Source organism: Lontra canadensis, unplaced genomic scaffold (assembly GCF_010015895.1).
Source record: "Lontra canadensis isolate GAN:19392208 unplaced genomic scaffold, GSC_riverotter_1.0 scaffold161, whole genome shotgun sequence".
NCBI lineage: Eukaryota > Metazoa > Chordata > Mammalia > Carnivora > Mustelidae > Lontra > Lontra canadensis.
The window spans coordinates 1754399-2042756 of NW_022631155.1; the positions used below are offsets into that span (position 1 = coordinate 1754399).

General features: G+C 48.5%; 3 protein-coding genes across 14 annotated transcripts in view; all 3 read right to left on the minus strand.

Moving 5' to 3' along the window:
• Positions 1 to 3844: 3844 nt before the first annotated feature.
• Positions 3845 to 58621, minus strand: MTMR1 (myotubularin related protein 1). 5 transcript variants are annotated; one of them, XM_032845283.1, is made up of 17 exons: positions 58357 to 58621; positions 52709 to 52814; positions 43504 to 43527; positions 42886 to 42912; positions 37545 to 37620; positions 35130 to 35224; positions 34639 to 34746; positions 32124 to 32225; positions 31733 to 31816; positions 30549 to 30698; positions 29488 to 29676; positions 22012 to 22197; positions 21415 to 21621; positions 17138 to 17230; positions 12254 to 12367; positions 8334 to 8510; positions 3845 to 4355 (listed from the first exon to the last, which is right to left on the minus strand). In XM_032845283.1, the coding sequence occupies exons 1-17, from the start codon at positions 58515 to 58517 to the stop codon at positions 4194 to 4196; spliced, it is 2061 nt and encodes a 686-aa protein (XP_032701174.1). In that variant the 5' UTR covers positions 58518 to 58621; the 3' UTR covers positions 3845 to 4193. The 5 variants fall into 5 exon arrangements, with proteins under 5 accessions (XP_032701174.1, XP_032701179.1, XP_032701175.1 ...); XM_032845288.1 differs by lacking the exons at positions 42886 to 42912; positions 43504 to 43527 and adding an exon at positions 41324 to 41374; XM_032845284.1 differs by lacking the exon at positions 42886 to 42912 and having other exon boundaries at positions 58357 to 58620.
• A 14551-nt stretch (positions 58622 to 73172) lies between these two features.
• Positions 73173 to 163355, minus strand: MTM1 (myotubularin 1). Of its 5 annotated transcripts, XM_032845289.1 has the most exons (15): positions 163280 to 163349; positions 140439 to 140511; positions 138110 to 138182; positions 136295 to 136389; positions 124574 to 124684; positions 120601 to 120702; positions 101017 to 101100; positions 98714 to 98863; positions 94776 to 94964; positions 91542 to 91727; positions 86600 to 86806; positions 85415 to 85507; positions 84787 to 84900; positions 80956 to 81132; positions 73173 to 74910 (listed from the first exon to the last, which is right to left on the minus strand). In XM_032845289.1, the coding sequence occupies exons 2-15, from the start codon at positions 140499 to 140501 to the stop codon at positions 74743 to 74745; spliced, it is 1812 nt and encodes a 603-aa protein (XP_032701180.1). In that variant the 5' UTR covers positions 140502 to 140511; positions 163280 to 163349; the 3' UTR covers positions 73173 to 74742. The 5 variants fall into 5 exon arrangements, with proteins under 5 accessions (XP_032701180.1, XP_032701182.1, XP_032701181.1 ...); XM_032845291.1 differs by lacking the exon at positions 136295 to 136389 and having other exon boundaries at positions 163280 to 163355; XM_032845290.1 differs by lacking the exon at positions 124574 to 124684.
• A 48237-nt stretch (positions 163356 to 211592) lies between these two features.
• Positions 211593 to 288358, minus strand: part of MAMLD1 (mastermind like domain containing 1) — a 108977-nt gene continuing 32211 nt past the window's right edge. For 2 of the 4 annotated variants that reach the window (XM_032845249.1, XM_032845248.1), the window contains exons 2-5: positions 264070 to 264228; positions 245830 to 247530; positions 214175 to 214259; positions 211593 to 212941 (exon numbers count right to left, since the gene is read on the minus strand). In XM_032845249.1, coding sequence (XP_032701140.1) covers positions 211881 to 212941; positions 214175 to 214259; positions 245830 to 247530; positions 264070 to 264165 — 2943 coding nt within the window. In that variant the 5' untranslated portion in view covers positions 264166 to 264228 and the 3' untranslated portion in view covers positions 211593 to 211880. Of the gene's footprint in view, positions 212942 to 214174; positions 214260 to 220212; positions 220457 to 245829; positions 247531 to 264069; positions 264229 to 288358 lie in introns of all 4 variants that reach the window. The other 2 variants (XM_032845250.1, XM_032845251.1) reach the window with 2 other exon arrangements.

The window sequence follows — 288358 nt, forward strand, 5'->3', positions numbered from 1 at the left end:
CTGCCATGATTAGCTTTTAGGAATGTGCGTCCCCCTTCCACCCTGTACATGTGCCTCTTTTGGTAGCAGAAGCTACAGACGTGAAGAACAAGTGGCAGAGCCAGAAGCACGCATGTGTTTTGCTTAAACCTGTATTGGAGGTGGGACGGGGGATGGGGAAGGGGACGTTTGCTGGGTTTGTGAAACACGCCTGGCTCCGTGTGTCTGGAAGGCTGACTCTGCCTGTCGTGTTCAGATACAAAGCCCTCGGGCTGCCACGGTCCCTGTGGTAAACACCAGAACCCAGCGACTGGCCCCTCACCTGGCCCGGAGCTGTCTGGTTTGGGCTAGCCTCCTGGAACGTTCTGTCTGGCCCATGTGTGGTCCTGTCCCTGGGCGCTCTGCCGTCTGAGACTGAGCCAAAGTCTAGAGCCACTGTCTACCGATGACCAGTTTGCGGGGCCCAGAAGCACTTCCGGAAGCAGAAGTCAGCAGGAAGACAGGGTCCCACTGACTCGACCCCACGGCCCCTCTGCGTGGCACCCGGGCTGGGCGTCTGCTAAGCTGGGACGAGGCAAGTCAGGCTTCCGAAAGGAACGGTTGGAACTGGAGCAGAGCCCGCAGGCCGGAAACTCGTGTTCGCGGCGCTTTGAGGAACCTCGTCGTGCGGTGGGGGGATGGGGGCGTCCCCGGCTGCCCTTGAGCTCCTTCCCGCTGCCGCCGCCTGGATGGGTCCCTTCCCCGGCGGGGGGCTTGGCCCACGCAGGCCAGGATCATGTGTCCACCGGGCAGGTGTGGGGCACTGACGAGAGCCCTCTGCGAGTTGCCAGCTTGGCCAGGCTGGTCCCTGTCACCAAGGACGGCGAGGACTGATGGCCCCAGCCCTGGCTGGGGCCGGCCGCGCTGGAGGGTGGTTGTAGCCATGGACCGTTGCCACCCAGTGTCCTTGGTAACAGGAGCTGGGGGAGGGTCAGGGCAGCCTCGGCAGCTCCTGGGGTGCAGTTGGCTGCCCCCCAAGGTCCCCGGGGCATCTCAAAGGAGGAAAAACGAGGCCACACTCGTGGGTGGCGAATGACTTCTCCCTGCCACGGGCAGGTTAGAGGAGGCCGTCACGGTGGCAGCCAGGCTGAGGAGTGACGTGGCCCGTGCGGCGCTCGGCATGGCCGGGCGCGGCACGGCGGTGGCTGGAACTATGGAGCTAGGAGCCCTGAGGTGGGGCGTGCCGCCCGCCCCCCAGCTGTCCCCTCGAGCTTGACAGGGAGGCTCCCGTGGTGGGGGGACCCAGAGCTCCTGCAGCTCTGATGTACATTTTCTCAGTGGTGGGGATCTAAGAGAACCCTCGGCTCTGGAGACCGCAGCCCAGCAGCCGGACCTCCTAGTGATGGGACAGGCCAGGGAGGTCCCTCCGCCACCTGTTCGCAGAGTGCTGGTCCCGGGGCTGGCGGGCAGGGACGCCTGCAGAAGCCTAGGCTCTTGTACCTGCGTCTGTCTGGCTACCGGGCCTATCCGGGACGATAGGGAAGGTAGAGCGAACCAGAAGGGCCAGTTGAGAATCTCTGGTCTACAGCCACTCCCCTGGGGGGCCGAGCCAGTGCAGGTAACTCCGCACAGGAGGGGGGGAGCATGGCAGCAGGGGTTGGGGGCACCCTCCTGGAGTGGGACCCAGAGAACAGTGCCAGGCCCGCCCATTGGGCGCCTGACTGGGGAGTGCTCTGCCCCTTGTCTGAGGAAGAAGTGTTGACTGATCTCAGCCCTGTACTTTTTCTGTGCTTGTGTTTAAATGTGAGTTGTGAACGGTCTCGTGTTTGCATTAAAGGAAATGGAACCTAACAGATCATTGTATTCTGATGGCGTGAAGGGACTTCCTTTGTCAAGTGACGGCTGGTTTTTTTCCTTAAGGTACTTGTGGTCCACCTTCCTCCCCACTCCCCCCACCTCCCACCCCCGCCCGAGGTGTTTCTCCAGAAGGTTAGAGTTCCTGAAGGTTAGAGTTCCTGCGTTTCTTCTGTTGATGAAGGCTGGGCTCGGTGCCAGGGCCCCTCCCCGGAGCTGCAGGGGGATGAGCAGAGGTCTGGGGGTCACCTGAGAGGGCAGAGGCAGGCCTTACACTCCTGATTCCACAGCCCGGTGCTCCTTCATCAAAGAAGTCCAGTATTTAGGGCGGATTCGGGCTGTGTGCAGTCTTTTGGGTCGAGCACGCCATCGGTCGTGCAGCTGCGCAGAGTGGCCCGTCTGGGGACAAGCGCGCCCTTGTCATCCCCTCACCGCTTGGCTTGCAAACCGAGAGCACCTCCAGACCGCTGGGGGTGAGCAGGATGCAGTGGGCGTGGGGTTTTCCCCATTGAGGTAAGTGGCCCAGACCCAGTAAAGAAGTTCTTCGTGGCTAGCCAGGGGCTACGCGGTGGCCCTCCCGGCCTTGCCACTTGGGTGTCGCTGCTGGGGCCCACAGCTGCAGTGACCTTTGCGTGGAGGGGGACAGGGACCCAAGGCCAGCATTTCTTCTGTAGACTTGGGGTGGGGACTCCAGGGCTTCTCTAAAGTCTGTCCCCTTCCAGCTCTAGGACTCAAGGTCTGGACAGAGCCCCGCGCCTCTGTGGAGCTGCTGCTGACTCCAGTGGCTCCGGCCCTCCCCCCATCAGCATTTTCTGGAGCTTAAGACTGAGGGGCATTTTGGATTTTAAAATCCGAGTACTTACCCCCATCATTTTGGTCAAGACACTGAAGACCTGGTTTCTGGCGTTCAGGATTTAGTAAATGAGTTAAATCTTGTAAAGGCACTTTATGTGTATTAACTATGCTTGGCACATAAAATAACAGGTATGGAGGGTTTAGTCATTTTCCCCAAGGGAAAAATTAGAAAAACTTAAGACCACGGAGCAAACATATTATTTTAATTACAGATCGAAATACAGTGTATCAGATGGGGCAAATACAATACTGTACCAGTTTTTAAAAATCGGAGCCATGAATGTTTTACATTCTAGTACACTTAAATAAAAGACCTGCTTAGGTAACAACGGTACACTTCAAGTTGTGTTAGAAACGGTTGTGTGCTAGGTACACACAGAGGAAAGGGGGCTGTTGTGCTGCTTGTCGATGGGGCAGGCACGGCTGGGGCTGGCTGGGGTGGGGGGCCCCCCGTGGGCAGAGTGGGTGGTAGCACAGGCCCCTGTGGCCCTGCCACCCCCTCCCCACCCCCGCCACGCCGGCCCGGTGCGGGGGAGCAAGCCAGGGAGCACGGTGGTGTGTTGCGGAGCAGCAGGGGAGCGGGGCTGGACAGGGGTCTCCGGGACAGGAGAAGCCTTGCCGCTGGGCGGCTAAGAGGGGAGGGCGGGCTCGCTCAGGTGTGAACAGCAGCAGTGAGGGTCGGCAGGGGTGAGGCGCAGCAGCCAGGGAGCAGCAGACAGACGGCCCTGGGAGGGCCCCCGAAGAGGCCCAGTGCGGGGTCCCGCCATCCCCCGGCGGGGGTGGGAACCGCTGCTGCTGTCGCCACCGGCCTGGAGCAGCCTCGGGAGGCAAGCACCTGTGTCGGGGGGGGGGGACGGCGGGACCCCACTGGTCCAGCGACCCTATTCCAACCCCGCTGCAGGTGTACCGCAGGAAGTTGGCTCGAGCCTTGTTTGACAAGGTCTCACCCAGTCCAGTTAAGCAGAAGCCGCCTCAGGTGACTAGTCTAAACATAAAAAAGGACATAGGAAAATAAAGGCATGTTTCTCTTTTTAAAAATACCTTCTATGTACACAACAGTAACGGGTGCAGAAGGCCCTGGGCACGACGAGGGCCGGAGGCCTGGCAACAGCGCTGCACCCGACGCCACAGGTCCAAACGCTCGTGGAGCAAAGGGCTGAAAGCAGCCCCGTGGCCAGCGCGTTCTGTAAGGGACTGGGGGTCTGGAAATGAAGGGCTTACCTCGGAAAGAAACGGGGGACCCCTTACCCCTACACCTCGCGCCCACCCCCGGGGCCGCGGCGAGTTGGCCGTCGCAGCAGAGCATGGACCGGAGGGAAATGGTTCACGAAACAAAGCACTTGATGACAGTGGGAGTGGTCACCTAGCCACACAAACGGTCGCCGGTGGGAAGTGCCATCCAGACTAGGAGGACATCGGGCCTAATCCTAAAAGACAAGATCACGAGCTACCATCCCGTGCCTGAGTCGCTGAGCGGGAGGTCCTGGCCGGCCGGAGTCACCACGAATGCTGGCCTTGGGCGCCCCTCAGACGGAGGTGTGGACGGGGGTGACCGAGTGGGACGGCGAGGAGCCCCGCTCGGATGAGGACGAGGCGCGCGTGGCCAACTCCCGCTGCAGGTCCTCCACGCGCTTCTGCAGCTCCGCCTTGATGGCCAGCAGCTCCTTGAGATTCTGGTGGACGGGCATCTGGGGACAGAGAGACGGCGGCGGTCAGGGGCCCTTCTCGGCCCCTACTCGGCACCTGCTCTCCCTCAGCTAGCAAGCCCAGAAATCCAAGGCCCCGCTTCTCCCTCATGAGGCTCCTGGGCTGGCGTGAGGCACACCAGGGAGGAATGTCACCATGTCGGGGACTCTCCTTGCCTTGCCCTCTTGCCTCCCCTTGTCCCCAAGCCAGTCTGCACAAAGCAGCTACAGGCCTGGGTTCTGAGCCTCAGCCAGGCTATGTGATGCCCACCCAGCAGCCTCCAGTGGCTTCTTTCTGCTGCCCTGACCTTGGCCTCAAAACCCTGCGGTCTGACCCCAGCCAGCCTCTACTCCCTTCTCCCCAGGTCCTGCCTCTTTGCCACTCCTGCATTCTAGAATCTTCTAGGATTTGATAGATGCCAGGCCTGCGCTGTCCCTTCGGGCTGCAGCACTTTCCCCCCAAGCCTTTGCTTCCTCCCTCAAAACTCTGAGCTCCTGCATCAGGGCTGCCAATGGTGATCAGCCCTACTAGAGGGAGGGAGAGAGGGAGGGCAGGAGAGAGACAGACCGGACACGCCGACAGGGGGGAGTGAAAAGAGGCAGATGAAAGAACGGGGGGTTTGGTAACCAGCAAAGAACAAGCTCCTGACTTCGTCAAGCCACAGGAAAAAGGGGAGGGACAACGATGTGAGTCTGATGCCAGCGGCGCCCCCAAACAAGGGAAACTTACCTTATTTGCTACTAATCCCAGAGGCCACCATTAGGTAAGGTCTTGGGGACTATCTGTATTATTTTCCTGTTCGCAGGATCACTTTATTCCAAGTGAATCAGACGAGGGAACCTTCTGCAGCAGCGGCCCTGGAGAGGGGCAGCCCATGTAGGGGAGTGCCCGGGGCCTGAGATGCTCATCGGACATCTCCGGGCAGCCTTTCCTCCGAGGCCACTGATATAAATCCAAGGCCTGCTTGTTTGAGGAAATGCCCCTGGCTAGCTAGCTAGGTGCCTCGGCCAGTGGGTCCCGTGTCCGCCACAAGACAAAAGGGCCCCAAAGGAAACAAGAATGCTGCTCGGCCCTCCTTCCACCCGGCAGACAGTCTAGCCCCCTCCTCCTCAGACCAAAGGGGCCCAATGGGCTAGTCCTCTGCCTTTCCTCCCCCCGAGTCCTGCGCAACTAGCGCTGCTGGAGGGAGCCGCCCTACACACCATGCGGCAGCCCAGCCTACCCACCTTTCTGGCCTCCAGTGCCCCCAAGGTCCAGCCTGCTCCCCCGTGGGTCCCGGTGCTGGCCACACTCGGGACAAGACATGGGTAGCCCACAGCCCACCTTCCAGTTCTCCCTTCTGTAGAGCACGGCGCAGGAAGAGCTCCTGTGCCACAAGGTCTCAGCATGGAGCCACTGCCAGAGAGGGGACGTGACCCCAACCCTTCCATGAGTGCAGGCCAGGCAGTGAGAACGGGCCAAGCCACGGCTCCCGTGTCCTACAGAGGTCCGTGTGGACAGCACCCAGAGGCCTGCCAGAGATCTCGACTTAGAGCAGCGAGGTCCGCGGCTCCTGCTCCTGTCAAGGTCATTGCAGCAGGCGAGAGGACGGGCTGGCTGGCCTTCAGGGGCCCGCGCAGTCCGTGAGCGCGGGGAGCTCGCGCTGCAGGAGGAAGAGCTCGGGCCTGGGGGACGCCCTTGGCTTCCCTGCTAAAGTTTCAGAAATCCCACCTGCCATCTGTCCTCTGTGTCACCCAGAATACTATTTGCTAACTCTGATTTAAATAAAGTGACTTTCGTACACTCTACCCCAGAGCCCGTCTTCCTCGTTGCTATGACACACGAAACCGAACCGCCCGGGGAGAAAAAGCGAGGAGGTGCTGGCAAGCAGATGCTGGCTTGCATTCCTGAGTCAAAGGGACTCCAGTGACGAGAAAGAAGGGCTTAAGGGTCCCCTGGGGCTGGCATTCTGTAGCAACTGAGGTCAGGAAGGAGTGTGTTCTGGAGGTGGCCCGGAAAAGGGCAGTCTAGGCCTGTTCTCGCACTTCTGTGGCGGTGAGTCACTGCAGAAGCTGCTGACGGGACTGGTGACACCCGACGCCCTGAGGTTCCCGGGCCCCGAAGTTGTCTCTCGCATGTGGTTCTCGTTTGGGGGATGAGCCCATCTAATGTAACAAGTAGTTGTTAGTCCAGGGGAAAACCCCTAGCACGGTACAGAGTGTGAGAGAGAAGGAGAAATCAGCTGTCGCCGCAGCCTGATGAAGGTAAACCGGAGCTTGGATGAGGGGACAGTGGGGACAGACAGCTGGAGCCATCGGGCGGCCCTGGGAGGCCAGCCGTGGGCACCGTGGGCTGTTGTACGAGCAACTTCAGCCGCGTGACCAGGGAATGGGGAGTCGCGGGGGGATGGGTCACTCGGAGGAGGGAAGGGGACAGGATGTGGGGACCATGCTTGTGAGTCGCGGTCCCCGCGGCGCTAACAGGATGGACGCCCATCAGCGGAGAAAACATGTTCCAACTCTTAGAAGTTGGCACTAAACCGAGAATCCATTTGGAGGCTAGAATGTGCTCTGGCCCCGTTGGCCATGAGGCCCCCTGCGCGCTGCCCGGTGCTGTCACCGCCTCGGCAGCAGCCAACGGCCCGTCCGCCGTGAGGAGTCGGCCTGGTGCACGCGGACAGGGCGGGCCTCGCCACGGCGCGGGGAGGCCAGTTTCGGGCCGGGGAGGGCTGCCCAGAGGCGGCTCTCAGAAGCGGAGGCAGCGGAAGCGTTTCCAGAGTCGGGGCTGGCGGCCCCGTGTGGGGACGTGGGGCAGCCGGCGGCTCGCTCGGCCGAACCGGGGCTGAGCCGACAGTGACGGAGGCGCCCGTCAGGGAGGGAAGGTGACTGACGAGACGGTCCCTCCAAAGTTCAAGGACCAGGAACCGCAACGTGAAATGAGCTGCTGGGTCTCCTGCGTGCCGAGTGGGGCCCGGGACTTGCCGCGGGTTCACCGGCCGCCCGGACCCGTGCGCCGAAGCGCCGAGCCCCGCGGGCACAGGGCGCGGCAGTGCTCGCAGGTGACCACGTCGGCGCGCGCCCTCGTCCTCGGAAGCGGGGAGCCGGGACGCGGCCACGCACGTGCAAGGGAGACAACAGGAAGACGGGGGGTGGGGGACCTCCACAAGCCCGGAGGGAAGCCCGGAACGCACTCCTCCGCGGCGGCTCTCACGAGGAACCTGCCCGTCAGCACCTCGGTCTCGAGGCTTCTCATCTCAGGACCCTGAGCCCGTGCTCCCCGAGACGGCGGCCCTAGCGCCCCGGGACCCGGCCGTGCGCGGGGACGTTGGGGACGCGGAGTGCGGCCAGGGGCCGAGGAGGACGGTGAGCGGAAAGGCGCGCGCACCTGTGCCCGAGAGCAGCGACGACAGCGGACAAGGCCCCGGAAGCCGCCGCCGGCAGACGGCCGCGAGACCCGACAGACGTTAGACTTAAAAAGAACCTCGGCAGAGGGTCCTGGCCACGGAGGGGGGCCGCCTCCATCGGCAGCCCCGGGAGCGCCCAGGCTCGGGGAGGCGCCCGGGGAGCCGGAGCCGGCGGCGCCCGCGCACCACGGCCAAGCGCGGCCGGGTCGCCGGGTCCTGCCGGCCGCTGTTCGGAGATCTTCGGTCTCGGAAGGATGGGGCGGCGGGTGAGCGTGCTGGGGACGGGGACGCTCTACCCCTTCAGCACGTGCCCTCTTCCTACCGGAGTCTGCAAATGAACCGAGTCCCTGGAAAGCCCGAGGGCGAAACGCAGTAGCCGCTGCCGCTGCCTTTAGCAGAAGACAGAAGCGCCAAGATTTTTAATCTAGCGAACAGCTTCTGGGTTGGTGTGTGAAAAGAAGGTGCTAGAACATGAACGCACAGGATTAAAACCTGAGAGGGGAGGGCAGAAGGAGCGTACGCTAATACCCAGCATGCATGCATTTCTACACCGGTATCTCTGCTTAGAAAGATGCTTTTGCAAAGAACAAAAAGCTACCTGAGGCCGCATTCGTGGGTTCCAGCGCACATAGTAGTTTACCCATAGTTCCAAGTGACTCAGACTAGCAACAGGATACAAGACGTGGTTTTCATAATTCACAAAGAAAGGATTAGAAAATTCTTCAAGCTGGCTATTGACATAGGACCATAAAGATATAGTCTTCGTATATACATCCTGAAAAACAAAAAAAGGAATACATTGAAATAAATTCAACTTTTTTTCAGATCCTTGAGAATTTGCATTATAAAGAGAAAAGGCCTTGGATAAAAGGAGTTCAAAGGCTGAAAAGTTACAGAACATTTGCTAAGCCCCAACCCCATCCCTTACGCTCCGCCATCGCCTCATGCCAGGGACAGCAGGGAAACATACACTGGTTCCTGTCCTGGCAAAATGCATTGCTGAGTTAGGTGACATCTGGCGACCATGTCAGTGTGAAGGCAAGATGAGAACTTCCTAATAAGCACGGGATGATGGGGCCCATCCATAACAAACACAGTCTTTATTTCCAGTTTGCAGTTTTGCTTTTGTGACTGGGGTAGAATTCACAGATAAGATTGCTTTCCCTGCAAAATCATGGCTATCTGGGGGGGGAAACACTCCAGGGTGGCAGGCGGGTGAAGCCTCCCACCGAGAAGCACGTGCCCGCTTGAGAAATGTGGGACTACCTGCACCGCTCCCGAGTGGGATGCCGGAACCCACAGGCTGGGCAGGACGGGTCGGTGTTAGACACGGACCAAGCACAGTGACAAAGTCAAAATTAGAAAACTGTAAAGCCGGCTGACTCCCACAAGCTAGACACAGAGAATTCCATCAGGACCTTTTCCTATTTATATACTCTATGTGTTTCTAAGAGAAACACCAGCGAGAATTCAAGGGGCTCTGAAAAGCCACAGTCATCAACACAGGCGGTGCCAGCCCGGGAGGGACAGACATGCGCATCAACAGCGGGAAGACGACACAGCAACGAGCCCTCACCTAGGCAGTCCCCGATTTCCAAGCTGGGCACCGAGAGCCTTCGGTTTGGGGGAGAGAGTCTTCTCAACAAACGGCTGGGATGACGGGTTAGCCACAGGCAAAAGAATAAATTTGGACCCGTACCATACAGTGCACGCAAAAAGAACTGAAACGCGGGTCACAGGCCTCAATGGAAGGGCTGAAAGTATAAAACCCAGAAGAAAACACGGGCTCAACTCTTCACGACCTCAGGCTGGGTAACGGCTTCCTGCATAGGACCCCAGAAGCACAGGCAGTGAAAGGAAACAGACAAATTGGGCTTCAGGAAAATTAGACTTGTGTGTTTTAAGTGAGACCATCAAAAAGTGAAGAGACAATGCACAGAGTGGGTGACAGTTTTTGAAAATCATATATCTGATAAGGGACTCGCATGTATCCCGAGTTCTAAGGAAGTCTTACGACTCAGTGATGAAGGCAGCCCAACTGCAAACGGGCGAGGGTCTGAACCAACAGTTGTCCACAGGAGCTATGCGGAAGGCCAAGATGCACGCAGAAACGTGCTCGCACTGCCATCACTTGCCAGGGAATGTACCCCAGAACCCACAGTGAGATACCACGGGGATGGCTAGAATAAAAAAATACACAAGTGTCTGCGAAGAAGTGCGGAAAGAGGCCCCTTCGACCTTGCTGGTAAGATACTGACTCTGGAAGAACAGTCTGCGGTTCTTCAAAAGGTTAAACACGCAGTTCCCATGTGACTCGGCAACTGCACTTCCGGTTCCGACGGGGCGGGGGGGGGCGGCGCGTGTCCACACGAACTCCGCACGTTCGAATGTCCGCGGCGCAGCCGCACGCTCGTCAGAGCCCAGAGCAGCAACGGCAGGAAGTCCGCTGGCGGCCGACCGCAGCCGCAGCTCGTGGCCTCTCCCTAGCGTGGAATGTCACTCGGCCAGAAGAAAGGCACAGCGTTCGGACACCTGCAGAAGCACGGGCCTGGACGACATGACGCCACTCACGGAGGACAAATGTTCGCTTCCACTCACGCGGGGTGTCCGTAACTGGTGAATCCGCACGGACCGCAGGCAGATCGCAGCTGCCCGGGACGGGGAATGAGGAACCGGGAGAGGCCGCTCACGGGGCCCGGCTCTCTCTCTGGGGCGATGAAAAGTCTAAGGGGTTTGTGACCTGAGGTGGCGGTGGCTGCACGCTCTGAGTACACCGAAAACCGCTCTAAAAGGGTGAGTTGTACATAAGTCATAGGTGGAGAGAGCTGATTTTTTAAAATATACTTTGTCAAAAAAAAAAAGACCATCGGGGTTTAAATTCTACACGTGAACTTCATTCTGTTGATTTTCAAAAAAAGCTTTATTGAGATATGAGTCACATACCGTAAGATTCACTCTAAAACTTTTAACTTTTTTTCAAGAGGTTAACAGGACCCTATCACCTGGGCCGGTAGGAATGCGGACCTTATCCTGCCCACAGTGGAAGCCACGGGTTGCTGGAGGTCAGAAATGAGGGGAGCAAAGTGCATTTCCAGACAGTGGCCTTAGTCCACCATGAACTAGGCTGTGGAGCAGTGACAAGTGGCCAGATTAAGAAAGAATCTCTTCAGGGAGCCTGGGTGGCTCAGTCGGTTGAAAGTCGGACCCTTGATTTCAGCTGAGGTCATGATTTTGGGGTTACGGGATCGAGCCCCACATCAGGCTCAACCCTTAAGGCAGAGTCTGCCTGTCCCTCTCCTGCTCTCTCCTTCTTCTCTCTCTCTCATAAGTAAATAGTCTTTTTTTTTTGAAGAATCTCTTGTGGGGAGCAGCTGTGGCAACTGGGGAGGGAGGAGGCAAATGCTAAGGCATCTTGAGGGGCAAAGCTGCCCTCTAGGGAGATGCAGGGGAGCAGGGGAGCAGCAGCACGATGGTAATTAGACTCCAAGATGGGACAGACAGTGACCGAGAGAGAACAGAGTTTGGGGCAGGACGAAGACCGAACTGGGTCCAGGCAGGCTCCCGGGTGACAGAAGAGTCAAAGGGAGGAGGCTGAGTGGGGTGTGGACATGGAACGAGGGGGCGACAGCTGTGGGGAGGGTGTAGAGGGAGGTGGGTGCTGGCGACCGCCTATTTTCTCCAAAATTCAATAATGTTCTGATGTGCTTATTAGTCTACAGGTGGTGGCCCTTTTCTGTTAACCAGAAGATACTCTAAGCTGCCTTTTCCCAATGCTTCCTCGTGATCATTTCTTTCATTTATCTCAAAATGAGGAGGAAAGGGGCACCTGGGTGACACAGTCAGCTGAGCACCAATAACTGGTTTCGGGCCAGGTCGTGGGATCAAGCCTGCCTTCAGGCTCTGCTCTCAGTGCAGAATCTGCTTGGGGTTCTCTCTCCCTCTCCCACTGCCCCTCAAGCTCATGCTCTCACGCTCGCTTGCTCTCAAATAAATAAATCTTTAAATTTAAAGAAAAACCTCTTAGGAGGAAAGAGGGGAAACAGAACTCCGAGAAGAGGGGAAATAGAACTCGGCCGGATGGAAAAGGAAGTCTGGCTCGCTACCTAGCAGGAGGTTCCGGGGTCACCTACAGACTTCAACCCTCCTAGGTCTCTGCGTACCTGTCACCCCAATGGAACAGTGAAGAGCAGAATCACAGCATTTTGGAGTCAGTGTGGTAGAAAGTACACGAACTTGGGGTTTAGGGGTCCGAGGTCTAGAACTGACCGTACAAAACCTTAGAGTCCTCAGACAGCTGTGGGCTTGCTTCCCTGCCCCCATAAAGGAAGGGGCCTGCGTCCGACCACATGGAAGATCAGACACACGTGCTGGGGCATCTCATGCGACCCCCCATTTACAAACAGCAGCAGGGCCAGACCCAGGTCTCCTCTCCATCCAGTACCCCCCCTTCCACAGTGGCACTTAATGGGAAAGGCCCCTGAGCCGTGGGCAGTAACAGACAGGATGGCGTGCACTTACCTCTTTGAACCGTTGCTGTTCACAGTTGCACAAAAAAGTCCCGAAGAGACAGCTATATAGATGGTCCAAAATGGTGATCAAGAACAGCTCGTTAAACTCGAATGCCGACGGAAACTTAAATGGAAAGAGAGGTAAGGTTTAAAGTTCAATTTCTACAACTCAGTGGTAGGAATTTTCGGTGAAAGCTAAAGTACAATTTGGAATACAGCTGAAGGCTGAAAGGAAGACTGAGCCATGCTGGATTTCACTTCCTACGGCTTCCGGTCCAGGCCCGCGGAGCCCGCGCTAGGACACCTGCAGCTGGAAGAGCCCGCAGCCGCCCTTCTGCCAGAAGCGAGGAGAGAGCGGGACGGAGCGCGTGGAGCCGCTATTCGCACACACCGGCAACAAGCGGCCGGGACTGTGCCGGCCGCCCAGAAGGGAAACAGACAAAGCCAGTTCGACTACGGTCCCAGCTTTCTGCCTGGGGCTACGTTTGGAGTCCAAGAAGGGAGAGGGGTTCCCAGGCAGAGCAGGTACCAAAAGAGATTCAAGAAAGAACGGAAAGGCTATTATCTAGTAAAGAAATAACTTGTGATTAAAAACCTTCCCACAGAGACAACTCCACGAACATACACCCCCAAATCCTTACCAACATCTGAACAAATTGACACTGGCAATATATACAAAAGGTAACACAACATGATCCGGTGGGGTTTAGCAGGAATGCAAGGCTGGCTTAACATTTGAAGATCAACGTTAAAAAATAGTAATTACTGTAATTCACCACATTAACAGCATAAGAAAATCACATAATCATCTCAATTATTGGTTTAGGTCATTCTCAATGGGTTTTTTGCAGAATTTCAACAAGGACTTTACCATTGCCGGGAGGTTCTAGCCAGTACCTGGCATTTAGTAGCCGTAAGGAGATGGTCTGGAAACGACAATAATGATTAATGATGGCAACGAAGCTCCTGGGCAGGCGACAGTGGGGCGCCTCCCACGTGCCAGTGCCCCAGCAAAGTACCCAAGGCGGCAAAGGCCGCTGGAACCACCCAGCAGAGCTTTAAGTACATTTTCTTTAAAGTATGAAACTGGTCCCCATAGTGCGATTTGCACACTCTCATGACTCATCCTGTCATCTCTAGAGAGACAACCACGGTCACCGATGGCCATATTACTTTCCCAGGCTAGGGACAAGCTTCCTAAAGAGAAAACATCGGTCCATCCAGGACCGTCCAAACTCCCCCTGCAATTGCTCTCTTCCTCCCCGGCCACTCATCACATCAGCCGCCATGCGGACTTCTGCTCGGCCGCCCTGGATGCAGGTGGGCCTCTCTCTCCGTCTTACGGACTGTTCCCGCAGAAACACAACTCTCTTCTGTGGAGCCCCCTCAGAATGCCACTTCTTCAGAAACCTCTGGAAACTGGCCGTGGTGGTGGCTCTTAGATGAACTACATCAACTAAATCTGGCTGAAATGCTGATGATAGCTACTGATGAATCCTCTCTCAGGGGCTTGAACTTGCAAATCCACCAGTGGCCTCACATTCCAAATGGCTATCCTTTAAACGGCCTAGCACATCATGTCTACTTTTCCCAGCATTTTTCTATGCAGTTTAGTTATACTCTAGTTAAGAAATTATTGGCACCACAAAATTTATGAATGTTAAGCAAATATATAACATTTATGTACACTGAAGCTTTATCAAATCAAGGATAGAAATGGAAGACCTAGGTTTTATTTTCATTTAAATTACACATTTACTAACAGGACAGCGAAGCTTCTATGGACACATTTCCGAAATCAAATGAGTCTTTACTGCTAACTCTGAGCCTGCCTGCTCCTGGGAGCTTGGCTGGGCATGTTCTAGCAGCCCTGACTCTAAGCCTTATTCTGGCCAAGTGGATCCCAGGGCCGGTAGGTCTAGGTCAGGCGGGGCTCGGCCTCTGCCTGTCAGCACCCCTGGAACCAGGACACAAGAGCTGCACCTTCGGATGCTCGCCGGGACTGCTGGTCCCGTTCAAATGGCGTTGCGGCCTCACGCTCAGTCCAGGAAATGCTTCATTAGAGGAAGCAGCAACAGCTAGAGTAATACGAATAGAAGATTAAGTCTTGTGATTCGCAATTTCTTTTGGCCTCTTCTCCTGGAAACTATACCATCTGCCTAAAAAGTATGCGCTCAAAAACTCTAGAAATCCACAATGAAATTCTGCATGTCTTGAGGAACAAAAATATGAAAAACTATTAAACCTACTCAAAAGGGCAGAGTCTATTAAACTACAGTTATTGTAGAATGTTTGAGACTCTTTTCTGAAGAGCCGCTCAATTCCTTTCCCTTAGATCCTTGTCTATCAATTTGTGCTCACAGCCTAGTTCACGTTATCCTGAGATTTCGAACGATTTAATGTGGATTTAGCTTACTTGATTTAGCAGTAGGCAACCTCCAAATAAATTAATCTCATTACATTAATGCATCTTTCCTAACAAGCCACATGTCGCATCCACTTGTAACTTAACTGATAGACTGAGCGGTGCTCTTTCTGCCTCTATTGCATTAACCATGTTGTTTTAAGAGACGTTAATTATACACGTTTCATGGACAGGAGCTGAGAGGCATCTGAAATCTAATCTAAACCCCTTGTCTTTTTTTCCCCTTAAAATCCAATAACCAGCACAAAAATGATCTAGATTAAACATGAAAATAGGGACAAAACAGTATGAGGAATGGAAGGCAGTTTGCGGATACTACACGTGCGCACGCATGCACTTGGCATTTGTGAGGAAGGAGATACTTCACATCAACAAAAGTAGTGCTTATCCCCTCAGAAGCATCATTTTTTGTGTGTGTTCAACCTTGTTACATAATTTTTCTTAAATGCATTTTATACTTTTTTGTTTTAACCTGAATGTAACCATCATTTAATTTTGTTGTTGGCTCAGTTAATACAAACAGCAAGAAGTTCACAGTGCTACATAACAGTATGACCCCTGGCCAGCCTCCGTGCTTTCTGAGTGTGTGTTCACTACCAACCGTCACTCATCCCACCGGTGCCCACCTCTGAAATGCCCCTCCACCCCCACCAGCCCTCCAACTGGCTGCTCTGAATCACGTGTGACCTGGTGCCTGGAAAACATGAGAGCCCCACCAGTCTGGGGAAGCTGGGCCTAAAAGTAAGAGGAAGGTCTAAGTGCCAAGGACTCTGGGAGGTCTCCGCTAGCTGATCAGAACTCAACCCCCCCCCTTTTTTTTCTTATTTCTGAAAGCATGCCTGTTCTCTCTAGATGCTTGGTACTGAGATCCATGAGGCATGCAGACTCACAAATCAGACTGCGTTTTAGTAATACCCCCACACCCAGTGCCACCCTCCCTCCAGTGTCAGCAGCTCTGGGCAGGCCTGAGAATTTTCATCTCTACGTGCCCAGGGGAAACTGAGGCTACCGGCCCCGGGACTGCGGCTGGATGGAGCCTGTCGTCTGAAGGCTGGTCTTCTGCCTCACTGGCACCTCAGAACGCACATGGGGAATGTTCCAGAATGACATACATCCGGACTTCTCCCTCAGCCCACAGGAGGAAGGGTGTGCAAGGAAGGGGGCCCAAGCATGTGCACCTTTAAAAGTTTCCAGGCGCTGACAGTGTGTCCACAGGTACACAGTGAGGCGGGGGTCCCTCAGATGGCTCCTGAGCAGTTGCTGCTGGAAGGGGTCTGGGCCGAGAGGCAGTGGAGCAGCAGTGCACCGTAAGTGGGCTCAGCCTCTCTCCTGCCCACTACCAGCCCCCCACCACTAAGGGTGGTGCACGGTGAGGGATTTCACAGATAGTCGTACCTCCGACTTCCTGGGCTTAGAAAGCAGAGATCCTTTGAAAAGATCCTGGGGTGATGGTAATAATGTGGTCAGGAGGCTGTCGTGAGTACCATGGCTGCTGATGGAGTCACTAGAGGTGGCCAGCAGTCTTTCCAGCTGGACCTCTTCCCGTGACTAAGGCAGCCACGGCCAGACCTCCAGGCCAGTAGGAAGGAGAGCACCCAGGCCATGGCTCTCCACCCTCTGACTCTCTCCCTGTGCAGGCTCTGGGGAGACTACCTGTTTTCTATTCTCTCCGTCTAGGTCTCCATGTGTCTGTCTCTCTCTGTGTCTGTGTGTGTGTCTCTGTGTGTCTCTCTGTCTCATTCTCTCCATCCTACCTCTCCGTATGCCAATCTGTCCCTGCCGCTCTGTCTGGCACTCTGGCTTGATCTCCTATCCTGAGGATAAGACCCCAAACTTGGGCTCAGGTGTTAGAGACCGGGGAATAAACAGCATAGGCCTCAGGGCCTGCTTTAAACTGAAGCCGTGGGGGCCCAATACACTTAGGGAAGGGGGATCCCTGTGTGGCCCCCTTGCATACTGGGGCCCTGTGCACTGGGGTTGGAAACTAAGCGCCAGTAACTTCCTACCTACCTCTGCTTCCCGGACATTCCCTGCCCTCGGCGGCACTGCCACGGGGCCATGGGGGCCCAGGCCAGGCATGCAGACTCCTGGGTTCCCAGGGCCGCATCCCCTCCCCTGCTGTCAGTCCTGTCACATCCCTGTTTCACACACTTGGCCTGCTCAGCAGGGGACCGTGCCTCTTCACCCAGACAGAAAGGGACACGAGCGACAGAACGGCAGAAGCAAGGCCTTGGTCGGCAGAGCTGGTGGACAGAAGACTGATAAAAGCATTTGCACGAGAACAGGAACTTTTGGTGAGAAATGATAGTCTCTAATTTTCTGCTTATACTTCTAAGTGAATTAGAATCAAACCGAGTTAAATAACAGAAGGGTCCCCTTTTGACACACATACACGTGTTCACTTTGAATGAACATGAATATTTATCTAATCTTCAATTTTAAGTCAGAAATATACTTGAAATTTCTTACCTGTCTTGTCATTTGCCAAACACAATCAATGAACTGAAGAAATATAGGGGATCGGTCAGCATCTGCATGGTTGTCGTTGCCGTGGCCCACTCTCTGAGAACAAACGAGAGGTTAAACATGTGAACGCATGCCACAGTTCTCTCAAAAGTCACTTAAAATCACCTAGTGGCAAGCATTAGGTGTTATCTGTATGTCCCAAGACTTAACAGGAAACACAACTTCAGTGTACTGTACTGTTATGGGTTGACTTTTATAATTTCACTTTAAAATAGTGGAGATCAAGAAGTTATAAGCAAGTGGCCAGTAAATGTTTCAGTCCCAATGCTAGGGTCAGGCCGGGCCACAGTGCCAAGTGCACAGTGTCAATGTGGGACTACCGACTAGCGGCTCAGGAAGCACATTACGATGGCCATTTCCTCCACAGGTGGAAAAATAGGTCTTCCCACTTTTCCGAAATGTCAGGAAGTCTGAGAATCAAATAATAATCTATACATTTTAACCAATTCTACAGGACTCAGAGAGCCCCACAAATCCCACACTTGAAATGGTAAGGGGGAGTCCTTGCTCAAGGCAGCCCAGGTCTGAGACATACTTGATAACCAACAGTGCATTTCACACGTTTCAGTGTTGTAGAGCTACTTATGGATTCCTGATAAAAGAACTTCAAAAACAAACACGACAAAACATTGGAAATGTCAAGTTAAAAGACAGTTCGAGAGTAAACATTCGAAGAGAAGGCTCAAATACTCTGGTGACGAAGCAAAAGGACGAGAAGGAAACATTCCAAAGATATAATGCAACTACTACATAGAAAGCACGAGAAGTACTGGGTCTAGGAAACTGCCAGCGGGAGAGACATAGAAAGGAGGAAATCCAGGCCTCACAGTTACAGTAGTTGGGTCTTACTGGTTTTCAATTGTGGTGAAACATACAGAACGTCAAATGGGCCACCTTAACCAGTTTGTGCACACAGCTCAGTGGGATCAAGTACGCTCAGTGCTGGGAGCCAACCCCACCGTCCATCTTTCCAATCTGAAACTCTTCCCCGCTAACTCCATGTCTCCCCACCCTGCCGCCACCAGTGTACTTTCTGTCCCTGTGCATGTGACTGCTCTTGGTCCCTCTTATAAGTGGACTCCTACAGTATCTGTCTTCTTGTGACTGGCTTCTTTCACTCAGCAGAAGGTCCTCAAGGTTCATCTGTATTGTAGAATGTGTCAGAAATTCCTTCCTTCTTTGAGCTGAGTGACATGTCCATTGTATGGACAGACCACATTCTGTGTACGCGTTCATCTGTCGATGGACACCGGGGCTGCTCCTACCTCTGGGCTCCTGTGAACCACACTGCTTGTACGCGTGGGTGTGCAAGTATCTGAGTCTGTTTTCGCTTCTTTTGGGTGCATCCCCAGAAGCAGAATCCCCGGGTCACAGGGCGGCTCTATTTTTAATGGTTTGAGGAACTGCCCTACTGTTTTCTACAGCAGCTGCAGAAGTGGCCTTATCTCTGCACTTCCCCTTTACAAGATAATCTGTAGAACCTGCTCTTCAGTGTTTAAGGCACCTTGGGAATGGTTTTGCACGGCCGCTAGCAATTTAAGATTCATTCTTTTAACAGCCGCTCACTGAATTCCTCTGGTGTATGCAAGGCATCTTGCCTGGCCCTTGGGAGTTTGGGGACATGTGGTGCTGTCCCACAGAGGCCATACTCTTGGCTACACACCTGAGGCACCAAGACAAACGAGACACAGTACCTATGCTGAATAAATAATTCACTTGCAGTGTGGTCGTGGGAGAAAGACCTGTAAACAACAACGGCACTGAAACGTGCCCAGGGCTTCCAAGTCTGGAATGGGTATGGCGGGGCCGCAAACGAACAAGAGCCAACCATGGATGGGGCAGAGGGAGCAGGGAAGGCAAACCCCGCGGGCCACAGTCATGGAGGAGGTCTCATTTCAGATAAACCTTCACCGACAGAGGGAGATACCTGCTTCCTGGCTGGCCAGGGGTGCACTGTAGTAGAAGAAGAGGGAACATGGTAGGGGTACCAACAGCACCAGAGGCAGCTGGGCATGAGGCAAGGGGAGGGAGGCGAGACAAGGCTGAAAAGGTGGACGAGTCCAGATGACCGAGGGCTTCAAATGTTGAGCTGAGGAGTTTGCCCACAACCGCATGGGCCACAGGAAAGCTCGGAGAGTTCTGCGCAGCATGAGATCTGCTTCTTGGAACGCCCCGTGTGGCTGCAGTGAGGACAATGGATTGGAAGGGGACAGGTGACAAAGAAACTAGTTAGGAGGCTGCCATCACAGCCCCAAGGGAGATGGGCAGGCCGGAATGAAGGGGCATCAGTGGCACCGAGACGGATTTGAACGCGTTTAAAGACATGGGACCAGTCGAGATCACTACGGTGTTACGCACAGAGAAGAGGAGCGATCTGCCGACTGAGCCCTGGAGCACCCCAACACGAAGAGGTCGGGGAGAGAGGGAGGACTAGAAGATAGGAGGAAATTCAAAAGGCTGTGCAGACCTAGAAGCCAAGGGAAGAAAGTTTCCAGAAATAGGGAAGAAGCAACAGCATTAAGTGCTCAGGCCCCCCTCCTCACTGAGCCTAGCCTTTCCTCAGGGTCCAGGCGCAAGCGCCTGACATGGACAGACTCCCCTCCGCCGCACAACGCTCCACCTCCGGGAAGGACATCGAGGTGCAGGGGTGGCTCGGACAACGGCCCCTGAAGGGCAAGTGGCTCACAGGCTCTCCTCACGGCCGATGTACTCGGGACCCCCATGGCGGGAGCCACGGAAGCACCCCCACAGCCACGGCCCATCCTCCTGCTCTGAGCAGGTCTGAATGAGGCTTCAGGCATATTCCGGTGCCGCGCACGGTTAAGACGAAGCCCCAGTGGCTCAATGACTGGGGAAGAGCCGGAACGAACAGTCACTCAGTGGTGACCCAGTGACCCCACTGCTACGGGTGTCCCCAGTGGGACAGCGGCCGTCACAGTCTGAACTGCCCCAATCCCTACGCTGGAGCCCTGACCCCCAGGGCCTCGGAATGGGACTACATTCGGAGATGGGGTCTATGAGAGGTGATCAGAAGGAAGATGGGAGGCTGGGCCCTGCGCCAGCCTGACCGGTATCCTCTCAAGGAGAAGAAATTCGAACGCGAGAGGCACCAACGAGGTGCACCCAGAGGAAAGACCATATGAGCACAGGGGAGAGGGCGGCCATGCACGAGCCAAGAAGACACGATTCAGGACAGACCAACCCTGCCAGCACGTGGATCTTGGACATCCAGGCTCCAGAACTGGGAGACTATATATTGTTACTGGCTAGGCTCCTCGGTTTGCGGTAGTCCGCGTGGCAAAAACTGGTATGCCAACGTTTGCAGCAGCGTTAGTCACAAGAGCCAACTGGTGGGAATCATCCAAGTGTCCACCAACAGGAATGGATAAGCAAAGGGAATACGGGTCAGGTATGAAAAGGAACTAAGTTTTTATATACGCTATGTAATGGATAAACCTTAAAAACTGTGTTTAGAGAAATAAGCCAGTCACAGAAAGACGAATGCTATGATTCCATTTACAGGAGGCACCTAGAACAGGCAACTTGCGAAAGACAGAAAGCAGGTTAGTGACTGTCAGGGGCTGGAGGAGGGGGAGATGAGGAAGGACTACTTAATGGATACAGGGTTTCCTTTTGGGGGGCAGAGAAATGTTCTGGAACTAGACAGAACTGGTGCCAGTACAACACTGTGAATGCACTAAATGTCACCGAACTATATGCCTTAAGATGGTTAATTCTGGAGATGCCTGGGTGGCTCAGTTGGTTAAGCAGCTGCCTTTGGCTCAGGTCATGATCCCAGCGTCCTGGTATCGAGTCCCACATCGGGCTCCTTGCTTGGCAGGGAGCCTGCTTCTCCCTCTGCCTCTGCCTGCCACTCTGTCTGCCTGTGCTCGCTCTCGCTTCTCTCTCTATGGCAAATAAATAAATAAAAATCTTTAAGAAAAAAGATGGTTAATTCTGTTATATGAATTTTACCTTATTTATTTAAAAAAGAAAGATACATACACTAAAAAAAAATTAAAAAAAAAAAATGAAGAGTGCCCTACCAAAAACATACCATGCTGAGGTCCACGGAATTCTATTATGGTGATTCAGGTCTGACACAGAGCAGAAAGCGCGTGCGCACGCGCGCGCGCGCGTGTGTGTGTGCTGTATGTGACACACACAGGCATAGGCTAGAACAAAACAAGTCAGGAATTCACCTCACGGTCTCAGCTTACCAGCGCAAACCTATGTCCGAAGCTTATCCACTCCTTTTCTATGAGCGCCTCGAAGCCTTTAATGGTGCGGTAGTAACTGTCCAACATCAGCATCGCCAGAGACGTCAGCTGGGCGGTCCGGTCCCAGCCATCGCTGCAGTGCACCACCACCGACGTTTTCCCAGACTCTATCTTATCGGCGATCCTTACTGCCCCAGCAAGAAGCATCTTCGGGAAAGAAGGCATGTTAGAGCAGGCAACGTTTAATTTCTAGGACAGCAAAAACAGTTCTGCGGAGAATGTTAGAAGTTCAGGTCAATAAACCAAACAATGCAATCCAGTGAGGCGACTCGGAGACATCAGCGCTGGGGGCGGGGACACCTTACACCAAGGAAAATGACGGCGCCAAGTGCACTCGCTTACTACAGGGCCACAAAGTACGTTCCAAACCGGACTGAGGCAAGCAGTATCCCTCGACAGAGACCACAGTCTGAATGCTGCCTACAATGCAAAGATGCACTTCTGCACAGTGTTGGGAAACCGCACGGATGCACAGATCTACGGCAGGTGCGTGGGATATCTGCACCAGGAAGCATGCCGAGGACCAGCCCTCCTCACCCTTATATACTCCAGCCAGTGCGTCCCGTCCACGCTGGAGAGCCACCGTGCCTCATCAATGGAAGGGTACACGACCTCCTTCAGTTTGCGCAGGGACTCTCTCATCACGTGGATGTTGTGGATCTCCAAGAACACGAGCTCTGCGTTGGGGTAAGCGCTTTCACTTTCGTACCCTCCACCCTTGGCCTGTGAGAAACAAAACACATAAAGCTCTGTGTCTGAGTTCACACTTCCACTGTTTCTGGTGTTATCAGAAGGAGACTGTTAAGGACGCAACAGGCCCTTCCGTGTAAAATAACCCTCCTAACCCTTGGAGGACTCGCCCCCAGCTCCTGCCACAAAGCACCACACAGTAAGCAGCTTAAAACAACAGAAATGTCCCCTCAGAGTTCTGCAGCCAAAATCAGGGTACTGGCAGGGCCGTGCTCCCTCAGAAGTCTCTTGGGGAGGACTCGTCTTTGCTTCTTCAAGCTTCTGGTAGCCCCCAAGTGGTCCTGGTTTACAGACACATCACTCAGATCTCTGCCTCATCATCCCATGGCCTTCACCTCATGTCTGCCTCTTCTCTCCTTCTAAGGACCTGAGTCAGACTAGATGACAGCCCATCCTAATTCAATAGGACCTCATTGTAACTGGATTACATCTATAAAGACCTCATTTCAAAATGAGGCCACAGTTCACTCACCTACCAGGAGTTAGGTCTTCAGCATAGTTATTTATGGAGACACAATTCAACCCCTAACAATTCTCCAGCACTCATCATCAGGTTTTGAACCTTTAACAACTGGACCTTACTCAAGGCAAGTTAGATTTTTAAAGGTTCTGCTAGTGCCATCTGTCTGAACAGAAACAGTTGTACTGCCACAAAAATTTCTGTATAATAAACTATCTGTAAATCCCAAACAAGGAGGTTTAAGCAATTTCAGTAAAATAAAATGCAAATGAAAAGACCACAGCAGCATGATTTGCCATAGCCAGAAAGTGGAAGGAACCCACTTGCCCAGCAGTGGACGAGTGGACAAACAAAACGTGCTCTCTCCACACAGTGGAACATTCTGCAAAGGAAGTGACTGCTGGGACGCGCTGCCATAGGAGTGAATCTCAGACACATCACACTGAGGGAGAGAATCCAGGCCCCAGAGACTATGTTGTATGATTCCATTGCATGAAAGGCCAGAACCAGGAAATTACAGACAGAAAGTAAATTAGTGGTTGGTGGGAGCTAGAGGGGGAGGGGCGAGAACGGGCAGCAGCTGCCAGTGGGCATAGGGTTTCTATTTGGGGCCATGAAAGCATTCTGGAGTTAGAGGGGGTTGCTGCACAACATTGTGAATATACCAGAAGTCACCCACTCGTAAACTTTGGGACAGATAACATAGACAGATTAATGTCATATGAATTTTATCTCCAAAAACATAATAAATGTATCTGTGAACCCAAAGACCACATCCTTCATTCTGTCTCCAACCGCTTAGCACGTGGATATTAATGCTCAGCCCTGAGCTAAATACTGGGGTGACAAGTGGAGACCCTGGTCCTCAAGGCACTCCCAGTCTGGTGGGGTAGACGGGTAAGGAGAGGGACATGTGCAGCGCGGGGTGAGGGAGGCAAGTCCTCTGCTGGAGAGCACAGGGTACACTGGGGGCACATGGCCAGGCCTGGGAGGCTGCCAGAGGGACAGAACAGACGTCCGCGTGAGAAGAGAACGCCCGTCAGGAAAGCTCTGCCGTGGGGAGGAAGGTCAAGAACACAGGGCAGAGGGGCCATGGTGTGTAGCTTCCCAGACACGGGCAAGGACGCGGCTCGATGAGAGGCAGGCGAGCAGCTGAGCCGAGGAGAGGCGGCCAGATGGTGGCCCAGGGCTGGATGTGCAGGTGCAGGGAGGGGTCAGAGCACAGACGAGTGTGGCGACGGCGCCATCGGACTTGCGCTGCGGCATCACCACGGCTGTGCTGGGCGGAAGGGCCTGGAGGAGGGTGCAACCTCCCGCAGGGAGACCAGCTCAGAGACGGGCACTCATCTGGCTGAGAGAATCGTGGTAGAGGCAGCAGGACAGACAGACAGACTGGAGCTATTTAAGGGGCAACACTCGGTGGCTGAGTGTGGCAACGGAAGTAGGTAGCACAGTGACACCCAGGATTCCAGGCCAGGCCAGGCACCCCAAGAGGCAGCGGTATCCTTTGCTGAGATACAGATGCTCGCAGAGGGAACAGAGGACTCCGCTTTCGCCATAGTGAGCGCAAGGTGCCTGGGAGGAATGTAAGCGCGGAGGTCTGCCCGCAGCGGGTCAGGAGCTCAGAGCCAGGTCTGGGCCGTGGCTACCAAGACAAAGTCACTGGCCTCTGGAGGAAATCGGACCACAGAGGTCGGGCATATCATGCTCAAGGTCGGCAGGCGAGCCAGGAGAGAAGCGGAGGCCGGAAGCCTGGAAAAGGCCAACATGTAAGACACAGAAAGCAAAGGAGACTGAGAAGAGCCGCCAGAGAAGAGAGGAAAAAGAAAAAAAGGAAAAGGCTTTTTGAAAAGGAAAGAGTACCGAACTACCTGAAGCTTGGGAAGTCAAAGAAAAGAACTGAAGAACACAGCTGTACTCCGGGCCAGCAAGCACGGGGCAGCCGCGTGGGCCAGGCGGGCCTTGCAGGCGCGCAGACCCAGTGAGTGGGGGGGCGCTCCCAGAGGCCCATCGGGAAGGGGCAGGACAACGACGGGGCCAGCTGGACAGGAGCGGTGACCATGGCTGGAGGGGGCGCTTGCTTATGGCCGGACAGGAGGGTTACAGACAGCGGCACGAGGTGGCTTCCAGGTCTGGCGGCCGAGGGTTGCTCTGTCCTCTGCGCAGACAGGCAAGGTCAGGGCCCACGATGGAGGGGTTGGGGCAGGCTCGCACATTAGAAAAAAGTCATAAAGGGGCCCGAGTGGCCTCTGGGAGCCTGGGGCTGGGGAGGAGGGACTTGCAAGCACCGCTGAGGGCCCAGCTGAGGCTGGAGAATTCCAGCACGAGTCCGGAGTGGCTCCAGCCCACGTGCTGCGAGCCCTCCATCCTCCGGAAACGTTCAGCAGCTCGGGGCGCTGAGGAGGCAGGAGAACGGAACTGAGCCGCGCTGTCGGCTGGGGGGCATCAGGCAGGACGGTGGCAGGAGGCTAGGACCGGCAGGAGCACAGGGAGCCGTGGGTGGGGGTGCCTGGGGCCCGGGCCCCCGAGCACAGAGGACAGGCCATGGGCCGAGAACCCAGGCTACATCTAGAACTCAGCCGGGAAGTAGTTCTGGGGAGGAGTGGGCTGCGTGCGGCTGAGAGCCCCGTCACCTGCACCCAGCGGCGGGGGCGACGCAGGAGGGAACGTCCGCAAGTGGCCAGTGTGACCGGCAGGCGAACGGGCAGTGGGTGTACTTGAACTCCGGCTTTACTTCGGGTCGCCCCATGGAATTCTAGGACACGCTTCCACGTCAGTGAAACTGCAACACGCAGTTTTCCGCTCTCTCACCTGGGAACTCCCAAGGGCCAGAGGTACCAAGGGGCAGGACAGGATCTCCACGCTCTCCGAATCCAAAGTGCACACACCTCTCCTGTAGGGACTGCACATTTTCGTCCCCACAAAATTCACGTGTCAAAGACCTAATCCTCAAAAAGATGATGTCAGAAGCTGCGGCCTTTCGGCAGGGAGGTCAGGAGGGTGGAGCCCTCGTGATGGCATCAGCACCCTTCTAAGAAGAGAGAGAAGACAGCGGCCTCCTGCTCTCGGCAGTGTGAAGACACAGTAAGAAGATGGCTAGCCACAAGCCAGACACAGGATCTGCTGTGACCCTGACCTTGGGCTTCCCATCATCCAGAGCTGTGAGAAATAAAAGTCTGTTGTTCACAGGCCACTCTGATACTGATACTGATTCTTTGTTGGAGCAGCTCGACTAAGACACCTCTCCCACCCAGTTCTCCCGTGAGACACTCCTCCTCGCCTGGCATCAAGGACCCCTCCCCCTCTTCGGGATCTACTGCCACCACGCACCCCTTCCTTCAGTGGGTTCCTTTCCTGCCTTCCACAGATGGCTTACACGACTTGGACTCCTTTGGAGGCCTTGCCCCTGCCCGTCCCCGACCTGCAACCACCACCCAGCATGCCACTGGGCTCCATCTCAGCCAACAACCCGAACTTTCTCTGAGCTCCAGAGCCTTAGCTCCCCAACTCAGGCCACCTTCCCTCGGTCTGCATCTCTCCATGGCCTTCTTCTGAGGACCCCAGTCATGGGACTGAGGGCCCACCCTACTCCAGGATGACCGCCTCTTCACTGATTACATCTGCAAAGGCCCTATTCCCGAACAAGGTCATCTTCTGAGGTTCCAGATGGACATGAATTTCTGGGAAACACTATGCAACCCACTACAATGGCCAATATACAAAAATCAGTCAGTGAAATGCACCACATTAGCGGAATGAAGGAAAAAAGAAACACATGAACATCTCAACTGATACAGAAAAGGCCTTCAAAAATCTAATGCCCTTCCATGATAAAACCACTCAAAAAACCAACAACAGAAAGGAATTTCCTTAGCCTGACAAGGGCATGTATGAAGAGCCCACAGCTAATACACCCAGTGATGAAGAACTACAAGCTTCCCCTCAAACTGGGAACAGGACAAGGATGACTGCTTCCCCTGCTTCTGTTCAACATGGTACTAGAGGTTTCTGACAGGAAATTAGCCAAGGGGAAGAAGTAAAAGGCATCCAGATTGGAAAGGAAGAAGTAAAGGGTCTCCAGTTGCAGACGAGGTGTCACATATAGACCTAACAGGGAAAAACACCCCTGCCTGGCTCCTAGACACGACAGCACGACGGACGTGCAGTTCGGTGTCCTGCTTCTGCCTCCTTCACATGCGAGCACGCGCAGAGCCGCCCCTGCGGTGGGATGTCCGGCTGCGGCTCTTCTCACGCATCTTCCTTCTCTGGGACAGTGCCGTGGTGGTGACAGGAAGTACGCAGAGAAGCAGAAGGACTCCCGGGGTTAAGGACCCACCAGCTGGGAGCATGGGGAGCTAAGTGAGAGGGATGCCCCGTGGCAGGCTGAAAAACAGCGCCCCATCCCAAGAGACCTACAGCAGATCTTGGTGACTGTGAATGTGACCTTTTTAGGAAAAAGGGTCTTTGCAGAGGTCATCAAGTCAAGGATCTTGAGATGAACAGACCAACCTGCATTACGTCGGGCAAGCCCCGAATGCCGTCACGGGCATCCTTAGAAGAGAGGAGGGAAGACACCCATGCGTAGAGGAGAAGGCCACGGGAAGGCAGAGGGGGAGACCCGCACGCGCGGCTCTGCACACACAGCGGCCAGCAGGAGCTAGGAGGGGCGAGGAACAGAGTCTCCCCTGAAGCCTGTGGAGGGAGCACAACCCGGGCCGAGTTCAGACTTCTGGCCTCCTGAACTGTGAGACAATAAATACGTGTTGTTTTAAGCCACCTAGTTTGTGGGAATTTATACAGGGCCTCAGGAAACTCCTATCCTGCCCATGTCCTCCCCGTCTCTGTAACTGGCACCACCAGTCACTGCCCCGGCCAGACCACCTGGGTGGTGAGCTTACGAGCATCATGTGCCGTGGCCATGACACCCACTCTTCTCAGGTGTCACCTCTCTACGCCGCACGCTGCTACCACCCATCTTACAGAAGAGGCACCTGAGGCTCACGGAGAGGTCAGTAACCTGCTCAGGTGCGGCAGAGCAGCAAGGACAGAGCCTGGAGGAAAACCCAAGCGAGACTTGTTATGAAGCCTACGGTTCTCGATGCCCTGCCTTGCGGGCCAGATTGGATACATGGAGGTCACTACGTGGGAGAGAGCTGAACAGAGATGTCAACCTGAGCACAGGATGGAAACTTGGCCTCGACTTCCAGAGGGATCAGGGTGAAATGGAAACTCGGGTATCAGACTCACAAGGCAGACAGTGTCTGGAGTCATGGCATCGGGGGAGATGGCCAGGGAGGTGACACAAATTACAAAAGAAGCGCCCAGATGGAGTTCAGGGAGCACCACCATTTGGAGGTTGGGGTGGGGGTAGGAACTAGTGAAGGAGGCAGAGCTGGCCAGGTCAGAGAGAGGGACCCAGGCAGTGAGATGTCATGATGGTCACATGGACAGAGCCATTCATTCTGGGCTCAGGAGCGAGGACATGGACTGTGAACCAAATGCTTTCTCTGGGACAGTATGACCTTCACACCTGCTCTGGGAAGCAGATGTGCTGTCATGGCAATTGTGGTCTAGAGAGATGGAGCCACTGCCCAGGGTCACGGAGCAAGTAAGCGGGCCCCTTCTACTCTCAGAGCACGCGCTGTGTTCCCCCATGCCACATTGGGTGGCCACGTGGCAGATTGCGTGACTGCTGCTTCGTGTGTCCCTCCCCAGAGACATGACACACAGCAAGTACCCAGGGAGCGAGGGGAAATGGCGTGGCTGGTGGCTTGTGCACTCTCTGGAATGGAAGGTGACGGCGTCTCTCAGGAGGGAGACGGGGGCAGCAGGAGGCCGGCTTTACCGGACACTGCACTCAGCGACGGGCTAGTCAGCACGGAAGGGAGAGGCACAAGCTGCCGAGAGCCACAGACGGCGACCGCAGCCCTGAGAGTCTTACCATTCTGGCCCACTGTTGGACGCCCAGGCTCATCCCCTCCTGCTCCGCATCCACGGCCAGCTCTAATGCCACCTCCTCCATGAGGCCTTGCCAGCGCCAGGCCCTCTCCTGGCTCCCCCTGCATGCTGAGCCCACACGTCCCGCAGGAGCGCACCTCACCGTATCTGTCTTGGTATGTCTCCTGGCACCTGCCCCCAGTAGGCGCGCATTACCTGTTTGTGACCCAAGTGTCATTTTACCAGTAAGCATGAGGTGGGAAGGGCTGCCACCACCTTCCTGATCTGTGAATGACTCACAGAGAGGGCCAGGTCCTCCGACTGCCAGATGCACGCCTGCAGGAACGCACTGTTGGAAAGGATTTTCCGACGTGGAGAGTGGGTGCTGGAGGCATGGCCTCTTCGCCGGGGCCCCGTGTGAAGGGCCCCGTCCCCCTCGGCAGGCGGGGCTCGAATGGGAGGTGTCCGCAGAGGACACTCCTGCAAGCGATGCAGGGCAACTCTGCACGCGAGCCCGCTTTTGCACAGAGCTTCAGACCGGACAGGAATTCATCAAGGAATCACCCCAGGTCTCAAGTTAAAGGGACTTCCAAGGGCCTCACGATCATTTCAGTAAAAGTCTTACTCGATTCTTTAGGGGCTAATTCTCTCTGGGTCTTTGCTGAATCAATTCGGCAAACAGGATGGCGCAGAAGCAATAAGAGAGACGCCGCGCACGGCCGCACGGGCCATGGGCCGGCGAGGCACCGCCGGAGGCTGCTCAGAGACACCCCCTTCCGGAGGGAGCAATCCCCGGTCTGCGTGACAACTCACGGCCAGCGCGTGACAGGAGAGCCGCCGCTTCCGTAGCGTTACTGAGAACGTACCTTGTTCGTGTCGGCGACGCTGTTCTGCCGGGCATCGAAGATGATAAGCTTGTGGGACTGCGCGTTGGCGTCCATGATCGTTTGCAAGTATTTTTCGTCTTCTTTGCAGCGTCTGTCGTTGGGACCCACCAGTGGCTGGCTGCAACGGGTAATCGTTGCCTGACTTTCTGGATGGATCCACGACAAAACCTAGCGTTTGTAAGCAACAAACATTAGTACGGCTCCTAAAATGCCGTGCCCTGATTCCAGGCAGTAAAAATAAGCTGTCTTTCCAAGCACGGCTTCATCTGCACTCGCTCCTCCAAGGCGACGGCTGAGACCAATCGCCGCACGACGGAGGCTCTGGAACACTGTGCGGCGTCAGGCGGGAAGAATTCTGACTAGGTCAGCTCCAAGAATCCCCTCCCACCTCTCAAATTCTATGACTCAAAGGAAAACAGAAACTAAGTCAAAGTCGACTAATGTCTAGCCCCGCTTCTATTTGAATGACTCGTTCTGTCTCCTCATTTAAAAGCATCGTGCATCTCCCCGCTCACATGCGGGGCAGGATGAGGGCAAAGCGAGGACAGGCTCTTATGAGACCGCAAGCCGGGCTCCCAAACCTCCCGGGGTCCTCAGGCAGCTGCAAGACGGGGGGTCCTGCCGGAGCATCCTCTGGGCTCTCCGACGCCCACGGCCCCTGCGCACAGTGGGTGCCACGGGGGGGATGCGCTCGTTCACAGTCCTCAGAGCACGCGTGTGCGGCTGTCCCTCAAGAGAAACACTTGTGCCCCTGCCGGCCGCTACTTGGCTCCGGGTGGTGGCGCCACGTCCCGCTCGGCGTCTGAGCGAGTATCTTGGCTCTAAGACGCCCTGACGAGACCAGCGAAGGGCACCATGAATGCGGCAGCCGCGCGCCCTCTCTTGCTGCTCCCTGGTGGTCCCCGTTGCCTGTGGAGGGTTTTAGGCCTATTTTTCTACTTTCTGTTTTGTTCGCTAGAGTTTTTTCTGTCTTGCTCCTTTCCACATTAGATCTAGTTACAGTCTGGGTTTCTGCCTAAGGGATGATGTTTATCACTTACCGGGACTCTGCCTTTTGCTCGGAAGGCTGCCACTTTTGAAAGGTCATCATCTTTCACACTAGTTGGCACAACAATGACAGCTGGGTAGGTGTCACAGAGCTCATAGTTACTGTTCACTTTCGATATTTTCCAGCTCTCGTTTGGCAAGCCCTGCAGGGTGTTAGAGAAGGGCAGGGGAGCAAACTTTCGCATTTTCAGAAAGTACTAACTGGGAACCACATCCATTTTTTATTTTCTCCTAAAATCCATTCATAATTCGTCATTCACTGCTACTCAAAAGTTTAAATATATGTTTAACAAAACCTATTTCTTACCCATTTTAAAAAATTTAATAGAGCAGAAGACTTTTCAAACGTATTTTAAAATGGTAAATATCACACACTAGAATCCCAATCCTGTACATTTCTTGCTGTGTTTTCTATAAAGAATGAGCACAGTATTGCAATGAGCGTTATTTTTAAAAATTTTTTGTCTTTATTCAAAAGGTAGAAGTAGGATATCTAGAACTTCTTTATTGTATGCTTTTCTTCCACTAGAATTTATAATTTTATTCATAGATTCTTTATTGCTCATTTAATCACCTGTCTTTCTGTTTGTTTGCTTGTTGGTGGGCAGCGAAGCAAGGCTGACTGAGCGATAGCAGAGTGATAGTCCAAAGCTCCCGAGGATGGAGCTTTTGGAGACACAGAAACTTTCTGCAAACATTTACAGAAAGCAATATCAACTGAACATACAGTGGAGACAAAGATCAAATGTCATGAAAACAGTATCTTATTGGAATGTCTTGAACCTGACAATGCACTGAAGACTTTCTAGGCACAGGAACACCACACCAGGCTGATGTAGTCTTCCCATACACTTAATCTAATTCAGGCCATTGCTTTTGATCCTTACTCATCAACTCATCACCAGAATATCTAATAAAAACCATCTGGTTGATTTGCTTTTTAAACCCTTGTGCTCATACTCCACTTGCCCTCTGGAAAAAGGCTGAGCAGCAACAGCATCAAAGGGCTGGCCTTGGGACAATGGGGCATCGCAGGGTGAAGAACGTACAAGCTACGTAAGTCATGCCTACACACAACTGGTTTCAAACGGTTTCTTCTCTACTATATTTCTATCCTGTCAGAAAAGAGAAAGATGCTCAACCTACTATTTTCGGTTTGATCAGGACCTTACTTTACCTGTCTCTTGTATTCAGATACAGGATCATAAACTTTCCACCCATTCATGGGAAATTTTTCTTTGTAGCTGAATGCAAAGAGTGTCTGGATACAAAACCACAAAATACACATGTTAGTGTTCCTTTGCTACATCATATGCCCAATATTAAAGCTTTTCATTCAGCCATGAGCTAAATATAGTAAGACTTCTATTTAACCTGTATATTTTGAAGCAACAAACTGGCACTTTCCTTAATCATTACAAAGAATGGACAAATTTTAAACATCTTAATACTAGTCACAAAGAGAGAGGAAAGAGATAAAGGAAACCTCTGGAAAAAAGGAATAAACATGACTTTTGCCCCTCCCCCCCACAAAGGCATACAGAAAATGTTTATTTTGGTGTACTTGCCTGCCCATTGGAAAGAGGAAATGCAAGTTTGTTGAGGTTTTCAAATATCCCAAGTTTACTCTGTTCTTCCTGCTTATAAGCAAGTCGCAAGTTCCTCATATCCTATTGAAGAATTAGCAAAACTCATTTATTGAACATTTACTGAGTATCTGTGAGGCAGACATGTTATAAAGAGATAAATGAAATATCTGTATTCATTTCTCATGCTATAGATTGCTTCTACTAACAAAAGACAATTACCAAAAGTACCTCCAACAAGGAAACAGCCATTGAGGAACCTGGAACGAAGGGGACGCGCTAGGGAAGGAACTCGTCAGGTGGAAGCCAGAAGGTTAGTACCGAGAAGATGCGCACTGACTGCTAGCAGTGCGCACAGAAGCAGCTGCGAGCTTTAAGCTGCCCGAAGAGTGGACTGCAGAATGGAACTGCGGCAGAGCTTCTGCTCTGGGCTCACAGCAAGGACTCTGTGTCACGCAGACTGCGTCCCTCAGTACACTCCTTACAGAAATTCAGTGCTGTTTCCCAAAACCAGTTTCTTTTCTTTTCTTTTTTTTTTAAGATTTTATTTATTTGACAGAAGGGGAGACAGCGAAAGAGGGACCACAAGCAGGGGGAGTGGGAGAGGGAGAGGAAGGTTCCCCGCTCCTGCTATCTGACCTTTTTAAACCTGCGCCGCTAGTTAAACACAAAAGTCTCATGCTTCTTTAACGTGACACGAAATTTGAAGATAAAAATGACCACAAACAGATTAAAGCAAGAGCAATTCAGGCAGCGGCAAAGTTACTGTTGCAATATTATTTATCACAGAGAAGAATGGAAATGACTGAAGCGGCCATCACCGGAGGCACTGATACCAAGGACTTCCGAGACAGAGGTTTGGGGCGGGGTGGGGGGTGGCTAGGCAATACACTACCACCTGTGTTTGCGAAGACCACACAGACACGCTTGCGCGCCCAGCGTGTGCACGGCAATCAGCAAGAGCGGGCACCTGCCTGGAAAAGAACGAGGTAGCCGGGGGCTGGGCAGACACAGACTTACTCTGCTCTACACACCCCTTTTGTACCTTCTTGGTACCTTGTGTACCACCTGTTAAAAGAAACCAAACCTTACCCCTTGCAAGGTTCTCAGGCATGACCTGAGAGGGCTAGAAGTGTGGCCCTAGCATGCTTGGCTGGAAAACATTTAAAAACCACTATCAGCAAATGCTCACCGGGGCTATAAAACATCTACGCACGGCAGCCCCAGGACAACTGCCTAGGCAGTGTCACTTTCCCATGTGCCCTCCCTCCAAGCGACTCTGTACACGCATACACACACACATGCACGCACACCTTGGTAGCTGATTGAGCTCACTTGCTATTTAGGATTGTGGAGAATGAAATCATTCTAAGCAAAGGAGAGAGCAGGTGAAAAGACCCCGTAGCAGGAGTGGGTGGCATGAGGTGAGTCAGCGCAGCCGAAGGAACCAGACTAGCAAGAACGTGGGGAAGGTGGCCTGAGGCGAAGCCACACGGGGCTGTCGACTGGCTCAGACACACGGGCATTTGGTGAGTCTTTCCCTCTAGCCTAAGGATGATGGGACGTTACCAGTGAGTTCTAAGAATGTAAAGGTCAAGTTCCCAAACTGCAGGACTTGTCAAATCACCCCTCTGCTTTAAACCCCAAGACTGCTTCACACAGCTCGCCATGGGGATCCCTGGCCCGAGGAGGATGGACACAGTTTGTGGCAGGACAGCACTGCCTTGAAGCACCCACAGGGACTCTAGGATGCCAGCAAATTCACGATCTGCAAGCATATTCTTTGAAAAAAAGTGGGTTCAACTACAGTCTGGGGTCAACCAGAGGGACCTGACTCGAGAGGTGTGATCAAAGCATAAAGACCGGCAGGAATCCAAACCCTGACCGTGGAAGGGACCCTAGCAATTCTGCATGGACTCTCCTTCCCGGGACTTGAGGGTCATGAGTAAAGTGTACCCCATGACGTAAGGTCTCTGGGAATAAGACACACTGGATAAAGTGTTTCTTAAATGACTAGTCAGCATTAAAAGCATCACACACACACATTTCTACTCCCCACTGGAGGAAGCAGAGGAAACCAAACATAAAATCCTGACATTGAGTTTTTAATCACAGAATTTGTAGACTATTGCTTTCTCTTCAGAAAGTCTCTGACCATCCACTATTCTGAAGGGTCGTGTTAAAACAACAAACTGGAAAAAAAAAAAACTGATCTCTGCTTTTCACTTGGTTTCTCTGAAATATAACAAATAACATGAACACCGAGGTTCTAGGTCCATGTTTATTAGAATACTTTGATAGAGGACAAGAGGTTTACCTCAACAGCTTCCAGAGTGGTATGAATTAGCTGATTCAAGATTTGAAGCGGCCTCTGTCCTGAAACCATGTGACTTACTGACACCCCAGGTGATTCTCGCTGCCCCAAGACCGTGGTGGGCACGTCACTGAAAACCCCGCGCCGACCACCCCGGCAGTCCCACCTGGCTTCATACCATACCTTGCACACGATCTCTATCCCGTAGGAATTGTCCCCGTGGCTCTGCGCGCCAATCTTCTCAACTCTGCTGATCACGCCAAGGGGAACATCGAGGACAAAATTCGGGTCCTGGGTTTACAAATTAACGAAGGCCTATCAGTGTCAGTCAGCAGAGCTTTCATATCTTTCATATTTGAAGTCTTCTCTGGGTGAAAACACACATTTATTTCACATTTCCCCTTTGTCCCAACTACAGAACCGAAGTCTGATTTATAACATGCTTTATGAAGCTGATGTCAAGACTACAATTAAACTCCTCCCACCTGATTTAAGTGCAACTTTAATAGCACTTTTTTCTAGATGCAAAATCTATTTCCAAATATGTACATCTTAAAACTCACCCCATGGTTGTCTCAGAGTGATGGGATTTGAGGGTTCTTTCTGCTTTCTTCTTTATCATTGACTGTGTTCTAAAGTGATTTTAAAAATAAAATACCCCTCTAAAAACTTACCCTCTCTACATTCTTGAAGTACATCTTGAAGTCCGTCACAGTCAGGGTTCCACTTACTGCGCCCATAAATGGGCAGATATACATGACGTCTTTCACTGAAAGAAAAAAAAAAATCCAAGTAGCAACTTCTGCCAGACTTGTGTGTCAATGAATCTTGAGTTTCCAAATATAGACACTTGTGATTCCAGTTTTCTAGGAGTTTTACATTTTTTAATCACATTAAATAAAGACACAGGTAGTCTTCTAAGAAAACTGGGTTTTGTAAAACAATTCTGATTTGCTACTTAGTGGGGTCTTAAGTAAAGGGCTTCATAATAACTTACATTTTGTCATTGTTTTCCAGGTAGTTAACATTTTCCCTGTGCAATAAATTCATCATGTTCAAAAACACAGTAATCAAACTCTGAAGACCCTCGGCTGCCCCTAATGAAAGCGAACGCACCTCCAAAGGAAACTGCAGAACCACCTCGGGGGCATGGAAAACTTCCAACTCCTTATCAGCCTCCATGTCAATTTTCTTATTGTTAATATCAACATATTTAGTATCACTATCAACCATATACGAGCGTCCAGTGCGAGTTAAGAAGCTCCCCCCATCACAAAGATGCTACAGCTCCGCCATCTTCTTTAAGTGCCTCCACACCGTAATAGCGGGAGTGCGTACAGCTATCGGGGATTCCGAGGGGGACGATTAAAGGCCCTACAGTTGTCATCTAGCCAAGTTCTCAAAACACTTCCATTAAACTTTTCTATAGCTCAGTATGTACCAAGCAGCTTCTATTGCTGGGGTTCTAGGGAGAACCAGGCACAGTTCCTGCTCATAAGAAGCCAAGCCCTATGAGAGGCACCACACAGAAAATCACCATTGTAGGCTAGCCTCACAAATGCTAACGTAACCCTGTGGGCACAGTAAGAGCTCAGAAAAGGACCCACTTAGCTCAGCAGGGAAGCAGAGGGGTGAGGCAGGATGGGGAGGAAGAAGGTGGGGGGAGAGAGCGCAGAGTTGTGGGAGATTAGTATGGATGGGTCAAAGGGTGCAGCAAGGATGACAGGACCCGAGACCAGGGAAGACTGATTCGTGAAGGTTCACAGCAGCTTTGTTTGCAATAGCCAACAAGTAGAAGCGGCCCAAATATCTACCAATAGATGAATGCGTAAGCAAACTGTAGTGTAGCCACACTACAGGACACTGTTCAGCAGGAAAAAGGAATGACTGTTGACCCATTTCACAACATGGATATCAAAATAATCATGCGGAGTGGAAGGACCTAGACAAAAGAAGAAAACACTCAATGATTACACTTCTATAACACTGCAGAAAATATAAATTAGTTAGAAAAGAAAGAAAGGAAAGAGGAAGGTAAGAAAGAAAGAAAGAAAGTTTCAAGACCACCGGTGGGATAAGCAGAGTCCAGAGCCACAGACCAGGATACTCAGTAGCAGTATCGTTTGGAGGCCCTGGGAGAGCCCAGCTACTCAAACATTCTTTTTTCTTTAAAGATTTATTTATTTATTTCAGAGAGTGAGAGAGCAAGGTTGGGGGAGAGGGACAAGCAGACTCCGCTCTGAGCCTGACATGGGGCTCAATCTCATGACCCTAAAATCACAACCCTGAGATCACAACCCAAGCCGAAACCAACAGTCAGATGTTTAACCGACTTTGCCACCCAGGTGCCCCTCAAACATTCCCAACACGAGATGATTATACTGAGACAAAGCACACATCTTTGGGAGGGAGCCATGAGGGTAGAAGGCAACACTCTGTCTAGTGAACCAGACTGGCCAGCCCAAGCCCCGCAGTGGTGAGATGAAAAGGTCATACCTAGCTGCCCTCCCGTCTGCTCACAGTGTGGTAGACTACCTGGGAAATGCCTGGCGGTCCAGAGGGGATGGGGGTACTCTACTCGTGCCACTGCCCTTACAGCGCAGAGTAGGAACACATGCTCTTTCTCTTGTGCTCCCACTGTATTTCTAGAATCTCATAAGCCACCGAAATTTTTTTGCCAAGTTCTCCAAACTGTTATTAAGATGTGACATGGATCTTCTGTCAATATATTCTTATAGCGAAGGATTCCAACGAAGCATTACATTCCAACGAAGTTGTGCATTACAATGAAGTTGCAACGAAGCATTACGTTACTGTGAGTCTAACCAGCCTTCAGTTCCTCAGGAAAAGTCGGGCCCCTCTTCTGTTGGTGATGCCACCAAACACTCCACTGGAACTTAGAGTGGCTCTATGTAGTCTCTACCTCTTAAGGTCATGATGACATTAAGAAGAATGAACAGACCTAGTCCACTTGTCCCCTCATTAAATTGGTTGGGCTGATCTCCAGCACATACTTCACCCATGCTCGCAAGTAAAATGCCATTTCATTTTATGGCTCTCAATAAGCACAGTGTACTCATTAAACTTACCAGTGGCCTTGATGGATTCTCCTGGAAAAAGTGGCGTTTCTTCCATCTGTGCCAGCTTATTTCCATCTCTTAGGGCCTGGCAAAAAACCAAACAGGAGTAAATCTCACTTTCCTACTGCATACCTGGGAAGAACTGTGGTGTTCTGTGCTTTTGCTACATGGCTACAGAAGCGTGCAAACTCGATGCCCCTCCCCCTACAAGACAATCTCAAAGCTCAGCATCACAGGACACCATGCTGCATTTTCTAGCAAATTGTTACACATATTTAAATCCACAGTTAGAAAGCATTAATACAGAAATGGCTTGACATGACAGATAGATACTGTAATCACCATACAGACAGCTATTACAAGTTGCCTACAGAATTTGGAAGGTCAGAAAAAGGTTACCTTCTGAGCATGAAACGAACACAGGTGAAATCAACATTAGATGGAGGTGCTTAGCTGGCTGTAAGCACTGTCTAGTGTGGGAAACCCCAAATTCTAATGGAAGTAACCAGAGAGGAGTCTCAACGGCAGTGACGTTCTAAGGAAAGCCCTAGGCTTCTGTACTGCAGCCCAGCTACCTGCGTGTGTGCACAAAGCGTCAGGGTGGAGGGAGCAGGGAGGGGGCTTGTCAGTGGGCATCCCCTCCAGGCCACGAGAGAGGGTGCTCTGGTCTGGCAGACAGGAGTGCGCCCATCACTACTGTGGCGCAGGGTGTGTTCCTTGGGCTTCCCCCAGACCAATTCGCTCTGCGCTGAGTCCACGCTCACCAAGCAAATCGCTGATGACTTCTCAGGTTTCCTGGCTACGAAGATACCAGGAAAACGACGTCTTGGGTGGCTGCAGAGACACACGCCCACACTTGCAAGTGTCCAGACTGGCCCTGCTGCCCAGTAGCCAGCTTCCTGTGAGTTCCGTTGGATATAGTGCCGGATAGCTCAGGTGAGCTGAGAAAATGGCGTGTGAACCACAAAGTTACGGAGCCTGAACTTGGGGCCTATTCCAAGTTACTGCCACCCTGTGACATGCTGCCAAGGAAACTGGTCACTTTCTCCTCGGCATCTTTGACATCATGTGTCACGAATAAGAATAAGGTGTTCAAAACCCCAGCAATTCCCAAGCTGTTTCATAGAGCATTAGATTCCCAATGATGTGAATAGGTCTTTTTTTGGGGGTCAAATTTGGACAATGCTGGGTGAAAAAAAAGCTAAACTGTGTTTTTTTTTTCTCATTATAGTGAGAAAAAGTCTGTAGCATATTCACGGACACCAAATCAGCAAGAGGGCGCTAGAGTACGCCACATTTCCCATACCGATTTGATCAGGCCTGCTTTCTCCAGAAAATAATTAACATCGAGAGGCCACTAGTGTTTGGCAGAAAACAGGTCAGACAATACTATGTTTTCATAATATTTTATGAAGCAAAATATTTAAAACAGATTAGAACTTATAATTCTAAATTACTGAACATGGTAACTCTAGATTATTGAAAATTCAAAACTAATTTTTTGCATAGTTACAAGAAGAATACTCCAATATGTTTTGTTAATGGGACTTAGAGGTCAATTTAAAAACCCTATATATCATAGTTTTATCATTGTTATAAAACAAAGAAAGGAAAAAGGTCAAAATACGAAAGGCAAATTCCATGCTAAATGTTGGTTGGGGTATGTCTGTTCTACAGGGAGGGTACAAAATGATGTGGTCCATCCTCCTTATCAAGATACGTGATTAAATAATGCAGATTAAGGGTTCAATGTTACCTCTGAACAATTTTATTCAGTTTGATGTTTTGGTCCAGATTGGTTTTTAAAACACTTCAGCCAAAAATTTTAGGGACATAGAGAACCGTTAAGGGTCAATGGAGAATTGTTAATGGATTCATTTTTATACTCATATCTGATTTGGAAACATCTTTTATCAATAAAGCATAAGCCAATATTTATACTTCTAAATGTCCAGTTTTAGATATACTAACAACATCACCAACCTCAGAAGCTATGAAATTCTGCTTTCTTTTGCCTGAACCAGTGAATAATTTTATAATATAGTTACAAAGTGAGAAAGCTAGTTCAATCAATATCTCAGCTTATAGTTACTTCAAATATTGTATCATTAAAGCTTATTTTAGTGGTTAAATATTATCATATAGACCTAAATTCCTTAACTTATATTTAAAAATAAATGGGGATAGGTTATTTCAAGATATATGCATTAAAGCAAGCTGTTCTAATCAACTGAGCCTGAAGGGGAGCAGGGAGAGAAGAGGGGGGTAGAATGCGAGTCCCTTTAAGCTTTACAGTGAGCCACATCAAACACTCTCAAGTCCTCAACACAGGACGGGAAACACCAGTGACTGGGACCATTCTGAGAATGTACAGGGATCTCAAGACTGAAGCTGAAGATCAAACATGTCTCTTCTTTTCTGATAGTCATGTTAAATTTGGCTTGAAATATCTATGCATTTATATGAGCCATGAATGTGCTGGTGAGACATAGTGAGACAAACCTTTCACTAATCATAATTTAATCTGGGACATGTTTTAGAAGTGATGGAAAAGCAACTATCAGAACAAAACAAATGATCCCACTGCTTCTGATTTTGGCAGAAAACTTTGATTTTGTACAGGAAACACATTTAGCATAGGAATTCAAGAGAATGGTTTCTAAAGGTTTGTTATTTTGTAAGTACAGTAGATTCCCTTAATAAAGCTGGTTGTTAGGAAATGGGACTCACACTTGTGCTACATTAAACTTTGACTGCAACTACCAAGTTGCAGAAGACATGATTTGACCCTTGATTTATCCAACCCATGTACAGTATAATCAAAGGATGGAATATTCTTGTGGACAAAATTTGATCTCATGAACACACCCATTCCTCTTGGTGTCTCTGCTCCACATGTTGCCCAGTTGAGGAATTCCCTGTGGAGATCTCATCCAAACCCTGTTCCAGTGACCCTGAAAGCCCAATGGAAGGCCCAGCAGCTCCGTGAATCTGTCCCCGAGGACTCCAGCCCACCAGATGGCCCTGGCCTCTCTGCTACTTTCCTCATCATGAATCAAAGCTGCTGGGTGGACACTTTCTGTAATGGCGGCATGCCAAAAACAGTGGTTTTCAAACTAGGCTCTCCAAGGTGCTTCCAGGGTCACCAAAGGAGGGTGGGCTGGGCAAAGGCACAGCTGAGCACGGGGGTCGCTGGCCACGCTTCCCTGGAGCTGCTCTTCTAAGTGCTTTCAAATATGGAGATTCTAAGTAAGCTTCGAAGAAAGTTCTGCTGCTTTGAAAGACTACAGAGGGTCTTGAGGAACTGAGCAAAGAGTAAGCACTCAAGAATCTTGATGCATGGTTTTTTTTCTTCTGATTAGTAAATATAAACCATACGGACTCATTCTGCAAATACCTACAAGGTACCAGGTACTACATTGGGCATCGACCATGCAAATTTGAATAAAGCTAAGTCTGCACCCTCAAGGAGCACCCTTAGCAGATGCATCTGTCCCCTCTCGATCTCTACAAAGGCATTTCAGAGTCCTAGTGTGACCAAGACTCCGTCCCTCACAGCTGACCGTATCTGGGAAGACTGAGAAGCACAGATGAACACATTTCTGGTTGACAAAATGTTGGATAAACCAATTTTTGCAAATAATGTCATAATGGAATCTACCAAACTTGGACAGGAGAGCACTACTGTAGTGGAAAAGCATTTGCTTATCATCTAGAAATCTAGTATGAAATGGCTTCTAAATGCACGATCTGTAGCTACAAACAGATGAACACGTAGAACTTGCCACCTGATCAGCTTCGGCTTCGGAAGGGTAGCCATTGTGCTCTTCCCGAATCTCCTGCACAGCACCAGGTGCACGGACAAGAAAAGGCAAAGAGGAGAAAGAGAAACACGTGCAAACAGACAGGTGAAAGGACAGAAGTTCTTTTTTAAAGAGACACTAAGCATGTAAAAGTTGGCACACGTTTCACGGCTTTGCAAATCACAACATTTTCCCCCTTGGAGTTAAGGAAATAACGTGTTGGCCATCTATAGCATCCTCGGCCTAAAATGGAGTATCTAGTCTGTGTTTGTGTTGGGGCAGAAAAATGAAAAGCAAACAAACATCACGGATTTCAAAGAATGTATGGTCTTTTCTAAATCAAGCAGTACTATAGCATATGGCAAAGAAACAAAATAACAGACACATAATACGCTCATAGAACATAAAGCACCCCATGGTAACTAAGTAAAGGGCAAAACCAAGCCAAAATACAAAGGCAGTCCATTGACATGGATTTTAAACGCAGTAAGTACTCTCATACTCTACAGAACTATTGTTCAGGGCTCAAGTCCACTAGTATTAACAAGCTTTCCACGCACATGCGCATGCACACATCACATGCTGGAGACATACATATACATACAGTCTGTAAATTAGTGCTAAACAAATGTGCTTTATGAATCAAGACTGTAGTAAAGGTTTCTAATTACAGTATCAATGTGCTTCAAAGAAACAGCTAAAAGGTCACATATCTTTAAGTGTTCCCAATCTCTTTAAAGGTATCCTGTGCTTAATTTAACCTCTTCAGAGAATCAATTCATTTCCGAAACTTTAAAAATTGGACTTTCGGTTCAGCAGGTGGTACAAAGAACATAAATGCTGAAGACAACAAGATGATAACCCCTTTTAAAAGTTCTATCAGCTCTCTGGGGCTGCAAATATTAAAATCTGGCATAGATACATTTTTTCTTCATGAAACTTTGGTTCCCACGACTAAATTTCTTGAAAAGGCAATCAGTGAAGAAGTAGCAAAGCTTTAAAAGAACTTACTATTTCTCACCTTTCATTTTTACCAATATGGTGAGATACATTGTCATGATTTATCATCAGATTGGCCAACTACAAAGTTGGTACTGCTACCCTTCAAAGGAGGGTAATTTTTAAAATGCAACGGTTTTTGAAATTTTCATTTTCTTAAATACAAAGAAAATGGAATCATTCTTTGATAAAAATTTTGAAGAACAGAAAAATGAATGACTAAAACGACAAAAAGCCACACAGTAGTTTGAAGTCCATGCAAATGGGAAGTCAAACACTGATATTTAACAATGTGAATCAGTGAAAGAAAATGATTCTCACGAGCAAAAGGAAACATGGTGAAAACAAAGATTAAACAGAGATAAACCAACTGGGATAACAAGAATTTGATTTAACCTGCTTATTTTTGTACTACTTCACTGGCTTCAGTATGATTAACCATTTTAAACTCAAGTCATTATTCTGTTAAAAGCCACATTATTTTCATTGAATGGATATAGGTTAATTCTCAAACATCTGACACTCAGATTCAAATGCATGCACATTACCAATCTTTGTCTCGCTTTATGCATATTCTGAAATAAAGGGAAGGAAAGTCATGAGGAAAAAGCAAGTGACAATCCACTTCTCGTAAAAGCTACATCTGTATTTTAAGAAATACTAATTGGGACTGATTCTGCTAAATTTATCCTCAAGACTAGCACTTCTGCCCTTCAGATTCAGCATGCAGACAGAAAGGTGACTTGGACTGTGAATTAGAAAGGACGGACAGCAAATCACCACTTTGCTGCTGCTGTTAAATTCTTTAGCATGAGTTACATAGTAAGCAAGGTGAAAAGAGGACTCTGCGGGCCTGGCCATAAGAGCCCCTGCCGGGAATCTCCACTGGGTTAGAATTCGTGCAACCCAACAAAAGTCAGAACTGCACGCTGGCAACAACGTTAGCATCCTGCCCTCACACACACCGGCTTTCACGGCACATAAAAACACCGGAACAAACAAAGCGTTTCTAGTGAACACTTAAAGCTATGACACAGCAGGCCAAGTTGATCCGAGTGACTCATAAACCCAGTGAGAAGGTAAAGAACACTAAGTGGACCAAGTGTTCATCAAGCACAGAGACACACAAGTAGGAGGTCCATGTGCGGAAAGCCACATATCCTTACCCTTATATCAGGCCTCCTGAAAACCTGTTAGTTAAAACACAGAACATCATCATCATGGACACATCACTATTGACCCGTGAAAGATGCTGTTAAGCTCACCAGCCCATCCCGATGGAACAGACTAATCCTCTCACTAAACCAACCTGATCAATCCTAACACATTTGCCCTCTAAGTTTTGTTCGCTATTGAATCAATCTTAACACATTTGTCCTGTAATTCTCAGGCAAGTCTCTGATGTGGAGAAACTTATTGCCCTTAGGCTAAGACAAACTACATTATTTTAAACACAAACCCCTTCTGTCAAGTACCATTCTAAGCCATTGTGAGCAGACTGTGTTTGAGAAGTTCAGTTGTGTGTCTGTTTGGAATACTGAATGCATTTTCCCCATAGAAACAATGACACAAAACGGCGGTTCTGCTCCCAAACCAGCCCACAGAGACAAAACAAAAACGGAACCCAAAAACCACAAAAGCCCCCACACTTGACCCAGAGCACAGCTCAGCTGTTGGTGCTAATGGTATCATAAACCCCAGTTAACCATAAATCTTAAGCTGGTTTCTGTAGAAATTATATTTCCAACTCACGCTCAGGACACCAAAATGAAACTCTGTGCTGTGGCCATCAGGCCCCGGAGAGAAGGGTGCCTGCCCCTCACCCTACAAACAGGGAAGAGGCAGCTGCAGGTGGGAAGAGGTAGCTGACTCTGCTGGGAGGGGAGGGGAAGAGGGGGGAAGCCAAGCTTTATTAACCCTTAATTAAGCCTGTGACTTCTACTCGAACACACAGTGTATGCACTGGTGAAGCTCTGGTGGGAGAAAACAGAGAATGGATGGAAAGCAAGGAAGATGTGAACATCTGTTCCCCGGTCCCCAAGTGGAAATCCTACCACCTAACCACTATAGGTTCTATGGGAAACAGATCATTAAAAAAAAAAAAAATCAGCAGAGGTTCCAATTATTAGCTTTATAGTTTTACTCAAGATAGATAAGATCATATGACTACAAGGCTATTGACTTCAAAGAACATTATTGTATCATCATTAAAATACCCACTGACGTAATGGGGCGCTTGGGTGGCTCAGTGGGTTAAAATATCCACTGACTTAAAAAAGGTTCTGAAATAAGTGATGATACTATAGCTCAGACACCTAAAGCCCATAAATTCCTAAACATAAACTAAACTAAAAAACCTAAACCTGCCTTTTTTTTTTTTTGCAGGAGGGGGCAATGGATATGTTTATCCTCTTGATCGTGGCGATTAAGAGGTGAATACCTATCACAATGAATTAAACTGTATACTTTAAATATGTGAATTACACCTTGGGAAAGTTGTACAAAATCAAGAAAATACATGCCTATGTGAGTAAACAGTGCAAAATGGGGCAGAGATGGCAATGCAGACTCCAGAGAGAAGGTCTCCCGCTCCAAGCACGTTCCCTCCCTAGTGAATGGTTCCATGTGTACAGTGCGAGTAGCACAGAGGAAAACAGTGAATTTTTTCCCAGACAAGCACCAAGATCTAAATTTGTATACAAGTTCGCACTGGGGTTAAAACTCCCTTCCTCTGCTCTCAGGCCCCTCTCAAAATGTCCCTTGGGGCCCCCCGCACCAGAGAGGCGAGGGCTCCCACCGACCACTCTCTCTCGGTGAGGGGGTCGCTGCGCTCTTCCTTGCCTCTCTGGGCTCTCCGGGCCCCGCATGAGCACACCAGGACAGTACGGCCTGGTCTCCGGGGCCGGTGGCGGGTCGGCCTATGAGCCCTGCCCTGAGGAAGAGGCCGCGGGTGTCCACAGCTGCCTCTGGGAAAGTGTGTTTAACTCGGGGCCCACTGTGGCCTTACACCTAGGCCAGGCCCTCCAAGCCAGCTTTGACCAGTAACTGCGGTCTAACTCCGTTTGGCTCCTATCTTAATTCTTAATAAGGTAATAGGTGACACCACAGAACCTCCAACGGCCTGGAAGGATTTCGGAAGCTTTCAACGCAGCCAGTGCCTGTGGGACAAAGACCAGCAAGCAGTTGTGTTGAAGGTGTCGTGCTAGGTGCGTCACACGCGTCATCTCAATGCTCGGACCCTCGCAGCCACCGGAAGGAGATACTATTATGCCCCTGTGACAGAGGGTTGCGCTGGCGCACAGAGCCCAGAGAGACTAAGGCAAATAAGTATCAGTCTTTTATAAGTGACCTGTTTAGAGCTTATGCGTCTAAGAGGCTTTTTTTTTTTTTCTTATTTAAGAAAAGACTGCGATAGTGAAGTAAGAACACCACTGTTTTCTATTTCAGGGGTGAGGCCTACAAAGAATTTTGCTGTAGCTATCGGACCGTGACAAAACGAGTTAAAAAGAAGGGGTACGTACCCTGCTCTGAAGAGAGAACTGTTGGCTCAAATCATTCCTCTTGCTGTTGGTGTCTTAATAACCAGAATTCTACCTAATGTGGTGGTCACTGGTTGGCTAAAGTCACAGGCCCCAGGCAGGTGAAGACAAATCTTAACTAGTCCTCAAAATATAACCCCGGTCTTCGGGACTGGTCACACCTGAATCTTGCCCGACCCCCTTTGTCAAACTCTTGCCTACAACAGTCACTTTCCACTCTCTGAAGCCCTCCGGGAAAGGTAATGAAGCTGTTCGTGTTTAATTCCATCCTCAATGAAACATGTTGGCCCCAACTCCCACTCAGGAAAGAGACGAGGATATTTGTAATGGAACTAGTAAACTGAGATCTGATAACTGTTGATATCCTTTCTCTAACAAAATTCTACCATCTTTACTGGCATAACTTTGTTTCGTTTAAATAATACTTCTGATGTATCATGAGTTTTAGATGTATTCATCAAGATTTATTTTACATGCAATATAGAATCATTCAGCAGTCTAAAAAAACCTTGACTTTTTTAAAAACTAAATTTTAATTTTGAGATAATTGTAGATTCACAGGCAATTGTAAGAAATAACAGAGATTCCACGTACCATGTCATTCAGCTTCCCTAATGGCAGCATATTACAGAACAATGCCAGCACCAGGAAACTGACACTGATACAATCAAGATGCAGAACAATGTCATCACCAGGAGGACCCCACTGTCACCCTTCTATAGCCGCATCCTCTTCCCTCACTGCCCCTCCCCTTCTTAGCCCCTGGCAACCAGTAATCTGTTCATGACTATGATTTTATCATTTGAAGACTGTTACATAAATGGAGTCATATAGTACATGACCTTTGCTGAGTGGCGTTTTTGGCTCAGTGTTAATTCCCTTAAGACCCACCCAATTCTTTTCTCTGTCCTCTCTATTCTGCTATTGAACCCACTCACTGAGGTTCTTTTTTTTTTTTAATCCCAGTTACTATATTTCTCAGTTTTAAAGTTTCCATTTGGTTCTTCTATCTCCTATCTCTTTGCTGAAACTTTCCTATTTCTTTTCTCTCGCTTCCTCTGTCTTCATTGGTTCGAGCATATTTTTAATTTTTTGAAGCAATTTTCTGATGGCTTCTTTAAAATCATTTTCGCAGAACTCTCACATCTGTCATCTCAGTTCTGTCACCTACTGATTCTCTTTTCATACAGTTTGAGATCTTTCTGGTTCGTGGTGTAACGAGTGGCTTTCAATGGCAATCTGAACATCATGAGTAATAGTCACGAGAGCAGGGATCTTACTGAGACCTTCCATTTCAGCCGCCTCGCTCAGACACTGCTGCAGCGGGAGCAGGGTACCCCCATGCTACAGCCTATTGGGGTACAAGTCCAGATTCCCCACTCGGTCTCATGGACACCATAGGATGGGGGATTCCTGGTTACTGCTGGGTAGGGGCAAGAGTTCCGGCTCCCCCTGGGCTGCTCCGGACATCTCCCTGGCTGGCAGTGGCACGGGTACCTTGTTACTGCCCCCGACATGGCCTCCACTGACGCCATAGCAGAGGCACAGCCTCCTTACTGATGGGCGGATGGGAAAGTCTGAGTCTCCACTAGGCTTCCCCCAACACCACCACTGCTCGGGTTTGGTGTGTCCCATTGCAGCCTGGCAAGGTGGGGGACATCTAGGCTCCCAACTTGGCCTTGCTGGCAGGGTGGGTGTGGGGCCACAGCTTTTTCCGTGGTGTTTGGCTGGAGTGCAGTGGAGAGTGCCTATAAGTTTTCTTTTTGTTAGGCTGTCCCTTTCCTGGTCCTTTAGCTTGAGAGAGTAGGCTTGTGTTGTCCATGCCCATTGGCATTTCTGGGTTGCTGGCTTTTTCAGCAACAAGTCTGGGACAGACGCGGCAGAAACAAAGCCCAGGGACTCACCACCATGTCATTCCTTGGGTCCTGAGATCCCTGATTAGTACGCCTTCTTCTATTTTTTTTTTTTGGGGGGGGGACTCTTATGTTTCTTTTATAGCTGATGGCCAGGGTTCTGGGTTGTACTTAGCATGAAGAATGGGAAAACATACCTGACTCCATCTTTCCAGAAGCAGAAGCCAAAATCTTGACAAAATTTTTGAGTTTTCAATCCCAGTTAGTTAACAAACAGTGTAATATTGGTTTCAGGGGTGGAAGTGAGTGATTCATCACTTACATACCACAGCCAGCGCTCTCCACAAGTGCTCTCCTTCATCCCTATCACCCATTTCACTCACCCGTCCGCCTACCTCCCTCAGCCACCCTCAGCATGTTCTCTAGAGCGAAGAGTCTGTTTCACGTTTGCCTCTCTCTTTTTCCCCCCATGTTCATCTGTTTTGTTTCTTAAACTCAGCATATGAGTGAAATCATATGGTATTTTTCATTGACTTACGAAATCTTGATATTTTTAAGAAATAATTTTTCCCCACAAGTAACCTTGGGAGATAGGACAGCACTTTTCTACTGCAGTGGTTACAAACTGATGGCCTATTGCTCAAACAGGCAGTAGGAGGGTGTTTTTTAAATTGTTTTTAAGGGGACATGCTGTTCTCTATTGCCCCCTCCCATGTGTGCCTAGCTTGCAGTCACTTGCATTTGCAAACTCTGATTTAATAAATAGATCATGAGGCCAAGCTATAAACAATGGATTACGGCCATGGATTGAAAAATCATGTTTGAGCTTCCTTTTTCATAGACTAGCACTCGATTTAAGAAATACTAACTAAAACCTAGCTCAAGCATGATGAAGCCTTTCCTATACCCTGCATCTTACTTCCCACCAAAGCCCTTCTGTAAATTTTTGCTTAGGATCCAGAATTTACTCACCATACTAACTTGCTAATTGATTACACTTAGTACAGGACCATTTTCTCTTTTTTCTTTCGAATGTTTGTTCATGGACAAGGGGAAGAGAAACAAGAGGAGACAAACAGAGGTGGTGATAGTGATGATGAGGTCACTTTTACTAACAGCTCCTAAGAAGTTTTGTTACAATTTGTAACGGTATTATTTCATGTAATCTATGGAACATTACATTCCGATCCTGTTCTTAAAATCTTTGACAAATTCAAGAGAGAGGCTTTTACTCTGTTAGCCCAGTAAAAATGAAAAGCAATTGAGCTGAGTTGCTACCAGGGACACAGGGAGGGGGTCAAACAAAATGAAGTATTTTATCACATTTCTAATAGTCCTAATGATCCAGGCAAATCTTCAGGATGACTTGGTAATAAAGGATACACTTACCAATTTAGTCGACCATTCAACTAAAATTCAACACAGTAGCTACTTACTCTTTCAGCAGGGACAGGTCCCCAAACCTCTGTCATTTCATACGCCACCTCCACAAGTTCGGCTCTGGCTCTACCCTGCCCATATCAGTATTTATATTACTTTAAGTCAACTCCTTTTTCGTACTTTGCCCAGCTCTACACAACAGCATCCATTAAAACACAAGTTCAATGTGCTACTTTTTCTAACACATATTTAAAATTATATAACTGTGAACACATGTCCACAGACATACCATCTAAATTTATCTCATGTGATAAAAGTGATATTCTTACCATAGTCTGGGTGATCTGACCCTGAGCCTATTGTCAATTTATGACATGAATAAATTTAAAAAAAACTGTTCTCAAAAACCTAACACGAGTTGCTAATTATTCAGATTTGCAGGACTGCATCAGAAACATATGGTCTCATCACCAGTTTCAAGAGCTCTAAACCTAGGAGGCCTAGCGTTTCAGATTTTATCGTACATAAGAAATCTATGAGGCCTTTGGTTCCACACCTACAGAGATTCTAACTCGCTGTCGGGAGAGATGGGGACCACTGAAGCTGATTTTTGCTGACACCCTGGGGAGCGCTGATGTGGGGAAACCCAAGGGCCACATTTTGAAAAACAGTGGACAGGGCAGGGGGACAAAATTTTAAATGCACTCTAGCTTTTCAGTGGGATAGCTGTCCTGCTGAAAAATTCCAAGTCTCAACTATGTGATAGTAAGCAAGTCATCGGACATCTCTGAGCCTTGGTTTCCTCATCTGTTAAATGATGATTATAATAAAAGCTACCTCATTTTGCTGTTTTAAGGCTGAATGGATTGTATGTCACAAAGTATTACAAAGCCAACAAAAAAAGCATTAAAAAACCACAGAGCCCTATATGAGCTTGAGGGTTGATGAGGAAGCTGTAAGCACCACCCTCGGAAGCCTAGGATGAAAAAGCCAATCAGCATTTCCGATCCAGATGCCAGTGCTCAGCCCCATAAGCATCAGCTCGCTTTAATTGCTGACGTCGCGCTTAACCTATAACAAATTAACCCCCATACTGTGTGTGGGTTTCAAATAAGATATTTGCACAGTGGATAATTTGAAATATTATTGATTGATGCCTGCAAATTAGATCCTCAAGGAACTGTGGCTGGACCCTCAGGAAAAACCACATGCAATGGCTCCCTTGCTGGAGGTACTCCAGAGTCCTGTCTTGGGGACTCAGATTTTAAGAACTACTTTATACGTAGCATATAAAATTATCCTTGTAGTTTAGAAACATTTTACACTTTTATTATTTAAAGAACTCTCTTCTTACAGAAAAAAAAAAAACTCCTGAATTATAAATTTAACTCTGACTTTGCACACTTGGCTACAGGGAAAACATAACAAAGACAATTAGAAAATGTGTTCTCTTACAATCATTCATCAAAAGCTTTAGCTATGATCTGATGTAGGTACCTAAAATTCAATTTACAAAATATAGAAAAGCCTTATTTTTTTTCGGAATACCATCTGCTAAACCATTCCAATATGAGCTAATTTCGCTACACAAAATTTATAAATAGACTAAAATAAAAAAAAAAACAGTTGCTTCGCATTAAAGTTCAGATTCTGTCTGATCTATTAATGTAGAGGTTAGAAAGCTACGCACACAGTCAACATTCAGTCTTTTATAGAACTCACACAACACTAACAAATACGCAAGCATAATGAAAACATTACTGTTAACTCCTGATTGTCTGGAAAGAAAATCATTCCAAGGCCTGAGAGCTATTCTCTGCTAGTATGGGTTCTTGAGCCTCTCCACTCAGTGGGGCAGTTTCTCAGCTAAAACGAGGCAACAGGGAAACTGGGACCGGCGGGGTAGGCAGCTGCTCAGCGGCCAGCCACTCAGGCACCAGTGAGGCAGCAACTGCTCCCCTCAGCTGCGGCTGGCATGTCTGCGCAGCTGGATTTGGAACACCGGGTACCCCAGCTGCTCCTACATGGACAAACATGAAAACCAGAAAGCAGGGAAACCTACTGAGAATGACATACTGTCACTTTTCTGACTGAGCAGGTTATCCAATTTCTACTAATCCAAAGGCCTACTTTCCTCTGGTAGGCCTAATCAACAGCATCGGATGGCTTGGAGGAAGTACAGACTGAGAGCCAAATTTCAATTACATGGCCTCTTGAGTCAGTCTCTGTGCTTGGCACATTACGAGATAGAGAAGAGAGGAACAGAGGCCATTAGGTCCCTTAAGCAAGGAGCATGTATTAAGAATTAATTAAGGAGGGCACGTATTGCATGGAGCACTGGGTGTGATGCATAAACAATGAATCTTGGAACACCGGAAAAATAAAATAAAGTTTAAATTAAAAAAAAGAATTAATTAGGATCTTTACTGTAGTGCTTGAACTGTTTGTAATTCTATACGGTTACCTTTATATTTACCTTTACCTTTACATTTACTGTAAGAACTTGGTGCTTGGCAAGGACCATGATTTTGAGAGACTATTGACCGAGGGTGGTCTGGGATACTAAATGTAGTTCGTCCACACTTGTGAAAACCAATCATCTTTCACAAGCAGGCACACATAATTATAATGGACTGAAACCTCCATTCAAGCAATGTAAGCATGGTTTAACAGTTCACTGACATTTAAACAGGGTTAGTCTTAGCCTTAACAAAGATGGAGTGTGTAAGTTTTTAATTTGTTAACCGATTCAACAAGTATTTACTGAGCACCTGTTATATTCCAGGACTGTGCTGGGGAAGCAGTGGTGAGTAAAAGAGCCCCCGTCTCTGCTGACAAGGAGCTTATCACTCTCAACTTTAGAATAAACAGAGAATACAAATTAAAGACCGAAAAATGAGGCTGCCCAACAATATTCTGGAGTTCTGCAACTTTTTGCATCGTAGTATCGCCTGTTAATGCCGAACACCCACAGGTAGTACCTAAACACAGACACAAATGGTGAAGCTGGGAAATACTATCAGATATTTTCTGAAGTTCAGAATATGATCAAAGAAAATATAGGCATTTATTATAATAAGATGTAAAATATAATATGTAATATAATTAATAAAAATGGAAATGGATTTTTAAAAAAAGGATCAAAAGCTAAAGACAGTTTTTCCTCTCAATTACAAAACCATGAGTACATATACTAGATTCTGGTAAAAATTCTCCTTTGAAGTTCAGATCTAACAGAAAATCTTTCATCCTTGTTCCCAAGCAAATGTTTGTTGAGCATCAAGGGGCCACAGTCTCACTCAAACTGAAAATGCAAAGCTTCTTGGGGTGCCTGGGTGCCTCAGCTGATTAAGCAGCTGACTCTTGGTTTTGGCTCAGGTCGTGACCTCGGGGTCGTGGGAGTGAGCCCCACATTGGGCTCTGCACTCAGCACAGAGTCTGCTTCACATTCTTTCCCCCTCCCTCTCCCTCTGCATTTCCCTTCCCCCTACTCTTCCCCCACCCCACCCCATGCGTGCACTGCACTCTCTCTAAAATAACTAATAATCTTTAAAGAAATGCAAAGCTTCTTGGTACATTGAAGACTCAATGTTGCTTACCTTGTAGTCTCTGGATACATTTTCTGACGTCACTGAACCTGAAATCTGACTAGAAATTGTAGCAGCTATAAGCTGTTTACACCATTCAACATGTGATCCTGTAGGACTAAAAGAAATAGTGTGATTAAAATATTTTAAGACATGAGCTCTCGGTGAAAAAAATGAGCACTAAGGATATATGTACATTCCTTTTTTTTTAAAGAAAATTTTATGAGACTATACAGTTAATACATTTACTATAAGAACTAAAATACTAACTGATAACCAGGAAGTAAGATTAGGTTCCAGGCTGATTTTAAATGAATTAGCCAATTTTTTTTTATGTTTAAGAGTCTAGGCCTTACACAGTTAAACATTAGGGAATTTTATTATATTACAACTATATGCAGTGAATATGCTTAATGTAATATATATGGAATATTAATTCTAAGTGAAATATTTATCTTACAGCATATGTTTTTTTCAAATAGACTTTTAATCAAACAGTTGATTATATGAGTTTAAAAAGACCAGACTAGGCAAATGACATCCTGCACGTAGTAATAATGCTACCTTACACTTCCGTAAGAGCACTGACAATTTAAAAAGGCTCTTCCGGTCTGTTATGATATCAGAGTCTCCCAACCACAGTATGATAAGAAGACACATCAGGGACTAGCCAACATGTTTCTGAGATGAGAAAACTGAGGCACCAGAGGTGACACGCCCAATCAGAATGTGGCAGGGCTGCCTCCAGCTCCACTGGGGCTGTCCTTCCAGAACATGACACAACCAATCGTGACCGACCTGCTGGACTGGAAGGTGAAACAGAGGCCAGCCCCACAGAGGCCAGCCACACTGCCTTACACAAGAACACAGTCCTGCAAGGGAAATGGCATCTTCTACTTGCATGGTGCTCTTAAGCGTCACCACATTTCCACACACAGCCTCGCCTAAGCCTCACAGTGACCCACCTCAAGGATGAGAAAAGTGAGGCTCCAGCAGTTGACCAAGGTCACATGACCGGTCAGTGGGCAGGCTGTGCCCACCAGACCTAAAGGAACACAGGAGCAGACTAGGCAGTGAGAGAATCAAAAATTGCCTCCAAGGGGCCAGGCTCCTCATCAAAGTACTGAAGGAATCAAGCAAAGGGCAAAAGATGCTCATTAAAGTTTACCCTGTAGGTAGTTTTCGCTGTAAAGAATGTTCCAGACCTATAAAAATCTCATCACTAATTAAATCCACACTCATACATTGGGAAGACTGAAAAAAGTGGAATCCCTAGGCAGTACATAAAACAACCTAAAGTAAAATGAAGATATTTGATGTTCTCTACTAGCGCTCTAAATTTCTGCCTCTGATCACGATAGCCCAGTGGTGAGCCGCGGGGCTGAAAACGTAAGTAAAAACATGCACTGAACGAGCAGACATTCCTATCATATGTCATAAATCTATTTACTACAATTTCTAACTTAGAGGAAAGGAGGAGGATGGGGGATTTTAGTTTCTTTGTTAAAGGCTAAGTCCCCTTTGTTGCCAGTTAGATCATCCTTCTCTTGTCACACTGCCTTCCTCCCTGCCAGCACCCACCCCTGACTGTAAATCCAACAGCAGGAACCTGCATGGTCACCCACTGTGGGTGACTTGTTGCTGTTATCATCTGCCCAGCATCCCTTCCTCCTTCTGATAAGGACATTTCTCTAGCGGGAGGACTGGTCCTTCCCCACTTCACAGGATTCTGGGGGTTGGGGGGGACCGAGCAGGGCTGATACCTTGCTCCTCCTGAGCCCACCTGTAGGAGAGTGACCCAGACCAGGCCAGTCCCAGGCTTTCCTCTTGGATTCTAAGCTGTGTAGATCCCCCCCTCAGCACTGCTGGAGGCCACTCCCCAACCCTACCACCTTGAGGAACCCACAGAGATAAAGAATGGGACAAGAGAAAAACAAGGGATGAGGAGCCCCAACAATGCTGTGTGCAACTCTGGCTCCAAATGTGCCCCTGGCCATCTTTCCTCGTCCGCAGCAGCAACGTGCGTCAAGACGCTCCCTTTCTGGCTTAAGTTAGCATGAGTTGTGTTTTTTGCCACACACAGCCAGAAGTGGCCTGGCCAGCACAGTCACAAACAGCGTGGTATAGCGGGCTGGTAGACAGGAGGCTTGGATCCAAGTCCCGTTTCTGTTACGAGCTAGCTCTGTGACCTTGAGCAAGCCACATCCTCTTGCAGGACCGCAGCTTTGTCGTCATGAAGCACAGTACTCAGGAGAGAGGGGAGGGCTCCTCGGTCCGTGGGGCAAGACTGCACCTCTCCTGTAGAGCCAGCTTCCACTCTAGAAGTCACTCTTCAAAGAAGAGTATGAATCCGAGCCTGTCACGACGACAGATCACAGAAGGCCAGCCAGGTTCCCCTGTGCAACCGCCTGCCACTAAGAAGCCCCTGTAGCCTGGAAGAGGCCAGCTTTGTTTCTCCAACTTGGAGTCTCCTGATCTCGATGCCCAGCATCCAAGGAGACATCTGTACTAGGGGTCCTGAGACCCTGCCAACCTGACCTGTCAAAACCAGCTTCGGGGGCTCAGCCTGCAACCCACTCTCCAACCCCTGTTTCTTAGGTCGGGGAAGAGCACAGCCAGTTACCCAGGTACCCCAAGCCCAAAAGCTGGGTCAGCCTTGGAGCCCGCCCCCACTTCATTACACTCTCACATCTGCACGCTCACCGAGCCGCTCGGTGAGCTCACTCTTATGAGCTAGTGTCCTCAGAATGCACCTTGCTCCATTCCCACCGCAACTCCCTTTTCCAGACACCCATCCTTCTGTGTTCTCCTGCCTCCTGAATTTAGGCCCCAGCTCTAGGCCAATGACTCCCACATTGAGGTCTCCAGCCCAGACAACACTCCTGAACTCCAGGCCCATATAAACCAACTGCCTCTTTGACCTCTGCTCTGGAATATACAGCTGGCATCTCAGAACCACGTCTGGAGCTCCTAACCACGTGCCATTCAATCCCATCTCATTCATCTCAGCAACACCACTTTCCCGTGCCCAAAAGCTTGGCATCTTGATTCTTCTCTCCTACCCAACAACCAATCTTTAGCAAACCATGCTGGCTCTACGCTGTAGGTTTTCTTCAAATTATATCTACAATCTTACCACTTCTCCCTTCCTCTACCTCACTGCTCAGTGTGGGCCACCGTCCGCTGTCACTTGGGTGACTGCAACAGCCTACCTGCTAGTCTCTCGGCTTCAGCCCCGCCCCCGTTCAGTCCGCAGTCCCCAGAGCAGCTACCGGGAGCCCACTGAGATCTACACCGGGTACGCCACTCCTCTACTCCTCTGCTCTGAAAGCCCCGATGGCTCCCCACGACTCTCCACCACCTGCCCCTGTGACCTCTCTGACCTCAACCCTTACTCCTTTCCCCCTAGCTCCTTCCCCACTAGTGACACTGGTCTCCTTGCACACGTCACACACTCCCACCCAGGTGCACAGGCCTCTGCCTGGAATGCTGTCACCCTCGATACTGTACGAGTGGGTCCCTCCCTTCTTTAGGGGCAGTACTCGAGTGTGTCCGTTCCCTGGCAAACCCTTCGGCCCTTCACAGTGCCTGACACAGAGCAGCCGCTCACATATCAAGGAGCCAGCGATTAACATTTCCAGTGAGACTCCCTGCCTCCAGTCCGTTCACCACACCACTGCAGAACAAATGTTCTCGAACATCAATCCCATCCCTGTAGCTCAACTGACAGAAATCCTTTTGTGGTCCCTATAGCAAGGGTGACCGCATAATTTCCTATCCAAACCAAGACACTAGTGTGAGTTGAAGAAGGACGCTATTAATGATCACACCCGCTCCACCAGTAAACCAGCACCATCTTGGGCAAAAGAGACCATCTGGCCCAATCTACCTGTAGCTACCGGCAATTGTTAAAAGCGCAGAATTCCAGGCTCTACTCCAGAGGCAGACAGACCAGACTTAAGGTGGGACCCAAGGATTGTGCACTGGAGATGATTCCTATGCAGGTCACAGAGAACCATGCCCCAAGAAGCAAGGCACAAAAGATAAAGGCACAATTACCTAGGAAGGCATCCAAGCCCCTTCAAGATCTGGCCCCTGCCTTCCCACACGTCTTCTGTCTTACCAGTTCCGCACATCTAGCATCACCTACACCACCTGCATGACTGCACATTCCACTCCCAGGGCCAAAAGGTCCTCCCCACACTGTCCCCTGGCTAACTTCTCATTCCTCACCCTCAATTCAAACGTCAGCTTCCTCAGAAGGCCTCCTTCCCTGAAGCTGCCCAGAATCCCCAATAACCCCCCCACAACTAAAACTAAATCAAGCACTCCACCTTTGTGTGCCCACAGCGCAGTGGATCACAACTGAGACTGCGGAGGTTTTTTGGAAAATACTACCTCCTGGCCCTCACCCCAAACCTTCTGAATCAGAAGCCTTAGGAGTAGGGCCCAGTCACCTGGAGTACTTAAAAAGCCTATCAGATGATTCCCATGTATACCCCACCCACAGTACTTCTAGCACTCAGCACATCCAATTTAAATTGCTGGTTTGTTCATAGTCTTCACTAGATGGTGAGCCAGAAAGCAAAAGCCATCTTGTATTATTCCGTAACTCTCCAAGCCCTCATCCATTACAGAATATCTGACCATTCCAAGTACTATCTTAGCTGTGATTAGTTCTCAGTGAAGCTGTCCACTTGCGTGACTAATTTAAAAAACAGTGTAAGTACACTGAGGTAGAAACAAAGCGAGTGTTTCTTGCTGTTCCTATGCTTCGGGGAAACTCCCCAAAGTTCAGCTCTCTGTTATGACTAACACAGGCAAGAATGAGCGTCTGAAACTGACCAAGCTGCCTTACAACACTCTCTTGCCTAACTGCACTCTCGTGTCAGCGAAATAGCCAAGATGTAGGAAAACTGGATATTCCGGGCTACGGGATAACCAACCCATCACTTGTCCTTGGAGCCTTAGGATGGCCCTTCCAGTTGGGCACGGTTGGTTTCCACTTCTGATTTACATTGGTTCTGCAACTGCCTAAGAAGCAGTTCTGTGTCCACAAAAACAATGATCCGGGTTCCTTCAAAGTGTGAAAGACTGAAATAAACGATTGTGTGTTCTTGCACCAGGAGCAGTTTGGAAGTTATCCATCCCAGCTTTTCAAATCAGGGTAACTTTCCCTCCATCGGTACCAGCTCCGACACCCACGGGGTTGCATCCTCCAGTCCCCACTCCCAACCCCAACGTCAAAGACACCCCACCCCCTCTCCGCCCCGCAAGCAGCGGCGGTGGTGGGATTTCGGTCTTCCAACCCCGGGAGGGAAGGCCTCGGTAAAAGAGGAGAGCCTGGGTGAAACCTCCCAAAGTCTCCCGGGCCGCGGCAAGGCCAGGGAGACGTCTTCCAAGGAGCGGCGGGAAGACGCACTGAGAAGATTTGACAGCTGCGAAGCCCCTTGGGGGCTCAGGGAGCCCCAGCCCTCCAGGCGGAAGTGAGCCAGGTGCGCGGCCCCGGGAGGTGGGGGCAGGGCCCGGGGTCTCAGGGACCGCGGGGAGTGGGGGGGCGGCAGGGCACGGAGAGGGGCACGCCCGGACTCGGCAGGCGCGGCGCGCGGGGCTCTCGGAGGTCATGGCGCGGGGACCGCGGCGGCCCGGGGCCCGCTTACCTGTCCAGGGTCTCCACGCTGGGCTGCCGGGAGCCGGCAGCGGGGCCCCCAGCGCCCCGAGGGGGCTTCCTGCCGCCCGCCGGGCCCGGGCCCGGGCCCCCGCCGCCCTCGCTGCCAGCCGCCGCCGCCGCCGCCGCCACCGCCGCCACCGGCCTGTCCATGGCGCGCCCGGCCCGCTGCCGCGGACGAGCCGCAGCGAGAGGGGAGCGGCGCCCGGAAGGGCCCCGCCGCCGCGACGTGCCGCGCCGCCCGCCGGCTCAGGCGGCCGCCGCCATTAGCTGTCACCTGGCGGCCCCGCGTTACCCACAAGGCCGCGCGCGGGGCCGGGGGCGGGGAGCTCGCGCGGGGCCGACCGCGCCCCCGTCCGCAGAGCCCCACCTGGGCCCGGGCGGTCCGCGCGGGGAGCCCGCGACGGCCCGTGTCGCCCGGCAGCGCGGGGGAACGCGCCTGAGTGGCCCCGGAACTACCGGGCTGCCGAAGAGTTGGGGGGGCATTCAGGGGTCAAAACCGATTTGTTTCCCCTCGATTTTCCTTCCCGGGTAAGTTTCGAGGTGGGGGCAGCCCAGGCCCCTGGGCGTCCGTGGTCTTGTCTCAAAGCAGAAGCAACTGCAGACATTTTAGCAAGTCCTCCACACGCCCTTCTTCCCTCCCTCCCACAAACCCACCTCCCTGCCATCTGTGGGGCCACGGAGTGTTCTGATGCCGCCCTCGGAACTTCGCCCCTGGTTTATATTAAGAGTAACATTTAACTTCTGTTGCTATGGAAATCCAGCCAATATCTGATGATAAAGGCTCATCCTCTCTCAACTCACCCCTGAGTTTGTTAGGGGTGGGGATGGCGATCATGACTAAGCCCTTTGCTGTGATTTCCCTGGGTACAGACAGGAGAGCTATGACCCTGATAAAAAGCAGACCTGTGGCCAGGGAGTTGTCCCTTTCCATCTCAGACCCATCCTGCCTTACCAGCTTAATAACATCGAACTGAACCTTGAGGATGAGAATGTGATGCCTGGAGGCCCTGCAGCCATCATACACCCAAGAGGAGAGAAGCCTGGGGTGAAAAGGTGACACGGTGAGGACTTCGAAGGGAGACTTATCTCCTGCAGGCTCTGGTTTTAAATGTTTAATCCATTGTTATAGACTGAATGTTTCTGTACACACACACACACACACACACACACAGACACCCCATTCATATGTTGGAGCTCTAGACCTCAACTGATGGTATTTGGAGATGAGGCCTTTGGGAGGTGATTAGATCATAAAGATGAGGCCCTGGCACGATGAGATTACTGCTCTTATGAGAAGAGACATCAGAGAGCTTGGTCTCACTCTCTCCATGAGCAGGCACCGTGGAAAGGCCACGTGAGGCCACAGTGAGAGACCACGGTGGACGAGCCAGGAAGAGGGCTCTCACCAGGAACTGAACTTCAGTCTTGGACTTTCCAGCATCCAGAACTGTATGCAAGCATCCTAGCTGCCCTGAGATTTGTCAGAAAGAAAATGGTGAAATTTTAGATGTGTTTATTCTGTATTCTTCAAGGAGGATTAGGCCATTGAGGAATTCACTGTGATGTTGTTAGACTTTCAGTTCCATTAAGCAAACATAGGACTTCTGGGAGAGAGAAGCAAATGACACATATTACTGCCTAAGAAGTTCACAGTCAAGTGACATTACCTGCTGGTGAATGCCACAGTGGCGGCAAGCCCATGGGGCTGCGGGAGGAGAGGGGTTAGGAAGGCTTCCGAGAAAAGTACACACAAAGCTGGATCTCCAAGTCGTTGCAGGCAGAAGGGACAGTTATGGACAAAGGTGTAAAGCTGGTTAAACAGATTATGTACAAGTGAACTCTAAGAGATCTCCTGGGGCTGGAGCATAAAGTCAGACAAGGCAAATGAGAAGGTCAAGTACAGGTCAACAGGGCAAAGACCTGGAGCATCTGCTATGCTAGACTACGAAGTTCACATTCTGTGCTGGATTCTGGCACAGGTCGGGCTCAGCGCACTTGGAGAAATACTACTGTACAGTCCCTCGTGTGGTAGACTGCGCCTCCGAAGATAGCTGCGGTAATATCCCCCGTTCCACGGGTCTTTCACAACGTGACCTTGCCACTCCTGTATCAAAAGGTCGAGTCTGTGTCCCCTCCCATAACCTCTTTGGACCAATAGAGCGTCACAGAAGGGACGCTATGTAACTTCTGGGGCTTGGCCTTCAGGCAGCTGCACCTTCTGCCTCAGATTCTGGGAATCCTCTTTCTTGGAACTCGGCTGCCACGCTGTAAGCGGGGCACCTGGGTGGCTCAGTGGGTTAAAGCCTCTGCCTTCGGCTCAGGTCATGATCCCAGGGTCTTGGGATCGAGCCCCACATCGGGCCCTCTGCTCAGCGGGGAGCCTGCTTCCTCCTCTCTCTCTGCCTGCTTCTCTGCCTACTTGTGATCTCTGTCTGTCAAATGAATAAATAAAATATTTTTAAAAAATAAATAAAGACACCTTGTCATTACTCACAGGGCCGCTAATGACCTGCCCGGTTTCTCTTCCAGAGAAAGGAATTCCTCATTATCCTGGAAGGCGAGTAAATCTCTAGGGAGGGGGAAAGAGACATCTTGACCTTCACTCCTGTGAACTCTGGGAGAAGAAGGTGTCTCTCAGCTTTAGGGTCTCGGAATATCCCCTGATACCAACTCTCTCGATGTGGCTGTGAATTCATCAACCAGAGCCCGTGGATGGTGCAGAAACCTGACACAACCACGGAGACTTTTCTCCTTAGAGTTGTCGGCTTGAGCCCCCCCACCTTCCCAGGGATCATGGTCAGGAGACAGATGGCCACCTGTGTGGTGAGAGGCAATGGGAAGAGTGAGTTGCCAGCCTACGCCGGTGCTCCTCTGGGGAAAATCGAGGCACCCTGTGGGGGAAGGGGGCACGTGTCTATGCACCTACGTTGAGTGTTCATGAAATGTACACGCGGCATGCTGCATAACGTCGTCACTTTCAGAATGGCGAGTGTAACAATGACTTGGGCCATCCGCTCACACACAGACCCAGGGGCCCCACTGCAGAGAATCTGAGCACTGAGTAGCGTGGCAGGGAAGGGGCTGTGGAGAGCCACATTATATGCAGCACCGCAAGCGAGTCTGAGGCAGATGGTCTGAAGATTACACTTGGAGACGCCATTGGAGGTGACCGGGAGCCACAGCCCCGTCCTCACAGAGGGACAACCGATTTTATCTACACTTCGAAAGCATAGCTGGGATTACACGCGGGCGGAGGGCCTGGAGGGGCAGGAGTGGCTGCGGGAAGACCATTTCAGAAACTGAGGCACGAGGGCCTGACATCAGACAGGACACAGTGCCTGACGGGATGCTGGGCATGAAGAAGAGAGGGAGGGACAGGCTAAGAGATGGATCAAGGCTGAAACCAAGGTGTCAGACTTGGATGACTGCATAGAGTGTAACAGTGGTCACTGGGCGAAGGAATGCAGGGTGACAAGCAGCTGGGAGAGGTGAGGCAGTAGGACGAGTTCATCTTGGACATATTCAGTTGGCCCTGCCCTGAGTCCTGGCCCACACGATGCTTTTGTGTACACTGCGGAAAGAGACCCCTTCCTCACAACACCGAACTGCTATTGCTCATAAAATTGTCATGATATGCCGGTGTTGTCAAAGCTCAACCTTTGCTTGCTATATGCCCAGAAAGGGCTGTAACAGACCTCGAAATCTATGAGGCTTTCACTGTGCATGGTTCCCCTTAGGTAGGACCCCCTTGTCCCCTGCACGGCCTACATACTGATGCCTGTGCCCTTGACGAGCACTTCTGGGTTATCCGGGTGGAGGTGTCCCATAGACTGTTGGTCACAGCTTAGGAGAGAGAGGCAACAAAAGAGTTGGTACGTTTTCCTAAAATTTGAAAACAGAGAAATTCTTCGAAATTTAATCCTCAGCTCCACAATTTGGTAACTACAGATGAGGCCACCACTTTCTTTCTGGAAAAGGAATCAAGCAAATGAAACTGGGCCTGAGGATTCCTTATCAAATGAGTTTCTCAAAAACATCCTTTTGCTCAGAATGAGAAAATCTCACTTTCTGTGGGACAACACATGAGTGCCCCTGCAGGGAAAGGGTCCCACTGTGCGGAGGGGTCCTAACGGCAATTCGGGAGAGTAAGATTTTGATCTGGTCTTCGCAGGCAACGGCAGAGGCCCTCCGCCTCACAAAGCAAAGCCTGGCGCTATCTGTGCCTCCAGCCTTGAGAGTGTGTTCAGTTCGTGGTGTTCATTTTTGTGTCTATAATTGTGCTCTTTAGCCCAAAGCAATTCCGGCTAAATGTGGCAACAGATGGACTTAGGTTCTGTGTGTCCTTGCAAACACTGCCGCATCAGATCCAGGTTTGTAACAAGTCCAGCATTAACCCCGTTCGTTCTGGAAGCACCATCTAGCCATAGTTAAAAATGTTGGTGTATCTACATGTATGTTTGAAGCCTTTTCTCTACACAGCATTAGGCACTGGATTCATCTTCTGTTGCGGCCATAAGAAATTACCACAAACCGAGAAGCTTAAACCTCACACATCAACTTTCTCGAGGTTTCTGTAAGCAGATGTCCTGGTGGGTTCATTTGGGTCCTCTGCTTGGGGTATCACAAGGGTGAAATCAAGGTGTTAGCAGGGCTGGGCTCTTTTCTGGAGGCTCTGGGGAAGATTCCAGCTCATTCAGTTCCCACAGGCTGTCTTCATTCCTTCTGGTGCTTTCCATGTGCCCCCTCCAGCAATGGTGGGTCAAGCCCCTCTTATTCTTTGATCTCTCTGACTTCCTCTCCTGAAGCATCTCTTTTGCTGCTAGGCAGAGAAAGTTCTCTGCTTTTAAGGACTTGTGTGATTAAATAGGACCCACCTGAATGATATAAGATACTCCCCCCAGCTTAAAGTCTGTAACCTTAATTATATCTGCAAATCCCCCCCCTTTGTCATGTAACATAACATATTCACAGGGTCAGAGATTAAGGCACGGACATAATGGGGGGACCAGAATGCCTACCAAGGGTACCAGGTCAGGCTTCTCCAGGGAAACAGAACCCGTAGAGGGTGTTTGTGTGTACAGAGAGAAGGACAAAGGGGGATTTAGTTTAAGGAATTGGCTCACACAATTGTGAACAAGTCTGGGCTTTTCAGGTCAGCCAGCAGAGTGGAAATTGCAGCATGCAGCAGTCCTGAGCTGAGTCTGAAGCCAAAGTCTGGAGCAGAGTTCCTTTCTTTTTGAGGGGACCTCAGTCTTTGCTCTTAAAACCTTCAACTGATTGGATGAGGCCCACCCACCTTGTGGAGAACAATCTGCTCTACTCAGAGTCTGCTGATTTAAACGTTAATCACACATACAAAATACTTTCACAGAAATATCTAGATTAGGGTTTCACTAAACACTTCCACACTATGGCCTACCCAACTGTGACGCATAAAATGAGCCAACATGGTGTCTGAAGGTCCATTTGTGAGGTCAGTGTTCTCAATGACACTTCAAGTGAGTACTGATAAATGAGTGGAGTTATTAATTCCTGTGCCTCCATCAGCTGCATTAGAAAATGCCACAGGTTACTTAGTTGTGCCTCTAGATTTATCCAGAAGTTATCAACCATTGGTTTAAAGTTATAGACAGGGCTAAAGGGTGGCCTGGGAGGGTTTGGCTCTGTGCCTATGACCTCCACCACCCCTCATTCTTTGATATTGACATGAAATATACTCAGTGTTGCCTTGGGTGCTCTACAAATGTAGTGTCAAGCTCTCCTTCCCATGTCGCCTGCTGTCCAGAGACCTCCCACTCCCAAAGCTCCAGAGACCCCACCGGCCTAAACCTGGCGAGTCCGTTTCAGAGACATGCTTTTGGCCTCACTCCCATAAATCCCCCATTAAGGCAGTCACACTGGATCAGTCAGGATAAGGTCCAGCAGATGGGATTACCACAGAATCCAAAGGAAGAGAGAAGGTTATCTTCAGAGACCAGGAAAGAGCCAGGGTAGAGGCATCCTGGGGGCGCAGAGAACAGAGTTTTAAGTGGAAAGGAATGATCCAGAGTGTCAAGTGGTGCTCAGACTGGTGAGATGGGGCAGAGGTGCCCCTGGATTCGGCAGTGCGGACACGGTGTGGGATGGGGGAGAGCACTTTTGAAGGACAACTGGGTTGAGAAATGGCCGCAGGGAGACAGAATGTCTATCTGTATAATGAGATTTATTATGAGGAACTGGGTCACGAGATTCTGGAGGCTGAGGAGTCCCAGATGCGCTGTCTGCAGGAGCACCTGGGCAGAAGAGGGCTGAGTTCTGTGGTAGCCTTGCTGTTCTGTGCAGGCCCGCAGCTGGGAAAGCCATCTTCCTTCCTGATACCAGCCGTTCAAGTGCGAATCTCTTCCAGAAACACCCTCTCAGACACATTCAGAGATGATGTTTAAGCAGCGGTCTGGACAGCCCATGGCCCAGTCGAACTGATGCATAGAGTGAAGTATCACACAGGGGAGGAAAAGGAGGCACCGAATTCCAACCGGTTAGACTTTATGCATCAGCCTCCGGCTTCTAGAGCACATGTTAGGCCTTCCATTGACCTGTTGTGCGGAGATCGGAGGCGTTCTTCTCATTCCGAACACGACTCCACCAGGCTCAGCCAAGCGGGAAGAAAAGCACGTGGTTACTTGCCCCCCCCACCCCCGTAGCAGCCGCAGGGCAGACTGGGGGCAGCGAGCGGGCGGATCCGCCTTTGCAAGACCTTCAGCGGAGGGGCTGACAATCTGAGCGTCATGAATTTGTGAACGCCAAAGTGACCCACCTTCGATTATAAGCGAAAATATCCGGTACTACAGAGGGATCCCCCATTTCTGTCCCCAACTCGGAAGCAGCATGGATCATTGGCTGTCGTTCGGGGCTGAAACGTACAGCAGCGAACAGTGAGGAGGGGAGATGTGCTTCTTGAGGGATGAGAAACATTCTGCGGGGTTTTGCTTGGACAGGACTCCGAGTCTTCGGTGAGGCAGGAGAGTAGAGAGCGGCAGAGGGCGGACTCCTGGCCAAGGCGGTTTGATTGAAAACCGGCTCCACTCGCCAGCCCAGGGTGACCTCCGGCCAAGGGACTTCTCTGTGTTCCGTTTCCTCTTCTGCTCATCGTGGGCTTGCTGTGGTGATCCAACGGGTTTTAATACCTGTTAGGCACTTAGGCCAGTAGGTGGCACATGGTGAGGGGGACATAAGCTGTGATTATTTAATGACAACTATAAACACCTTTCCCTCACTGGTCAGCGTACATGAAACAGCTGTTTGGGTTTGTTTGTTTGTCTTTTTTGTTGTTTTTGTTTTTTGTTTTTAGAGGAAGTAGTTTCAATGTTGACATGGGCCATGTTGAGCCCCGAGCCGACTCACTTGCTCGGTTGGGCCCCCCATGCGCCGGCTGCAAGGAAGTGGGCGGCTAAGGGCTCCCGCGCACCCCGTTCTCAGGAGGATTGCCAGCCCCTTCTCCTGAGCTCTTCTGCACGGTGTCACGCACCCTCAGATCCCTGCCTGACCTGGGACAGACATTCATGAGGTAGTAGGGCGAACACTGCCTCTTTGAATTTCTTGCCATCGCCATCGTGTTATGACTTTCCAAGCACTTTGTTGTGGAAGCTCTTGTGTTTTTCATGGAAATCGGTGCATCGTACTCGGCTTTGTGGCCATAGGGAGATTACTCGTTTTCGAGGGGGACAAAATGGAACTTGAGGAAACAGAGTGGATTGGGTTCAAGAGTCGTAAGACCCTGAACGATGAGCAAAAGCCACCCCGCTTCCCAAACCAGAAGGAGTTGTTCTTCTTGGAACAACTGAGTTAATTTTTAGCTGAGGGACGCTATGAATTCTAAAACCAATCGTGTCATCTGTGCTTGGCTGGAAACTTTAGAAACACATATGTGACATGCTTCTGGTAAGTGTCTAAGATCTTGAAGCTTGGCTTCTATCTGCTTACGTCATCTTGCTCCTGCTTTTTGTGTTCTCGTTTCCCTGATGAACTTGCTTATTTTTACCTTACGTGTATCTTTATAAGTTTCCATAATTCAACTTTCAGTCCGTCATGTGTGGCAGAGATACAAATCATTTTTGTAACGTGCGCGATCGGTTTGGGAATGTTTCTAATTCAGGAGGTGGCCGCCCACCGAAATTCTCCACTTTCGTTCAGCCCCTTTTTCCTTCGTATGACATGCTGGAAACAGATGCTTGGTCTCTATTGCAACGCAGCAACAAAAACCACGACTTCCCCCTTCGAACATTCCCTGAAGAAAACATGATTACAAATGATTAGGGGGCCCAGTAGGCTGTGCCAGTCCGGGGCTAATCGGGAGACTGAAACCACAGGGTCACTTGAACAGGGAAAGTTCCACAGGAAGAACTGATCATGGGATTGGAGTAACAAGAGTTTGGCTAGTAAGTAAAGAGATGACAGCTACTGTGAAGACTATTATATTCACAGATCCCAAAAGGAGGGGACATGCCACGCCACTCGAGGCCACAGGGAAGGGCACCAGGGGGAGGAGGGGGGCTGGGGACAAGAGCCCTCATTGTGGTGCTCCTCTTTCCCACGCACACCCCACAGGACTGCATTCCACCTGGCAGATCCTGTACCAGGCATGGCTCCTCCAGGTGCAGAGGCCGGTAGTTGAAGTCCCAAGGTGTTCCAAAGGAACCTGGCTCCCTAGTCAGTGGCTTCTGTTTAAGGATGCTATTTGACCAAAATGCAGGTATCGCCTAAGAAGCTAGTTGTGAAACGTTCGCTGAACTAGCAGCACAAAACGACCTGGGATGCCTTTTAAAAAAATTAGTAGACTTTTTTTTGTTGTTGTTGTTTTCTTTTGAGCAGCTTTAGCTAAAAAGAAAATTGAGTGGAGGGAGGGAGGAACGAAAAGTTGGACCAAAGGATTTTCAGGGCAGTGAAAATACTCCCGATTATGTTCCATTGATGAGCACATGTGACTATACATTAGTCAAAGCCCGTAGAACGTCTAACGCAGAGGGGAAACCGTAATATAAACGGTGTTAGTTAATGATAACGTGGCAGTAGGAGCTCATCAGGGGGTTCGCCGTGAGGCATGCCCAGGAGTGCTCTGTGCCTCCCCCACAATTTTCCTGTAAACCTGATATCACATATCATCAGATATGTTTTTTGCAAATATTTTCTCCCGCTCTGTGCCTTGTCTTCTTGTTCTTTTAACAGTGCGTTTCACAGAGCAGATGTTTTTCATTCGAATGTGGTCCAGCAGGTCAATTGTTTTTGTTCATGGGCGGTGCCCTTGGCGTTGTAGCTAAACACTCATTGCCAAACTCCAGGTCACTTCGATTTTATTACTTTAACGATAATGTCCATAGTAAATTTATAACCTGCACCCAGGGATGTGTTGGTAAAATTTTAATTATCAGCTCTCTGAAATTAAAGAAAAAAAAAAACCCACCCTGATTTGTAGCACTTGCTGGTTTCTGTGGAATAAATCCTTCCACCCCCGGCCAGTTGCAAGCCACTATCCCAAGGTCACTGAATCCTGAAGAGCTGAAGAGAGGGGCTCACCACTGGCTCTCATGAGCCTGTCCAAGTCCTCTCCTGCTATCTGTCCTTGTTTTTGCTCAGGGCTATCTATCTTTGCCACTTTTTACTGTGAACTCTTCCTGTTCCCTGGAAAATGATTTGTGGGAATTCCTGGAAGCCCTGGAGGAAGCTGTGTTCTTCTAGAGCGTTGCATTTGCTTCTGCCAAGCACCTGGGGGCGCCATAAGACCGGCGCCAGAGATTTGTGACCGTCCTTGCTGAAGTAAAACTGGACCACAGACCACAGAGCCTGCTTCCGGGGGCCATTTTCGTCTTCCTCCTCCCGTGCTCTGGGCCATTTTGAATTTGCTGACAGTCCTCTGATATTGCAGATGTTGCTTAAGACAATGGAATTAATCAGGCACGGTCCTCCCCCTCTCCCCAGATTTCATATCCTCTTTGTATTCTTCCAACTGGTGCCATAACAAATTGCCACGCATTAATCGGGCTAAGGGACATACATTTATTCTCATGTAGTTCTGTAGGTGAGAAGCCTAACCAGGTCTCACTGGACAAAAGCCAGCATGTCGGTACATGCTCTTCTGTACGCTGACCATTTCTCAAGGGCTGTGTCCCCCCCGGAGGCTCTGGGGGAATAGCCCTTTCCTCACCTTTTCCAGCCTCGGGAGGTCACCACATTCCTTGGCTGGCGGCCCCTTCCTCCATCTTCAAAGCCAGCAATGGCAAGGTGAGCCTCCTTCCAATTTTAAGGGTGCTTGTGGACCCACATTCATAATCCAGGATGATCTCCCCAACTCAAGGCCATCTAATTAGACCCCTGAATTCTAGCTGCAGCCTTAATTTCTCTTTTCTGTGGCGCCTCACATATTCCGAGGTTCCGGAGATTAGGATGTGAACATCTCCGGGGAGCCATGACCCTGCTATTCAAGGCAAATCCCTCTCTGCCTCTATTTTGGGGCTCATGCCTACTCGGGGGTCTTGTTCTCTCGTGAATCTCTCGCTCTCCACCAACTCCTTCCTCCCCATAGATGATAACAGTTAAGTCTCTTCCTACAAAAAGCACATTCTTGGGGCACCTGGGTGGCTCAGTCAGTTAAGCCTCTGCCTTCGGCTCAGGTCATGATCCTGGGGTCCTGGGATCCAGCCCCACGTCAGGCTCCCTGCTCAGAGGGAAGCCTGCTTCTCCCTCTCCCTCTGCTGCTCCCCCTGCTTGTGCTCTCTCATGTGCTCTCAAATAAGTAAAATCTTAAAAAAGAAAAAAAGCACATTCTCCTGGTCCACTCTCCCAATAGCTATGATCCAATCTCTCTTCTTTCTTTATACTCCGCTCTCCAGAAAGAGCAGCGTGGCCCTGTCTACCCCTCCTTCCATCACTGATCCACGCAATCACGTAAGTATTTGTTGTGCACCAACCACATGCCAGGGGCCCTGTTGAGTGATTTTGTCTGTAAATCTGTGTTTCTGTGTACAGTGTACTCAGCATGTCCCAAACAGGCCTCAGCACTGCCCCGTCTGCCCCTCCACTCTCATCTTCTCTCTACTTGTCCACACTCCAGGCCCAGTCCCCTATGTCCGGTCAATGGCAAGAGCCTCAAGCTGGCCTGTCCCGTCTTGCCGCCCTACAACCTACCCTGCCCCGGCTGCCCCCACGGCTCACATTTGATCACCTCCCTCCCCCACCCCAGTAGACTCCTTCAGCAGCTCCTACGGCACAGAGAAGAAAATGCCCGTTCTTTACCAGGGCCTAGAGGGAGTTCCCTGCCCAGCTCCTGCCTAACATTTGGTCATCTTTCCCCAGTCCTGTGCACCTTACAATCCAGGAACACCAACTTTCTTTGGGTTCTGTACTTACTGCGTCACGTTTAAAGGACCAGATGCTTCTATGTGTACTATTCCCGTCTATGGTGATGATTTCTTTGCTTCTCTTTGTTGTTTTACCATGTACACATGCCAAAACAAGAGTTTTGTTTGGTTTTGAACTTGTACGAATGGAGTGATACCGTATATATGCTTCTGTATCTGGCTTCTTTCAACCAACAAGCTCATGAAAGTCATCCGTGTCGCATGTAGCTGTAGTTTGGTCATTCGTCGTGGGTGTGGATGACTCCGGATGCCACAACTCTTCCGTTCTACTGTAGGTGGGTATTTGAGGTGTTTCAAGTTTTGGGGGGAGGCATTAGAGGCAATGCTGCTATGAATATTCTTGTACATGTCTTTTGGTGCATGAAATTCTCATTTCTCAAGGGCATCTATGTGCCTGAGAGCAGAAAAATGCTACCTCCTAGGGTAGGCATTGATTTAACCCGATGCCAGCCATTCTTCAAAGCAGCGTAAGAGAATTCCTATCGGCCCACAACCTTTTCAGTGCTTGGGATTGCCAGACTTTTAAAAGTTTTGCCCATACGTGGCTGTGGGATACGATCTCACTGTGGTTTGAATATGTGTTTCCCCAAAGACAGATGCGACCGAGCTCCTACCTAGGCTTCCTACCTTTCCGAGACTCAGTTCTGACAGCGTTCCCAAGAAGCTCCTCCCTGACCTCCCAAAGCCCTCCCTCTGCCTTTGTCTGAGAGGGAGGCACCCTCCCTGCGTGGGAATTAGCCGTTAACCAAACAGTCTTCCCTCTAGGCCAGGTGCTCCTTGAAGGAGGCCGTTTCACTCATCTCTGTTTCCAAATAAAAATGGCAAACAAACAAACAAGAAACCTATCTGTTTGATAAGGTCTGTGGGGATGCCAGATAGTACAGTGTGCAGCACATACGGCCCCAGTAAATAGCTCCCTTTGCTCCGTTTAGGGACCAAGGGAGTTGAAAGCACATGGTCTGGCTTTGGATAGATGCCAGGATAGAAAGGAGAGCCAGAACTGGGGGGGGGGGAGGGAGCCAGAGGCAACTATAAGGTTGGATTTCCTCTGAGAGGTCACAAAATGGACTGAGCTGGCCCTTACCTAAAGTAACTGCATGGCTGGTAATGGGCGAGCCTAGCGGCGTCTTGACCTTTCGCACCCTGCTTGCACCCGAAGCTGAACGGACTGCAGTGCAGTGGGCATCATAACACCCCCTCCCCCAAAACACGTCCACATCTTACGCCCCAGAACCTGGCAATATTGTAGCTTACACAGCAAGGGGGTATTAAGGTAGTGGGGGAAATTAAAGTCACCAGTTAGCTGGCCCTGAGATGGGGAGACTGGCCTAGGTTATCCGGGTGGGCCTGGTATAATTGCCAGGTGTCTGTAAATGTCGACGAGGCGGGGAGACGAGTCAGAGTCCAGACATTTGAGATGCTGCTGGCTTTAGAGACAGGGGAATGGGCCACTGATCTGGGGAAGCAGGCAGCCACGAGAAGGTGGAAAAGGAAAAGGACTCTCCCCTAGGGCTTCTAGAAGGAACACAGCCCTGCCGACACCTTGACTTAAGGCCAGTGAGACCAATTTCAGACTTCTGACCTCTAGAACTGTAAGAAGATAAATACCTTGTAAGATAATCACCTCTAAATGTGTGGTGATTTCTCGTAGCAGAAACAGGAAGCTAATACAGGAGGCAAATGTTGTTTTGTGCCATAAATCTTGTATGTGCACGAGTGATTAAAATGCATTTTCTAGGAAGGGCTGTTTGAACTGGAAGGAACCTTCGAGAACGTGAAGCCCATGCCCTAGCTGAACAGATGGACACCGAGGCCTCCAGATCCATCACTTCTGGGAGCTGGGAAGGCCTCAGACCTTCCAACTGCCCCAGCAGCAGTTCCAGAGCTCAGGCAGGAGCCCAGGTCTCCATGCATCCTGGCTAAGACAAGTTTGTGTGATCAGGCCCCCTGAAACGAGGTGAACAACTTTCTTTTGTGATTTATGTGGAATGCACTGGGAAATACAGTCACTTTCAGAAGCACGTAATACTTACATGCTATAGCTTACCAGCTATAAATGAGTAAGTCATGTTGTCCAGAGCTACTGGAAAATAAACCATTAGGACCTAACAGTCATGTGCAAATGTGTAGCTACCTTACCTAGGCGATTAAACACATTATCGTCTTCGCAAATAAAGCCTAACCCGTGTCTGAATCTAAGCCTCCTGAGGAAATGGGCGTGCTTCGGTTTGCTGATCTTTCATCTTCCACATACATTTAATACAGAAGACTTTGCTAATCATTCCTTAACGCAGTTTACGCCCACCAATGGATGTTGGCGGATTAGACTCATTTCCAGTGAGTGATTCTGTGAACCTCCGACAACTCGACTGCAATCTATTTCAACCATAGTATTTTCCTGCAGATGTGCTAATCCTTGTTTGTGGGACGCACCTTGCATACGTTTCTTATTTGCTCTGGAGGTTCCCCTTGCTTCTGCTTCTGCTTCCGGCTGTGTCCTCCAGCCACAGGTGTAAGTACTGTGTGACAAATTCTCCCACTTAAGAACGTTCCCTTTATAGGGTCCTGCTTTTGTCTAATGCCCCAAATGCCACAAGAGTTGTCCAAATGAGCGACCCACAAATCTGCGTTCTCTACACAGGGCTGCAGGCGATGAACTACTTGGAGAGTTCTGAGTATTATTCCTACCAAAAAAGCAGACGGATAAGCTTCAGTGCATTACCAAAGTGTATCAGGAAGGGCTAGGACCATAGTTTGGGAAAAATGTCACATTATCAAAAATCTCTATGACTGCAACTTATTTGAAGGGCTGTCCCAGAAGAGAGATGACTGTTGCGTTCCCGATGGCAGAGCTACTATAAGGCTACGCACTGGGAACTCGAGAGACACGGACTTCAGTGTGACACCTGCGTACATTCGTTTCGATGCTGTGGGACTTTGGGGCAACAACGCTTTGCAAAGAAACACTTAAACTTTAAAGAGTCCTATTCAGATTTCAAAAAAAAAAAGTTAATTTTAGTTTACTGCTTGAACTATTTAGCATTCTTAGAATGCACATAATTTCCAACCAGCTATACTATTTGAAAACAATTTTGAATTCTTAAGCGCAAGAGACACCAACTATGGCTTACTTCCATCAAGGTCTAACCATCCCTTAATGGCGGCCGCTGTGTTCTGCATCTGGAGTGTAATGTCTCGCGTCCACATACCCTGGCTCTTTTGCGGAAGCTCTCCAGACTTTAAGACAGCTACGGCTTAAAATTGGCACTGTTAATACAGTAAAATGGGCCATACTGCTGCAGTTTGGGGAGAGCCCTGCAAGGTTGCTAGTAAGACCAAGAGCATGTGACATAGAGGCAAGAAAGACAAGACACCCATTACCTCCCCCAACAACACACACACGGTTACACCCCCGAAAACAGAGTGCTATTTTAGTTAATACATTTATTACAGCAGGTCTTTAGTCATTATTGTCATGATGATTTTCATGACATTTCACAAAATCCTTTAAGCTATTAGTATTTGCTTTTTTCTTTTTATGGAGTGACACTTGGTTAATTTATGAAATATTTACAGCGTTTACAAAAAGCAAGAGAATGTCTAATAAAATTTCTTATACATACAAAATTTATACATGATACTACTGTATTTGAGATGTCTTATTTGGTAGACCAATTAAACTGTGACATAAAATAATTTACAAAGATATATTTAATCTCTCTTAATTCATTGAAAACAAAACCATATTAGCTATAAATAGTCCTTTACAAATCACTGGAAAACATTAATTGTTTTAACTCTAGCCTTAACTTTTACAAATATACGTAACTAAATGAATTAGTTCAGATATCAAATAGAACTGTATTTGAAACTTCATTTACCACTAGCACTATGACTACAAAACAAAAACAAAAAACAAAAACAAAAACAAAAACAAAACAAAACTCCCCAAAAACCTGAAAACACAAACTGCCGGGTACATTTCAAGTAAAAATGTGTAGAACCAGTTTAATGCACACTTGGGGGGAGGGGCATCCAACACCACGCACGCTCGACAAATGTACATCTGCGGCTTTGATTTCAAAGGACGATGCTCTAGCGACAGCTCGTGCATCCTAGATGGCCAGCCCTACACTTTGGCGGATAAGCTGGTCAGACTAGAGTGATGTTTGCAAAAACATTCACCTAAGCAGCACAGTGCCCCTGACATCTTCCGACAGTGCTAAGGGCTTTTCCACAACCTGAAAATGGGTCAGAATTTCAGGCAAGCTGATAGAAGAACTTAGAAAACAGAACTGGCAAAAAGTTAAAAGAAAAAAATCAAATCATATTCGACTGGGCCCCATCAGTGTAATATAAAAATATGCTCCTCTTCAAAATTACGGGAAAACACTTCAGATTCCAAAATTTCAAAAGAACGAAAAACTCATCTACACAGCTATTTCTCTTTAAGCCACCACTCACGATGGTATAAAGTTTGGCAATTATTTCAACACCTTGCTTTTGGATGACGCCTCAGAGGATGAGCTCGATTTGGTTTTGGCAACAACATCTCTCACATTTGGGCTCGTTTTACACCAAAGCAACTATGAGAAGCAGCCCAAGGAAAATCCGGTTCACAAACCTATTTTTTTTCCACTTCAGTTTAAAATAATGTCGTTCCAATTAGGCCCACAAAATAGATATTGTAGACACAGTATTTCGAAAGAGGTCAACTCAATTTCAATTTTCTCTTTCAAAAACTGTCCTTGAAAGGTGTCAGGATTTTCCACAACCCCATCTTGGCTCCTTTCTTCTGATTGCCCTGTAGACATTAGTTTTCTTGTAATATGTATTCTAGAAGGCACATATTCAAGAGTTTAAGATTATGTTAGTTCAAGTTCTACACGGAGGCAAATGTTTTAATCTACTTTGTACAGAGGCCCCCAAGTGAAAGTCAAGTCTCTCCTTTACTCGGAGCTCTGGCGCAGCACCGGGGCTCCCTCCTAGAAGTGAGTGTGCACGTGGGGCATCATCTGGGACGGACCGGACGGCGAGGTCGAGGGGTCGGAGAGCTTGGCCGAGCTGGCGAGCTGCAGCTCCTCGAGCCGCTGTATGTATTCGTCACGCAAGGCCAAGAGCTCCACATAGCGCTGCTCCACGGGGTTGGGCTGCTGCAAAGAAGCATAGATGGGCGTTAGGGCTTTTCCCAGGAAACTCCTGGACTGACCTTCAGTGTTGGTCAGAAATACAGAAAAGTACAAAGGGTGAAACACCCAGCTCTTCGCCACCAAGACATAAGCTCATGTACACATTGCCTCGCATTTCCCTCACCATCTTTTTAAGGTTTATCAACCCAGACACGGCTCCGGTCTCCTACGTGCCCCGGCCCCAAGCCCACTGCTCTTTCGTTTCCGGACGCCACAACTCTCCTCCAGTAGGCGTGTGGCCTTCTTCCCCATGTAGATTCGTGACACTCTTCCTATACGTGAGTATCGGGAAACGAAATACGCCGTTCTCGTCTCTCTTGTCGAGGCCTACGTTGACGGTGCTCTTCTGTATTCTGTCTGTATCGACTGGCGTCTTGACCCGTGTCTCTGCGCTCAAGCCCAGCTGAGTCCCCGAGTGAATAAGGCACAGCTCATCTCCGCACTCCCGCAGCGACAGAGAGTCAGGGCTCCCAGGCCCGTTAGCCTCGGGAGTGAAGCTCGGGTCTGCCTCTCAGCAGCCAGAGGACTTAACCCAAGAGCCTGCACCTCCCTGCCAGGGAGATGGGAGTGGGACCGCCACAGACCTCACGGGGCTGCCGGCAGCGCGAGGTCAGCCCTCACGGTTGGTTTCGCCATGCCGCCCCTTTCCTTCACGGGTCAGTGGGGTCTCGTGGCACTCCAGAGGTTAAAAGTCACGCGGGGACAGAATGTGATTCTCCCCAGCATGCCAACTCTTTAAACTCCTGTACTGATGTATACATTACGCCGGGAATACAAACAAATCTCGAAATGGTCAGCTCAGTGAGCCTTTGCACAGATGTGCACTAATGCCATCACCTACCCCGGCCAAGATACACGACACGACAGCCCCCAGGAGGCTCTCTCACCAGTGTGTCGTGAGTGATCAAAGGCAAGCTTCTAAAAAGCTGAAGCAGTCTATGAAGACATTAAGAAAAAGGCCAAAAGGCTACAGAAGTCCATTCCTTCAGCACCAGTGGCTTCTGGGACCATCCTGCTTTCTACCTGTTAGGCTCTGAGCCCCAACAAGGGAGTTGAAGCAAGCCGTGCCCTGGCCTGGGCCCACAGTGTGGAGGACAGTGGGTCGGGTCATGGCCTTCAGGAGGGCGTGGGAGCCCCGGGAGTTACCACTATGTCTGAGCTTCTTGGGGCTGCCATAGCAAATGAGCACAACCCGGGGAACAGCGGCAGTGCTTAATGCAACAGGGGCACTGTGCTGCCTCTGTGGCTCCAGGGGGTGCTCCTTCCTCTCCTCTTCCAGCTTCCAGTGGCACCAGGTGTCCTTGGCTTGTGGCCGCATCCTTGCCGCCTCCTGTCTTCACAGGGCCTTCTCTCCACAAGTGTCTGTGGTTCAAATCCCCTTCTGTTTTCTCTTATAAGGACCCCTGTCACACGATGTAGGACCCACTCCAAATCCAGAAGGATGGCATCTTTAGATCTTTAAGTAAGTAACACCTCTAAAGACCCCTTTCCCAAATAAGGTCACATTCCCAGGTTCAGAGTGGACATGTCTTTTGGGGGGACACCAGCCCAACCCAGCGTCTGCCAAGGAGTGGTTGACAGAGGCCAGGTAAAAATGCCACGCATTTCTAGGGGCATTGGGGTTTCTTTTTCTTTTCTTTCTTTTTTTAAAGATTTTATTTTTAAGTTACCTCTACATCCAGAGCGGGGCTTGAACTCACAACCCTGAGACCAAGAGTTGCATGCTCTACCGACTGAGCCAGCCAGGGGCCCACACCGGTGTGTCCATCAGAGCTCTAGTTACAAATGTCCACAGGCTGGAAGAGGTCTCCTCCTTGCTCCTAATCCTATTCTTCCTGTAAGCCCTATTCCTTTACTGTGACTGCAGAAAGTGAAGTTTTTCAGAAAGGCACACGTGGCATTAGAACAGGAATGCTTGGGGGCGCCTGGGTGGCTCAGTCAGTTAAGTGCCTGCCTTTGGCTCAGGTCATGATCCTGGGGTCCTGGGATGGAGCCCCGCATCGCAGCGGGCTCCTTGCTCAGTGGGGAGTCTGCTTCTCCCTCTGCTCTCCCTGCATGTGCACTCTCTCTCGTGCTCTCAAATAAATTAAATTTTTTTTCCAAAAGAGCAGGGGTGCTTGGTAGAGTGCGTTGACACCCAGCAGGTACTGTGCACAACTGCTACTGTCTTTCGTCCATTTTTCTCTGTGCATTCCGCTGCAGGCAGCCGCTGTTCTGGGCACTTGGGACCCCTCGCTGAACGAAGAGGCCCAAATCCCCATTTTTATGGCATTTTCCTTCCAGCAGAGGGAGACAGACAAATGAAGAATACCACAAGTCTGAGTGACAGGGGCTGTTCAAGGGGGAGGAACACTCTGGAAAGGAAGTAGCACAGGTAAGAGGGGCAGGGCTGGTGGGACGCTGCATCAGGCCATGGAAACTACAGCAGGGACCAGGACTTTGGTGTTGGGTGAGGTAAGCAGCTCCCGGGACAGTTTTGAGTGTGGAGGGGCGGTGGGATCTGGGATGGGCTTTATTTGCAAGGACCGCTCTGGCTACCATGTTGAGAACAGACTGGAGGGAAGGAAGGTGGAATTCGGGAGTCCAGCTAGAAGTCTAGGCAGCACCGCGCGGCCCGCACCAGGCCAGCAGCGAGAGGACTGTTACGGAGGGTCTGGGGTCATATGGGTTTTGAAGGCCAAGTCCAGCGGGCTTCGCTGACAGACCACATAAGCGGGTGCAAGAGAGAAGGGAGTCGAGGAGGGCTCCCTGGTTTCTGGCCAGAGCGACTAGGATGGAGTGGCCACGAGCCGAAATGGGAAAGATGGCAGCAGGAATAGGTTCTGGGGACCAGGGGATCCATTTTAGACACGTCCACTTTGATCTGCTGTGCAAGGACGGTCCATCCTCTGCCCTCTGCATCACCTACCGGGGCTCCCCGCCTGGCCGTCTGCTTCCAGGCTCGACCTCTGCAAAGAGCAGGGCAAGTTCTTCCTCAATATTCTCCTCCAAAGCTGTCCTGGCTATTTTTAAAATTCCGTTTTTTTCGGATGACTACCAGAATCAGTTTGTTACTATGCCAGCAAGGACAATTAGACAAGAAAAAGGAATCAGAGGTAAAAACCATTTTTGTAGATGACAAGGCTGTATAATTAGGAATCTCAAGAGAGTAGACTGAGGAATGATTCCAAATAAAGAGAATTCAGTCTGCTGATGGGTACAAAATACCCGGAAGCCATTAGCCTACAGACAAACACAAACCACTGAGAGGATACGAGGAAAGAGTCCAAAACACAAAATTACAAGAAATGAAGTCGAAAGTCAAGTGGATACAAAGGCACAGCCCGGCCCCTCCCTGGAACCGAACGTGGAGCCCGGCGTGTGCTCCGCACAGCACACTACAGCTAGTGATGGAAGTATCCTGGCCTTTGGGCGGTTTTTAGGGTCACATTCCTTTTGGGGCTCCCCTCAGAAATGACTTAAGCGCCACATGGGTCAGCCTGTTTCTATCCGACTGCCCCTGTTCTCACCCTTTGGCGATCGCGGTGCAAAGACAGGAGCGCGGCAGCGTGAGCCTGCTCAACAGCCGCGGGAGTCCGAGAGGAGGCTCCCTGGCGGCCCCAGGCCTCGTTCAGGCTCTTAATAGGACTCGCGCCATACTTCCGCTTCCGGGATGAGCAACTCCCTCGTCTCAATACATGCACCAGGTGGGCTTTGCGATAGCTCTTCAAAGGTAAGCGTTGCTCTTTCCGTCAACTCCACTGAGTTTTTATGTCGCAGCAACGGCTGGTGGTTCTTCCTTTTAAAACGCACACGAACCCTTCCTTCTTCTAGGCCAGAGCTCGTGAGACGGATGGGCTGTATCTGCTTTTGCTGCTTTCAGTACTGTTTGTATATATACGACAGGCACCCGGTAACTGTCTGTATACCAAGCGGGCCACACAACTGAACAACAATTGAACTTTTAAGTGGTTAAGTATATTCCTTGAGGTTTACATTTTATAATTTAAAAAGTCCTACGTGATCCGATTTAAATCTATTTCTGTACAAAATAATGTTCTACGGGAGATCTTTAAGGAAATGTAATGCATTTAATTCACACTTCCATTATGACATTGGCTCATGTTCCAGGCACCCCCGTCAACCTGGGAGCTCCTGGGGCCAGAGATGACCTCTTCTTAATCTCTGTGTCCACCCTCCCACCCCACCACAGCCCTGAGAATACAAAGATACGTGTAGTACCCTCCACATTCCGAAAATCTATATGGAAAGGATAAGTTACTTTCCTTTTTGAGTAAATTTCACAGATCATAATACAGACCAATTACTGTCTCAAAATAGAAACCTCTATCAAGAAATGTGTGTTCCTATCTGGCCCAGTTCCATTTTGCTAAGCTCTACAAAAATAAAGGGGTAGATACACTGTAGTAAGTTATTCTAATGATTTTTTTCCTACTTGTCACACAATTATTACCTTTATATGTTCAGAAGCGAATTGCTCTAAATTCCTTGAATTTTAAGAATTTCTCCAACACAAACGGGTGAGGGGAGATTAGAGAATCTGTACAGAAATTAGTGATACTTTCTAATTACTAATGTTTAAAAAAAGTCACAATAAATACAGAAAAGGATCAATTTATAGGAGACACTGCACATCTATATAACATATGTGTATTTTTTGAAAGATTTTATTTATTTATTTATTTGACACAGAGAGATCACAAGTAGGCAGAGAGGCAGGCAGAGAGAGGGGAAGCAGGCTCCCTGCTGAGCACAGAGCCTGATGCAGGGCTCGATCCCAGGACCCTGAGATCATGACCTGAGCGGAAGGCAGAGGCTTAACCCACTGAGCCACCCAGGTGCCCCAATATATATGTATTTTTTTTTAATTAGAAAAGGAACATGCCCCCTGTAACAGCAGTTAGAACCCTGGCAAAATGCCCGTTTCCTCTTTACTTGATATTCCAAAGGCTAGAATGACTGCTACATAAATTCCCTCACTGTGCTTCTCAAATCCCCAACTAAACAAGCGAGCGCTCTCAAACCCTGAAATCTGTCACTTTCCGAGAGATTACACATTTCCACCATTCCTGAATGGCAGAAGCTTTTCACGGGAGCAGCAGAGACCCTGAAACGAGAGTGCCGGCTTGAAGCAGGCAGTCCCCAGTGGGGAGAGAGGGCACAGCCTGGCGTGCGGCCAGCTGCCCCAGTGGGATCAGCAGTCTAAGAGACAGAGCGCGGCACCCGGGACCTACCGTTGCCCCGCAATTTCTAGCAGGATTAAAGCTGGCGCTTTTGCAAGACTGGCCCGCGCGAACAGGTAGCCCGCCATCCAAACCACACAAAGGAGCAGCTGCAAATACAGAATATTTATAGCGCTTCAAACAAGTCACAGACCGGAGGCCCTTCTGAGCCCTTACACACACAGGCTGTGCTTCCCGTCCGCTTCCGGATGGAGTGGAATTGGGAGAGTGGAAAGCCCGAGTGTGTCCTTCACAAGATATGGACTTTTTCGCTGCAAAAATCATTATTTCCCTTTTCGGTTGCTGAATGGCCAACCAAATGTACTACCTGCTGACAGATCAATTATCTTTATTTCAGAAGCAAAGGTCCTCAGTGAAGTGCACTCTGATGTCAGCAGACCCAGTACAGACACATGAAGCAGACAGAAGAAACTGCTTTGTTTCCTCTGAGTCCACTCACTGGAAAGAACTGTCTTATGTGTAACAGTGTCCACTAATTGAAGCAAATCCTTGGCAAACAAAACCCAAAACTTTCCCAGAGATTCCAGTTTATATTTTAGTAAAAAAAAAAAAATTAAGAATTGAAGTTTAACACCAATCAAAATAAGTGGCTTAGTAATTAAAAACAATTTTTAATTAAAGTTGCATTTGAAAGCGAGTGTGATTTTTTTTTAGTTCATTTCCCCTCTCACGATATTAAAACAAAAGCACTACTGAGTAACATTATCTAAATCCAAAGTCAGACTCTATTAATAGCACTGCCTTTTAACGACCTCCCTTCACTTACTTGTTGCTTGATTCTGGGGTTCCATCTAATGTAGTAATTCACCCAAAGCTCCAAGTGGCGCATACTGGCGACTGGATATAAAACTCGATTGATCTCTTTAGTATAGAAGGGATTTTTGTACTTGTCCTTATTACTGTTGATCAGCGACCACAAAGATACCGTTCGTTCTGTAACTTTCTACGGAGAGAGAGAAAGCAGGAAGCTGAAGTCAAAACACACAAGTACACAAACCATCTTTCAGCCCGTGGCACTACACTTGAGCCTCAATTCGAATCAAACATTTACGTTAGCCCCAGAATAGCTCAAGAAGCCTCATGGGCCTGTGAGTGTTCGGCAGCCACTGACTGATATTTGCAGAGATAATGGCCTAGCTGGAGAGCCACTGTTTCTGCCAGAAGACAGAGATGCAGGACGCTGTCTCATTAAATGTAATTCACTGAGCTAAGACGACTCTTCTTGGCTAGGTAAAACATCTGGGAACAGATGGGCAGTATGCTCTTTGTAATTCAGCAGAGAGAAAAGCGATCATACGATCCTGTCGGCTTTCTTCATTTCTGTAGATGTTAGAACTGTAAAATCTTAACCTGTGCCTGCTTGACAGTAGGGACCCAGAGAGGAAGTTGTTTTTAACCAAGTGTCCAGATGTTCGCTGGCTATCACGCTAACGTGCAGATATGTGACAACACCTGGATAACTGACTTCACTGAATCGTTACTTTCTCACTTGGTGTCCATGATCTCCTGCAGAGATCCACCTTTTCACTGTTTTTTAGAGATCTTTACCGATTTTGAGCATAAACTAGAAAAAAAAAACCCCAAAGCTTGGGAAAGAAAAGGTGTGATTGTTAAAATTACCAAAGGTGGACTTTGAGACTCTTCCCAGTAATGACTTCAATAAGCAAGGACCAAAGAGCTAACACTGGGCGCTAAAAAAGAATGGCTTGAAATAAGTGACTGAAGAAATGTCTTTAACATACACATTTCATTAATGTGAACAAGAAATATGGCAGCATAAATTTGTCTTCCTTGGAATCCACCTCAAACTTCATTCACTGGTACCTTTCCGGTGCCCCAAGCTATACTGGGCTGTGTCCATTTGCATGTTTGCTTTTAGTTTTATACATGCACAGAGTTTAATAATTTTTAAGAGATTTTATTTATTTGACAGAGAGAGACACGAGAGAGGGAACACAAGCCAGGGAAGTGGGAGAGGGAGAAGCAGGTTCCCGCTAAGCAGAGAGCCCAACTCGGGGCTCGAGCCCAGGACCCTGGGATCCTGACCTGAGCCGAAGGCAGGCACTTAACAACTGAGGCACCAAGCGCCCCTGTGTGCACATAATTTAAAAAGTCACATAGCCTGCACAGGTTTGTTATGGATAAAAAAAGAAAAAAAAACCTCAGCTATCTCTCAGCTCCCCACAAGCAACTGTGTTTGATATTTTTAAGATGATTGCTTTGACTATCTGGTATTTAACCTCCATATCTCTAAATAATATGCTTTCCCTGCCAGCCGGGGGACCGTGCGGCTCTTGGCACTCACGCTCTCTGTCCTGCCCTGTACTCCCAGCAGGAAGCACGGCTTTCAGGAGGCTGACATTTAGTGTCCAGATCCCTGTGACAAAGCAAATACTACTCTCAGGCAGGCCCTGCAGTCCCTTTCTGTGACTTCTTCTCCTGCACGAATTTTGTCATCTTCCCTCCATCTAACCATCTATTCTGCGTATCTTATTATCTGTTCTTGGCATTTATTGTGAATTTAACACCGAACTCTTCCTCCAACATCTCAAACTTCTGTCAAGACACTCAGCACCTCAGGCGCTCCCTGTTTCCTCCTCAGGGGAAAGCCAGCCACACACCTACGATGGCTTCTCTGATTCACCCCAAGCATCCCCTGTTGCCTCTCTCCGAGCTGCAGCTCCGGCTTCCTGAGTTCCACAGTCTTCTTTCTTGTTTGCATGGAGCCAACACTCCAAGAGCTTCCAGAGAAATGGTTTGGTGTGGGAGGGAACTCTTCCAGCACTCCAGGAGAAATGGTTTGGTGTAGGAGGGAACTCTTGGTGCCATGCATGTCTGAGAATATCTTCGGTCTGCCTAAACAGCTGGTTGACAGTTCAGTGGCTAGAGAATTCTAGGTTGAAACCATCTTCCATTAAAATTCCGAAGGCAGTGCTCTACTGACTTCTGGCTTCCAATACCGCCACTGAAGGATTTTGCCTTCTTGATCTGTTTCTTTGCAAATGGCCCATTCCTTTTCTGTCTGGAAGCTTGAAGGATCTTTTCTTTGCCCCTGGTGTTTTGAAACCTCACAAAGACGGGCCTTAGCTTGGGCCTGTTTTGGTCTGCCATGCTTGGGCACGGGGCAGGCCGTTCAGTGTGGAAACTTAGATACTTCAATCCTGGGAAATATTCTCAAATTATTTCGGCAACCTCCTGCTCTCGGGTCTCCCTGTTTTCTCTTTCTGGAAGCCCTATTATCTGGATATTGGACCCTAGGACTGGTCTTCTAGTGTGCTGACCTTCTTTCCATCTTCTACCTCCGCCTCTAGATTTCCACTTCACCTTTCAACTCTTCTTCTGGATTTTTAACCTGTTTTCAAGTTATTTTCTGATCTCTACATAGTCTTTCCAAACAATATCCTGTTATTACATCACGGTACCAACATTTACTTATCTTTCTGGGGATATCTGATGCTAGCTGCCTGTCTACATCTCTCCCCTCCCTACCTGGTAACCATTCTGTCCAAGTGGCTTCTCTCCCTCCGGGCTACGCGCTATTACTGAAGAGCCGACTGGAAGCCCTGGGACCACGAGGCTCAGCGCCGTGAGCCGCACTGTGGGGAACCGCAGGTGCTGGTATCTTTCGGTTCTTCCTCTCTTGGGCTAGTCCGTTTCCCCAGAGATGATTTTTTTTTTTTTAATCGAGGCGGGGTTCACGTACTGTAAAATTCACCACTTTGAAGTCTACAATTCATTTGCGTCACCAACCCCCCTCTCCAGTTCGGAGAGATCTTCAGCACCCCGAATGGAATACTCAAACCCGCTGAGCACGCATTCCGCTTTCTCCCCTCCCGTCAGGCCCCCCCAAACACTCATCTGCTTTCTGCCCCGATGGCCTTGTTATTCTGGACATTTCCTAGCAATGGAATCATGCCATCTGTGAGCTTTTGCATCTGGCTCCCCTCATGAGCGTGTTTTCAAGGTTTGTCTACACTGTAGCCTGGGGCACAACTTCCTTCCTTTTGCTAGGCCAGCGTGTGGCTAGGTTGCGTTCTGTTCATCCTGTCATCAGCGGATGGACCCGGGGTTGTTGCCACCTTTTAGCTCTTTGAACATCTGTGTGCTTTCGTTTCAACTCCTGTTATCATTGCCCTTGGGTATGTGCCCGGGAGTGGACTTGCCGGGCCACAGGACAACTCTCTGCTTAGCTTCTGGGGAACTGCCAGCTGGGGTTCACTGCCATTCACCTCACCCCCTGATGAAACGCAGGTCCCCAATCCACTCTTGTGCTCTCTCGAGAAGAAACCTCTGTCAGAGTCCCCAAATTTGGTGCCTATGTCTCCTTTCTCATCTTCCCTGTTCTTGTAGGTTTATACCTTTAAAACAATGCCCTTTCCTGACTGTTTTTACGGTGTTTTGGGAGGGGGACCTTACATACCTTTAAAGTCATTCCTACTCTCAAAGTCAAAGTTTAACCCCCTCCCCCACAGAAAATGCCAGACACTCAATAAACCCTCTGTGTTTCCCACAAACCAAGCTATCAAAAAAAAATTTTTTTTTCTATTTCATGGAAGACGAGACACAGTTAACTAAAAGGATGAGCATTTCCACTCACCTGTTTTTCTCGCGCAGATTCACAGTTGTATAAGAAAGTCCCAAACCGGCAACTATACAGATGATCCAGAATTGTAATCAAAAATCGTTCATTGAATTCAAAAGCTGTAGGGAACTAGACAAAAACAAACACGCCCACAAAGCATGAAAACTTGGGACTGGCAGGGGCTGCCATCTGCATACGCCCTAGAGCTCACTGCTCAGTGATCGGCACAGGACCGAGGAGTTCGAAGGAGGGTCAAGGAAAGGGATCAAAGGAAAAGAAGCTGATGTTCCGGGTTTTCCTGAGCGTACAAGGTACACTGGGTAGTTCCAGCACTGCTGGGGTCCTATGTGCATGGGCTGGTCCCGAGGCAACGGAAAAGACGAGTTGGGATTCCGTTAGGAGAGAGGACGCAGTTAAATACTGAATTTTTAAACCATTATGGAAAATCCCAGGCATAAATAGCAGCGAGAATAAAACCGCAAACCCCATGTACCCACCACCCGGCTTCAGCAATGACTCACGTAGGGCCAGACTCATTTCATCTCTATCTCTGCCCTGCGTACTGTGAGGCAAATCCCGGACGTTAGATCAAAATACTTAAACGTCAAGTCCAATGTAATTTTATCCCGTACACATCCCTTACCTGTTTCGACATCTGCCATACACAGTCAATAAACTGGAGGAAAATAGGAGACCGGTCAGCGTCGGCGTGGTTTTTATCACCATGGCCTATTCTCTGAAATGAATGGATGGAGATGATTTGTTTTCAGTTACGGGTACAAAACTGAGAAAGCATATATAACCCACAAAGTGTGACAATACCACTCATCAATCTGCTTTCCAAATGCCAAGTTTCTCAGAGAGTAAATGGTGTATGTTTTTCCTTGGCAATATAGAAATGTGCAAAGGTTTAGAAATACTGGAAATCAAGCATAAACCTCTATACTATCCCAATGCCATCAGCTCAGCCTGCCGTTAAGTTAGCAGTGCTGAGGGGCCAACCCTCACGGCCGAAGCCTCAAGACCACGTCCAAAACGGTGTGGTCATTAGTAAGTGAAGTTCTTTCTCTTCTAAGAACAAGACAAAAGCCTCACCATTTATTTTTATTAACAATGATTCTTTCTACTTGAGAATGTTCTTCACATTCCTTCGGAAGCGTGGATGATCATCTGAGGGAGCTTGTTAAAAAGGCTTCTTCAGGGGCACCCGGGAAGCCCAGTCAGTTAAGCGTGTCTGACTCTGGACTTCGGCTCTGGGCGTGATCTCAGGGTGGTGAGATCAGGCCCTGCACCGGGCTCCTCGCTTAGCAGGGAGTCTGCTGGAGGCCTCTCTCCCCCTCTGCCCCTCCCCCTGCTCGTACTTGCGTGTGTTCTCACTCTCTCAGATAACTAAATAAATCTTCTTTTCTTTTTTTTTAAAGGCTTTTTCAGACCTGGAAATATGAATTTTAATAGGTTCTCTCAATTTTCAAATTCTGCGTCACAGAATAATAATGACAGTAACAATAATAAAGCCTTGAAAGAGTCTAGCAGCTCTGTAAAAGGTATTTGGCTCTAATGGCTATAATTGTAGCTGAGAAAGAATGGTCACACAGTCTCAATTTCAACACTTCTACGCAGGCTCCTGGTCTGATTTTCAAGTCAAACTGTAAATAGGGCAGACGGAGAAAGCGGTCTCCTGGAACAGCTTTCACGACCCCCGAGGAATCGCACATACTTTTCATTTGACTCCTCAGATTTTCTTTTCGAAAGCAAACATATGGCTTAACAACCAGTCTCTCAATCTCAAACATGGACATGGAACACGTCGGCTTGACTGTTCACTTACAGATGCAAATTTATGTCCAAAACTTATCCATTCTTTCTGTACCAGTATTTCAAAGCCCTCTATGCTCCGATAGAAGCTGTCCAGCATCAGCATGGCCAGGGACGTCAGCTGCGCGGTCCTGTCCCACCCGTCGCTGCAGTGCACGAGCACCGAGCTCTTCCCCGAGGAAACTTTGTCTGCTACCTGAATGGCTCCCGTCAAGACGAGCTGGCGAAGAAGAAGAACATGCGATTAGTAGGCAGCTGTAAGATATGGCTAAAACTTGAAATAATCATTTTTAACCCCAGAAAAGGTCATGTTTTCAAAAACTGCTATTGTCTAGACCAGAAAAACTTCTGCAAATGGAACAGCAGGGGCTCTCGGCCCGCTGCTCTTGCTCTGGGGCAATGGCATTCCAATGAGACTAGGTCATAAAAAAAAAAACAACAACCAACTCAATGCACACAAATCTAAACTGCATTTCAAACTCATTTTTGTGCCTGTGAGTACATTAGCATATGAGGGCTGTGGTTGCCAATGACCACAGCCTGGGGCTTAAACCACAGGAGTATATTGTCTGGCTGGAAGGCCTACACCAAAGTGTGGGCAGGGCCCGGCTCCCTCTGAAGGCTCTAGGGAAAGACCTGTTCCAGGCCTTCTCATCACTTCTGGTAGACTTCCTTGGCTCGTGGCAGCAAGACTCCAGTCTTCACGTGCTGTTCTCCCTGTGTCTGTGTCTCCGTGTGCAAATCCGCCCCTTGCATAAGGACACCAGTCTTACCAAAGCAGGGGCCCATCCTACTTCAGTATGACCTCATCTGCACTCATCGCACCTCCAAAGAACCTAGTTCTAAAAAGGTCACACACTCTGAGGTACCGGGGAGGGGGGCGGTCAGGGTTTGAATACATGGAATTTTTTAGGCGGGGGGAGGTTTCAATTCAACCTATAGCAGTGATCATTTTTTTTTAAAAAATCACCGGCCCAACAGGTCTAGTCTAGACCTTAAAGGCCTGATACAATGGGAATCCCCACTTTAGCCTTTAAATTGACAAAATATGAACTATTCTGTGGCTTGTAAGTGGAATACTTACATCAAGATAAAGTGACAGCCTTCTTGTAAACATTTGAGACTCAGAAATACTACGAAATTTGTGTACACCAGGAGTTATTGCTAGGATGTCATTTTTGGGTGACTTGGGTATTTACAGAGTTATCCTGTACGAAGCACAGAGTTCATCCACCACGAGTGTGCAGTGTGATAAGACGGCACACACGTACACAGCTGCGTAGCCATCATCGCAAACCAGCTGTAGAGCGCTTCCATCGCCCCCAGAAAGTCTCCTGTGCCACCTGCGGTCAAGCCCTGCTCCCGCCCTCAGCCCCCCGCAGCCACTGATTTGCTTCCTGTCTCTACAGTTCTGCATTTACCACAACTGTCATCTAAATGGAATCACGTAATAGGTGGGCTTTTATGTCTGGCTTCTGTCACTTAGCGTCATGTTCTTAAGGACCATCCATGTCGTAGCCTGCGTCAGTACTTCCTTCTTTTTACGGTCAAGGCATATGCTGTTGTACGGACAGATCATATTTTATTTATTCACTCCCTAGCTGATGGACACCTGGTTGTTTCTTGCATTTGGTCACTATGCATGATGTTGCTGCGAACTCTAGCACGCACAGATTTGTAGGGACTTAAGTTTTCATTTCACTTGGGTAAATACTGAAGAGTGAAATGGTTGGATCACACAGTAAATGGATGTTTATTTAACTTTTTAGCAAACTGCTAAGCCATTTTCAAAAGTGGTTGGACCATCTCTCATCGCCACCGTCAGTGTACAAGGGCTGCATCTTTTCATGTGCTTGTCAGCCATTCACATCTGTGACGCCATTTCTGGAGCTCCCCAAGTCCTAACAGCTCTGCGACGGTCATGTATTACAGTCGTTTTCATGGACTCAAGGCAAAGTCAGACTAAGTGAATGATCTGGTAGAGAAAACTTTAAAGACACATACTTTTTGTTATTTTTTTAACCGGATTTACTTATTTTTTTAAGTCAGCTCTATGCACAGTGTGGGGCTTGAACTCATAACCCTGCCATCACCAGTCCCATATCCCACCCACTGAGCCTCTGAAGATACGCACTTGCATTATTTTGATATAAACAGAACTGCAGATAAGTGGACAGAGTAGTGCCGAGAAGGACAGGTGAGGGGACCTCAATTATTCATACAGAAGTCATTGCTTTTAACTGACTAGAGCGGCTTTAGTTCTTCAAGTGTTTTAAGCATCTCCTCAAAATCCTGTTTACAAATTTAATCTGAGGCACTGCTGACGGAAGGGCTGCTGGCTGCGCCTAAAGGCAGCTTCACCCCAGACACTCCCCTCACCATGAGAAAGGGAGGCAGCCTCAGCCTGTGATCTTTCAAAATATTAGATGTTTTCCCCAAAAGTATGAATTCCCACCACTGCTTCTCGACAGGAAGGTTGCTAGTTATCTCATGAAGTGAAATCAGATTTTCAAAACCATCACTGGCAACTGTTGTGCAATCAGATGGCCTAGCGGCTGATGGGGAGGCAGTGTGTGGCGCGCTGGCTCAGTGGCCCGAGGCCTGGGTTTGAAACCTCCTTCCGCCGCTTTTGACATGTCACACACTGAGCCAGTCCCAGAACCGTGGTTCCTTTCTCTCTGAAGCGGGAGGAGGAATGGTATCCCCAGCACAGCCTGTCTTGGCCCGAACGAAAGAATCCCCACGAAGTGACGACATGGAGGACAGGTTCAGTGAACGCTGGCTGCCGTCTAGCTGCCTTCTCAGAAACAAACAGTGACAGGTCACTTCCAAATGGGAAGGGGTACAGGGCAAGAGCGTTGAAAAGGACAGAAAGAAACCGTATGCTCCAGAAACCACAGAGACATTCTACCCTGCTGGGGCTCCAGGGGCGGACTAGAATGGGGGTGGTCTCCTCGCCTGTGAAGCTTGCCCTGTTTTGCACAGAGTCGTGGGCCCATTTTGCCTGAATGCAGGTTCGTGGTTGCCATGCCACGTGTCTAGCGGCAGCTCTGGGGCTGCAAAAACAGTGTGCGAGGCCGAATAGTGGGTCAGACAAAGATGCCCCGGTCCTGGCCCCCAGAAATCTGTGAATAGCGCCTGGCATGGTAACACAGACTTCGCAGATGTTATCAAGATAATGACTTCCAGACGGAGAGATTATCCTGGATCGTGCACGAGGGCCCTAAATTACATCCCATGTATCCTGATAAGAAGGAGCTGAGGGAGATTTCACAGAGAGAAGGCAATGGGACCACAGGAGCAGAGAACGAAGTGACTTGGCCATAGCCAGGGAATGCCAGCAGCCACCCGGAACACGAAGAGGCAAGGACAGATGCTCCCTCTGGAGCTTCCAGGAGCACAGCCCAAATGTGCCCCCCACCACTGATTCCCACCCGATCTTTAAGGCCCAGCTCAAGGCTACCCATATCTCTGTTCCCCCGTCTTCTGGCACGATGGGACTTATGCCTGAGCAACCCTGAGTCAGAGGTCATTAAGGTGCTCATCTGGGCCCCCCGTTATAGTTGGCCTCCTCGGAGAACACTGACAGTTTCTTCCATTTCTTTTCTATCTCCCTCTCTTTGGACAAACCTATAAAAATTGACAGGGGCCTTTTATAGCCTTCTCCATATTCTGTAGGTCCTAACTTCCATTCCACCTTAGAAAGATGGCCTGGACTCCTAATTTCCTCAGATAAGTCCCCTCGCCCCTTCTGCTTTCAAGCCCCTCAAATCCCAAAGGCCCCTTTCCTTCCACTGCCTTTGCTACGAAGGCTTGTGGCATGTAACACACCACACGGTGGAGCATTAGCTCTCCTGTTCGTGTGCCCGTCACCTCTTCAACTGCAAGAACCTCCTGGAAGGCAGGAAGTACATCTTGTACCTTTTTCCATTCATGGGGTCTAGTGCGCTGCTTTGCCTTTAAGAGTGCGATACTTTCTAAAAATAAATGTTTTATTTTAGAGTAGTTTTAGATGTATAGAAAAGTTACAAAGATACTGCAGAAAGCTTGCATATACTCGAGTACATTTGCCACAACCTGTGAACCAATATTTACATGTTATGAAATTATTAATAAACTTACTAACTTATTTTTTTTAAAGATTTTATTTATTTGACAGAGACTAACTTATTTTTAATAGAGTCCGTACTTTATGAGCTCTCCTTAATTTTCACCCAGTGTCCTTTCTCTAATCCAGGATCTCATCCAGGACCCACATTCCCTTAGCTGTTACAATTCATTGGTTTTGCAATTTATCTTTAAGAATGACAAATTAAGAAAAAAATGAAAGTTAGGCCAAATGAAAATGCGATTCCTATCAAGTCTGAAAGTAAAATTTGACTAGAAAACAATTTATATTAATAATGCACCTATTTAAAGTAGGCTTTCTGTTTGTTTCCACAACAAAAAGGGAGCTTCTAAAGGTGTTAGTTCCCTCAGATAGCTTCAAGTACTTTTAAAGACTGGAGGGGTGTTGCTGCTTTTATCAAGATGAAACACGGAGTATAATCAAAACACAAAGTTCATTCTTTAAAGTAAGTCAATTTGAGACTGGTTTCAATTAAAAAAACCCTCTCTCCAGGGCCTCGAGGGTCGTACCCAGCAACAGTTGGATAATACGTTGGCTGTTTCTAAACAAATCTGCGTGAAGACAGAACTTACTATTGGCAAGATGGAAAGTGACCGCTCCACAGACTGTGAAACTGTTCTGGAGTGAGATGCTGTGAAATCTTTAACTTAAAGGTAAGCGCACTCTGAAGAGGTACGAAACTATCAAATGTAAGAACCCTATACGACAACTATTTCAGCTTTCACCGCTCGATTTTAGAATGGAAGGGACTGAAACAGATCCCTGTTCCACTGAACAGTGACTTTCTTATTTAGGTATGGACATCTTTTTTTCAAAAGATACTTGCCTTAATGTGTTCTAACCAATGAGTAGACTCCAAACTGGATAGCCAGTGAGATTCTTCCACGTTAGGATAGACAATGTCTTTGACTTTTTTTAAAGATTCCCGCATGACATGAATGTTATGGATGTCTAAGAAGAAAAGTTCGGTGTTATGGTACGCATCATCACTTTCATATCCTCCTCCTGTTGCCTGAGAAACAGCAAAACATACAAACAGTCAGCTGGGTTTTCTAGTTCATCAGAGAACTTACATGAATATTTCAAGTTACTGGTCCTCCAAATCTCCACCTTCCAGCTTGGACGTGGCGATCAACGGGACCTGACTTCCCATCCAACACCGAGCCTCAACGACATCAGTCACACACTGAGCTTGGGGGGAAAAAAAAAGCAAAACAGAAAAACAACCCAGCAGGCTGGCAGTTTGCTGGGGATCTGTATTTGCAAGGAAAAAAAAAATCACTTCAAATGTTCCATAATTACTAGCTCTTCTGGATCTGGAAAGGCAAGAGCGGTTGTCAAGGGTCCCTTTCCTTGCTGGGTTCCGTAGCGGTACTGTCGGGCAGCGGGAGAGGGCAGGCGCGGCGCTGATTCTAACAGCCCTCAGCTCAGCCCCACTTGCTCCGAGACTGAGGGGAGGCACTCAACCTCCTGGAGCCTCGGAGACTGGGAAGGCTGAACAGGTTTAAAAGGAGTCACACTCCACCGCAGCTGACCCCAGCCACCATTCAGTGAGCCCCCACCCCCCGCTTACGGCCACGCCGCCAGAGAGAGAGTACTATCCCCATTTTGTCACTGAGGAGAGATGCTATTTCACTATCTCCAAAGTCACATGGTAATCAGTAGGACTCCACGTGTCTGAGTCCAAGGCCCACACCTCTTCTAGTGCGCCGTCACCATCTGTCCGCCCTGCAGACACCAGGGACAGAGTGCCGCACCCCTTTCCAACACGGCAGAGATACCCATTCTCCATATAAAGCAAAAGAAACGGAATGGGAGGAACCTGGCTGCACTCTGCTTCACGTTTTAAAATGCCATGGAACATGTGGCCTCTGGCCCTTTAAGGAAAAGTTAAATAATTCAGAGACTTGCCAAGAAAGCAAAGTTCTCCAAGCTGAAATGGAAGGGGGAGGCATTGGACAAATGTGCCGTTGCTACATTTTGCCTCTTTTCTTTTTATTTACAACAATACAAAGAATATATAACTTGTAACTCAGAACAGAAGGGCCAATGCATCCCATGTTTTGTGTTTTTTTTTTTTTTTTAATTTTCCCAGGGTTAGTCACGCAAGTTTCCTATGCAATGAAAGGAAGGTAACCACTTGAATTTCAAACCTAAAGTCCTCTGTACAAGCCAGAGGTGTTGGTCTTCCCGGTCTGTAGGTAAGAAAATAGGTTTTATTTAGAAATACATGTTTAAAGCTTATCACAAACAGCATCAGTATAAGTAGACAACACACATTCAACCTTGTTTTTTAAAAAGTTATTAGCTAATGAATACCTAGACAGATGAGCCCTATTTCCCTTTCCTACCCATGCCTCAGGGCACATAATACCTCGAGGCTCTGGTCAGAGGCCCACAGAGGTGCTCCTACCAGCCCAGCAGTCACTCCCGGAAACTGCAGGCGCCCGGCTTGGGAGCAAAGAGCAAGCCTGAGTTTTGCCAGCGCTGTGAGCCGCTAATGCAATGATAAGTCTCCCTCCCCTGGATGACCTGCTTCTCTACCCTTGTGGTTTTTAAAGAGAGCGATTTTCAAGAGATTCTCAACGCTGGAGTATCTTCAGTAAATAACTGAAGATAGGATGAAGACAGATAAAAGGCAAAATGTACTGATCGCTCCTTGCCGAAGCGAAGACGGACGTTACTGCCGCTCTACTTTAACTCATCGCGGTCAGCTACTGCAAAACTGAAGCAGCCTGGTGCTGGTGCTTGTCAATGCCTGGGTTTTGCTTACTTTATAATGGTGTAATGTTGCTTATTACGTGGGGGGGCGGTTGTAAATTTCTAAATATCCACAAGGGAGGAACAATCAGGTCCAAAGAGAGCAGAAGTCAGAAGGGTAAAAATCAATTAGCCAAGCATAGATTGAGTTTCCAAAGTTCAAATTCTCCATCTCTGGCTAGTTTTGAAGTCTTTTCAGTTTCCTTCTCTTCAACAAAAAGGAACAACCCTGATTATCTAGTACGGCGACATAGAGGTTCAAGGGCCTGTTGCTATGGATATAAATGACTAGGGGAGAGACACAGCAGAGGGAGGAGGGAATGAGAGCTTGGTTTTTAAAGAATGCCACAGAGATCTTTAAAGCCTGGGTTTTTTCCCTTCATTTTTTCCTTCCCTTCATTCCTAAGAGCATTAGTAACACAGGCATATTTCCTGAGTGTTTAAGAGGCATTCAAGAATTCTGCTGCTGTGAAGCTGGGCGGGGTGGGGAGGGGATTCTACTATCACAATAAGCTTTAAAGTTAATAGATGAAGGTAATCACTTTATACATTTTCATGTTTTAAAATAATCTTTCTAGGGGCGCCTGGGTGGCTCAGTGGGTTAAGCCTCTGCCTTCGGCTCAGGTCATGATCTCAGGGTCCTGGGATCGAGCCCCACATGGGCTCTCTGCTCAGCAGGGAGCCTGCTTCCCCCTCCCCCTCTGCCTGCCTCTCCACCTACTTGTGATCTCTCTCTCTCTCTGTCAAATAAATAAATAAAAACTTTAAAAAAATAAAATAAAATAATCTTTCCAAATGCCTCATTACAATTTTACATCATATATATTTCAGCCTAAATGTGTACATAGAAATACTGCATTTTATACACATATTCAACTCTGAATAATATAGAAGGGATGGGACAGAAACATCTAACATTACAAAGAATGCAAGATATTCATCTTTAGACTCAATTTTCTAAATGTTTTAATTCTACTCCCTAATTTACTTTGATTGCTTTACCTACAATTTCAAAATCATCTCCACTACTGAAACAAAAATCAACTGCAATTAACGGAGAGTTGGGCCAAGGGTACAATAGGGAGCAGAGGGAACTCGGCAGACGTGAGCGGGTAAGATGCACGATCCACGTGCAAGTAACAGTGAGCAGAGCCGCTCACACACCCTTCCATTTAGGAAGCTGCTGCATCTCTCTGAGCTGCGTGACGACTTGTTTTGCTTTCAGGTTCTTGTATTGTGCTATGAATAATTGAAGATGCCAGAAAAGTGACGCATCTAGCGTGTCACCGAACATACTCACCTTGTTGGCCACTGCATTTACATTGGGTCTTGCATCATAGATTGTGAGTTTAGAAATTTGTCTGTTAGTCTCCCTGATAACATCGAGATACTTCTCATCATCTTTATTCCGTTTACCACTCATACCAACAAGGGGCTGACTGCAACGCACGATGACGGTCTTGTTTTCTGGATGAATCCATGACAGCACCTATGGTGGGTTCAGAAATTTTAAGCTATCAAGAAAACAGCCCATCTCAAAACTATTAGAAATATAAAAAAATAAAGCACTAATCATCATGATGATGTGAGTCCGATTTGGCCAAAACAGAAACTTGTTTACCTGTGATTTCACGGTATGTGCCTAGCAACACACATTTAATGAGGACTATTCAGAGACAACTAGAATAACCATTTTCTTTAACCAGGCTTTTCTTAATTAGCACATCTCACAGAGATTAAATGCTTACCTTAAAAAAAGTTCTATCACTTCAAGAGAATAAAAAGCTTCTGATACTACTTCAGTTCTGTAGCCTGCCCTGGATTTCTCTGACAGAAACAAGGAAATCACCCTGGTACAATGTTTCTATAATACCAACTCACTTGTACAGGTCATCTACCCAACAGTCTCAATTCTAGGAAAAGAAAAAAAAAAAGCTTTCAGGATGACCGCAGAGCTGCCAGAGTTCCCACAATGAAGCTTAGGGAGCCGCACTTTGCACACACGCCTAGCACAGGGGCTACCTGGCTTCGAGGCTCGTGGTGCAGGAGAAACAACACCTGTAGAAGGGAGCTAACAAGTAATGCAATAAAAACTATAGAACTGTCCACTTTAAGTGGGTGAATTGTTTGGTAGGTGAATTAGATCTCAAAGCTGTTAAAAAAAACGAAAAGGGAGCCAGGAGGGAGTGTGGAGAGCCACAGTGTGGGCTCTGGGCAAGGCACATCTCTGCCGTCGCTGTAACCTGGGCACAGAGCTCACAGCCTCTGCCGCTCCCCTCTCCTGCTTCATCAGATGTGGGGGTGAACATGACTCCGTGGCCCTGCTGGGGGGATGAGGGAAGAAAACATGTAAAGTACGTTCGAGGGTCAGGCCAGGTGGCCTGTGAAGTCAGATACAGAAAACTGTGAAAAGCAGACACAAGAACCAAAGAACTCAGTTATTACAAGGCCAAACATGCTGTCATCTCTGAAGTCACCCCCCCCATGAAGGCATGACAGTGACAACAGGTTAGTGAGAAAAGATTATACCACAGCGTGAAGGAGCCATTGTGCCATGCCAGAGACCAGTAAAAACACCACTGTGGCCCCTGAGAGTCCAAAGGCTCAGAACTGGGAAGCCCCGGGATAAGCACTGGCTCCCCAGGACCTCCATTTTCTAACCAGCAACGTGGAGGTGACACTGGCCCATCTTGCCTCCTATGACAAGAGACAGGAGATCCTTTTAGGCAAGTATGAATGTATTTTAATTTTTCGGGTTTATTGAGATATAAGTGATCTACAACACTGTGTAAGTTTAAGCTGTATAACACGTTGATGTGGTGCAAGACCACTTTTTGTTTTTATTTCATAAACACCCACAGCAACTTTTAAATTTAAATCAGGTCCTAGGCAAGAAACTGCCGTGTGCCACCAGCAGTGGCCGGCCTCCCTCCCTCCGCCCCTCTTCTCCCTGCCTGGGAGATTTAAGACTGCAGTCACCACACCATTAACAAACAATACTTTTGTAAGCTGTTTTGCTTCTTTCTCTTCTTTTTTTTTTTGGGATCTCCACAACCTTCTTAAAAAGGATGCTTGCTGTTTGGCTCAGAGTTATAAAGAATGGTCACTTCACAACACCAACTACCGTGACTGCTTTCAAAGTATAGGGTACTGTCTTAGGTTGTTCGGATTGAGGTTAATATCTAGAAGCCAAAGATAATTAAGGATGTGCACACATATTGCGCCACTAAAAAGGTGTTGATCGCAGCACTGTGGATAATAATAAAAGATTAAAGGGAACCCAGATGTCTCACAACAGAAAATGGATAGAATACATTATGGTACACCTACACCCTGGCATACAGAATAATTTCCTTTTTTTTTTTTTTCAAATAAAAATATGTTTCCATGGAAGGAAGTCTGGAAGGACGTAGAGCAAAATGTTAACTGTGGTTCTCACTAGGTGGCAGACTCCTTTTTGCTTATCGGCATTTTGTAAAATGTCTAAAATAATTATGTTACTTATATGTCAAGGACTTCTGTAACTTTAAGACAAACCTGTTTGAGAACACAGGAATGCATATGAGAACAGATGTATGCACTCATGGAAACACTGATTCATGCGGATCATTTTGTCATTCAGCAATATCTTATAATCGTTCTTGTCCTATTTATACACACAATAACAAGAGTGCTTTCTCATCAACTCTTTTTGTGTTTTTATATGGGCTTTTAAAAAAGAACTGAGTATCAAATATTGATTTCACATTAAAAGCAAATACATTTTCTGGTGTACAGTCGAAAGTCAGGTGGTCAGAAGGTGTATCAGAAAGAGGATATCATCTATTATTAAATATTCTTAAGCATGGTAATCTATATAGATATAGACACGATGGAGAGCTTAGCCTTCATTTTATTAGGAAAAATGCAGGTAGATTGGTGGCTGTTATGAAGTAAGAAGGATCAATAAAATGGCTAAATAAGTAAAAAGTTAAGCATTCTACTGGCTCCACAGTAGACTCTCGCTCACTCAGGGTAGCAGAGACTAGTAGGTCCAGATGGTAGTCGAGCACAGCAGACTGGGCCCAGTTGTTTCATCTCTTCTCCTGCCCTAAATCCCATGAAATTCTCTCTCTTGCTTTCTCTCTCTCTCTCACACACACAAATGCACACACACATGCTTGACATGGTACATGTTCAACCGAATGAAGGCAAAACAAAATCCATCCACACTACCCTAGCTTAGTTCTCCTGTGGGTGAGACAGTGGGCACAGAAAAGTATGTCACAACGGAGCAGAAGAGGAGTAAGTAAACTTGTAACTCTAGCCTCGTTGGCACCGTACTCTAGCAAAACGAGCTAAAGAACATATGTTCAAGTACGATATGGATCATTAACATATGAACAGACACTCATAATCAGAGGAGCGAGTGCATTTTAAAAGTTGTGATTCCTATTATGTTGACATTCTACAAAAGTTGCACATGAATGTCCTTTTAAGGACAAAAAATGTCTAGACTTGGAGTTAAAGGCAAGGTGACATTAAATCTTCATTTCTTCAATCCTTGTTTTTCCAAAATCTGTTATTTAGAAAACCAAAACAAAACAATGTACTTATTATGACATGTCCTAAAAATTAAGAGGGGAAAAAATTCTCTAAATTTTTAGTCAATAAAATTTATGCACACAAAGTAGACAGTATGACTCATACATAAATATTTAAGAGCCAAAGAGAACTTTGTGAACTAGGTCCAATCATACCGTAAGTATACTGTCTGGAATAATCTGCACTTGGCTCCAGTTTGCTAACTGCATTCAGAGAGCTTGCAAATGTGATGAGGACAAGCTAGACCTACTAAAACTGCCATGTGCTCTATGACAGAAGACAGGCAATGTGTCATTTCCAGTATGATTGAGCCGACGCTCATGGAGAGCCCATCACACGTCACATACAGTATTACAAAGGTGAAAACGAGAAGCCCCCGTCTTTCCCTCTTTCCTTCCAGCTAGCACTTGGTTGACTTATGCATTACTTAGACCCTCTCTCAAATAAGAATTAGTTTGCACTCATTCTCTGAACTTGATTGTGAGCTCTGGAAGATGGGTGCAGTCTTAGTTCTTTTCCCAGCAGGTGTAGTACTTTGCACTCAGAAGGCACTTAAAAATGACACTGTGGCCTGCAATTCCAAGAGTGTTTCTCTGACCTATTTTTATGGGATAAAAGGCAATCTCTGAGGAAAACATTAACTGTAGTACTCACTGGAATCCGATTTCTGGATCTAAAAGTTGCAACTCTCCTGAGATCGTCATCTGAGGCACGATACGGAACCACCAAGAGAGCAGGGTAAGTGTCACAGAGTTCATAGCACTTATTGATAAAAGTTATTCTCCAGTGGTGATTGGGCAAGCCCTGTAGGAAAAAAGGAAGTCTAAGTAAGTACTCCATGACTTTGTATCTGGATTTGGCCTTGGTACTCCTTTCTTCTTTCTAGCAGAATCTGCACATGCCTCTTTGACCACAGGGTAGTGACCGTCTACCGATTTATACTAAAGGGAGCCAAATCCATAATCCAGACAACATAAGAACACAAGACAAAACACTGGTGGTTCCCATAATTCTAGAATATCATTGGTGAATATAGATTCTCTTGAATTTGAGATCTTCCTTTATTTCATGTCAAGCTCTCTCTTACTACTTGTACAATAAAGATAAACCCAAGTTCATCCCCCACCTGTGTACCCCACCCCCACCCCAAAGAAAAGTGCATCATGTAATTTCAACCTGTGTCTAACTGAGGATAGAAAAGAGATCAGGCAACTTCCTCTCCCTACTCAAAACAGAGTGAATGCTTCAGTCTGCTCCAAAGTAGAAAGAAGCTAAGTTTATGAAGAAAGTCACAGAGGGGAAATAGAGGAAAACCCCTCCGGGGAGGCTCATTTCGCCACCTCCTAAAAGTTTTTCAATCAAGTGGTTTGGGATTGGTGATCGCTCTATAGGCTGTGTGAGAAATATAGTCATCTGCATTCTAAGCACACTGCTAATGCGACAGGGAGACAAGGAGTACACCTCCCATCCTGTCATCCACCCACAAAACCGTATCTAGTATGGACAAGTTCCAGAGGTGGTGGAATATTCTCTCCCCATACTCACAAATACACAAATACACAAACAAAGGTGAGCTATGTGGGTGCTCGCTTTGGGGACAGACATTGTACCTTTTCCTTAGGTCTGGTCCTATAGACCACGGACCAAACAGGTGAGTCTGATGCTGAGTCCAATTAGAGAGTTATAAGTCCCATGAGAAAGTTATAGGAAGAAAAAATGAAATATAATGGCAGTCTAAAACAAGATACCTTTCAACAGTTCATACATGCATGCAATCTTAAACAGGAACTGTCTTGTATCAAGCTAGGAACACTGATCTAAAAAATAAGTCTTAATATGTCAGTAACACTCCAAAACTAAGGTACAGATATTTAAATACATGATGCTACAGAGGTCTCCAAAACATGCAAAACGTTTTAATGGTCTTTCTTCTGCCTCAATAACTGACCCAGAACAGAGGTCATTAAAAAATGAGAGGTATAGATAGCCTTTGGAAACTCAATGCTCTAAAGCTGACTTCTGGAAGCATAGGACATACTACCTCATACATGGGATTTAAACTCTTGCACCCACATTCCTGAGCATCGAATCTGCTTACAAATATGCACACCACTGGTCAAGACTAAAAAAAAAAAAAAAAAGGAGAGAGAGAGAGAGAGAGAGAAGAGAAAATCAACACAGGTGCTTGGTAGTGGAGGTGGTGGCCAGAAGGTTCTTCTCAAGTCTAGGGTTCTAAGATTTTACTTTACCTTCACTGCCTTTTCACATAAGGCAATCAGGCTTGATCTGATTCTCAAAGCTCACTCGACAAAAGTTCCCAATTATTTTAAGAGCTGTGTAGGATGAGAACTATGAAAAACTCCATCACATAACTCCAAGCTGGCCTACAGATTTGGTTAAATCGGAGGTCAAATTGTGGCTCTTGGACATAAAACACACAGGCTCTTCTTCACAAAAGTGTCACAAGAGACTTTTGTCCCTGAACAGCCACACCGTACCACCGTGTTTCTTACAGCACAACAACCATGCACGTGGGTGAGGTTTACAGAAGAGAGCAGTAAAAGCAATTTTAATATTCATTCATCAAAGCTTTCTTGGAAAAGACATCATTACAGGGAAACCATTCTAATTCATTTCAATCTGCAAATCAGAATAAATATAATTTGAATCTAGCTGTCAGTGACAGTTAAGCTCCCAAGTACATAAATATATAGTGACACAAATTCCTAAAGAGTAAGGTATAGAAGTTTGACTCCTCTAGATTCCAAATATTTGATTCATTTCATGAACAACATATCATATGGCTATAGAATGAGCTCATAAATTACAGAGTAATAGATAAAATAAGCTGTAACTGCCATTTAAGCTAGACTTAGCAAAGATTTCACTGATGCTCAAAGAGCATGACAGACAAAATACTGTCACCCGGCATGTCTGCGATTTGCCACATGACTTACCTGCCTTCTGTATTCTTCGACTGGGTTATAAACCATCCACCCATCCACGTTAAACTTTTCTTCATTTAGAAATGCAAATATGGGCTAGAAAAGGCAAAAGGAAAAAAAAAAGAATTTCAAGTTCCAAGTGACGGAACTGATGGTCTACTAATTCCATGTCCTCTGGGTTTGCCTACCATGAAATCACAACCCAAAGTGAGACTTTAAAAAAGGAATAAGAGTGGGAAATGCAGACCAGATTTAATGCTAGCTTCTAGCTTGAGTAAGCATTACTTCTGAGACCTCAATTTTCTATGGCTACAAACATCTCTTTTCATTTGTTCTTTTTTAAAAATGATGTTCCACGAAAATCAGATTTCTAGACCAAAACATACCTATCTATTTTGAACTACATTAGCAATTGATCAGGTAAAAGCCAATTAAAAAAAAAAGAAATTCAGGAATAATCACTGAACAGATGACTATCTCACAAGGGAACAACAGCATGTTTATCTATTTTAAAAGGGACAGGACATTAGGAAAATTCTTAATTAACTGTTCTCAGTGAATTCTAAATCGATGCCCTGACCTCTGCGCAATGACAGGACACGGCCCTCTCTGTGTCCCTGTGCTCACTCTGGAGGCGATATTGACGAATTTTACAGCTTCAAATGCCATCTGTATTCCAGTGACTCCTAAGTATTTCTGGCTCTCCAGCCCCGACTTGGATCTGCACACCTGGCTGTCCAAGGGACCGCTCCACAACTCCAGCCTGCCTCCAGAGTCATCTGGAAGACTCCGAAGTTAACACGCCCAAAGCCAAACCCTTAAACACCTCCCATCCTGCTCCTCTCACAGCCTCCCCCACTTCAGTCGATGGCAGCCCTATCCTTCTAGTTGAGCCCAACACCTTGGTGCCATCCTCATCAACTCACTGCCACCGCCCTGGTCTGAGCCTTAACCATCTCTGTTTGCATCATTATAACCTCCTAACTGGTCCCCTACTTTGCCTCTTAACCTCTAAAGTCAGAGTAACAGTGTCACAACCTAAGTCAGCTCAAGTCATTCCTCTGCCCCAAATCTTCCTGTGCTTTCCATCTCACTTGGAGTCAAGGCAGAAGTCCGCCCAATGGCCTATACATAGCTGTCCACCATCTGGCCACAGCCCCTACCAGGCCTCTGCTCTCCCATTGCCCCCTCCACTCCAGCCCCGCCGACCTCCAGTTTTGCTGATCCCCCAAAGCACCAAGCACATGCCAACGTCAGGGCCTTTCCACCTGCCATCCAGCTGTCTGGAATCCTTTTCCCCCATGGCTTTCCCTTTTATTTCTTTCACATCTCTGCCCAAATGTAACCTTAGTCAGTGAGACTTATTCTGACACCCTACAGAGAAACTACATGCTACCCCTCCCAGAACAGCACCCCTATTCTCCTTCCCGTCTTATTCCCCCTATTATCTATGACCATCTGACACATTGCATGTTTCCTTGTTTGTTTACTATTGGACTCCCACTGTTTCCTGCCCTAGACCATGGGCTCCATAAAGAGAGACACCTGCTTGGGTCACATCCTGTATCCTCCATAACTGGAATGGTATCTGGTCCATAGTAGGCAGAATACATACTCGTTGGCCCAGAGAAAACGCCCAGTCTATACAGCCCCTGTACAACCACGTTCTCGGAAAGCACCGGGTTTGGGCACTTTTTCCTCTCGGTTATCTTCCCCGCCACCCACTCTCTTCTGCTGTCGTCCTACAACTGTGCATGCCAGCCTCCCCTCCCCTACACTACACGGCATTTCTGGAAAAGCCTTGCTTGGCAACAACAGCTTTATATATTCAAAAAGCCAGAGGTTTAAGGTAAAAACTGACCAAGAGACTGCTCTCTGGACTGTCTTCTTGAACTCTCTGAAGCACGGGGCCCCCCAGTAGGTCTCAGGGCAGGCAGTGGTAGGCCCAAGCGCTGTGTAGTCTACGGCGGGCAGGACACCAACCACATGATACCGAGCTAGCTATGCAATCCGCCGAGGCTTCACACGGACGCGGAATCCCCGGCAGTCCTTAATTATTCCTACCACTGCGGGATATGAGTGAATCCTGTTACTTGAAATTTAATGCAAAGGCGGAGGGACTTTTGATGGAAACAATCTGTAACACGCATCAATGCGCTCTGCTGGCGACCTCTGAGCACTGGACAGGGTATGATCAACTCTGCCCGCCACCACGCCGCTCGCATACGTGTAGACGGCAGGTGGTCTGAGACACAGGGCTCTTACCCCCTTTACAAGACTTATATGCTGCTTTCTTGAAATGAGTTCCTGACTTCCACGTTTTGTTTTTTTGGTTTATTTTGTTTGTTTGTTTTTAGTTATTTGCACCTTTCCCATGCAGCTCACGTGAATATGGCAGCCTTTTAAAAACAGAATAAAATGACTAACTCGAAGGCCAGATAAAGCTTTCTCTCCAGAAAAATCGTCATGTGTGTTAATGCCATCAGTGCCCTTTGACTTGCCAGCAGCATTTTCAATGTAACTGTTTCTCAGTTACGAATAATAAAGCAACTCCTTTCTTGCTTCACATATTTTCTTGTATCTTATATTAAAATTACTGATGAATATAAGTTTATAAAATTATTACCAGAAGATGAAAGTTATGTAGCCCAAACCAAAATTATCTCTATAATTTCTTTTTTAAAGATTTTATTTATTTATTTGAAAGACAGAGATCACAAGTAGGGAGAGAGGCAGGCAGAGAGAGAGAGAGGGAAGCAGGCTCCCTGCTGAGCAGAGAGCCCAATGTGGGGCTCGATCCCAGGACCCTGAGATCATGACCTGAGCCGAAGGCAGAGACTTTAACCCACTGAGCCACCCAGGTGCCCCTATAATTTCTTTAATAGGTTTGCTTTTAGGGAACTCTGAATACAAGTAATATAAAAATTGTCATTAATAGGAGAGTGGGTCCAGTGTCCTTGTGGTAGCAACATCTCAGGTGGCCTTTCTCAAGAAATCATTCTGGAATAACACTGCACATTCTAAATGACATCCAGATATACAGGATGAGTCAATGAACTGGCATCCTTTACCTCTGAAACATGCCTCTGAGAACTCTGTGATGGAAACAGCTCCCAGGTTAAGAGCTAAGAGCCAGACTTGGAGCTCAGATATTTCAGGAAAATTTATGAATCAACCAACAGCCAGATAGTCCTGGTCATGAAATACACAGGAGCATATCAAATACGGAATTGGAGCTTAAAGTCAAAAAGACCAGGTGTCTAAACCAATATTTTAACCATCCAAATAAATTAGTTTACAATTACAAGAAAAAAAATATATATACATTTTAATATTTTATTTATTTGAGAGAGAGGGAGAGGAAGAGAGAGCCTTAGCCAGACTCTGCACTTAGCACAGTGCCCAACACAGGGCTCAGTCTCACAACCCTGAATTCATGACCTGAGCTGAAACCAAGAGTCGGACACTTAACTGATTGTACCACCCAGGTGCCCCAAGGAAAAAATATTTTTTAGAAAGTATTACTTGTTAGTTTTTAAAGAAAAACACAATTCGAACATGAAGTTGTTGGTATCTGGCTCCACTGAGGCAAGCTTTCCAACAGAACCAATGAGGATGTTTTCTAAAGTTGGATGTACCCAGACTTATTTCCCAGGTATTTTCATTTTTACCTATTTTTTTTCCCTCTTAAAGATTCAGGTAAGAGAACGAAGCAAGAGTTTTAAAACACAAGCTTTCAACAGGGTAACATAAATGTGGATTATTACCAAAACTACTTACTAAGTATTAAAGCAGAGCAACAAAACCTGCCACCTGTACTCATTATTACAAAGTACAAAATTCCCCACAAGCAGTGACTTGTGACAATTCTTAAGCTCCTGTCCGAACACTGTTAAAACCTAAAGTTAATGGGTTACATGCCTTGAGATTTTTAGCTGTCGTTTATTTTCTCTTCTTTAAGGATTTGAGTCTTTTCGGACTTTAGCAGAGGGCTGCCATTTCCAGGGATTCCTAACTCTATCCCTGGGTCGCCCGGGAGCCTCCCTTTGGGAACCACAAGTGCCACAAAAAAAAAACTTTCCTTTCTGAGGATGGAGCAGGGAGCCGGGCGCGTAAGCCGGGTAACAGTGAATCCATCCTGGCAGTGCCGTGATTTCATGGCCTGGGGACCCTGCAGCAGGAGTGCAACTGTGTGTGTTTGGGGTGGTGGGGGACAGCTCCGCCTCCGGGCCCAGAACGGTTGTGCCCCATGGGGGCTTCGGGAGGCCCTCCACAGGGCTGGCCACACCCTACCTCAGAGTCAGGCTGGGGCGACAGGGGTGGGTGCCCGGGGGTACTCTCCGGAGGTGCCTGTGGGTGCCTGGGCCCCACCTTGCTCTCCTCCCCACGGAGCCAGGATTTCCAGGGGTGGGGGGATGTGGGGGTGGTCACCCCTGTTCAGGGCCCTGATCCTGAAGGGCCATGTGCCATACAGGATACAGGACCACACTCAGGATTACAGCCCAAGGCTCCTGTGTGCACAGGCTAGCTGGGGGGCTGCTCCACTTTTTTTTTTTTTAGAAAGTAATTTTGAAATACTTAGAGATTCGCAAGAAGTTACAAAAATGTACAGGGAAGTCCCATGCCCCCTTCACTCAGCCCGACCCAGTGGGAACACCTTGCACAGCTAGAGCACTGTACCCAAACCGTGAAAGGACACTGCCGTGCCTACCCTGCCTTCAAGTGAGCAGGCCTGCCTGCACTTGGCTCTAGACTAGCATTTGGGCAATTCACCAATTCAGATTCCTCCTAGTCAAGGGATACCATGCATGGAGACTTAAGGGAAAAAAAAAAAAAAGCAATCATGTGCATTTTTTCCAGGATTAAAAATAGCACAATGTAACATTTGAAAAATGTTAAAGGACAAAGTTGAGATGAAAATCTCTGATTTCACACTAGGGATAAAAACAGCTCTGACAAAGAGAATGTAACTTGTCATTTAAATTTTCCTACATTTATCACTGTTGTTATCTTGTGGGGCGGGGGATAAAACCTGAAAGGACAACAGGTTTTAGATTTCATTTAATTAGCCATTATTTAAAACAACCCCTACGTGAAGATGCACCAACTCACTTAAAACACCTAGATTGGATTTACTGCTATTTAATAGGCTCTATAAATATTGAGCAACTCGTTTAGTTTTCTTCTTCAAGGTGGGAGAGCTGTCTGTCCATGAATTAGAGTTTCTAGATCTCATGAAGCCCCTCTCAGACAGCCTCTTCCCCCAGAGACTTGGCATGTTGTGTCTCAGAACTGGAGGTTGGAGAGTCAGATGTGTAAAAATTAAATACCATTCAAAAGGGAAGCAGTTACAGAAGAAAACTATTTTCATAGTACCCAAGGGAATGAACTGATAAGCTATGCAGATTTAACGGTGCTTTCAAATGATGCTGCCACCAAGCACGGACACAAGTTTGAGGAAAAGCAGACCCTTTTTAGGAAACAAGCAAACTCTCTCTGCACACCCAGCACTAAACATCTAGGGGGCTGTTCATTCACTCCTTTCCTGATGGAGTTCTGCAGTGTCTGAACAGGAACTTAAGTGGCCATTTTTAAAGTTTCATTTCTGAAATTGAAGACACCTGCCTTTTTAAAAGATTCCATCTACCATTTCAGGGTGTGGCAATGTAAAATCACCTCATTTTCATTTTTCGAGTTACACTTAAGAAACAAGACTTCTGTGTATAAGGAAAAAGAATGCTTTCATTCAAGTTGGCGGTGGGGCGAGCCCAAAATTTTGAGATAGAACTATAGGAGGTACTGAAACTTGGAAATTTTTCAGTTCAAAGTAACATCTTTCATGCAACTGCATCAAAAGTGATTTCATCCAAAAGTGTGACAAAAGCCTCATAGGTCAAAAGCGGCTAGCACATAAATTACCATCTACATTTCCGTTGGCTTCAATAATTCTCCTAGTCCTCTACCACCTTCCCTGGGAAAAGTGGCTTCATATTTCTGGGTTGCCATCACCTTCGTATATAAATGTACATATTCACTTCTTCAGGAGAAGAAGACCCCAAAAGCACATCTGAAATGTCAGCTGAAACCATTTGGAAAAAGTACCTTCTTTCATACTTGTCCAAAATCATAATCACTTAAGGGGACATTTCTCAGGGCTCATGTGCCGCACCTCCTCTCACTGTAATGGTCTCTCCTGGCAATTTTGGCCACGTCAATGAAAACGCCAATGATCCCGCCTGGGCCCACCAACTAAACCTCTCCCCAAGCCAGAGCTCCAGGTCTGTGCAGCCACAGACGTTTATGTCTGGTCATCCTACAGACACGTGCAACTCTGCGTGTCTGAAATGGAAGTCGCTGCCTCTTCTTCACTTCCCTCTGATACTCCCCATCTCGACCACTGCTGACCCTGCCCCCCCACTCATCCAGGCTGAGTTCTTCCCTGTCATGCCACCCCCCATCGTAACTACAGTCACATGATCAGTGGATTCTACTAATCTTCTAGGTCCTCTTCAAATCCATTCTCTCCTGCCCTCTCCACTGCCCCATTTCAAGGACTCATTTTCATGCACCTGGGTAACAAACATCCCCGGAAATAAACTCCTGCCCCGCTCCATCCAGTCTGCACGCTGCAGCCCCAACAATCCTTTTGAAATCAAAATCTAATGTCGCTTTCCTGCTTCAACCCCTTGAACGGCTTCCCTCCCATTTAGATACAAAGTAGAACTTCTTGGTGGGGCATGATAGACTGCACAAGCTTTGGGGCCCAGCCTTCCCCTCCAGTCCCATCTCTCACCAATATCCCCACAGGTACACCAACTCACATGTGGGTCCAGTCTGTGTCCAGCCTCCTCACATTTGCACATACCGTTCCTGCACTTGGCCATGGCCGTTTCTGCCTAGCCAATGCTCCTACTCGTCTTCCAGGATTCACCTCCTCTAGGAAGCTGTCCTTGACACCAAGCCCCTTACTTTCCCCTCCCCTGATATCCCGTGCACAGGCATCTGTATTGTGTGCATCTGTCTGTCCTCCCGACAAGTGGGCATGAGCCCCAGCCATAAGGCCGGCAGGCATTGTGTAAATGCCTGGAGAGCAAAACAGAGAGGAAAGGATAAAACAGAGGATGAGGAGGCTGAGGATGGAGGAGGGGCCTGCCCTAGCAGACCTTCCATTTTATAAAGCCTCAATGGTTAAAAGAACGTTACTGGTACCTGAAGGGTGACTGATGCAAGAAAAGAAATGTTCCAAAATCAAACACAAAGAAGTGTGTGCGATAAAGGTGGTATCGTACACGGGAGCCCTGAATAAATTCCAAATCAGCGAAATATTTACATTTTAAAAAAGAAACTGAAGTTTTAAAGGAATATCCTAGGGATAATTCTACAACTCTGAGCAGGGAAGACATCCCTAACAGGGATGTAAAACCCAGAAGCTATGAAAGGAAACTGCGCAGACAAGAGTTTAACCTAGCAGGCCCAGCTGCTCTCCTGAGATAGGTCTGCTCGTGAGGTTGGCCCTCAGCTGACCCCTGGGAAGCTGGGTTCTCGGGAGAGTTCTCATCGCTCCCTAACTGATAAGAAGGGTTTATGGTGCCTCAACTGTATAAAAGTGTTTTATTTTATTTTATTTATTTATTTGAGAGAGAGAGAGAGACTGAGAGCATGAGAGGGGAGAAGGTCAGAGGGAGAAGCGGACTCCCCTTGGAACTGGGAGCCTGATGCAGGACTTGATCCCAGGACTCCGGGATCATGACCTGAGCTGTAGGCAGTCGCCTAACCAACTGAGTCAGCCCGGTTCCCTGTATAAGCATGTTTTATGCTTAACCTCTGCTTTCCTCCTGAGATGCAGTGATTCGGGTACCTGCTAGGCAGACAGCGCTGCACTTTCCTGCTTGGTGACACTTCCCATGTGTTGTCTCAAGTTGTTGCTGTAGGAAGAGGTGTCTCCTGTGTGACTCCACTGGGAGAAAACTCTGGAAGTTTGTGCCTGGTTTCCCCCCAGACTTTACCCACGTGCCTTTTCCCTTTGCTGCTTTTCCTCTACATGTTTTTGCTATAATAAATCACACTCATGAGCATGACTATATGTTAAATCTTCTGAATTCTCTGAATGAATCATTGAACTTGGGATGATCATAGGGACCCCCATCGGAAAAAAAATTGATAAATACAAAGATTTTTTTAAATTCCCATAGCAAAAGCCACCAAAGTCAGAAGACATATGGGGAAAATATTTGCAACTCATAATAGGAGTACAGCCATTACGTAAAGAACTCCTACAATTAACAAGCAAAAGACCAAAATCCCAAAGGAAATACAGGCAGAGGCCACAGACAATCAATAGAAATACAAATAGCTCAAACCAAAAAATATTTAATTCTGGGGCTCCTGGGTGGCTCAGTGGGTTAAGCCTCTGCCTTCAGCTCAGGTCGTGATCTCAGGGTCCTGGGATCGAGCCCCGCATCGGGCTCTCTGCTCAGCAGGGAGCCTGCTTCCCCCCTCTTTCTGCCTGCCTCTCTGCCCACTTGTGATCTCGCTCTAGAAAAAAAAAGAATATTTAATTCTAGTCAAATAGGATAAATACAAAATAAAACTATGAATCCACATTTTCACCTATTAGATTAGTGAGGATCAAAAAAATCCGGAAGTAACCTGGATTGGTGCAGTTGGCAGAACAGTCCCCCAGAGATGTAGTCCTACTCCCCGTGACCCATGTTACATGACCACACGTGGCAAAGAGGAATTACGCTGCCAATGGAATTAAGATTTCTAATCTCCTGACTCATTCAAGAAAGGAAGAATACCCTGGACATCCCAAGAGTGCCAATGTCATCGTAAGGGTCCTGGGAGGTGGAAGGAGGCCAAAGAGTGGGAATCAGAGAAGGAGAGTGACAATGGAATAAAGTCAGAGTAATTTGAAGGACTCGACCACTGCTTTGGCTCTGACAGAGGAAGAAGCTGTGAGCGAAGGAACGTGGGTGCCTTGAGAAGCTGGAAAACACAAGGAATGGACTCTCCCCTAGATCCCCAGAAGATACGCAGCACCACACCCCTTGACTTTAGCCCAGTGAGACCCATTTTGGACTTTTGACCTCCAGAACTGTAACATGACAGACTCGTGTTTTTCTAAGCCTCCAAGTTTGTGATCATGTGTCCTTGCAGCTGCAGGAAACGAACAGAGTTGGAGGGGATGTCTGGAAACAGGCGCTCAGACGCACTGCATGTGGGGGGGCGAAGCCAGTACATCTTCTTTTCCTGATATGTGGTAACAGCAGTAATTGTGCTTCTAAGGACTTATCTTACAACATACACGAGCACGCACAAAGCGATTATGTGCAAGGTTACCCACCACAGTTTATGTAGCGGCAGACGCCCGGAGATGATCTCGGTATCCATCCATAGAGGTCATAAAGACGATGAAGCGGCCCACTCATCCCGCGGGAGCTTTTGGTAAATGTAAAAGCAAGGTATGGAAGAACACACAGCTTACTCCCACCAGGGTCAGAGGGGGACAATATGACTAACAAGTGACATGACCAGGCTTAAACTACCACTGGGTGGACAGTAACAGGTTGGAAACACGGGTTACCTGTGAGGAAGTGGGTCTCACCAGAACCTAGCCATGGTAACTTGTCAAGTTACCACAGACTGGCTGGCTTAAAACAATGAACATTTACTTCTCACAGTTCTGGAAGCTGCAAAGTCTAAGGTCCAGGAGTCACCATGGCTGGGTTCTGGTGAGACCCACTTCCTGGTTTACAGAGGGTGGCCTTCGTGCTGTACATCACGTGATGGAGAGCACAAGCTCTCGTCCCTTCCTTTACCTGTAAGGTCAGTGATCCCAACCTGGGGCTCTCTCCTCATAACCTCATCTAAACCTAATCACCTCTCCAAAGCCCCACCTCCAAATACCATCACACTGGGGGGCTCAGGCTTCGGCACAGGATTCTGGGAGGACAGAAACATTGAGTCCGTAACACTACCTTCTAGAGGTCCCAAGTTTTCAATTATGGACACATATTAGCTATTTTTAAAATTATAAAGTAGCGCTTGTTGAATAAACGCCCTTTCTAAACAGAATATTCTTACTGATGACTTGGTTGCTGCTGGTTCTTAATTCAATCATTCTACTGATCTTAGTATATTATCAACAAACATTTACTGAGGGCCTACCTCAGTACGAGGTATTAAGTAGAGAAAAAGATGAGTAAGACACAGGCACTGTCCTTAACAGGTCAGAAATTCTCCAAAGGACAGTGACAAGGAGGGCACAACTACTGGTCACGAAAAGTGGAGAGCACAGATAAAGCATTTGGGGCTCCAGAGAGATTGCTTAGCTTACTTCTAGAGAGATGGGCCTGGAAGGGTAAGATGACCTTGGACATGATAATAACAATGATGACAAAAAAAGCATAAGTGGTAGCTAAACTCAGCGAATACGAGGCCAGAGTGCAGGAGGGGGTCGGAAAAAGTGGGGACAATTGAGAGGTGAGGCCACAAAAGTAAATGCACTTACACGAACAGAGAGAGAGGAACTGCCAATGTCTCGGGAGGCGGGGAATGAGAGCCGAGTCCCAGGGAGAGGACATGCAAGGGGGGACTGGGTAGGAGACAGACAGGAAGCAGGAAAACCAGCCCAAGTACTATTCCACTACTTGAGAAAAGAAGAGACAAAAACCCTGGGTTCAGTAAACATTCGGGAAAAGGGAAATCTTCCAGTGGTGGCCTTGATTTTGGAGGAAGAGAAGATACCATGAGAAACTGGGAGCACAGAGGGCAGGTTTAAGGGAAAGTGGAGAGATATTAAAGGAATGTTCTGGCGTCAGTTGAAGTTCTAGATTGTTAAAGGGAAACAGAAGCTTTGGATCTGGAAGTCAGGTCAGACGGGCAATGCCAGAAGACAGGAGAGGGAGAGCGACTGACGAGGGGATGGTACAGAGCAAGAAGGAGGGGGTAGAACCGACTTCCAGAGGACCCACACTTGGACAGCAGAAGGAAGCGGCGGAACCTGCAAGGAAGCTAGAGAGGTAGAGGGCCAGGTGCTTCCAGTCTCAGAAGCTCCAGGGAGAGGCATCTGGTATAGAGGCGCTCAGCCTTCTGCTGGAAGCATCTTTAAATGCTGGATAAAACAGGAACCTTTTTTAAAATGCTCTACTGAGCTAGCCAGCGAGGAACAAATACTCAGAAGCTAAATACTAACCACAAACAGGGGGGAAAAAGTGCTGGCCTTTACCTCAGAGTGCTCACAGAATAGATTCTTCACAGCCTCTTGGGGACAGGAGATAGAGGACATGAAGGCCCAGGGCCCCCCAAGATGCCAAGACGGGCATCAGCCTGCAAACCGCCTTCAGTAGACGCTGGCCTCCTCCCAAGTGTGTACAAGCTCGCGGGAAGGACAAGCAGGAAGTAAGCACCTGGGTCTGCAAGGAAGTCACCTGTCCAGATCATGGGTGTTGATCGAGGGAGAAAAAAAAAAGTCTCCACTGCTGTCCCCCACTGGCAATTTGTAGCCACAAAGCCGCTCTGCAGAAAACTTGGATGGTCCAGAGCACGTCAAACAGGGAATCTAGTTTGTAACTGCCCCACACCGGCAGTGCCCTAAGACGCCCGGCAGAAGGAAACGACAAACTGCCTCCGGTCCTGGCCTCCGAGTATTCCCACAAAGGTCCGAGGAATAGGAGTTTGGAAGCAAGAAGCACAAGACTTTTCGGGAAATGAGGCACCGCGAGCCAGCAGGTAAGAACTCGGCACAGCAGGCCCGGCCAAAGAGCGCCACAGAGGATAAAGTCAAGGACACAAAATGACACCCCGGGAGCCAGAGGGCACTCCGGGTATCAGACCACCTCCCACTTCACATGTTCTACAAACATCCTCTTGTGGCTACTCAGTAGTTCAAAAAACCTTTGAAGGGAGAGGTGGCTTGCGTACTTGCAGGGTCTTGAGTCCCATTCAAAAGAACAGCTCCCCTGGCGTGGGAGGGCGAGAAGCGGAGGAGCTCTGTAGGGAGTGGCTGCCGCGCCCGTGCGGGCAGGTGGAGATCGCTGGGCTTCTGACCACGGAGGGCCTGTGGGGCCCGTCCTGCGGGCAGCACAGTGCCAGGAGAAGGGAGGGACTGAAAGAGACCAAGAGAGACCAAAGACAGACCGAATGAGACCAAGGAGCAGGGCCTGGAGGGGGCAGGAAGCAAGGTGAGACCCTCAGTCGGCCACTTACTGCTTATCCACAAAAAAGAGTCCTAGGCAAAGCCGCATCTAGGCTGAAAAGCAGGTAGGTGTGGTGTGTGTGTGCGCGCGCGCGTGTGTGCATGCACGGTACCGCTTCTCACTTCAGCTGCGCTGAAAATGAGTTGTTTGCTTTTATCTATTCCGTGGCCACCCTAGAAAGTCCACTAAATTTCAGTCTGAGATTTTTAAAATCTCAAAGCAATTTAAAAAATGTCCCCAATTCTGGACTGAAAACGGAAGGGCTGGGGAATAGCACCCTTGCTTTAATCGCCTATTCACAGGATCCTCTACTCTCATTTGGGCAATTGAAAAGATGTGCACCCCCATCACCCGCTTCGGTAATTTCCATGCAATCAGTTTTACAAGCAAGTACAATTGGACTGGAGCCAGAGTGGACACAAGGTGGAAATGACACAGTGCTTAAGTGGTGGGGACAAGTTTTGATGTGGTTCACCAAAGTTAGGCAAAAAGAAGTGAGCGGCTAAGATTCTGAGAAGCGAAGGCAGCAATCTCAAACGCCAGCACGCGCAGCGGGACCCTCTCCTGGAAGGTGCGGCGGCCGTCTCGAGCACCTCGCCCCTTGCGCTGACCGCCGCAGAAGTGCCACGCCATCCGTGCGGAGGGCTGCTGGTCTCCGCAGAAAAAAGTCTCCGAAGCCCAGCTGTTTCCCGCTCTCAAAAGCACAGCCAGCAATCTGATCTCCTGTGCCTATTCCTACAACCCACCCAAAGGTCAAGTTTACCAAAGCAAACAAAACACCAAAAACCTTTGCAACCACACGAGTGCTGATGAGCTCACAGTGTAACAAGAGGCAGAAAACACTGTGATGCCCAAGAGCTTAATCCAGAATGGCACAGGAAAGTACCGAGCGCGGGGACATACACGCCCAAATGCGCCGCGCTACCCTGGAAGCGGGAGGCCTGCCCGGCGTCCAAAGGTAGACCGAAGAAACAATGGCAGACCTTTCCTAAAGACGATCACTGCTGCCCCTATGTCACATTTCTAGTTAAGATGCTTTCTGCATTTAACACACTGAAATTTAAGACTTCCAACCAATCCTTTATCCAAGTACAACCAATGGTTTCTTAATAAGGATAGTAACCTTATCCACATGGCATCTTTCTTTTATGGGCCTTAAAGTGTCTCACATATTATCACAATTACTTTATTAATATTCTGGGGGGGAAAAGTGTGTTGGGGCAGTCGTCCTTCTTCTCTGCACCTGCTGGGAAAATGGCAAGTGACTGCATAGTAGACATTCAAAGGACACTTAACTGTGTGCCAGGCACTTGTACACAGTTTATGTTTTATCTTCACAAAAACTCTATGGGGTGGAGACGATTATCCCGCATTACAGATGAGAACACTGAAGCACATAAATATTACGTGGCTTCCCAAGTTGTCAAGCAGGTAAGTGACTGAGCCAGATTCAGACACGGGTCGCTGGACTGCCTAGCATGTGCCGTGAGCACACACCTTGCTGGTAAACTCTGTAAACAAGTCCTCTCCCAGGCTCTCCCTCATCCGTGGCTGCCATGAGTCTGGCTACCGCGTCCTAGGCTCCATTCCTTCCAGCTCTCCACTTCCCTATGTAAGGCTCCCCACTCCATGATATTTTTTTTTTCATATTTTTGTTCAGTGTTCCAAAATTCCTTATTTATGCATCACAACCAGTGCTCCATGCAATACATGCCCTCCTTAATACCCACCACCAGGCTCATCCCACCCCCCACTGCCCCCCTCCAAAACCCTCAGTTGTGAGTTGGGGGAAATCGGAGGGGGAGACAAACCATGAGAGACTGTGGACTCTGAGACACTCCATGGTTTTTGTCAAAACTCAAGCCCTTCATTTCAACAAAATTCAAGAAAGTCCATGCATGCCTGTAGCTGTCAAGACAGATGAAAGTGCCTTTACTACCCTAAATTTACTCAAAGCCCATTTTATTCTATGTATTTGAGCATTACCTAAAAGGTTGTTTTTCAAACTTTCTGGATTATGATTAACATAAAGACATACACTTTGCACCATGACCACCTCCCTGCACACACACACACACACACACACACACACACACACACCACACACCTCTGAAACAAATGTCTGACAAAACCACATGTGCCCGTGGTACGTATTATGCTCTTAGTACTTTTTCTTCTAGTCCATTTAAAAATGCTGGTTGCAACCTAGTAAATGGATTTCAGGACTCAGTAATATGTTGGGATTAACAGTTAAACACTCATCTGAAATTTATATTCTCTCTGGTTCTCCCAACTGGGTGGGAAACGAGCAAACAATTAAAGGAAATCAATGAAAGAAGAACTCTGGCATTGAATGAGCCACCCCAACAACTAATTACTCTCTTTGGTAGCTCTGTCAGGCTCTAATCAGATCTATAGAGTTTTCGTTCTTGCCTTTGAAAAATTACGTCAGGACCATTGACACATTTCTTTTTTTCGAGACTTATTTATTTTTTGAGGCGGGGGTCAGGGCAGAGGGGAAAAGAGAGAGAGCATTTCAAGCAAACTCCCTGATGAGTGCAAAGCCCGATCCGGGGTTCAATCCCAGGACCCCGACGTCAGGATCTGAGCCAAAACCAAGAGTCAGACCCTTAAGCCACTGATGAGCCACCCAGGCACCCCAACGTTGTCACATTTCTTATAAAAAGGTATCATTTATCTAGAAGTAGTGTTGAGTCACAAGGTAGTTTGCGAACTTGGTACAATTTCTAGTGTTCGTAAGACAAGATAAAAATAAAGCAAGCAAACAAACACTTGGGCTGAAGTAGATATTGTTACAGGAACAATGTCCAAGTCTGACTGGACCGACAAAATACAGAAACCAGCAAATTAATAGGCTAGGGTCGACTATGTGTGGCTAATCTGCTCAAGTTCAACTCAAAGTTTAAGTCCCAACTTGAACACACTGAGTGGTGAAAATGCTAATGGGGAAGGAGGCCAGACAGAGCCAAAGGAATGGTCTGAGAGCAAAAAGCCCACTCGTACACCATTCACCCTCCGGCTGGATTTGGAACCCAGCTCTTCTGGCTTTCAGACACCATTTCACGGGTACAACAGCAAGCTTACTTCTAACCTCAAATGCTTACAATTTTAAAAAAATCACTGAGATAATATGCAGCTGATTTAACATTTTCAGTAATATTAACCAAGTGACGTTTTCCAAGCAGGGCCGTTTGTCCTGTTTGATGCAATCCGGTTTAGATGAGGCTTCCAGGAAATCCCTTTCTGGCACACTCTCGCACTCCCCACAGTGGCAGTTTGAAAACTTTTCTTTCCCTCCTGTCTCAGAGGAATAATTGTTCCTTCTCCTTCCCAAAGCTGGGCTTAACCCCATCCCTCTCTGCCTTGCCTGGGATCCTGCTTCAGAAAGATCCCTTCTCTCTGTTGCCTCGAGAAGAGGCAAGGCTCCGCACAGATAACATTCGTTTGCCTTCCTCAGCTTCCAAGCGAAACACTGGTTTGGACTTCTCTGTTACACACCAGGGTTACTTACCTAACCTGGGACGCACGGATGAGCTTCAGAGGGGCTGGAACCCTAAAATTCTATGTAAAGTTTTGTACTTAAGTGCATTCGTCAGGGGATGAGAAGCTATAATTTGTGTCATGTTATCAAAGGAATGCATAGCTCCAAACAGACTAAGAACCATGATTTCAAATCTACATCTCTAAACCCTTTTCTGAGGGGCAGACCCAAAATCACGGCTGTCAATTCTGTCAAAAAGTCACAATGCTAACGGCCACACGAACAAAACACAGAACTCCCCATCCCTCCCTCCTCGTCCTGTCTTCCACCTGTTTCCTCAAACAAAATCCCTGTCTGACGTTCCTGCTCTGTCGACAGCGCCCCATCCTCCTCACCCCTCAACCTGCAAACCCCAGAGGGAAGGATGACTCATTCAGCTTCCCTCGCTGTCCTCTCTCACCAAGCTGCTGCCCAAGCTTGTCGTCCCCCACCCCGCCCGGCCACCAGCACCACTGGGTCCTAGGTCAGGCACTGTGGCCCTCTCGCCTGGCCCTCGGACCGCCCCCACCTCCAGGCTCCACGAGCTCTCTGCTCTGGCCTAGTCTGCATGACCTTGTGTCTAGTTCTCACTCACTCCAAAACCCTCCGCAGGTCTCCACCACATCTCCGGTTATTAGCTCCTTCCCTAGCAGAGCTAAGACCATCCACCGCACGAGCCCAGAGCTCCTTCTCCCCACGCTCCGAACACAGAGCGCCCAGCCACCCTCGTGAACACTCCGCAGCGCGCCCCGCTTTCCTCCACTGTGCCGAGGGTCAGGGTCTCGCCTCTGCCTGCAACTCCACTTCCTCCACCGGAAAGGATGACCATCCTTCGAGGCTCAACCCAAATGACTCAAACTTCATGCAGGCTTTACCATGCAGGCTGGACATGTTCTCTTCTCCCTGGGACTCCCCAGTGGACTTCCTCTGCATTTCTCTTACAGCATGAAGGTAACTCTGCCATTTGGGGGCCAGACACATGTGTCCTAGCACTTCTGTCACATCTCCGAACGGGACTAGGTATTATCCTCTCATCCCCTCCTCCTGCTCCTCGTGTGCTCTCCCTCCTCCCCAGCGCCACCCAACACAGCATCCCGAAATGAAGCTGATTCACGAGACAGTTGTACACGGTGACTTGAAAAGCAGGAACAGACAATCCAAAAGCCACGGCAAGAGCTGATCTGTTTCTACCTGTATCTTGTCTTGTTTCAGTGACTAGTTTAATTTTTTTTTTTTAGAGATGACTTTGAGTGGTTAAAAGTTAGGGAATATAATTTTCCAAAACTTTGTATAAGCAATCTGGCTGACATTTTTTTCTCAAGTTTGTCACTTCCCAAGGAAGAAGCAGGGACTTCTAGTGCAGGCACAAAAACTGACGCCAGGAAGCGCAGATGAGAAGGCAACTCTGTGCCGACTGCTCCGGCGACAGCGCCCTGCACCCCCAGGCTCTGGTGCTAAATCCACGACATCCAGAAATGTGTCCTGTACGTTTCCATAAAATGGATTTTTCCTTCACTTGCTACTAAACCTGAGTTCAATAAAAAAAAAAAAAGACATCATTATACAACCCCCATGCAGAAGTCATTATGGTGAGGTGAGAGAGAGAAATAATGGCAGCTCCCCGCCTTGATAAGCCCAGAGGATGGCAGGGGGCAGGCAATTCCTACATAATTATTACGTAAGGTGGACTGAGGTACGTGCTCTCACAGAGGGACTTGCAAAGCCAGAGGCAAGACAAATCCTGCAGGGGGGGATGGGGGGGGGGCACCACAGGTATATAAAAGGACTTAGGGCTCAGCAAGGCGGTGGAGGATGGGCTTTAAAGAGACAAGGAGCCTGCAGGTACAGGGGACAGAGAAACCAGACTCCGCTCTGAGAAAGTTCTGTGTGTATCAGAGGAGCACAGGCAGTCCTGTGTGCTTGGAGTGTACAGTATAAGCCGTGGGAAGTCACCGAGTTTGTTTCTGTTTTTACAGAGAGTGGGGCACCGTGACATGATCGCAGTTCAGTGACAAAACCACTGGCAGCACCGTGAATGCGACATCGGAAGGACAGAAACTGAAAGAAGAGAAGCCAGTCGGGAAGCGCCGCTTCCAACAGGAAGGCCAAGGAGAAATGGGAAGAACCACGGGGGAGTCACTGATGAGGAGAACCTACAGGATTTGAACAGATGTGGCTCCGGGAGGCAAGGCACGGGGACAAGAAGACACTTGACTTTAAGTTCTCAAACCTGAGCAACTGGGGATCCTGCTCACTGAGCTGCGGCATGTAGCGGCGAGGGGGCTGGGGAAGAGCAAGCCTGTGAGGCTCGAGGACTTCCAGAGGAAGATGTCCGAGAGTTAGGCTGGTGACGCCCATCAGAGGCCAGTGTCGGGGCTGGATTTCGATATCACCCATACAGCGACAGCTCACGCGATGGGATGAAACGAAAGCAGCAAGGCAAGCAAGTAACGTGAGTGGGCAGCTGAAGGGGACCACCGTAGAGATGGTCCACGAAGGAAAAGACAGGAGCAGTGGAGACTGGGAAGGACAGTCAAGGTAACAGAATAACACAGAGACCAGGACTGGCTGGAATGGGGTGCTCCGAACCACTGAATGCCGGGGGAAGAGCAAACAGAACGAAGAATGAAGCGAGCCACTCGATTTGGTCATTGAGAGGGCCTCCGTTCCAGGAAGGTGCCTACAGTGAAGCCGGATACCGAAATGGGTTGGAGGAATGAAAAAACCAGAGACAAGAACAGACTAGAATGTTCTTTCCAGAGGTGTAGTTGGAGGCGAGAGATGGGCCATTAGTTTAGGAGAAAGCGGGTCTAATACTGCCTTTTTCGGGGAGTAAACCCTAAAAGAGACAAAAGATGTCAGAGAAAGGGGATCTTACAGGAGACGACGGACTGAGGCCTCTGCTTCTTCAAACCTGCTGTGTGAGCCATTCTTCAAATTTCTGATAATTTGGGGCCAGATACACAAAGCTCAAGATAGAACATGTTCCCTAACTGAATTTTCATGGATAAGACTTACATTCTCACTTTCATAAATATTCCAAAGATGTGTTCTCATAAAACTCTTTTGCCCTAATCGTTAAAGAAATTGTTAAGTACTGAAATAGGTTTTACATCACACATTTAATCAAAAACTGAGAAAAGGCTGAAAATGTGTTCAACTCTGTATCATTACATTTGTTTTAAGCATTACATTTGAATCTGTAATCAACACATGACTCATGAGGAGTACTCCCTAAATCTTTCTAGACCTCCAGTTTTTGTATAATCGTCCCTTCCATCAACCATGAATTTCCTTTGCCTGGAACAACTGTTAATGAAATTTGGGAAGAGAGAAACCTTGTCTCACCAGGGGAAAAAAAAAAATCTCAGGCCCTTATTGCCAAAATACCTAAAAGACAGCCTCAGGGAGAAGGGCTGCGTTACAAATGATCTCCTTCATCCCCTTCAGTCCATGCAATGGCATGGACTTATCCTAGACTCACACACATATTTTTTTTTAAAGAATTGTTTCCTTGTTCTTCCCTTAGCAGACAGCTGCCTCCAAGTCTGTTTAGAGCCAAGCAGGGGAGAAGGAGTGGGGAGAGAGGATGCAAGCAAGGCCTGGTGGCCGAAGGAAGGCACCCACAGTCCGCTTCATGGCCTCCTGGCTTTGCAGAGGAGGAGCCAGGGCTGGGGGCACGCTGGGGGAGGGAGAGCACAGGCTGCCATGGAGCCTGCTCCTCCTCGGAATGCTTCGATCACCTTTAATAAACACCCTGGCTCTCACAGTAGGCCGGGGAGCGCGGCGCAGAGAGTAAATGAAAGGGGAGACACCCGAGAACCTCCCGGCACTGCGGAGAACCCTGGAATTTACCAGACTGTGGGCCAAGGGAAAGGCGTATCTTGTGAGGATCTCAAACATATCCCTTCTGCTGTGGCCTTCCTGTTTCAGCGCGAACCTCAGGTTTCTCATGTCCTGGGGGGAGGGGGGGAAGCAGAGAAATTTGACAGTTCAGTCTTCAGATAAAGTGACAATCCTTAGCAAAAAATCTCTTCAACTAAAGGAGCGGAAGATTCACTTACCTGGAAGGGCAGTTAATCTAGATTACTAAGAAAATCACTTTGTTTTTGTATGACATTTGGAAATATCCAGTTTAAGAACACCTCAAAATACTCCCATTGCGGTCATGAATGTAAAGACAAAGCAACTAGTGTTAAAGAGAAGACAGAGCTAAAATCATTTTCTAGCAAGAAAAATCAAACCTGGCCTTGCATACCATCCACAGTGTCTCCTTCAACTAGTTTCTGTGGTATTTTCACTATAAAAGAGTATTTTATTCACAGAACTTTTCAAATGTGTACCTATCACATGTAAGCTCAAAATTGTCAAACATGTCACGAAAATACGGAAGCTCTCTCCCTCTCCCTCATGCTCCTCTCACATCTCAGTCTAACAAATCAGGAAATGATTGGCACCGCGCTCTCATCCAGGTGTTCCATCACCAACATTGTTCCTTGTGCTTTCAGGAACTAAACACTAATGCTCAAAACTGGATTCTAAAAGGGGCTTTCAATACATATCTCTTTGCTAAGCAAGAAAAGCTTCTCATACACTGAAACCAAACCAAAAACAACGACAACAAAAGCTCCCTTAACTATCAAGGTGCATCCCCTATCAAATACATAACGTTCTGTCTTCCTTTTAAAGCCAGAGTTGTTCAGGTTGTCTCCTGAATCAATCACGGGGCTATGACCGAGTGGCTGAACACTCAAAATACCAACTCAGTTCGGAAAAATGAGCTCCATCGGGACCCTGGGGGACTTCGGGAAGGAGGCGGCCGGGTTGGTCCCTGTCCTTTTGGATGTCACGACCTTTACATTTTTGCAAAGTGTTTTTTCATGTAGCATCTCAGGAGCAAAGGTAAAGTTTCCTAAGCCTTTGGCACAAAGGACTAGCAAAGGCCTTGCTACATACGGGGCATCCCAGAATGCCACTGGCAGCAGAGGTTATGAAGAACTAGACCTGAAGACCTTGACCAAGTGACCCAAGACTGCTCACTCTCTATACAGATGGCATCTACTGGGTCTTGCCACCTCTAGGATTCTGTGCTTTCATTTCTAGAAGCACAGAACTGAATAAAATCCAAAAACCAATTCACAACATATTCCAAGGAAACCAGGATATTAGCTGTTGGCTCATGATGCAAAGCAGTAGTCAAATGAAAGGGAATAATCATTTCAGTGGGATGACATGCCTCCAGAGGATTTTACAACCGAGCCACCAGCACAGCGCTGGGCAGCCGAGGCTCCAGGGGGCTCGAAGACCTGTGTGCATCTTTCCTCCTCACAGCCTGGGGTCAGCTGATAACTCCCTACCATCACTGTTCTTAACCACTTGGCCGGAATTTCGGCCATTTCTAGATAACCATTTATTCTGAGCCATCCGTGATTCCAACAACTGCTTTCTGTGTGCCAAAGAACAAGTGATTCAAGCAACTTCTGGTTGCCATCTGATTCAGATGTAATTAAAGGACAGAAAGAATTACTACCTCATCTTGCCAACAAGAAAATTGAAATGGAAAAGGCAAATGACTCACGGGCGGCAGCTCACCAAATCTACGACAGAAATATGAGCGTATCCTAAGTGGTAAGTTCCACCTGGTCTCCTTAAGGCTGACTCGTCAGGGGAGGGCCCCTGAGAAAGAGCCTTGCAGCCAAAGAGCCTCACAGCCCCACCTCGGCCTGTCTGACAAGTGGGTCACGTGGCGATGCACCAAGCCTCGCTGTAATAAACGAGTCCGAGTAAACGCCCCCCTGCCACACAACCATACAGAAGGGCTGCTTTATGGAGACATCATTCCTACAACTCATCTCTAGAGAAACACCACCCATCGCTGCTGACCTCAAAATACCACAGCCTTTAAAGCGAGTAAACAGGGGCGAGGCATGGAAGACGACAGGAGGTTTGTTGGTGGTTAAGGTTTGGCTTCATCTCCCCTGCCCCTTAAGGCTCCAAGTTGTCAGCAGGGGCTGGTGTGGTGCCTGGGGGTAAACATTCACATATTGAGAGCTATCTCGTCCTCTGCTGCTAGACGACATCCACTGGGACTTACAACCCCCAGCTGAAAGGCACTGCTGGCGAGCAGAAATCCCCGCGCCCAGAGCTAGTAGGACCAGATCTGTAGGGTTTAGAACAACCTGTTCTCCCTGGAGCAACAGCGGTCTTAGGGCTCTAGACCCCAGCTGGGGCTGACCTCTGCGAAACCGCCCCACCACAGCAGGTTCCTTTTCTATCACCTTCGGGTCTGCTTCTGAGGACATGGGACTTGCGTGTCCCAGGGAGATAACGGAATGAAGAGGCTGAGCTCCAACACTGTTCTAGGCGTCATCTTTGGGCTCAGCGCTAATTCCAAAAACTACAGGTATGTGTAACATCTGCGAGTCATGCCTGGTAAGTTGTCCCGAAGCCCCTTGTCTTTATAATAAACAGTCAAAGGGTAAGAATGTGCTTTATCCTATTAACTTTGGGGACACTGATATTTAAATACAAATTCTTTCTATTGACAAGGCAACAAACAGCACTTTGAAAAAAAATTCTATTAGAATGAGAGTCACTTTCATGGTCGTCAATATTAGCAATCCCATTTTCCTTTGAGTACTGTAACGTAACGCTCTACTCCCATAGATCCCTTTACACAAAATGCAAAACTTTACTTCCTTCAAAGTAAATCCCTGTATTTCTAGGCCCCAAAATGAAGACGTAGCTGGGATCATAAATAAGGCATTTAAGGTAGCCTGGATTAAAACAAAAACCAAAAGAAGCCAAAGTGGGTAGTGATAGAGAATTTCAGTTCAGGCTTAATGACCACAGAATCCTTTGCTTTGTGATAGAGTGTACTAGTCCGTCTTCAACTTTTATAAACCAGAGACAATAAAACGAAGATACCATATTCATTATCAAAACAAAACTATAGGAGATGAGTTTTAAGAAATCACAGTGCCTGAGCCAAGGTCACATCTCCCAGATCTAGCTGTGAGAACCACGGATGACCTCCACACCCCTTCCAGCTCCTTCTGGGACTGGCCATTATTCTATTCTATTATTATTCTATTCGGATTGTAACCATCTGACACGTAATACCTGGAAAGGACGTATTCTTGCCAGAAGGTTTACCCCATTGTCTGCAAAGTGTATTTGGATCCCAACCTTGACATCTGTCGGGTAATCTCAGCTCAGTGACTGAACTCTTCTTAGGCTCAAGGCTTCATAAGGATAAAATGGAGACGCCACCTAGCACGTGTCTGCACCGACACAGATGCTCAATGAACAGTTACTATTACAGCTGAGTAAATGGTATTATCATTAAATCTCTGCTACCCACTGTGCCAATGCAAAATGGCAGGCAAAACATTACCTCTGAAAACTCAGCAAAAGTTAAAAAGGTTGTTAGAGGCATATCCTATTCACGGAGGGTAAAATCTCTCGTAATTTTCTTTCCTTTCACGGTGTGAAGGTGTCCAGCTGGTAACATATCACATAATGGGACACTGGGAGTAGACTCGGGCAAAAACTAGAAAGTGAGAAAATTCTATCCATAAAGTCTTCTTCCCATCCAGTTAAGCTGACAGAAGGACAGGTCTGAGTCCCCGCAGGTCTCTTTAATAGGAACTACTTCCCCAGGAAGTTTTAGAAGCCTGATCATGAGGGAAGGACCATTCTTGGGCCTTAGATGAACCAGGGTCTTTGATTTGTGTTTTTTTTTTTTTTTGTAAACCCCCATTAACTGTTACTCATCATTCAACACTAATGTGTCTTTTTTCACATAAGAAAGTACTGAATCTCTTACTTTACAAGTAATATCTAGACCATAGGAATTTTCGCCTCTACTTGTCGCGCCTCCCATTTTTTCAATTCTGGAGATCACACCCAGAGGAACATCAAGTATTAGAGCAGAATCCTGTAATGGACAAAAATGCAAAAGTCAATATTTCCGTATCATTAAAACACCAAAACCACTTTCAAAAAACCATATGCTTTAGAGTACTTTTACCTTGGCCCCTTTTACCACTTTCTATGAACAAAAACAGGGTACAAATCACACATGAAAGAGCAAGCATGAGAACAGCCAGTTACGCAACCAAGACGCACCCCCGAACATCTGCGGCGCCTACAGAATCAAGACCAAACTCCTAGGGACACAATTCCTGGGCCCCGTGCTGTCACTTCCAGCTGGCCTCCACAGGCTTTTCTCCCACGCCGGTGTGCACTCCCAACTATGTGACAACCTTCACCATTCGTCAAGCACAGTCTACAGTCAGGCCTCTGCGCTTCTGTGCACGGTGTTCTCTTTGCCCAGGGTGATCTAGATTCCCCAACTACCAGATGTCTCCCCATGGCTTAAGCCCTGGTCCAGCAAAACACCACCTCTAACAAAGCTCTGCTTCCTGAGTAGACAGAACACAACCGACCACTCCCACCTGCGAAGTTCTACAAGGCTTGGTTCAGACTGTGGCTGCACCACGTGCTTTCCCATATCTGCCGGAAATGCACAGGTCCGTGTTCTCCCCACACCTGGAACCAAACATCTGGAAGTAGCACCTAGCTGAGGCCTGGGTGCATCTCCCACCCGAGAAGGGCCTGGATGCACAGTGATGCCTCTCCATCATTCCTCATCCAATGCTGGGCGCAAGGGGTCCGTACAGGCGCTGGCGAGCCAGAATCACATTCATGATGTCACACCACGGTCATTACGAGCTGCCAGCAACTGCCACGCATGGAGTGAGTCGCCTGTGCAGGTGCTGTGACGGGGGCTCCGCACGTGATGGGGGCTCCACATGCCTCATCGTTCGGATTTTATCCTCCTGGCCATTCCGGATGTTGGTGTAGTATTCCCGTTTCCCGACGTGGCAATCGAGGCTTTAGAAAGCTTCAGTAACTTGCTTGGTAAATAGGCGGAAGGGTTGAGATTTGAGCCAAGGTCTAGGAACACACATCAAAAGAGCCAGACAAATGGTCCCAGCCTTTTGACTCTGTAGCTGCATTCTGAAGAGCTTATCTTACAGCTACTGCACAAGAGGACAAACAGTTACATATGTGGAGATGCTCAGCGGAGCCAGAGGGGCCGTTGGCGTGGAGAAAACGACCGTTAGTCAGCTTGAAGGACGAAGCCTACAGCGCCGAAAATAATCACAGTGCGTGGAAAAATAAGCTTACGTGGAAAAAAGCAGCACACAAAATACACTGGCTACAGTAATATAAGATACATATCCACATGGACTGCACAAGACAAGGAGGCCTACAGAAATTGGTTAAGTCCCATGTTTTCCTGAGTGCTGCGATGACTTTGATAATAAAGAGAATACTTTCAAGGTGCTTCTTGAAGTTCTGTTCTTTAGAAGATGTTCCTTTGGGGGTATACAAATAAAGTTTGGGTTCTACTTGAAATCCTTCTCCTTTGTACAGTACAAAAACTAAGCATTTCTTTACAGAGTAGAAATATAGCTCATGGGTACTCTAGAAATTCAAAAAGTCTAAGAATTGGGTGCGTCCATGCTATGGTCCTACTACTCAGCTACAAAAACACAAGGAACTATGGATGCGCACAACACCACAGAGGGCTCTTAAAGGCACCATGCCGAGTAGCAGATAAGGCCAATTTCACAAGATCACATACTGCAGGAGTCCGTTTATGACATTTTTGAAGTGATAAAATTATAGAGAGGGAGAAGAGAGAAATGGTTGCCAAAGGGTGTGGGGAAGGAGGGTGTGATTATATAGGGGCAGCAACAGTCGCAGATCTCGATTGTCAGTGCATGACTCCATGATTTTATACATGAGATCAAACGGCACAGAATTAAATGCAGAAACCCACGAGAAAATGAGTGCATGAAACAGTGGTAAAGTTCAAGTGTGGTCAGAGTCTCAGTTAACCGTACGGTGCCATTAATTTCCTGGTTTTGATCAAGCAATATAGTGACTGGAGAAGCTACGTAATGCACTAGTTTTCCAAGTTCTCGAGCATTCATAACTATTTCAAAATAGAAAGTTAAAGAAAGCGCAAGAGCACAGTCACCGTGGTACAGGGAAAAGAGTGCAAGCTCTTACACTGAACAAAGTTGGTTCGAGCGGAGTTTTGACATTTATTAGCTGGGCAGCCACGTTTATCTATAAAGTAGGGATGATTATAGATCATGGACTTAAGACTGTCACATGGTAGCTAGAAAATAATGAAATTCATTATTATTATCACAAAGAATATCTTCGTGTTTGGAAGACATAACTGCTCTGCAAATGCAGCAGATCTGCGCATTCTCACAAGCAGCTACGGGTCTTTCCCTTTGTACCCCCAAGGAGGCATTTTTTAGTTGTGGCCGTGGGGTGAGACACCTCACTGTGTGACTAAAATCCAAATGCCTAGAGAAAAAAAAAGACACTGCTCAATAACTGTGTACATATACAGCTGTGTGTTATAACATGTTTACTTCTCAATACAATCTAGTTATTAAAAATGTACCACAGGAAATCTGTTCTGTTTGGACTGAGATTTACAAGTGCCCAAGTGTATTCCTAAATGTCAAACTTATACCCGGAAACACAAAGATTAGACACTAAATAAAAGTCCAATACCCTAAGATCAACATGGAAGCAAGAACGTAAACAAAAAAGATGAGACCTTACCGCTCTTTGTTCTTGAATAGAGGAAATTCTATAGCTCTGATAACCCTGACCCAACACAACCCAGAAAATGGGACAACTGAGGACAGCTGGCCAGTTCCTGACCACAGGTGCCCCCAGTTTAATGAGGCTCCTTGCCATGTTCTCCCTGAATGACAGGTTCGAGATCAGACAACCCAGCAGGCCAAACTGGAAGATCCAGAAATAGGAAAATTAGCTTACCTCTGTAGAACCCTGAGTTGTTACTATCTAAGTATCATTAAATAGTGAAGAACTCTCAAAGGTCCCTTGAACTCAAAATTCTGCACCTCTAAGGATCTGAAATAGTTGAGAAGTAAACAGAACAATCAAAAAAAGATGACTTCATTTACCATCTCTCTCGAGTGTCTACTGAGTAGCAGAAACCATCCTGGACACTAGGCAACACAGAGATAAATAAGATACAAGTGCCGTGCGAATGGGAGATGGGACATGTGTACCCGAAGAGCCGCCATGCCAGGCTGCAAGTACCAAGAGCAAAACAAAACAAAACACAGCCCACGTCCAGACTAACAGGAGGAGACGTCAGAGGAGGGCAGAACAATTTCCTAACGATTGGCTCTCCTGAAGGTTCTGTGGCAATGGCAATGTTACAGACAAGCCTTACAGGATGGAATAATAGCAAGTAACAGTGACATCAGCCACACATGTGGGAAAGCATGGGAAGTTTATAAAAAATAAAACACAACACAACAAAACAGCCGGTCAGGCTTATGACAGGGTGGCAGGGGAATTCCTTGGGAGCACCCCAGGGCTTGGATCAGGGTGACTGGGATCCCTGGAATGTGTTTTGAGAAGAGGAGCGCAAGGACAGACCGGTGCTTTCTGAAGATCCCTTCGGCAGTACTGAGCGCTGTGCAGTAGCAAGGAAGGGACCACACCCGATCCTGGCAACCCTGGAAGCTACTGATTTAAGGCAAGAACCCGAATGTGGAGTGACCTAAGATGGAAGCAAAAGGAGACATGAGCCACTGGGGAAGCATCGGCAAGGACTCAGATTTAGGCCTAGACAGGAGATGTGATCCTAGCAAGAGATGGGAAAAACACAGAAAGGGGTTTTGGAGAAAGATTAACACTGTCACTTCAAGACACACTGGCTTGAAGGTTATGATAAATTAGTTAAGTACAGATAACCAGGAGGCAGCTGGAATTACAGAACTGGGAGAGATTCCAAAGGTCCCTCAAACTCAAAATGTCCAGAACTAACCACATGATGTTTATCTCCCCAAATTATGTCTTCCCATCTCAGTGGCTGCTGCTCCATCTGTCCCATTACAAACGCTGGAAACCTCGGAGTCATCCTTGACATCTTCTCTGCTATCCCTCATCCAGTCTCCCACATTTACCTCTTAAATCTATCTTGAACCTATCACCCCCTTTCCAACTTCCCCGGACCACTCGAACAGGCACAGCGGTCTCTTTGCACGGACTGGTGCTCCCCTTGGAGTCTGCCCTCTGCACAGCGGCATAGGTGATCGCTGACAGAAGTCAATCCGATGCTATCATTCCTTTGCTTAAATCATGTCCAAAGTTTCTTGCTGCTCAACTCCAAACACTTCCATCCTTAACAGGGTCTACAGGCCCTTGGTCATCTCCCCACCACGCCCCCCCCCCCCCCCGGCCCGCTCATTCCTTGCTGTCCTCCCTGCCCCCAACCCAGCCCCAGGCTCATCTATTCCTGTTCCCCTTGGTCTCAGTGCCTCTAGCCATTCCCTCAGCTGGTCCTCCCCACCCACCCCCTGGCAACCATCTAGGTCATTCCTATTCATTCTTCAGACCAGAGGTCAAACACCATTTTCTCAGAACCATTTCCCAGGCTCCTCGAACAGCTGCATTCCTGTACTACTCAGTAGTACTACTCAGTCCTGGGCTCCTCGCGCTCGGCACAACTTGTTGTTAAGCCCCATGTGATTATCCGATCACTGTCGGTCCCATCAGCACGAAAGCTTCATGGGGGACAGCCTGCGTCTGCCGTGCACACCACTAGCTGAAACCACAAATGGAAGATACGGAATGACCGAAGGCTCTAAGAGTAAAAGATGAAAGGAGAAAAGGCTCAAGGAGGGGAATTTGGTTTTGGAAAAAAGGCAACTAGGCCCCTCCTCTCAGACGAGAGGAGGAGGAGAACATGGGTGAAAACAGCAGCAGGTAGTGAGGAGGGCGGTTTCTGGGAGCTCAGGGACGAGGCCTTTTAACTGCTCCGCAGAACAAGACAGGAGGTCAGCTGCAGCACATGGAGCGTTGGTCAGCGAGGCAGTCGGGGAAGGAAGGAGAAGTCAACCTGAGATGAAAAAGAACTGCCCAAAGAGGGAGAGACTCTGAGGCCTGAAAGCCTGCACTTGTGAGGGAACTAATGCATTAAATCCACGTGACTTGCACAGCAGGGCCCAGTCACCCACAGCCTCTCAAGTTCGGTGGCAGTGGACTGGGAAGGACACAAGGCAACAAGGGGCAAGGGAACCCAAGGGGCCCGCAGACATTGCTTCCCCCTGAAAACAGCGCACGTTCTGCAGCGGCAGTGTAAGGAGTGTAAGGGCTCGAGACTGAAGCTTAACACAATACCTATAGTCCGACCCTATGTTCCCACTGAAGTCCTACTTACAGACACATGAGGATGTTTTATTACAGTCTTTTTAGCGTTATTTCAGCCCCCTTGAAAGGAAAAGAGGTGCGAGATCTACTAGTCTGAAGAACTTAAAGGACAAAATCTCACAAATATCCATTGTGTTTTTGTGAAAAGAAAAACCCTCCACGAATCCTGTCGGTCATCCCTGTAATGAACTGGATGCGCCTTCCCCCTGGGAAAGAATACAGATCTGCCTCTGAGGCCGCATAGGAGAGGGCGGCATTCAAGGCTCAGAGCTGCAGCCAGTGAGAGCGGAAGCTAAGCACCACCCCACCTGTGAGACGTCCAGCTAGAGGTGGCGGACACCCAGCACCTGCTCCCAGCTCGTTTCAGAACCGAGTGAGAGACAGAGTCTGACTGACACACAGCCACCCATCCATCTCACCTGTCCAAGCCCTGTCTGCACACTGGTAAGCCATCGGAAGGCTAAGTAAACAGACCTCATTTTTCCAGTCCCTTGAAGAAATACCTTACCAACTACAGAGGAATGTGTGTGCCATCTCTACAGAGGGTCTTAAACGGTACTAAAGAATCTTTGGGTGATACTCTGCCTGAAAAATGCAATCATTATGTTCCTAGCTTTTAGAGACATCTCTCCTTGAACTGAATCCAGGAAGAACACACTGTTTCTGACTTACCGTCAGAAAATGATGGTAAGTCATTTGACGTTTGTCATCTCATCAGCATTACTCAGTCGGAAGGCCTAAAAGCCTCCATCCACTCTGCTAGCTACCGCACATCTGCCACAGCCCGTTCTAGTTTCAGGCTGTGTGGAGTGACCGCGAGCGAGAAATACCCACTTTCAGATGGGATCGTCTCTGGGGCAAAGGGGCAATGGGGTTTCTTTATAAAATTCCTATCTTAAATATTTCAAAATAATTTTTCAAACAGGGTGGGGATGAATGTGTGCTCTAGGTGGAAAAAAAAAAAAATGGCCTGAGGGAAAGTCTGGAGGAGAAAGCATAGGGCTTCAGTAGCGGTCACTGAGTAGAGCACCTGAGCCAGAGCGTGGGGTGGGCACACAGGAGAGAGGTGGGAAGGTGCCGGGCCTCCTACTCCCCGGTTAAGGCCCAGGAGCTGAGGGAGGAAAGGAGCCACGGACAGCTTCTGAGCACGGGGATGGCACAACTATAAAGACGACTTCAGGAGCCAGAAAGAAGGGAGTGGGGAGAAGCAGCGGTCAGGGAGGCCAATGTGTGGCCCCTGTGATGGCCCGGACAAGACCTTGGAGTGGAGGGGGGCGGGCACATGTGAAGGCTGTGCAGAAAGGAGGACAGGGGCAGGGATCCCAGGGCCACTGGGGGACAAGCAGCACCAGCCCGAGAAGCGAGAACACCAGAAGAATGTACTGGGGAGGGAGAAAAAGCCAGACTCCCGCCTTGGCCCATGCATCTGGGGTGGGAGGCGAAAAGCCCAGGGCTCTTGAGCAGGCAGTAAGAAATGAGAAAGCGGGGAGGCGCCTGGGTGGCTCAGTGGGTTGAGCGTCAGACTCTCGGTTTCAGCTCAGGTCCTTATCTTGTGGGTCGTGGGACTGAGTCCTGTGCCTGCTTGGGCTCCTGCTCTGTGCAGCGTCTGTTTGGGGATTCTCTCCCTCTGTGCCCTCTGTCCCTCCTACCCCCACCCCTGGCTCTCACTCTTGCTCTCTCAAAAATAAATAAATCTTAAAAAAAAAAAAAGACCAGAAAGGGGCCAGAAGAAAGGCAGCCCTCGAAACCCAAGAAAGCCCAGGAGTGACAAGGGGATGACTCTGCCTGTCAGTGTGGCCAGATGGGGGAGGGCGCATGGGAAGGAGGGCGGCCAGCAGGCAGCACTGTCCTGACAGAAGACACCGCCCCCGGGCGCGGAGGAGGCCCTGGGGAGGAGCAGGACTAGAGAGAAGGGCGCAGCCGCCTGGAAGGTGGAAGGAGGAGAGAGAGGCCAATCAGGCTGACGCATCCACAGAACGGGTTCCCACCCGGGCTCCCAGCGACCTAATGACCACCCTCTGTGGCCTCTGCTCATTCTTTATCCTTCCGCGGTCCGCCCCCTTCTTTTCTGAGTCTCTCCTCTTCTACCGACACCCACCAAAGCCTTTGCTCAGATTATCTCCTGCTCCCCCTACCCCGGCCCCGTCCCGGGAGAATGTTCGTGCCCCTCAGAGCGCATCTCCTTGTCACATCATCTTCTCAGGTAATTGTGTGGATGTATGCAGCTTTCACCAAGACGGACGTGCTAACAACTTCACCAGCTTCAGAGTCACGTTTCCAAATGCTTCGGAGACATCTCTTCTCGGTGGCTGTACAGCTATTAAGGTCACATTTTCCAAGAATCTCCGGGGGCTCATCTCCGACGTGTTCCTTCTTCCGTGAGGTCCATTTCAAAGGCATCATTCTAGACTCGAGTCCATCCTCCAAGTCCCACCTCCGTATTGCCACCCCATGCTCCCGAACCTTCTGCACTGTTCTCTCCTGGTGTGATGACAACGGTGCGAAGCTCTGGCTGTCCACCTGGGCAACTAGCTTTTCCATCAGACACACTGCAACTGGTGTCCCTTCCAGAAAGCCATACCCATCACACGGTTCTGCCCGTAAGCTCTGTGCTGCTGACCTGTGACTTGTGAGACTCTTGGGGCCGGCTCTTCTTCAGGCTTCAGCTCCTGCCACCCCACGCCCCCTCCACCCTGTGCCCCAGCTCCGACAGACCACCAAACTGTTGCCACCGTATGTGGTCTTCTCCACATTGTCACACAAGTGAGAAGGAAACACCCTACCTGACACGCTCCTCCCTCTCTCCCCTCCTGTCCAGGAACCTGTTTCCATTCTTCAAGACTTGCTTCAGATATCACCTGCTCTCCAAAGCATGCTATGGCTCATCACTCGGTGAGTCACGGTCTCCCTCACAGCCTCACAGTGTTATGCAACCACTAAAGGCTTTGTCATATCATACCCCAATTACTCGCCTCTGTGTCGTTCGTTCACCGAGCTCGGCATTAGTTCACCGCGCTGAGTGCTGAAGGCTCCTGAATAAAGTTATAAGCATCTGAATGCACAAAGGGTTACTTTGCCTTTCTCACCCACTATAGCAACTGAGCCCAAGGTGTTTCCTAGAAAGGAAGCTGAAGCCGTCTTCCCCCTGGTAGTCTACAGATTACAGAGTATTACATGCCTCAAGTGCCCCCACTGTGGTCAGGAGATCGACCCCAAGCCAAATTCCTGAGCCCCCTCAAGGTCAAAGGGAGGCGATGAGACTTCCAAACTCCAGAAGCAATGGTGGTTATCTGAGATGCCACAATTTAGTGAGGTCCGCACGGCAATCGAGCCGCAGCAATGAAGCCTGTTCCCTCCTGAGTTCACTCAAAGAATATGTTTTTACTGAGAGCCTACTCTCTGCTGGGCTCTGTGCTAGCCGGGCACAGAGGACCAAAAGGACTCAGCATTAGTAAAGGCCAAACACAGACAGACAAGCATTCCTGGCCTCAGACAGCCATGGAACAAGAGGAAGCAGTGCAAGATGTCAAATTGGAGGTGGAGACAAGTGCTCAGGAGACACAAACGAACATGGAAAGGAAAGCGGGGCAGGGGGGCAGCTCTCGGGCACTGAGCACTACCAGAGGTGTGTGGGGAGAGGCTCTGCGGACCCGGAGAGAGAAGGGCTCCTTCCCGGGAAGCTGGAGGAGGCTCTGAAGAGGGTGTGGCCATTCAGGTGGGTTCTGAAGGACAAACAGCGGCTTCCAGGTACGGTGAGCACAGCACGGGCGATGCACCAATACAGAGGCAAGGAGAGGCCTCGCGTGTTGGGAGAAGGGAAGGTCGTGGTCTTACAACAGCACCGGCAGCAGCGGGAATCAAAGCAAGAGAAATCACGAGGCTTTTTACGCCACGTGAGGGACAATGAATTTCATTCTCTGGGCCATGGGGAGCCAACGGAGTTTTAGACTGGAGAAGTTGAAGGCAGCATGCAGGGCAGAGTGGAGGGGGAGATGGCCATGAAGGAGGGCCACACTGACAATCCCAGGAAACAACCACTGTGCTTCTACTGTCCCGGGGAACGGGACAGGCAGGAAACCTTGCCCTTGACACCCCGACAAATGGGACAGCAGACTCCCCAGTCAGACCGCGCTCCCACTGCAGTGTTTACCTACCTGAAATGAACAGGTGTCTGCTTCAAAATGCCAGTAAGAGGACAGCTCTTTGTCAAACACACAGTTTGCAGCAGATTCCACAACTGATGTTCTTATTTAGGACTTTAACAAACACTATGTTGACTATGTTTTAAGGTTTTTGCATGACCACTTACATGGCTTTCTTTATAGGATGTTTTCTGCCATTAGCTTCTTGCTCTTGGACTTATACTTGGACTAAATGTCATAGCCAATTGGTCAAAATGCTTATGTGAAACAGTAGAAGAAACAAATTAGTAGTCGGTGTCTAATGGGCCTTTTATGCACCCATTCGGTGCTAATCCCCACCTTCTACAGGGCCATATGAAAACCAGCTAAAGCTTGCTATGTGCTTCCCCAATTAATTACCAACGTCCCAGGTGCTCATTCCAAGTGGAGGGGAGAAAACAGAGCATGCCTGAGTCCACTCTCTAGATGTCCCAAGTACTGACACACGTGCTGCTATTTCCTTCCGGCCTCTTTTCTACAGACCGGTTTTGCCTGGGTTACATAGTTGAGATCGTACAATCTTGTCATGGCACCATGGTTTTAAAAATTTCCCCAGCTCATCATCAGTGACAGCATCAAATGGTACTGGGCACGCGTGGCCGGCCAACAAAACAAGAGTCTCAGAGGGGAAAGGCACTGTAACACTTGCTTTAATTCTCATTTTGGATGACTCTTGCATATATTAGCATAAAATCTCTCAATGTGTCCCAATTTGACTCTTGGGAGCCATACATTCCAAGGCAGCTCTGTCGTGCCTCCCTTCCGTCTTCTTTTCTTCAGATGAAACTTATTTTGATCAGTGCTCATACTGCAGCCCCTTCACAAGCCTGGTTCCCTCTGTCTGAACCCTCACTGGTTTGCCAATGTCCCTCTTAAAACATGGCACCTGGATTTGCACACAACACTTGAGACGGGACTACAGTCTCCTTCTGCTGGCTATTACATTACACTTTCGTTAGCTGAGTCTATAGGGATATTAGCTTTGTCATCGAACATGCCCAATTCCTGGATCGAATAGGGCTCAGGTCTGTATAAAGTAAATGTTAGCTACACAAGATGTTATATACATTAGGTTCACTCCGATAACCTAGTCCATTAAGACAGTTTCAAATCCCAACCCTGCAGTCTAGCACAGTCTGTAACTCCATCTAGAGGTACCACCACCGTTTGGCCCATGTTTCTTAGTCATATGCCTCAATTTAATCAAGACAAGGTGTTAGTAACATAGTCATGAAGAAATTATGGGGTAAAAGCAAAGACACACACGCTGGAGTCCCCCAACAGTGTCTATATCGCCTGTGTATGAACTGCTGTTGGGCTACTCTCCCACAGACCCTAGACCTATCCATGCCTCCTCGGCCCATCCCCCAAGTACAGGCACTGCTTCAGGCCGGCCCGGGCAACAGCAACCCCCTCTATCCACCGCGGGTCCTTCGGCAATGGCCTCGGAAGCTCTTCACTTGCCTCTTTCCCTCTGGAGCACCTCGTCTCCGTCTCTCACTGTTCCACCAGTGGCACGCTCCTTGAAATGCTAAGGTACAGATTTCATGGCCATCGAATGAAGAGGTAGAAACGGCACTAAGTCATCCCATAGGCATTCGAGTGCTAACCCTCTATCTAGTACTATGTGACCACTTGGAAAGTTCTGGAGCAATGGGCCTTAACAAGGGATTGGCATCAGCATCCTCCTCTGTGAAGTCTTAAAACTTTCAACTGTACCTGGACTACAGGCCTGGACGCTGGGACACGGAACACCTAGGGGAGCTGTAGTGTCTGTTAAGCTTCGGATAAAGAACCACTATTCTCTACTAACTCCTCCCAACTAGTGAACAGGTCCAGTTACCAACCCCTCCCCAGTGTTCTGAGGATGAAAACTTCTTACTTTTTAAATCCACACTATTCCTATGTATGCAGGTGTTAGTGATGAATGAGCTCTGCATAAGCCAAAAATTAAGAGCCAAGAAGCAAATATATCCCCCATGTTAATCTGATCCACAGGCAATGCTGCCAGGGAGAAGAGACACAGTTTAGCATTATCTTTAACAGTTAGGGTCATCTTTATGGTCTTAGATTCTACTTACCGTTTCCAAACTTCTTAAATAAAGACGATAATTTGTGATGTAAACTCTTCCCTTAATGGGGCCATTGAAAGGACATATGTAAATAACTTCTTTGTCTATTAAGATAAAAAAAGTACCCTAAAATAATGGAAATATATACCAAGATACACAACAAATGGCACTCATTTAATATCAACTATGTGGCTAAGAATAACTACAGTAAAAAAAGATCCCTGGAAAGGTCGAAAAGCGGGCACTGGCCATGTTTCTATGTTACTGTGCCAGGTCAGGTGGGCCCACAGGCACTGCTTCCCTGAGCTTGACCAAAATGCTGGCACCACTGGGGGCAAGATAGTTGCAGCTGGAGACCAGAACTGAAGGCGGGGCTGCTGCCGCGACCCCCAGCGGTTGCACAGGTAACTAAGGAGCTATTCAACTAGAGGACGGCCTTTCAGGCAGGACAGTCTCAGGGACTAACCACCAGATTGGGTTTGAGGATGGCCAACCTCTAATCGCGCAAACATCACGATGTTTTAAATAAATGAATGTCAGTGGTAGAAATATTCCTACACTCTATTCTTTCTAATAGTCCAGAGAAGAGTTTTTAGCTGGATTCATTTCGATCATTTAAGGGATAGAAAACAGATGGCCAAGAGCATAGTACATCTTTAGTAGACTCAAACATAAGGAGAGACTAAATCAGGAGACTTAATTTATTATCATAAAAAAGATCTTTCTGTTATCTTTCAAGGATGTCCTTGAATGTGTTAACAGCTTTTAATTCTTCTTAACAATTTTGAAATCCCATTCTCCTCGGGTGTGAAATGAAAAATACCCAGTAAGGCGACTTCATGCAAATTCAATACAGGACTACCTCAGTTAAGCTTTTGAACTGAGGCAGAGCACCAAAATGTCCTATATGAAGGCCACCCAAAGTAAGCCATCCACTTTGCTCTTATCCAGAAATCGGGATGGATGCATGCCACTGGTTTTCAAGAATAGCATCGTGTGCAAGTCTGTGGACATGGAAGAGTGTCTCATGGTGCATGGCTAACTAACTCAAAAAGGCACCATGTCTTACACCATGTTTTAGCCACTGAAGCTAAACGATCCAAACTTCAGTGAACACACCAAAAGGCTCCCTGAAACGATGGCAACTGTATCACCACCCAATACGTGCTAATCTGAGGCAAGGGTGTTGACCCTAATATAAAATGTGAATGCCCACAACGTCAGCATTTGGCTTAGAAGCTGCCAGATCCTTCAGTATCCTTAAGTCAGAATGATCTGGTCCTTCCAAAGTAGATCCCTTCCTCTTAGGGTAAATTTATCATGAAAAAATAAGCCAACAATTGAAATACTGCCTCAATATTACTAACTCCAGTTATCAGACAAATGAAAGCTACTTAAGCCAATGTGGTCTCCTACATTACAAAGAAAAGACTACTTAGACGTTAAGTCTTTCTTCATGTTGATCATTTTAAGGCACACATCCTAGGTTGGAAAACCTTAATGTTATTTTGTTCTTATAACCTCAAACCATGAGAGCTTAGACCTCCAATGATGGACATTTGAGACAGAATCCACTCCCCCCCGCAAGTAATTCTCAGTCTTGGGCACAGAGGGAAAAGTATCAGTACCCTGGACAGCGTAAAACTCTTCAAAGAACTCTGCTCAAGAAACTAATGCAGAGAGTTCTCCTTATGTTACCACTTTCAAACAAAGCTCGCCTGTGCGCCTAAATTTGAGTTCTAAAGAAAAAGAGGGGTTGAAGCCACCTGTTCCTGCTGGGACTCTCATCGAGTTACGCAAATCCTAACTTCACAGGACCCTTACCAGTGATGCGAGTTTCTCCTGGAAGTCGAGGAACAGTCTCACTGAGGTCCCGATTAACTCCATCCCTAGAAGTCTGGAAATGAAACAGGGACATCAGAAAGAATGACATTACATTTGCCCAGATTTTTAAGCAATGTGGAACACAAGCAATCAGAAATATCCTTTGTAAAGAAAAAAATTAGAGTGATATTTACCATTACAGAAAAGTGGCACAGAAAAAAACAAACCACCCAAAAGTACAACTTAGCATCAATATTCATTAGCTGTGTTACATTTTAGTCTGTAAATAACATTAGCACACTTTTCAGTATTAATTTTTAAATACCCCTTCTAGGCGCTTTACAATGAACAGTGTTCAGGAAAGTGATAAAAAGTCAATATTAAGCATATTCTATAGAAACACGCATACTTCAGCAGCTTTTTTTCATATTAAATATTTAGTCATCTTATGTTAAGAGCAGAAATGAAAACTTCATTTCAAGGGGGCCTTAACTGAATAACAGTAATTACAGAGTCTTCCTATAATGTCAGAAAATTATTTCTTACACATCAGGTTTCTTATTTTACCGAGCTTCTTCCTCACATAGGTCACTATATAAGAGGAAAGGACGGCCGAGCATTTTTACTAGGAGGGCAATCACTTCATGTGCAAAGTTAGTAGATACTTCCCTCTGAGGGTTTTTGGGAATATTAAGTGAAACAAAATGCACAATTACACTTTTGGGAATTATCACGGGCTATGCAAACATAAAGTATTATGCAATTAGAGAACTGTGACTATGTATTTAACTAAGATATAAGCTGTCAAAGTTGGGTGCTCTGCTGGACTTTTAATTGTTTTATCATGTTTATTCAGGCGCAAAATCAAAATTCCTAGCCAATTTTCAATGTTTTGGTGCTTGCAAGCTAAGCATTTTAACTAGGAGGGCAAGACCGATTGTTGCCAAACAGGAATGCCTTCCCTGATGGGCAGCGAAACCACACAACTTACATGCATGAGAAGACTGGACAGAAATCATCAGCATCCTTTAACCCTGCCTCTCACTAACTAAAAACAAGTATAACGAGCAAATGTAATACTCACTGTACCTTTTAAGGACCACAGTTCAGGGTCCGGAGAATTAGGTATAATTCAACCACAAAATTGGGGAAACAGGTGTTTGATTAACACAGGAGAACATGGGATTAACACAGGATATATTTTATATTAGAGTCACATTCCACAAGGACTTACAATTACCTTCACGAAGTAACTCTTGTGTTTAGAACTGATCCTTGAGCATAACAATACTATTACAATAAAAACTTAGAAAATCTTGGGGGTGAAAAAGGTTGTAAATATGACACCCAAAGCCAAAAACATGAAATATGAAACACTGATAGATGTGATCACATAAAAAAGTTAAACCTCTGTGTTTCAAAATCAAAATGCCACAAATATAATTAAAAGGCCAATGATAAGCTAGGAAAAAGACCTGTAATGCCTACTATAAAGAGTTGATTATCATAATATGTAAAAAACACTTAGGAATCAATAGAAAAGCATCCTCTCAAACACCCCAAAAAGCAAACAGGCAAAGGACATGAACAGCCACTTCAAAAAAGAAATACAAAAGGACAATAAACACTATTTTTTTTAAAAAAAGGCCACCCTCATTAGTACTCAGGGAGCTACAAATTAAAAGACACTAGCTGGCTCCCTTCTGATTGTTTAGGCATCCCTGTGCACTGCTGGTGGGAGTGTAAATGAACCTTCCTGGTAGATAATTGGTAAATGTATCCAAGGCTTCAAAGGGCCATGAATAAAGCTTATTTTAAATTCACCCCTTCCTTTCAATATATGTTTCAAAATCGCTCTCTAATTACACAATTTTCTCCTCCATACCTTGAACAATTTTTTCTTAACGCTGTACTCATTTCGCTCACACAACTATTTTATCACCGTAAGTGGAACATAAGGCCAATATTTGGGAAGGTATGAGAAACTGCTCAGTGGGCCTTGGCCTTCCAGTATCTCCTTCAGAAAGCTTTCAAGGCCCAGAGATCACCTAGTATCTTAAATATAATGTCGGGCAGCAGTCCACAAAACAGAGGTTCTCAAAAATGAAGTTACACGAAAGGATTTACAAATGCAAAACTTACATAACACATACATGGCAGTTTGTCTTTTCTGGAACAAGGTAGGATAATAAAGAAAACCACATATACTGAAGAATGTACATTATGTAAATAATGAAATTAATAATTCAATAAGACCGAAACGACCACCTAACAGGCAACTATAAGAGAAATGCAGAGAAAGGGGTACAAATTAAATCCGAAAACTTACCCTCTTAATAGACTCATTCTCCAAGGAGTGTGAATTATATTTAGAAGTTGGTGCAGAAGCCATATTGGAAACTCTATCAAAAAAAAAAAAAGACAACATTCAGTATCAGTGGAATTTGTGTGCAATTTCCAACAAAGCGGCATCTGAGATTTAAATATTGCAAGTGAGAACAAACAGTACTCCGCTCGACAGCCCCCATTTCCATAGTAGTCTCCAGTGGGAACAAGACACACAAGGGACTAACCACAGCACACAGCACAGGTCACATGAAAGAGTTCCAGCAAAGGTGCTGGGAACCGGGAGAGAACAGGAAATGGCAGCTAAGTGTACTTGGGGGAGCTCAGTGGGAGACACTATGCACACTCCCAGAATGGTTATCTGTAGAGGTCAAACTGTCACCTCCAAAAATGTACTGCTTAGTAATTGTGCACCAGGCTTCAAATTTCCCCACTTCTTAATTTTTTTAAAGATAATTTAGAAGCAGCCAAGCAGATTAGTAAAAAGGGTAGACAATTGAACTCACACTCTTTTCGCCTCTAAGAATTCAGTCTTCTCCAAACTGAGGCAATTTAAAGTGGCATGGACTTGATGGAAATCAAATTAGCAAGATTTTATTTGATCAGTATTTTCCAGGGAAAGTTTATCCTTCATTTAAATAATGCATATTCATCACAATGCAGGCATAAATGAAAGCATCGTATTCAGAACATACACGATATTTTAATACAGGGATTTAGACGTGTGAAGACTATTGCAACAACAGAAAACTAACTGATGCTTTAGTTATTTTATTTTTCAAAGTTAATGACACAAAGAGACCTACATGAAGTCACTGGGAGGTGAACCGCAGCAACTAGGTGACTATGGACATTTATTGATCTTTTCGCCAGGCTCATTAGAAAAGCAACCACGCAAAATCTGGCATGATGAATATTAACACATGTTTGCACAAAACCTAGTGATCTGAAAGCTGCACAGTGCCGGTCACTGTCCAGAAGTAAGCCCCAAGAGAGGTGACAAAGATGCAGGTAAGGGTGACCAGCAGGATAACGAGGCAAGAGTGGCAATGTAAGGACAATCTTACAAGATTAGGACTGCCAGGCATCCCCCAGCAGAGTTCAGCTCACCAAGGACAAGCTTGGGCATCCATCTGGGTCATGGCTGCATCCTGGCACACAGCTGGCACTCGTAACTATTTGGTCAACGAATGATTATACACAAGACACACGATATTGTGAAACATCATAATGGGGTAACCTTGTACACTGGTTCACCAAATCCTAAAACAATGGACCTAGGGCACTACCCTGAGGCTTAAAATTTTAAATTATGGCAAAATAAAATGTTTCTTTATAAACTCAAACCTGCAACTATTAAGAGAGCACAACCTAAAATTAAAAATAACTTCTTAGAAAGATTAATGAATAATTTGAGAATTAGTGAAATTCAGATCAAAGCTCAGGAAAAAAATACCTTTGAAAGACCTTCAAGTTCACATCCAAGCGAAATAACTCATTATTCTCAGAGACAGCAGAATGGATGAGACAGACTAGTGAGAGCAAATCAGATGTTTCTGCCCTGAAATTAGTCTATGCACTAAACAAGATTATACACTTGGGGGATTTTCTTCAGTAACAGATATGAAATTACTTTTTAATAATCAGACACCATAGTATTTAAAACGTTTTAATAATAATAAGTCAATGTCTTCAAATAACATTAAATTACCACTGTCGAGTCAATATAAGAAATTTAAAATGCTGGGTTATACAGTCAATCCAGTCTTCACTTTCCTGTTCGTGTTTAGAAGTCTCTCATTCTCACATAAATAAATATAACCTTTAAAAGAAAATAAAGACTTCAATTTAAAATGAACTAAATACAACAGAGGAAAGTCCTCACATCCCCCTTATTTCTAACTACTGAACAAGATACAACAACTAGCTACACAAGTCACCCTTTCCAAGGGACAATTTAATGGTGTTCAGTATACCCAGCGTTGTGTGGCCATCACCACTCTCAGCTGTAGAAAGTTCTCAGCACCCCAGAGACAAACTCCGTACCCATTAGTCACGGAGCCCTCCCTGTTCTCCCTGCCCCTAAGTGACCACAAATTGGCCTTCTATCTCTACAGATTTGCCCATTCTGGACATTTATATAAGGAATCATATATAGTTCACCCTTAAACAACACTGGCTTGAACTGTGTGGGCCCACTTACAAATAGATTTTTTTTATAGTAGAGTACTGCAAGTGTATTTTCTCTTATGACCCCCCTTAGTAGCGTTTTCTCTAGCTCACTTTTATTGTAAGAGTACGGAACATAGACAACAGACAAGATATGTGCTAGTCAAATGTTAACATGCTTACATGTGCATTTTCAACTGCATGGGGGCTGATGCCCCAACCCTCGTGTTGTTCAAGGCTCAAGTGTAATAGGTGTAAAGTCCTGATTTTTTAGAGTTACACTAGACACTGCTACTATTAAAAGTTGAATCAACACAAATCTGAGAAATCCAAGGGTCCAAGTAACATGGGTCGGTTCCATGAGGCTCCCTTTAAAATGTTATAGGTGAACCTCTCTGTCAAACCGTTCCAAATGATCCCTGAGAGGCACAGAAGCTGGGAGGGCATAATGATGGAGAGCGTGGATGTCAGGGTCAACTCCGTTCAAATCCTCGCTCTGTGCCTCACTATGTGGCCTTAGGTGGGTGACCCACCCTCCTGCTGTTCAGGCCTTTGGCTGCTACTGTCTCCGTGTTTTTGCAGCACAGATGGGCAAATGTATAAACTAATACATAGGATGGGCTCACAACAGGGTTGCTATGGTACATCTATTAAAAAACAATTTGCATTTTTCTCAATTATGGAAGGATATTTATTGAATGCTGGCATCGTAACAAATTATTCTACAAATTAGTCCTGACCCTATAAATACTAGGTAGAAAGTTAACTAGCACAGGGATAGTGCATGGCCGGTGGTGACCTAGTTATAAAGCTTCTCTTTAAAAAGTACATGAAAATACCTTTTTTGATTATATTTTGCTCAGGATCCCTAAAGATCGAGTTTTCATCCTTCTTATTTAAAAAACATTGAATTGAAGCTACCCTGGCTTTAAAATGAAATTGAAACTTAATTCCTGTATCTCTATCTACACACACACACACACGTTGCAGGAATCTAACCGAAGGTAGACATCTCTCATTTTTGATCCTGAATAAAACTTCTGTCATGCTTACAGCCCAATCCTCCCTCTGTGACAGCGAAGATGACCAGATGAGCCAGAGGATGTGTGAAAAGGCCCGGTGCCAGTCAACGGCAGGGGCAGCTCTAGCCTGGGCCTCTGTACTAACAGTGGAGTGTCCTTTCCACCTAGGGAAAAGTGCTTCCAAGTGTCTCTATTTTGAAGAAAGCATGCTGGATGTGACTGGTGCCAATCCCAGCAGAAAAGGAGTTTTAGACTAAGGAGTAGTTAAGAAAACTCAACCCATCTAGGCAAACAATCATTGGGGGCCCCGAACTCCTTCAAAGAAAGCTACAAAAAGGTGGCATGATTGAATAAATCAAATGTGAAAGTCACCACAGAGCCTTAATTGGATCTCTCTTCACATTGGAGACAGCTGAACTCAAACGTCTCCTGGTGTCACTCTCTTTGCCCCTCCTATGCTGTCCTCAGCTCTCTTCCCCCCTCCGTCTGTCTCCCACCCCCCACCCTTCTTTCTCTGCTTCTCTCTGTCCGTCTCTTCTCCCTAGCGCTTACCACCTTGCAGATAATGCGCTCGTACTGCCTGCCTGCCCCCAGCAGGTGGGGATTCCGGTTGGTTGTCCGCGCCGCTGCAGTTACAGCGCCCGTGGTGGAGCCTGGCACCCAGCAGGTACTTTAAGGAGGGGCTCAATGAATAAATGGACTGGGCAATAAAGAGTTGGCCAAAGAACCAAACCACTGTTCACCCAATATTTCACGTGAGCCGGAAATTCATGCAAGCCTAAGAAAATGGTAGAACAAATCCTTAGCTAATCAAGACGCTTGGGGCAGGGTGGCTCTGGGCAGCAGGGCGGCCCCATTAACTGAGTTGCTTTGCAGCAATTTGCACCACAAACTACTGGAGTGCTACTGGTCCCCATTACAGACTTTTCCCAGGAAACAGACCTTACAAACTCAAGTACAGAAACCTCTTCCACCACACCCGGCTTCCAGACTAAGAACCTAGTCCCCAATCTGTTGCATATGAGAAACGGAATTCTAGAAAACACCTGCAGCAAACATAACTACAGACACTTTCAAACAAACATGGGCCATATTTACTCTTATTACAGAAATCCAGAAAGGGTAGAATCAGAAAACAGTTTTCTAAAAACAAACAGAGTTTTGACGTCCACCTCACAGGGCCTTTGTAAACAAAATCTAAACTCCAGGCGAAGTTCAAGTTTGTATGGTCACCTCATTGGAGACCACGGGCCCTCAATTAGTGGTCTTTGCCAACTTTCCAGGTATAAACAGTGACAAAAGCAGCTCTTCTGTTTGGATTTGACTCAGTGTGCTTTCGTACCCTGCGTTGACATGCAAATGAAGTGTTTTTTTAAAGATTTTTTTTTAATTTATTTGACAGATAAAGATCACAAACAGGCAGAGAGGCAGGCAGAGAGAGAGGGAAGCAGGCTTCCCGCCAAGCAGAGAGCCCGATGCGGGACTTGATCCCAGGACCCTGGGATCATGAACCCAAGCCGAAGGCAGAGGCTTTAACCCACTGAGCCACCCAGGCGCCCCTGACATGTAAATGAAGTTTAAAGATAGTCTTTATCTAGAGGCTCCCTTGAAAGCTGTGGAAAGCTACCCAGTCTGAAAACCCACTTCTAAAACCTGCCAGTGAGCAAAGGCGGTGCTTAGCAGCCTCTGGGTCCAGAGTTACAAATGTTTCTGAAGGCACCCTCTTTACTTGGAAGTCTGCTTTTGAAAAAAAAAAAAAAAGCCACAAACTTAGCACAGTGCCGCTCAATACCATGAGACCCAATGCCCCCTTGGTTATTAAAGCAAAGTCCCGTAAACCCCCTTTGCTAGCCTGAAACAAAAGTCATAGATATTATCAACCTAAACACAATTTCAAAAAATCATCAATATAGCGCCTAAATTCCAGTATAATGGAGAAACAAAAAGACAGTGATTTATAATAAAATAATGCATTTTTCTTTTCAAAAATTTATTTATTTTTTAAAGATTGATTTATCTGTTTGAGAGGGAAAGAGAGAGTGGGTGTGCGTGTGAGCAGGGGGAAGGGCAGAGAGAGGGAGACAAGCAGACTCGGGGCTCAATCCCAAGACCCTGAGATCATGACCTGAGCTAAAACCACCCCTAAAATTTTTTTTAAATAATGTGTTTTTTCAATACATTACACTAAAAATAAAAGCACCCCCATTTCCAATTTGGCCTCTAGGGGGAGTGTCACCCCCAATGAGAAGTACTCGAGAGTTCCCTTAGGTACTTCGAATGCCCATACACACAGAATTTACTAAATTAACTTATTCTGATTTTTGCATTACAGTCGCTTTGACTACAGACCACGTAGGAGGCAAGAAAATGAAAAGGATGCCTTGAGAAACCACTCTGGACGGAAGAGGAATGTTCATATATCAGCAATTTTGAGACCGGGTACATGATCAATTCAAGTTCCGTATGTGCTCAACCCACATGAAAACAAACGACGCTCTGTAAAACGAGGAGCTTACTTCACTTTTATACATCCTCCTTTGCACAGAGGTTGGCAAACTTTTTCTGTGAAGGGACAGATAGTAACAATTTTAGGCTTTGTGGGCCATATGGACTCTGTTACGGCTCCTGAACTCTGTGTCATAGCATTAAAAGAGCAAACGGCAGGGTCGCCGCACTGGCTCAGTCAGTAGCGCATGCGGCTCTTGATCTCGGGGGCATGAATTCAAGCCCCATGTGGGGCGTTGAGCTTACTAAGAAAATAAATAAGTCAAACAGTAAAAGGCAATACGGAAATGAAGGGGTGTGCCTGTATTCCAGTAAGATTTTATTTACAAACACAGGCTGTCACCCTCTGCCTTAAACTATTAAAATACATGATTTCCAAATGAGCTTTCTCTGCCCAAACTAAGTAACAATTGTGTCTTTTTAAACTAAAATATAAGCTGTTAGCCACCCCCCCATCCGTAGCTTATACCTTATAAAAGTGCACTATGACCAGCTGCCAAACTGGGTAATATGGTAGAAAAAAGAAAAGGATTCTGTATTCAGACCAGTGTGTGTTTCAAACCCCAACACTGTCCCTTGATCAATAACAGTTATGCACCGTTGGACAAACGACAGTTCCTGGTCTGTGAAATGGGCATGATACCACCACAGCAGACAGCGACATGGAGGCACTCAAATACCAAGCGTCCTCGTCCTCCAAGAGATGTCTGATGAACTCGAAGTGATTCCTCAAACTGGTGCTAATATACTCGGCGGCATTTTCCATAAAATATATGATGTCTGACACTGCCTAACCATTCTGCATACAGCTTCCTAAAATGATCCACCTGATCTTGGCAAGGCTCTGAATAGCCTTAAATTAGTTCATCTTCCAAAAATGCCGATTTCCATTCAAAATATAGAAAAGCAGAACACTTGACTCCTAGCCCCGGGAAACTTTCCACAGGATCCCTAACACGAGGACCTCCCCTCATTACATTCTATTTTGGCTCAAGGATCTAGAAACATGCTAGAGTAAATCTCTGTTTATCCCAGAACAGTACCCGCCCGCCAAGCCATGTGGCTTATTGTTCAAACAGACACAAGCTACCCGCTTGCCTCACAGCTCCTCAGTCTCAGCCACAGCAAATCTCAGGGCTAAAGGGCTTTCATTTCGAGGATTCTTCTTTGGAAATTATAAAATGTTAAATAGTATTTCATTTAGAAACTCACCCTTTGTACCAGTTTGATATTTACTCTTCATTTTATTTAAAAAAATTTATTTGAGAGACAGAGCAATAGAGCGTGAGCAGGGAGAGGGGAGGAGGGGCAGGAAGAAGGACAAGCGGACTCCGCACTGAGCCCGAAAGGGGGCTCACCTCGGGGCTCGATCTCACCACCCTGAGATCACGACCTGAGCCGCAATCTAGAGTCAGACACTTAACCAACTGAGCCACCCAGGCGCTCGTACTATTCACCTTAAAGATCACAATACACTTATTTCTACTTCTTTAAATGTTGCAAAGACCTCTGGCTAAAAGCAATACAATTCAGACCCAGTGTAGAATGCTTTCTGAATCATTTTTTCCAGTGGTTAGTGATGGATTTGAACTGATCCACTTGCCCCGTTCCTTGGTTCCCCTCATGACAAATGGCACATCTTCAAGACAGCTGACTGGCTTCAGCGGCATGAGCGATGGCCATGGAACAAGGTAACTTTCAAAACGCCTCCTGATTGAAATCGTTATGCTACATAAACTCTTAGAAAAGTCGACTACCAGCAGGTTAACGTTTTTAATGTAAAAAGGCTACCTAGTGATATCGCATACATTTAAACAAATCATTAAATCCACCAATGGATTCTGTAACTGTCAAATACGCACCAGTAAACAAAGTTTTAAAATAGGAACAAGATCAAGTTCCCCGTCCACCTGCCAATTTCAGAACTCATGAGCCCAGCTAATGTGCTGCATGATACAACTTCATTGTGCTGAACTACTCTTCCCTGTGAGAAACTACTGCAGAAAGGTCCATTTTCAATTAGTGAGTGAAAAGTCCCTTCTCAAGCAAACGTTAAGACCGTGGTTGAAAGTCAAGAGTAAACGTATGGAAACAGTCCCAACCACAGCAGTCGCGAAGGTGCCGGTCCAGCACATCTTACTGTGCAAGGACCTTCTCGGATTGGCACTCCTGACAAAGATTCCTCCAGCTGGGATCAGTGGCGAAGGTGGAGGAGGAGGAGGAGGTGTACTGCCAGCAACTGCACATCCAAGAGCAGATGTGCAGGTTCTAGAAAAAATGGGAGAGGAGGAAAGGCCAGAGATGCTAACCGTCCACTCAGAACAATTCCTCCAGGCACTTTTGACTGGAGGAGGAGCAGTGGCTTTGCTGGTACTAGGTCCTTAAGTACCAGCTTCAAGACACAGGAAGCTTTCCCTGACTTCCCTGCGGGCACGTACACACACACACACCTCGCTTCTCTGTATACCGTCCAGATTTCTAATATTTCACTTCTCAGGCTATACTGTACTTATCCACTAAATGACTTGTACTGTTCGATCTGCGCTTCCCCAGAGCAAGGGTTGTTTCCCCTTGTGGCACCAGCATGCAGCAGCCTGGGCACTCGGTCTATGAATCCATGAAGGCAGTATCACCCGCACAAACTTTCGTGACTTTGGAGATGTTAGTCTTCAGCTATTAAAGGTATGCCGACCTCCCTCCCAAGGGCCGCTATGTGTGTTTTTAACTCCTTTGCACATCTGTGTCAGTTTTCATCAATGTAAATATCCATAAATGATGTTGCTTTCAGCCTTTTACGCATAAATGGAATCATTCCACATTCTTCTGCCCGTTGCTTTGCTCGCACGGCACGGTCGGGAGAGCCACATCACACAGCCGTGCGGAGCTGTGTGCCCCATATTTTCACCGCTGCATACACGTCCGTTGCTATACACTTGTCTTCCGAACCGGTTCCAGGTTTCCCTATTACAAACCGTTCTGCTACAAACATCTTATAAATTTTATGTCTCCCACTTCCGGCACAGTTGTAGGGGAACTGCAATTGTATTTTTATATCAGATTTCCCAATACCTTTGTCTGATTTGCTGTAAATATATTTTTTAATTATATGGAGAAGATGAATAATGGATGAAAATATAGGCAAACCGACCATTTGAGATGAAATCTTGGAGTTATCAATGCTCTGATCCGAGCAGCAAGGGGGGAAAAGGCAAATTAACAGGTTTAACTCCTGGGGCTACTCTGACAAAGAACCACAAACCAGACGGCTTACAAGAGAAATTTCTTCTCTCGAGCTTTGGAGGCTGAGTCTGAAATGAAGGTCTGTGCAGGGCTATGCTCCTCTGAAGGCACTAGGGGAGGATCCTTCCTTGCTTCTTCCTAGCTTCTGGTGGTGGTTGGCAGTCCTTGGCATTCCTTGGCCTGTAGCTACATCACTCTGATCTCTGTCACACAGAGCTGTCCCCATACGTCTGTGTCTTCACATGGTCTCCTTCTTTCTTATAAGGACATCAGTCCTATCGGATGAAGGGCCCACCCAACTCCAGTAGGATTTCAACTAGTTATACCTATAAAGACCTTATTTCAAAATAAATCCCATTACAAGGTACTGGGGGCTAGGTCTAGCAACATATCTTTTTGGGGGATGCAATCCAACCTCTAACAGGCAAGAAATTAACTAGAGAAATTAACAATCTACAATACAGTTACATCAACATATGGCTACATTCAGAACAATTTAGTCTGTCAGTCCATCTATAAGGACTCACTAAATACCCATTAAATTAACCAGCACTAAAATATTAATACAGCTTCTGAGAAGAAATAATGAAATGACACCAAGCCCACTACTTCTGAGACACTCCTTGCTCTGCGTATGTCATTACTTCCAAAGAGGTCCAAAATCAGTTGATAATTACATACTGGGCAACTACTCTGGGGCACAGCAGGAAGTTCTAAGAAGAAACAAAGACAGATCTGCAAGGAGCTAGCACAGGAGTTGGGGAGATGATTAAATATAAGTAAAATAGCAATAAAGACAATGAATATATAGAAACTAAACAGTAATAAAGCCAATCATACAGGTGGCACTGCACAGTTAAAAAGCAAGGTAGAACGTTCGCTCGTGGATAATGATCACGGCTTCCATTTACTGACCCCCTACTCTGTGCCAGGCACTGTTCTAAGCACAGATGACCTCATTCAATCCCCCCCCAACAACCTTACAACCCTACTATTACTATCTTCATATCAAAACACCCGACCCCAGGGAACAGGAAGGTTAAAGAACGTGTCCACTAAGAACTGTCAAAGTTAGAATTCAAACCCAGTCAGTCTGGCCCTCTTGCCCACTAACAGATATTGGTGGCTCTGGTTCTCTAGTGGACAGTCAAGTGAGGAATGCCTCATGCTTTCACAGCTGGATACAAAGGTTTTCTTGGATTTCCATCTCTATGTGAGAAAATCGGATGGTCACAAATAGGAACTCTAGCCTCCATTGTACAGAAGAGTAAAGAAACAGTGCCTCCTCCCCCACGCACATGTTTGGGAGGCACTGAACCAGTACCTTCCTTCTTGGCTGCCCACTTCAATAGCACTTTGTATCATGGAACAGTGTTTTCAGAGTATATAAGATGGAAAAACTTCATTATTAGCGGACAAAAATCAAATAAAGACCCCAAGAAGTACAACTGTGATGTAAGGAGGCGTCGTTAAAATGCCTATGAGGGCATATGTAGCTGGAGTTCTTCAAAGCAGTCGCTTTTGCTGGTATGCCCTTATTCCAGTAACACTGCCACTATTCCAAGTTTTTTTTTTTTTTACAAGATTTTATTTATTTATTTGAGAGAGCACATGCGAGAGAGCATGAGTGGGGTGGGGGGCAGAGGGAGAAGCACACTGCCTGCTGAGCAGGGAGCCTGGTGCAGGACTCGACTCAGGATTCTATCCCAGGATCCCGAGATCATGACCAGAGCCGAAGGCAGAGACGCTTAACTGACTGAGTCACGCAGACGCCCCAGCACCATTCACAGTATCCATCCAGTTCTTCTCTTGAACTGCTTTTAGAGTTTAGAGCGACATAAGACATTGTCTCATAAATTTTACCGTATCTCAGTTCTTTAATGAAAAGTAATGCTTCCCACAGCATGGGTGCCCGCTCTGTTTAACAGATGAGCCTCAAAATTATTTTGGCCTGAAGCCAAGTGCCCAGTCCTCACTCAAAGATTTGACACAACCAAGGATATCTTTTAAATTGCCAGAAGGCAATTCTAAAGAGTTCCAGAAATGGGCTGGAGAGTCTGGAGTTTCCGGTCCCTTCTCTACATGGGCCAGAAGGAAAAAGCACAAGTGAAGTTTTTCAATGTGGCCAACTGTTGCAAATGCTATGCATGATACATCTTTATTAGTCCTAATTTATAAGAGCAGGTTGACCTTGAAGGTTAGCAGAGATCAGCAGCAGGACTAGCTAGCCTGCCAAACAGGCAATTTGCCGTAATAGTTAAGAGGAGTGTCCAAAGGGATCTCCAAAGATTGGCTTCATTAGATGCCTGAGAGACTCGGAAAGAGAATGACAAGCAGCGACCCTGAGTAGGGCAATCAGTCATAAATACAGTGGTCATTCACCCACGCTGTACAAGAAGGTGAAGGCCCGAATGCATGAACACACATACACTTCTGAAACGTGGCACTATTATTAGCAGGGGGCAGGTTTTCATAGATGTAAGAAAATAATCTAAGGAAAAAGGCAGAAATAAATAAGGCAAGGAGATAAAGAGAAGCCAAAATGAGTGTGAGAAGGATAGCAAAGAGAAGATGAAGAAATACCAGTACTAGAACAATGACATATATGCATCTGACGGAGAATTTCCATGGCCTTTGAAGAAGCAATATATGCTGCTCCATAGACGAATTTAAAAAAGTTCCCATGCTCCAGAAGGAAATTCTGTTATCAACACCAGGAGGAAAAGCTAGATAGTAGTGGTTAGTAATGGAAAATAATCTGGTGATTATGTCGAGTCGACAAGGCTATTCATGACGTACACTATCTTCCTAAAGATTATATCTGAGACATGGTTTCCACAAACATAATGCAACATCTAATCATGATTTCAAAAAAAAAAACCCTCAGCAAACTAGGAATAGTCAAGAGCACCTATGAAAAACCTACAGCTAACATCATACTTAATGATGAAAGATGGAATGCTTTCCATCCCAAGTGTGGGAACAAGGCAAGGGCGGTTGCTCTTATTGCTTGCATTCCATAGCTCTTAGAGATCCTAGCAAGTTTTTAATAAGGTAACAAGTCTAATCCTAGCAAGCCTAATAAGGTAAGAAATAAAAGTCATAACATATTGGAAGAAGTAAAGTCGTATTTGCAGACAATATGGGCACGTATGCAAAAAATCCCAAGAATACTATAGAAGAATTAATAGAACTGGTAAGTAAATTTAGGAAGGTTATAGGATATGCAGGTCAACATTAAAATAAATGATATTTGTACTTCCAGCAATGAACAAATGGATATTAAAGTGTTAAAAAATCATTTGCATAATATAAAAAAATGAAATCTTTAGGGATACATTTAACAAAATGTGTATAAGAACCATGCATGGAAAACTATAAAACACTACTGAGAGAAATTAAAGAAAACCTAAATACATGAAAATATATATCTTGCTCAAGGATCAGAAGACTCGATATTGTTATGATGGTAGTACTGATCTAGAGATCCAATGCCAGGTCTATCAAATCCCAATGGGCTTTGTTGCAGAAACTGACAGGACGATTCCAAAATTTATATGGAAAGGCGAAGGACTAAAAATGGCCAAAACAACCTTGAAGGGGGCAAAAAAAGTTGGAGTTACCTCCATTATCCAATTTCCAGGCTTACTAAAAATGCCTCAGTAATCAAGACAGTGTGATATTGGCAAGAATAGTTAGCCTGCCCCAACAGGCAGTTTGCCATAATAGATAGAAAAATGTCCCAAGGAATTGCCAAAGACCAGCTGCAGGATTAGACCCATCTTTTGAAGGTCCTAGCAACAGTCAATTGATTTCCAACCAATGTACCAAGGTAATTCAATGGGAAAAGGATAGTCTTTTCCACCAATGATGCTGGAACATTTTGATAACCATACCGAAAAATAAGTGAATACTGACCCTTACTTCACAAAATATACAAAATCAAGTTGAAATGAAGCATAGAAGTACTAGTTTTAGGGGCACTCAGCGTGAAGTCTACTTGGGATTCTCTCCCTCCATCTCCCTCTGCCCCTCCCCTTCTCCTGCTTGCATGCACTTGCTGGCTCTCTCTCAAATAAATAAATCAATCTTTTAAAAAAGTATTAGTTTTATATTGCTGCATAACAAACTTAGTGGCTGTAAACAACACACATTAATTATCGTGCAGTTTCCATGGGTCGTGGGCCAGGAGCTGGCAGTGTAGCTGGATTCTCTCCTCAAGGTCTCACAAGGCTGTAAGCTCAAGGGAAGGGGATTATACAGGGAATGAACCTGGGGGAGTGGGGAAGACACAAGACATCTAAACAGAAGTGCTAAAACTACAAAAGTCCTAGAGGGAGACATGGGAAAATCTTTGTGAAACTTAGGTTAGGCAAAGATTTCTTAGAACACAGAAAGCATAAACCTTAAGAGGAAAAAAAAATGATAAACCTGACTTCATCAAAATTAAAAACCTTGCTCTTTCAAAGGCACAATTAAGAAAATGAAAGGGTAAGGTGAAGTCTGAGAGAAAGTACTTGCCAATAGCAGATCTCATAAAGGTCTTATAATCAAAACATATAAAGAACTTTATAATTTAGTAAGACAGGCAACCCAATGAGAAACAGGCAGAAGATTTGAGCAGACACGTCACCAAAGAAGATATACAAATGGCCAATAAGCCCATGAAGACATACTCATTGACTGTCATTAGTCATTAGGAACATGCAAATTAAATTCACGGTGAGCTGCCATCACACACACAGTAGAATGGCTACAATTTAACCAGACAAACAATAACAAGAGTTGATGAGGATAGGGCCCAAGCAGAACTCTCATACTTTACTTTGCCAGTGGGAACACAAATTGGCACAAGCACTTTGGGAAAGAGTTTGAAGGTTTCTTGTAAAGTTAAACATACACTAAGCACACTGCCCACCAATGCCACGCCTAAGTATTTACACAGATGAAAACACAAGTCCGCACGAAGACTTGTAAGCAAATGTTCATAGCGGCTTTATTCACCATGGCCCCAAACTCAGCCAACTCCAATGTTCATCAACTAGTGAATAAACAAAGCGCTGTGGAACACTACCCAACAACACAAAGTCACCAGCTGTGGGTCTGTGCGACAACATGGATAAATCTGCAAAGCATTATGCTGAGTGAAAGAAGCCAACCACAAAACACTATATAAACCTGCTCTCAACACGTCTCAAAAAAACTACTGGTCTTCAGACCACAGCCTCTAACCATAATGTAGTGAAGTTAGAAATCAGTTCTAAAAATACCTAGAAAATGTATTTGCAAATTTAAAAATATATTCCTGAACCCAAAGGTGAATGAAATAATCACAACAGAAATGAGACTATACTAAAACTAAAGAATAATAATTCTAATGTTTTGAAACGTCTAAACCACAAAATAAGTCCAAAGAGAGGAGAAAATAGTGATTTCCAGAACATATTTTAAGTGAAAAAAAGAAAAGAGGCTGAATAGTGTATGCAATATGCTTTTTTGGTGTAAGCGGGGGGAAATGCAAATGTGTGTGTGTGTGTGTGTGTGTGTGTGTGTGCGCGCGCGCGCGCACACACAAGAGCAAGCATACAGAAGAAACAGAAGACTGCTCGCTTTGGCATGGCCCCTGCACAAGGATGACACATGAATTTGTGAAGCGTTCCATATAAAAAAGGAGAAACAGAAGAATAAACTAAAACCTAATAATGTTGATTACCTGGGATGGCATGGGGGAAACGGGATGCCTGGCAAGAGGCAGGGATGGAAGTAAGGCTTTTTGGAATACACGCTGATGTAAACTTGACTTTAAAATTATATAAAGTTTTTACTCATTAAAAATTAAAAAGAAACTAGAGAATATTATTATGTTCATTCATTTCCACATACTGACAAACACCATGCTGCATAACCACAACCGACAAACCTCTGGTAAGACTGAGAAAAAAAACAAAAAGAAGGCATAAACAATATTAAGATTTAAGAATGAAAAGATGGGGGTGCCTGGGTGGCACAGTCAGTTAAGCGTCTAACTCTTGGTTTTGGCTCGGGTCCTGACCTTGGGGTCCTGACCTCGGAGTCATGGAATTGAGCTCTGTGTCTGGCTCAGGGCAGAGGCTGCCTGGGAATCTCTCTCTCTCTCTGCCCTCCCACTCCTTCTCTCTCTCTCTCAAATAAACAAATCTTTAAGAAAATAAAAAGAATGAAAAGACAGACATAACCACAGAAATGGCAGATATTAACAGGTATTTAACATCTTCCCACACTGAATCCACCAGGCCCAGGTGGCTCTAGGGGCAAGTCCTACCAGACATTCAAAAATTCAGGTCATTTCAATCTTACAGGAACTTCCAGAGACGAGAAAGAGGGAATGCTCTCACTCGCTTTGCAAGGCTAGCAAACCAATACTAAGCAAGGACAATACAGGAAAGCCAAATCTCACTCTCAAATACACAGATGTAAAAATCCGGAAGAAAATACTACCGATCAAGCCCGGCAGTCGGAAACACCCTGGTGTCACGCCAGCAGGCAAACCGGGTTAATGCTACAACGTAGTATTAGAAAATCCCTTAAAATACCCCATCTGCTTACCAGGTGCCAAGAGGGAACAAAACAGAGCTCCGTAAAGGCAGAAAAGGGGTTTGATATCATTCAACACCCACGCAGGCCCAAACAAATATGCACTAGAGGTGTATCTACACAAAACCTAAAGTAAACCTAATTACCTTGTGGTGTAATACGGAAAACATGGTGGCTTCTCAAGTGCGGTCCCTGCGCTGCGCCCCACACCCTCTGAATCAGAAACTCCAGGCTTGCCGCCAGGGAACCTGCCATGTGGGAAACGCCCACAGGTGCTCCTGGGGCAGCTGGTTACCCGAAGTCAAAGCGCCAGCGACGGAGCCTGGGAGGTCGCCGCAGCTGAAGCCGGCTGGAGCGCCCAGGAGACCCACTGAGTCAGAATCCACATTTGGACCCAGAGCGTGGGTGGTTCTCGGCCCACCCAGGTTGGAGACTCGCTTCTCCAGCAGCTGCTCTCGAGTTAAGCGAAATGCACACGTTTGCTCTCCCCCAAGATCAAGTGCATCTGAGCATCAGTGGGTGGGGCCCGGGCAGCAGGTCTTTAAGGCTCCCGGGTGATTTTGACGAGCGGCCAGTGTGGCCAGCCGCTGACCTGCAGTATTCCAGCACATGGAAACTTCTATTTAGGGACTCCGCACCCTCCTGGGGTGAGCCAGAGAAGAAGCCTGCGATCCTCGAGTTCTCTGAAGATACACCAAGAAAAGAGCCTGCCTTGCACACACACGCCACTGGCGAGTTCTTCATTCTTCAAACTGGAATGGGGGAAGCCATGGTCTTCAGTGACGTGTGGATGTTGTGCACATTCAAATGGGAAGCACATAATCGCAATGGGCAAAGGGTCTGACACAGGCTACGTGGGTCGTTAACACAAGTTACTACTGAGGCAAACCCTGGCTCTCACTGCTCTCCAAGCACTGACAGCAAATCTGAGGACATCATCAGCAAATCGAGGCCAGGATGTATCTTTCAAAGCTGCACTGTCCAACACGGGGGCCGCTAGTCCACAAGGCCCCTGAGCACTTGAACTACGGCTAGTCCAACCTGAGGGGTGCTGTCAATGTAAAGTTTGTGACAGATGTTGACAACTTCGCACAAAAAGGCAGGGGAGACCTCTCACTAATCATTACACTGATGTGCATGTTGAGATGACAATATTTTGGATATACTAGGTTAAATATATTATAAAAATTGACTTTATCTGTTTCTCTATTATGAGACTACTAGGAACATGGGTTACACATGTGGCTCGAATTATCTTTCGAAGGGACCACAAGGTCTCAAAGGATCATGGGGAAGCCAGGATGTGAACTACTAAAGCCAGCCTTCTCAAACTTTAAGCACAGATCACCTAAGGATGTCATTAAAACGCCGATTCTTGGCTGGGCAGATCCGAGTGGCCTCAGATTCTACACTTCTCCCTAAGCTTCCAAGAGCTGAGGAAAGCCAGGAGCATCAGGAAAATCAGCAACAAGGAAAAACTGTTCTGTAGCATACAAGTGATGGGGACCTCTGGAGACACGACCATATCATGTCAGAGCTGATAACAGCAAAGAAAAGAAATGGCCAGCAGGGTTTACTTGGCCTCAACTTTAAAAACTCAGCTGTTCTGCTCCCAGCAGGAACTCCAAAGAGGTGAGGGCCAGCTCCACTTGCCCTCCATGGAGGGACTCACTTTCTCTCTCAGATATGGAAGCATCCGTGTGCACGGAACACGTCAGGACCAGAAAGCTCAAAACGGAGTGTCCACTGAAGTTTCACATATCCTGCCCGCCACCTAACTAGTGTTGATGGTAGCGTCCTCCTTGGGTCTCCCTGAAACTAAGTGTGGATCTTGCTTGTCACTGTGACCCACCAGCACTACTGACAAGCCAAGGCTGGGGATCGCTTCCTGGCAGGTGCATTTCTTGTTTTTGCAAAACAGCTCGGGCCGGTTCCCAGACTGCTGGAATGAACCCTGACAGCACAGTCCCTGTTCTGATTCCCCACCTAAGTCATCTCAGGGCTATGGAGGAACTTAGGGGTTAGATGAGGGTATTTCGGGTGCCATCATCTAATGCCACGAATCCCCTTCACGGCCAACTCTGCCTCAAGAGCTCCCCTGAAGGGGAAAGCATAGCGCCAGGACGTAGCAGCCCATTCCTTCCTAGGACGTAGCAGCTTGTTCTGTTTTAAGAGGCTCTGGCAACAATGCTTCCTTTTCACGGAAAACTCAAGGACATGATATCAATATATAACAATTATCACAAGCTAAACAAAGGACATCACTGCATTGTCAAGGTCTGTAGGCAAGGGAATAAGGACAGAATGAGTTACAAACAAGTTACTTTTATTTTTACTTCCAATTATTACCCTTCAACTTCCCTCACTTCTTCCCGCGCCCCAAACACACCAACAAGCAAAGCAAAAATGAACCTATTCTAAAAGTGCTCATGACAATAGTCCAAAAACCCAGAGGTTGGGAAGGTAACGTGTGAGACCTCTCCCATCACTGGACTCCAAGAACTTTCTTACTCATCTGCTAATTGACCACAACAAGGCTGAGTGTGAGCTACGTTTCATCTTGCAGTCAGGGGATAGGGTTTCTGTACATACAACCAAATTTGTTGAAATGAACACATCCAACCTACTCTGAACTATATCCCCTCCTGTCCAGTTCAAGTCAAAGAGCATTTACTCGATGTCTGCTGGGGAGGGAGGGCCAAGTTAGGCTTTACCTGCCCAGGAAAAAAACGTCTCCAACCTCAGCCCCCTTCTGCACAAGCTTGGAAGATGAAACAATCATGACTGAAATCTGCAGGTATAACATATCAAGACAAAGAGGGGAGGCAGGGCAATAGTGGATGAACAAACAACTCCAAATAACAAGAAAAGAGCACTCTGCCTCGGTTCTGTTGGAATGCGAAAGGCAGCAGAGACCTGGAGAGCAATCAAGGCCTTGCGTGACTTCCCATCCTAAGCCCCTGAGTGAGAGTATCCAGTCTGATACGGACGGAGGAGATTGGCAGGGCCTCAGGCTGCATTAAGGAGCTAATGTAAGGTGCGGATTCGAAAAAGGAAAGATTTTCATTCTGAAACAGTTCAGAAAAAGGCAGGCAATATTCCTTGGTACAGAGATTGCCTTGCTGTCGCCCTGTGACTGCTGGTTATGCAGTACTACATTTTAAGAATCAATAAAAAGGAAGCTCGTAAGAACCAACGGCTCCAGGTCCATCTGAGAGAGGCAATCAAACGCTTGCATACTTCCACGCTGACAGAAGAGGGAAAGCAAGGCAGAGAGGCCACACCTACAGCTGTGGGGGAAGAAGACCAAGAACAGGAAGGGCTCTGCTCTCTTACACCAGTTCTCCCAACAGCAATGGCCTATATAATACACGAATGCAATAATAATAACGCTGCACAGCCTACAAAGGGGCACTGATGCATATTCGATTCTCTGGAAAGTTCTGGGAGCTTGGCAGGGCTCACTGCTCTGTCTTACAAATGGGAGAGGCAGCAGGGGTGAAGTAAAATGACTTATCCAATGTCACAGAGTTAAGAAGGGGCAGAAATGGGACTCGAACCTGGCATCTGGAATCCAAACTCAGGGAGCTTTTGGCCACCTCACACCAACCAAGAGCTCCTTTACGATTCCTTGCTCCTCAGACAGAAACAGAAAGAAAGTGGTAGTGCGTGGTGCCAATATTCTAAAGAGGTACCGGCTGTATTCTTAAAAAGAAAAGAATGAGACTGTCCAGGTGCTCTGGTGGAAGAATACATTGTAAACATTTAACATGAAAAACTGTCCTCCAACTATAGGAGGGCAACTGGGTCTCACTTGGCCAACTCTCTGCTGGGTCTCCTGGTACCCTCCTGCTTTCAAAGCAGAGGAACTAGAAGAAGGCCTTTCTTGCTCTAGCCATGTTTATAGAAACAAACAAAATATGGCCTCAAGTAATTTCTGAGTCCAAATAGCAAAGGAAACTTAACACTGCGGGAACTGTGGGCACTGCTGCCAATGTCACCTGAAACTAAAAGCTCGAGTCAACCATGAAATGCAGAGAAATGGCTAGAAAAAAAAATCACACTTACTGGACATCCAAAAGTGTATTAGGACACATCTAGAATCATTTCTTTTTCTTTAAAAGCAAACAAGGGGAGGGGGTCCCTGGGTGACTCAGTCGGTGAAGCATCGGACTCCTGATTTTGGCTCAGGTGATCTCAGAGTCCTGGGATGGAGCCCAGTGTCAGGCTCCACGCTCAGCAGGGAGTCTGCCCAGGATTCTCCCCCCACCCCCCCGTCCCTCTGCCCATCCCCCCATTTGCTTTCTCTGTCTCTCTCTCAAATAAATCAATCAGTCTTTAAAAGCAAACAAGGGAGTTCCATGCAGTTCTAGTCAGTAACAGTTAACTTTTCTTGAGTGCCTACTATGTGCAAGACACTATTCGAAGCGCTCAGCATAGATTATCATTCAGTCTGGCCAACAACGCTTTGAGGCCGGTGCTGTTTGTGTTATTATTCTCATGTTACAGGTAAGGACACTGAGGCACAGGGGTAAGTAACTCACCCCAAGTCATGCAGGTAATATTAGAGCCAGGACTCAAATCCAGAGTCAACACCTTATATGCAAACAGCAGCCCCTGTCCCTCCCCCATCTGCAAAAAAAGAATAATGAACTGAGAAACTAGAAAATAAAGAAAGCAGAACTTCAAAGAGGTCAGATGCAGGGAAGGGAAATTACTAAAGAATAATGAAAGCAACCTCTTATTCTTCTATAAAATGAAAAAAAAAACTGTAGAAATAACAAAAAAACTCTGGCCTTTGAAATCCTTTGGCCACCAGTTCAGAATGTTGCCTCCTAAGCCTTGAAGAGGCTCTGCTTTTCTCTTGATTTTGGAGCCCTCAATAAGAGCAAGAACCACATGTTCCTTCAGTGGTTTTTAAAGTAACTACATTTTGTTAGTCCTCCTTTCATTTTGGAACAAAGAATATTTGAGTATTTTTTAATAACTTTAGTCATTTTTCAGAACCTGTAAAAATGTAAAAAATTTGCTTTGAAGCCATTGAACATACAGCATATGAGAGAACCGAAAAGGTACTAAACAGACGAACTTTCACAGTAAGCCATCATGCATGCCATTTGACTAGCGCTTTAGTTTTTAAGAAGTTGAATGCTTCTTTACGCTACAGCTAACATCAAATAAACTTGTCTCTTTACAAACCGCACACCCCAAATAATGACCACGGTTTCAGGTGGTAGGTTCTCAGTACACACCAGAGTGCAGGAAGAAAAATCCCTGTGTAAGGTAGCCTGAGGCAGGCAGACACTGGCATGAAATCAACAAGGAATACAAACTTGTCAGCAGAGCCTTCTTTAGCAAAAGTAAGGGAACTACTGAGACAGGGAGTGACTGGAAGGTCACCTCCCTAGGTGTTTGAAAGCACTTACTGTTTGCATGTAAAAGAAAAAATGCAAAAATGAGGCTGGGGTGAATTTATGATCCAAGAGGCAATCGCTGGAGAAGCAATGACTCCATAGAACCTCTTTGATTTAGACAGATTTACTTTTGGATTTCATTATTTGCTTTAATGGAGCAGCAGCTGACACTCTAAAACTAACAATTCAGTTTAACTCCTAAGTCAATCTCAAACATGCCAGCCTGTTTTATTGACATTTCAGCATTCTATTTTGCTGCATAGTGCTCATGTCTACTGGAAAATATATCATTGCTTTTTTATTGTTGTAATTGTTGTCTGCTTCCCCACACATACGTTCTGTAAGGCAGGGACTTAGTGGCACTATCTGCTGTCTTCACGGTACTTGGGATGCCACAGGCACACTATGGACATCCTGGGTTTAAAGGGTAAATGAAGACGCTGACAACTTGGTCAATATAAGTTAGAACTTTAAGGTAAGGAGACCCAATTGTTTAATAGCATTTAGTAACTGGAATCTAAAAGACCCAATGAATCTTCTCTACTTTCAGTGGTTGGAATCTACTCCATGCGGAAGTAGAAGTAGGTGCGGAATCTCTCAAGGATACATTTGGTTTTCTGAAACAGCCAAGTCATTGAGTCAAATCTGGTAATAAGTGATCGTGCCCAAAATATATGTCAGGTGAAAGCAAAATGTGTCTATAAATTAACAAGCCTAATTATCTTATTTGGCTGGTAAACTGGCTTTGAAGGAAATTCAAAATGGTTTGAACTACAGCAAAATCAATGGCTTAATCTCAAGGCTCTAAGGTGGAGACTTCACAAGGAACAAAACTAAGCTATGATAAAATAAATAAAAAAATTAAAAAAGTGCCCGGGTTCCATAGAAGCCAAGATACTCCCCAGAGACCTGACTTGTGATATAAGCTTTGCCATTAGGTTGCCCAAATCCTGGGTCCTATTATTATAATATCATACAGGGCTACACTCTCTGGGCCTCAGTTTCCCCATCCTGGAAACGAACTACTATGAACTTCAAGGTTCAAGTCAATTCTAATATGCCATGATTTCATTCTTGTGAAGGTCTATTATGTCTATTTAAAAACCAGTCACAATTCACTCCACCTCATACTTAGTATGCGTCTATAAAGCCCATAATATAATCTTTACAGCAGATTCATTTCATATTTGCTTAGGCAAAAACTAAAATTAGTTTTCACTTCCTGAGCACGGCAAAAGACAGTTAAGGGAGGCAACCCGGCAAAGGGCGCTTGCTCGTGCCTGTGCACACTTCCGACTGCGTATCAGGGAACTAACCGTTCCCTCTCAGATCGCCTCTCAACTGTTGCAAAAACAGATAAACCTCCCGTGCGTGACACTGAAACTCTGTTAGAGAGACCCCATGGGGCTTCCCGGCCAGCGGCAGGCTGCGGCCGCTCCGCAGGACCCACGGGGATGCGACGGGCACCCACCCCAGGCGGAGGGCCAAGGCACGGACCAGCCGCGGCGCGTCGCCGGGGTGGCAGGACGGCCGCCCAGCCCGCTCCCGCCCCAGGACGGGGAAGCAAAGTCCGAGGAGCGGCCGCGACGCCCCCAGAGTTCCCCCCTCGGGCCCGATCCCCGCCTCGACCTTCGCCCGTCGCCGGCCCGGGACCCTGGGCGGGGGGAACAGGAGGAAGCCGGAGACACCTGCCTGCGCCTCCCCGGCCTCACTCAGCCCTGGCCGGCAGGGACAGCGAGGCGCTCGGGCGAAACCCCCCCTCGCCATCTACACCCGCGGGTGCGGCGAGGACCCACCGCCCCCGTCGGCCCAGGGAGTCCCAACTTCCTCCTCCCGGCCCCTCACCGCAGGTCCCCGCAGCGCCCGGCTCTGAGCCAGGCCTGCCGCGAGCGCGCACCCACCTCGGGCTCCCGGCGCCACCGCCGTTGCCAGGCTGCTCGGCTCCCGGGCCCCGCTCCGCCCCCTTCAGGGCCCGCCCCCTGCGGCCTCCCCGCCTCTGGCCGCCGCCCGCCGCCCTCCTCCGCGCTCCGGTTGGCGGGGGTGCGCCACGTGACATGGGTGAGACGGGCGGAAGGCGCCGGGAAAGCCTCTGCGGGCGCCCCGAGGGGCGGGGCTCCTCACCCTGGAGGCTGCTGGGAAGCCCTCTTTGAAAGGTCCGGCGCGTGGAGGCATCTGGAAGTTGTAGTTCTAAATGCGATGCCAGTGGGCCGGGCCCGGACGCTAAGGAGCCGCCCCTGTGCGGGAAGTTGGAGTAGGAGCCCGACGGAGGCCGCTAGGAAGCGTAGTCCCAGGACTCCTCGGTGTCCCCTTGTTTTCCTTCAGTAATGGGGAAATCCAGGGGGAAAACCTCTCTAGATGAAACTTCGGCAGAGGTCACTAAACGGAGCTGTTACCGGGTGCGGATGGTGGGCTGCGTGAAGCTGAGATACCATAAGGGGAAAAAGAAGGGATGGCACTGACTCGGCGCGGAATCTACAACTCACAAACCGAACGACCGCTGAGGCGTATTTCATGCTGCGTCAGCATCTTTCCAAGAACTCTCTTGAGACTTAGTGAAAGGAAACATTTCAGGACGAAATCCCTTCTGCTTTTTTTGAGGTTTGGGGGCAGGCGACCATTAACACAGTAAAAAAGAAAGGAAAATGAAAAAAAAAAAAAAACAACAGAAGGAAGACAACTTCAGGAAGAGAATTCCATGTGTAATCAAATAAAACAAGCTTAACGTGACACAGAAGAATAGGTGTGATATTCCTTGTGCTGCACAATTATATATATATACACACACACACACACACACACACAAACAGTTCAAGTAAACGATGGTAAATAGGAGCACTTTAACATCTTTTTGCTCTTTAGTGAGTACCCCAGTATCTAAAAATAAGTGTTTTACCTGATACCAGTGTGTGTATTCATATTTATATACAATCAGATATCACTATATGTATACACACAATACACACACACGCACTAAACTTACTGCAGAGTCCATCCAGACTTCTTAGGTGAGTAACAAGGCCCTTCAGAGTCCAACCCTCCTACTGTCCCAGTGGGCCTCTTCTCTCTCTCTGCTCCAAATTCTGGTCTAATCACAGAAACCTTCTTTCAGTTATCTGGATGCACCATGTTCTTTCCTCCTTCCAGCCCCCTGCGCTTTTGCCGTTTCTTTCTCCCGGGTTGGCCAAACTCCTGGAAGGGTGGCAGAAGAACACTTGTTCCTGGGCCAGGAAGAATTAGCCCTCCCAGAGCCCTTATCGCACTGATGTGATCATTTGCTTACATGTGGCCTTGCCAGCTCCCCTCCCCAGACTGTGAACTCCTTTGAATCACATTCACTTCTGTACTGGATTACAAAAAGCACTCAGTAAATGCTTCTTGATTGTATGAATTGCATGCGAGAGCAGAACCCTGCTGGTCACACGTCAGAGCCAGGACCTGGGCTGAAATCAAGATTTGGACGCTTCACTGACTGAGCCACCCAGGCCCCCAACCTTTTGAGAAAATATTGAGTAATGTATTTGAGAGAAAGAGAGCACAAGCAGGAGGGCAGAGGGAGAGGGAGAGGGTATCTCCAGCGGACTCTACATCAAGGGCACAGCCCAACACGACGACGGATCCTAGGACCCTGCGATCATCAGGACCTGAGCTGAAATCGAGAGTCAGTCACTTAACTGACTCCACCACTCCAGTGCCTGAGTTCGAAGTATGAGTGTGAGTATCTGTTTGTGGGTTCTCCAGGCTTCCCTGCATTTTACACACACACGGGCACATGCGCATACACCAAAGGCATGGGGGTCTGTTGGGGGGTGGCTGGTTCCAGGACAATAGGAAGGGGGCAGCAAGAGACGGGACATAATGCTGCTTCTTCAGTAACCTTCCTGGGTGGGACATCCTGCACCCATTTCCCCCTCCCCAAGGTCCCCCAGCTTTGGCTAAGACCCAGGCCAAAGATACTTCCTGTCCCTGGGGCGTCAGCCTGTTCTCCCAAGTCTGGGCAAGTGGAGCAGGCAGGTCCAGGAGGAATCTACATCCATGGCCCGGCCAGGCAGACCCGCGCCCCCCACTCCCAGCCTCCTGGGTGAGAAGCAGGCCTGAGAAAGGCAAAGTTTTGTTTCCTGCTTCTCTCCTTCAGCATCCTCACACGCGGCCCTGTGCTGATGCTCTACCCTACCAGTCCCCACCCCTGTTGTCGGCTAGGGACTGCCACCACCTTGTTCTAGCAGGTTCATTACACTGAGCCCAGGGTGGAGGAAGGGAAGGGGCATCCTTGTCAGGAGGAGCAAACTGTTGGTCTTGGGAAAGTTACTTCTAATCATTAGCTACTGCCTCTGAAAAAAGGAGTCAAACGCCACTTCTCATGGTCGCTGTGTCCTAGCATAGTAAGGATCCAGGTGAAGGTGGTCTAGAATGTCAAGGCAGCAGTGTTCCTAAGCTGCCAGGCTGGCCAGTGGGAAGAGAGGTGGGAGAAGGTGGGAGAAAGCCCCTGAACATCCCAGCTCCTCCATGTTTGTTAGGTATGTGGCTTTGGGGAAGTACATCTCTCTAAGCCTCAGTTTTCTCCTCCGGGAAATGGGGATATTAGTACCTAATTTTATAAGCTTATTGTAAGTGGTTCCACCTCTCTCCTCCTCATGCCTACACTCCCTCCCTCTCTTTCTTTCTTCCTTCCTCCCTCCCTCCCTTTTTCTTCCTTCCTTCCTTCTTTCCTCCCTCCCTTTCTTTCTTTCTTTCTTTCTTTCCTTCCTTCCCACTCTTTATTTAAAAAGTAGTCTGAGCAGAACAATGCAGACACTTTGGAAAACAGTTTGACAGTGATTTATAAAGTTAAAAGTACACAGGACCCAGAAATACCACTCTTAGCTATTTATCCAAGAGACATGGCAGTGTATGCTCACAAAAAGACTTGTATACAAATATGCAGAGCAGCCTTTTAAAATAGTAGTCAAAAAGATAAACAATTCAAATTCCCATCAGCTGATGAATAGCGAAACAGTGATATGCACAGATAATGGAATACTACTAAGCAATACAAAGGAAGGACCACTGATACACGCTCCCACATGAATGAGCCCCCCATATCCTTATGTTGAATGAAATAAATAATACACAAAATATTACACACTGTATGATTCCATTTATATTACATTTGGAAAAAGGCAAAACTATAGTGATAGAAAGCAGATTTGTGGTTGTCTGGAACCAGAGATGTGGGAAGGAAATTGACTGCAAAGGGGCAGGAGGGAAGTTTTAGGGGTGAGGGGGATGTTCTATACTTTGTGATGGTGATTACATGATGGTATACAGCTGCCCAAACTCATTAAACTCTAAACATGAAATGAGTAAATTTCATTGTGGATAGGTTATACTTCTATAAAGCTGAGGTTTAGAGGGGTGTGGGCAAGAGGGTGAGTAGCCTCTGGTAAGTTTCCGGAGACTGCCCAGAATTGTCAGTCTGTTTGTGTTTGGTTGGTTGCTTGGTTGTTTTTAAGAGGCCCTGGTTTTTGAATGGGAGAAGGTGGTGAGGCTTGCCCTACACATACCGAGGGTGGGCTACAAGGCAAGAGATTGGTTGGGGCTAGGGAAAAGCCCCACCGGAAGAAGATGGTGGCCAAGCCCCACGGGGGTGAAAAGGGGAGTACTTACCTGGGAGGTGAGTCTGAACAGAGGGAGCATGACACTTGTAGACTCTAGAAACCAGAAGTTTCCCCCATCTTCTCTCTGGAAACTTCCAGTGACCTATGAGCACACACACGGAGGGGCTCCAGAACACTGAAGGGTCAAGCTAGACTCTGTTCACAGCAGACGAGAGCGCTCTTGCTTCTTGCTGGTGTTTGCCTTCTGCTTTCTCATAAAGCTCAGTGTTGAGTTTGGGGCCTCCTTGGAGAGGTCCTGCTGGTCAGCAGGGTCTATTTTCCCAGGTGCTGGGTGGAAGTTCCAGCCAAGTAGTGGAACATGAAAACACATAAAAGAGAAACACAGATTTTTTTTTTTTTTTTTTTTTTTTTAGTCCCAGGGCCTCTTGGACACAGAGGCCAGACATGCAGAGATTATTGTTATGACATCGCAGGGTTTCCAAGGGCCAGCCTTGTTTTTATCCCTCATCACTAGATAAATGTAGGGTGTTGAGGGGTGATTTTGAGGTGTAGTGTACAAGCAGCCTGGTGAGAAAATTGCCCCAGGTTTGAGTCATGTCATAAATCAAACCAAAGCAACTGAGAAGAAAGACCAGCTCACAAGATGCCCACCCTCTGTCGCCAATTATGAGTTGTTTTTTTTTAATCTCAGTCTTACACTAAACATTTTTTGAGGAAGGAAGCCCTATGAGGAACTGTTTCATGATACATTCGAGAGTGTTTTACTCAAAACAGATTTTTAAAAAGAGCTTTATCTTTGACTTTGAGGGGGCTGCCTGATTGATGTTGAAGTGAATAGTATGCTACTTCACAAACTCTGGAAGAGTTGGAGACCCGACATTAAACTTGAAACAGAATATGTGAGAAAAGAAGAAATGAAAGAGGAAAAAACCCAAATGTCAGTAAATATTTGTTGAGCATGAATGACATTTTGTTATTTAATCAGTCAAAAAGAATAAAATACTTAGGAATAAACTTAACCAAGGAGGTGAAAGATTTGTACACTGAAAACTATAAAACATTGCTGAAAACAGTTGAAGACACAAATAAATCAAAAGACATCCCATGTTCATTGATTCAAAGAGTTAATATTGTTAAAATACCAGTAGTATCCAAAGTGATCCAAAGATTGGATACAATCTTTATCAAAATCCCAATGATGTTTGTTTTGCAGAAATAGAAAAATGCATCCTAAAATGTATATGGCATATCTGGGGACCCCAAACAGTTAAACAATCTTGAAAAAAAAGAAAAATGTTGCAGGTGTCACACTTTCTGATTTAAAAACATACTACATAGCCATAGTAAACAAAACAGTGTGGTACTACTATAAAGAGAACATGTAGACCAATGGTACAAAATAGAGAAGCCAGCAATAAACCCTTACATATATGGTCAAATGGTTTTTGATAAGGGCACTAAGACCATTCAAGAGAGAAATGATCATCTTTTCAATAAATTGTGTTGGGAAAACTGGATATGCACGTACAAAAGGATAAAGTCGGGTGCTTACCTGACACCATATACAAACAGTTAACTCAAAATGGAGTAAAGACCCAAATGTAAGAGGTAAGACTGTAAAACTCTTAGGAAAACACTGAGAAAAACTTCTTGATACCAGATGTAACAATGATTTATGGGCTCTGACACCAAAAGCTTATGTAGCAAATGTAAAAAGAGATTAGACTACATCAAAATTAAAAACTTCTGTGCATCAAAGGACACAACCAACAGAGTGAAAAGGCAACCTATGGAATGGGAGAGAATATTTGCACATCACATATCTGATGAAGGATCAATATACAGAATACATAAAGAACTCCTACAAGTCAATGATAACAACAAGAAATCAAATAACCCAATTTGAAAACACACCAAAGACAGTGCCTGGGTGGCACAGTGCATTCAGTGCTGGACTCCTGGTTTCCACTCAGGTTGTGATCTCAGGGCTGTGAGACTGAGCCCCACATCAAGCCCCACATTGAGCCCTGTGTAGGGCTCCATGCTCAGCGTAGAGTCGGCTGGAGCTTCTCGCCCTCTTCCTCTGCCCCTCCCTCTCATTCTCTCTCTCTCTCTCTCTCTCTGTCTCAAAAATAAATAAATAAATCTGTTTTAAAAACCCAGCAAAGAACTGAAATGGACATTTCTCCAAAGAAGATATACAAAGGGCCAATAATCACAGGAAAAGGGGATCACCGCCACCCATCATTAGGGAAATGCAAACCAAAACTACAATGTGATACCACCTCACACCCATTAGGATGGCTACTATCAAACAAACAAAACCCCAAACACAGAAAATCACAAGTGTTGGTGAGGCTATGGAAGAATGGGAACCCTTGGGTACCCTTGGTGGGAATGAATGTAAAGTGTGCAGCCACTGTAGAAAACAGTATGGTGTCTCCTCAAACGATTAAACATAGAATGACTATATGGTCCAGCAAGTTCACTTCTGGGTATGTACCCAAAGGAATTGAAAGCAGAGTTGCAAAGAGGTATTTGTATATCCGTGTTCACAGCAGCATTGTTCACAATAGCCAGAAGATGGAAGTCACCCAAGTGTCCAACAACGGATGAATGCCTCACAAAGTGCGGTCTATCCATACAATGGAAAGTTATTCAGCCTTAGAAAGGAAGGAAATTTTGAGACCTGCTACAACATGGATGAATCTGGAGGACATGATGCTCAGTGAAAGAAACCAGCCACAAAAGGACAACTGTAACATGATTCCACTTATATAAGGCCCCTAAGTAGTCAAATTCATGGAGACAGAAGAATGGCCCTTGCCAGGGGCTGGAGGGAATGGGATGGGAACTTGTTTAATGCGGACAGAGTTTGTTTTGCAAGATGAAAAGAATTCTGGAGATCGGTCATACAACAATGTGAGTGTACTTAACACTAGTGAACTATAGACCTAAAACTGGTTAAGATGGCAAACTTGGTTATATGTGTTTTATTACAGTTGTTTAAAAAGATTAATTAAGCCTCCACAGTAATCTGAACTAAGAGGACCAAGAACCTACACTCCATAGTTCATCTCAGATGTGATTGTACCCTGCAAGGGGTCAGCCTCCACCTAGGACAGAAGGTCTTGTGTCCCACTTTAGAAACAAAGCTTCCTCCAGGGAGCCAGAGGTAAGCAGTTGTCCAAGTCCCAGAAAGATGAGGGAAGGAAGAACACGGGTCCTTTCCGAGATAAACACTAGCACCTCTTCTTTGTGTCACTGCCAGAAACTCCTGGGTGTTGTTGGGGTGCGTCCTTTCCCAGAGTGACTTCCCAAACCCTTCCTCTCCACTCAGAAGAAAACATCAGGGAAAAGCCTGGGGTATGCCGGGGAGCAACATGCAATGGAATTGCCCTAGAAACTGCCTCCTAGGGGCTCCTGGGTGGCTCAGTCGGTTAGACATCTGCCTTGGGCTCAGGTCATGATCTTGGGGTCCTGGGAGTGAGCCAACATCAGGATCCCTGCTCAGCAGGGACTCTGCTTCTCCCTCTCCCTCTGCTCCTACCCTCTACTCATGCTTTCTCTCTCAAATAAATAAATAAGCTTTAAAAAAAAAAAAAACCTTCCAGATGGAGCCTCAGCCACTTCTCCAACTGTTAACCCTTGCCTTGGTCGGGGCCCCGAGGGAGTAAAATACTTAATGTTTCTAGTGGCAGTGTTTCTAGGGACACCTGCAGACCACTCACGTGCCTTTCCTCAGCCATGGGGCTCATGTGAACAAAGCTGAAGTGCCCGGAAATGAGAGGGTTGGCAACTTTTCAGACAGTGAATGGAGCTCCAGGAAAGCCCTGGTCTCGGTGCTGCATGTGGAAGCCCGCTCAGGCTAAGCTCCCCTTCCCCAATCCTGAACCTTCATCCCTTTCACCCTTGCCCCCCAACACAGAACATTGCCTGTGCTATCTCTCTCTTTTAACAGCTTTATTTTTTTAAAGATTTTATTTATTTATTTGAGAGACAGAGATCACAAGAGGCAGAGAGGCAGGCAGAGAGAGAGAGAGAGAGAGAGGAGGAAGCAGGTTCCCTGCTGAGCAGAGAGCCCGATGCGGGGTTCGATCCCAGGACCCTGAGATCATGACCTGAGCCAAAGGCAGAGGCCCAACCCACTGAGCCACCTGGGCGCCCCTTTTAACAGCTTTATTGAGATAGTGTGTACACAATAAAATTCACCTATGTAAAGTGTACAAGTCAATTTTTTTTTTAGCGTATTAACAGAGCTGTACGACCATGCCCACTATCTAAATCCAGAACATTTCACCAATCCCCAGAGAAACCTCATGCCCATGAGCAGCCATTCCCCATTTCTACCTCCTGACTATCCCAGGGCAACTACCAATCTACTTTCTTTCTCTATAGATTTGCCTATTCTGGACATTTCATCAAAGTGTAATCCTACAATATGGGGCATTTTGGGTCTGGTTTCTTCCACCTAACATCACTTTTTCAAGGTTCACCCATGTTATAACATGAATCAGTACGTCATTGTTTATATATACACACACCACACTTTGTTTATCCATTCATCCTTCAGTGGTCATTTGGGTTGTTTCTATCTTTTAGTGAATAATACTTCAAGATCACTCATGTGCAAGTTTTTGTGTGGACCCGTGTTTTCATTTTTCTTGGCTACACACTGGTTGCATTGCTGGATCATATGGTAACCCTATGCTTGGCATTTGGAAGAACTGCCAGACCGTTTCCCAAAGTGGCTGCACCATTTTTCATTCCCACCTGCAGTGTGTGAGGCTTCCAATGGCTCCACATCCTCACCAACAACTGTTAATTGTCCTTTTGATTCTCCCCATCCTAGTGGGTGTGAAGTGGTACCTCATTGTGATGGCTTGGATCTGTACTTCTTGATGACTAATGATGGTGACCATATTTTCATTAGCTCACTGGCCATTTGCATATTATCTTTGGAGCAGTGTCTATTTGGATCTTTTGCTCATTGTTGAAAACTGAGTTTTTGTTGAGGAGTTGTAAGAATACATATTTTGGATTCGACCCCACTCTATACACAGAGAAGATGAGGATACAGCCGAGACAGGCAAGAACTGACAGCCTCACAGGGGACGACAAACACTTAAAGGAATGTGCTTTTTCATTCAAATTGTGCACCAGGACACAGACATGGTTCCCAGCGCCACAGGTTAGGGATGAGTAATAGGTTACTGTAATGGACATGAACTCCCCCAGATAGCTCATCACAATCTGGACTACAAGCCATGCAGGAAGGAGGGTCCAGGACACCAAAAGCAGTGACCAGGGCACTGGGTCAGTTAGGGTGTTGGAGAGGCATCGCTGAGAAGATCATGTCTGAGCTGCCGTGACGTAGTAACTCCCTTGGGAACCCGGAGGATGAATGGATGACATCTTGGCGGAGGTAGGGTATACTTCCCAGAGGCAGGGATGTTTGGGCTGGCCTTTGACCAAACATGGAACACATGGTCCACACCAGGATACTTGTGAAAAGGGGCACTATTCACTATTATGCTGGGACAACAAGTAGAAGTTGGGACTGGCCCTGGTAACCCTGGAGGCAAGATCCCCACCCCCTGCAACCCAGCCAAAGCACATGACTCCCAGTGTGCAGAGAGTATTTAGGGAACAGAGCAGTGGGAGGGCGGAATGGGGTAGAGGAAGGGATCAGGATGGAAGGTGAGTGCGTTCCTTTCCTCTGGGCTGCCAGGCTGCTGGTTACAAAGTACAACACACTGAATTGTTTAAGCAACAGAAATTTATCCTCTCACAGTCCTGGAGGCTGGAAGGCTGAGATCAGGTCGTTGGCAGAGCCCTGCTCCGCACAAGGTCCTAGGGAAGGAGCTGCGCTGGGCCTCCCGGCAAGCTTCTGGTAGTTGCTTCGCTCATGACAGCAGAACTGGGATCTTCACATGTTGTTCTCCCTGTGTGCCTGTCTCTGTGTTCAAATGTCCCTTTGTTAATAAGGACACACAGTCATATGGGGTTAGGGTCCACCCTAATGACCTCATCTTAACTTGATCGTCTGAGAAGATCCTATTTCCAAATAAAGTTCCATTCACAGGTACTGGGGTTTAGGACCTCAGCATCTTTCGGAAGGACACAATTCAGCCTTTAAGGGCAAGGCAGAAAATGGTGAGAGCTGCCAAAGAACACCATGCTAGAGGGCCCAGACAATCCTGAAGGTCATGGGGAATTACTACCACTTGGCAAGCTGGCACGCAGCCCGATCTCTTTCAAAATAGTAACCCTAGCAGCCCAGACCCTCAATTTATTCCAATTAGACATGGACAATGCTTTCTCGGCTTTTCTCCCCCTCTCCTCGCAGTTTCAAAAATATCTTTTTAGTATTACACTTCCCCTCTGGAAATCAAAGAAAACAAAATATGCATCCCAAAAACAATGGGGTCCCTTTAATAGAATGGGTATTTCCTCACTCTCAAACCATTTTCACCACCCGACTTGCAAGACAACAATTGCACTCTCTATTAGAACATGCAGTGGGGGCTGATTCTCAGTAAATGCTTGTCGGGTGGAATAAAAAGCTGTTTAATTTTCCAGAGTGAACTTTAGGGGTGGTTGTCAATGGTGCTATGTGCAAGGTATCACCAGCGTTTAAAAATTTCACTTGCCTCTGATTCTGACCTACAATACGGGTTTCCACATGGCTCCTGATGCCCTCAGACGTACCCTGGGGACTGGAGGAGGATGGGTGGGGCAGACCAGAGAGGCTTAGCTTGGACTGTTTTTATACTTGTTGGATGTGTCTGAAAAATACTTTCTGTAAGAAGTTGGGAAAACCTAGGACTTAGTGCCCACTGCCAGCTTCTCTCAGCCAAAGGGCAAGTCCATTTGGGCACTAAATGAATTTCATTATATTCATTCGTCCAACAAATATTTATTCAGTGCCTACTTCGTACCTGGTACTTTTCTTGGGACTGGCATAGAACAGTGAGCAGGGTGTTTTTGTGGTTATCCCTCCAGAGAGAAGTTTGGTGAGAACAGAAGCTACTTTTTTAAAAAAGATTTTATTTATTCATTTAAGAGAGAGAGAGAATTAGCAGAGGGAGAGGCAGAGGGAGAAGCAGACTCCGCACTGAGTAGGCAGCCTGATGCGGGGCTTGATTTCAGGACCTGGAGATCATGACCTGAGCTGAAGGCAGATGCTTAATGACTGAGCCACCCAAGCGTCCCTTGGAAGCTACCTCGAAGCACATTTTGCTCAATCAACAACATCCTCCTAAATAATACCTAATAAAGATAATTTCCGAAATGTCTACATTGGTGCAAAATTCCATTAGGAATGTGTAGTGGGTTGAATAACGTCTCCCCAAAATTCATGTCCACCTAGAACCTCAGAATGTGACCTTATTTGGAAATGGAGTTTGGGCAGATGTAATTAGTTAAGATCTTGAGATGAAATCCCCCTGGATTTAGGGTGCGCCCTACATGCAATGATTAGTGTTCTTAGAAGAAGCCAAGAGGACCCAGAGACACAGAGAAGACCATGTGAAGACTGAGGCGGAGATCGGAGTGATGGGGTCACAAACCAGGGAGTGCCCGAGGCCACCAGAAGCTAGAAGAGGTGAGGAAGGATCCACCTTTGGAACCTTCAGAGACACCATGACCCTGCCATCACTTTGATTTTGGACTTCAAGTCTCTAGAACCAAGACATGATGTTTCTGTTGTTTTGAGCCACCCAGTTTGTGTACCTTGTTCTGGCAGCTCTAGAAAGGCTTTCTCTCCATCAAGGCTTTCCAGACCCTCTATTTAACCTTCTCTCAGAAGAGGAGGTACAGACCACACAGTACTTTCCCCACACCTCAGGACGAATTCTAGTACCGGCCCTGCCGCCCCAGAGAAACTGGCTGTTTTCTCACTTCCTTGTCCCTCGTGCCTTTTCTTGGCTTCTCAGCAAGGGCTGGCCACGAGTGCTGGAGTCCCGCAGCTCTAGAACGCCACCAGGAGAAGTTTTGACAAGAGTAGGGTGACAAGTTGGGATGGTTTCCGCTCCCCTCCCCTCCTTTCTTTCTTTTTTTTTTTTAAAGATTTTATTTATTTATTTGACAGACAGAGATCACAAGTAGGCAGAGAGGCAGGCAGAAAGAGAGGAGGAAGCAGGCTCCCCGCTGAGTAGAGAGCCCGATGTGGGGTTTGATCCCAGGACCCTGAGACCATGACCTGAGCTGAAGGCAGAGGCTTTAACCCACTGAGCCACCCGGGCGCTCCCTCCCCTCCTTTCTTAAGGCAAAAAGGTGTCACACACAGTGGTTTCAGCAGCAGCTCTGGCCCTTCTGTGTACCCTAGCCTAACCACCCTAGGCTGGCCAACATAACCTTGGTGGATGAGCATGAGCCAAAGCAGCCCCTTTCCCATCTTCCCACACCACACCGTCCATGCTGCACTCTCTACCTCCAGGCGGCCAAGAGGGCAATGGGAAGTGGGGCATGGTCAAGCCCATGCAAGGTGGGTCTGGGCAGTTCTAACTGGGGAGCCACTGTTGGGAAGCCCCGTATGAGAACTCTGCCTCAGTGACATGCGAAGAGAGAAGAGCGGTCACTATGTGAGCAAAACACCTCTAGCCCGACTCCCACTGCTTCCAGGCTGAGGGGCATTTATTAGCTCTGTTTCTGACAAGGGTGTCCATTTCTTGAGCCCTGAACCTATCTTCCCATTTATCATCTTATTAAATTTTCATCACTGCCCTGCAAGGTTAGGATGACTATTAACCCATTTCAGAGATGAGGAAATGGAAGTTCACAGAGGCTTGGGGGTACCTTCCTAAGGTCACACGGCAATTTGACAAGCAGACTCTCTGCTGAGCAGGGAGCCCTACCCAGGGCTCCATCCCAAAGCCCTGAAATCATGACCTGATGTGAAATCAGGAGTCAGAGTGCCCCTGGTCTTGGTCTTTTCAACGTTCACCTTTAAGACTGATGGGCGGCTTCCCAAGGCCTCCAACTTCTGCCCACAGCAGGCACAGTGAATTTCACAGTAGTGAATTTATGGGACCTAAAAAGAAGGCACTGATTGCCTCAATCATCCTTGGGGGTGTGCCTGCTTCCAGAGATCTGGACTTTTCCATTAATTTCCCCTCTGAATGCCTTGAATTTGTGAAAAAGCAAACAAAATCCCTGCTAGTTTGTCATTTCTTCCTGCGCACAGTGGCTAGCATTTTTATTTTAGGCCAGATTATGTGGACTATGTATATTTGTGTGTCGGGCCTTGTATAACCTGCGTCCAGAGAACATTGGTGTCCATGGACCCCGGATCCCCCTTCTCCGTTTCCCACGATTCTCCGCGTTTAGATAGCTGCTGGGCTGGGTTAGGGTCATCAAGTGTAGTTCGTAGAGCCTCATTTGAGGAGCCCCAGTATGGGAAAAAGTCCTGGCAACTGTCTTTTAGAGGTTCCATTTGCACTGCAACCGGCAAGGGGAGAGCTCGCAGGACAAGCACGCCAGGTCTGCCGAAGGTAACCTTGGAGAGGGGACTAGAGGAGGCACAAGAATCAAGAGTATGGCTCAAGGGCAGGGCCTTAGGGTGTCAAGAGGGACAGCCGCCTTGGGCGCTGCTGTGGTTCCTGGGGCACACCTGCACCCCAGAAGCCCTGAGTCCTTGTTGGGGCAGAACCGGTTCACACTCCCCTCCCCTCCTGGACCCAGAGCCTGTCCCCTCTAGTGCCACCCTTGGGCTCCCTCCCTTTTGCATCCGGCACCCTGAAGGGGGGAAGCTGACAGGTGGCCAGTGAGAATAACCGATTCCACACCGGGAGTTCTCAGGGCACTGTGCCTGCTGTGGGGCTCTGGAGCCCCTTTTAGAAATCCTCCTGAAAGCATCTAGCCCTCAGGCCGCTATTCCTTGGGTGGGACTCCTCTTACTTCCTCTGTTCCTTCCTTCCCCTGCTGGAGGCTGCCCCTCCTTTATCACGCTGAGTGGAGCAAACCACAGGCTGGACACCCGTGGTCAGCACTTGCTCTGCGGCTCCAAGACGCTGGGGAGACGCTCAACTGAGGGGAGCACCATGCTGGGGACTCTAATCGACGCTAGGGCCGTAGTCTGGTCACAGTTGAATCATTATTATTTTACCCCTTTGTTTGCTTACTCATAATTCCACTGTGACCAGACTTCCTATTGAAACTCCCATCCCCCCACCCCATTCATCAGCCCCCTGAGCCACACCCCCAGGGCAGCCAATCAGGCTCTGGCCCGCTCTGGGGAAGAGATGACCAGGGTGTTGGTGAGCAAGCAGAGCTTTGCCACTCTTCTCAACGAACGGCTCTGCTCCCGCTGTACGCACAAGGCTGGCCTGCTCCACGCCTCCCCCAGCAGCACTTACTGGCTTCCAGTGTAATTACGGGTTTTCACGCGGTATTCTCGCCTGGATTTGGAGCTTCTTGCGGACTGGTTCATCTTGCTCCGGCTCCTCCACCCTCTCCCTTTCCGTAGGGTGCCCCGCCGCATTCGGGGCTGAGGGTAGGGTGAGCTCAGGGACGCCCTAAGAGTGGAACATCCGCCAGGACAAACGCTTCTGCTCACATCGGGGGTAACTTGTGACAGGAGAGGCCTGGCGTGTCTGGCTTTACCCACTAGAATGGGCAAGAGCCTACCTGCTTCCCTCCGTACTCTGTGTTCAGGGCCTGGCGCGGGGGCTTGACACCCTAAACCCGTGTTGCCCGACTCCGCGGTTGTGTTCCCGGTGACTGAGGCCCACGTCTCCCAGAGGCCCGGCCCTGGCTCCCACGGGATGAGTGAGCTGGGGTGCCGGCGACCGCCACCACGGGCTGGAGGGAGAGGAGTCCGCAGGGCAGGGAGCGCGGGGAACTGTGGGCGCCGGGCGCGGGGAAGGAGCGGCCCCCTCGGGAGGGAAGCGAGCGATGGTTGAGCCCAGGGGAGCGATCCGGGCCGTGTGCCGCGGGAAAGGCCGGGCGCTGGGGAAGCTTCTCCGTCCCCGGTCCCCGTCCCGTCCCTGAGCGGGCCAGGGCGTGAGGGCTGGCTTCCAGCCCGCGCCAGCGGCGGCGACCCGGGTCGGGGTGGTGTTCCGAGCGCTCGGAGGCCCGCGGGGCCGGCGGCCGAACACGTGACCCGCCCGGCCAATAGCGAGGCGGCCGGGGCCGCGGTCAAGGGCCGTGGGTGGCGCCGAGGCGCGCGGCGGCGGAGCCGTGGCGGGGTGGGGGCGGTGCCGGGGCGGGGCAGGGAAGGGGCGTGGGGCCTGGGGCCGCGGCCGCGCGCCGGGGGAGGCTGCCCGGCTGGCACGAGCCCCAGCCCCGGAGGACCGCTGCGCGTGTGGGTCGGGCACCGTGGCGACTGCCGGAAGCCGGCGGGGACTCCCTCCTCGAACCAAGGCCGGAGGGAACGGGACGCTCCCTGACTCCCTGGGCGGCCGCAGCGAGAGGCGGCCCCTCAGACGCCGGCCTGCCTGGGTACTCAGCGGGGCAGGCCTGCTACCCTCACGCTGCCGCCCGCCAGGGACCCCACCCCCACCCCCCTGCGCCGCTTCCCGGTCGGGGGAGCGCCAGGGGGCAACTGCCTCACCTAGCCGGGCCCCGAGAGAGCGCCGGATGGAGGGAAAGGGGCCGGAACCCTAGATGAGTTTAGAGAGGGAGCGCCGCCGTGGTTCACGGTCAAGGCTGGCTCTCTCACCGCACTCCTACTAGGTGCTTCGGCGGGGTTTGTTGGTGAAGAAACAGAGGAGGGACGGAGGAAGCAAGGAAGCCTGGCAATTGTAGCTGAGGCTGAGGACTGGGGGCTCTGGCTGCCTCCCCACCGTGGGGGTCCCCACCGGAGGGCCTGTGAGCTCTGGATTGCGACTGCAGTGCGGCTTTTAAAACAGGGCGGTGGCAGAGGAAGCTGCATGTTCTCTCCTGCTAAGCAGGGGTGGGCTTGGGCCAAATAACTACAGTGTTCACTTTAAGAGGACACCGTAAGCCTGAGCGATTTGATAAAACAAATCTCAGCGTCCACTGTTTACAGTGTCTCTGTCCTCCCACTGGCACTCTCTGCTCTGGCAGTGTACCTTGGATCCCTACTTCCGTGGACTACCACATGGGCAAGGCTCTACAGTTCTACAGGCCAGCATCAAAGGCCTCCTTATTTAGAAACCCCTTGTCTCCTTCGGAGGGCCACGGATCCCTCCCTCCCCAGGATGTGCCCCCGAACACTGGTGCAGTGGTTCCACCCTCTGGGCACAGTCCTGTATCCTGGAATCTGAAAACCCTGGGCTGAAATCCTGGCACCCCCACTTCCTAGCTTGTCTTTGAGCCTCTTTGTCTGTATCTATAAGATGGATGACCATAATGGCACCAGGATTATTCCGAGGCCCGAAAGCAATGTCTCCTATGAAATTGTCTAGCACGGAAGTGGTCCTCTGAATATGGTACTCCTCAGGCTCCTGGAGGGTATGGACTGTACCCTCTTTGCTCCCCACTCTCTCTAGCTCTGAAGCCTCCCAGATAGCTTGGTGCGAGTAGGCACTCCAGGAAAATCTGTTGTCACACTGCCTTCCCTGACCAGGACTGGTTCCCAAACCGGGCAGGGCCAAGTTTGCAGGCTGCTGCCGGGGCTGGGAGAGGGAGGCTGACCAGTCTGGCATAGTGGCTCCAAAAGGACCCACCGCTGAGACCGAGTGCTTTTTGAATTGGGTGTGGAGACCTTGCTTCCTGGGAGCTGAACACCCTTCAGCTGCATCAGTAGGGCAGCACCGACAGGAGCAAACATGTTTGGCTGTGTCCCTAGTTCAGTGCCATGCCACAAGATGGTTGCTTCTGGAGGTCTGGGCGGCCGGGGCTGGAGCTCAGGCAGGCTTTATCCCCTGCTGCAATTTGCCTAGTGACCTAGATTTGTGGCCAGGCGCTGGTCTAAACTCCTGCCTGGTTTGGCTGGCGCTAGGGTTTCCAGTTTTAGCAAATAAAAATACAGATAAACCACGAATAGCTTTGTAGTAGTATAAGTATGTTCCGTGCAATCTTTAGGACATACTTACACTACGAAATTATTTCTTGTTTATCTGAACATCCCATGTAACTGGACTCCTGCGTTTTCCCTGGCAAACCTAGCTGGAGCTTATCCAGCCGCTGGGGATTGGAAGGGCCTCGGCCTTGCGGGGGTAGAGTGGGAGGGGACAGCTCCCACCGAAGGCACTTTGAATTGATGTCAGAACAATGGCATGGGTTGTTCTGTTTTTCTTTGCATAGAAAAAGAGCATTCCATGTCACTCAAAAGAAAACAGAACGGTGAATTTCAGCTCTCTGCCTTGCTCTATTGATGTTGACCCGGAACATGCCTGGACTCTGAAAGGGATATTGACTGGTAGACAAGTGGCCCTTTCATTTGTTTCTGCAACGCTCCTTCCAGGGGTTGGTGCCCACTTCCCTGTGGCCCGTTTGGCATACACCCGGGATGGGGTGTACAGTGGCCATTTGCCTCTCCAGAGGTCCCTGTTTGGCTAGGCTTTTTTGATGCTCCAAGCACAAAGGCCACTTAATTGAGTGGCCTGAGCCACAGATGAAGGAACACATATAAAAAAGGAAGGGTTGGTCAATTTCCCAAACACCTCTGCAGCCTTGGGCCCTTTACATGGCACAACCTTGAATCCTCACAACTCTGAGAGGCCGTGTTATTCCCCCCTTTACAGATGGCTAACCTGAGGCCCAGACAGACAAAACGGTAGGTGTGGGATCATACAGCAGGTGCGTGCTGATGCTGGGGTTCAGACTGTTCTCTCTGAATCCAGTGCCTTAACTCTTCCTTTTTGTCCTGGCATGTGACCCTTGTGTCCACCAGCTTGCTCAATCCCTGCTCCAGGCCTCAGTTTCCCCATTCATTAAATTGTGGGGCGGGGGAGATAGACGAGGTGATCCCGGAGATCTCTCCCAGTGATTCTCTTTTTAAAGTTAAGTAAATTTCTACTCCCAACATCGGGCTCAAACTCATGTTCAGCCAGCCAGGTGCCCCCCAGTGATTCTCTTTTGATAGAGCTTGCCAAAAAGATGAATTCACTCACCATTTTCATGCATGCGCTTGTCACCAGCAAAGAGAATTCTGAGGATAGTCTTTGGCTCAAAGCAAAAGGCTGACCAACATTCAAATCGCAAAGCTTGGCCAGCAAAACATGTGGGCTGCCTGTTCCCCATGGCATGGGCCTGGTGGCTTACAGCATTTTCTGTGCAGGCCAAGGGCTACTGCATTGAGCACCTGGTCTCCAGGCCTGGGTAGGAACGGGGCGTTAGGATTAGCTACATGCCAAAAATACATGGGATATACTTGTGAGTTATGAAATGCAGGCCCAGCCTCTGCATCCGGACCCAACACTCCCACAGACAGCAGGAGAACAGAGGGAAAGGCTAGCTCTGCTTTCCCCTCCCAGACCTACAGAGACCCATCAAGTGGCCAAGACTTCCCATAGATGCCGCCAAGAACCTGCTCAGCAGCAACTCAGCGGTGGCCTGACCAGAGCTGGGTGGGACCAGGGCTGAGGACCCAGAGGTGCTGCTCTTTCCGACAGGGGATGGTATCATCGTTTCCATGTTTATAACTTCCCCCTTCTCCTCCCCTGTCGTTGGCGGCTCACACAGAGGGTCAGTGCCCTCCCATGAGTCCCACGACACCCGGGGCTTGACACTCTCTCGGCGTCCGTCTCCCCCACTGGGCTGTGAAGATGGAGTCCGAGTCCTTTTCATCTTGTCCCCGTGAATTCTTCCAGCTCTTGGGTGACAGACTCATTACTTTCAAGTCTCAGCTTAAATGTTACCTCCTCAGAGAGGCACCTTTCAATGTCTACATGGCACTAATCACTGCAGAAATCAAATCATGTCTTTTTCACTGAGATGAAATTCACCTAACATGAAATAACCATTTTAAAGTGTACAATGCAGTGGCATTTAGTACATTTACAATGCGGTACAAACTTCATCTCTCTCTGGTTCCAAAATATGGTCATCACCCCAAGAAGAAACCCCATGGCCATCAGCCATCATCCCCCTGGGCCCTTGGCACCCACTAGTCAGCTTTCCATCTCTCTGGATTTGCCATTGTTGTCAAGGTTCACTGATGCTGTGACACGGTGTCAGCGTTTCATCCTTTTCTGTCGCTGAATGATATTCCATTGTGTGGCTAGACCATATTTTATTTGTTCATTCGTCAGGTGATGGCCTGTTGGGTTCTCACTTTTCGGCTATTGTGAAGAGTGCTGCTGTAAACATGTGTTCAAGTTTTTGTGTGAACATACGTTTTCATTTCTCTTGGTTATATACCTTAGAGGGCAATTGCTGGATCAAACAGTGACTGTATGGTAACCTTTTTGAAAAACGGGCAGAACGGGCGCCTGGGTGGCTCAGAGGGTTAAACCTCTACCTTCAGCTCAGGTCATGGTCCCAGGGTCCTGGGATTGAGCCCCACATTGGGCTCCCTGCTCAGCGGGGAACCTGCTTCTCCCTCTCTCTCTGCCTGCCTCTCTGCCTACTTGTGATCTCTCTGTCTGTCAAATAAATAAATAAAATCTTTAAAAAAAAAAAAAAGGAAAGAAAAACGGGCAGACCATTTTCTACAGCAGCCACGCCCTTTCACGCTCCCACCAGCAATGCGCAGGGTTATTTTCCACATCTTGATTGTAGCCATCCTCGAGGGTGTGAAGTGGCATCTCTTTGTGGTATTTGCTTTTATTTCTTCTTGTCCTTCTCCCTGAATGTGGGTTCTAGGAGGCTCCAGGAGGCCAGGAGACCATGTCTGGCCCGTTCTTGGCACATGGTAGGTTCTCAAGATGTGGAGGTCGAGTCAATGCCTGAGTGAATTTGTCCTTGCTGCATCCTTGCCCAGGGCCTGGCACGGAGAAGGCCTGCAGTGGCTGCGGGTTATATGTCTTGACCCAGTGGCCCTGGGCTGTGGTCTGGCCCTTAGGGCAAGAGACTCTCAGGACCATGCAAAGGGAAGGACCCTCGCTACCTGGGTTGGGGCTCAGAGCAGCAGTCCTGCCTTCATAGGATCTGGAGTAACACAATAGGGGTTCAGCTCACGACAAGGACACCTGCTTCGGGTGGGAATTTAGAGGGAGGTGAGCAAGCAAGGCCAAGGCGCGTGCCAAGCGCACGGGCTCACCGACCAGCAGCTTGGCTGCACTCCCCCTTCATAATTCCTCCTGCCACAGACTCTTGGGAAGTTCCTTCCAGTCTGGCTTCCCCACTTCATGCCGCCCCTTTGGAGACCAGGCTCTGGGTTAAATGCCAGGGGGAACGGAACCTCTTTAGATGCAGCTCCTGGTAACTGTCCTTCGGTTGCTACCACGGGGCGGGGGGCATTCCTCGTACTACCTGGTGGGGGAGGGCAATGGCTTAGAAGGAGCTGGCGGGGCTGGGGCCTTGCTCTCCCATGCTCCAGGATGGGGCACAGATGGAGCCTGTCCATCCTTGGGCACTTGGCCCCACACCACCCACAGGTGTAGTGTCTCTGCTCCCTGGGCACAGCAACAGGCCTAGACATGCAATGGGCTTTTCCAAAGGCAATCCCTGCGAAACACTGGCAGTTTCTCCAGAAGCTGAGTGCGCAGAGTTACGACATGACCCAGCAATTCCACTCCTGGGTCTATACCCCAGAGAAGGAAAAAGAGATGTTCGAATGCTCACAGCACCATTTCTCATGGGAGCCTAAAGTGGGAAACAACCCAAACGTCCATCAGTGGTTAGATGCTTAGAATGCGGCATTGTCGTACAATGGGCTATTATTTGACTATAAAAAGGAAGGAAATATCAAATCATTGTGTTGTACACCGAAACTAATAGGAAGCTATATGTCAGTTGTATCTAAATAAGAAAAAAGAATGAAGTACGAATACGTACTACGATGCCAATGGACCTTGAAAGCATTATGCTAAGTGAAAGGAATGAGATCCAAAAGCCATGGATTGTACAACTCCATTTACGTGAAATACGAAGCGTAGGCAAATCCCTAGAGACAGAAAGCAGAGTACAGGCTGCCAGGGGCTGGGGCACTAATGGCTTGACGGGCAGAGCTTTTCCTCTTGGAGTGGTGGAAATGTTCTGGAAATAGGTAGAGACGGTAGTCTTACAGCACTGTGTATGTGCCCCATGGCACTGAATCGTTCTCTTCAAATGGTTAATTTGACGTCATGCAAACTCCGCCTCTCTTTTCAAAACAAAAAGCTGCTAATGTCTGCCTAATGTCCCTTTAGGTCCCAGGAGTGCAAGTCCTCCTCAGGTTCCGTTTCAGGCGAAGGCTCACTTGGTTCTCAACGTGAGCCCACGGTTGTCCTCCTGCAACTTCCCCTTGCTGTTCTCACTCTTGAGAGGGGTCACCAAATCAACATGTACTATTTGCACCCCTTGTGGGCCAGGATCCAGAAAATATGAGGTTAGGGACCTCTATGGCTTTTTACACCTGGGTAACCCCCCGCCCCAGGGATTTCTGGGGCTGGCACACAAAGTGTAGGAAGGCTCATGCTCAGTTTGGCAGAAGAGAATAGCAAAAGGCAGCCTTTGCTGCGGGATGAACACAGTCACTTCGAGAACAATCTATGCTCTGGGCCCGTAGCATGTGGAATTATCCAGAAGTACGGTCTTGACTAGCGGGCAAATATTCAGATGAGCGCTGGTGCTGTGCTGGGTCCTGCTTCTCCCTAATGCTCTCTGAAGCTCAGGGAGCCTCAGAAAGAACAATTAGGCTTTCAGGGGCCACTTTCCCTTCCCAGGGCAGGTCCCAGGGTGTACAGGTCGCTGCAGACCTCCGATAAGCCTCGAGCTGGGAGGTCCCAAGGCTGGGCTGCTGCTGTCCCCCTGCTTGGCTCCTCTCAGCCCAGGTCTGCTCTGAATCTGGAACACTGCTACAGATCCAGTTTGGAAGCACATAGGGACTGGTCTACATGCTGACACACAGCCTTCAATCATACCTCCTGATACCGGAGAGATCTTCGTAAAGTACAGATCTGCACAGTCTGGCTCTTGCTTAAAACTCTCCTAGGCCTCCCCATTGCCTTGTGGATCAAATGGAAGATCCCGTACCCTGCATTTCAGAACGTCTGTAGATCCTAGGTTCATCTGGGCTCCAGCCTCTTTTCCTGTCACTTGCCGGGCACTCTTCCCCTGCTCCTCTTTTCCAGACTCGAGCTTGATAACGTTCCAGCCACAGCTTACACATCTGGGGCAGAAGGTGCAGGGAGGGGGCTTCAGTGAGCCAGGTGCTGGAGTCCAGAGGGGCCGGGGAGGCACGAGGCTTCTGGAAGAGGCTGCCAGTCACCCGGAAACATAGTGTGGAGCTCAGGACAATGGGCTGGGTCCCTGAAGCCAGAGCCGGTGTGCTCCAGGTCTGCCTTGAGCCGCCCTCAGTGGCCTGGGAAGAGGCCTCCTGGCTTCTACTTTGTAGCATCTTAAACTTGCCACCCAAGGTCCTGTCACACTGCTAGCAACTCAGCCCTGTGGACCTTCCGGACCTCAGCTTCCTGGCCTTCGTCCATCACCTCAGCTTGCAATGTCCTTACGCCCACTTTAAAAATTTGAAACAATAAGGAAAGTTATTAACTCATAACAGGAAGTCCAAAGGTGGGACAGGCCCCATGATACAGTCAAGCCCTCAGATTTTTTTCTGCCTCTCTCCACTGTCACCCACAGTGCTCCTCCTGAGGCCGGTTCCCCTTGGGTCCCTAACACGGCTGCCAGTAGCAGCTCTGGCCTGTGGGATTCCTCGTTTGCATCCACTGGGTGAGAGAGCCAGGAGAGGTCTGGACGGGCCCACTTAATTCACAGGCCGGCCCCTGGATCCGTGACTGTCCCAGCAGGAAACGTCCTGTGCGTTTTGGCTTAAACCTAGGTTCTCTGTTGTCACCAGGAACTGTGGAGCAGCATGTGTCACCAGCTCCCCCCCCACCCCAGGGCCCCAGGGCTACCCCAGCCCCTGTGCCTCCATTGGCACAGACAGCACTGCTGCCACTGTGTGGTCACTGATGTATTTTTACCGTCAGCTCTGAGAGGACGGGTGGCCCCAGGGCCTGCGTTGCCTCATCTGTTGAGGGAAGGGGAGGGAGAGCAAGTGAATGGGGGTGGTGTCTGAGTGGGGGTGGGGGTGGGACAGGGAGGCTTGGAGTGGGGAGCGGGAAGGCTGCCTGCCAGAGTCAAAGCAGGCTGTGCCCATGGGTGAGGCCCTCCTCCCGCCGCAGCGAGCCCTGGCTGACCGGAGCCTGGCCGGCTGTGTCTCCTTTAAGCAGCTGGGCCAACACCAGTTCTGGCACATCCTTCCTCCCCCACCCTGGCCTTTCCTGGCCACTGACTTCACCCCTCTTTCTCCTGCCTGTCCTTGTCTCACCCTCTGGATCTGAGGCCACACATACCGGTGACCTCTGTCTGCTTGCTACCACTACTCCAGGGTCGTGCTCACCGTGCCCCTGCCCTGCACAAGGGGCTGCACCAGATCTCCAGCGAGCCACGTGGTGACCTAGGAATCATCACCCTGGTCCCCGGGGGGCTGCGGGCTTGGGGTGCGGCTGAAGGCTCGCCGGGAGACAAAGAACCTCAGTTGAGCCAGCGTCGGTGTGTAGTGTGGGGCCAAAGCCGTAGCTGCCGCTCTCCAGGGAACCCCCCGGGGGGGGTGCGCCCCTGCGGAAAGATGGATCATAATGGAACCGCTGGGCATTGGGGACGGGAGCCCGGCCTCCGTAGCTCCCTGTCTCGTGCTCTGTGGACTCCAAGACAGCTTGGGTTCAAATCTCAGCTCTGCCCCTCACAAGCTTGGTGCCCTGAGCGAGTGGCCTCTCCAAGCCTCCAGTGTATTGCCTGTAGTGAGGAGGGGGAGAGCACGGAGAGTCCTCACCTCTAAGGATGATTGGGAGCACTGTGCGGTCTGCTGCGAGGTGAATGACCTCAGATGCCCGAAGAGCTTAGCACCCGGCTGGCAGCCAGTGAGGGCTCCGTGCTCTGCCTGGGGGCCTCCAGCCTCCACTATCCATGCAGTCATGTATTCCTGTGACAAGCGTCTGCTGGCGTCTCTTGTGTACCAGGCACAAAGCTGGGCACTGAAGGCCGCCCTCACGGAGTGGTTGCGATCAGAGTCAGGAGAGCTGGATTAGGGACGCTCCGTGCCCGAGTGCCATGGGACATGTGTATTCCCATCTCCCCGGACTCCTGTGCAACAGAGGAGGACAGGGGCCCAGCCCTACGGTCCCTGGGCTTTCTGCAGGGGAGCCTCCTGATACTGCTGCAAGAGGGCAAATGGGGCCCGTCTCCTGCCCGCCTTTGCCAGGCCGGTGCCCTCAGCAATGTGGCCAATGTGGCCATGGAGTGGACGCTCGTGCTTGACAGTCCCAAGCCCGGGAGGCCCTCTTGGGGCCACTCTGGGTAAACCCTTCAGGGCTCAGTTCAGGCACCGCAGAAGCCCTCCCTCCAGTGAGAACCTAAAATCCCTTAGACTCAGTCTTGACGGCTGAGGGGAAGAGAGCACGTGATCTGCAAAAACCCCACATCCTGCAGCCTCGAGGGACTTTCTGCGCCGTCCAGGTTTGCCCCTGGCTCAGTCCATTTGGGCTGCTGTAACAAGTACCAAAGAGTGGGCGGCTTATACGCCCCAGAAGCTTACTTCTTGTAGCTCTGGAAGCTGGAGGCCCGGGATCAGGGCGCCAGCACGGCCAAGTTCCAGCCCGGACGCTGTATCCTTATACAGAGGAGGACAGGCAGGGAAAGCAGGCTCTCTCGGACTCTCATCAGGCCGTGCATCCCATTCCGAGCCTCCACACTCCGGACCTCTCCTGATCCTAATCCCTTCCCAAAGGCCTCGATTCCTCCTACCATTTGGGAGGACGGACCATTCAGCCGAGAGCAGCTACCTGCCCCTGCCCGCGAGCATGGGTGTGGGGAGTTGGGGGGAATGCCCTTCCAGTGGGACAACCGCACACCCTCTCTTCTCCACACAGAGCCCTCTGCTGGGCCCTGCGGGGCCCTGCTGTGACGAGCTGGGCAGCCGGACGGGCGCAGGAGCTGGGCTGCTGGGCTCACAGGTGCTAGTCCTGGGACGCCAGGCCAGGCAGCCTTGGGGGCACCAGGTACTCCTGGAGGTGCCTAGAGATCCTGAGCTCAAAGGGATAGTGGGTTCTCTGATTGTCAGAAGGTCCGCACCCTGGCAGGGGCACCTGCTGTTGGTTTTGCCTGGGATGCTCCTCCTTCCCCAGACTCCTGGGAGGGTCTCTCATGCCTCATCATAGGCCTGGCTTCCTCCAGGAGAGATGCCTCCCACTGCACCCTGCCCCGGCCAGGCTTGGCCTCCTCCCTTGTGGTTTCCCTGTCCCCTGAACTTCCCTTGGTGAAGGTCCTTACCATCGTGTACCCGCACGCCCTTTCCCCTCATGGCCCTGTGACCATAACCTGTTGTCACTTATACCCCAGCTCCAGAGGATGAATGAATCAGCCATCTTCTATCAAGAATATCTTCAAGGGCAGGAGAGAAGAACCATGTAAATTCCACCAAATGCCTCTGATCCCCTCGGCTCAACCCCAGCATGTCCAGTGCTGGCAGGCAGAGCTTGTCACCAGGCACTGGGAACATGGAGGAGGCTGGGCTCTTGGTGGCTGAGGTATGCAAGGCCTTGAGCCCTTCCAGGGGCCGAGAGCATACACAGGGCCGGCCAGGGGCAGCAGGAGGCTGGCTGGAGGAATAGGTACCAGCTCTGGGAGAGGGGGTGAACAAGGCGGGGAGGTTTGGGGGGAGCTGTGACCCTCCTGACTTGTATCCCGAGAGCTGTGTGCGAGGAGACATCTCTTGCTCCCTGGGGAAGGGGAGAGTGAAAGGGATAGTGGGTTCGAAAGGCAAGCTGGGATCCCTCCAGCCCGTGACCTTTTCTTGGAGGGTCCGTTTTACTCTCAAATTGGGGCAAATAGTTCTTTGAACTGGTAAGTAATGTAAATATCATCTTGTCATATTTGAACAAACATAGATGTAGTATGCCCTTGAATGCAATCTTCCTATGGATTTTTGATAGCTATAACATAAGGTATCAAAAGGGCGACTTTGAGCTGTGCCCCAAGGGACCCAGACTACCCTCGGGGGCTGCATCCCATCTCTTCAGTTGTTAGGAAGACCCGGTGGGAAAACTCAAGAAACCTAGCGTGTTGAGGGTGGGGAAAGCGGTGACCTTAGGCATTAGATGGACATGAATTCCCATCCCACTTCCCTCCATAACTTGACCTCCCTGTTGATAAGATCGCTGGGACCTTGGGCAAGCACTTCTGATATTTGGGGATGATGATACCTGCCTTAGAGATTGGCATGAGGACCAGAGACTAAGGTGGGGAAGCAGGCCCTGCTCAGACCCCTTCCCCCGAGCCTGTGTTGGGCCTGCTTGGTCAGGCGCTGGGCTGGGAGACCGAGCCCCACAATTTCTGCCATCTTCCTGCTAGCTACAAGAGAAGACAGGGGCCTTTGGAGCTTTGGGGAGGAGAGGGGACAGGGGCTTGAGGGCCCAGGAGGGCTCTAGCTTGCATAACAACCGCTGATTCACTGCCCCTGCCCTTGGAGAAGCACCTTCCTCCTCTCCATGGACATCTCAGCCTCTGGGTCAGCCTTCCCTGGGCTGGCCTCTCCTTGACCCCAAGAGGTAGGCTGACTCGACCTGACAGCTCATTCTGGTCCCTTGGCCCACTCCGGGTCTCCGCATGGGGAAATCATCATTTGCTGGGCCCCGCAGGGGTCTGCTCAGGGCCTGCATTCCTAGTCTCTAAGTATTTGGATCATCTGTTCAAGGTCCCAGAGATCTTCTCACTGGTGACGCTGGGCTAGGGAGGGCTCGGGAATGTACGGTTTCATAGTCCTGGAGACTAGAAGTTGGAAAACGAAGGGTCAGTAAGGCTGGTTCCCGCTGAGGGTTATGCAGGAGATTCTGTTCAATGGCTCTGCCCTAACATCTGGTGGTTTGTTGTTTTTTTTTAAGATTGTATTTATTTATTTGACAGAGAATGCAAGGGAGCATGAGCAGGGGGAGCAGCAGAGGGAAAGGGAGAAGCAGACTCCCTGTAGAGCAGGGACACCGACACAGGACTCTATCCCAGGACCCTGGGATCATGACTTGAGTTGAAGGCAGACTCTTAACCAACTGAGCCACCCAGGCATCCCAATAGCTGGTGTTTTGCTGGCAATCCTGGGCTTCGAGAAACATCCCTCCATCTCTGCCTTCATCCTCACGTGGTTATTTTTTCCCTGTGCACACATCTGTGTCCAAATGTCCCCTTCTTACAAGGACTGGGTAATATTGGATTAGGGACCCACCCTGCTCCAAGATGACCTCAGCCTAGCTGACCTAATTCCGTTGATGATGATTGCCCCGTTTCTAAGTAAGGTCACATTCCGAGGACCTGGGGATCAGGCCTTCAACATACAAATTTGGGGGGAGGGACAGAATTCAACCCATAACAGAAGTGAAATGGAAATTCGGGTTCATCTGATGCCAAAGGCCACCTTTTCTCTCAAGCTGCTGGTGCTTCTCACATTTTGCCACCAAGTCTCCCCAGCAGCTGCAGATGACGAGATGCAGTGTCTCTGTCAGCATCCTCTGGAGGAAGCGGGGAGAGGGATTCTGAGTGATCAGCTCTGGTACTGCCCTCCCAGGTTATCTTTGTGCAGGGCCATCTAGTGATATTTCACCTGCTTCGGTCTCCTGATGCCTGGAAGCTTCTCACCCCCACTGCAGCCCCAGGCAAGCCTAGGGTTGATTTAAGCACCCCCAATTTGTTCTGGACCCCTAATCTTGGTATTCCAGGCTTTCATCCAGATGGAAGGCGTGGGAGCTCCCACACAGGGAGGATTTCCATTGGTCCACTACCCAGAGCCCCAGGCCGTCCCTAGTGGCTCCCAGGTTAGGGTCCCATGGGCACCCTCTCTGCATTTCACCGGTCCCTGGTGAAATTTCCAGCATTCTCTAGAGCGGCAGAGATGCTGCTCCAGCCAGGCTTCTGGGGTGGCTGGAGGCCTCCAGATTGCATTTTGAAGAGCAATTACTTGGCGGACCAGGTGGAGCCCTTCCCTGGAAAGTGGCCCCTGGCCTGCCGGAGGCTGTCGGTCAGAGCCCGGGGTTTCTCTGATTGCCATTTCTGCATGCTGCCCGCACATTGTGTTTTGACTCATCTCAGGAAAGCATGCTCCGATTTAATGCCCTTCAGCCGCACTTTCACACTGCTCTAACCTGTTTCTGTGTCACAGTGCGAACACCGAAGTGCCTTGATTAGAATAATCAATTCTGTATCAAGGCACAGCCTCCCCGGGAATGCAGGCTCCCACCAGGTGCCCACAAGAGTCCTGTCTTCGCAGCCACATTCCCCTGGACCTCAGGACAGCTGTGCGCGGTGGGCTCGCCAGTCCCCGGGACCTGCCATGGGGGGCAAGGAAATAATTCAGATTGCGTCCTTCTCGAAGGATTTAGTGAGGGAGGGCGCCCCTCTTGCACAGCGGCTGCAGGTTCTAAGTTTGCTTGTGTCCTTAGGGATCCTGTCAGCAGTGGGTTCACTTAAGGACAATCGAGGGTTTGTGATAATAAGATGCTGGTAGCTAACACTCAGGTTGCAGGGACCAACTGTCTGGCGCTGGGCCAGCGACCTCTCATGCCCACCATCCAGGGCAGGTCTTCTCATTACATCTGTTTTCCTGATGAATACACTTGGGCTCCAAAGAGGTAAGTGGCTTTGAGAGAATGTAGTTAGGAGGTGGCAGCGGTGGCTGGATTCGAATCCACGTGGTCTGGTTCCAGAGCCCCCGAATGGACTTGCTCTGCTGAGCTGAGCATTGGCCTAGAAAGAATTTGAAGATTTGCTTCAACTTCTTCATCTGTAGGTGGGGAAACTGACGCCTGGGGATGGAAAGGAAACTGCCCAAGTTCACAGAGCAAGTTGGAGATGCAGGCCAGGGTGATTTCAGGAGTCACAGCAGTGACTCCTCACGGCGTTCACATGCCAGTAGGGAGACAACAATAAGCTGGGAAAATAAGAGGATGACAAATGGAGAGCCTCCGTGGTGTGATGGGGAGAGAAGTAGATGGGGGGGTCAGGAATGGCTTCAACAAGGACGTGTGAACTGAGATCTGAATGCTGAGAGCAATCCAACCATGGGAGGCTACAGAGGAACGTTCCAGGCAGAGGGGCCAGCCGCTGCAAGATCCCGTGTGGAGAGGGGCTTGGTGTGTTGCGGAACAGAAAGGATGTCCTCATGGCTGCAGCATGACGAACATGGGGCGGGGGGCAGTGTGGCGGTGAGGAAGGGTCACCCCGACTGCTGCAGAGAAGGGGTTGGGAGTGGGCATCAGTGGACATATGGTCTCCCTGCTTCAACCAGTTAGGATGCTGTAGTGGGTTAAGTGGTGCTCTCCTCCTCACCCACCACCCCTGACCCGTATGTCCACCGGGTCCCTGTGAATGTGATCTTATTGGGAAAAAGGATATTTGCAGATGCAGCTAAGCCAAGGCCCTTAAAATGAAGACCAGTCTGGCTTACCCGGTGGGCCTAAATCGCAAGACAAGCATCTTGACAAGTCAAGAGAAACTGAGAAGTCACATGCGGATGGGGTGGGGGGAGGCAGGGACTGGAGTGATGGGGCCGCAAGCAGAGAACACTTTGGAGCCACCAGAAGCAGGAAGAGGCAAAGAAGGCTTCTCCTCTAGAGCCTTCAGGGGGAGTGTGGCCCTGCAGACACCTTGATTTTGAACTTTTGGCCTCCAAACTGTGAGGGAAGAAATTTGTGTTCAAGTTACCCAGTTCATGGTAATTTTTTTCTTCCTTTTTTTTTTTCAGATTTTTATTTATTTGAGAGAGACAGAGATAGAGATAGGAGAGAGAGAGCGAGAGAGAGAGCATGAGCTGGGAGGAAAGAGGGAAACAGGCTCTCCATTAAGCAGGGAGCCCAACTTGGGGCTCGATTCTAGGACCCTGGGATCATGACCTTAGCCCAAGGCAGACACTTCACCGACTGAGCCACCCAAATGCCCCAGGTCATGGTCATTTCTTATGGCAGCCCTCGGAAACTCCTACAGAGGCTATTGCAAGAATCCAGGTAGAGGTGCCAGTGCTTTGGGCCAGGGTGGTAGTCATGGAGCTGGAGAGGGGTGGACCGGCTTGGGATAGGTTTTGAAGTTTGAACTGATATAAGACTTGCTGATGAGTGGGTTGTGGGGCATGAGGGAAAGCAAGGAGAGTCTTAGCTACAGATTGCTAGTGAGTGCCCCACACTACCTGGCCAGCCCAGTTGACTCTCTGGATTTGATCCTCAAGTAATTGGAGGAAGAACAGTGCCAGGTATTGAGGTGAGGAAGACTGGGGATAGGGGGAAGGCTTGGAAGCAGCCAACTGGCAATGTACTTGGCCAGGTTCCCTTCGAAGTGCCTGTTGGACATGCAGGCAAGGTTGAGGAGATGGCCAGATATCTGGGTATGAAATTCAGGAGGGGACCCTGACGAGGATGCATAGATTTAGGGAGTGGTCAGTGTAGAGATGATATCAGGGTTTTTTTCCCCAAAATTTTTATTGTGGTAAAAGATACCTAATAAAAAATTGACCATTGTAACCTCTTTTAAGTGTACAGTCTAGCGGTATTAAATCCATTCATGATATTGTGCAACTGTTGCTAGAACACTCTTCTTCTTGTAAAACTCTTCTTCTTCTTGTAAAACTGGAATTCTGTCCCTATTAACAGTAACTCCCCATTCTCCCCTTCATTCGGCCCCTGGAAACACCATTTTACCTTAGTATCTATGATTTTAGCTACTTTAAGGACCTCATGTAAGTGAAATCATGCAGTATTTGTCTTTTCATGATCGGCTCATTTCACTTGAAGTCCTCAGGGCTTGTCTGTGTTGTAGCTTTGAATGATGGATACAAACATCTATTTTGAACTTGGCTTTCAATTCTCTGGGGTATATATGTGGAAGTTGAATTGCTGGGCCATGTGGTCATTCTATTTCTAATAATTTGAGGACCCTCCACACTGTTTTCCACAGCGGCGGCCCCAATTTACCTTCTCAACAGCACCCAAGGTTCTAATTTCTCCACATCCCCACCAGCATTTGTTATTTTCTGTCTTTTTAAAAAAGATTTTTATTTATTTATTTATTTGACAGACAGATCACAAGTAGTCAGAGAGGCAGACGGAAAGAGAGAGGAGGACGCAGGCTCCCCACTGAGCAGAGAGCCTGATGCAGGGCTCAATTCCAGGACCCTGAGACCATGACCTGAGCCGAAGGCAGAGACTTTAACCCACTGAGCCACCCAAGCACCCCAATTATTTTCTGTTTTCTTAAAAAAAATAGTAGCCATCCTAATGAGTATGAGGTGGTATTTCATGGTAGTTTTGATTTGTGTTTCCCTGATGATCGGTTCTGTCGAAAGCTTTTTCATGTGTTTAATGGTCATTTGAATACCTTTGGAGGAATGTCTGTTTAAGTACTTTGCCCATTTTTGAATAGGGTTGTTTGCTTTTTTGGTTGCTGAATTTTGAGAATTTAGAGATGATGTGTTTTGATAGTCATGAGACTGGGTGATGCTATCTAGCAGGGGAATGCGGACAGGAAAGAGAAGTCTGAGGTCTGAGCCCTGGTGCATTCAAATGATTAAAGAGTGAGTTGGTGAGGAGCCAGCAAAGGGTCAAACGCTGTTGCCAGATCAAAGAAGATGAGGACAGGATGTAGGTCATTGGTGACTTTTATGGGAACCCCACAGGCACGAACTGGGGAGGCAGTGGGAATAAAACATGGTACTAGCCTGTGTGGGTAAATCTTTCAAGAGCTTTTGCTGTGAAGGCAAGTGGAGAAGTGAGGTGGCTAGCTCCCGGGAGATAAGGAGTCAGGGTGGGGGGGATACCTCAGGAGTGATCCAGAGAATGGGGCACCGGGGTGCAATCTGTTAAGCATCTGACTCTTGGCTTTGATTCAGGTCATGATCTCAGGGTTCATGAGATTGAGCCCCAAGTCATGCTTCGGGCTCAGTGGGGCGACTAGTGGAGATTCTTTCTCCCTTTCCCACTGCCTCCCCCGACTTGCACTCTCTCTTTCTAAAATAAATAATTAAAACTTTAAAAAAAAAAAAAGGATGCCAGGGCAGTGGAAAGGGGACAGCTGTAGGAGCCAGGGACATGTCTTCTGGGTTAACATCAGGGAAGGCAGGGCCTGAGTACAGATGTGAGGCCTCAGTAGGTATGGTATTGTTTCTGCTTTCGGATGGGAAGGTGGAAAAAGTGTGAAATCGTTGTTAAGGGAAGTGGAAAAACACCTGTACTCAGGGAATGTAGTAGGTTGCTGGACGGTGCTGCCTGCTCACATGGTATATAGCGTTACCATTATAGTGAAGCCGCCTTCGATAATTGCGTGTCTAGATATCACAGCTTGACGAATGGTGTCATGGGTAAGAGCCCTGACTTTGAACATTTGTTTCTTGGCTTGGTCCTCTCCAGCTAGAGAACTTGGACTGAGTCACCAAAGTTGCCCAGGATCGCACAGCCAAAACCGGACAGAGCTGTGGTTCAAACCCAGAACCTCCAGCCTTCCTCCTGTGTGACGTGGCCTCTGTTCACCCAAGAAAAATGCCAAATATCGAGAAATCGCCCAAACGCTTTTGCTGTTAAGATATCGTTTGGGAAAATGTGATTGGAGATGGTGGTGGGGCGGGGCGGGGGGACCAGAAGTCTGTTGCCTGTTCATTTCTGGTTATTCCAGCCTGGGTTTGAGAGACTATGGAATGCTCCTTGGGCTGCCCCTGCCAGGTTCCCAGGCTCTGCCTCTCTCCTCTCCCCAGCCCTTGAGCAGCTCATCCCTGGCACCTACTAGCCCCTCTCTTGGGGCCTGGAGCCTAGCCCAGTCAGCCTTTGTCCAGCTCTGTGGGATCCTTCCCTCACTTTCCCAGAACTAAGAGGAGCCAGGACTGGGACCCTCCGATGATTACACAGCAGCAGCAGCAACGACAACACAACAACAACACTGCTCTGAGGATCTTAAAGAGACTGGCAGAGGGGCAAGGCTTTCTAGTTCTGCCCCACCAAGCAGCCATTAAGAAAGCTCGGCCTGTGGCCAGACATTCACCAAGAAAACATAGCAAGCCACTAGGCTTGGTGTTAGAAGGAACTGGAGAGGCAAAGGTATTCTGGACCGAAGACAAAATCTCTTGTCATAGCTGCTCCCTAGCACAACAGGAGTCTCTGTGGGGAATGGGAGAACATGGCCACCAAAAGCATCACAGAAGGGCCCGGTTGACTTCATGGGTGAATGGAAACCTTGCTTCACTGAGAAGCAGTTTGGGAGATGGTGACAGTTTTGTTTGGCAGACATTCCTGAGCAATGCGTTGTAGTTGTGTGCGTGCACATGGTGCACTGTTGGATCTGTCTGCTTGGGTTACAACAAGAGTCCAATAGCCATCAGTGCTGGCCCTGCATATAGGCTGTATTTCTGTCCAACAACAATGTCTTTGAGCAAAGTCATTCAACAGAATGGATCAAGTTGGGCTGCTGGGACTTGGCAACCCCACCCCTGACCCCACATCATGTCTTGTGTTCTGCCTGGGCAGCCTTGGACAGGAATGCTAATGACCTGGGACTATCCCAGTGGTAGGCAGATATTACAGTTATGAACTGTATACAGTTATGAACAGATATTACTGTTATGAACTGAATGTTTGTCTTCCTCCAAATTCATATGTTGAAGCCCTAACCCCACAATGTGACTATATACAGAGATAGAGATAGATAGAGGTTAAATGAGGTCTTAAGTGTGGGACCCTAATGTGATAGAGCCTGTGCCCTAATGAGAGGAAGAGACACCAGAGCTCTCTCCAGTGTATGAAAACACAGCAAGATGGCGGCCATCTGCGGATCTGGAAGGACACCACTTCCTTGCATTGCTTTCCAAGATGGCATCTTAGGCAGGCCCAGGTATCACCCCCTCAGCCTTCACTTTACTACTGTGGACTCCTCCCAGGCTCTCAGAAAGTGTGAGTGTGACTGGGTTCTTAGCTTTCAGCTTTCCCAAACCACCTTCCAGTGTGCTTGTCACAGGACACTAGTCCCAGGGAGAGAGATGAGACCCACATGCCTACATCTCCCTTTGCTTTCTTTTCCCTGCCATCCCTTTGGCTTGAAGTGAGTGGGTGGGGAAGGGAGAACTTTCCACGTCTTTTTACTTTGCCTTAAAAAAAAAGGATTTTTTTTTTATTTTAGAGAGAGAGACGGGTTGGGGGGAGAAGCAAAGGGAGAGGGAGAAAGATAATCCGAGGCAGACTCCCCGTTGAGCACAGAGCTTAACGGGGCATCATCCCACAACCCCAAGATCATGACCTGAATCGAAACTAAGAGTCAGATGCCCAATTCACTGAGCCCCCCAGACCCCCTTCCCACCTCTTTTTCATCTCAGCCTGAGTTTCTGCTCCCTCTATCATAGAATAATATGGGCTTGGTTCTTTATGGGATGATAATGGGAACTCTGTTAGTTAGGGTTCCAACCAGAGAAACAGAAGATATAGAGAGGATATAGGATGTGTGTGTGTGTGTGTGTGTGTGTGTGTGTGTGTGTGTATTATGAAGAATGGGTTTATGTGATTGGGCGGGGTGGGGGGCGGGTGGTGGTGGTGGTGGTGGTTGGTTAGGCAAGTCCAAACTTTGCAGGGTAACTGGCAGGCTGGAAAGTTGGCCATAGCTGCTGCTGAGGCCTTGAGGAGGACTTCTGTCTTCCTCAGGGAAACCTTAGCCTTGGGTCTTAGGGCCTTTCAGCTGATTGGATGAAGCCTGCCTGGGGTTATGGAGGCTAATCTCCTGGTCAATCGATTACAGGTATTAACTATAACAACAAACACCTTTGCAGAAATACCCAAATTTGCATTTGCATAAATACCTGGGGACACAGCCTAGCCAAGGTGACACAGGAAATCGACCATCAGAGAAACTAAAGGAGTTTAGAAGAAACATCTTTTCTCTGTAGATAAAGCCTGGCTTTCAAGATGATTGTCTACCCGTGGACACAAAAATCCTATTTTGGGTATCAAAAGCTGACTTTATCTTTCTTGTTATGTTCTTCCTGTGATCGGAATATTGTGGGTAGAATATCACCCACAGGAAATGTGAATGAGAAAAACACGCGAATAAATTTTTTGTGCAACGTTTTGCCCAAGGAAGGACATTTTGTCTTTATAGCCACAAATCATCTCGTTGGAGAGGAAAAAGAAGCAACTGATGAAACCAGCAAGTTTCCATTTGAAAAGAGCGTGAACAGGGCGGGTGGTGGGGTTTGTCCCGGTCGTGGTGGGCACAGACTGTTGGAAAAGCACCGGGAAGGCTGAAGCTGAGATACAGGAGGCAGGGGGTGTTTTCAGCAGTGCCTGGTACTTGGTGAACCTAGAGGGATGGGCCTATTGCCTTACGAGGCTGGGTTCATACTACCAGCTGCTAGAGGCTGTGAGTTCAATTCAGGTCCTAATTTACTTCTCATCCAAGACATGATCTCACACCACGAAGGGCCCAGCTGACACTACCTTCTCCTCTTTTGATCCTCGTAGCCCCCCCACGACCTGGGCATGGGGGGCCAGGTGCTACGGCTGCATTCAAACCCCTGCTGAGAGGCAGTGAAGACCCTGGAGAGGTGGGTGGCTGGGATCCTGAGCCCGGTTCTCCGGGCCTCACAGGTACTGATGCTTCGTCTTTCAGTGTAATTCAGTGCGGAAGGACAGTTTATTTCATTTTGATGAATAGTTTCAGTAACATTTTTGGTTTTTTAAAAAACGGTTTTGTTGAGGGGCGCCTGGGTGGCTCAGTCGGTGAAGCATCTGCCTTCAGCTCAGGTCATGATCTCAGGGTCCCGGGATCGAGCCCCGTGTGGGGCTCCCTGCTCAGTGAGGAGTCTGCTTCTCCCTCTCCCTCTGACCCTTCCCCTGCTCATGGTTTCTCTCTCTCAACTAAATAAATAAAATCTTTTAAAAAACAGTTTCGTTGAGATACAGTTCATATAACATACATTTTACCCACTTAAAGTGTGCGATGGCTTTTAGTCTCGTCACAGATCTGCATACCATCTCCAGTCAGTTCCAGGGTATTCTTACCAGCGCAAAGAGAGAACCCATACCTTTAGCTACCATCCCCTGTGCACACCAGCCCCCCGGCAAGCACACAGCTACTTTCTGTCTCAATGGATTTGCCTATTCTGAACTTTCAGATGAAGCCTATACAATATGACCTTTGATGTTTAGCTTCTCTCACGGGACAGTGTTTTCAAGGTCCATTCAAGCTGTGGCACTGATCAGCATTTAATACTTTTTAAAAAAGACTTTATTTATTTGACAGAGAGAGAGAGATCACAAGTAGGCAGAGAGACAGGCAGAGATAGAGGGGGAAACAGGTTCCCCACTGAGCAGAAAGCCTGATGTGGGACCAGGACCCTGGGATCATGACCTGAGCCGAAGGCAAAGACTTAACCCACTGAGCCACCCAGGCGCCCCTAATTCCTTTTTATGGCTGACTAATATTCCACTGCATGGAGAGACCATGTCTTGTTTATCCATTCATCTGTCAATGGACATCTGGGTTGTTTCCACTTTTTGACCGTTGTGAATAAAGCTGCTATGAACTTCTGTGTCCAAGTTTTTATGTGGACATTTGTTTTCATTTCTCTTGGCTATTGCCCAGGAGTGTCTCATGGTAACCCTATGTTTAATCTTTGAGAGGTATATTGGTTCTTTTACTCTGCACAACAGCCCTATGGGGTGTAGGCACTATTATTATCTTCATGTGACAGATGGGGAAACTGAGGCACAGAGCAGCTAAGTGGTCTGCTGAACTGCCCAAGGCCCCACAACTAGCAAGGGGTGGAGCTGTGATTTGAGCCCGGGGGCTCTGGCGCCAGAGTTCCAGTGCTGACGGCTGCCCTTTGCTGACCCTTGGCTCATAGACCATGTCCAAGTCCCATGAGGCTCTGGGGCAGCCAGGTCTTTGACCTTGGCCAGCATCCACTCTTGCCAAGTCCTCCCACTGCCGCTCGCCGGCCAGGGTAGTCAGTGTGCCAAACCCGTTCCCTTTGTTCCCAGATGAGCTCTGCAGCCATGGCCACTCAGAAGGAGGCTGGGTTCTGGGCAGGGCTGTGAAAGGCCCACACATATTTCCTCATTTTTGCTGACTGTGAGCCATGTTACTGAGTGAAAGGAGAATGATTTATCAAAACCAAGGGCCAAGCGGTCCAGAGAATGAGGTTGCTACGTTTCCATGAAGGCTCTATGCCCCACACCTTGTATCTCTCACGACCAGAAGAATTCCGTTCATGGACAATGGCAGCTGTTTCAGTGGTCACAATGAGGCTCCAGCTCCTTCCGAAGGAGAAGCCTCCACGTATGGCCACGCTGGGGGACGAGGCTGGAAAGAGAAGGAAGAAAATCCAGTTTAGAAGAAAAGAAATGGAGCTGGCTTGTGCCTGTGGAGGCGGCCTGGGGTCTGGAACCCAAGTGGGGCAGAGGCGCCAGAGGAAAAGCCTTCTGGAATCTGAGATTTGGAAAGACTTGTACATGAATCACCAGCCTCAGTGCTGTCTCAGGCGACTTGGGGACAAATTCAGCCTGCTGGGGTAGAGCTACCCCCATCAGAAACCACAGCAGCAGAAAGCAGGATTCCCCATTCTCCCTGCCCCGGGAGGACAAACTCTGGTGACATCTTTGGGTGCCTTCCTCCTGATGGGCAGACCAGGTTACTACAGGTGGCAAGAACTCTCTAGAAAATATCATTGTGCATGTGGGTGTGCGCGTGTGCGTGCGTGTGTGTTCTTACAGTCCTCCTGCCTCCAGTTTCAAGCAGGGATCCTGGCCTGGCTTTTTCAGGCACCCCTGTGAAGGCCGCTTTCCTTCCTGTCATTTGAAAAGCAATGGGGGCCCTGGATGGCTCAGTCTGTGGAGCATGTGACTCTTGGTCTCAGGGTCAGAAGATTGAGCCCCATCTTGGGCATAGAGCTTACTTAAAAAAGAGAAAAAAGAAAGAAAGAAAACTGAATTGAGGAGCCTGTGCAAGGTGGGGGGTGGGCAGAGCGGGCAGAGGTGTCGGGGTAGAGATCTTTTACTGCTCTGGGTATTAGGCATGGGGGAGCGGGGTCTGCAGCACACTTTTTAAAAGCAAAACTGAATTTTAATGGTAGTTTCTTTTAAATGCATTTATTTGGTGCTAGAGAAACAACTGGTGTGGAGCAGAAAAATACTTACCTTATTGCAATTGTGTTTTGCAGAATAACACAAAGTAAAATCACCAGTGTCTACTTCCACATCTCTTTGCCACAACATTTTCCTTCATACCCTTAATACTGCATTGTGTCTTGTCATCGACTTTAGAAGCGGAAGACACACAGGCACCTGCGATTTGCCAAAGGAATGTCGAATTATGCTAATGATCGTGACTCTTTAGCATAATTCTGCATCTTGTTTCCCCTTGCTTTCAACTCTCAGAAATTTTTAAGGCCACGTGGACAGTCACACCTGTATCCAATTGGATCTCCATCCCACTTGCAAGACAAAACTTTATTTTTTTTTACTATTATTATTATTTTTTTTTTTTTTAGAGAGAGAGCAAGAAAAGAGAGTGTGACTAGGGTGGGGAGGAACTGAAGGTGAGGGAGACAGAGAGACCTAAGCAGTGAGGCTCAATCTCATGACCCTGAGATCATGACCTGAAATCAAGAGTCGGACACTTAACCAACTAAACCACCCAGGTGCCCCAAGAAAAGCTTTTAAATGTGAATAAACTTAACCAAAGTAGTAAAAGGTCTGTACTCAGGAAGCTATAGAACACTGATCAAAGAAATTGAGGAAGACACAAGGAAATGGAAAAAAGCATCCCACGCTCATGGATTAGAAGAACAAATATTAAAATGTCTATGCTACTCAAAACTATCTGCCCATTCAAAGCAATCCCTATCAAAATAACATCAGCATTTTTCACAGAGCTGGAACAAACAATCCTAAAATCTGTATGGAACCAGAGAAGACCCTGAACAGCCAGAATGTTGAAAAGGAAAACCAAAGCTGGAGGCATCACAATTCCAGACCTCAAGCTGTGTTGCAAAGCTGTCATCATCAAGACAGCATGGTACTGGCACAAAAACAGACACATAGATCAATGGAACAGAATAGAGAGCCCAGATATGGACCCTCAACTCTATGGTCAACTAATTTTTGGCAAAGCAGGAAAGAAAACCCAATGAAAAAAAGACAGCCTCTTCAATAAACAGTGTTAGGAAAATTAGACTGCCACATGCAGAAGAATGAACCTGGACCACTTTCTTACAGCATACTCAAAAAGCCCTCAAAATGGATGAAAGATCTAAATGTGAGACAGGAATCCATCAAAATGCTAGAAGAGAACACAGGCAGCAACCTCTATAACCCCGGTCACAGCAACTTCTTGCTAGATTTGTCTCCAGAAGCAAGGGAGACACAAGCAAAGATAAACTTCATCAGGATCAAAAGCTCTTACACAGCAAAGTAAACAGTCAACAAAACCGAAAGACAACTGACAGAATGGGAGAAGATATTAGCAAATGACATATCAGATAAAGGGCTAGTATCCAACATCTATAAAGAACTTATGAAACTCCCCCAAACCAAAAAATCCAGTCAAGAAATGGGCAGCAGACATGAACAGACATTTCTGGAAAGAAGACATCCAAATGACCAACAGACACATGAAAAAGTGCTCAATATCACTCAGCATCAGGGAGATCCAAATCAAAACCATAGTGAGATACCACATCACTCCAGTCAGAATGGCTAAAATTAACCAGTCAGGAAATGACAGATGTTGGCAAGGATGCGGAGAAAGGGGAACCCCCTACACTGTTGGCAGGAATGCAAGCTGGTGCAGCCATTCTGGAAAACAGCATGGAGGTTCCTCAAAAGTTAAAAATAGACCTACCTACCACCCAGCAATCGCGCTAGTAGGTTTTTACCCCAAAGATACAAATGTAGTGATTTGAAGAGGCATTCACACCCCAATGTCTATAGCAGAATGTCCACAATAGTCAAACTATGGAAAGAGCCCAGATGTCCATCGACAGATGAATGGATAAAGATGTGGGATATGTGTGTACACACACACACACACACACACACACACACACACAATGGAATATTACTCAGCCATCCAACAGAATGAAGTCTTGCCTTTTGCAATGACATGGATGGAACTAGAGGGTATTATGCTAAATGAAATAAGCCAGAGACAGATAAATACCATATGTTTTCCTTCGTATGTGGAATTCAAGAAACAAAACCGATGAACATAGGAGAAGGGAAGGAAACATAAAAATAAAATAAGATAAAAGCATAGAAGGAGGCAAACCATAAGAGACTCTCAGTTATAAGGAACAAACTGAGGGCTGCTGGAGGGGAGGTGGGTGGGGGGTGGGGTAACTGGGGGATGGGCATTAAGGAGGGCACTTGATGGAGTGAGCACTGGGTGTTACATGCAATGAATGAATCACTAAATTCTACCCCTGAAACTAATAATATACTATACGTTAACTAAATTTAATTTAAAGTAAAAATTTTAAAAAAGAAAAAAAATAAATGTGAAGCTCAGATGCCTTGGAGTTTCTCTGTGATGAAGACACAGCAAGTTCCATTTCTGCTCTTTTTGGCAGGATCTTTTCTTCGCTGTCCTGCTGCAGGAACGAGTCTGCTGGTAGGTGGGAATAGGATGAGGGTCAACTTACTGAGGCCCTTCCCTGGCATTCATGAGGAAAGGTAAGACGGTGCTTTCCTCACTGTAAGATTTGACGAATTAATTCATGAAATTCAAATTCAAATCTCAGTCGAATCCGGTAAAGCAAATGCTAAGCGAGAGCTCCTTATTTCATTAGTTTTTCAACATCCAAGGCAACCATGTCTGCTCTAATGGCCTCTTTTGTTGGGTCTCTTCTTCATTATCCTGTGCTTAGGGCAGCAAATCTGGGGGAGGGGGTGGGCTGGGTAGTTGGTACCAGGGCAGAGGGGCAAGTTACTGGAGCTCTCTATCATCATTTCTGAGAAGGAATGACAAGAAGCAGCTGTATGTTCTCGAAAATTTCTTTTGAAGCCATCTGGGAAAACTCCAGATCCAAGATGGGGTTGAACTTCCATAGCAGCTCCATGGAGGTCCGCTCACAGCAGGAAGCTCCTCTTGAGTGACGCCCAAGGGTCTCGAATGGGTGTACGTGGGCCCAGAAAGGATTCCAGCCTAGTTTGGGCAGTGGAATCCAGATTTGCAATAAATAGAAAGCCTGCGTGCTTTTCAACAGCGACATTGTTGAATGGTTTTAACCAGCCTCTATTTGGGACACTTGGGTCGTTTCTAATTTTGGGTAGGTCACACAATGCTGCAATCAGTGATTCTGCACACACATCTTTGAACGCTCGTGCGAGTTTTCTCTGTAACAGATTCCCATCATGTTGAAAGCCTAGCCAGTTATCCTCAGCCCGGGAGCTTTAAATACAGATCCCTGGGCTTTCGTCTAGCCCCTCAAAATGCTATTCTTTGAGGTCAGGCCCCACGCAGATGTATTTATTCCAAAGCCCCAGGTGGCTCTGACTTATAGCCCAAGTTGAAATTCCCCCGAATCGCCAGAATGCCCCGCCCAGCAGTTAGGTGCGTCGCCCTCCAGCCTGTGGAGGAGAGAGAGGGCCTGTGAGGCCATGATCCATCTACACCCGCTGTGATCAGTCGTTACATCTGGGGCCCATCTGATAGAAACAACATGACAGAGCATCGCCGGTGTTCCTGTCATTCCTGTCACTATAAGACAGGAAGGCGCTGGCACCCTCTCAGGTTTGATTGGCAATTTGGGGGTCCTTTGAGCATTTCCTCTTCATTGGGTACTTAACCATTTTCTTAATGTAGTACCTACAAAGGAATAAGTGTTTACCAAGGAAAATAACCGAGAAAATGAAAGCAGAAAATTTTACAAAGAACGATTGCAAAAATGCTGAGAACACAGACAATCGAGGTGAGTAAAACAGGGGAACCATGGTTTGGGCGAGCGGTTTCTGCAACATGTTGTCAGGATAGGGTGAGAGAAGACCAATCTTCTAGTTGTTTCATGTAGCAAGGTGGCTAGGAGCTCCCTGTGGTTTTGTATTAAGCTGTGCCGACTTCTGGAAAACAGACTGTAGGAAAATCAGGCACAATTCCCCTTCCACTTCCCAAGTATAAACTGGGTCTCTGTGGCCTTTTTCTTCTTCCTCAAATTGCTCTATTTATACTTAAAAAGCACCTCTGTACTTTAAGAAATTATTTTCCCTGATGTTTTATTATGGAAATTTTCAAGTAATCAGAAAAGTTTGAAGAGATATACATTAAGTCTTCATAGACCGCCTCCTAGATTCTATAATTAACATGCTATTCTATTTGCTTTACCATATCTATCTCTCTGCCCATCCTCTCTAGCCATCCATCAATCATCTTTTTGTGTGTTTCCAAGTAAGTTTCAGACATGAGTACACTTCACCCCTGAGTGCCCCAGCAGATCACAAATTACAGTTCAATACTTGTTTAAGATTTTTCTATTTTAGGTAAAATTTAGTTACCATGACATGCTCAGACCTCAAATGGAATATTTTCTGAGTTTTGACAATGCGTACACTAAAACAACCCACATCCCTATCAAGACAGAGAATTTACCAGCGCTCCCGGGTGACTCAGTGGAGCATCTGACTCCTGATTTTGGCTCAGGTCATGATCTCTGGGTCCTGAGATCGAGCCCTGCATCTGCCTAGGCTCCAAGCTGAGTGTGGAGCCTGCCTAAGATTCTCTCTCTCCCTCTCTCTCTCAAAAGAAAAGAAGAATTTACCATCACCCCAGAAAGTTCTGTGTCTGGCTTCTTTCTCTCAGCATATTGCATTTGAAATTTATCCACTTTGTAGCTTGTTATCAGACATCATTCCTTTCCACTGCTGAGATTGTCACTCTGTGCAGATGAGTAGTTCTGCTTTGCAATAACAGACCAGTTTGTCTACCCATTCTCCTACTGGTAGATGCCCAGGTTGTTGGTGAGTTTTGGTTATGTTGAAGAAAACCGCTATGAAATTCTGGTACTTTCCTTTTTGTAGACCATCTACTACTTTATTTGTAAGTATTAGGTATATCAGCCTTTGTCTGTCATGTGTTCCAAATTTAAAAAAAAATGTCATTTATCTTTGACTTTCATGGTGTGTTTTCCTGTGTACAAGTTTCTATATTTTACGTGGATAATTTCATCAGTCTTTTCCTTTATGGATTCTGGGTTTCACGTCATGACTGCCGAAGCCTGATCTACTCTATATTATAAAAAATACCCATCCTTGTTCTCTTATAGTACTTTTATGGGTTATTTTTTCTGTGATAATCTTTGAATCATCTGAGTTTGTCTTGATGTGTTGAGTCTCCCTCACTGATTTGAAACACCACCTTCTTCCTTGTCTTAATTCCCGTGTATGCTTCTATTTCCTTTCTGATGGCTCATCTGTCTTGTCCTGTGTCAAGGGCCACACTGAGAGAAAGAGACAGAGACAGACAGAGAGAAATAGTTATATACAGTTGACCCATGAACAACACAGGAGTTAGGGGTGGCCAACCCCCTGTGTCATTGAATTCATGTGTAGCTTTTGACTCCCCCAGAACATAAGTACTAGCAGCTGACTGTTGACTGGAGGCCTTACTGATAACGTCAAGTCTGTTAACACATATTTTCTATGTCATATGTATTGTATACTGTATTCTTACCATAAAGTAGGCTAGAGAAAAGAAAATGTCAAGAAAATCACAAGCAAGAGAAAATATATTTGCAGGACCGTACTGTATTCATTGGGGAAAAAAATATGCATATGAGAGGACCCACACAGTTCAAACCTATGTTGTTCAAGAGGCAAACGTGTAGAGAATGCTTAATTTTGTGTGTCACCTTGATGGGGTCATGGGGTGCCCAGATTAAGCCTTGTTTCTGGGTGTGTCTGTGAGGGTGTTTCTGGATGAGATCCACATTTGAAATCAGTGGACTCAGCAAGCAGATGGCCCTCCCCAACGTGGGTGGGCATCTTCCAATCTGGTGAGGACCTGAATAGAACAAAAGACAGAGAAAGGTGGAATTAGCCCCTTTTTTCCCTGCCCCACTCCTTGAGCTGGGACATGTCATCTTCTGACTTCAGACTGGGATTTACACAAATGGCTCCCCTGTTCTTAGGCCTCCAGGCTCAGACTGAAGTATAGCACTGGCTGTCCTGGTCTCCTGCTTGTAGAGGGCAGACTGTGGGACTTATCAGCCTCCAGAATCGTGTGACCTGATTCCTCGTAATAAATCTGTGGTGTATGTGTGTGTGTGTGTGTGTGTGTGTATTCCGATCTATCTATATCTATCTATCTCTATATATAGATACAACTCCATCCTATTGGTTCTATTTCTTTGGAGAACCCTGACTAACACACAGCCCTGAGTCTCTCTCTCTCTCTCTCTCTCTCTCTCTCACACACACACACACACACGTACACACACACGTACAGCTCCCACCGGCTCTGTTCTCTGCTATACCCCTGATGCCTAGACCCCTGACACATCCCGTTGGCTCCATGAGGCTGGGGACCGTGTCTGTGTCCCTGTCTGTGCCTGGCACAAGGCTACTCGTGGGATCACTGAATGACTACACACTAGGGAAGCCAGGCACGTCTTTAGAACCCCATGTTCGCTGGCAGATCCCCCGGACTTCCTAGGCTGAATGGCAAGCAAGAGATAGTACCTTATCTACAGACCTTGGCCCTGGGGGCTCCAGGGGCCTGAGCTTACTCTAGTGAAGGAGGGAGGCCTTGGGGTCTCACAAAGGTCCTTGGGGCCTTCTAGTATTTTCATTGAGGTTGACCTCAGAGTTGGGAGGGGGTGTGGAGATGGGGCGTGGAGGGAGTGATCCTGCTTCTTTCCCCACGGCTGTGGGAAGGCCTTCGGGTTCTGGCCCGCAAGCTCCTGTGGGAAGGACTCGCACAGGCCAGGGGCCGTGAGGGACTCTGCCCAAGAGTGCTGTGGTCCGAAGCACGGCGCGGGGAGAACTGTCTTCGTGGGAGGCATCTGGAGGACTCTAAGCTCTTTCATTCTTTTTTCAAGGGGCCTAGAGAGTTTCAGCCCAGTCCCTTAGCATTCCCCTGGGGACTGAAACCTAGGGCCTAGCCCAGATGCACCACACTCTTCTTCACCGGGCCATCAAGATGCTGAGATGCTGGAATGCAGGCTCGAAACCCTTTTGTGTGCCCAGGAGAAGGGAGGGGAAGGGGGAGGAAGTCCTACGTGAGTGAGAGGAAGCGCTGGGAGAGCAGTGTCTTCTCACAGAGACGCAGGGCAGAACAGATCTCAGAGCAGGAGAGGGCTAGGCTGCAGGCCAGAGGCTTCCAGGAGCTCAGGGCCAGTGCTTTTCTGGAAGGAGGGAGAGTCCAGTGCTGCTGAAGGGGCAAATCCACGGAGGACTGAGAAGCTTGCATTGGACTTGCGCCAGGTGGAACCCGTACTCTGAGCAGTGTGCTTAGGGGAAGGAGTGGGGACTGGAGCCGGGCACTCTGGTTGAGGAGTGAGTGGGAGGGTGGTAGGGAGCTACAGCCGTGGCTGGGTGGGCTGTGATATTTAGGGCTTTTTGAACATGGCTGGGTTGGGAGCCCCTGGGTGGAATCCAGCAGAGGAGAGGCTGAAGGTACAAAAGAGAGGGGAGCTAAGTGGCGGCAGGACAGTGGGAGCTGTCGCCTCCAAGGAGAAACCTGGGACAACCATGCTGGAGGAATAGGGAAGGGACCGAGGTCAGAGGTAAAGGATGGTAAGGGTGGGGGGTCAGTGAGACCAGCGCAGGTGGGGTGTTGGGAATTGCTCAGGGAGCTGTCAACACTGCTGTCCACACTGGCTCAGCCTCAAGGTCATGGCTGGCTGGCACTGGTCCACTGGGCTGAGCTCAGCTTTTCTTTGGGGGCCCGGACAGTCAGCAGAGTGGGGATAGCTATGGCTCCCAGAGCCCTCTGGAAGGCTGGGGAGGCCTGACTGGGAGGGCTGAGTTGGGGGGTCTACAGGGATTCGGCCCCTCACTGGCTGGCTGGGAGCAACAGTCACTGGGCAGGTGGGTCCAACACAGAATCAGGAAGGGCATGGGGCCCCACCCCTGATGCCCCTGGACCCGTCAGAGACAGGAGACAGGAGAGCTGGACCTGAGTGCCCCGGCATGGCCCTGAGGTGAAGCTGGGGCTTGCCTGGAGCCTGGCAACCCCGGGCACTTGAGGTAACACTGGGAGCCCCAGCGAGGAAGGCTCCTGGGGAGGTGCTGCCTGTGAGTGGGGGAGAGGGCGCAAAGACTGTGACAGGGGGTGAGGCCCATAGCTCAGGGACACCTGTAGGACACATCGGTTATCCAGACCTGGGAAGAATGTTCTGCAAGCTGTAGGGGCCTGTATGGAGCAGGAGGCCAGGGACGGGGCTTTTGGGGAATGCCGGTGTCCTCCACCCCGCTGGCCAGAAGGCTGTCCATCTTTGCTCTTAGTCTCAGCCATTGAGAATGGTGGGTGAAGGCGTGGTCCTGGAGCATTTTAGGCTCCATTGGACAGGACAGGATGTCTCGGCGTCCATGCGTCCCTCAGCCCCCAAAGTGTGCCATTGTGGTGGAACACTTTGTACATCCAGGATGAGGGTATCAGTAGTCCCAGGCAGTTGGGGGATACATGTGATGTATTCGGTTTGCACTACAAACGATGCCAACCAGTGATCTGCTCTGCTCTTCCAGAACACGGCAGGGAGGGGCCTCCCAAGTAGCTTCCCTGCTGCCTTGCGGGGGGAGGGGAACGTGAGCTTTCATGGGAGAGGCAGGGGTCCCCGCCATCCTATTAGGGTCCCCCTCTCAATGAGGCCCGACCATAAGCGAAATCCATATTAAGCTCTGTGGAAGCCACTTTGTCGGTGTGAGGGGGTGGCCCGAGTGTGGAGTCACGGAAATCCCTGTGGATTTCGTGCAGTTTAAATCGGAAACAACCGACAGCCACCCCGCGTGCTGCAAAGGTCTGCTGGGAGAAGAGCGGAGGGGACCGTAGGGGGCCGGGCGGGGGCAGCAGGTGGGGAGTGAAGGGGTGGTGCAGCGATTCCAGGGGGCGGGGTTTGGTAAGGGGCGGGGCTCGACGGGGGCGGGACGGGGGGCGGGCGAAGTGCCGCTGTAACTCCCCTTCCACTGTGGTCCCGGACCTGAAGCGGAGCTCTGCGGCCCTGGAACCCCCGCACCCGGAGCTCCTCCGGCTCCGCATTCAGGGGGCACTGGGTTGGGTTTAGCCCAGGCTTTAGGAGAGGAGGTGGAGGGGCCGCGGCAAGTCCCAGTCTCCCCGGCCGTCCTTTCAAAGAGGCATAACTTCCCTCTTCCGCGCAGCAGACGGGCCACCTGTCTCAGCGTGCCCCCCGCCCTGTGCCCTATTTGGGTGTCCCTTGCATGGGAAGAATATGGATCTTTAATTGGGTCTGTCACCCCCTCAGTGGAAAGAGGACGGGGGTTGGGGCTGAGAGTCTGGATTGGCGGTGCAAGTCACCCCCGCCCACTGCCGCCGCTGGCACAGCTACTTCAGTGGCCTCTGTTTCCTTCTCTGTAAAATGAAGGCCTTGGGGTAAAAAAAGAAAATGAGGGGCTTCACAAACTTCTTACCCATCAGCCCTCGCTGTGGCATCTTCCTGCTGCACAAGGCACCGAGTAGCCTCTTGAAAGGACCAAAGACACCAGGAGGCTTAGCAGACACAGGGACGTCGGATGATCCCTTGAACAATGAAAACATAGAGGCACTTTTCTCCTGGCTGTTTATTACAGTACAAAGAAAAAACGCACTGGCTGGAAACAGATGCCAGATTTCAAATGTAGAGGCGAAAGAGGAGGTGGCAATTAAAACTGATTACACAAGTCTGGGCACTGAGGAAAAGTTTACAGGACAGTGGGTGTGGGTTTTCTATAACAGACACTTAAATATACATGACGATAATTGCAGATAAAAGCCATCAAAGACAAACCCCAAGTCAACTATTAATGTTTACAGACTCCCCCCACCCCACCCCCAACCACAGACCTTACATGAAAACAAACACTGAAGGGCTTTAAACCAGGAACATCTCACCTCCGCCCTGCAAGGTGCCACTGGGGAAGTGGGAGCCTGGGGGTTTCTCTCAATGATAGAGGGAGGACACCCTGGATGCTCAGCATGGACAGCATGGCCAGTGTTCAGCTCACAGGCCCTCTCTACACCCCTCCCAAATCCGAAGAACTCCAAGCCTCCTGGAAAATTTCCCCTGTGGGCCACCTGTAATATGCGCACCAGGCGGACACTAACAGGTTTGCAATAGATTTTAACAATCACACAAGACGATAGCATTTTTACTGAAAATTGCAATAAATGGCCAAGGGGTTTCTATTCGGCCATAAATGGCCAAGGGGTTTCTATTCAGCCTTTGTCAGTTTGTACAATGCCTCTTGGTCACATCCACATGTCTCATTGCATCAAAACCATAAGCGACTCAACCCCGTGGCTTCTAAGGGAAGCTTCACTGGGGCTTCACAAGGGAGCGCTGGAGCTCCGTACACAGCCTGCATATTTGCAACAGTGTGTAATAAACACAAACAATGCATAATAAACACAACTCTACTGAAACAAAAGCCGTCGCTTTATTTACAAAGTCACAAAATGAAGTATAAATACTTCTGTCATTAACATTTAGGAAAACCATTTACAAAATTTTCAAATATGTACAGGTAGCTTGAAAAATCACCAGCTTTCCACTTTGTCACAGGTAGAGAGAGGGATGAGCACAGGCGGGTGCCACTCACATCGTAAGGAGGAAACAACTGCGTGGCTGGGGGACAGGTGGTGAATTTGCTATAGCGTTGCACGCCACTGCCTAAAGTGGTGTGGGTGTGGGTGTTTCTATGAGCACTTAAAGCCCCCCTGCGCTCTGGGGGACAGCAGCGGTAGCGGCAGCGGCAGCGGCAGCGTGCTCTTCCAAAACGTCATCGATGAGCCTCAGGTTGCACACCCAGCCCTCCTCGGGGCTCCCTCTGGGGCCTTTCAGGAGAGCGTCAATGAAATCCACCTCACTGCAGTCAGGGGCTGAGAGCACACCGTTGAGTTGGGGCTGGGGCGGGGCCAGAAAGTCGTAAGGTGGCAGCTCAGGGGAGGAGCCCATTCTGCTGAATGGACCCAGGGACTGGCTGGTGGCGATGGCAGCAGCCACATAGCTTGGTGGCTCGATGCCCTCTATGGGACTCACAGGACCAAAGCCAGCCATGCCCTGCTGGAGGGACTTGATGGCACTGGACACCAGCACGGGACCCTGCACTGGGTTCTGCCTGAGACTCTGGTTGCTCAGAAGGCCGAAGCTCACCTTCTGGCCAGGCCTGCCTCCTGGGGCCACTTGATTGGGGGGCACAACTGCTTGCTGTGATGGAAATGTTGGGGATCCCACCGGAGCTCTGGTGGGCGTCTTGGTGAAGATCGAGTAGCTCTCCAAGTGCGGCCGGATGCTAAGGTCTATGTGGCTAAGGGGGGGCTCCCTGGAGAACGCTGTGGTCCCAGCTGCTGCCGCTGCCACCCACGCGGCATCTTTCAACACTGTAGGATTTCTTGGCACACAGGGCTGTTTGAGCTGGTGGGGACTTGGAAGCTGGCTGCCCAGGGGTCTGGGACAGAACCCAGGCAGGGGCGCTCCTGGGGGGATGGCCTTGGCAATCTGCAGACGGGCACTGCCTGGGGGGTTCTGGCCCAAGTGTGAGGGTATGGGAAATAGAGGGTTAGGGTTGAAAATTCTTTGTTGATTGGCCGGAGTCGGAGTCAGTGAAGCCATGTCCATGCCCTTGTGGCTCTGGTGCCTGGTGGGTGGGATCATTGCTGGATTCGGATCGTTCTGAAGGAGCCCCGCTCTGGGTGGCATCATGGGCTGACTACATGGGGATCTTGCCTTGGTCTGGCTACACTTGGAGGTGACTTGTTCTCGGACGGCTACCGAAAGAGAGAAGTGGGGGTCAGTGCCACAGTCATCTGTGACCTGGGCTACAGTACCAATCTCTTGCCTTCCGCCCTTGGCTCCCCAACTCCTCTCAACTCCCCTTTTTCCTATACCCTCAGCCGACTGCGGTTCTTCTGTGAAGCCCTCCCCGAATATCCGGTCTGTGCTCCCAGCTACCCCGAACACATGCACCAAGAGATGATCACATCGTATGAAAATGCTAGCTTAGAGGGTCTACTTTTTCAGGTAGATTATAAGCTTCACAAGGCCAGGGTCTGGGTTTGCTTATATGTTCAGCACTCTGTACATAGGCCTGGCACCGGGCACGCCTTGACATATATCCACCCCTTGTTGCTGGCCTTCCTGGAACTTGTCTGTCCTGTGACTGCTGCTGAAGCATGCCTGACATGTCCCTCCAGCCTGGGCAGCTGGGACATTCAGCTGGCATCAGGCCCCAAGGAATAGGGCTTCTTGCAGGAGAACGCAGGTGGCACTGGGCTAAAATGAAAATGTCGACCACCTGCCAGAGGGCAAGCAGCCACCCCTCGTCCCAGGTTAGAGTCCTCTTGTCCTGGACCAAGGTCACTTCACCGGCTCGTACAGATTGTTTAACACACATGTCCCGAGCTAGTCTGGAAGTTCCACGAAGTGGGGACCACGCCTGACATCTTTTGTTAATTTCTGTATCCCCGGCCCATAAATGTGGATTACATTTGTAGTGGCCATGGTAGAGGGTGGGGACCCCTGCTATCCGTGAAGGCTCTGGCAGCCCCTGCCACAGGCCCTTTGAGGAAGAACATCCCCAATGCCGGCTCCACTTCCCACACCTCAGAGATGGCTCAGGAATATTTAGAATGGGAGGTCACTCCAGCAGCGGCTGTAGGTGTGGGGAGGACAGGATCAGAAAGCTGAAGGTGTGCCTTTCTCCTTTTGAGAATAACTGCTTTAAGGGGCCTGATTCAGTCTAATTAATCTCTTGAATTAAGCACTGATATTAGAGTCATTAAAACCTGGCTTTCAACTGAGATCCTACTGAAGCTTTCAATGTGGGATCGATCCCATCCTGTGTGCTGTTGAACTGAGCTGCAGACCTCCCTTCTCTCCCTCAGAACTTTCAGAAACACTGACAGTGACTGCTTATGCTGGAGTGAATTCTCACCACCCCGTACCCTCTCCACACACACTCCCAGGCCTGCCCTTTGGGAACAATGACCTTAACTGCTTACCTTGAAATTGACTCATTTGTTGGGCAATATATGCACTCCGCTGTTCAAGGGTCATTGCCATAAGACCTGATCTCTGCTTCTCTCGCTAAACAGAAGATGAGAAAGATGTGTTAGATAGTGACTACCAAGAAAATTGGCCTTGGGATTGCTGTGTGGGGGCCCAGGACTTGGCTTTGGTGTAGCAGAAAGCATGAGTGAACACATCAACACACACTTGCATGCATGCCCCGCCCTCCCAAGCAAAATTCCACAAGTATAAACAAAAGTAGGATTCTGCACCTGGGTTAAGAAATCAACTGTGACAGCATAGGATGGGGCAGGAAACACAGAGCTTAACAGCAAGAGCACACAGAGAAAAGGTTCAGGCATTTTGGATGTCCTTCTGCTCAGGATGGGTCAGCAGTGAGATGTGGTCACCAAAAGAGCAAATGTAACATTAGGCTGCATTAATAGAAGCAGAGTATGTAGAAGGAGGGAGGTGACAGTCCTGCACTCCTCTGCCTTGGCCAGACCATGTCTACAGTGCAGACAAGAGTCTGGGTGTGCCAGTCTCAGGGATACCCAGATGGACCGGCTGTACTGCGAGGACACTAGTGATGGCGTAGGGCTCGGACCTGGAACTGTGAGGACCACAAATGGCAGAGCAAACAAGGGATGCTGTGGATGAGGCAGAGCTGATGCTGGGCTATGTGGCTATGTGGGTACCTAGCCTCTGCCGGGCTGTCACAGGGACAGGGCCCAGGCTTGTTCTGGGCGGTGCTGGCATGAATGGAAGGATGATCACATGGTCAGATAAATGCATTGTCTGCCACCCAGCGTCGCCACTCACTGCCAACTTCCCTTCATTCTCCTGCCTGGCTGGAGCATGGGCAACTGGGACAAGCTTCCTGTCTCCATCGCAGGGGCAGTTGGTGGGCCGGGGAAGGAGCCAAGCTTCAGGGCTGCAGCCCCAGCACTGGGTCTGGGAGTGGCTCAAGGACGTAGCCAGCAGAGAAACAGACAAGGGCCCCGCAGCGTGGATTGTCCTGAGACCCTCAGCCCTTTGGTGTCAGGTTGCGAATGGGACCCAGGTCTGACTCCCAGTGCAGTGCTCACCCATTGCCATCTCTCTCCCCTTCTCAGGAAGCCTGCTTGATAGGGTGCTGACAACCAAGGCAGCTGGGTCAGGAAGGAGCCTCTTCTACCTTAGTCCACTTGTGGAGCTGCACCCCACCCCCACCCCCAGATGCCAGAGGACTTGACCTAGAACACAGGCTGCCCGGCAGAACCTGCTTTTCTGCCTTCACGGGACAGGCAGACAACAACAGAAGCCATTTCACTGTCCCTTCCTTAGCCTGCTTCCTGTCTGGGCCCTTGCTCCCCCCCACTGGGGCCACGCCTCGGGCGGCCCATGGAACTGCCCTCTTCCTGCTAGAGCCTGGGGGGCAGGGCCCGGGGCCAGCCACACGTGCTCACTGTACTGAGCCGCCTGCACCCTTTCTTTTACGTCCTCCTTGAGGTTGTCCCTGCTATGTCATTCTAGATAGGGATCTGGCCACTGAGGAGCGCGGGCATCACATGACGGCCCAAGGCAGGAAGTGGGGCATGGAAGCTCGGCTCTGCCTGCCCCTCTGGGGGCAGCCCTTGCCCTTCCGTTTTTCCCCTGGGCCCTATGCCAGCCTTCAGAGATCTGGGCAGAAGATCCACGGCCCCAGCTTACCGATGAGACATGTGAGGCCCTGAGAATTTAAATGACAGCCCAAAGTGGCACATCTAGGAAGGGCAAATGCCTCCTTAAAACAATACACCCAGCGCTCCGGCCTCTCTAACCTCTTCAGCCCACTGCTTGTGGGGACCAGCTGCTTCTGGAGACCGGCTCCTGTGGCTGGCTGGGTCAACATCAGCCCTAAATCCGTCTGCACCGCCTGCCCCATCAGTTCCCTCAAACAACGCAGTTGTATAAGAGTGGGGGTCGGGGGTGGTGGGGGGACAGGTAGAGGCTACCGAGCACAGCCAAGGAAAAAGCAGAGGAAAGGCAGAAGGCATAGGAAATAAAGGAGAAGGCTGGGCTGGGGTAGGGGTCAAGGGTGGAGGGACTGGGTGATGTTGGCCATATGAAAGTCCAGTGTTCATCCAGGGAAGCACGGGATCCGGAGGTTCCCGAGTTTAAGGGGGACTCTGGTCAGCAGGATGGCTACGGAAACTCCCAGGCTTAAACAGCACGTTGACACTTGGCCTACGGGGCTGGGCCTCCGGCATCCTGGGACGCTGGGACGCCACCATGGAGCAGGAGTCTCTTCGCTAGGCTGGGCGTCCGGAGGCCCGCAGCCCTGCCGCTCTGGGCCTGGTCCTGTTGGCCCTGGCAGAGGAGGCCTCCCCAGGAGGCTGCTTCCTTTGTTTGGCAGACGGAGGCCCCCATCCTTTGTTCTGAATCAATGTGCTCCAAAGATAAGCCCCGAGAAAACAGTTGTTGCCTTTTGACACTGACAATTAGAATCGCTGGGAAATGGAGAAAACAGGAAATGACAAATGTTTTCAGTGACTGGGAGGAAGTGATGGCTGAAAGTTGCTGCTTAGTGACCAACGCTTGGGAAGGATGGCTCAGGCAACCTGTGCTTTTCCTAAGCCCGATGATGGAGCAGATCATCAAAGGACTCCTTTTTCTAGGGCGGCAGTTGTCACGGCGCTCAGTGCTGTTGTGCTGGGTGACACCAACGAGCAGGGTTTGGTGAGTGCTGTGTGAGCCTGGGGGCGCTGGCCTGGGGCCGTCCGGAAGTCTCCCAGAGAACTAGGGCCCCAGTTTTCTTCTGTCACCCCTCCTCCCAGTCCTACTTGGCTGAGGTGCCACATTCACAGAGAGGTCTCAGGCAGGACGGCCACCCTGGAAGATCTGTGGCCGCCTTTCTAGAAGCTTCATGCTGATGCCCAGGAAGCTGCAGAACCCTCACCCAACTCTGGGGGCTCACAGAAAGGCAAGTGCCTCATCTGTGCATGCTAGGCTGCAGAGAGAGAGAGGCAGAAGGCTGGCCTGAGCCCCACAACTGCCCGACTCAGCTGAGCCTCACACAGCGGCCCCCACGAGCAGGCCCGGCTGCGTTGACTTCCTCCTTCAGCCGCCACAGGTGAATGTCTCCTGTAAGCCCAGCACCTAATCAGGTAGAGGAAGTGGGGGAGAAGCAGAAGGACAGATGCCCAGCAGCACTCACACACCGGAGCCTGCGAAGGGTTCCTGGATGTCGGCCAGATTCAGACTGAAGTTTTACCCCCAACCTCCAGGAGAGCATTCTGACTTAGAAGGGGATTCCCGAGGAGTAGCTCCTGAGGGATGGCAGGGGATGTACAGCACCTTGAGGTGGGAAGGCGTGGGGTGGGGGGGAAGAAGAAGGAGAGGGGAAGGGAGGGGAAGGAGAGGGAGGATCTTTTTCTACCTTTAGGTAACTGGGCCTCCTTTCCAAGCACACCTGGCCTGGCCCCTGAGAGTCCCCACAGGGAGCCAGCCTGCCACACAGCAGAAGGCACTCAGCTACCTTCAAGTTCAAAGGTTAATGAGCTCTCCTCTGCGTGTTGATTCATGTATTACTCCACTAGGAAAAGCACCTTCTTTTGTAGTTTCTGGAAGCCTGGTTTGGAAACAACTCACCCACCTTTCTGACTTATCCTTTGAAATGGTAGGGAAGACAGCATTGTCTTTGGAGAGCATGAAGTCAATATCGGAATTCTTGGAGCTCTCACACCCAGAAGGATTGGGACACCTGAGACCCATGGGCCCTGGCTCCCCGACAGCCCGTGGGTGCAGGGAATGCAGACACTTCCAGCGGGAGCCCTGTCAGAGTGGGTGCTGATGCTCTTGGGCTCCACCAAGTGTCCTTGGGAAACCATAGGGGTTTCCTACAGTGAATGACTGCTGAGGTTCCTTGTTTCCAAGGCCCTCCTGACTCTCAACGCCCATGACTTTCTCCAGAATGATGGGACTGAAGAGTGTGCCATCAAGCCACTTCTCTCTGTTGACAGCTGAGGCCAAGATCTGGCCCTCTTGCTTTGCCTCTGCTCAATGTCCTTCCGGGCTCAGATTGCCCCCAGCGAGATGCGGGCCTCAGTGGCTCTGGAGGTGGTCCCATAGCAGATGGGAAGATGGGGTTTACTTAGCGGCCAGAAGTCCCTCCGTCAATCAGTGGACACACATCTCTTGTGGGATAGCGCTGGGCTTCTCATTCTTCCAGAGCTTTTAATGGAGGGGGAAGCTGACAAGATACAAGTAACTTAATCGAAGAAGATCCCTGCAGATGGTGACACACTTTCTAAAGAAACCAGTGATAGAGTGAGGGGATCGAGAGCGGGTGGGCATGGACGAAACCCTGAGTGTGTTCTGCAGGGTCCCTCTGGGCCCCTCCAGGACCCTGGCATGGGGGCCCTGGAGCTTCCCCCATGCAGAGGCTGCTGCCCTTGGGTCTGGACCAGTCTGAGGCTGTCTCTAGGGGCTTCACTCAGTCAATGCCATCAGCAGCAAAGAGCGGAGAAGCTGCAGGCCAGCTGTTCTACTCTCCAGTTTCTGTCTTTCTGCTTGATCTCCGACTGCGTGACCTCTATTCTGATTCCTCCCCTGTCTCGGGCGGTTCAGGGCTGCCTGGTCCCGGAAGGGCTTGGTCTAAATGCTGGGAATGATCCCAGGGCAGAGGAAACAAATGTCTTTGCCGCTTGCCTTTCTTCTTCCCCTGTGGGGCCTGCGTCCTCCATCTCACACTGAGCCTGGCCTTCCTGAGTCCCGGGCTGAGCTGGCAAAGTCACCCCGTCCCTTGAAGCCCCCAAGGAGCACCCAGCTTCCAAATCTTCTGAGGAAAGCCTGGCTGGCCAAGCATCTGCCTGGCCCTCCTCCCCTGCTGGGCCGAAGGCGGAGCCTTGGCAAGAGACACAATAACGCAGGGGAACGAATAGGAATTTGAGGCAAGCTAGCTGGGATCCCGGTTCATGACGGTCCATGACGCTGGACTCGTGAGGAGAGGGAAAGGCAGGGAAGAGCAGGTTTGCTGATTCTGATTCCTGGGCAGTTTTGGGCTGGACTTTGAGCCGTGATTTCTCCGGGTCCAGCCAGACCTCAAACAGCTGAGGTGCCCTGTGAGTCGGAGAGTACACAGAAAAGGGCCCAAGGAGAACAAGGCCATACGTACCCGAGCAGGATTTCCATTAAAGGCCAGAATCCCGGAGGCCCTTTCAGCCTGAGGAGCATCTTCTGATCACTATCACTTAGCAAATGCTCACGTCTCCAGCTTTTTTCTGCAGACCGGGCAGGCGGCCTGGGCACACTGATATTTTACGCCCCAGAACAACGCCATAGTTCACGTGACACTCTCTGCCAAGGCCCACTCTGGCTGGCGTCCCCCATCTCGCCCCTGTGACCACTAACGTGACTCTTCAAGGCAAGTCAAGCCGTTCCTTCTAGACTCCAGGGGCTGATCCAAACTCAAAGCCATCATGGACGGGCTCGGCCTGGCTTCCTGCTGCCTGCTCTCCTCCAGCTGCCAGTCCTCTAGTGGGGGGATCCGGCTTCCCACTTCTAGGGCACACGAGTCTTGGGTGGGGTCAGAGAACACCTTGGGGGTGCAGAGTCCACAGTGGAGCTGGCGGGAGAGACAGTCCCCGAACACCCACTGGGCACAGAGTAGGCAGGCACCGGGTGGGTGGGGGACCTCCAGGAGCCCAGCCCCTGTCCCCCTTCGGGCTCACAGTCTGGCCGCAGGGACAGACAGGCAGGGAAAGACCCAGGGTGCTGGAAGGTTTACCGCAGGGAGGGACAATTGCACCCGGGGCAACCCCCACTCATTTCCCTGCAGGTGAGGCTCAGGGGCCTGGAGAACTCTGCTGGCTTGGGTGGTCTCTTTGCCAAAGACTGTCCGGGCCACAGTAGAGAAAGCACTAGAGATCCCTCCTAGGTGTACAGAGCTTTACGGGCTGTCACCTCCTCTGTTCCTCCCAACAACACTGTGAGGCAGGCGGGCAGGCTGAGCAGGGGACGGCGCCCCGGTTGACAGATGAGAAAGCGAGGCTCAGGGGAAGTGACTTACCTACAGCGTCGCAGCTAGGCAGTAGTGGAGCAGGCACCTGCCTCCAGGCCTTCGGATCCCAGCCGCCCCAGGGCGCTGCCTCTGAGGTGCTGTACGAGGAGGTGACTCGGGCCAGCTCATGAGCAAAGGAGCTGCTGGGCAGGAAGGACTCACTCCCCAGGGCCTGGCAGGATGGGGGCTGTCGCCCGAGGCTGACCTGGGGGTGCCTGGCTTCCCCAAGCTTGCAGGCTTTGTCTACATGAGTCTACAACAACCGATTGAACAATCCATCAGCTGCTTGGCCACAAAATGCTTCTGACTGATCTTGTCACTGCCATGACTGCCTGCCTAGCCGGGTCGTTTCTGGGGGGCTGTGGTTACACACACCAACTGGTCTGGGGCAACAAAACCAAACAGCTTTGCGGTCTTAATTGCCTTGGGTCACAAACTCTTTTGAGAATCCCTTAAAGGCTATGGTCTCTCTCCACAGAAAAAGCACTCCCAGTGGTGTTTCTCCACTCCCGGCCCAAAAACATTTTACGGATAATTTCAGGGGTTTTCTGGACACTTACTGCCCATCCATGGATCTCAGTTAGGGATCCTTTGCCTTGATCAGTCATTGTTTTGTTGGAAAGATAGCTGGTTCATCGGCAATGACCTCGACCAATCCCGATCCCTCCCACCCCCTTACCCGCCCCCACCCCCCAACAGAGCACACAGTTCTAAAGCGGTTTGCAGGTTTGTGTGTGTAGAAATGCTGGGCAATCTGCAAAACCAAATGGTGAGTGCAAAACCAAACAGTCAAGTGTAAATCCCACCACAGCCGAGTCCTGAACTTGTAGCTCTCCCTGCACTTCAACTTACCAGGGCCCCAAGGCTTTGGGGCCTTGGGTGTGTGTGGGACCTTTCCTTGCCATCGTGTTCTAGATGACAGAGATTTTGCCAGAATGGAACCCATGACCCAATTCTTTCAGCCAAAGGCAATTTAAAAACCTTGCACTTGATAACTGTGTCAGAGAAAATTTCAAGGACCAGAGGGAGGCCTGCCTCCATGGGTTCTCCCCTCTACAAGATACTGCCTCCTTCCTCTCATGCTGGACCACCTGGGCTGCGAGCCCTCACCCGCATCTCCCAGCATCATGGGAGAAAGGGAAATCTTTATCCCCCCAAACCAAGTTAAATGGCTGGAAGCAATTCAGTTCGTTGTAATAAACACTTACTAAGCACTTCCCGCGCACAAGTCCTTGCAATGGATGAACACATCAATGGATGAACATCCTTGCAATGGATGTCCCGTTCGAAGTAACAATAAAAAACCGCTGCCACTGAATTTATCAAGCATTTGCTCGGCACCAGGCGCTGACCCAAGTGCTTTCGACATTTGGTCTCACTCAGTCCTTTAAGCATCTATAAGGCAGGACCTGTTATTGTATTTTATAGATGAAGACACTGAGGCCAGAGGTTAACTAAGTTGCCCAAGGTCACACAGCTCGTTGGTAGCAGAGCAGGATGCAAATTCAGGTTTGCCTGGTTCCCAACCCCACAGGTGGTTAGCCACCGTGTGTGTGTGTGTGTGTGTGTGCGTGCTATCAGTCTTTAGCTTACCATGTTGCAAAACGAGTTTTGAAATGTAGAAACTATGAAAACACACCATTTAGAAAAGTTCAGGCAAAGTGTGGCGAGGGGTTTCCAAATTCTTAAGAACAAATTATAAATACTTAAAGAGGGGATTGGGAAGACAATCTGACCACTGGAGAGTTTCGGAGAGTCCCCCAGACAGATACGAAACCAAAAAACAACACAAAATGTTCTTCGCAAGTCAACTCAGCGCACTTGGGAAAGAAAACTTCCTCGCCATTCTCTCAGTATACGGACTGTGTGTATGGACTGTGCAGAGCCATCCAGGACTTTCTACAATTGACAATTCTTTTTGCCCGCATACCTAGCTCCTTGATCATTTTATTGTCTTAAAGATTTTATTTATTTATTTATTTGAGAAAGAGAGAGAATGAGAGAGAGAGAGGATGAGAGGGGAGAGGTCAGAGGGAGACGCAAACTCCCTGCTGAGCAGGTAGCTCGATGTGGGACCTGATCCCAGGACTCCAGGATCACGACCTGAGTCAAAGTTAGTCGCTTAACCAACTGAGCCACCCAGACCGCCCCTCCTTGATCATTTTAAATGCTATTTTATAGCTGCATCGGAGTTTTTACAATCTCCAAATGCAAATATTACGAGAGTTCTGGTTGCCCTTCCACTCTGGTGCCACAGCCTCAAAGCGTTGAATAGGGCTTATTTGGCGGGAACTGAAGCACTTTAAGCTTTTGCTCCAGAATCCCTGGTAGCTTCACATGGCTTGGAGGGTAAGAGTGATGGGTCAAGATCCAGGACCCCCAATCAGTGTTAACATACGCTTGCAGGGCCTCAGTAGCTCAGCACTCGGAACAACCTGTGGACGGCACTTGGACATTATCAGCGGCGGAATACGCCCCAGCTCTGTGGGCGATACTGTCTGGGCAGCGACTAGGGGTGGGCCTGGACCCAGTATTCATTCTATGGGAGCAGAATGGGAGCAGCACTTGGCGGACCAATGCAATCCCCAGTTGAAAAGCGAAATAAATAAAATAGATGAGATTCAATCTCGACTCTGACTGACTAGGCGCTTTATAACTGATGCTCATGCATCTTCTCTGTTTTATTTAACTTGGGGGGAAAAAGCCCTGCTTACCACACACCCTATAAATGTGAAGCTCAACTTTCAAAAAAAAAAAAAAAGGCTGCTAGGGACATTTCAACTCCTTGAGGTTTCCAAACACAAGGTAACTCCATCTCTTTGGAACCACTGAAAATCTCAGAATAGCAAGTCAATTAATAATTATTGGTGGGCATGATCTAGCTCTTAGACTGGCTGGTTCTCCATGAGTCTAAATTTCGCATTAGTAGACCATGGGATGGACAGTGTGTGATACTCGTAGTACCTATTTCAGAGAACTCACACCCATTCAGTTTCCTTGATCATGGGCTTTCCATGATTGCCAGAGAGCTTGTTGGACTGAGGTTGGGTCCCTTCCCCATGAAAAATCCTCCAGTGGCTTGCAGTTGTCTAGGGACAGAAGCACATCCTGCTAAATTCTGCTCTTTGGGCTGTCCATAAGCTTGGGCTCCCGTCTTCTCAGCAGCCCTAAGAGCGGAATTTTATGTTCCATACTGTCATTTACTCTGCCATCCAGTCATGCCTGTATCAGCCCATCAAAGGCTGCCATGTGTGTTCAGCCCTCTGAGCTGGTACCCCTTGATTCGCCCAGCCTAGAACGCCCTTTCTCCCCACTTTCACTCTGGGACTCCTGCATGTCCTTTGAGATCCAGCCCCTCCACCCTGGGAATTCTGCCTCTCCTTCGGTCCAGCTCCCACGGCTGAACACCTGCAGCCGACAGAACATCCGTGCTGGGCCGGGTGTGCACCATCTCCCAGTCCCTCAGGGGCCCAGACAGTGCCTGGCACAGGCAAGGGACTCAGCAGATACTCAGAAAACTCAACTGACCTTACTCTTCCAGGAGCTTGGCGTGATGCGCTGGGCACTTGAGAGATGGTAATCTAGTGAAGACCGTGCTGGCCTCTATCGCAGCTGAACGTTAATGATAAGTGGAGCGTCACCCCTGATTTAAGCACATCTATTCATGCCTTTCAACACTGTTGCATTAATAAAACCCATCGGTAGAACAGAGTGGGATCATATCCACACTGTACAAATAACCTCAACTAACAAAGAAGCAGACGTAGGAGGTGGGGTGCAGACCTGGATCTGATTTACAGAGTGGCTAAGACCCAAGCAACTCCTGGGTTTGGAAGCCCAGAGGCTCCTTCTCTGCACCAGAAGGGGAGCAGTCCAAGGTGTCCTCCTTCCTTTACACGGGGGCACGAAGTAAAGGTCACGCCGCCGCCGCACAGACATCCAGCTGCTTGGCAAGAAGCGGATGGCTGTCTAACTCTATAAATTATTGACTAGATCAGATATCAGTCCAGTCTTCTCCCCCGTGGAGACTTGGAAGGAGGTAAATGTGTATTCACAAGGTTAGGGGTGTTTACTATCATTCCACCGGATTCTGGGAGTTTGCAGATTTCTAGGCTGAATCATCCAGGAGTTCAGGCAAGGAATCTTGAGCTCTTTCCTTTCTTCTCTCTGGCCTTTACTAACCGTGTAACAGAGGTGAGCAGAGAAAGCCCAAGAGAAGGAACTGGAGATGGGGAACATATGCCAGAGACTCTCAGAGCCCAGAGTCCTTCAGGGACTCTGCCGACTTCAGCAGTCAGCTCCGGTCCTTCAAGTCACAGGTGAGATGAAGGTACACGGGTACCAAATGTTGTACAGAGAGCCCAAAGCGGTCAAGGCAGAGCTGTAGAAGAAGCTGGCTCTTTGGGCAAATTGGTGAATGCCCCTACACATCCAATAGAAATGACAGGAGACCGTTTGGCAAATTTGAAGTAATGCATTGGGAAAACAGGAAGAATGTAACGCGAGTTACACTTTTTGGCCTTTTGCTTGGCGCTTCCCTACTGGGCCAAGTGCAAAAGGGATTTCAATATATCACAACCATGTGTCTATTAATAATAATACAAGAAAGCCGTATAGCTCAAGTCTCGGATTTTCTAAGGAGTAAAATCCTGGAAGCTCTCTAAGTAGCATTGTCTACCAGAATGTTCTGAGATGATGTTGAATCATCTTCCCTGAAAGAAAAGAATGCTCTCGATACCTAGGCTGCTCAGCATCCTAGCCATTGGCCACACGTGGCAACTGAGAACTTGAATTCTTAATTTTATTTACTTTTAATTGACTTAAATTACCACATGGGGTTGCTGGCTAAGTACTGGAGAGCACGGCTCTCTGGCATAGGGGCTCTGGAGAAAGAAGGTCTGGGCTGGAATCACGGACTTGCCGCTTCTTAGCTATGTCACTGTGAGGAAGTTACTGACTCCTCTGTGCCTCAACTTCCTCATCTATAAAAGAGAGGTCATAGTTGTACATTATGCATAGTGTGGTAGGGGTTATGAAGATTACTTGAGTGAACACAAATTCACAAGTGCCTGTTACACGCACTCTCTGAAGATGAGCTGCTGGTAGTCTTCATTACCAATAATGCCTCTGCCTTGTATTGAGCAACTGCCCAAGGTCATTCATTAGCAAATGCCAGAGTCTGGACTGGAACCCAGATATTATCTGACTTCAAAGCCCATGCCCTGAGTTTTGCTTGATCAAATTGCCCAAGAGAAGCCATTGCCATTATGATAAGCAGACCTGCAGGGAGAAGATCCTGGAAGGCCGCAAGGGTTCCACAGCTGTGGAATGGCTGCTGGGTTGGCTATGGTGTGACCTATGTGTCCTTCTTGCAACAGCTGTATCCTAAAATTAGGAGAACTCGAAGTTGGGGTATTTCTGTTAAGACCAGGTGGTACAGGGGGTGGGAGGGAACTAAGGCTCACTGAAGAGATTCTGCCAAGAACTCTAAGGTAGCACCAATCCCACCCGCTGGGAGGAGCTTTCCCTTAAATTTGCATTTTGTTCAAGTGTCGTTGGAGCACAGTGTTCCCTATGCAAGAGCTGGAAGAGTTTGAACTTTTTTGGATTTTTTCCCTTTATAAATGTATAGAATTTAACTTGAATTTTTCAAAGTTTAAATATCTGGGGCTGACTAATATTGATGGGGTCCCAAATCAAATTCACTTGGTCAAATCAAGATCTCAGACTTGGAATTTAATCACAGGATTAAGTTCAACTGGTAAACTGCTACTTTGCTGATAGAGCACAAAAAGGCAAATCAATAATGTATACATCAATTAAGGAATGAAGGAAAAAATTTTATGCAGCATGAATCCCAATGAGGAGGCGGGTGGCCTGCGAACCACACAAGCTAGAGACTGGTGTGCTCTCGGGGTCTTCCATAGAGCCAGGAGCAGGGCATGTCTGCAGTCCACTGCTGATATTTTGGCTGGCCATTTTATCTGGGGCCCTTTTGTAGTGTGGCCAGAACTGCTGGATAATTAGCTAGGAAAACTGTGGTTGGTCAGAGCAGGTGGGCCCTGGGAAACAACCCAGGAGCAAGGTGAGGTCACAAGCATTGCTTTGCAGAACCTCAAGGGCTGGGTAAAGGGGTAGAGCATCAAGGCTTTCTGGAATCCAGAGCCTCAGCAGCCAGGAGAGGCCTGTGGCGCAAGTTGCTCTGACAGATTCTGGAAGGTTCCTAGGGTCTCAGGATAATGACAGTGATGTTAACACTTACCATGTGCTGACCATGTACAACGTGCCAGGCACTGAATTAAATGTAATCCCCTTGAATTCCCAAGACAATCCTGAAAGATGGGTACCATTACTATTCCTCATTTTATAGGGAGGAAAATAAGGTTCACAGAAATGAAGTAACTTGCTCCAAGTCCACAGTTAAGTAAGGGGCAGAGCTGGAAGCCAAACCTGGGTCTGACCTACTCCCAAATCCAGGCTTTTAATTACAAATACTAAAAATGCAATGTTCAAAGCCTAACCCTCATGCTTATGAGTCCCCACATTCTTTCCCCTCCAGAGTCTCCCTGCTGGGTCCAGTGAGCACTGCTGATAGGCCCCAGGGTGCCAAAGGAGCCATCCAACTAACCATCACATTTGGGCAACCGAGGAAGGGAGCGGCAGGATTTCCTTTGGAGACTTCCGGATTTAGACAACCAATTTAATGCAAGCATCCAACTTCACTCCCTCCCAGAGCCCCACTAAAAATGTGGTAAGGGTTTTGTTTTGTTTTTAAAGACACAATCTCACAAGGAGAAGGAGAACAGGAGAGAAGACAACCACACCACAGTTTCCCAAGTTAAAGAATAGCTAGAAACAAGGTTAACTGACTATGCAGCCCCAGGAAACTGAATCACAAGACATCAGAGGGGAAGGGGGAAAAACAGCTTGGTGGGGATGGCTGAATCTCCACTGGGCTCAGCCCCAGGTTGTCTCTGGAAGGGAAACCAAGTGGTTGGAGGGGGCCAAAACAAAGGGATAGAGCCTGGATCCCCTCCCCCTCTCCTCGCCCGGGAGTAGCTGCTGAATTCCTGCTCTGCTTTCTAGATCCTGCTCCCTGGATCAGCTGAGGACACCCACTTCACCCCAAAAAGGTGTCCGGTGTTGACCTATGCCTGGAGGTTGGAGGACTTGGAGGCAGACTGTGGCAAGCTTGAAATCTATATCTCTTCCGGGCATCCAGTACCATGCCCATGACTCTGTCAGGCATCCCTATGGTGGCGGGCTCTATACATGCCCCAGCCCATTGTGCCTTGGGCCACCGACTTCCCTAAAAGGGGAGCTGGGGGCGGACAGTGACCAAGACTACTCAACTTCCCTTCTGGAAGCCTTAACACAAGCTTAATGCATAAGCAACAAAGAGCCCTAGTACCACTAATAGCTTGTACTCACTGCTCTGTTGTTCAACATGAAGTGACTGCTTAAGATTTCATTCATAAGTGATGAAACTATCTAGAAATGCAAGAGAATGAGGACGTCGGAATCAAGAGAGTGGTTGCCTCTACAGAGTGGAGAGGCTGAGATCACAAGAGGCACAAGGGGATCAACTTGGGAAGGGGGGGCAACATTCTATTTCTCAACCTAATCGGTGGTGACACAGGGTTTCACTTTATACTTCTTTAAACTGGACGTAGAGACCTTGTGCACTTTTCTGTGTCTATGCTATCTTTCACAATAAAAGGTAAAGCTATATACAAAGCTGGTGAAATAATGTGAAAGACATAGTTCTGCATAGAAAACATAATGAGGGGCACCTGGAGACCTTAGTCAGTTAAGCATCTGATTCTTGATTTTGGCTCAGGTCATGATCTCATGGTTCTGAGATCACTTGGGGCTCTGTGCTGGGTGTGGAGCCTGCTTGAGATTCTCCCTCTCCCTCTCCTTCAGCCCGCCCCCTGCTCATGTGCTCTGTCGTTCAAATAAAGAAATACATCTTTTTAAAAAAGAAAAGGTAGTGAAATGCTATATCACAACATGTTAACAGTGTTTATTCTTGGCTTATTTATATATTATATATTTATATATTTTAGTATCCCATGGAGTTTGTGTTTTCCCTATACTTGCCTGCACTTTCTAAGTTTACTCCAAAGATTACTCTTGTAATCAAGAGACTGGAAAATGACAAGGTCCCCATTGAAAATTGAAATTAGTGAGGATCAGTGCAAAACAGGTGGGAGGAGCCCTCTGTGGAAATCTATGCAGACAATAACTACCTAAAGAGATTGGTGACTGCCTGACCTACGTAAGAAGAGCTGGAAGCTCACCAAGAGGCCTAGGATGCCTTCCTAGAGTTGGCTCTTGGAAGTCAGGAGAGTCTTATCTCTGGGGAGTGGGAGGGATACACAGATGGCTACTAAGATATTTTCAATGTTCCATTTCTTAACCTGGTTGGTGGGTACATGGCTATTGGTCTTACTATCATATGCCTTATATACTCTTCTGTACATAACATACGGATTCAAGAAAATCAGGATTAGAAAAAACCAGGAACCATGTAAATAGAAAACAGTGCTATGTCAAAGGAACAACTCAAATTCATAAAAAATCATCAGTTTACAGGTTAGGAGAAAGTCGCTTTGGAATTTCAACCTTATTTTCTTTTTCATGGCCAATCCCAGCTCTCTGGAGATGCCCCAGTCTGACAGGTTTAGGGTGGGGTCAAGGTTAGGAGGACCTAGCACTGCACACTCTTCATGAGATTGAGGGTTGGTCTGGTGTCGGTTCTCTGATTCCTGGTGAGGATGCCAGTACTTCCGGAGCTCAGGATTCCTTCTCCAGATTTTGTCCACATGGATGTGCAAGTATGTATTCTAACTACAAATGGGCCCATGCTCTCTGACTATGCCACTTTCTCACAACTGACCGGCCGGTCTCCTTCCTTTCCAACCTTTATGGCTGTGGGACATCATTCTCTACTTTCCTTTTACTGGAACCCTCATCTTCTGTCTTCTTCTGACCCATTCTGTCTCCCTGGGGCTGACTCCTTGCTCTCTCACCCTTGAACTTTTGTAACTTGAAGGGAAATGAGAGGTCAACCTATGCGAGGCACCATTTTCTGTAGATGGAGAGGTCCATGGTTTGCTTAAGACTGACAAGCAATGGATAAACCTTGTTCTGGAAAAACCACCTTGGTGATCATGGTATCCCTCCTGCCAGGTAGATACAGTGGTTGCCAAGGGCTGCGGGCAGTGTGTCACAGAGAGTTATTGTTTAATGGGGACAGAGTTTCAGTCTTGCAAAATAAAAAGAGTTCTGGAGGTGGATCGTGGAGATGGTTGCATAACAAAGGGAAGGTACTTAATATCACTGAGCTGTACACTAAAAGATTATCATTTTTATGTCATGTGTATTTGAGCACAATTAAAAAAAAATCAGAGGAAAGAAGGTGGTCAAGCAAGCTAAAGATGGAGAGTAGGAGAGTCTGAGAGACACAGAGAGCACCTTATTCCACTGATTTGCAGGGACTCGGTCTCTGGGAGTGGCACCCGGAAATGCCACCTTCTGAGAAATACTGGTTGCTACCAATTCCCTACTTGGTAGGTGGGAACTCTGGGGCTCATGGTAGGGAAGAGCTTGGCCCCAAGTCAGAGAAGAGTAGAACTCAACACAGCTGATTCCCAGTCCAGGGTGCCTCCTTGCAAGCCCGCTATCCCAAGGAAGCCAGTGTCCCTGGTCTAATTGCTAGGACAGGAGGAAAGAAGTGTGGCAGGTAGCATGTGCAGTGTTGGTGCGTGGCCGGTTGGAAACATATCTATATGCAAGGCAGATGGCATGAGGAAGAGAAAAGAGTAGACCATACAAAGTCAACTGCTTTCAACCTCTCTGTGATTCTCAGAGAGAGCCAGGAGAAAGGGCAGCCCATGTTTCTGAGTTAAACAGGCAGAGTGGTTCTGTGAAAATCTGGGAATGGCCTGAAACCTCAAGGCTTGGCTTGGAGTGAGGGGTGGGGTGGAGGCACTCTCCAAATGTGTTTTTGAAGAGAAGATGCTTCTGGAGGCCATGGTGAACACTCCAGAGGGAGCCTGGCCAACTGGGCCTTCAGTATAGCTCCCTCTGAGATGCTCAGGTGTGAGGCCAAAAAGAAGATACCTCATGGCATCCTGGCCCTGCCGTGTCTCACTCCCTGACTCTCTGAAATGTCTGCCTTCTTCTCGTCCCACTGGGAAGAGCCAGAACTCAGTAGCAAGAGATCTCACTGGGCTAGGCCCTGCCAAAATCCAGGCCAGCCTGGCCCTTAGCTTCTCCAGGATCAAAGGAACAGCCTCATTCCTCTCTTTTTCACCACTGGCCCGCACATCCCAGCCTTCTGGCCTCTGGCTTCCCCTATGCTTCTTTACAGATCTCTAGTCCTTGCACATATGTTCTAGCCATTAGCATATAGAAATGGCCACTTGGCCCAGATTTTACCATGTTAAATTAACAGCCTGGGCTCTGAGTGTTGTCACACACTGGCACAGGGGAGGGGCTCTTCCCCCAGAGAATTTGGAGGACACTCCCACCTGCTCTCAGCAAAAAGCCCATCTACTCGGCTTGGCAGTACATGATCTGAGAACTAATGGAACCCGGTTAATCCAGTGGCACCAATCAACGAAGGAAGCAGTGAAGGGCAAGGAAAGAGCCAGCGGGGGAGTCAGGAGACCTGGGGTCTAGGCTTAGTTCCTCCTTATGCTTGGCATCCAGGTAGACTCAGGTAAGTCCCATTGTCTCTCTAAGCCTACTTTTTCATGCAGAAAGTAAGGGCAATGACAGCGCCCACTGCCAGGGGCTGTTGTGAGAATGGGATGGAAGGACAAGGGGAAATTCCTCCATATGGGCTCCGGGCAGTGCCTGCACAGGGAAGGGCTAGTTCCACCTTCCGTCCCCACTCCCATTGCTATGGAGAGCTGTGGCTTGGAAGCTGGGCCACCTGAGTGTAGCCTGGGCTTTGCTATTAACTTTCTGAGCTTGAGAAAATCCCTTTCCTTTTGTGTCTATTGAGATGGTGGGTTTTGTTGTTGCTGCTGTTTTGTTCTGTTAATATGGTTCATTACATGGAATGATTTTCATAGGTTGAACCAGCCTTGCTTTCCTGGGATAAAGCCCACTGGGTCACAGTGTATAATTCTTTTATATGTTACTGGACTGACTTGCTAGTTTTTTTTTTGTTTTTAGAATTTTTGCATCTTTGTTCCTAAAGGGTATTGGTCTACTTTTCCCTATTAGGCCCTCCCTGTGTCCTCTTCTGTAAAAGGATGTCATTGAACTAGACAACCTCCAAGGTTTCTTTCAATATTCATGTTCTCTGACGTTGTGATACAAAGACAACTAAAAGACAGTGATTCTTAGGCCCTAGACAAAGCTTGGACTCTTCCCTGTGTAGTCAAGAGGCTGAAGATTCATTTTGCTGATTTCTCATATGACTTTAATCTCTTCAGTTGACCTCACATGCAAGGCCCAAGCATCTTTAGATGCTTAGGATGGAAACTAAAGCCAGCCAGCCAATTCATTTTAAACTTCTTCCAAATGCATATGGTTGTATTTTCCTAGACCTGGGGTCAAAGGGTGAATTGAACAAACAAGGAGACAGGGGGAAGGGAACCAAGAATCCAAACACTGAATGGAGAGGCAGGGAAGAAGCACGGTCCACCTGCAAACTAATCAAACAAGCCTTGGCCTCATTCTCCAAAGTAGCCAATTAGGCGCTACCCTTGCACTGGTTCCTGTCACTATCTGTCCACCCCGAACTCAGGGAAGGGCCTGTCCTGTCATAGCTACCACAGGAAGGATGCAGTGATGTGGAGATCTGCTCAGATCTCCTGCCATGGGGGGCATCATTGGCTGGCAGCCTTCAGGAGCCATCCCTTTGGCTTTGTCACCATATGCGGCCCTGACTCCACTCCCAACCATTGAAGGAACATGGCAGGTATACTAATGCAAGCCCACTCCTCTGAGGTATGGGACTCTTCCAGTGGCAACTCTGGCTCAAGGACTCTCCATTGGCCTTGCTGAAACTTTCCTGGAGCTGCACTGCGTTCAAGGTTGTTCTTACCCAGTCCTTCTCTGGCACCCAGTCGTCACGGACCACCTGCACTGTGGCAGAGGCTCCCCTCACCCCAATGCACGTCTTAGGCTTCTAACCGCATACTGAAGGCAGACACAAAGGAGCACGTGGCTACTCAGCTCTTCTTTTTGCCCCAAATACAGAGAAAACCCTTCCCCCCCACCACTCCTTACACTGCCTGTGAGGTGCCACAGGGAGCAGTGAGCAACGTTAAGTAGTGCTCCCCTGTCTCTTCCCTTAAACACTTGGCTCACAGCTCAGAGACTTAATTTCTGTCTGAGTTTTATTGGAGTTTCCAGAATTTCCTGGGCCAGATATCTCTTTCTGTTATTTTCCTTCCTCACCCCAGTCATGAACTGGGCTACACAAGTCATGGGGAAACGCTGGACATGTCCAGCAGCCCTCAGTAAACACAGTACACTGCCCTGAAGGGAAAGTTCTGGTAGCTACCATACTGCTCTCTCTCCCTCATCGAAGCTTTGCAACCCAGTAAATGGGGGGATTATGGGGCTGTTCTGAAGGAATGAGGTCTAGCTCTGGGAACCAGAAAGGCAAACATATGCATAACCTATCACTAATGCTGGATGAACAGACGTCCTTTTTGATGTGTGGACATCCAATGAAAAAGGGTCCATCAGTTACACTAAACTTAGACACGGTCTTCAAAGTCAGTATGTGCAGGATATACTGATAGCTAGTTTGTGGACTTTAATAAATAATTGGCCTTCTCTGAATAAATTCATTTAAGGGTTTAGTTTAATTGTAAAATTATATTTAATAGCAGAGGATTACAGCAGTGGTGATAAACTGTCAAGAGCACATGAAGTTCGTATCCTGTCCCCAGATTTGAAGCCGCGTGCCTGCTTCAAGAGCAGAATTTATGAGCTCAGGACCTGCGCCGGGAATTAGGGGACTCCAGCTGTTACTCAGAGCCAATCACTTCATGACCTTGTGGGACTGTGGGACTCCCATACCTCAGTGGAAAAGTGAGGGGTTCACCCAGATCAGCTTTCTGGACCTGGCTGCCTGGGGCCTATTATGAACTGAGGGGCATCTCTCGCTTTCCCCCAACTGCCCATCTACAAACCAGATGCGCGTGGGACAGGAGGGAGATGGGCACTCAAGGGGCTGCTGTGTAGGGCCATCTGGTAGGTAGGGAGGTCCCCTGGACCCCTGATGTACCAGACTGCCAGAGAGAAGGAGGGAGACAGAGGCTCCTAAATTGTCCGTGCCGTTGCCAAGGACACTGGGGTTCTCTGTGGGGTGTGTGTGTGTGTGTGTGTGTGTGTGTGTGTGTGTGTTTCTTCTGAGGGCTTTGTCTGTTTGCTTCCTCTGGAACACCTGTCATCTTATCTTGTAAAACGTATAGTGTAGTCGTCTAGTACTGTAGAGGTGGCCTGCTCAGTCAGCCTTTTATACATTTGTGCGACACCTATTTACTGAAACACTGAAACGAGGATTTCTGGTATGGCTTGATAAGTTTGTTTGAGAACAAACAGGAGAACCCAACCTAGTCTGGGTGGCAGTTTCATGGCAAAACCGAGCTTTCAGCTGTGGCCCGAAGGATGATGAGACGTTGGCCAGATGAGGGACTCCGGGAAATTGGCAAAGTTCTCAAATCAACTTGATCTATGTCATAGCCATACCCAGGGCCACTCCTCTCTGAAGACCCAACGAACACCCAGGTCGTGGATATTTGGGGGAATGCTTGTAACATGAGGCTTACGGTCATCCCAAGGAGCACGGTGCTCTATGGGCAGTGGTGAAGGGGATGGATGGATGATCTTCGTATTTCAGTTCCTAACTATTAAATTCTAGAAGCTTGTTAACCTTCCAAAAGCCCTAAGATGTCCTGGGACATGAGGACGGTGCAGCACCTGCTGTTTCCTAGATTGGAGCTGAATCCCTTTGGGGAGGGAGTAAATAGGCTTTCTATAGAAGTGAGCATTTTGGGAAGCTTGCGCTTGGGAAGGAGGGGGCAGATGGATGTGGATGGCGGAGGAGGTCAGTTATGACAGCTCTGTCAGCCTTGCTTGCCCTGTGCTGCCTATATGCTTTGGGGGAACCTGGCGTCACCCAGGGCTCTAGAAGTGGGACGCTCAGCTCCACTCCCACGAAGCGGCATAGTAGGTATGCAATCAGGGGGTTCTGGGAAAGAAGCCTCCTTGTTTTTCCGGCAGAGCTTCTAGAAGCGACTCTCTGTCCAGCTCGGCTGGATGAGGGAAGAGGAAGCCTGTAGCCCCTGGAGCTGCTGGCAGCTGTGTGTGCCCACAAGGGGGAGCCAGCTTGAGGATGAAGAAACAGCTTCCTCTGTAGCCGTTGAGCTACCAATTCAAATCACCCCTGAAGTGGACCCAACCTCTGGACTTGCACTTACAGGACTCAGTCAGCTCCTTTCACTGACCAAGCCAGTGCGAGCTGGTTTTCCTGTCATTCGTGACCCAGACCTCTGAGTTCATGAGGTCCGGGTTATACCTCCAGCCTCCTGTTGGAGAGCATCCCATTCCCAGTGATGAAGCCCAGGGCTTGTTGGACCCTGGTCAGCCTCAAGTCATGCTCCTTTGTGCCCGGACCAGTTTACAAAGAAATCTACCACACATGAACCGCGCATGTGACCTGCTCTGGCAAAGGTGGCTGGTGCAGGTCAATGATGACAGGCTTGGGGTCTTCATTCAGATCTCAAGTGAGCTGCTCAAGCTCTTAAATACTCTGTTTTGCATGAGTTGAGTGCGATACACATTTTAGAAGCCGAACTACATTAAGGATTCCTAGTTCATATTCGATTCCAAATAACTCGAATATGTACTTTGTGGGTTTCTGTGAGGAAAATAATTGATGGTCCAAACTGGAAGTCATCTATAGAAAATAGGCAGAGCTAGCTCCTAAAAGCAATTATTGGCATCGAGCTCCTGAATTTTTAAATCCCTTGAAAAGTCAGAACATACCAGAAAGTAGAGATTTCAGAGGTAATAACTGTAAACAAAATATTAAAAGCCCATAAGGGGTGTTGCCAAGTAGGATGCTGATGGCTCTAGAGACAATCATGAGGGCTCATTCCAGTTCCTCATCCCTAGTCCAATATTCTGTCACAGACTTTATTTACCCCGAGAGTGGGAAATAGACACAAGTCAAGTGCAAGTTTACAGAGAAATACTCGGCTTTCGGGTACCTCTTCTGGGAGTGGGGAGGTATATAGGTTGAAGTTTGCCTGGAAAAGGAGCTCAGGCAGGACCAAGAGAAGATACCGCTAACACCAAGGCAAATGAGATTTTGGGAGGCAGGAACAAAGCATGACCTTCCTGTTCCCCTCTGAACGGGACGGATAAGGCAGGAGCATTTCGCTCAGTTGAGTAAAGCCTCACCCACCCCGAGGGTCTCACTCCAATGCCTTGCGCTCAGGTCAGAGGCAAGCCTCCAGGACAGGGGGTGAAGAACTGGGGAGAGAAGAGAAGATTCAGGGGTAACGTCACGCTTGTCTTCAAATCTCTCAAGGACCCTGAGGTCAGAAGACCTTTCTAGCAGGTAGCGGGAAGGAATCTCGTTGTAATGTAATTAGTCTGCCAAGGAAGACACTTCGAAATGAAAAACTAATGAAGCAAATAAAAGACACAAACAATACAGCTGTCAAAATGACAAACAAAAACAAAACCCTCAAACTATCATTTCCACAAAGAATGTAAAAATCCACACTCGCGAGCTAGTGAAGAAAACCTCTTAATGCTTTTGTTTTTACTTTTTTGAAATTTTTAAACCAAGGGTGAGAGCTTATTCAAAGACAACTGGAACTTAGAAGAACTTCTAAGTTACAACCGAAGCCTGAAGAGAGAAGAACATAGGCTGAAAGGCCTTCAAAATGGGTTTCTTTGACACTGTGCTCGCCAGAGGGAAATAGCAGACTTAGAAATAGGCTGTGGGTCAGTGGAAGCCACTCACTTTGCTCTCAGGACTGGCTGAAACATACTGGTTTCTGCGGGGAATACTGGTGCCAGCTCCGAGTGGCACGAACGGATCTCACATGGGAAACAAAACAAAACAACAGTGGTAAGAGCGGCCTGCGTTTCTAAGCCAACTTTTTTGGGGGAGGGAAGGGCGGTTCTTATGTGCTGCTGTCACTGTGCTATGCGAAATGGCTGCCAGAGGTCCTGTTCTGTCTTTCCACGATGCATCAAACGATGACCACCAGCACCGCGGAACAGCCAGTGCAAACCACCCCTGGGGGTGAGCAACTGTGGGTACGTTAGGGGTTGGAGGAACCCTGTGTTCTCAGATCTCACTCTTGGGGAATGCCAGGCACAGCTGGACCAGAAAAATGCAGCACGGTCGGGGGCGGGGGGTGCGGCCCCATGTGAGAGACTGAGTTCCTCAGCCTTGAAGTCTGCGAGTTTCTACCCCTAATTACTCGGAAACACTCAAAAATAGTCCCAAGAGCCTAATTCAGCAACACCAGCAGATGTAATTCATCTGTCTCATCCCCCCTTCCCGCCAGCTTCCATTCATTCCTCCAAAGGGTCGTTCAGCTCGCTTTGACAGAGCCAGAGAAGCCTTCTTCCTTGTTGATATCAAGTGGTGCTGCAGACAAGACCAAAATAACTGATTACAACGTGAACCTCACCAAGCCCTGAAACACGGAAACCAAATGTCTTGGGAGCTGGGCACGTGAGTCGGGACACAAGAAGCAGGTGTGTCGACTTTTTCAAAAGTCATCTGGGCCTTGGTCAGAGGCCCTCACTTCCTACTTTGTGTGCCAGAGTCAAGGCCTTAGGAGCTGGCTCGCATTGTGGTTGAGAACCTTAACTTCTTCCAGAACTCTACTCCAGGGCCCAGCACTTGCTCCAGAGGGAGAGTTTGCGCAGAAAGCTAGTCACACATGGCGAGTCCCCAGCATCATCCTGTTGGCTCTTGTATTAATCAGCAAGCTGTGAATCATCGTAGTGTGTCTAGACTTGTAGATGCACCAAAGGACCAAGGAAGCAAGTGGGGTTTCTTAACCCCAGTCAGAAGCAGAGATAATGTCTCTTCCTGTCTACAGTCGCTTCTCCGTTCCCTGACCCACGTGTTGTCATGTCGCCAAAATACCCAGAAAGGACAGAAATTGTGTTCAACTGACCAAGAAAGTGATTTCTAAGTGCGGTCTACGCACCTCACTAAGACATTCAGAAACCCCAGCTGGCTCATGCAAGATGATGGGCACCCGCGTAGTCACTACGGTGCCTGTCTCTGACAGAAAACATGTAGCTCGGCCTAAGGCCATCTTTGTCTTGCACACTCATATTATTTGAAAACAAAATATTCTTTCTGATGAGGACAGGATTGACAAGTGTTTTAAAACTCAAGTCCTTCTTTTTTTGTGGTAAAAGTTGTCATTTAAACCATTTTAAGTGCAAGCATCCTCACCATCCATCTCCAGAACGTGTTCATCAACCCAGACTGAAACTCTAGATCCCCACTAAGCAGCAACTTCCCCTTTTCTCTCCCCCAACCCCAGGCATCTACCGTGCTGCTTTCTGTCTCTATAAATTCGCCTACTCTAAGTACCTCATGGGAGTGGAATCGTACAGCATTTGTCCTTTTGTGTCTGGCTTCTTCCACTGAGTATAATGTCTTTAAAACTCATTCAATAGTAGCAGGTGTCAGAATTCCCTTCCTCTTTAAGACTACATAATAGTCCGTAATACGGACAGATGGACTGTGCTTACCCATTCACTGGTTACGGGCCTTTGGGTTCTTCTCACCTTTGGGTTGCTATGGAAAGAGCTGCTGTAAACACTGGTGAACAGATTTCGGTTCAAGGACCTGTTTTCAGTTCTTTGGGATCTATGCCAAGGAGTGAAATTGTTGGGTCATATAGTAATTCTATGTTTACATTTTGAGAAACTGCCATACTATTTCCCACGCTGGCCGCGCCAGTCTCCATTCCTACCCATGCTGCCCACGATTTCCAATTTCTCCACATTCTCACCAGTGCTTGTGATTTTCTGTTTTTTGTTTTTGTTTTTGTTTTGTTTTGTTTTGTTTTTTAATAATAGCCACCCTAATGGGGGTCAAAATTTTCTCTGTTTTCATTTTCCAGAGCTTGTTTTTGAAAGTGTGGCCTGATAGAGTGAAAGGGTCATGGAATCATTCCCACTTACTCCCACTCAGAGGTGGCTGGGGGCCTCCCACACCCTCCAAAGCTTGGTCACCTGGAAATATACGATCATCACTGAAAACTGTAAATGAGGAGTCCCCCTTCATCTATTGGCCTAGAGCGTTAGCTGGCTTTGGCAAATTCTCTTCATGTACCACTCAGCCATGCACCCATGGAAGAAGTCTAGCTCCCTACAACTGTGCTCCCCTCTTCCCTCAAAAACAGAGGCCGGCCGAATGTGGTGGCGCGCTACAGGGGGGTAACCAGCTACAGGGGGTCACCAGCTAGAACCTGCGCCTTTGGATTCAAATCCAAAGCCCCCCAGAGCAAAGCAAAACTTGGAATACTTTCTGACGAAATAAGCCTTCAAGGGCCACGTTGAGGCCAAAGCTGTATGATAATTTCCTGAAGTGCCTGCTTCCCTTTTGCCTGGGTACCTAAGCTTCAACAGCCAAATCGAGCTCTGTGGGCTCGGTGCGATTCCCAGCTGCACATGTCCTAACCCAACAGGAAACTTTGTTCACATGGGAGAAGGACCAAAGTATGGAAGAAAGAGAGAAACGCTGCCTCTTCACTGACTCCATTCTGCCTTAGACACCTGGTAGTCCACTGGGAGGCAGGAGCATGGGAAGGCTGTGCTGGGGGCACCTGTGCATCTGCAGTGGAAACGGGATCTCTCTGGACCTGTGCATGCATTTTGACTTTCAACAGCCTCACTCCTTTTGATGGGAGGGACTCAAATGAGTCAACTCATGACAACAAAACACAAAAAAAACAGACAAAGCATTATCTGTCACCGTGGGCAACAACTAATGAGATCCAATAGAAATCCAAACTTTTTTGACTCCTTAGAAAAAAGCAGAAACTTCTTTGGTAGTGAGGGGGCAGTGAGGGGCTTTACTTTAACCATAAATAGCGTTCCATCCTCTGCCCACCCTCAAGTTCATGAGCAGCCAGCCAGGGCACACACACGGCCATGTTAAGCAGCAGGCCCAGATCTGGGGATTTGTTAACCCCCAAGGGAAAGAAGAGGCTAAAAGTACAAATGGACTCAGAAGAGTTTTCCTAAATCTGTGCTATGGGGCCATTCACGGGTTTGAGAGGGGGTGGCTGGGGAGGATGCGGGAGGGAAGGGGGCAGGCAGTGGAGTCCCATTAGTGCGCATGCGCGGATCGCCGTCCGGCCCTGCACGTGGGGTGTAAGGGCCACAGCTGAAGGGCACAGGGCCCCTGTGATTTTCCACTCACCCTAGACACTTTTTACGTTTTGCTAACTTTTCACTTGGGATCACAACAGCAGCTCAGAGCACTTCTGTCCTCTTCTACTCTCTGAAAACCTTCCCTGGCTTTACAGCAAGAAATAAGCAGGTCGTTTCGGTAAATGCCGCAAAAGAAAACAATTTCTACGCTTTGTTTCTAAACATCTCATTTTGAGCACCTCAGCTTCAGCGAAGTTCATGGTTTCTTTTCAAGTGTGTTAAGGAGAAATGAACAAACAAAAAACCCACAAAAACTTGATAGGAGGTTTCTTAAAATGGTTGTGTTTGAGCCTTCATAACGCAATCACTAAGCAATTATAAAATTGGTTCGGTTGATCTCTGTGATCGAGGCCTCGGACTGGGGGCTTTTTGCACCCCCATCAGCTTCGGCGTGGACCTCACTGCAGAGACAGAAAGTACCACCGATGTTTAAAGGGTTCATACTTGACAAGCAGCACATTTAAAAAAAAAAATTCTGCTCTTTGAAAAAGGGACATAGCTTTGAGGTGGAGGATCCTTAATGATTCTCAGAAACCAGAAGAGAAACAGAAAGAAAAACCAGATTCTGGGTAATATTAGTACCAACTTCTGAGTCTGCATTTCCCAAATTCAACGCCCTGTGGAGTTTCGTTTCATGGCCATTCAGAGTGGTTGAAATGAAACTTGGTCAACACGGAGAAACCGGCCCCTGAATTTTCAAAAATGTATGTTACACTGTGTCTAATTATATTTCCTCCCAAAGCAGCTAAAAAAAGGCTTCCCCAAACGCGTTTTGCAGCCCAATTTAGAAAGAAAGGAAAAAGTAAGCTTGTGTGTACAGTCGTGCTCACAGACAAAATGAAGATGCTTATTCAGGAAAAGGCTGCCCCATCTGGCAGAGAAGATGCGTGCAGAGCCAGCCCGGCCGTGACCCGGGGGCACCGGGAACCTGACTCACCGCCCCCATCCTCCCGCGCCTGGTGACAGCTTGCCCAGAGGCCTCGGCTCTTGCATTGCAGCGGGACTCACTTCCGGACTGAAATCTGTGATGCTTTGTGCCAGAATTAGTAAAAGACAAATGCAAGGAAATTTTTCTCCTAATAGGGGAGCCCTATTAGGAGGGTTCTCTCCCAGCCCTTACCCTCAAAACAAGAGAAGAACTAAAGGAAACCAGTGAAAGGACCAGCAAGTCCAAGGTCACAAGGTCCTCCCTGACAATATGTGGTACATCTGATTCCCGGGAGTGAGGGGGAGGGGTGGGACCAGTATGTTAGCAAGAGAACTGTCGCCTGCTTTCCAATGCTTATGAACAATTTGAGACTGGAAGGAGGCTCCCCAGGACCACCATCACTCCCAACTCTCCCTCTCTTTTTCTTAAATTTGAATTTAAAAAAAAAAATTAAAGTTTTTTTATACAAGTATAATTAACGCACTGTGTCATATTAGTCTCAAAAGTACACATATTGTGATGAGCACCGAGTTAGCGTGTAGAATTGTTGAATCGTTACACGGTGCCTCTCCTGAATCTTTCTCGGGTGGAAAGTGGAGCCGATGTCACTTTGACAAGGAGAGACAGTTGTCTTGGTCTAGCCTGGTTTTTATCACTCTGTTTTCCATGAGGGGTCATGGTGCAAATGTAAAGATTTTAATTTGCAGTGCTAACCAAGACAGCAGTAATTAAAGGTTCTGCTCTATTGAGCAGGTGAGCACAGCCTTGGAAATTCAAACCAAGAGGAATCTTGAGTTTTGGCAAAGGTTCTTGTGGGAGGCTTCGGGAGTGGGTGTGAATGGTGGAGGGGAGGGAAGAGGAGGGGGGAGGCAGCCCTGCGGTTTCAGCAGGGATGCTCCGAGCATTGGCATCCATCTGGGGCCCCAAGCAAGGCTCTAAGAACACAGCGACGACAGGGGACACCCATCCCCCCAATGCCAGTGACAAGGCAGAAGCAGCGTTTCTGCTGGCACTGGTGCTGGGTGACCAGCAAGGCTAGCCTGCGCTCGCCCTGCCGTTGGCTCTCTGTGCCTGTCGGCAGCCATCCTGGGCCCCACTTCTACTGTCTGTGCTCGGAGGGAGGGGCAGCCAACGTTCTCCCCTTCTCTCCGGCCAGGTGTGCTCAGAAAGCTATGGCCGGGCTCAGCAGCTCGGCTCTTTCCTGGGGTCACCGACTCGTGTCCTCTACTTGAATTCTCTTCAGCCACCTGGCAGATGTACTCCCTGACCCCCTGCCCCTCCCCTGCCAACAGCTAGAGAGGAACCTGGACACTGAGGCAGTCTAACCCATTCCACTGGGTTACTGGTGTTGTAAGTTTCAGGGACTTTCCAGAAGTAGCAGCAGCTAACATCCATGGAGCATTTTTGTGAACCAGACCCTACACCCAGCATTTGGGCCTCACCTCTTTTAATCCTACAGCGGCGCCATTAGACAGGGATACGAGTATCTCCAGCTTACAGATGGGGAGAGTATGACCCGGAGAGGGAAAAGAGCTTGCCAAAATAAAAAGTAACAGAGCTGGGACCGGGACAATAGGGATCCAAATCCTGGGTCCCCTTGAACCTGGCCTCGAGCCCAGGGCTGGGGCCTGCCGCCCGCCAGGCACACCCGTCCCCCACTGCCATGTCCCCTGCCCAGCGTCATCTCCCTCAGGCCTCGGGCCCTGGGGTGCTACACCCCCCAACGGCTGAGGCGCCACTTCAGACCAAGCTGCCCAGATCCCCACGGCCGGCTCCGCCCGTCAGGGAGGCAAGATGGTGAGCTCTCTCGCTTTACCCACTGTCTCCGTGATTCCTGGTGCTCACCGCTGCTGCGGCTGACAGGACGGGAGGCTCATGGGTAAAGGTAGAAATCGTAGCAAACCCCGGAGGCGCCTCATCCCGCCTTCCTCAAGGCAGGCTTGGTTCCCCTCCTGCCCTTCTCAGAATCTGTCCAAACAATGTCCTGGGCCTCTTTGGTCCATTTCTCCACAGCTGCCCCCTTTCCCTGTGCCTCGGCCTGCCTCAAGGATCAGATTTCGGGCCTTTTTGTTCTTATTCCAACTGGCCACCGTCCACATCCCTCCTCCCCAGGACACTGTGCTCCCAGCTTTGCAAACCATGTGCACTGGGGGCCCTCAAGCTGCCTCCTCAGTGGCCCTGTTTGCATCTCTGAGCAAATGTAAGTTCCACTCACAGCGTTCCGACTGATTTTTGCGAGGAGCTCCTTCAAGGAGAAGGAGCCCTAAGTTTTGGAAACAAGATTCAACTTGATTAAGAGCAGAGAGATGTCAGAGGCCTGGGTGACACAGGGAGGCTATGACAATCCCACATGCCAGGGCCACTTGTCCCGACTCCAACGGGAGTCCTTCTTTCATAATTGCACTTGCCCTCCTTTCGTAATTCCAGGTCCGCTTTCCTTATCTGTAATTTCAAACCCAAAAAGCTCGAAAAGCCTATTTGTTTTGGTAAGTTTGGCATCGGAATTTATTTGGGGGCAAAAGTGGGTTGTGGACTTTGGGAACTACTCATAGTTTTCTGTAAGAATAACAAAATGCTGCCCCAGGTTCCGCCAGAGGCTCACGTGATACTTGGCAAAAGCACCATATGAGCTTTCTAAAGTCCCTAATGTTCTGAATTTGGAAACGCATCCGACCCGGGAGGCAGTCGATTCCAGCCCCGGGGCCCGCACCAGCCCCGACTGACCACGAAGCGTGTGCTGGGCTCTGGGCTACTTCAGCTCAGAGGGGCTGAGTGACGTTGCTCCCGGCACAGAGCCCTGTCAGTGGCGGCGCCTGGACTTGAACCCCCATGCCCTCGCTTCAGATGCCACGCTGAACTGCCAGATGGCATTTGCCTTTTCCCTTCAGTGCAAACAAACGGTCCACCGAAATCGCCAGAGCTGAGAAATACGGGAGCTGGGCAAGGGGCACCGAGTGAGAGACCCCTTCCTGTGGGGTGAAGATGGCCAGTTCCCTTTTCCAGCAGGCCGGGAATTGCCTCAGTGGGGCTGAGCCCGGAACAGGGAGAACCAGATGGTCAGCAGGTGCCACAACCGCTGTCCACCTGCAGGGAGCACCGCTCGTATTCCGCCGTCCCCACACAGCATCAGTTTCGAGGGCCACATTTCAGCCCCCAGAAACGGGATCTGGAGACTCAGGGCCAAGAGATAGTCTTAGTGATAGCAAACCGTCATTGGCAAGTATCTCGTGCCACGAGACCCCGTTCAAAAATCTTTAGATGTATTACTGCGTTTAATGTTCAACCAACCTGTCAGAACACTTCACCAAGGACTGGTTCCCAGGTGCGGAGCTCTCATGAGGCATGGAGGAAAAAGACACGGGTCCTATCCTCCAGGGGCTGCCCTGGTCACACTCATCCGGGGCCCTCAGAAGAGAGGTCAGCCCCGACAGCTACTTCCCACAGGCCAGGTCCCTGGCCAAGCTGTCCTCCTCGGCTTCTCTACAGAAAAGGGAGCCTGCATGGGAGATGGAAGTACCCGGGACTGTCTGGAGAAGCTTCCTGGAGGCGAGGGCACCTTAGGAGCTGCAGGAGTGAGACAGGAGCCAGAAGGTGGGAAGGGACAGCCAGGCACAGGGAATGGCAGGAGTAAGGCTGCGAATGCAGAGTGGGCCAGGAACTACGAGCATTCCGGATGATAGAAGTCAAGTGCCAGATGGGCCTGAAGAGTACCGAGTCTAAGAAGGCACATGGAGCCTCTGGAAACTTCTGAGCAAATGTGAAACACGGTCAGTTCTCTGTTATATGTGGTCACTTGAAGGTAGTGTTTGCAGTGATGGCTGCTTTATTGGGGGAAACCACTTTAAGAGTCAACTCTGAGTTCAGACAAAGAGCCAAGAGGACCTGAACTCAGGGAGGGCTGAGGTCCCTCCCCAAAGGAGGGACCAGGATGAACAGCACCCTGGGTAGGCAGGCATCTGACATGGTCCCCAGTGACCCCTGCCTCCTGGTAGTCACACCTTATGTTTGTATCTAAAGAACAGAATAGGGCAGAAGAGGTGGGACATCACTTTCAAGACGAGGTTCTAAAGACCGTGACCTCTGACTTGCTGGCACTCCCTTTCCTCTCTTGCTGGCACATTCTGTCTTGCTTACTCAGATGAAACCAGCTGCCATGTTGTGAGATGGCTCTATGAGGAGGCCCACATGGCAAGGAACCAAGGAAGGCCACTAGCCAAGAGTTCATGAGGAACCGAGGCCTCGGTCCAACCACCTGCAAGGAACTGCTTCCTGCCAACAACCTCGGGAGTGAACTTGGAAGCAGAACCTTCCTGGTTGAGCTGGAGATGACCACAGACTTACGAGCGACTCACGGTCAAGAGACCCAGCTAGGTGATGCCAGGACTCCTGGCCCACGGAAACTGTGAGGTGATACGCGTGTGTTGTTTTAAGCAGACGTTTTGGAGTAATTTGTTACCCGGCAAGAGATAACCCATTCCACTTCCTGAGTGGATAACCAACACAGGCAGTGACTGGAGCACTGACGAGGGCCAACTGTGGTCCACACCACTCAGGAAGGACCAGCTGAGTCTAGCGGTCAGATTGTAGGAGATGAGGGAGAGGGAGAAGTCACAGTGATTTTGGGAAGAGCACAGGCTCTGAACTAAGACTTCCTGGTTTCCGGTTCCTGCTCTGCCCCTGGCTGTATGACTCTGGGCAGGTCATTTCAACTCTCTGAGCCTCAGTTTCTTTGTAGAATGGAGACGCTAAGAGTAACTACTTTCTACGTACCTGTCCTCTTCATTTGGAACCTGCTCAGCAGAAGATTGCTGGGCCATTTCTAGAAGGCTCCGTGTGCAAGCCTTATGCCAGCAGGGACAAGATTTAAATGCTTTGGTGCAATTTCCTTGCATCCTGCAATGTGTCTGCTAGCTTTGGGTGAGGGAACACGCCACGCGGCGCAGGGCAGAGCCTTGCCTTCCCCTGGTCCCCTTCCCCTGGCAGCACCTTCTGGGTACACGTTTCCTCCCAGAGGAGTTAAGTGGCCCACACAGGAACTGAAACCATAACTTTGGCCTCATTAATACTGCAGTTGGACCACATGGAATTTGGCTGAATTAGACTTTTCCCAAGTCAAGTCTGGGCTCAGAGAGGACTACAGCCACGTTTGCTTCCAGAGCCAGGTCGCCAATAGCATAAGACACGGTTCTTAGTTCCAGAACCAAGGACCGCCACTGGACATGAGATCGTCTTACCTGTCTGGGCAGAGAAGGCATGGAGTCTCGCGCCCCCAGCCGCTGAAAGCGCTGGGGCTGCTGCATCATCTGGTGCAGAAGGAATGATGAGTGGTCAGGCTGTGGCAGTGGTGGCTGCAAGATGGCAGTAGCGGTGGACAAGGTGGTGGTGGAAGAGGCCGGCGGTGCCTGCTGCAGGTAGTGGAGCAGGGACGTCTGCCTAGAGGTGGCGGGCACAGGGGGCACCTTCTGGGGGCCCGGCTCAGAAACGAAGTGCGACAGGGGCTTGGTGTTGCCGAAGGTAAAGGGCTCCGGGATTCCAGGGCCGGGACTGGGCAGCCCCTGCTGCATGATCACGCTCAGGGTTTTGGATGAGTCGTTGGTCAAGGGCTTAAAGATGGTGCTCGTTGACTGCCGGGGCGGCGGCGGCGGTGGCTGTGTTAGCGGGTGGCCAGAGGGTGTGAGGCTCCGGATGAGGGAGCACTGCGGAGTGAAGGACTGCTGCGGCAAGCCCGGGCTGGAGAGCTTCTCCGGCCGGTAGGGCGGGGAGGGCCCCGCGTTGCTGGCAGGCAGGGCGGACAGCAGGTGCCCCGGAGGACTTTTGACTCCGGAGGACACCAGGTTGGCCAGGATGGAGCTCTGCGGGTTGAACTGCGGCTGCTGACTGAGAGCAGGGCTGGGGAGCTTCTCAGGAGTGTAGAGCATGGCGGGACCCAGGGCAGTGGTGCCGCCGGACGCCAGGCTGGCAAGTAAGGCATTGGGGGAGGCTTGGAAGGCGCTCCCCGGCAGGTTGCTGGACGCCATGCAGGACACCATGAGGCTCTGAGAGCTGAACTGCGGTGGCGGTTGCGGAGATGGTACCGGGCGGTAAGACGGGGACATGCCCGGAGGCGGCAGGCCCGACCAGCTGGGGCTGGGCGCCTGCGGCCTACTAGCGGACCCCTGCTTGCTGGCCGCCAGCACCTTCAGCTGGTGGGCGTGATGCCACTGCGGCACTGGGACTGGGGGCAAAGCGGCCGGGGGCACCCCCGGGGCCTGGCTCTTGGCATGCGCCACCGAAGAGCTGGGCGAGGCCCCCTGCTTACTTGCGGGGGGGATCCCGTAGCTGATCCCGGCCGGGGAGGGCGGGACTTGAAGCGACGGCCCCGCCCCCGTGAGCTGGCTGCAACTCGAAGCAAACTCTTTGCTGGTACCAAGGCTCTCCAAGTGGGGCATCTGCACCGGAGGCTTGGGAGTGGTACCCAGGGTCGCCTGCGGGTGTTCTAAGACCAGTGGTTCTTCCGGCTTGCTGCCCAGGATCTTCTCGAGATCGAGGTCATTCGGAGAAGGTTCTTGAATTTTTGTTAGTTCCTCCAGGAGTTCTTGAAGTTCCTGGTCCACAGCCGGCACGCTGTTGGCTTTGTCATAGTAGGGCCCAGGCGGTCCTTTCAGTCCCACTTCTGCAGCCGGCGGCACCACGAATGGCGAGCCCATGACGCTGCCATTCATGGGATTCGTCTCAAGGGGTAACGAATGGCCCGCTCCTCCCATGGCTGTGGCACTGGGGTTCATCGTTAGCGGAGGAACCTGCAGCTCCACACAGGCCGTGCTGGGGTGGGCACTCGGGCCCATAGAAAGGGTAACGTCTTCCAGGCAAGGCCTCTTGATTTTATTAGGGTAATCCCCATCAGCCATGCCTGGAAACTGGAAATGGTCTCCTTCCTGTCTCCTTTTAACGGGTCCCTGTGGCAGAAAAAGAAAGAGAATGAGAGAGGGAGAGAGAAATTTTTATAAAGACTTGGCACATGAAAGCTAATGAACAGGAAACTTGCAAGATAAAACATCTCTCCATTTCGGGACTTATAGTTGTCAAAACTATATAATACAGCCTATTTTGGGAACCATAATGCTTGCTTCTTTGTTGCTGTGTTTCATGTAAAGTGTCTTGTTACACTTCGAATTAGGCATTATGCTGTCTGTGTACCGAACACCACAGGAAGTCCCACAAAGGATCTTCTCTGCCCGCGTAAGGGGGAGCTCAGTTCGGCTGTGTGGAAGCCACGGAAAGAACTGTGTCCTAGACGGGCGTTTGCGGGCACACTGCAAGGACCTGTCTACAGAGACCCCCGTTACTAAGAAGGAAAAGCCTAATGTAGACGTTGAACTTTTAGGTTGCCTCCCTGTCTTGGTTAAATGCATCAGACTAAGGTCTGCAATGGAACCACAATAGAGCCTTTGGAGGAAAGCAGATCTGGCTGTGGGCTTTGGGGCAGCTGGCTGAGCTATCCTGTTTAGGGGAAGCACAAGTTGCAGACCGATCATAGGGGCACGGGCACCTCTATTTCTACACACACACACACTCTGCTAGGTACATGCAAAAATCGCTTGGAAGAACATATATGTGACCATTTGGAGCAGTCATCTCTTGGGGGTGACTGGCGAGGCCCTTTCTATTCTCTACGGTTTGGTATTGCTTGTTTGTTTTTACTGAGAATGACTTATAACCACCCCCCCCAAAGTATAAAGTTATCTAAATAAGAAATTCCTCTCTGCAGGTGCATCCTTAGGTTGGGGAGATATGGAACAACAGGAAAAGGACCCAATCTGCGATCTGCACCTTGGGGGAGCTGCTCTCCATTTATAAAAGCATAGCCTTTGGGAACAAAGCAATTAGTGATGCAGTATTTCCTACTCGTTGGAGGCTCCATACAATCATCTGTGGCTGTCATGTTAATGACTGTGACCCGCAAGTGGAGGGAAAAGCGAGTGGGGTGGAGGGGAGGAATGTGTAGGAAGAGAGGGGCTTGGAAAACACCTCCATGCCAATAGGGGAGGAGGGAAACGGAGGACCATTGAAAATGGCCCTGCTGTAAGAAATCCGACTGTAACTTTTGACTCCCCTGAAACTTAACTACTAACAGCCTACAGTGGACTGGGGACCTTACAGTAACCTTGGGTAGGTTAACACAGATTTGGGATGTTCTACGTACTGTTATTAGAGCCTTACAACAAAGGGAACTAGAGAAAAGAAAATGTTACTAAGAACATCATAAGGAAGAGAAGACGCATTCACAGTTCCTTCCTGTATTTCTCCTGAAGAAAACTGCCTGGAAGTGGACTTGTGTTGTTCACACCTGTGTTGTTTAAGGGGCAACCGTGTTTCTCCTGAAGCAAATTTTTGTGTAAGAATCCCCCTGTTTAGGGGCGCCTGGGTGGCTCAGTGGGTTAAGCCTCTGCCTTCGGCTCAGGTCATGATCCCAGGGTCCTGGGATCGAGCCCCACATCTGACTCTCTGCTCAGCAGGGAGCCTGCTTCCCCTTCTCTCTCTGCCTGCCTCTCCGCCTACTTGTGATCTCTGTCTGTCAAATAAATAAATAAAATCTTAAAAAAAAAAAGAATCCCCCTGTTTAGCTATAGAAGTCTCACTGGGACAATTGTTGTTGGTCCTTTGATGTCTCCTCATGCTTGGCTCACTGGTGAGGGAGGTGGGGTCAATGTGTGTGGGTGGCCCCCAGCTAGCGCCACACTGGCCGTGACTATCATGACAGAGTGAACATCCAAAGAGATTCCCCCAGGGCTGCACATCTCGGGCTCTGGTGCTCATCAGATTCCCCAAGACATATCCAGATTCCCAGCCCCCCACCCCGAATGAACTGTTTCACTCTCGTCCAGAGCAGCGGGGGGGGGGGGGGGGGCAGGGATCTGAGTCTTTATGAAGCTCCTGGGCTGATTCTGATGCTAAATGCCTCATCTCATTGATGCTGCTCTGAGATCCTGCGGCACCTAGTAAACCCTCCCTAACTTGTGGCTGCCATTACCAAGGGCAGCCATGCCATTGTGAGTGCAGCCCCGTCCTAGGAGAGACAGGGGCTCTGACACCCAGGGAAGGGAAAGGTCTTGCCCAGAGCTGCTTGGCTGGAGGGCAGCAGGGCCCAGAGAGATTCAGGCCCCTTCCCTGACCCCTCAGCTGCCTCTCAAGCTGAGGCCTTGACCCGCCCTGATGGGAGGACACTGTTTCATTGCCACAGAAAGGGCTCCACCCACTGGAGTGAGGGAGCTTGCCTCCTTCTTTGCCTTTTCTCTGCAACGTGGACAAGGGCACTTTGAGGGGCAGCTCTGCCATCAAATCCACCTGGGGCTGAGGTTCTCGGGGTCGGCAAGAACGGGCTGGGCACAAGAAGCGGCCTCTCCATTCACCTGTGCCCACTCTTCCATCCGGGAGCAGTGGACTCTGTCTCGGCCCACACCAGGTGTTCAGTAAACAGCAGCTGAATGAATCAATGGACAAATGAACCAAATGACCTGGTGTGCAGGGGGCCCTGCTACATGTTTTCCTGGCCATTCATTCAGTCAATCATGCGCCAGCCCACAAACAATTCACTGAGTCCCAAACTAATTCTGTTTCATCGGCATTTTCCCAAGGAGTTCAGAGAATTCCAGTATATTGAAAGTAGAAATGGATGAAATGGATCAATAAGGGATGAGTGGGGGCGGGTTCTAGCCCGGATCCCCTTCAGGGAACTCAAGCTGGCCATGGCTGGGCCCAGGGTGCTGCTGGCGAGGTGGCAGACTGGGATGCAGGTGCCACGACGCTTAAGTCCACGTAGTCGAGGCAGGGGGAGGATGGAGTGGGAGGAACGGGATGGAAGGGAGGCCTGGAGCAGACTCTGTGGGTTCTTGGACCTTTTCCTTAGTCGTTCATCTGCCATCACTTTGCTGGGACCAGGGTAGCAGGAGGTGGGGGAGGGCTGGGCATGACCACGAGATGCAGTAGCTCACAGGAGGAACCGCTGGCACGGGGCAAGGGGAAGCGGTCTCTAACTCTTGAGGCCCATGCATACAACTTTTCAGGCCGCCAAGCCTATGCTCCCCACTCAGTTCCGATGCTGGGACCCAGCCGGCTCCTCAACAGCCAAGCGGACCCTGGGGCACCCCTGTAGGGTGTTGGGGCTAGCCCACTGCTGGGGAATCCAGTTTGCCCAAGTGGGTGCCGCCCTGGCTGCTCGAAGTCAGCTGGATGTCTCACTAGACACTTCGGGAGGACGCCTAATCAGGGGCCGGGCCGGCCTTGCTGTCCCTGAGGGTGCAGCAGGGGGTGGGGGGGGCGCAGTGCTGGCAGGGGCTCGGCTTCAGCAGGGCAAGCGGGATCCTCTTTTGTGCTTCCCTTTTTCAATGGACTTAAGAGAGACTTGGCTTTGTTGGAGGCCTCGGCTCTGTGTTTCGGGTGTGAGGCTGAGAGCTTTCAACAGCCAGCCCGAAGACCGGCCGAGCCTGCACGAGGCCAAGGGAAGGAGGCTGGGTTCACGCAGAGGTGCTCACTGAGGCCTGGAGGTCTACTGACTTCTGCCCCTGGATAGCTACATTTAGGGCAATGTCATGTTGTTAGTGGCAAGTCCCTCACGAAAGCTTCCAGACTCTTCTAAACGAACCTTCCAGTTTTGCCCCTGTGCCATTTTCCAGTCTCTGTGGAGCCTACGGCAGCAAACTATTGGTCCCAGCTAGCAGCAGCCCCTCTTTCCTCAGGCCACATATTGTACACAATCCTGCCCACTCACTGTGAGATTTTTTTATATATATAAGCAGATCAGGAAAAAAAAAAAAGTAAATCAGTAGAAAGTGGTGGGATTTCCAGAGAGTATATCTCAATCTTCTCTTTTTACAGAAAACAGAATGGGATGTGATTTGCCTGTGGTCACACAGCTAGTTAGTGGACAAGGACAACAGGGCAAGGACACAGGTCCACCTGTGTTAGACCCCAGGTGTCCCGACTCCCAGCCTGAGCCCTCACAGGTCAATCTTTGGTGGGGGTGGGGGGACAGGGTGGGGAGGGGAAGTGGGGGAGTTCCCTGGCATCTTTTAAAAAGGAATGGCCATAGCTAACCCCATTTCACAAGCAGACTGAGCCACGGATGTGATCCCCACAACCCTATGAACATTCACTGAGATGCATTTGAAAGCATGTGATGGCTTCTGCACCCCTTAAATAATGAGAAAAGTAAGGCGACCCTTCTGGTAGGGGCCAAGTTCAGCTCTGTAGTCAGGATTATTTCTGGTTCCGTCTGAACAATGACATGGTGATTCTTTCCTTTCTCCATTTTTAGTCCAGAAGGACAAAAAGGGCAAACATTTCTTGGAAAAGGTCTAGATTATGAGAGTACAGTCCAGGTTTATAAAATGGGCATAAGAAGAAAAAGGAATATGATATATGTATGTGTATTTGTGTGTGTGTGTGTGTGTGTGAAAAATACATAAATATATCACTCTTCCTCAAGAAATCTAGCAGGCTGCTATAAACCCTTCATTTTGAAACTCTGACCAGAGGCTTAACATGGACACCAACATGTGCACAGTTCTTGCTGGGTAAGAACAGAGGAGGCTAAAGGTGACCAGGAGGCATCGGTTCAGGGAACCTCATTTTCCCTGCAGAGGTCGCCGGGCACATAGGGCCATGACAAAATGGTCAAAAAGGTGGAAATGACCATCAGCTTATTAGATTCTGTCCCCCCCCCCCCAGCTGGTGGCTCCCACAGGTCAGCTTGGGCCAGTCTGCTGCTACTTCTCTTAGTCTCTCTCAAGCATGTCTGTACTCCATCAAATCTTTCTTCTACACAGTTCTCCATTTCTGGAGTTTCCAAGCATTGGCCAGCTACATTGGATCTCAAGCCCTTGGAGACAAGGATAGTCCCTAGCAGACCTGCTTAGAAGGAAGGAGTAAAGACATTATGGGGCATGATGGAGGTAGCCCCAGAATGGATAAGACAATGTTGCAGCAGGACTGGGCTTTCAGGAACTGAGAGAGGATGGAAGGAAGGGAGAGGGGGAAGAATATGTCCAGATCCACACGGGGAATAAGGTTAGGATCCGCGTGTATATTGTATGTTCCACTTGCATGTTTGTTTTTCAGAAAGATCTCCTCACAAATTGAAACTGACCTTTTTGTAGCTCAAACAGGATTTTCAGCATTTCCAGAATTGCAAGACATGAGGCTTTGGACAATCCCATGGAGGCTGGGAGTGCCAGGGAACCCTGACTGCTGACTGGCTCCAAGAGGAGTCAGTTTGTCTCAAGCACAAATCTCTGCTAATAAGTGGTTTGAAGCAAGAATCTCAACCTCCAAATGGGGAATCTGTTGGTGTCCTTGCCTTGCTCTGAGCCAGCAGATACTGTAGCCTTGGCCCCTGACATAGGCAGTGGCAGGCAGGGGGGCAGGATGGAGCCCTGGAAGAGGCACCAGAAGACCTGCATTTAAGTCCTAGCTCTTCTGTTTGCTGTGTGACTGTGGGGTGAGTCATTCCCCCTCTCTGAGCCTCAGTATCTTTTTATGTGAAATGGGTCCTGGGCCTGCCCTGTGTGCCTCACAGCATCAGTGAAGCAGGTGCATCACGAGCTGTAATTGCCACTGATCTCATTCTCCAGGCCCTGGGTCCCCATGCTGCCCTATGGCCCTCCAGCGTAGGCCTCAGTTTGCCCTCCGACAAATAAGGACACGCCCACTGGGAGTGGAGGGAGGCAAGGGACGTAAGCAGCCTAGTCCCTATGGCCCCACAGCACTGCCCCCCTCTCTGGGTCCTGTCACGCTACTGCAGCACTCTGATGCCCCGTCCTGAGGACCTGGGCTTCAGCGAGCGTCGACCAGAGCCATCTAAGCAGCAGCCCCAGCAAATGCATTTTCTAGAACTGCGTTCTTCCTTTCTGTAGTGGACACACAGCAGCTGGAAGTGTTGGCAACTCCTAAGGATGCCCTCATACCTGGAGGCTTATGTAGCTTTAAGGAGCTCATAACTCATATTGCCCCCCCCCGGAAAGACCTGAAGTGTTGCGCCCCCAAACAAGGGGTTCTTGAGCCCTAAGCCTTGCACTCCTAGCTCTTCAGAACTTCCAGACCCGGAGAGACAGCCTGGAGCCTGGGAGAGATGCGTCCATGGGCCAGCTTCTCGGACTCTCAGGTTGGCCCTTCTTTGCAGGAGGAAACTCTGCCCTGCTTTTCTCCAAACACATTCCCATGTGGCATCACCAGCGGGATAAGGATGATCACTTCTGGGGAGGACGGAAAGATGGAGTCAGTCTCAAATGGTTGGACCCATTTGGCAAGGCAGGCCAACGGATGGAGCCGGGACTGCCTGGGGCTGGAATGGAAGCTGAGGGTCGAAGGCAAAGGCCCTGCCCCGGTCCAGACAACCCTGTGTGTCCAGGACCCAGGTTAACAAGCTTCACCGGTGTCCCACTGGAATGCGGCTGACGAGCCTGGAACCATGCAAAGAAGGGGAACAGTGGAGGCAGAGCTGAGGCTCAAGGCCACACACCGATGGCAGAGGCCACCAGGGCCACTGGGCAGACCCTCCTCACTTCCCTCTGGGCTGGGCTTCCAAGGACCCAGTGAGATGACCTCTCCTAGGTCCCTAACCCATTCTGGGCCTCAGTTTCCCCAGCTGTAAAGGTCTCTTCTCCCCCACCCAGGAGGGTCTCTTTCCCTGGGGTGACAGTAGGCCAGGGGCAGCCCAATGGCCCACAAGCACCCTGGCCACGAGCAGGATGTGCACGCTGTTGGCAGCTGCAGACTCTTACAGAAAGCACACCCTCCCTCAGTCCAGTGGGGGTCAGATGATGGTCCTCCCCAAATATCTCTAGGACATTTTAATAAGGAATTACTTGAATGCATGTGTATCTCTGTGTGTATGTGCGTGTGTGTGTATGTCTGTGCACTAGGAGCATTAGTGCTGAGCACAGCAGCTGTGCACTAGCTGAATCCGGAAAGGCGGCCGACAATTTGGGTCAAGTGAGCCGTGCTCACTTGCATCTCGTTTAGGGTCCTACCAAATCACCAGGAAGCCTGCCATCTCCCCAGCTAACTCAAGGGGCCTATGACAGTCAGTGGTGCTGTTTTACAGGCTATTCCTGAAGATCTGTCCAGAATGAGAACTCGGCAATGGGCTCAGTCAGTCGTCTGGGCCTCTGTCCCCCGACCTTCCCGCCCTTAACCGCTCCACCAACCACTGTCACAACTTTGCATCTCTCCAGCAGAATCCAGCACGTGGGGAATGACTGAAATTGGAGGGAGGGGGACTGAGTTCACAGAGAACACCATGCCAAAGGCGGAATGCAGCCATACTGGTACTCTGAACCCGTCTGGGAGGCTCTGGGTCCATACCACAAAGGCCCCAGTGAGGCCCCCAGTTTGGCTGCTGACCACACATGGGATGGGAGGCTCTTACTCCTTCTCCCTCGCTATCTGGTCCCCGGTTCCCCAGGCCTTCCTTTCACAAGTGCCCCCATGTTGGCAGGGACTCTGGAAAGCAGGCCCCATCAGGCAGTGGTTGGCTCCTTGCCGGTGTTGATGGGATTGGGAGTGGGGTCAGTGGGGAAGTCCCTGGTCTGGGCCCTGATGGGTTGAGTGAGTTTTTAGAGGGGCTGTTGGCATATTTCAGGGATAGGACTTCTGGTGGAGCTGAGCTGGGAAGCAAGTAGCCATTGATAATCCAAGAGCTGGAAACAAGTTCTGGGTCATTTTGAGCCGGGGCAGTTTGAGCTGTGTGGAAATCACGCCCCACGTGGGGTAGTCATAGCGCTCCATCTGGATAAGGCAGACTCAAGGCCATGGTGACAGTCCTGATTTTGTGGGAGGCAATCCTCCCTGTAGCTGGAACACCAACGTGAGTAGTTTAAATGGGGCAAAGAGAAAAATGGTTGCTTATGGCTCAGTACCTTCCCCTCTGTTCCCAGGTATGCATCTCTACTTTGTGGGGACTGAAGCTTACACAGTTTGGGGGCCCCCTTTATGAAAGAGAATACAACATTAAAAGAACAAAATTAGGGGTGCCCGGCTGGCCCAGTCAGTGGAGTGTCAGACTCTTGATCTCAGGGTTGCGAGTTCGAGGCCTACGTTAGATCTAGAGATGATTAAAAAAAAAAAAAAGAACAAAATTAGGTACCAGGCCTTGGAAGTTTTGAAGGCTGAGTCTTGAAGCTTAGGTGCACGGAGACCTCACTTTTCTGCCTGTGCCCCAACAATGAGCTAAGTAAAATGGCAACAGGCTTTCGAACAAGGCAGGAATTTCCTTGCATGAGAAACCCGACAGCTGTGTAGGTGGGAGAAGAATCCAGAGCCACCTGGTTAGTCTCGTGCATTTAGAAGGTCACGTGCTTGTGAATAAGCACATTTTAGCAGCTGAGTGCCAACTTGTGACTCTAAGATCTACTAACCCTCTGCAAATGTACCAACCACAGTTAGTAGAATTTAGAACCAGGCGGTTTGAGCTCCGACACCAGAGGTGCAGAGGCTGGGAGGGGCTGCGGGGTAAGGAGCATCATGGTTTTTCCAGCCTTACGGAGACATGATTGACAAGTAAAAACTGTACACATTTAAGTGATGCAATGAGATTTTTCAAATGTATCATGTGAGGATTTCATATACGTATACTCTGGGAAATAATTTAGGTGTTCTTTTTTTTTTTTTTTTAGGTTAAATGCACAGAGCGTTTAATGAACCTTTTTTAAGCATATGATTCAGTGGTGTTTCACGCGCTCACCACGCTGAACAACCAAACTGGGGCTAGTAGGGCCAAGTAAATATTCTCTCTCTTTCCACTCTTGAAAATGCAAACATATTCTTGGTGGTCCTAAAATAGCCTTGAACATGGTTTACTCAGCAGCATTTGTCATTCGAGGGAGAGCTGCCTTTACTCATTGGCTGTACTTCTGAACAGCTGTAGGCAAGGCTAACTTCTGTAAACCAAGTCATCATAAACTGCAACAAGAATTGGCCATTGGCAGAAAATCCTTCTACAAAGCAAAAGATCTCTCATCCAAACTTAGGTGTTTTTTAAGGTGTGCGCTTGGGGACAAGAGGCTTCTTCTGGGGGGAAAGAGTCCTAATTTCATTTTGCCCACAAATACATGCTTGACGTTCTGGGTCCTCCAAAGCACGCAGCAACAGGCGTGGGTTACATAGCGAAAATAATGACAATGGAAAATATTCCTTTCTTTCACTATATATAGAAAGTGTCTGTGATCACATCATGGAATGTGTCATATAACCCAAAGCATTTCCTCTGCCTCGGTGTGTGCGTGTGTACACGTGTGCGCGTGAGTGTGTGTGCATGCAGGTACGCATGGAAAGATGGGGGTGCTTCTGCGGGTATAGAAGACCGTCATGATAATGGTGGTATTTGGTGGAGGTGGTGTTGCCGTCGGGGGGGTTGTCCTCAAGGATGGCTCCTCCTTGCTTGGCCTCTCTGTGAGAAGCTCCAGCGGCTGGGCCCCGAGGAAGAAGGCTCACCCTGAACTAGCCCAGACTGGCAGCTGTCTCCTTGCCATCATAATGATCTCGGTTCACCCAGAAACCTGAAGCTGAGCCGCTGGTGGAAGCATGGCAGATTTCTGTTTGTTAAAATGCTGCCAATAAAGTAATTTCATGTCAGATTTAACTACAGGAAAGGGCAAGGCATTTCTCAGTTCCTTAGCTGTCATGCGGCTAAAATAAATAGAACGGACAGCAGTTAGCCACAGTGCGCTTAGCTCTTTGAAGCCCTATATTCAGAAAGCAGATGTTGGGTGTTGGTGTTTGGGGGCTGGCTTCCTGGAGATATTTTATATTGGCCAAGTTAATTGTTCTAAACCCCAAAGGCTGGACTTAACGGGCAAAAAGAGGCAAGAAAATGTTCAACTTTCCTTCAGTGTCTCACAGGCAGTCCCAGCACTAGATAACTTGAGCACCAAGAGCTCGCTCTAGAAGAGGCAGCTAGAGAGAGTGGCCCCGGGCTTCTGCCCACTAACTGTGCAAAGCAAGGCTGTCTCGGGGGCCCCAAACAGAAAACCCTTAGAAGGAGCAGACCCCAGGGAGAGAAGTGGAGCCATAGCCTGAGACGGAGCCGGCATTCTCGCAGGAGAGACAGCAAGCGTGTGACATTGGAGCGAGAGTGGCCTTCTTCAGAGCACTGAAGAAAGAGTGACAGGACAAAGCGGGCCTCCAGGCAGGAGGACAAAAGCAGCGAGAAGGCCCTGGGTGGGGGGAGGGGGGCGGTGCTCCTGGCACGTTCCATGGGTGGGCAGGCAGCCAGTGGGCTCAGTGCACCATGAGCCCGGGAGGTGGCCTTGAGCTCATTGTGGGGCCCAATGGCAGGTGGGGGAGGGCTGTGGATGAGAACTTGTCTGTGGCGGGAACCACCAGCTCAACCTGTCTGTGGAAGTCTTCTCTGGATGCCGACAGGTCAGGCAGAACGGAAGTTTCGGGAAGAACCAGGACCAGTCACGGAGGCAGGGACCTCGGGGGAGGGCCAGGGGGACTGAGCCAGCTGTGGCATCGGAGAGGGAGCAGAACCCTGGGGGGGGGGGGCGGGGTGGGGGCGTGAGGATCGGGGATGTTCCCTCAAGCGGTACCGAGGAGTACCTGCTTATAAGGAGAAACTGGCTTCAGAGAAAATGAACCGAAGCCCAGTGACCTGGGTCAGGCTGGCAGTCTTCTTCCGTAAAGGCCTGAATGGTAATGTTCTCAGGCCTGGCAGGCCATGTGGTCCCCGTTGCAGTTCCGCCGTAGACAATATGTTCTTGGCCGGACGTGCCTATGTACTAATAAAACTTTACAAAAACAGGCTGCTGACTGGATTTAGCCCCTGGGCTGGAGTTTGCCAACCCTTGACCTAGAGCCTCAGCTGAGCATCGTCCCCCAGGGAAATCTGTTATTGCCAAATTGCCCTCCCTACCCTGCTGGGGGCCACGGAGGTCGACTGTTGACAAGAACGGCAGGTAACATTTTCAGAGCTGAAATCTTCCATATTTTTGATGTTGCCCAAGTTAGGTGACCATTTCTGAACTGGGCCTGAACTGGGCAATGTATGCAGCAGCCTCAAATGCCATGTTTCACCTTTGCTGATGACAGTGAAAGGAGAGGCACCCACCTCCTCCAGGGCACCCATCTGCCTTGCTCTCCCAGCCTCTGTATACTTTTAAACAGTTCGTGTCTTGTCTACCAGATTCAGGCACACCCTCTTCCCTCAGGCCTCCAGGGGTCTCTATGATAATACAGCTTCACCTTCTACCCCTTTCACTTCCAGCCCTGTGCTCTGGCCAACCTCAAGGTCACCATGTTAGGCCTGCTGCTCTCTGAAAGCAAGGACCATTTCCTCCCCATCTCTGTACCCCCAGAGCGCCTAGCCTTGTGACAGGACAGGTCTGAATTAACCATTGGAGCAAAAGGTTTCCTGCAAATTATCCTGTTCTTTCTGTTTCTGACAAGGCCAAGAGACAGCCGCTTTTCAGAAAGTGTGATTAAACTCACTAACTGGCCCAATGACCTTGGACATGCTCCTTCTCCTTTGCGTGTCCTTGGCCTCTTATATCTGGCACAGGGGCTAGCCTGAATGGTTTCTAAGGGAACTTCTGGCCAAGGGAGACAGCAGCTGCTGCTTATGGATCATTTCCTAGGTGCCCAGGCCTGAGCCTTGGATGGAATGGGAGACCTCAGGGTCCCAGGAGGGTGGGAGGTGGTGGCAGGGGCAGCCACACTTGAGCCCTCAGCAGTCAAGTCCAGTAGCCTATGTCTCGTGGCTGCTTTTCTAACTTTGGTATTTGGGGGGGTTGGAAATCTGGTGAGAAGGAGGGGGAGATGAGGAGGAGAAAGAAAAGGCAGGAAGGAAGAGGAGGAGAAGGAAAGGCGAGGGGGAGAAGGAAGGGCGCTAACAAATTATTCTATGCCGAGTGCAGAAATCAGAATCTGTAGCCCAAGCCTAGAAGCACCTGCTTCCCCCATTCCCTCATGAAGTCTGGAACTCGGCACCCCAGGGGCAGCACCTGACCCAAATGTCTGTCTGAAAGCCCAGTTCTATTGAGTTCTCCAGCCGGAGATTTCCAGCAAAAGCAAGAAGCCTCAGCCAACACAGGCCAGCTCGGACTTTGGGGATCCCCAGGCCCTCATCTTCAGGGCTTGTCCCCAGGTGGCACATACCATAGACGGGGGGTATGCCTCGGGCTGCAGCTCAGCTGGGCTCTTCCACTGCCCTGGCCTGGGGTCCGACAGAGTCTACTCTCCTCCCCAGGAAGCTCCACCTCCAGACACCTGTCACCTTGGGCCTAAAGTCAAGGAAGCCAGGGCCCAGGGGCCAGGCAGAAAGGCAGGCAGGGCAGGACTGAGCTCCCAGATGCCAGCAGAAGCCAGCTGCCAAACAAAGCTCCCTCCCGGCACCCTCCCTTTCAAACAGACTGCGGTTTTCAGGTCACTGGTTTGCTGAACTGGGCTACCCAGGCAGGACCCAGATGCGGCGCCCAGCAGTGTCCAGCGAGCTGAGCAGTGCTTGGCCCCCGCAGGAAGGATCGGTCTGCAGGCCAGGCCTCTGCCTAGTGGCTGCCCTGGCTGAACGTCTGAGCAGGAAAGGTCCCTTCCTGCGGGAGGAGGAGGAGGGGAAACGGGAGCGAGCAGCTGCGTGCTCCATGGGGAGGATCCCCGAAATAGAAAGGCGCATACGCACTGCAGGCCTTGACCCAGAATGCTCAGAGCCACAGCGCAGAGACCAAGGTGTCCTCAGGGGTCCTGTGTGTTTCTACCTGAGCTCCAAGGACACACTTCCCACTGCCTTCTGAGCCAATGCCATTCTCTGATCATTTAAAAAAAAAAGTGCAAACAGCAGTAATGCCTTGTGGGTTTTAGACTGTGTTCATATCCACATCTTGGTCATCGTCATCCCAGAAACCCTGATGTGGGCAGAGGTCGGCTTAGTGACCCTATTTTACTGGTGTGGACCTAAGCCCAAACACTCCTGCAAGATTCTTGGTAAGTGTTAGGGACAGCTGCCCACCTGATGAGTTGGTCTTCCGGACCCCCTGTGTTCTGGAAGAGGGGCCAGACACATCCCTCCCCTCTCCTGGGGCCAGACCTGCTCCTGACCACAGCCTGCATGAAGTGGGGCACACTGGCCCAGGTTCTGGCTGGCTGTCCCTACCTCCCTGTAAGGTTTTTAATCAGCTGGCTCATTGCACACAGGCTGGGCTGTAGACAGGGCCGGTCAGAAGTTTCCAGGGAGTCACCAGGATGGTATAAAAGAGGCATCCATTCTACCACTGTTTACAGGCTGTCTCTGCCACTGGGATGAAATCTCCAGGTCACCTGGGACTCTGGTCAGCTGCTCGAGCCTGAGCCCCAAAAGTCATGCCCAGCCCACAGAAGGTCCTAACACTCTGGGTTCCTAATCTGAGAATGGGAAACAGCAAAGGAAGATGACCTTCCAAGTCAGGGCACCTGGAGCTGAGATCTGAATTTCCAACCTACTGACTGTAACGCTGGGAGACTCAGGGTCTGGCATGGGGCTGGGCACACAGAACAGACCCTGGAAATGGGGGGTGGGGAGAGGCCAGAGACAGACTCTCTGACCTCAAGAGGAAATGGACATGCTCAAGGTCTCACAAAACGCTAGTCTCAGGTCTCCTTACCGAATCCTATACTCTAAGGAAAGGGAAGTGCCTCCAAGGACGATTGATAAAATTTCTGAACCCTGCTCACGCGGTACAGCAGGAGGTGAACGTCCTTCTCTTACTGGATATTTCTAAGGTCACTAGTCTAAAGAAGAGGGACAGATAGGATGGAGCCAGTATTTTTGTAGCCATCCCAATCTGTATCTTCTCCTGTTCCACACAGGGCTCCTCTCTCTCCCTTGCTCAGCCCCACTTGCATTTAGAGGTGAAGAGGAGGAGGAGGAGGAGGAGGAAGAGGAGGAGGAGGAGGGGAAGCAGCAGCAGCAGCAGTAGTAATAGTGAGCGGTTGGTTTTGATCTCGGGATTATCCTACGGGTTACGGGAGATACTGCTCCGCAAATGCTTGGCACAAAGTCTTATTTCTGGTTCATTTGACTTTTGTCCTTGGGGAGGGAAAAGGATGGACAAAGTCCCAGAGCTGTTTAGTAGCAGAAGCAAGACTAGAATCCCGGTGTCTTGAGCCCTTAGGACGGTCTTAGGATGTATATTTCCTGTAAGGGGGCTCTCAACTGTTCACAAGAAATAGTTCAGGGCTATTTAAAAGATTTCTTCTTTGAGACTGATAGGATTTTATGAACAGACCTTACTTAAAATGTGTTTTTGTTGTTGTTGTTGTTGTTAGTTTGTGTTTTGGGAAAGGACGAGAGAAGCCCCTCATGAGCGTCTCAATCAGATCTCCACGTGACAGAGGCAAGCCGCTCCCATTCTTGCAATCACTTGTCTGTGGAGCAGGTTTCCTGGTGACCCGGCAGGCCCTTCTGCATCTGATCTGTCCATCTCTGTCCCTCAGACCACAAACACCCAGGCTGCTGAGATCCTCGGGGGGTGCAGCCGAGCTCTGTGTTAGCACCGGGTATTTTCCCGAGGCTGCAGAGATTTAATGACCATGAACATCTAGCTGTGCTCAAACCAAGACGTGCCCTCAATGCTGGCTGATGGTGGCAGCAGCACCCGCCTTGGCCAGCCTCTATGCAAGCCCTGCAGGCCCACCCGGGGAAGCGGGCTCCTTCTGTATCATCCCCTTCAGAGACCACAAGCATCTTCCAAGAAGACACATGTGCTTTTTACTGCAAAGGGGACTCATCTGGGAAAGTTGCTTTTGGAGACTGAGGCCTATTTTTTTTTGAATCCCCTCAACTGGGGCAAATCCTTGGTCTTCTAGGACAACTTAGAATTTTGGAAACGGGTCACTCAGAGCCAAGGCACAGAACAAAGAGTGGCATGGAGGAAGAAGGACTGATTTTGATCAAGTCCAAGGTGTGACTCTCAAGCAATAAATGTGAATTTTTGGCATGGCCTACAAAGGGCTCTACAAGAACATCTGCAAAGAGATGCAAAGCCTAGAAACGGTACAAGCAATGGCAACTTCTCCCAAGTGAAAGCACGGATGGCCGCTCCAAGGGCCTATTCTAAGAAAACCCTTCCAGCATTGAGGTCTACACGGATCAAAACCAAAGCAGTTACTTGCCAGTCACACTCTTTTAAAGGGTGTTGGTGGGGCTCAGGAGGGGAAGGGGAAGAGGACCCTTAGACTACAGCCCACTCATTCCTCCTAGGAGTCAAACCCAGTGTGAAACAGAGGAGAAATTGGAAGTCAAGCCCAAATGCATCTGGACTCTAGATGCATCACTGAGAGGTTTTCCTTCACTGACTCAGTTGTCAACCATAAAAGAGAAGCAAGAAATCTAAAGGGTAATTCCGCTGGAGGTTAGACACTGCCTTCTAAGAGAGGCTGCCTGAAGGGCTGGCAATGTGGAGGATGGGAGGCTGGCCAAGGAATGGCTCCATGTCTGCCATCCCATCTGACCGCCATCTCCGTGAGCAGAGCCCGGCCGTCCAAGTCTGTAAATGTTTACGTATACTGAGGCTGCGGTATCCAGTTGAGCACGTAGACATTGAGGAGAAACAGAGAAGTGAGATTTCAACAATCTCCCCCCACACCTGTGCACTTACGTTTGTGGATCGCCCTTGGGATGGGAGAGGCCAGGCCCTCTAGTTATGTGAAATGGCATTACCTCAGAGCCCCGAGCTCCCAGTTCTCTGAACAGGAAGGAAGCAGACCCACGGCTCTATAAGAGCCATTTCCTCTCTGCTGTATTAATTTCACAGATTAGGTAAGACTCTCCTCTGTGGACCCAATACACCGAGATAACAGCCATTGTGTTTGCTGCGACTCCTACTAATGGAGCTAATCTTGGTAGACTGGTGATATTGAAGGCTTTTAATGTTAAATTCAACTAACCAGCAGCTCTCGTGATCCCTTCTTTTGTCCTGGCTCCTAGAACTACTGCTGGAAGCCCTAGCCCTTAGTTTCAGACACATAGATGAGGTCTCGGTTCCAAGGAAGGAAAGGTGAAATTTGTCAAGTGGGCTTTTAAAAGGACACCAGAGTCAGAGTTTGAATGGGAATCTCTTTCTGTGCTCTATTCACTGGCTTCCTGTTCTCAGTGGTACTAGGAAGTGAACGCAATATTATCTAGTGTCTGTCAGTTCCACATTCCTCGTTTCTGTTAAGAGAAAAAGAAGGCTTTACTTCCCTCATGCTCTTCTTTTCTTTCTAGTTGAAGGGGCGCAGGACAGAGCTCACTAGACTGGGAGTCGAGATGGATCCTTGGACCGTATTTCCTGCTCTTCCAGAAATTCATAAGGGGCAAGGTCAGCTCATCTCCTACATTTTTTCTAGGTCAGATTCTAGTTCCTTATATTTTGGGTTGGTTCCCTGCCAACAAGTTTGCACAGAGAATTTCAATAACACATCTCATGTTCAAGTTTAAGATAAGAAGCATTCAACACCCCCCTCCCCCCAATAGCCCATTGTCTGACCGATTCCTGGAGCTTTCTGGGCTCCTGACGATTTCCCACCGTGCCGAAATGGGGAACCATGCTCTTGATTACAAGCCGACTTTTCCATTCATCCATTGTTTGACCTGCAATTTTATTCTTGACTCTCCAAGGCGCTTCCCAAACGACCTAGACACAGGGCTTAGGGAGACAAAAATACACTGTCTTTCAGATATGAAGATGAGACCATTGACCGCGAGAATCACAGACTTTCACTCTGAGGACAGGTTTGGGTGGAGTCAGCCACATTCCCTTTCATGTCTCTCTCCCCACCCCACCCCCCTCATTGAACCCCTTCCCACCCCCAGGGATGGGGGCACTTCTGTGAAGCAGTTGGCTGGGATGAGATGGCAGTCCCTGGCTATGAGGCAGAGCGGAATTCACTGGAGAGTGGAAGGATGGGTGGAGAAGCAGCCTGACGTAACTAAAATAACACTAGGCTTAAAGGCAGGGAATGAGGATCTTAGGTCTGGCTTTTTTGTGCATGCGGTATGCAGTGAGATCTGGGGGAAAGACTCTTCTGTTCTCTGACACAATTTTCTTATGTGAAAATCATGGTGGTTGGATCAGGTGATGGCTTAAGGCCCCTTCCACTCTCCTAGAGTAAGACTTATGGTGCACTGAAGGAGCAGCTCCCAACTCTGGCCCCATTAGCACCCAGCCAAGTTAGCTGACTAACAGTTTATAACCTGACAGTCAGTGGAAGGAAGCAGTGGGTGTTGGAAGGGGCTCATGAAACTCTGGTGTACTGGTTTACACAAAACTAACCAAGCAGATGGTGACATGTCTACTCCAGTGCATACCTGCCATGACAGATAAGCAGACCTGTGCTGAACCAAGTAAAGCTTTTTTTTTTTCATTTTATTTTGTTTCTTTTTTTTTTTTTTTTTTTTTTTTTTATAGAGACATGAAATAAGAGCTCTGTTAAGGCATTCATATATGAGGGAAGATCTCCTTCTTGGAAATCCTCTTAGCAGTATAGAATCGGGCACAAAATTGTCCACATCCAGACTTCTGCCTTTGGGAAAATGGGAATGTACTCTTCCCATTTTCCCACTGAGTACAACTAAAACCTCTGGACATTATATATAAAACCAACATAAGAAGACCTGGAAAGTGGAGAGACAAAGGGACCTTGGGACCTGAGGAACAATGTGGTGGTGAGTTCTCTGGGTTTTTGCCTCATAGATCTCAGACACAGACCTGAAGGAGCTGGCAACCCCAAAATGACAATAGACACTGACAAAAATTCCCCAACAAAAGCTTACTCTCTCTAGCTAAAGGACCAAAAAAGGGACAGCCCACAGAGGCAGAACATGTTTATACAAGAACTGCTCTAATTCAGCTAAACACCCCAGGAAAAAGTGTGGTCCCATCAAGTCCCAACATCAGAGGCCAAGTGGGGACCTAGACTCTACCCCAACCCGGCAGTTATGATTTATTTCTCCCTGTCCCCAAAAAGGTAGTATTGGAGGAGGCCTAATAGAGAGTCAGGACCTTTGCTCCTGCATAGTGGTAATGAGTCCACATCCCATCATTGTCAGTGTCAGTGGAGATCACATGGGGAACAGTGATGAGGCACTACTACCGATCCCAGCCAGGATGGTATCAGTAAAAGCCTAGGAGGGAGCTAGAATTCTCACTACTACCCAGCAGTAATGAGGCACCCCAATCTCCTTGGTGTCAATGAAGGCTAAGAGGGGAACCTGGTAGAAATGAGATGGTGACCCTGTTCCTTGCCAAAGCATTGTCAGAGAAAGTCAGCTAAACAGAAGATCTAAATAAGTGCTGAAATAAGAGAGTTCTCTTATTTTATCTCAACCTAGAATCTTATACCTGGTGAAAATATGCTTCAGGTATGGAAGGGAAATCAAGATATTTTGAGATAAAGAAAAACTCAAAGGATTTGTTAGTAACAGACCACTCCTAAGAGGATGGATAAAGGACTTTCTCTAACCAGGAAGGAAGTGATCAAAGAGGGAATTTTGGACACCACCAAAGAAGAATGAAAAATGGAAAGAAAAAAATATGGGTAAATATAATAGACTTTCTTTCTTTCAAGTTTTCTAAATTATATCTGATAGCTGAAGCACCAATTATAACATTGCATGCTGTGGTTTTAAATGTTATGTGGAAGAAATATTTAACATAATTACATTATAAATGGGAGGGTAAAGAGCAGATGGAAAGAGAAGTAAGGTTTCCATACTTCACTCACACTGGTAAAATATTGACATCAGTAGACTATTACAGGTTATGTATATATGACATAATACCTAGAGTAACCACTAATAATGGCATACAAAAAGATGCATGCGAAAATATTGTACATGAATCATCAAATGGAATTTCAAAAACTGTTCAAGTAACCTATAGGAAGTCTGGACAAAGAAAATAAACAAAAAACAAAACAAACAAGATAAAAATAAATTGGTAGACTTAAGCATTAACTACCAGTAAGTTCATTAAAACGCAAATGATCCAGGGACTCTGGGTGGCTCAGTTGGTTAAGCATCTGACTTCAGCTCAGGTCATGATCTCAGGGTCCTGGGAACCAGCCCTGCATTGGAATCCCTGCTCAGCAGGGAGTCTGCTTGTCCCTCTCCCTCTGTCCCTGCCCTTACTTGTGCTCACTCTCTCTCTCTCTCTCTCGCTCTCTCTCTCAAATAAATAAAATGTTTTTAAAAATGAAAATGATTTAAATCTACCAATTAAAAGACAAACGTTGGCAGAGTGAAAAAACAACATGATCCAACTATATGCTGTCTGTGAGATGCTCATCTCAAATATAATGATATGAACAGGTTGAAAGTAAAAGGTGAAAAAGATATATCATGTAAATGGTAATAAAAAATAGTTATGGGTAGCCCTGGTATTTGCAGATAAAATGAACTCCAGAACAAAGAAAATCACCAGAGACAGAAAGGGGCATTACATAATGATAAAAGGGTCAATCCACCAAGAAGACATAGTTTTCCTAATTGTGCACACACCAAACAACAGAACTGCATGACATATGAAGCAAAAATCAAAAGAACTGAAAGGAGAAATAGAAAAATTCACATTTATAGTGGAGACTTCAACTTCCTCTCTCAACAACTCATAGAACTAGATAGAAAATCAACACAAAGAACTCAACAACATCATCATCTAACAGGATCTAATTGACATTTAGAGAACACTCCATCAAAAAAAAAAAACAGTAAAATTTGCATTCTTTTCAAGCACTCAAGGAATATATATCAAGATAAACTTATTCTGGACAATAAAACAATCCATAAACATTTAAAGAATTGAGATTTCTCTGACTATAATGGGATCAAATTAGGAAACAACAATAGAAAAACAATAGGAAAATCTCTAAACACTTGGAAACTAAGCAACGCATTAAAAAAGTTTATGCATCAAAGAGGAGGTCTCAAGACAAATTTTAAAAATACTAGGGATGCCTGGGTGGCTCAGTTGATTAATCATCTGATTCTCAATCTCAGCTCAGGTCTTGATCTCAGGGTCATTTGCTCAAGCCCCATGTTGGGCATGGAGCCTACTTAAAAACAATTGAACTTAATGAAAACAAAAATACAATATATCAAAATTTGTAGGACACAGGTAAAGCTAGAGGGAAATTTACTGTACTAAATGCTTACAATAGAAATTCGGGAGAAGTCTAAAAACAATGAATTACCAACTAAGGGACCAAGAAAAAGAAGGACAAAATAAATCTAAATCTAAAACAAACAAGAAGAAGGGAATATCAAGAATAGATGCTGCTATTGAAATTATATTGAAGGGGGCGCCTGGGTGGCTCAGCGGGTTAAGCCTCTGCCTTCGGCTCGGGTCATGATCTCAGGGTCCTGGGATCGAGCCCCACATCGGGCTCTCTGCTCGGCAGGGAGCCTGCTTCCTCCCCCCTCTCTCTGCCTGCCTCTCTGCCTACTTGTGTTTTCTCTCTGTCAAATAAATAAATAAAATCTTAAAAAAAAAAAGAAATTATGTTGAAAACAGAAAAAAAATGAAGCCCAATGGGGCAAAGGTGGTTTTTAGGGAAAAAAAAAATAAAATTGACAAGCATCTAGAAAGACTAACAAAGGGAAAAGAGGGAAGAGACAAATGACCAGTATTGAAATGAAAAAGGGAATATTACTACTGATTCTGTAGACATGTAAAGAGTAATAAGAAAATACTATAAACATCTCTACTCATGCAAATTTGGAAATTAGATGAAATGAGCCAATTATTCTAAAAGAACAAACTACCAAAATTAGCCCAATATAATTATTAAAGGAATTAAATTCATAATTTAAAAAAAAACCTCCAGAAATTGAAAACTCCAGGCTCAGACAGTTTCACTAGAATTATACCAATAGTTTAAAGAAGAATTAGCACCAATTCTACATAATCTCTTCAGAAAACAGAAAAGGGGACACTTCCCAAATCGTTGTGTTACCCTAACAGCAAAGATGAAGAATGTGCAAAGAAGTCTACAGACTAATATTTCTCAGGCACATAAACACAAAAATCCATAACAAAGTTTTAGCAGTTTATGAAATTATACATTCTGATCAAGTCAGGTTTACTCTAGGGATGCAGGGCTGGTTTGATATTCAAAGGTGAACATGCATTATCTACCATATTAATAAGCAAAATAATAAAAATCATGTGATCACTTCAAAAATATTGAAAAAGAACAAAGTTGGAGGAGTCACACTTTGCAGTTTTAAAACGTACTACAAAATGACAGTAATCAAAATGGTGCACTACTGGCATAAAGACAAACATATATGCCAATGGAATACACTTGAGAATCCAGAAATAAAGCCATAAATCTATGGTCAATTGATTTTCAAAAAGGGTGTCAAGACTATTCAGTAGAAGAAACACTAGTCTCTTTAACAAATGGATAGTCACATGCAAAAAAAAAATGAAGTTGGACCCCCCTACATCACACTGTATTTAAAAATCAATTTAAAATGGACCAACCTAAACACAGTAGCTAAAACTATAAAACATGTGGAAGAAAACATAAGGGAAAATCTTTATAACACTGGATTTGGCAATGGATTCTTAGATACGACACCAAAAGCGTGAGCAACAACAACAAAATAGATGAACTGGACTTCATCAAAATTAAGAGTGTCAAAAGGACATTATCAAGAAAGTAAGAAGACAGCCCACAGAGTAAGAGAAAACTATTGCAAATCATATGTTTGATAAAGATCCAGCATGACTTAGAATATATAAAGAACTCTTACAACTCAACCATGAAAAGACAAGCAATACAATCTAAAAGATGGACTAAAGACTTGAATAGACCTTTCTCCAAAGAAGATACACTTTTGGCCAACAAGCCCATGTAAAGATGCTTAATAGTAGTAGGCCTTAAGGAAATACAAATCAAAACTTGATATACCACTTCCCACCCATCAGGATAGCATAATTAAAGAAAGGAAAATAATGAGTGTTGAATGTGGAGAAATCGGAACCCATGTACATTCCTGATGGGAATTTAAATGTTACAGGTGCTGTAGGAAACAGTTTGGCAATTGTTCAAAAAGTAAAACGTACAATTACCATCTGACCCTGCAATTCTACTCCTAGGTATATATCCAAAAGAACCAAAAATAGACACTTATACACTTTTACACAATCCTCTTAAGTTCATCATCCATGATAACTAAAAGGTGGAAATAACCCAAATGTCCATCAGTGTGTAAATGGATAAACAAATTTGGTACAACCATACCATGGACTGTTACTGACAAAGGCTAGGACGTGGATGAACTTGACAACACGCTACTAAGTGAAAAGAAGCCTGCTGTGAAAAGTCCCATATTGTATGAAATTATGTGAAATGTCCAGAATAGGTAAATCCATAGAGACAAAAATCAGATTGGTGTTTGGTAGGGGCTGGGGGAAGGGAAGAATGAAGAATGACTGCTTAATGAGTAGAGGGTTTAATTTCAGGGTGATGTAAATATTTAGGAACTAGATAGAGGTAATGTTTTAGTACATTGTGAATGCATTAAATGACACTAAATTGTTAATGCGAGTTTCATCTTTAAGAAAATAACGACCACACTAAATATTGACCACGATGAGAGAAACTGGATCACTCATACTTTGCTGGTGGGAGTGAAAAAGTCACTCGGCAAAAACAGTCTCTGCAAAACTCTTTGGCAGTTTCTTTAAAAACTAAACACACGACCATTGGATGACCCAGCCACTGAACTCCTGGATATTTATCCCAGAGGAATGAAGACTTGCGTTCATACAAAATTTTGCAAATGAGTGTTTAGAATAGCTTTATTCGTAATAGCCAAACAAGGGAAACAACCCAGAAGTCCTTTGATGGATGTATGGTTAAACCAGCAATATAAAGATATGACTGCTAATCTAGACAGTGACCTGGATCAATATGCAGAAAATTACACTGTGTGAAAAAAGCCAAGCCCCCAAATTTACATATTGCATAATTTCCTTTATATAACAATCTTAAAATGACAAAACCATAGAAGTGGACTGATTAGTGGTTGCCAATGGTTAAGGAAGGAGTGAGTGTGGGAGGGAAGTGGATGTATCCACAAACGGGCAACATGAGGGATTCATGTGGTGATGGGAATGTTCTGTACCTTAGCTGTACCAATGTCAGCATCCTGCTTATGATATCGTATCATAGTTTTGCAAGATGTTATCATTAGGGGAAGTTGGCTGAAGGGTACATGGGACCTATTTGGATTATTTCTTACAACTGCATGTTCATTTATAATGATCTCGAAGCAAAAAACTTCTATTAAAATATGATCATATCATTTGATACATAAAAAGCACTTCACAAAATTCAACATCCATTCATGATAAAAACTTTCAGAAAACCAGGAGTAGAGGGGAACTTCCTCAACTCAATAAAGGACGTCTGTAATAAATCTATAGCTAACAACACACTTAATGATTAAAGAATAAATGCCTTCCCTATAAGACTATTAACAAGGTAAGAATTTCTGTTCTCATCACTGCTTTTATCAAATCAATATGCTGGACACCTTAAACTTATACAATGTTGTATGTCAAATGTATCTCAATTTAAAAAACCCAAAACAAAAACATAGTACTGGGAAGTTCTAGCTGGTCCATTAAGCTAAGAAAATGAAATGAAAGATATACGTGTTAGAAAAGGAGAAGTAAAACTATTTCTATTTGCAGTTGGCAAATTGCCTATGTGGAAAACCTTAAGAAATTTACAAAGAAACTCACAGAACCAAGAAGAGAGTTGAGGAAGGTCTTGGGATACAAGATCAATGAATAAAAGGATTGTGTGGTATTGGCAAAGGGACAGACCCACAGATAAATTAAATAGAACAGAGAACCAAAAAAAGACCCACACAAATACACCTGATTTTTGGCAAAAGTGCAAAAGCAAACTGATGCAGGCCTAATAGCATTTTTAACACAGGGTTCTGGAGCAAGTGAACATCCACAGACAAAAAAATGAACATCAATCTCAACCTTATCCCTTACACAAAAATTAACTCAAAATGGACCATGGAGTTAAATGTAACAGTCAAACTATATGTGTTTCAGGAAAAAAGTAGGAGAAAATCTGTAGGAGGTAAAGCTAGGCAAAACGTTCTTTCTCAGATTTGATACCAAAAGCATGACCCATGAAAAGAAATATAGACAATCAGACCTTATTGAAAATACAATCTTTTGCTCTATGAAAAGACCCTGTGAATAGGATGAAAAAAACAAGTTACAGACTGGGAGTAAGTATGTGCAACCTCATATCTGATAAAGGACTAGTATCTAGAATATATAAAGAATCTCCACATTCAACGGTAGGAAGACAAACTACTACTATCCAAATAGAAAACGGGCAAAAGTTGTGAAAAGACATTATACTGTTAAGTTCATACAGGTTGCAAATAAGCACATACAAAGATGTTCAATATCAATAACCATTAGAGAATAGCAAATTAAAATCTCAATGCGATTCTCCTACATACCTATCAGAATAGCTAAAATAAAAAATGGCCACAATGACAAAAACAGGTGATGATGTTGAGAAGCTGCTGTTGGGAATGCAAAATGGTACAGACACTCTGTAAGATTAAGTAGTTTCTTCTAAGAATAAGCATACAAGTATCAGAGGACAGAGCAATTGCACTCCAGGATCATTTATCCTGAAAAAATTGAAAATGTGTGGCCACACAAAAGACCCATAGCGAGACTCATTAGGAAAAAACCCACAGCAATATAGATTTCCTGGTTTTGATATTATAAAACTGGGATATAAGGTGTAACCACAGGAGACCTCTGTACCATGTTTGCAATTTCCCCCTGAATCTGTCATTACTTCAAAATAAGCCATGAACTGCTATTCAAAACATATGTCAAAGTCCACATCCAGGGGAACACCAATTCTTCTTCTGGCTTCTGGGACATGTCCTAAGGAATGTTCGTTTTTAAAGCAACATACAGAAGTTTGTACAGACCTTTTTATTCTTCAAAAAACAATTGCCACCCAAATATTTCTTGAGTGTTTTAGGGACTGAGCCCAAGGACTTGGCTGTGACCTCACTCAAATACTAAGGTCTGGGGACAAAATGGCATATAACGTACAATGCACCCAAAGAAAACTGGAAAAAAGAGACCCCATTTTCCACAGAGGCCATCACTAACTCCCTGGCCCGGCATCTGGAGCCCTTGTGGGGGACGGAGGCCGGGATCTTATTTCAGGGCTGGCAATACAAAACCTATCCACATCAAACAAGCTACCCATTCAGCTCTAAAGAAAAAAGGCAAAAAAAAAAAAAATGCCGCTATTGCTTTTAAAGACTCCACTCCACTGATTTCTTGTCCTGCCCCTTTGTGGCTCCCAGCAGCCAACGTAAAGGGGACAAGTGGGGGTAATGGCCAGAGCTTCCAGAACAAAGACTTGATTCTCTGGTCCTCGGTAGCAGCCCACTGGCCCAGCACCACATCAGTGCCCTTGGGTACTGGCTGGACCAGGGCTGGGGAACACAGCCAATCCACAGAGTGGGGGAGGTACTGGTAGGAGGTCCCCGCCTGGAAATGGCCTTTGTTTGGTCCAAGTCAGAAGGGGTGTCCCACCCCCAGCATATCAGCCTTGGGCCTTGGTCTCGGATCTTCCTTCCCTCTAGATGAACCCAGGCCTGGGAAACAGCGCTTGGGCAGACCTTTCTGTCCACAGCAGGGGCTCTGCCACCTTTCCACCCCTGAGGCCCACCTGGGCCCCTAGTCCCCTGGCAATGCCCACGAGCACCTATTCGGGAAGCCTATGCCCCTTGCATAAAAGGCAACCAACTCCCAGCATTTGTTCTTACCCAAGCATGGTCCAGGGCTGTAGATGTACCCCGGAGCCATCTGCCACACACACTTCGGATTTCATTCCCACAAATCCACATACACTCAACGTTCCACTTCATATTTATCTATGTTTGGCTTCCATACAGAAAGAAAATGTGCCCCATCCTCACCCCTATCCCCACAGGCACAGGCTACAAAGTCAGAAAGCACATGTTTTGTGACTTTGTAGCCTGTGCCCGTGGGGGTCGTGTTGAGGCAAGGGGTTGTTGTCCTCCACCTCAACTTCAGAAGAGAAGCCTGTGGCTCTGGCTCTAAGCACATACCTGGGAGCCCCCCGGCCACCCACCCCAGAGCTCCAAAGGCACACTAGTATCTCTGGGGTTTTCGCTGGCTCACCCCTCCCTGTGTTAGCCATGCCTCTAGTGCCTGACTTCTTGCTTCCCGGGTCTGTGGAGTCTGCCAGATCCCTTATGTCCACCTCCAAGTGCCAGCTGGGGCCAGTTTTACCTTGCTGCCACCTGGCTGCAGGCATGACTGAGGAAGGAAACAAGGAGCCAAGTTATAGGCACTTGGCAAGGAAGGAAGAGGAGCATGAGGATATTGCTGGAGCATCTCTGAAGGCCTGAAATCTTGTTTAAAAGCACAGAGCAGGGGCACTGGGTGGCTCAGTTGGTGAAGCATCTGCCTATAGCTCAGGTCATGGTCCCAGGGTCCTGAGATCAAGTCCCAAGTTGGACTCCCTGCTCATCAGAAGACCTTCTTCTTCTTCCCCAACTCCTTGTACTCTCTCTCTCTTTCTTTCAAATAAATAAATACAATCTTAAAAAAAAAAGCACAAAGGAGCTCTGCCTTTGCCCCCCAGCCCCTAGCAGTTCAGTCAGGAAGAGCCTTGGGCTTCAGACTGGAAGGTCCAAACAGCATGCTGCACTGCAAAGCCAAGTTGAGTGTCTACTTCTCAGGTGCACTGACAGACCTGAGTGTGTCCGTCAACCTGACTGCTTCTTCCCCTGTATCCCCTGGATGGGGCGAGGATGAGGAGACAGACTCAGCCACTCCCAGGAGACCCCTGAGGTCACAGTGTCCTATCATGAGGCTCTAGGTTATTGGGCAGATTTTTGGTTGGGATAGAGGATGTTCAGGAAGAGGAGGTCTTCTTTCTCTGGGGAGGGTCTTCATTTTTTCAAGGGTGAAATTTAGCCCCCAAAGCAAAGAAAAACCCCAAAGACTTCCAGGTTTCAAATGGGCTTGTGGATGAACACATCTGCAATGCTGATGGATAAATAATTCAAATCTGTTTCCAAACATGCACACAGTGCTATAGGTTGAATTGTGTCTCCTTCCCATATTTCACTGTGTGGCTTTATTTGCAAATAGGGTCATTGCAGGTGTCAGGAGTTAAGACGAGGTTACCCTGGAGTAGGATGGGCCCCTAATTCGGTAGGACTGATGTCCTTATTGAAAGGGGGCATTTGGACCCAGAGGCATGGGCAAAGGGAGAATGTCATGTGCAGACGGCAGTGATGCTGCCACAAGCCAAGGGACCACCAAGCTCTAGAAGAAAGAGCAGGAATAGGTCCTTCCGTGGCCCCTTCTGAGGGAGTGCAGCCCTCCTGACACTTTGATCTCAGACTTCTACTTCCTAGAGCTGTGAGAAAACAGATGTGTGTGTGTTTTAAGGCACCCTGTCTATGGAATTTTTGTTACGGCATCCCCAAAAAACTCACACACTGGGAACAAAAATGTAGGGGAAGGCACAAGTGCCGGCAAGGACTGGTCTGTGTCCACAGTACAGCACACTCCCTGGTATTCTGAGCTCCTGGGCTGGCTTACTGTTCTGAGATAAAAGATTATCTCTCATTAAGATGACTAAGAGCTGGAGTGTTCACATCCCAGGGCAGTCTTTGGCTCTAGGCACTTAGAGAACACCCAGATCTGGACTCTTATTTCTCTGCCCACCCCACTAACCTGAAGCCAGGGGTCATCCTACTTCTTCCAGGTGGCTCTGAACCAAACCACCAGACACAATGCTTTGCTCATGGGAAACAGTTTATAAAATTTTGTAGACAAAACTGGGGGTTGGGGGCGGGGGCATGTGGGACTGGAAAAGAAACAAGGGCATGAAGGGAAGGAGGATTCCCTTGGCTTGATGTCTGGCTGCACACAGACCCAGAAGCTAAGGCCATGCCCATCTTCCAGATTTCTAGGCCAGATGGTGAAAAGTGTGGGGCTGCTGATAGGCAGAGATAGCACATGATGAACAGACCCCGAAGCTCACTGCTATCCGCCATGGCCACTGTGGCTGCTGATCATAGCAGGTCACCCTGCTCTAAAAGGTACTGGCTAACTGTTCATAATTACTATCTGCCACTCACAGTCTTGGGTTTAAGCTGGGCATGAGTCAAGTAGAATGCCCTGGTTCCAGTAGGATTCAGACCGAGGCTGGAGACAGGCAGGTCAATGGTTAAAGAGGTCAGGCTTCTAGCTAACAGTATAGGCAGGACTTTGGAGCCCAATGACAAGCCCTGAAGTTGGAAGGCCGGCTTCTCAATCTTGAGTTATGGGGCTCTGGAGAGGCACCCACCATGAGCCAGGCATCTGGCTTGGCAGTTTACACAGTATTTCTATTGGCTCTCTCCAACCTTCCTACACAGTACACATGAAGAGCTCCCTTTGTGTCCCCATCACGCATGGCAGAAAGTACTTTTCTAACATTTGGCTTCCCTGTGGTCTGTAAGCCCTCCGAGGGAAGGAAAGATGGCTTACATGTGCTTCTCTATAGAATTCAGAGCACACAGTAGGAGGTCAGGAACTATCTGCTGGATGTATCCACAAAGTGGATTCGAGCTTGGGTGGAAGGTTTGACTAGAAACCCCTAAAGCAGTCCTTCAGCCTAGAGCCTTTATGATGTGGTATGTTGGAGCCCATGTGTCCTTAGGAACTCATAACACATCCTTCATTCTGTCCATTTAAAAGGACTGCTTTGACAGTGAGAAGAGCTGCAAGGCATGTAATTATCACCTCGCACTTATATACTGATAAGTATATCAGTATTCTAAAACACTGTTTTTACTTTTTAAAAGTTGACTTTGAAAAAGCCCAAAGTGATTCGGAAAAATTGGAATCCTCAAATATTGCTGGTGGGAATGAGAAATGGTGCAGCCACTCCGGAAAACAGTTTGGCAGCTGCTGAACAAGTTAAACATAGAGTAGCGACATGATTCGGCAATTCCGCTCCTGGGTGTACATCCAACAGAACTGAAAACACATCTACACAAAAACTTGCACGTGGATCTTCCTAGTAGCACTAGTCACAAGGTTTAAACAATCCAGATGCCCATCAACTGGTGAATGGGGAAGCAAAATGTGGTCTTTCCATAGGACCGAATGTTATTCAACCATGAAAAGGGATGAAATGTGACACACACTATGGCATGGAGGAACTTTGGAATCATGTTGTTAAGTGAAAGATGCTAGGCACAAGAGACCCCCACATATTATATGATTCCATTTTTGTGAAATGTCCAGAACAGACGGGTCTGTAGAGATAAAAGGAGATTTGTGGTTGCCTAGGGCTGTGCAGAGAGAGGATAATGTGGAGGAATGGACATGGGTTTCTATTGAGGGGGACAAAAATATTCTAGAATTAATTGTGAGAATGGTTACACGTGCCTGTGAATACACTGAAACTCATTCACTTGTACAAGTTCAGAATGAACTGTAGAGTATGTGAATGATATACTAATTGAGCTTTTTTATAAAGCCCAAATTGTTATCATTCCTTCATCTAACTTGGGGTTTTAGAAAGATGTTCCTTTTAGAGAAAGTATGAGTCATCTTGTATTTGGAAGAAAGAAAATTTATATCCTCTTCTCTTTTTTTAAGGTTTTTATTTTAATTCCAGTTAGTTACCAGAGTGTAATATTAGTTACAGGTGTATGATATAGTGAGTCAACACTTTCATATGTCACTCTGTGCTCATCACAACACGTGGGTTCCTTCGTCCCCATCCCGTTTCCCCCACCGCCCCCATCTCCATTCTGGTAACCATGAGTGTGTTCTCTAGAGTTAAGAATCTGTTTCTTCCTTTGCATCTCTCTCTGTTTTCCCTTTGCTCCTTTTTTTGCTTCTTAAATTCTGCATATGAGTGAAATCATATAGTACTTGTCTTTCTCTGATTGACTCATTTCACTTTACATAATACACTCTAGCTCCACCTACATCTTCACAAATGACAAAATTTTGATCTTTTTCATGGCTGAGTAATAGTCCCTCATGGATATATACCACCTCTTCTTTGTCCATTCATCTCTCTTCTACTCTTAGTACGAATGACTCCTTGTGAAATGGGATGTCAAAGGGCCTTTTCTCCTGTTGCTGGTGACCTTTCTCCAGTGATCTAGATCGTTACTAAAAAGCTTAACCAAGTTGATGTGGACATGATATCTCAAGCTTTGGTTGATTATAATTTTTTAAAAGATTTTATTCATTTATTTGACAGAGAGAGAGAGTACAAGCAGCAGGAGAGGCCAGCAGAGGGAGAAGGAAAAGCAGGCTCTCTGCCCAGCAGATGGCCCAAATGTGGGGCTCGATCCCAGGACCACGGGACCATAACCTGAACCAAAGGTAGATGCCCAACCAACTGAACCACCCAGGTGCCCTGATTATACTTCTGACACAGCCACTGCTGTTTCGCAGGAACTCCCCACTTTGCCTCCTTTGGGCTTTGGTATATCATGCCACTAATGTAAAAAATGCCCCTCCCCATCTAGGTGCGGTGTACCAAATCTGCTTGGGGCCGGGTCTTCCTGGCAAGTACAAATGTCTTGTGGTCCCACAGAGTAGGCCTGGATGGCAAAGTCCTGCTTCAAGGACCCAAGGGTTGTAGAGAGACCTAAAAGTCAGCTGAGAGCACTGTTTCTCCAGTTGGCCTTGCCCTGATGTGGATTTGACTCCGAGACTGAGCAATGCATGATGGTCACCCATTACGGCAAACAGAGAACAGAGGTTTCTGGAACATGGGGACACCAACAAATTAGGGCAGACCAAGACAGTCTTATAGCAGTGGTGACAATGCTGATCTTGTCACATGATTGACTACAGCAGGACTAGCCTGTGAGGTGATATGAGGCCAAGTTTTGTCAAGAGCTCATTTCTGTACTGGACTTGTTCAGCATTATCTTTTCCTGTCACAGACATCACACACTTTGAGAAGTGAAAGAACCCCGGGATTTAGCATGGCTGCGCAAACAAAGGCCGGGCCCACGACGTGCTGCCCCTTCCATGTGCTGGATACCTAGAAGCCCAGTTTCTCTGAGCTTCTCCACAGCAGACTACACAATTTGGGGTTGTGTTGGAGGGTGTTGGGAAACTGCTCTGGTGTCCTCTGCAGGGCCAGACATGAACATACACACAAGCAGACACGGGTGTGCACAGTTGTACATGCGCACAGAAACACATACACAATCACAAGTATGTAGTCACCCATGTACGTGCGTGCGTGCGCACACACACACACAGATGCTGTTGCATATGCATCCCGAAACACACAGAGACACAGATGCACACAGTCCCACGTGCATACAGAAACAGAGGTACGCAGACACACACAGACACAGACACATGCAGACTGTCTCACAGATACACACACACACACACACACATAGGCAGACCCACAAAGACAGACATGGACACACAGATTTCCCCCCATCTCTGCCCCTGGCAAACACCATGGCGCTAGGGGCCCTGGAGAAAGTGCTCCCTCTCTAAGCTGGTTCCAGCAGTGGCCGGCAGAGGGAAGAGGGCTGGAGCTGCACTCCTCCTTTCCAGCCCTGCCTACCGCTTGCCTTAAGGCACACACTCCAGCAAGGTTCATTTCCTCTCGAAATGACTGCCAAAACAGTGTTGTCCAGGAACTTAACATACAAGAGTCACTGGTGATGCTGGGCTAGGGAGGAGGAAAGCATTGGGCATGGTTTGCTTTTGCAGGAACTTCAGAAGGCAATAGCTTCAGAGTGCAGAAAGAGCTTGTAAACACCTGCCATGTGGGCCCAGGTGCCTGCCATAACCACAGCCAAAGCAGGCAAGTAAAGGTGTGCAGTGTGCTGTTAGCTGGTGGCCGAGGAGGAATCGTGGGTGGAACATGGGAGCCAGGGGACCTGGGCTCCACTTCCATCTTACCCAAATCCCTTGACCACCACGAACCTCAGGCTCCATGATCCCCTTTGCTCTTAGGATGATTGGCTCTGGACTCCCAGTGGGACTGGGTGGAGCTTGGGTCCTCTCTTTCCGCAGGAAACCACCTCCCCCACTCCCGGATTTCTAAACAAGGAGATCTGGGGATCAGAGGCCCTGGATCTCTAAGTAGGACAATGCTCAAGAATTCTTCATCCCCCTCAGAGGCCAAAGCATTCTAAAAAGAAAGTGGGAGGAGACAAGGCCACAGCTAATTGGGGAATGTGGGCACTTGTTCTCGACTGTGGCGAGGAGGTGTCCCCATAGGTCTGCACCCTCGGTCCAGCCTTCTATCTCCTGTTACACTGTGGTGGGTCCAACTGAGCAGTCTGCCTAAGAAGGCAAACAGAAGGAAGGAACAGGGCTTAGCCAGTGGCCTGTAGGAGCAGTGAGTTAAAAGAAGGAAATGAGCAGCCATTTCTTTGAAAATAAAGACTATTATTAGGCCAGAAAAGATCTGTGGAGAGCCCATGTTTAAGTTGTCTTCCTTAACACAGTCCACTCTTTAGATGGATTTAGAATAATAGGAAAAAACCCTAGTGTGACACTCACAGACTTCAGGTGAAATCTCGTTTGATGGGAGGAAAATGTGCTTTCAGGACTTACTATGATGAAATAAATTCTGTCTATTCTTGGAAACGCTTCTTTGCAAATATTTCTGATATTATTTCACAAATGAAAGAAAACAGTCAAGCCTGCTACCACGTCTTTGGAGGAAACAATCTAATTTTCAAGATATTTATCACGACTTGGCAACAATGGCTCTGGCTTCCAAAGAAAGTGGGAAAATTGCTGTGCATTTTGGAAACAGTTCGCGGACTTCCCTCCCAGGACACAGTCACCAAGACACAGACGAGTGGGCACAATAAGCAGGCGAGAGAGGGCAATGTGTGCAGAAGCCGGCTCCTGGCTTCTACACAAGCCGAGAGGCAAGACGGACACGAATACTTTCGCAGGCTGCTCTGCTCGATCGCCAAGAGTGAATTTCCACAGTTCAAACTCTATGAGGCAATTTCCAGTGCCAGTCCTATGCCACATTTGCTGCCTTAGAAAACATGAGACCACGCTGCTCTGATCTACCCCGAGTGAAAGAGAGACTGCCGAGTGCCAAGCCAATCTTGAATGCAAGCACCTGACCCATCCCATAAACCCAGATGCTAAGACGGACTGCACAAACATCTTTTCTTGATCAAACCTGTCTTGCTGAGACAGAAAAAAACAAACCCATGCCATCAGCTGGAGCTTAACCCTGTGGAGGCCACCTGTGCCATGTGCTAGTTCATCACGAGGAGGAAGTTTCAGGAAAACGACTGGGTGGTGTCGGGCTTAGGAGGCTCACAACTCAAGCTTTTCCTGAGTCCGACCTGATCCACTGCATTTATTCCTTCTGGACCAGTCTCTTCATGATCTGAATCAGGTCCACCTCCACAACTTTACGAGTCCCTGCTTTAACTCCTTCAAGGGTGGATATAGTTAACTCCATCTTTAGACCAAATGCAAATGTATGTTCCTGGGGTTTAAGGGTTCAAAGAGCTAGAGCTCTTCAGTGGATTGTCCCGCATTACCATCTGTCCACTGTGCACCAAGTTGGTTAGGAATTCAGAAGCATTCCAAACAAACAGTTCTGTGCCAAGACTTTGCAGTCCATCCATCCGGTCAGCCGTCCACTCATTCCTCTAAGCAAGCTGTCTGTGTCATCCTGATTCATCCTTCCTCTTTCACTTATCCAAAAAAAGGATGAGAGACTTGTGCAGAAGGTACAAGAAAAGAGACAAACTTTTCATTCTCTATTGCAGCAAAGTTAAGGTGTCGTAAACTTCTTAGCTATACAACCTTAGCGCGTCCAAAAGGTATTGTTTTAATAATATGTACTTTTTAAAATGGTTAAGAAACCTCTGGTGGTTTCTGAAATTCAGTTCATATTTATTTAAGAAATTTATTTTCTCTTTTTATTTATTTATTTATTTATTTAAAGATTTTATTTATTTGCCACAGAAAGAAAGAGAGAGAGAGAGTACACACAAGCAGGCAGAGAGGCAGGCGGAGGCAGCGAGAGAAGCAGGCACCCTGCCAAGCAAGGAGCCCGATGTGGGACTCGATCTCAGGACCCCGGGATCATGACCTGAGCCGAAGGCAGCAGCTTAACCAACTGAGCCACCCAGGCGTCCCTTTTTTTCTCTTTTTAAAAAGATTTATTTTATTTATTTCAAAGAGAGAAAGAGGGAGTGGGGGGGAGGGGCAGAAGGAGACAATCCTGAAGCAGACTCCCCACTGAGGCAGAGCTCAACGTGGGGCTCAATCCCACGACCCGTGAAATCACTACCTGAGCCAAAACCAAGAATCAGAAGCTCAACCCACTAAGCCACCCAAGCACCTCTAAGAAATTGCTTTTTATGAAAGAGTATCTCTGTTGAGTTTCTCTTGGGTATCAGAAGTTAGAGGGAGTAGCCTGCATATCTACAGAGGCTGATAGGGTCTCTGCTTTCCATTAAAATGTTTCCAACTCTCACGGCATTTGTCAATATACTCAGAAGAATCAGAATGAAATGAATGCAAGGCTTGGTATTCAAGGTCCTGCTTGGGTGTTTATGAAAAAACTCTGGGGGTACCTGGGTGGCTCAGTGGGTTAAACATCTGCCTTCGGCTCAGGTCATGATCCCAGGGTCCTGAGATCGAGACCCACATCCGTCTCCCTGCTCAGTGGGGAGCCTGCTTCTCCCTCTCCTGCTCCCCCGGCTTGTATTCCCCCTCTTGCTGTCTCTTTCTGTGTCAAATAGATAAATAAAGTCTTGAAAAAAAAGAAAAAGAAAAAACTCTGAAGTTGGAGTAAGAGTGCTGGGTTCAAGTCCGGCTCAGAAGGTTACCGGCTACATGTGTGTAATTGTGAGCCTCTTTATCACCGTCTCTCACCACCAGTTGGGCTACCTCTGCTTGTCTGTATCACCTGATGTGAACTGAATTCCAGACTCCAGGGACAGACATAACGGCAGTTCCACCATCACACCCAATGGGTCATCATGGGCACCGCAGCCTAAGATCATGGTGACATTACTGGCAGGCTCAGCTCACTGCTAATTACACTGATGTCATGGTCAATTAAAAGTTTACAAGTCCCTAGTTTTTCGCAAGCCACCGTTCTCTCATCCTACACTTGGGCAGATGGGTTCACAACCTAGATGTAGGAGCTACCACTTGTCCCTGTTAAATTTCCCATGACAACTTCAAGCTTGTTCAGATCTCTTCAGATCCCAAGTTCACGCTACAGAGAATCATCACCCTCTGGCATTATGTCACGGTCAAATACCAGATCTGGGTTTCTGTATTCTCATCCAGATCATGGAGGAATGAGTGAAACCAGCCAGGAGGGAGCCTTGGGACTTGCCTCTACACTTCCTTCCCCAAGGGAGTACATTAATCCATTACCCATGGCCTTGGGATTCAGTCCTTTAATTGGTTACACAATCACATAACTGGGCTGTAAACAAGGATTTCACAACAGACACTGCCAAATGCTTTGCTGAGGTTTAACAACACTTGCTTCCTTTTCTCTGACCTACCTGCCGAGTGAGCAATTCCACCAGAAAAGGGGCCTATTCCCACACACAGGTTGCTCCTAATGAACCCCTGGAGGCTCCGAGGGATCCCCACTCCTTCTGCTTTTGTTTTAGACTCACTTTTCACTGGCTTCCTTTTCTCAGCACGCATTCACTCACTTTTTCAAAGGGCACGTTCTACAGTTTTTCCAGGAAGCCGCTCCACCCTAACCATCGCTACGTGAGAGATCCAGCACGGGGAACTTCTCCAGCAGTTTGGAAGTGCGTGCCCATCTGGTGGTTTATGGTTCCTCTTTGCAGATGTGTGTGATTCCCTAATGTTCCGTGACAAGGGGTCACGGTCTTGTTAGTGAGTGCTCTCCCCTCAGTACCAAAGAGCACCACCAGCCCTTTAGATCTCTGCGTGCAGAGTCCCTTCCCAAGCTGGGAAGGCCAGGCTGTGGTGTCTGTCCACCACCTTCTGGGGGCGCACCCCTCCCCTGGCTCTCTCTCTGCCCCTGACTCTGAGGCATCTCCAGGAGATCTGGAGTCTTACTCTTGGTGTGATGAGCTCTAAACACTTGTTTCTTCCTAGCCGAAGAGGCTTTCTTCTGGTCTGCCCTGTCTCAGGGCTTTCTTCCCGGTCCTGACTCAATCTTCTGTCAGAAAGCACTGTTCCTGGGTAGGGTGGGAAGGGAAAAGGTGCACCTCCCTAACAGACTCGTAAAGGGTCTGGGGTAAGCTTGGGAATTTCCCTGCGACCCCCCCCACCTTCCAGAGATGGCTGACTGTCTATCGCTGAATTTCCCAGACAGAATGCAGGCGATGCAGGGCGTGGGCTGAGGTGAGTCCCCCTGAAGAGAACAGCCTGAGAATGGAGCCGGAGAGGTGGGTTTGAGGGCAGCGGGGGCCTCCTCCAGCTGTGTGGATGGGTGACAGCCAGCAGAAGCCTGGGGACGGAGGGGTGCCAGGTAGGGGTGCAGAGTGAGGAGAACTGGAGACAGCTTGTTGTCACCTGTTGTCCCCCCCGTCCCCGCCCGGCTTGAGAGTGGGTCTGCGGAGACAACTGACCTCTTTCCCTCTCGCACTCATGATTGATTTGATGTGTTCCGACGCCGGGTCCCCCATCTCAGGGCCCCCGCCTTATCGTCTGCAGCGAGAAATACAAAAGCGAATCCCAGTGTTGTTGGTTTGCCGGCACATGGGCTTTTCTCTTCCTCCTGAGTGATTACGTTTCCTTCGATGAGAATCTGTATGTCCACACTAACAGCATTTCATTTAAGCTCTAAAACATTTTGTGGGGGCACTTTTACATCCTTAACTTTTAATGCTGTCATAGATCACACGGGTTTAATTGCTATATTTCGATTCCTTAAATTTGACCAAAAATAATGATTTGTAAAGCACACAGGCCAGTAAAATCAAGTGGTCTCTGCGGCTCCCACAGCGGGCTTGCTGGGACCCAGGACAGAAGGAAATGGGCCAGAGAAAGCCACCCTGGCTGCAAAGGGTCCCATTGGGCAGGTTTGCAGGTCGAACTCAGGACTGGGCAGTGTGGGCTGTGGGGACAGCATCCCAAGCAAACCGACAGACTGCCTCTAGGCAGCCGCTGCTCTAACTTGCACAGGTCTCCTCCAGCTGGTCCAGTAAGACAACAGTCTCTGGTTATCTACAAAACCTGCTGGGGCTAGACTGGGGGCAGGGAGGGGTGGTCAGCGCTGCTAAACTTTTCAAGGGGTGCCAGAAACTGGTGCTATCAGAGCTGGCTCCTCTGAGCCTTACAACCATTTTGTGAGGCAAACAGGGCTGGGGTTCCTATCCCAGAGAGGGGTGCTTTGGCTGAGGAAGGGGAATGGGGTACTAGCCGGGCCCTGTGATACCCAGCTGGCTACCTCAGAGCTCCTTTGGGAGTGAAGGCACTCACCCTTAGTGGGGAGGACCTAGGGTGGACCCCGGAATGGCTGTTCTGCTGGGCCTTCCTTGAACTGGGTGGGATCTGGACTTGACATTCTGTGCGGTCCCGAGAGGCCGTATAGTACCCGAGCAGTTAAAACCCAGACTCTGGCGCCTGATGATATGGGTTTGAATCTCAGCTTTGCCACTGATTAGTTATGTGACCTTGGGGAAGTGACTCAAACTCTCTGTTTATGTTTCCTTAACTGTAAAAGAGAGACGGTGATAATTGCCTCTGCCCATAGGGCTGTGATGAAGATCAAAGGCATGATACCTGTAATGTGCTCAGAACAGGTGCTGTCACGTAGTAAGCCCCACAGAATGTTAGCTTATGGCGTTGTCTGCCTCTGGGCCCCAATCCAGGTCCTGGCAGAGGGGAACCAGGCCAATGTGGCAATCACTGCCTGGTGGAATGAAATGTTGTCATGGTCACAGAGCAACGCTGGCTGTTTTTCTGTCCAGTCTCTCTGACACGAGAACGTGAGCCCCATGCTGAACACTCGGTCCTGGAAGAGGGCCTGGCATGCAGTAAAGGAGCAGGTGTGGGAATCCCCCCTGGAAAGGGTCCCAACGTTTGAAAATTCCTAGCTTGGGAGCAAACACAGTTGGGTGACAGACAGCAGAGGAGACCTAAGCAGGCTTCAGACAGTCTACAGAGCCAAGAGCTGGCGCAGGAGGTAGGATGCTGGGATTTGAGAGGCTTCGCTGCTCCCTTGCCATGGGATTTGGGCAGTCCCTGCCCCTTTTATGGGTCTCAGTGTCCTCTCTGGGTGACAAACAATGTGAGGTGGGACCATGATCCATGCCCTCCAGGAAGTCCCGTTCCCATCTGGGCCCAGAACACACAGGGCACTAGCAAAACAAGAGGGGGAAGGGACCCACCCAGTTCCTATGGGCTCACTACCCTCATGTTCAAGGTCAGGCTCAATTTCTGACAATGATACCCACAGCCCATTTCTATGTCAATTATAGGAGCTAATTTCTCTGCTTTACTTTGTATTATGTTCATCTCCCCTCCCCACCCCATTCCTAAGTGAAACTTATATTAAAAAAAACACATTTTGGAAAGCAGGTACATTTTGATAGGAACGATTTGCAATCACCACAGGTATAAGCCCACGTGAATGGAGACCATGCTGAGAGAGCCACATATTCTGTGGCAAGGCTACTCGGCTGCCCACTCTCTCTTCTCTGAAGTGCACGAACCATGGCATACCAGAGAAATGGATGAACCCAGACTACTCGAGTGGCTTGTTTTATTTTAGGTTGTCCATTGCTTCCAGAAGCCAGAGCCCATCTTGGCAGTGATGGGCCCCATTCCTAACTCCTTGTCATCTTTGGGTAATGACCGTATTAATATCCAGTCTAGATGATGAGGCCAGCTCGTCTATCTACTACCAAGCAGCCAGCCAGACATATTATCCAATCGAGTGAGGTTTTCACAAGAGGAGAGCCAGAGACATGGGCTACCATTGTGTGGACCCTAGTAATGCTGATCACAGATATAGGAAAGAGTGGCATGTCTCAAAGTACCCAACCAATTGATTGTACCCACATTTCATGAGAACGCCTACGATCCAAGGGCAACCACATGCGGGTGCGGGGAGACTGTGGGACCAATAGCTCAGCGGGCCGCCCTGTCCCTGCAGAACTCCCCGAGGCCACAGAGAGTGGAGCTGCATGCTTTCTCCTGTGGAGCACCCCATAGCATGCCCACACGAGAGGCTGTGGCCATCCTTCTCTGCAGTCCCAAGTCCTCTCGCATGCCACCTCCGCCATGTTTCCTTTCTCCATCACGTGTTCGTATCCACACCAGGGGGAGAGCAGCAAATACAACCAGCTTAGAGACCGTGGCAAGCTAGCTGAGAAGCCCTGGAAAACAGCTCATGCAACCAAATGCCAATGTTTGAGCAAACCACTACCCCAGGACGGCCTCCCCCGCATTGGCCCTGCAAGTCTAGCTACTCAGCGCTTCCATTCGCCGACATAAACATCCACTTACGGGTTCTGAAAACACCATCTAAGCCAACATTTGGACTCAAGTAATGCTAACAGGGCTGCATAATCAGTAAACTCCCTTTTCTGCTGTGTGCCTTTGCAATACTCTCCAAGAGGATGGCACTGGAATCTTAGATAAAAACTGACATGGAAGTAAGTTACCAGAACATAAAAATGTTGGATTTTAAATAAAAAAAATACTGTACTCTGCAGATAAAGAGAACAGAGATTCCCCCCACTCCGCTGCCTTATCTCAAAACAGATCCTTTTGCAGAATTGCTGAAATGGAAGTAATTCTCAAGAACTGAGAACATTAATCAAGAAAAACCTGTTCTTTCCTTGATCCCAAACTCTGTAGATAGAAGAATCAATAGACTGAAAATGAAATTAACTTACATCACGAGGAACAGTTAGTTTTCTCTTCCGAAACCCATCTGACGTTTCACACCTTCCCCAGATATAGCAGAGGTTGTCCCACCATCCCAGTGGGGAGAGGAGCCCCTCACCCCCCTACCTTCCAGGACTGTGCTGGTGAATAATTAACATGCAGCTCTTCAGGGGGAAAAGCTCTCACTGGGGCTGATTTCTGGCCACCAACAAAATTCCTGCAAATGTGATATTTGGCTTTCAGGAGCAGGTATGCGCCGGCTCTAGCACACCGGTGCCCCTCCCCTGTCTGTGTGTCCCCTGCCTTCCACTCTGGGATCGTAGAGATGGCAAATAGATAAATCACCAAAGGAGAATGCAGATGACTATTGATGGTCACACACGGACAGGCTTTTGGCTTCTGAACTCTTTCCCTGTGGGTAGTTATCACGGCTAGTCTTTATTAAGGGCTAACACAGGGCCGGGATGTTTTACAAGCACCGCCTCATTTAATCCTCATGTCAACACTAGGTGGAGGATACTCTTGTTATTCCCATTTCACAGAGGAGAAAACTAAATTCAGAGAGGTTTAGCAGGTCACCCAACTTCACACAGCACACAAGCGGGGAGCGGGGACCGGAAGCTAAGTTCCCTGGTTGTGCTCTGGCAGTAAGAAGAAAGTACAGTACTGTATCAGAAAAAGTTGTAAAGTCAACAGTTGACTTAGCTCAAGAATCAGGAAAAACCACCACCACCACCACCACCACCACCACCACCACCATCAATTAACTAGGTTTCTGTGTTGCCTTAGCAGGGGGCTTCTAACCTAGGGTTCATAGACGGAATTTAGAGAGTCCGTAAAGTTG

Coding starts and splice junctions, on each gene's coding strand:
- MTMR1 (XM_032845288.1), bottom strand. CDS start 58,517: ATGGACAGGCCGGTGGCGGCGGTGGCGGCGGCGGCGGCGGCGGCTGGC. Junction 30,699..31,732: donor TATCTGAATACAAGAGACAG/GTAAAGTAAGGT, acceptor AACACCCTGCAG/GGCTTGCCAAACGAGAGCTG. Junction 8,511..12,253: donor AACAGCAACGGTTCAAAGAG/GTAAGTGCACGC, acceptor TTTGTTTTTCAG/GATGTATATACGAAGACTAT.
- MTM1 (XM_032845289.1), bottom strand. CDS start 140,501: ATGGCTTCTGCACCAACTTCTAAATATAATTCACACTCCTTGGAGAAT. Junction 124,685..136,294: donor ATTTAAGAAGTTTGGAAACG/GTAAGTAGAATC, acceptor TGTCCATTACAG/GATTCTGCTCTAATACTTGA. Junction 81,133..84,786: donor AATCTGCGCGAGAAAAACAG/GTGAGTGGAAAT, acceptor CTCTCTCCGTAG/AAAGTTACAGAACGAACGGT.